The sequence below is a fragment of the Pongo abelii genome, chromosome 5 (genome assembly GCF_028885655.2).
Source record: "Pongo abelii isolate AG06213 chromosome 5, NHGRI_mPonAbe1-v2.0_pri, whole genome shotgun sequence".
Lineage (NCBI taxonomy): Eukaryota > Metazoa > Chordata > Mammalia > Primates > Hominidae > Pongo > Pongo abelii.
The window spans coordinates 105,002,569-105,290,926 of NC_071990.2; the positions used below are offsets into that span (position 1 = coordinate 105,002,569).

The 288,358-nt window shown below is 36.1% G+C and overlaps 1 long non-coding RNA gene and 1 pseudogene across 1 annotated transcript; one reads left to right on the forward strand and one right to left on the reverse strand.

Moving 5' to 3' along the window:
* Positions 1–29,048: 29,048 nt before the first annotated feature.
* On the forward strand, positions 29,049–161,938 carry LOC129060010 (uncharacterized). The gene is made up of 7 exons (XR_008526317.2): positions 29,049–29,096; positions 48,558–48,669; positions 49,245–49,304; positions 98,465–98,617; positions 127,484–127,612; positions 159,684–159,739; positions 160,295–161,938. It is a non-coding gene; the product is annotated as an uncharacterized LOC129060010 (long non-coding RNA).
* LOC100440567 (R3H domain-containing protein 2-like) lies at positions 84,151–87,101 on the reverse strand (annotated as a pseudogene).
* Positions 161,939–288,358: the final 126,420 nt, after the last annotated feature.

Genomic DNA, 288,358 nt, shown 5'->3' on the forward strand with positions numbered 1-288,358 from the left:
TGATAACAGTAGCAATGCATTGAGTGATTATAGTATGTGTGTAAGTGAAAGGAATAAGAGCAATGTCATAAGGAATGGGAGGGAGGAATTACAATGTACCTGCGGTACACAATGAGTAGAACAGTATGATTTGAAGGTGGACTTAATAAAAATTTGTATTCAAAAATCTAAGAAAACAACTGAAGCATTTATTTAAAACTGATATAATAAGAAATGAGATAAAATGGAGTTGTATAAAATGGTCAACTAAACCCCAGAAAATAGAAAAGAAGTATTAGCAACAAATAGAAAACAGATATAAACATGGTATATATTAATCCTAATATCTCAATATTCTATTTAAATGTGAACGGCCTAAATACACACTTAAAAGATAGCATTTGTCAGAGTGGATAAAACATAAAAAGACTCAATGTTGGCTGCAAGAAACCCACCTTAAACATAAAGGCTCCAATGAATTCAAAGTAAAAGGATGGAGAAAGATATACCATGCTAACATTAATCAAAAGAAATCAGGAATAGCTATATTAACTTTAAACAGACTTCAATACAAGAAAAATTATCAGGCATAAAACAGCATAATGATAAATTGTTCAATTTTCTAAGATGACATATGATCCTAAACATATATGTACCTGAAAACAGAGTATCAACATAGGTGCAGTAAAAACTGATAGAACAGAAAAAAGAAATGTGCAAATATGCTATTACAGCTGGAGAATTCAACACCCCTCTGTCAGTAATTGATAGATCAAGCAGACAAAAAATCAATAAAGATATAGGTCATCAAAAAAGGACTATCAATCAACTTGGTCTAATTGATATTTGTAGTATGTTTCATCCATCAACAGCAGAATATACATTCTTTTCAAACTTGCATTGAACTTTTGCCATGATATTCCACATTCTGACCACAAATCATATGTTAAGAACTAAAAAGAATATATAATGCCACTCATGGTGGCTTATGACTGTAATCCCAGCTACTTGAGAAGCTGAGGTGGGAGGATCACTTAGGCCCAGGCGTTCAAAGCCAGTATGTGCAAAATGGCAAAACCCCATCACTAAAACAAATAAAATTAAAAGAATATAAATCATATAAAGTATGTACTGAGGCCACATGAAATTTAACTAGAAACAAATTAAAAATGAACAGGACAATAACTAGAAAAATACTCAAATATTTAGAAATAAAACAATTGCACTTCTGAATGGACCAAAAAAGTCTCAACAAGTAAAAATGTATTTTGAAATAAATGAAAATGAAAACATAACTCTTTATAATTTGTGAGATGGTTCCCTTTTAAGTAATGCTTAAAGGAACATTTATATCAATAAATGTGTACATTAGAAAAGAAGAAATATACAAAATCAGTTACCTAACCATTTACTTTAGGTTATTAGATCAAGAAAAGCAAGTTCCTTATAATTATAAGTAACTACTCAATGAGCAGAGCAGTGTGATTTGAAGGTGGACTTAATACAAATTTGTATTCAAAATTCTAAGAAAACAAAATTCTACTTCCTTTAAGCCTAAAGGAACTAGATTTAAAAAAATCAAAATTAGAGCAAAAGTCATCAAAACTGGATACAAGAAAACATTAAAGAAAATCAACAAGACCAAAAGCTGGTATTTTGGAATGATCAATAAAATTGAGAACTGTCTAGCCAGGCTAACCAGGAAGAAACAGAATGAACACAAATTATCAATATAGAATGAAAGAGAGTGCAAAGATGATTAACCATACCCTGGTTACCAATCCCAGGGGAAGACTCTAAACTTCCATCCACTGCATGTTGGACTATGCCAACTTCTATCACTTTCAGTAGTCTAGTGAGACAGAACACTCACACATATCCAGCTACATGAAAACCAGTTTATTACTTACTGATAGGCAGCGAGGGACAGCAGAAGCATAGGATTCACAGAGTGCCGGCTCCCCAAGTTCAGGAAAAATGCCCAGGGTGAATAAAGTATTTTCTGCATATATCCATTTGCACTGCAGCCGAGAGACCTCAAAAATCAGCCTCTCCTGGGTTTTATGTCCTGGGCTTATGTGAGTTCCTAAGCAAAAGCATTGTAAGACCTGCCATTCTAGAAAGGATGGGAATGGAGCCCAGGTTGTTCCAGCTAGTTCCTCTTTGTCTCAGAATGTTTCATTCCCAGCACACTCTTCAGTTAATTTTGAGAACTACAAGTGAGAAAATGGGGATATCTAGGTCAATCTAAGGCCACCCAGAGAACTGTCTTGCAAAGAGGTGATCACTACTGATCCCATGGACATTAAAAGAATAATGAAGGTATATTATAAGCAACACTGTATCTATAATTTTAATAAATTAACGAAATGGACCAATTTTTTGAAAGACACAAAATACTGAAATTTACACAAGAAGAAATAGATAATCTGAATAACTCTGTATCCATTAAAGAAATCAAATCAATAATTAACTTCCAAAAAAGAAACCATCAGACTCAGTTACATCAGTGATTCTACCAAATTTTGAAAATGAAATTTAAAAAAGACAAAAACAAATGAACTATTCAGTTACAAAAAGATATGAATGAACCTTAAAAGCATATTTCTAAGTGAAAAAAATCTAGTATGAAAATGGCTGCATATTATATGATTCCAATTACAAGGTGTTCTGGAAAAAGCAAAACTGTAGGGCTAGTAAAAAGACCAGTGGTTGATGGGATACTTAGGAAAGCCTAGGAAGGGTTAAGTAGTGAGTGGAACAGAGGTGATTTTTTTTACTGTGGTGAAACTATTTGGTATAATACTATAATTGTGGATATATGACACTATGAATTCTCAAAATCCATTGGATTTACCGCATAAAGAATGAATCTTAAAGTATGCAATTAAAAAAATATATTACAGAGGTCAGAGGAATCCCAGGGTGGAATACAGATGTGATAAAACAATCTGAATGTATTACAAACATATTATAGACCATAATTGAAAGGGAGGGGGAAAAGACACTGACTTATGTAGCTTTGAAAATAAGTGGAGTTCGTAAAATTAAAGACAAAAGCATATGTGTGTATTATACTCTAGTTGATAACGTTGCTTCTTTTTTTTTTTTTTTTTTTTTTTTTTTTTTTTTTTTTTTTTGAGACGGATTCTCGCTCTGTTACCCAGGCTGGAGTGCAGTGGCGTGATCTCGGCTCACTGCAACCTCTGCCTCCCGGGTTCATGCCATTCTCCTGCCTCAGCCTCCCGAGTAGCTAGGACTACAGGCACCCACCACCACACTCGGCTAATTTTTTTGTATTTGTAGTAGAGACGGGGTTTCACCATGTTAGCCAGGATGGTCTCGATCTCCTGACCTCGTGATCTGCCCACCTCGGCCTTCCAAAGTGCTGGGATTACATGCATGAGCCACCGCGTCCGGCCAACGTTGCTTCTTTTTATGCTACAGGTTAACAAGTCTGATGACGTTATACACATATAATGGAACTGAAGATTTAAGTAAATGTTTGTCGGATGGGAGGAGTCAGGTTTTTCACTATTGGAGTGGGAGTTATAAATATTTCGATATGTAACCATCCATATCTATATTAAGATAAGCAAGGAGAAGAGACTAGAATGACCCGTGTAATGCAATAGGGTTGGAGACATCAGTGTTAACCCATGTTCAGCCTAATATAGATACAGATGGTTACATATGTAAATATTTATAGATATATGTAGTTATATGGGTTAGTATATACACATATATTTCCTTCCTTTCAGCTTAGAGAGCCTAGAAGCAATGAGATCCAGGAGCAATGAGCACATCTTGCAATCAGATCATGGTTTCTAATACTATTCTCCACTTATAAAACAAAAGGATATCCTTGTAGAAATGGATAATTCCAGGACTGAGTATATCACACTCTCCCAGAGCAATAAGCATACAAGATGAGCCTGAACCATTTTGTGGCACTAAAAAATAAGAACTTGCTCAAAAAAAAAAATGAAGGAGGAGAAGGAGGAGGAGGAGGAGGAGGAGTAGGAGAAGGAGAAGGAGAAGGAAGAGGAGGAGGAAGAGGAGGAAGAGGAGGAAGAGGAGGAGGAGGAGGAGAAGAAGAAGAAGAAGAAGAGGAAGAAGAAGAAGAAGAGGAAGAGGAAGAGGGAGAGGAAGAAGAAGAAAAAGAAAAAGAAGAAAAAGAAGAAGAGGAGGAGGAAGGAGGTGAAGAAAGCACACACAGAAAATTGGTGGGGTGGATAGATTAATGTACACAGAAGCCAACTGAAAGGGCCTCTGATGGCCAAAGCTGTGGTAATTTGAGTAACAAAATAAATAAATTAGTACTGATGAAAATTCAAAGTATAAAATAAATATCAGTGAGCACATATCGACATAAATAAATCATCAAATTATTAAAGAAATTGGGGAAAAGAGAAAAATCTGTGCTGAATTCCAAGCAGATTATCTAAGGACACCCCCTTAAATGAATTATAACTCTCAGCTTCTTAAATGTGAGCTGTGCACAGTGACTTCCTTCCAAAAAATACAGTTTGGAAAGGGATTAAAATGTGGAAATTTGCAGTGGAGAAACATGAAAAACACTACTTCAGCAGGTGATAAAGTTCAGCATCAAGAGCCATAAATTGTGCTGATAGCATATAGCTTTGATATAATGGATGAAAATGGCAGTTTACATCTGCAATCTTCCTCCCCAATTTTCATAACTCCAATCTAATCATGAAAAAACTATCAGATAAATTCCAGTAGAGTGTATTAAGCCATTCTTGTGTTGCTATAAAAGAAATACCTGAGGCTAAGTAATTTATAAGGAAAAGAGGTTTAATTGACTCATGGTTCTGCAGGCTGTACAGTAAGCATGACACCAGCATCTGCTCAGCTTCTGGGGAGACCTCCAGGAGCTTTCACTCATGGCAAAGTGTGAAGCTAAAGCAGACATGTCACATGGTGAAAGGAAGCAAAAGAGGAGCAGGGAGATGCCGCATACCTTTAAACAACCAAATCTCTCTCAAGAACTCACTCATTACCATGAGGAAAGAAGCACCAAGACATGAGGGATCCACCTCCATGACCCAAACAGCTCCCACCAGGCCCCACCTCCAACACTGAGGATTACATTTAAATATGAGATTTGGGTGGGGACAAATATCCAAACTATATCAGAGAGGCATCTTACAATAGACCTCATCAGCAATCCCCTAAACTGTCAAGGTCATCGAAAGCAAGGTTAAGTCTGAGAAATTGTTAAAAAGAGGCTAAGAAGATATGACAGTGAAATGTAATGTGATACCCTGGAGGGAAACCTACAGAAGAAAATGGAGAATAAGTAAAAATTAAGAAAATCTGAACAAATTATTTTATTTAATTAATAATAAGTACTCTCATTTTACTTTAAAAACAATAGAATTACTCCAGATGCTATATTAAGAATACACTGAAAGAGCCAAGGACAGATGTAAGAAGGCCTTTTACAAAAATGAAGACATTTTAGTGACTCGACCATTGAAAGTAGCCAAAGGTGGGCAGGGCATGATGGCTCACGCCTGTAATCCCAGCTCTTTGGGAGGCCGAGGAGGGTGGATCATGAGGTCAGGGGTTCAAGACCAGCGTGACCAACATGATTAAACCCCATCTCTACTAAAAATACAAAAATTAGCTGGGCGTGGTAGCAGGTGCCTGTAATCCCAGCTACTCAGGAGGCTGAGGCAGGAGAACTGCTTGAACCCGGGAGGAGGAGGTTGCAGTGAGCCGAGATCACACCACTGCACTCCAGCCTGGGCGACAGAGGGAGACTCTGTCTCAAAAAAATAAATAAATAACTAAAAAAGTAGCCAAAGGTGGTCACATTTGGAGTATATTTTCAAGATAGTGTTAACAAGGTGTATTAGTCCATTCTCACATTGCTATAAAGAAGTACCTGAGACTGGGTAATTTATAAAAAAAGAGTTTTAATTGGCTCAGGTTTCAGTAGGCTGTACAGGAAACATAGCAGCTGCTGCGTCTGGAGAGGCCTCAGGGATTTCCAATCATGGCAGAAGACAAGGGGCAAGGAAGACGTCACGAGGCAGGAGCAGGAGCAAGAGACATAGTTGGGAGTTGCTACACACTTTTAACCCCTTTCCCATCAGCACTGAGTATACTCACCAGTGGCCGTTGTGGTTGCAACGTTTGCCCCAAGATAACTTTGCCACAAGATATCTCACTTTCATTGTTATTTTCACATCACTCTAGCATATTGACTTTGGAAACAAAAGGCATCATTCTATTTATAGCATTCTGTTTTTAGTAGTGGTATTTCCATTTACAAAATATAGTAATTCTCGATCACTGAAAATGTCAAATCCTAGAAAACAGCACTCCTATGTGTGATGTTGACATCATTCTCAAACAGCTGTTGGCCAAAGATTAATTTAATGAACCCGATTTTTCCAAAATAGATGATTCTGACGTTACTTCTGTTTAGAAATAGCTCCAAGAACTTTTTTCTTTTTTTTTTTTTTTTTTTTTAAGATGGAGTCTTGCTCTGTAGCCCAGGCTGGAGTGCATTGGCACGATCTCGGCTTACTGCAAGCTCTGCCTCCCAGGTTCACGACATTCTCCTGCCTCAGCCTCCCGAGTAGCTGGGACTACAGGTGCCCGCCACCATGCCTAGCTAATTTTTTTATATTTTTAGTAGAGATGGGGTTTCACCTTGTTAGCCAGGTTGGTCTCGATCTCATGATCTGCCCACCTGGGTCTCCCGAAGCACTGGGATTACAGGCTTGAGCCATCACGCCCAGCCAAGAGCAGTTTTTATATTTTATTTTCACATTAAAAATCAGTCAGGTTTGCTTCAGCTTCAAAGAGCATGTTTAGTGAAATTAAATGAGCACTGCCAGTGATTTGCACTTTTATTTTTGTTAAACGGGAAAAGGGTTAAATGACCAGATCTCATGAGAACTGATTGTCATGAGGACAGCATCAAGGGGATGGCGCTAAACCATTCATGAGAAATCCACCTTCGTGATCTAATTTCCCCCCACCAGGCCCTACCTCCAACACTGGGGATTACAATTCAACACGAAATTTGGGTGGAGACACATATCCAAACTATATCACAATATTAGCAAATGAAAAGATTGAGTTGCCATTTACTAAGCTGGAGAACACTGTGAGTTCACAATGAAATATTAATTCAGCCATAAACAGGAATGGATTACTGATACAACATGGCAGAAGCTTGGAGACATTTTGCTAAACAAAAGAAGCTGGACACAAAGGGCCACATACTATAGGATCATATTCATATAAAATTTCTAGAATAGGCAAGTCCATAGAAATAAGCAGATTGGTAGTTACCAGTGGCAGAGGAAGGACAAAAGTGGGGAATGACTGCTAATGAGTATAGGGTTTCTTTTGAAGTTGATTTAAAAATTCCAAAATTAGATAGTAGTAATAGAAAACTGGTGGCATTAAAAGTTTAGTTTTGGATATACGTTTGATATGCGGATTATAAATAAGGGAGTTGAGAATGTAAGTGAAGATACAAGAAGGCAGGTAAATATCTGATTCTTGAATTTAGGGACTGGCCTGAGCTGAAGATGTAAATGTAAGAGTGGTCAGTATTTTCAAAATCTTGACACAGAAAGAAGTCATCAAGAATCAAGAGAGTAAATGGAAATAGAAAAGGAAAGTGGTCCAATGACTAAGGCCTTGTATACTCCCATGTTAAAAGGTCAGGGAGAGGAAGTGTAGATGGTAAAGAAGAATAAGAAAAAAAGTATAACTACTATAACAGCTAGAAATCAAATGCAGACAGAATTATCAACCATGTCAAATACTACAGAAAGTTTAATAAGATGAAGTCAGAATTCACACTTGGTTGTAGGAATTTTGTTAGAGGGTACTGGTGAAATTGATTGAAATCGTTTCAGTGAAGATGTGTGATATAGTTTGAATATATGCCCTTGGCAAATTTCATGTTGAATTGTAATTCCCAGTGTTGGAGGTGGGGGCTGGCAGGAGGTGTTTGGGTCATGGAGGAGGATCTTTCCTGGCTTGTGCTATCCACATAATAGTGAGTGAGTTCTTGTGAGATCTGGATTTTTTAAAGTGTGTGGCACCTCCCCCATCTCTCTTGCTCCTACTTTCATCATGTGAGATGCCTGGTCCCCTTTTCTCTTTCTGCCATAATTGGAAGCTTCATGAGGCCTCCCAAGAAGCCAGGATGATGCTGGCACTGTGCTTTCTGTACAGCCTGCAGAACTGTGAGCCAATAAAACCTCTTTTTTAAATAAATTACCTGGCCTCGGGTATTTTTTTATGGCAGCGCAAGAATGGCCTAATACAATGTGAGAGAAGAATCCTGATTAGAGTGATTGAAGAAACAATGCTAGAGGAGGAATTAGTGAAGAGGATACTAGGAAACTCTTTCAAGGAATTGGCATTTTAAAGGAAAGAGAAAAATGGGGGAAAGAGAAAAAATCCAAAGGAAATTTATGTTTTCATTTGTTGATGTTACCACTGTACACAGGGAAACAAAAGAACTCTTGTAGAGAGATGAGAAACATCGAATTGAAAAGAGTGCAGTTGCAAGAGGGAAAAAACAAATTGCTAGAATATGCTCTTGAGTCGACTTGAGGGGATGGGATCTCATGCACACATAAAGAGCAACTTAGAGAAGTACACTAAGAGTTCATCCGCTGTAACAAGAGGGAAGGGAGAGTCTGTGGGCATAGATGGGTAAATGTGGTGAGGGGGTAAAAGTTATCTTTTAAGTTTCTCTAGTTTTCTCATGATATAAAGAACATGCTCATCAGCTGAGGGATGGTAGAATGATTTTAGAAGTCTATGAAAGAGAAGAAAGTAACAAATTATCTTGAAGAGTGGGAGATTAATTGACATGGGAAATATGAGTGCCAGACCTCATACTGATCATGAATCTAAGATTAGACAATCAGTATGTATCTGTGTTTGTTTTGTTTTTCAGCCATGTTCAGTTACAAGAATATATGGCTGGCATAGGAGAAAATTTGATTTTAACCGAGATTATGTTTTAGTCAAGAGAAGAGCTTGAAGCAAGGGAAGTGGGAATATAATCAAAGAAGTAAATGTAGTACTAAATTATGAAATTTATGATTAATAATAGGAAAGAGAGAGAGACATGTCTAAAGTTATAAGATCAGTGAATTTTGCATTTACTTGGTCAGAGGTTGATTGGATTTGGGCTAGGAGAGGGAAGGAACTGGAAAGACAGAACAGGGTGGTCAGAAGAATGGGATGCTTCACTGTGAGATTATAGAGGGGATATAGTTATTTTTAATGACAAGGTCTAGAACATGGCATGAAAGTGAGCAGCTGATGACAGGATTGCAGAAGCAGAGAAGATTAAGGAACAAGAGGCTAGGGGACTGGAATAAGAATCTACATTGATTTTGAAATCTCCAAAAATAAAGATCTAGCTTGTGTTAGAGTTGCACTAAGTCCTGAACCAAAATCATTAAGAAATGAAGACAAGTGACTAAAATGGGAAAGGAGGCAGGTCAGGGTAAGTAGATGCCTTATGACAAGGCAGGATAGTAATAATGTTTCATGACAAGAGCATCATGCAGCTGGCTTTTAGAGATAAGAGAGGGAGAATTATTGGAAGTTGGAAAGAGGAACAAGAAAAAGACCTTCCCATCTCCAAGCCCAAAAGTCCAAGAGATGCAGCAAAGAACATACACCATTTAGAAGTGATGCAAAGAGGCCAGGCGTGGTGGCTCACGCCTGTAATCCCAGCACTTTGGGAGGCTGAGGCGGGTGGATTACGAAGTCAGGAGTTCAAGACCAGCCTGGCCAAGATGATGAAACCCCGTCTCTACTAAAAATACAAAAAAAAAATTAGCCAGATGTGGTGGCAGACACCTGTAATCCCAGCTATTCAGGAGGCTGAGGCAGAGAATTGCTTGAACCTGGGAGGCAGAGTTTGTGGTGAGCTGAGATGGCACCACTGCACTCCAGCCTGGGCAACAGAGCAAGACTCTGTCTCAAAAAAAAAAAAAAAAAAAAGAAGTGATGCAAAGAAAGCAGTGTCTTTAGAAGAGAGATGGGTTTCAACAGAGAAAAGCAAGAAGGTGAAGAAAATTTCACAGAGTAAAAAGATACAGGGAATGACCCTAAAACACAGTGAAAGTGTTTCAAGAGATGAAAACAGGAATTGCGCAAAACTCAGTCAAGATTGGAGTCTATTGGAAGAGAAAAAGCATAGTGACCTTCACAAATAAAAACAATGGGCATGATAAAATGGGTCTTGAAAATTGCAAGGCTGAGGATAGGCCTGAGTAGTGAGGGTGCATGGATAGGGCAGTTGGCTTCTCACATATGTGCTCCTTCTTGATCCCTTCTAATGATGTTGTTTATCAGTGTGTTTAATTGACCATTTTAATCATCCATATTAAATGGATGATTATTAGAATGAATATTAGAAGACTCTGAGCTATACAGAAATTAGTCAGAATTGTTCTAGCATTGCAAATCTGAAAAATTAATCCTATTAATAAGAATCTAGGCTTTCATGATCTCATACAGTAGAGGCCTATTTGCCAATAATATTCTAGAATTTGCTTTAAAAAATAAATTGTATTTTAGTGCTATCATCTCTAAGTTTAAAAGGTTGAGATCAAAAACAGAAAAAAATATTTATTTTCAGATCAGACACCTGCTGCTTCCAATTTAGATACTGGGTAAAACTATTGGAAGTGAAAACAGCAGAGTGAAATGTACTGTGTTCTAACCTCCTTAATTAACAACAGTCAGTTCTGAGCAAGCTTATTCAGGTCTCCTTTTCTTCATCGAGCTGACCAAAGGAGGCCTTGAAGGCAAAATGTGTGAGCCATTAAAAAAAACTTCAAACAACAGATAAGCACTGAAGTCTTTGAAGAAATTGTGAACACCCTCTGGGGAGAAAATTAGACTTGTGAACTTAAAAAATGGCACACAAACATTTTTACACAAAACCGAAGACAGAGGTCAACAGGGATATTTCCAACTGAAGATTGCCTGTTGAGGAAGAAATTAGTTTTGAACATCAAAAATAAATGAACAAAGGGAGCAGAAAACAACATTAAATTAGGGTCTTTTCCTCAAGAAAAAACATCTCCTAACCCTCCCTCCACACAAAGGCACTAATCAAGCTTTCTTATTAAAAAAAGAAAATCTCTCTTCAAGTAAGAACATCAAACTATGGAAAACCATAATAAAAAAGAGCTGTTTTTATAAGGATCTCTATATTGTTGCTGGAGTCAAAGTAGCTAATTTTGACTGATCTCTTGTTCCTAAGTAGATAAGCTTTATTATTGTATTTGCAACTTATGTCTCATACCATTAATTTATCACTTTATCATTCAATTTTGAGCTTTAAGTATAAATGTAAAGTCTTCAGACTAAGCACAATTGATGCCATTTTGTAGGTCATGATGAAAGGTTTAGGTTTAAGTCTGCTGCAATCACAGACCTCCAGGGAATGTATGTAGGGGGACCATTCAAAGCAAGTGGTCTTTTTTCATTACTATGAGGCTTCCTCTAAGGCCTGGGCAAGTTTCTTCTCTGTTGGTTGCTCCATAAATTAGGAAAATCCTTTCAGCCTAGATTATAAAGATGGTCTCAAATATTCTTGCTTTGAAGACCCTTGTATTTGTTTGCTAGGGCAGCCCTAATAAATTACCACCAACTGGGTGGCCTAAACAATAGAAATTTATTGTCTCACTTCTGAAGGCTGTAAGTCTGAGATCAAGGTGTTGGCAGGGTTGGTACCTTCTAAGGGCTGTGAGGAAAGGCTCTGTTCCAGGCCTCTCTTCTTGGTTTGTGGTGATTAGACCATTTCCTTTTCTATTTCCATTTACTCTCAAGCCTCTCTCTTGTTGGCTTAGCCACAGGATGGCCATCTTCTTCCTGTGTCCTTACATAATCTTCCTTCTGTATGTATATGCATCCAGATTGCCTCTCTCTCTTTCTTTTCTTTTTTGTGTGTGTGTTTGTTTGTTTTGTTTTTGTTTTTTGAGATGGAGTCTTTCTCTGTCACCCAGGCTGGAGTGCAATGGCACAGTTTAGGCTCACTGCAACCTCCGCCTCCCAGGTTCAAGCAATTCTCCTGCCTTAGCCTACCGAGTAGCTGGGACTGCAGGTGCGTGCCACCACACCCGGATAATTTTTGTATTTTTAGTAGATGGGATTTCACGATGTTGGCCAGGCTGGTCTCAAATCCCTGACCTTGTGATCTGCCCACCTCAGCCTCCCAAAGTGCTGGGGTTACAGGTGTGAGCCACCACGCCAGGCCCAGATTGCCTTTTTTTAAGGACCTCAATCTTATTGGATTAGGACCCATCCTAATGACCTCAATTTAATTACATATTTAATAGTCCTATCTCCAAATACAGTTACATTCTGAGGTATTGATGTTTAAGGCTTCAATATATGAATTTTGGAGGAATATAATTCAGCCCATAACAACCCTGTTAAAGAAGTTTGAAAAATGTACCACCTCTCCTTCTCACATTAGCATTCAATTTTTTTCTCATTATGTTTAAAGAAGGTTGTTTCTACTATATTTTACTGAAAATTTATATATAAAACTGTTAATATAACTTTTAGGCATAAGCAATAAAATATATAACTGTCCACGTGTTCTCATTATTTAGCTTCCACTTATAAATAAGAACATGCAGTACTTGGTTTTCTGTTCCTGCATTAGCTTGCTAAAGGTAATGACCTCCATTTCCATCCATGTTACTGCAAAGGACATGATCTCATTCTTTATATGGCTGCATAGTATTCCATGGTGTATTTGTACCAAATTTTCTTTATCCAGTCTACTGTTGAAGGACATTTAGGTTGAATCCATGTCTTTGCTATTGTAAATAGTGCTGCAATAAACATACATGTGCAATTGTCTTTATGATATAACTAATTACATTCCTTTGGGTATATACCCAGTAGTGGGATTGGAGGGTCAAGTGGTAATTCTGCTTTTAGTTCTTTGATGAATCACCACACTGCTTTCCACAATGGTTGAACTAGTTTACCTCTAACCAATAGTGAATAAATGTTCCCTTTTCTCCACAACCTCGCCGATATCTCTATTTTTTTGATTTTCTAATAATAGCCATTCTGACTGGTGTGAGATGGTATCTCATTGTGGTTTTGATTTGCATTTCTCTGATGGTTAGTGATATTGAGCAATTTTTCATATGCTAGTTGGCCACATGTAGGTCTTCTTTTCAAAAGTGTTTGTTCATGTTCTTTGTCCACTTTTTAATAAGGTTGTTTGTGTTTTTGCTTGTACATTTGTTTAAGTTTCTTGTGGATTCTGGATATTAGACTTTTGTCAGATGTATACTTTGCAAATATTTTCTCCCATTCTGTAAATTTCCTGTTTACTCTGATTCTGATGACAATTTCTTTGGCTTTGTAGAATCTCTTTAATTTAATTAGGTCCCATTTGTCAATTTTTGCTTTTGTTGCAATTGCTTTTGGTGTTTTTGTCATGAAATCTTTGCCATTTCCTATGGTCCAAAATAATATTTCCTAGGTTATATTCCAGAGTGTTTATAGTTTTAGGTTTTACATTTTGATCTTTAATCCATCTTGAGTTGATTTTTGAATGTGGTATAAGGAAGGAGTCCATTTTCAATCTTCTGCACATAGCTAGTCTGTTATCCCAACATCATTTATTGAATAGTGAATCCATTCTCCATTGCTGGTTTTGGTAAGCTTTGTCAAAAATCAGATGATTGTAGGTGTGTGGCTGTTCCATTGTTCTATGTATTTGTGTTTACAGCACCACAGTGTTTTGGTTACTGTAGCCTTGTGGTACAATTTGAAGTTGGGCAATGTTATTCTTCCAGCTTTGTTCTTTTTGCTTAGGATTGCCTTTGCTATTAGGTCTCTTTTTTGGTTCCATATGAATTTTAGAACAGTTTTTCTAGTTCTGTAAAGAATGTCATTGGTACATTGATAAGAACAGCATTGAATCTGTAAGTTGCACTAGGCATTATGGCTATTTTAACAACATTGATTTTTCTTATCCATGAGAATGAATTGTTCTTCCACTTGTTTCTGTCATCTCTGATTTCGTTCAGCAGTGTTTTGTAATTCTCATTGTAGAGGTTTTTTACCTTTCTGGTTAAGCTGTATTCCTAGGTATATTCTTATTTTCGTGGCAATTGTGAATGAGAATTGTGTTCCTGATTTCACTCTCTGCTTGGGTACTGCTAGTGCATTGGAATGCTACTGAGTTTTGTACATTGATTTTCTATCCTGAAATTTTGCTGAAGTTGTTTATAAGATTAAGGGGCTTTTAGGTAGAAATTATGGAATTTTCAAGACATAGAATCATGTCATCTGTAAACAGGGATAGTTTCACTTCCTTTCTTCCTATTTGGATGACTTTTATTTCTTTCTCTTTCCTGATTTCTCTGACCAGGATTGAATACTATATTGAATAGGAATGGCAAGAGTGGGCATCCTTGTCTTGTTCTGGGTTTCAAGGGGAATGTTTTTGGCTTTTGCCCATTCAGTATGAGGTTGGCTGTGGGTTTCTCATAGATGGCTCTTATTATTTTGAAATATGTTTCTTTAATGCATAGTTTATTGAATGTTTTTAACATGAAGGGAAGTCGAATTTTGTCAAAAGCCTTTCATGCATCTATTGAGATAATCATGTGGTTTTTGTCTTTAGTTCTGTTTATGTAATGACTCACATTTATTGATTTGCATATGTTGAACCAAACTTGCAAACCCAGTGATAAAGCCTACTTGATTGTGGTTGGTTAGCTTCTCCATGTGCTGCTGGATTTGGTTTGCTGGTATTTTGTTGGGGATTTTTGCATCTATGTACATCAAAGATATTGGCCTGAAGTTTTACTTTTGTGTGTGTGTCTCTGCCAGGTTTTTGATTCAGGATAATGCTGGCCTTATAAAATGAGTTAGGGATGAGTCTCTTCTCTCCATTGTTCTGGAACAGTTTCAATAGGAATGATACCAACTCTTCTTTGTGCATCTGGTAGAATGTAGCTGTGAATGTACCTGGTATTGGGCTTTTTTCGATTCATAAGCTATTTATTATTGATTCAATTTTGGAGCTCACTATTGGTCTGTTGATGGATTTAATTTCTTCCTGGTTCGGTCTTGGGAGGATGTATGTTTCCAAGATAAGGGCAATGATTTGGTGCTTTTATTAAAGGAGGTTTCTTTGGCACCACTACTTAAATATTTTCTTTGTTTATCATCCAGAAGATCTCAGGTTGTGAGAAAGGTAAAAATTATTTGGGAAAATAGGAGAAAGCAGAGTTAGAAAGAAGAACCAGCATGATGCCTCTACCCCAGGCTCTTCAAGAAAACATGTAGAAGTTGAGAATCTGAAAATAGGCATTCTTAAATCTGTGCCTGATCACCCACTTGAAAATTTTCATGTGCCACCAAAAGCGTGCTTACCTCATGTGAAGAACATTTGTACTAGTCTATTCTCACATTGTTATAAGGAACTTCCCGAGACTAGATAATTTATAAAGGAAAGAGATAATAATTAACTCACAGTTCTGCATGGCTAGGGAGGCCTAAGGAAACTTACAATCATGGCAGAAGGGGAAGCAAACACATCCTTCTTCACATGGCAGCAGGAGAGAGAAGTGCCGAGCAAAGGCGGAAAAGCCCCTTCCCCTTATAAAACCATCAGCTCTTGTGAGAATTCACTATCACAAGAACAGCATGGGGTTAATCGACCCCATGATTCAATTACCTCCTACTGGTTCCCTCCCATGACACATGGGGATTAGGGAACTACATTTCAAGGTGAGGTTTGGGTGGGACACGGCCAAACCATATCACTATTGTATTAGTAGAAGGCATAAATGACTTATTTTCTATATGCCTTTTTGTGTGGAACCCACTCTGGTCTTGCCTGCTTTTCCAGAGCAAGCTTGGGACAGTAAGGAAGGATTGCTCACAAAGTAGGGAAGATTATTCCCATGAACAAAGCCATGGGACACACTTTGCTTTATCAGTTATGTGCTGCTTCAAATGAAAGAGAGGAAAAGTCAGCACAGTGCAATATAATAACTCATAGGAGACAAGATTGAGGATAAGGCCAATCAAGAGAGCAGAAAATAAGAGGTTTAAATTTGTTCCTGCTACTTCCAGTACCCAGGATTGGCTTGTTTGTCCTTGTACCTTCCTCTGGGAGAATGAGGACAGAATACGTGAAGGGAAACTTAACTTGTCCCTAAAGTCTGGAGTTGCTACAAGCAAACTAGCATGCTGCTAAAGCAAACCAACCTGGGATTAAATGTTGCTATCAGTAACAAGCTGACCTAAATCAGGTTACTATTCATCCTCTTTTATTCATCAGAATAATATGGATAATAATAGTACCTGTCTTCATATTTTGGTGAGGTTTAAATAATTAGGCTGGGCGCGGTGGCTCACGCCTGTAATCTCAGCACTTTGGGAGGCCGAGGTGGGCGGATCATGAGGTCAGGAGATCGAGACCATCCTGGCTAACACGGTGAAACCCCGTCTCTACTAAAAATACAAAAAAATTAGCAGGGTGTGGTGGCGGGCACCTGTAGTCCCAGCTACTCGGGAGGCTGAGGCAGGAGAATGGCATGAACCTGGGAGGTGGAGCTTGCAGTGAGCCGAGATCACGCCACTGCACTCCAGCCTGGGCAACAGAGTGAGACTCCGTCTCAAAAATAAAAAATAAAAATAAGAAAATAATTAAAATTGGCATATGTTCTGCACGATGCTTGGCATACTCTAGATGTTCAGTCAATCCCAGCAACTATTACAGTGCTCATATCTACTTATTGAAATTCAACTTGTATTTCCAGTCTCATTCAAAGGATAGCTCTTCTTTAGAGCTACTACCATCTTCACTCCTTCCCTTAGCTAGTCAATCCAGTCTGTGTAAGTCAGCAGCACTTTATTTATACCTTCGTTTTAGCAGTGTTTCCCAAACCTTACTAATCCTCATAATGTCCAAAGAAGTGTATTGTAAAACACAAATCTTATGCATCTATATTTTGATTCAGTGTATCTCAGCTGAGATCTAAGAATACACATTTTTAAACCCTCAACTGCCATTTCAATAACCACTCAAGTTTAGGAAACCCTGAACAAAATAATGTTCAATACCTTATTCAAACCTGAGGTCATATAAAATTAAATTTCTGATATTTTAAATGCCCATTTCAGTTCAGTTTACTTTTGTCTAAAAGACAGAGGAGTGAATACATGAAGCTGATAGAAAAGGAGTTTCAGTTTGAGGTTAGTTTTTGTGTACGAGAAGGGTGAGTTTTACTTCATACACATTGATTTCAACTTTTATTTTATATGCTGAGGGTACATTTGCAGACTTGTTATGTGGGAATATTGCGTGATGCTACTGTTTGGAGTATGAATCTCATCACCTAGGTAGTGAGGATGGTACCCAATAGGCAGTTTTTTAACTGCCTCCTTCAACCTCTAGTGGTCCTCGGTGTCTATTATTCCCATATTTATGTCCATGTGTGCTCAAGTTTTAGCTCCCACTTATAAATGAGAACATGTAGTATTTGGTATTCTATTCCTGCATTAATTTGCTTGGGGTCGAGAACTACAACTGCTTCCATATTGCTGCAAAGGACACGATTTCATTCTTTTTTGCCGCTGCATAGTATTCCATGGTATATATGTATTACGTTTTCTTGATCTAATCTATTAGTGACAGCACCTGGGTTGATTCTTTGTCTTTGCTAATGTGAATGTAACAGCAATGAACATGCAAGTGCCTGAGTCTCTTTGGTAGGATGACGTATTTTCTTTTGAGAATATACTCAATAATGAGATTGTGGGGACAAATGGTAAACCTATTTTGAGTTCAGAAATTTCCAAGATGCTTTCCACAGTGCCTGAACTAATTTATATTTCTACCAACAGTGTATAAGTATTCCCTTTTCTCTGCAGTCTCACCGGCATCTACAGTTTTTTTTTTTTTTTTTTACTTTTTTGTAATAGCCATTCTGACTGGTGTGAGATTATATCTCATTATGGTTTTGATTTGCATTTATCTGATGATCAGTGAAACTGAGCATTTTTTCATGTATTTATTGGCCATATGTATGTCTTTTTTTAAAAGTATCTGTTCACATCCTTTGCCTATTTTTAATGGGGTTATTTGTTTTATGCTTGTTGATTTAAGTTCCCTATATTCTGTATATTAGGTCCTTGTCAGATGCATGATTTGTGAATATCTTCTCTCATTCTATAGATTGTTTGCTCTGTTGATAGTTTCTTTTGCTGTGCAGAAGCTCTTTAGTTTAATCAGGTCATACTTGTCTATTTTTCGTTTTGTTGCAATTACTTTTTGGAACTTAGCCAAAAATTTGTTGCCAAAGCCAATGTTGAGAAGAGTATTTCCTAGGTTATCTTCCAGGATTCTTATAGTTTGAGGTCTTACATTTAAACCTTTAATCCATCTTGAGTTAATATTTGCGTATGGTGAAATATTCCACATATAGCTATCCAGTTATCCCAGCACCATTTATTGAATAAGGAGTCCTTTCCTCACTGCTTGTTTTCATTGGCCTTGTTGAAGATCATATGGCTGTAGATGTGCAGATTTATTTATGAGTTTTGTATCCTCATTTATTTATGAGATTTTTGGTTACCGTAGCCTTGTAATACAGTTTGAAGTCAGATAGTGTGATGCCTCGGCTTTGTTATTTTTGCTTAAGATTGCTTTGGCTCTTCAGGCTCTTTTTGGGTTCTGTGTGAATTTTAGGATAGTTTTTTCTAATTCTGTGAAAAGTAATGTTAGTCTTTTTATAGGAATAGCATTGAATCTGTAAATTTCTTTGGGCAGTATGGCCGTTTTTATTATAACAATTTTCCTATCCATGAGCATGGAATGTTTCTCCATTTATGTAGTGACACTCACAGGCTCAAAGTAAAACGGTGGAATAAAATCTATCATGAAAATTAAAAACATAAAAGAGCAGGAGCCAGTATTCTTAGAGCAGTTATAACAGACTTTAAACCAGTAAAAGTTAAGAAGGACAATTAAGGGTATTACATAATGATAAAGAGTAAAAATCCAATTAAGGGTGTTACATAATGATAAACGGTATGTATACATAGTATATATATATACACTATATATATATAATATATATAGTATATATATAATATATGGTATATATATATACATAGTATATATATAGTGTATACATACATAGTATATATATAGTATATATATAGTATATATATAGTATATATAGTATATATATATACATAGTATATATATAGTGTATATATATAATACATAGTATATATACACATAGTATATATATAGTGTATATATATAATATATATATAGTGTATATATATACACATAGCAGTTAAAGCTTCTTGTTGGATTTTATATATATATATATGTATATATCTTGTTGGATATATATATACAAACTCAACCTTGGAGCACCCAGATTCATGAAACACCTTCTTCTTGGCCTACAATAAAAACTTAGACAATCACATAATAATAGTGGATACCTTCAATATCCCACTTCCAGTGTTAGACAGATCATTGAAGCAAAAAACTAACAGAGAAACTCTGGACTGAAACTTGATGCTTTACCAACTGGACCTAATAGACATCTACAGATCACTCCACCCAACAGCCATAGCATATACATTCTTCTCATCTGCCCACAGAACAGATTATAAGATCAACCATATTCTCAGTCATAAAGCAAGATCCAATAAATTAAAAAAAAATAAATCATATCAAGCATACTCTTGGACCATGGCACAAAAAAAATAGAAATAAATACCAAGAAGCTCTCCCAAAACTATGCAAACACATAAAAATCAAACAACTTACTACTGAATAACTCATGGGTGAACATCAAAATTAAGGAAAAAATTTTAAAAATATTTGAAATTAATAAAAATAGAGACAGAATTTACCAAAATCGCTGGGATGCAGCCAAAGCAGTGTGAAGAGGAAAGTTTATAGCCCTAAACATCTTTATCAAGAAGTTATAAATGTCTCAAATTAACAGTCTATCTTTATACCTACAAAAAAAAACTAGAAAAATAAACCAAACCAACTCTGAAGCTAGCGGAAGAAAAGAAATAACTAAAACTAGAGAAGAACTGAATAAAATTGAGATGCAAAAATTCCTACAAAGGATGGTTCAATTCAGAGCTTATTCTTAAAAAAAAAATAAGATTGATAGAACCTCAACTAGAGTAATAAAGAAAAACAAAGAGAAGATCCAAATAAGCACAATCAGAATAAATAAAGGTGACATTACAACTGATCCCACAAGAATACAAAAGATCCTCAGATACTACTATGAATAACACTATGCATACAAATTAAAAAATCTAGAGGAAATGGTTAAATCCCTGGAAGCACATAGTCTCCCAAGATTGAATCAGGAAGAGATTGAAACCCTGAATAGACTAACATCAACTTCTGAAATTGAATCAGTTATAAAGAACCTACCAACCAAAAAAAGTCCTGGACCAGAGGGATTCACAGCCATATTCTACCAGATTTGCAAAGAACTGATACCAATCCTATTTAAAGTATTCCAAAAAGTCAAGGAGAAGGAGTTCCTCCCTAACTCATTCTATGAAGCCAGGATTAGCCTGATACCAAAATCTGGCAGAGATACAATGAAAGTAAAGAAAACTTCATACCAATATCCCCCATGAATATAGATGAAAAAATCCTCAAAGAATATTAGTTATTTTAATCCCACAGCACATCAAAAAGTTATTACATCACAATCAAGTAGGCTTTTTTCTGGGATGCAAGATTGGTTCAACATACACAAATCAATAAATGCAATTCACCACAAAAACAGAACTAAAATGAAAAACCATATAATTATCTCAAAAGAAGCAGGAAAAACTTTTGATAAAATCCAACATCTCTTCATGATAAAAACTCTCAACAGACTAGGCATTGGAAGAATATACTTCAAAATAATAACAGCCATCTATGACAAACCCACAGCCAACATCAAACTGAATGGGCAAAACTTGAACTATTACCTTTGAAAACTGTAACAAGGATGTCCACTCTCACCTACTGAACATAGAACTGGAAGTCCTAGCAAGAGAAATCAGGCAAGAGAAAGAAATATAAGGGATCCAAATAGGAAAAGAAGAAGTCAAACTATTTCTCTTCGCTGATGATATAATTCTATTCCTAGAAAACCTCCTTGATCTAATAAACAACTTCAGCAAAGTTTCAGGGTACAAAATCATTGTACAAAAATCAGTAGCATCTCTATACACCAACAAAGTCCAGGCTGAGAGTAAAATCAAGTAAACAATCCTGTACAATAGCCACAATGAAAATGAAATACCTAGAAATACAGCTAACCAAGGAGGTGAAAGATCTCTACAAGGACAACTACAAAACATGTTTACTTTAAATTTCCTGAATTATTTGGCTTATCAGCTGAAAGTTACAGTGATATCAGATTAATCTTTGACAAGGCAAGTTCATTTTTCATGGTTTGGCACATCGACAACACTTAATGTCAACAGGTACAATCTTCCTAAGAGATGTTTATCTGGAGGTGTACCTAAAGTGAAAAAGTTTACGTTAGTATTTTTGAAAATATACTCTTCTTCACCTTACATAATGAATAAAGACAGGAAGAAGAGGAAAAAGTAAGTGGAATAAAAGAGGGAGAGGCAGAAGGAGATTCATATTTTTTGAATGATTGACAAATGTATTTGTCAAATTTGTATTTTTAGATCATTGTGTCAATAAGGCAAATATTTTCAGTTTCATTATATCTTTCAATCTACATGGAGCATGAGATTCACATCAATCCCTTCCAATATTTTGATAGCAAGATCATGTACACATTCAAAATAAATATTGCAATAAAACAATTTAGAGAGTGTCATTTCACAAATGGCATAAATTTAACAAAATAAGGCAATAATGATAAGGAGTTAACAACATTTATGGCCATTTTTATATATTAATTATTTTGCCAAATGTTCTTTTTAATCATGGAGATACTCTGAGTAAGTAAAGTTAGATGCAATTGTAAGAAGCAGCAATGAAATTTCAAAGTGGAATATAAAGCCAAATATTTTCTACATGCTTTTATTTAACTGGTCTTGCTAATATCTAGTTGAGTCCTCAGGCTAATATAAAACATAATGTGAATTTTGAAAAATGTAGAAATTTCCCCTAAAGTAAAAGTACTCCACATGGGCCTAAGAAGTATATGGTATATTGTCATGTTTCAGTCCATTCAAAAAAGAAGAGAAAAGAAAACATATCTGGCCTTTTTGACCCAGGATCTTTTAAAAACTTTTGTACAAAGGTCAAGTGAACAGAAGTGAGCTAAAGTTACTAAGTGATCAATTTTAGCTGGAGTGCTTACTAGAAATTAAAATACAGACATTTTCCTCTCCCTCTTGAAAATTACCTTCAAATTAAACATACATTTAAATATATCACATAACCAATTTCCTCCTGGGGAAAACTAAAGGATAATTTTCAATTTTGATGCTCTTCCTTACTCGTCTTTATTTTGATGACCAATGCCTAGAGCTTATTTTTGATTATATGTTTCCTTCTATATCATATTTCAAAAAGTTTCTTTTTACAATCTCCTGAAATACTGCAGGGCAGATTCAAACATGTCCCAAGCAGGCACTGAAGTTTTAATGCATTTTTATGGGAACAAGTCTCAGCCTTTCCAATACAATATTTATTTGTCCAGAAGGATGTTAGTGGAATGTCCTTCTATTTATAGCTTTGTAAACACATTGTTCCTATACTACAAGTATGTAGAATGATGTACAATTTTCTATTTAATCAATTACTTTATCATGTTATACAAATATCATAGAATGCATGTTGTACAGCTGAATCTTCATTGGGAATAAATCCATTACATTTGCTAATCCAACAACGTAACAAATGAAGTTCAAATGGACTATTTTAATTAATGCAAGCCTTTCTGAAGTCCAAAACAATGTTATTATTGCCACTTCGATTAATGCTGTCTTGACACAGGTTAAATAAAAATGCTTGCTGCCAGTGTTTATAATTCTAATCCCACTACTTGGAACAGCACAAACACAAGGTAAATGATAAATATATGTTGGATTAATATATTGCAATTATTATTTTTTGTCTTTTACAAAGGATAGTTACAATGAAGTTCTAGCACTACCTTGTTTTTTAGGTGTATAAGCAAATGAGGTCATTTTTAATATGTGCAAAGTGAAATGGAGAAGTAAGGGCAAGAACTCCATGGCCTAAATTTTCTAGATCAATGCAATAAGGTAAGATTTACATGAATAAACTAGATAATTTATTTATTTAACAACATGACTTTATACAGGTAGACAATTTTGGATTTAGTGACACATGTACCAATTCCTGCTTCACTTGATAAAAGATATCATTGCTCTTTCATTTCTTAATTACAAAAAAATCACTTACATGATTGGGTGTTCCCCCATTTGCTTCTTTTCAATGCTATTTCCATCTATTTCAGATACTTGATATTTAAAATTCTAAATTTAAATACTTGAAATTGTTCCCTATAGTTAAATAGTGGACTGAAACTGCTGCGAATGTCCTAATTTGGAGAAATTCCTTCCACCTAGGTGAAACCCTCATTTAATTTTATTGTGTTGAACAGGGATTAGAAAACTACTGCCCATGGGCCAAATCTGGCTGCAGCTATTTTTATATGTCCCACCAGCTAAGAACATTTTTCTAAGTGGTTAAAAAAATAAAAACATGACAAATGAAAATCACAGAAAATTCAAATTACCGTGTTCATAAATAAAGATTTATGAGAATACAGCCTCGCTCATTTGTTTATGTATTGTCTATGGCAGCTTTCACATGACAAGGACAGAGCTGAGTAACAACAAATAACACACATGGCCTAAAATGTTTGCTATTTAGCCCTTTATGGAAAAGGTTTGTCACCTCCTGGTGTAGAGCATTTATCTCTACTTTCTATCAACATTACAGTCTTGTGTCCCCTTTAGTAGTTGCCTTTGTTCAAACTGATGTAATTTGTGTCATGTTCAGCAAGATTAGAAGATAGGTCCCACTGCTGCAATTACAATGACTCCCCTATATTTGCATTTCACCATTAAAAATTCTAAACAATATTTCTCAGATTTTTAACACTATTTATTCTTTGTGACCAATTTCTGTAATGCCAAATATACGGACCTATCTCTAGCCTAGCAATTTCTCCAATACCAGCCTGTTAAAGGCTTAAAGGCACTATGTCATAATTGATTTGAATATTTTTTGACAAATATTGGCTGGGTACCGCATCTCATGCCTGTAATCCCAGCACTTTGGGAGGCCAAGGCATGTGGATCACCTTAGGTCAGGAGTTCAAGACCAGCCTGGCCAACATGATGAAACCCCGTCTCCACTAAAAATACAAAAATTAGCTGGGCATGGTAGCTGGCACCTGTACTCCCAGCTACTTGGGAGGCTGAGGCAGAAGAATTACTTGAACCCGGGAGGTGGAGGTTGCAGTGAGCCAAGATCGCACCACTGCACTCCAACCTGAGTGACAGGGCAAGACTCCATCTCAAAAAATGAATTAAAAAATAAATAAATATTTTTTGACAAGTAGAATGATATGTAATTAAAAACCCACCACTGAAATACCATCAACAAATTGAATTACTATGCTCATAAGGCAAATATATAACCAAAGAATTTTCTCAGTGGACTTCCCTGGTGAGCTGCATTGTTCTAAATTGTAAAAATGATCATAAGTCCAGTTCTGTAAATGTCACTATCGAAAAGAGGAAAACTCTGGACCGGTATCAGATATTTATATTTCTTACTGAATATAGTTAATAACAGTGTATTTTATGTTTCAAAAGTGCATGAAGGGTAAATTTTAAATGTTCTCACTGTCTACCCATCAACAGTGGATTGGATAAAGAAAATGTGGTACATATACACCATGGAATACTACACAGTTATAAAAAATAATAAAATCATGTTTTTGAGGCAACATAGATTCAGCTAGAGGCCATTATCCTAAGTGAATTAACATAGCAACAGAATACCAAATACCACATATTCTCACTTATAAGTGGGAGCTAAACTTTGAGTACTCATGGACATAAAGATGGCAACAATAGACACTGGGGACTACTAGAGTGGAGAGGAAGGGAGAGGGGCCAGGGCTGATAAACTAACTCTTGGGTACTATGCTCACTACCTGGGTGATGCAATCAACTGTACTATTTATCATTTACCATTTCCCATCATGCAATATACCCATGTAACAAACCTGCACGTGCAACCCCCAAATCTGAAATAAAAGTTGAAATTGTTTTTTAAAAAACGCACACAAAATAGAGCAAACAAGGCATTATGTACCTTTATGATACCATTATGTACATCATATCCCGATGATGAGAAAATACACCACTACCTATGAAGCAGTCTTACCAAAATAGCCAAAAAAAAACTTCTTACCACAAAGAAAAAGCATGTGCAATGGTATGTTAATTAGCCTGATTTAATTAATGTATACAATATATACATGTATCATAACATTACATTGTACCCCATAAATATATATCATTATTACTGTCAATTAAAACTAAAAATATCTTTGAATGTAAAAAAATTAAACTAATGGGGATAGAAATAAGTATTAAATAAGCCTTACTAGAGTAATTATTTATTTTTTAAATGATGAGGTATCAAAATGCATTAAGGAAAATCTAAATTATTACATGTATAAATATGAATCATAAATTAATTGGTAAAATAGGCAAATATTTATCTGATTATATGTGAAAATGGACTTTCTAAACAGCTTTTGCTAATAAGTAAGAAAAATATAAACCACCCAGACAAAAATAGACAAAGTGAAGTATAATACTCAGTATTATTTTCTGTACAATGATGCACATTAGACTGAACAATATAAAACTGAAGTTTCTAAGAGTCAAATATATTTGTTCATCAATAATTTCATATGGCTGATTCTATTACCTAATGGGGGCAGCCTGCTAAAATTTCTGAAAGGATGTGTGAAAATAATAACCTCAGATATAGCATGCCCTCATTTATTTTGTTTTAGAAAAAATAAGAAAATTAGGGAAAGGCTTACAATTTCATTACAATGACTCCATCCACACTGTGTTTAAAAATAACTGATTGGACAAGCCTAAATATTCAACAATAGTGTAAGGATTAGATAAATTATCAAATATCTTTATAGTAGAAGTCTATGTAGCCAATAAAATCAGTGGGAGAAAATTTGATCATACTAGACCACCGGGAAGTGCTGGGAGGGTGGTAGGAAATGTCTCCTGTTTTTCTGTTCAGTAGCCTGTCCTTCAAATTCTCCTTCTCTAGTCACCCCCACTCTAACATGGTCTTGCTCCACCATGGGGATACTACCTGACTAATATCGCTCATAAGATAGCAAAAATAAAAGAAAAAGAAAAAGGAAAGAAGAAGCTGGTAAAAGCAGAGTAGGCCAGCTCAATCTCACAAACTCATTCACACAGCTCAGGCAGCAGAGCAATTTCATCACAGCAGAGAGAAAGAGGAAGGAAGAGTCTGTGATGTGAAACTGTGATGATAAGATTCTGGACCAAGGGAAAAGTGAAAAGAACCACAGGATAGCTCAGGGACGGCGGAGGTTGCGAGGGAGATAGAGTGTAGGACTTCATGGCCTGAAGATGAGCTCTGGATGGGATAAATAATAAATATAAATCTTTGGAAGTAAAGACCAATGTAGAAACCACTTTCAGTCACTGGAATTTTTTACTTAAATGTTTACAAAACATGAATGTTTCATAATGAAACATGAATGAAAATGTTTGTTTACTTAAATGTTTATGAAACATAAAAATAGTTTGCTATACTGAGATATTGTCTTGCTTTAGGACATTACCTAGAAATATTTCACAGTATTTAATATTTTCTTTCCATGCCTAAGGTGCTAATAAATAGAATGGCATTTGTAGTTTTTAGTTTTATTTGCCCTTTGAGTCAAGGGATTTCTAAACATTTGAATCTCTAGGTTTCAAAAAATAGACATGGAACATTGCCCAGTAGTAAAGTATAATAGTAGTAATGGTAGTTATAAAAAATAGTGATAAAACGAAATTTGTAATCAGTTAAAGAGAGAGGGTTATTTGTCATAATGATAGTCTTTGCAATGAATTATAATGGTTTTTTATTTCAAATAGGAGATTGTGATGATAAAAAAATTCTAAAATTAGTTTATATTGTTCCATACCTGAATAACAATAAAGGATATAGTAAAACTTCACTCAGGTAAGAAAACAATTTTTTCTTTCTGATAATACCATGGATTGCTTTTGGAAACAAATGTATGCCACAGAATAATATGAATGTAATATAATGTTAGAAGGGAAGAAAAGAAACTGGAGTTAAGGAAAAAACACATCCTTTTAAGACACAAATGTGAAAAATTCTCAAAATTCTTATAAAATATCCTTAAAGCCCAACTTCACTTGTAACATTTACTGTGGAAACAAGGACCAGTTTTCTTCAAGTCTTAGGTTTTCATGAAGCACTGCCTGAAATATACTGCAGTGGCCCAGCCTCCACAGCATGGACTTAGAGGAAGACCCTTCTCTGTCTGAGTTACAACTTCTATGATGTCTTTCCTCCTGAAAGATGAAGAAAAGCAACTCAATACGTCTGAAGTGGAACTAAGCTGTTAAATAATAATTTCACTATATGCAGTTAAATAGGCATGGAGGATTGTATTCAAGACTATTGCAATAGGAAAATAAGATTGAACTAAACTCCCTGAAACAAAAGGAAAGAGAGTTTTTAAGTACTGGTGTGAGCTACTAAAAAAATGTTGCAGAACTGTAGGGGCAAAGCTGGACAATGTGATTAGGCCATTTGTGATTGCTAATTGCTGCTTTGAGAAGTTAGGATCCTATACTCCCAGACACTGGGAAATAGTGGTGTGCTAGCTCTCCTAATGACTACATATTATAGGAATGACTCCCAGGTCCTTAAGAAAGACATTCCTGGGATGTAGAAGATTTAAATCTCAAAGAAGCAGAGAAAGAATTTACAAGTTTTCTAATGTGAATGCTCTGTAAAGGGAGGTCGGGGTCTATAATTAGAAAGAATTCTGTCTAAAGTATAGTCAAGCTGAGGGAAAAGTTAAGCTGTCTTGGTTAGCTGTCTCATGTGACTTACCAGTACAACACTTGGCCTCCCGATTTATTGCGGTGGAGAAATTACCCAATAGAAGACAGACAAGCCTAGAGTTACATACAGGTGATATATGCTGGCATAGTGCAATGATACCTAACTCCTTCTTAAGTTCTCTCTGTATGTGTTAAAAAGCAATGTCACAAGTTAAATTTAACCACAGTCTATATGAAATACCAATAATGCAATAATGTATAATGATAACTTTTAATATTCAGAGGCAGGAAACCAAAACTATATTCTGTCTCTAGTCTTATACCTGCCACCTACATACATTTTTTTTTTTTTTTCTAGCTCAATGGCTTGAAGAAGGGGCATTTGAAGCCAAGAATTTTTCCTTTTATTCCTCCTGATTAACTCTAGAGAACCCTTTAAAGAATTTTCCTTACTAATTTGAATTTTGACTTCAAATGCTTTTCATGACTTTAATTAACAATCATGGAAATATTGCCTACTCCAAGTAAACTGTAACTGAGAACTTGGCCTACTTGTTTATCCAAGGTCCCGCTTAATATCTGTATGAGTAAATCGTGTAAGGAAAAAATTGTTTCCTGAGGAATTTTGTTTGTTTTGTTTTGTTTTTTACTTTCTGGAAGAATAATTTTCCAATGCAGAGATAGTACAACTAAATAAATAGTTAATCCTTCAATTCCTGGAGCTAGATTCATGGGTAGGAATCCCAGCGATAAAACTCATGGCTGTGTACCCTAGGCCAAGTTACTTCATTCTGTGCCTGTTTCCTCCTATCTGAAATGAGGTCATCAATAGAACTTACCCAACAGAGCTATTGTGACAATAACATAAGTTAATGCATGTAAACCTTCAAATATGGTAAATTGGTACATTGAAAGCCTAATACATGGTAAGCTCATATACTTAGCATCATTTATTCTCTTTCTCTTTTTCTCTTTCTCTTTCTCTTCTTCCCTTCTTTTATACTTTCCCTTCCTTTCCTTTCTATTTATATCTCGCTTTGTTTTACTTGTGTTGTAAGAAAAGTCACTGCTTAACCATAGTAACAATGCAGTCTCTCACATAAAGTACTTGGAAAAGTAACTCATTCATAGTAAATGCTAAGTAAGTGTTGCTGTTGATATTATTTTCTTTATTCCTAAAACTTGTATTTCCTATGTGGACTTGGGGTTTATTACTCACATTTCATGTGTTTTTTATTGTGGGTTCTTCAAGTGTTTCATAAGAGTTCAAAGTAAAATATAGATAAAGTAAACTATAGCAGAAAATAATTCTCCATGAGTCAGAGGTCAGAAATAACCGTAAAAGTTTCTGTAAAACTTACAAGGCACTAAAAATCTTAGAGGCTCTACTCTTTTGAAGTGTATACATTAAGAAGAAAACTCGATAAAATGAAACATAGTACTATGCCCCTAGCACATAAATACAGAGGTTCTGGAATTTTTTAAAGAAATAAATTTTAGTAGCATAATGCAAAAAGTGTATTATGTATCTTTGATAGTAGACTATGTGCCACTGCTCAATTTCCTGTAAGTTATTTTGAATTAAATAAATGTTTGAAATGAATAATAAAGCATGAAAAAATATGACAAAGCAATGGTATGCTAAGGATACTGAATAAAATAGAGAAGATATAGATTCTAAGTACAGTCCTGCCAATGGATAATTTGTTATGAATTCCCAGGCAAAACACTTTCTTTTTTTGTATCTTACTTTTGTGTCAAACAATGATAACAACACGTGTTCTGCTTACCCAAAGGGATCTTGTGAACATCAAGTGAGACTACGAATTTGAAAACCATGGTAATACACTATACAAACATATGCAGTGTGCTAACATAACTAGTAGTATAACTAGAAGATTGCATTTTCAAAATGCACTAAATGAGTTGCAGCACCTTAAAAGTCTACAACTTTAAAGAAAACAGATGGATAAGAATAGCTCTTAGATGCCAAATTTACCATGCTGTGTTTTCTTATAGGTATGCCTGAAAATGAGATCTAAAAAGAAATTACAGAAATAAAATATCAGGTGTCCAATAGTAAATTGAACAAAAAGACTTACTGCCAAACAAGCAAAAGAATAAAAAATAAACCTAATAAACTATAAACGTGTTTATCAAATTCATTTATGAGTATTCACAGTAGTAGAGAATTCAGAGGTAGTATTTACCATAGAGTTAAAATTTGGGCACTCACTGCTTGATATTGTCAATGTAATTAACCTTAACTATTTTTGTTTTGTACATACTTGTCCTTAATCATTTCCATAAATGTATTTCTTCCTTATGGCTATAATGCCCTTTCCACTTTTAGTTGATGAGAATGTTCATAAATGTTTTGGCTTCTACTGTCAGATGGAAAGATCTTTTATCTAATTGGCTATTTTTACAGTATCTTAATTACAACTGGTTCTTGCTTGTAATTTCCATTCCATCGGTTTCCTTTTTCTCAATTGCTTCCTATTTATGTCCTATAGACTTTATGAACTTACAGTCATGTTTATGATACTGAATGGTTATAATGTCTCTTAGAATTAGTGGCAATAGATTTTTCTAAGTGATGAACTGCTAGAATTATAAATGCCATTTGAATTTAAAATATTCTGGAATTATTATTGAAAAATTATTATTACAACAAAGAATATACCAGCCAATTGTAAGCACATTATATGTGGCTTAATTTTAAAGTTGCAGGGGAGAGGAAGGGGATGTTTGTTTGCTCTGCATATTTAAACATCATAAAAGAGTATGATTGTCAAACACAGATGCTGTCTTCTTGCAAAAATTATAAATCATAGCTTTTATAAATAGTTTAAGTATTAGGAAAATTGTGATGGAAAAAGAAATAAAACTGGGACAAGATAATAGGCACATTTCTGAAATAGAGAAGACTGAGAGTGCCAGGTTAGTGAAGCCTACTAGATTTGTGTATGTTCCAACATAGAATAAACAAATATTACACCTTATGTACAGGAGAAGAGGTCCTGGAAAAGCCTGTGGCATAGGTGGAATCTTTTATTCTATGACTAAACAGAAATAAAGATGTTAAGCTTATGAATTATTTTTTCATTAGCAACATTTATGTTGCCTCATGCTTCTGACTCAAGTTCACTATGAGATGGAAGATAATGTATATGAATAACAATTTTGCAATCATTTTGCTGCAGATCTGGGTAATCGATTTGTTTTTCACAACATGAGAGGAAGAAATAAACCAAAATCAGATTTTTGTTTTCTGACAAAGTTCTTAGTGCATGCATGTGTGGCTGTGAGGATGCTAGAATATGAGCAGTAAGATTTGAGAGAATGTTGTTTCCTCTACTTCTTTTCAAACTACCCCTGCCCTGACACCACTTCCTTACCCAGAAAATATAAGTGAAAGTGACAATTACTTCATAAAATCTGAGTAAGGTTTTACTCACAGATTTTGCTCCAACAGAAAAGCTTCAAAAGACAGTGGAGGAGGTTGTGTGGTTAGTAAAACAGTCAAAAATCCAAGTTGAATTTGTAAACCGTAGGTATGGTGTAGATAATGATGATGAAAGAGCTAGCACTTAGTGACTAGAAAGTGAGAGCTTACTCTGTGCCATGCATGGGCTGTGCAAAATGTGCTATTCTGCAACCCCATGTAAATATTGAATATGTTGTACAGGCTATATTTTAAATTAAGTCACTCTAAAACTAACCTCCAAATTTGGTGAAAATCTACATAAACTTTTTTTGGTGCAATGATAGACAAATGGACAGAACTGGCATTTTATTCATATGGATATTTTTTCAGTTTTAATAAAAACACCTAAAGTTTGGGTCAAAAAATTAAATTGTAAATAAATACTTACTGTTTCTTTATTATTTTCCTTCAGTGAGCCAGGAACTTAGTTCTAACTCCACAAGTGAGGTATTTTCTCTCTCTTCAGTCACATGGGACCCGTTTTTTAGCTTTCCAATCTAATGGATTTCTAGTGGCCTTCCTATGCACCTAGCTATAGAAGAAGTGAATTAGGCAATAGGGAAAACTCAGCTCATTAGGATCCAATGTGCTGTACCCAGAATTAAATTAAATAGTCTCACCTCATCAAACTTAAGAATCCACTATAACACAGACACGGATGAACAAAAGCCATTGTTTCACAATAGAAGATGGCTCTATCTTCCGAATTTTGAATGTACACAATATAACCTCTTTCTTTGATGCTTCCGGTTAATTCACAAGGTCATCAGCATTCTACAAAAGTTGCATTCTAGAGTGTCCTGGGACTGGATTGTTCAACATATTTCAACTTACTTCTTACCAGGTTTCAACCAACTGCTTCTCCAAATGTACCTCTGTGCTTAGACTGTAAAACAAAAAACACAATGCAAGATGGGGCTAAGAAAACAGTAGAAGTGAATCAGGGCATAGAGAAAAATGTTAAATTAGAGCTTCTTCAGAGTTCTATTTATTTCTTGAAATAAATTCATATCATTAAAATTCTGGAAAATAGAAAAGTGCTTTTTTTGTTATTTTGTAGCCATTTGCCAAAAAATGATAATTAAAGTCACTGAAAATAATTAGAATACTTAAGAGGAAAAATGACTAACTGGAGTTTTCAGATGAGTGTCAAAATGAGAAGCTTTCAACCACATAATGAGAGAATTCAAGAAAGTAGGACTGTTTTTATAAGACAAAAGAAGACTTGAAAGACAGCAAAGACTTTCTTCATGGGGTAACATTTTGAATGAGAAATTAGATCTATTTTCTTAGACTCTACATGTAAAACTGGAACAATTTGCAGACAATTTCAGTATAATTTTCCAAGTATTTGGTGATTTGATGTTTTTAAGCAGAGAAAACTATTCTAATGTGATAATGTTGTACAAAACATCCTTTTAAAAACATTGTTTTTGAAAAACACCTGGGGTTTGCCCATTTAATCATGAAAATACTTATTTATTTTAATTCCTTGGTAGAAGCATTACAAATTTCTGTTTTGAAATTTCTGTTTTTGTTGTGTTTGATGAACCACATTAACCATTTGATGGTTTCAGGAGGATGCATATTAATAATAACCACATGCTGTATGCAGTGACACATTCAGAACACATGTCAACATGCCTGTTGCTACACCCAAAGTCTCTAAACTATATGTTTTGGTTGGTTTGATGCTTTTATTAATTTTGTGGTATTTTTCTACTGTATTAGCCCATTTTCACACTGCTATGAAAGGTTGAATAATTTACAAAGGACAGAGGTTTAATTGACTCACACTTCTGCATGGCTGTAGAGGCCTCAGGAAACTTACAATCATGGCAGATGGGGAATCAGGCACCTTTATTGTGAAGAATGAGGTGACAGGAGAGAGAAGTGCAAGCAGGGGAAATGCCAGATACTTATAAAACCACCACATCTCATGAGAACTCGCTCACTGTCACAAGAACAGCATGGGGAGACCACCCCCATGATTCAATCACCTCTATTCCTCCACACATGTGGATTAAAATCTGAGATGAGATTTGGGTGGGGATAGGGTTTCAGAGCCACACCATATCATTTCACCCCTGGCCCGTCCCAAATCTCCTGTCTTTTCACATTTCAAAATCAATAATGCCTTCCTACAGTTCCCTAGTCTTAACTCATTCCAGCATTAACTTAAAAGTCCACATCCAAAATCTCATCTGAAATAAGTGAATTCCCTTCCATCTAGGAGCCTGTAAAATTAAAAGTAAGTTAGTTACTTTCAAGATACAATGGAGGTACAGGCATTGGATAAATGCTGTCATTCCAAATGGGAGAGATTGGCCAAAATAAAGCAGCTACAGGCCCCATGCAAGTCTAAAATCCAGCGGGACACTCATTAAATATTAAACCTCCAAAATATTCTCCTTTGATTCCATGTCTCACATCCAGGACATGCTGATACAAGGGGTGGGCTCTCACAGCCTTGGGCAGCTCCTTCACAGGCTGGCATTGAGTGTCTGCGGCTTTTACAGGGGCATGGTGCAAGCTGTCAGTGGATCTACCACTATGGGGTCTGGAGGATGGTGGCCCTCTTCTCACAGCTCCACTAGGAATTGCCCCAGTGGGGACTCTGTGTTGGGGCTCCAACCCCACTTTCCCCTTTGCACCACCTTAGTAGAGGTTCTCTATGAGGGCTTCACCCCTGCAGCAGACTTCTGCCTGAACATCCTTGCATTTCCATACATCCTCTGAAATCTAGACAGAGGTTCCCAAACCTCAATTCTTGACTTCTGTACACTGCAGGCCCAACACCACATGAAAGCTGCCAAGGATTGGGGTTTGGACCCTCTGAAGCAATGGTCCAAGCTGTACCTTGGCCCCTTTTGGCCATGACTGGAGCTGAAGCAGCTGGACTCAGGGCACCATGTCCAAGGTGCCCAGAACAGTGGGGCCCTGGTCCTGGCTCACAAAACCTATTTTCTTCCTAGGCCTCTGGGACTGTGATGGGAGGGGCTGCCACCAAGTTCTCTGACATTCCCTGGAGACATTTTCCCTATTGTTTTGGTGATTAACATTTGGCTCCTTGTTACTTATGCAAATTTCTGCAACCAGCTTGAATTTCTCCCCAGAAAATGTGTTATTTTTCTTCTATTACATCGTCAGGCTGCAAATTTCCCCAACTTTTATTCTTTGCTTCCCTTTTCAATATAAAGTTCCAATTTCAAACCATTTATTTGGGTATGCATAAAACTGAATGCTTTCAAAATAGTCCAGGTCACATATTGAATGATTTGCTGCTTAGAAATTTCTTTTACCAGGTACCCTAAATCATCTCTCCCAAATTCAACAGTTTTCATTTTACCAGATACCTTAAATCATCTCTCTCAAAGTTCCACAGATCTCTACAGCAGGGGCAAAATGCCACCAGTCTCTTTGCTAAAGCATAGCATGAGTGACCTTTACTCCAGTTCCCAATAAGTTCCTCATCTCCATCTGAGACCACCTCAGCCTGGACTTCATTGTTCACATCACTATCAGCATTTTGGTCAAAACCATTCAACAAGTCTCTAGGAAGTTCAAAACTGCCCCACTTATTCCTGTCTTCTTCTGAGCTCTGCAAACTGTTTCAACTTCTGCCCATTACCCAGTTCCAAAGTTGCTTCCACACTTTCAAGTATCTTTCCAGCAGTGCCCCACCATCTGCAGTACTAATTTCTTTTACTAGTCCATTTTCACACTGCTATAAAGAAATACCCAAGACTAGGCAATCTATAAAAGAAAGGGGTTTAATTGACTCACAGTTACACATGACTGGGGAGGCCTCCAGAAACTTACAATCATGGCGGAAGGGGAAGCAGAAACTTTCTTCTTAAGGCAGCAGGAGAGAGAAGTGCAAGCAGGGGATATGACAGATGCCTATAAAACCATCAGATCTCATGAGAACCCACTCACTATCATGAGAACAGCATGGGGGAAATCATCCCTATGATCCAATCACCTCCCTCCTTTGACACATGGGTATTACAGATCCCTCCCTTGAAATGTGGGGATTACAATTCAAGATGAGATTTGGGTAGAGACAAAGAGCAAAACAATATCATCTATATTTTCACATTATGGCTCGTTCTGTATCTTCTATAGTGAGTATGTAAACCAAGAACAAAACTTGTTGAAGATAAGCAAACACAAGCTAACAGAGGAATTCTTCTCGCAGTAATACAAACACATTAACTTGAGAGTGCCTTGAACTCAAACTATGTAGTTCCTATGGGCATAAATATATTTAGCAGACTATGCAGTCTACCCAGGGTAATCTGTTATAAATTTCTAATTCGAAATTTAGGATTGGAAAAAGCCTTGAATAATCCTGATTTATATTCCTTTTTTTTATTCTGAGTATATTTTTCTATTTGTCATACTCTACTTTTTCCTTTGATAGAGTATTAATTACTTAAACCTAGCTTTTATTGTTATTTGGGAAAATACTTAGTCTTGGCTCATAAGTTTGTATGAAGTCTACTTTAAATACATTTTTTAATCAATTGCATTTAAAAGAAGTAGCTTTTTATAATCTGCCAAATCCTAAAACCTGCTGTTTACCAACTACCAAGAAATTGCTTCTCTTCATATTTTGGTGGCCTGTGGCTTTCCTTTGCTCTCCATTCTGTTCCCTCTATGTTCTCCTGCCTACCTAGTTAGTTGCCTTAGTGCTCTGACCATATTGGGAAAATAGGAGGTATTTTTTTGTATTACTTTTTGGAGAGAAGAATAAACACTTTTAAATTCAATTAATGCTGAAAATAATATGTAAGGAAATGGATACTGCAATACTTCCTTTGTAAGATTACCCCTGTTCAAAATAGCTCAGATCTTTACTCCTTAACGATTTGATAGACAATATTTACATGGGTTACAAATGGACTTTGGAGCAACAGTTATAGTAGCTAGGGGTCATTTAAAATTCCTTCCTGGTATTGAGGTTTTCTTCAATAGGGCGTATTGTAAGATATCTGATTTTCTGATTAGGGAGATATGCTGTGACAGTGATGTAGTTCATATAATTCAGGAAAAAAAGAATGAAAATGATAGACCATTAGAAGACTGGAAATGAAAGAATATTAAATTGTATAAATAGATTCTTATTATAGCTTGCTAGCCGGGAGAAACACAGCCACCAAGGAGATGTAGTAAAATGCTCTGTACTTTTTAATTCAGTCACAATTATTAAATATCTAGTATGTTCAGGGACTATCCTTAGGTGTTATACATAGGATGCAAAAAAATGGATAAGACTCAAGGATTATACAAGTTGAGAAAGATAGTTCGGCAAATATATATACACACACATATATATGACATTAGTTCTAAAACCCTGAACAGACCAACAATGAGTTCCAAAATTGAATCAGTAATAAAAAACTACCAACCAAAAAAGCCCTAGACCAGATAAATTCACAGCCTTATTCTACCATATGTACAAATAAAAGCTGGTACCAATTCTACTGAAACTATTCCAAAAAATCAAGGAGGAGAGAATTCTCCCTAACACATTTTACAAAGCCAGCATCACCCTGATACCAAAAACTGGCAGACAATAAAAAATAAAGTTATAGGCCAATATCCCTGATGGACATAGATGCAAAAATCTGCAACAAAATACTAACAAACTGAGTCCAGCAGCACATCACAAAGTTAATTCACCATGATCAAGTAGGCTTCATTCCTGAGATAGAAGTTTGGTTCAACATAATGCAAATCAACACATGTGATCCACCACATAAAGAGAATTAGAAACAAAAACTATATGACTATCTCAGTAGAGGTAAAAAAGGCCTTCAATAAAGTCCAGCATTCCTTCATGATAAAAACCCTCGACAAACTAGGCATTGAAGGAACATACTTCAAAATAATAAGAGCCATCCATGACAAACTCATAGCCAACATCATACTGAATGGACAAAAGTTAGAAGCATTCCCCTTTGGAACTGGAACAAGACAAGGGTGCCCACTCACCACTACTCTTCAACATTGTACTAGTAGTCCTTGCCAGAGCAATCAGCCAAGAAAAAGAAATAAAGTGCATCCAAAGGAAAAGAAGAAGCTATACTCTCTCCATTGATTATATGATTCTATACCTAGAAAGCCCTAAAGTCTCTGCCAAAGGGCTCTGGGAACTGATAAACAATTTCAATGAAGTTTCAGAATACAAAATCAACATACAAAAATTAATAGCATTTCTACACATAAATAATGTTCAAGCTAAGGGCCAAATCAAGAACACAACCCCATTTATGATAGCCACAAAAATAAAATGCCTACAGATATGTCTAACCAAGGATATGAAAGATCTCTGCAAGAACTATAGAACACTACTGAAAGAAATAAGAGAATCTGAGCAAATGGAAAAATATGCCATGCTCATGGGTAAGAAGAGTTAATATTATTAAAATATCCATACTGCCAAACTAATCTACAGATTCAATACCATTCCTATCAAACTATCAATGTCATTTTTCACAGAATTAGAAAAAAAATTCTAAAATTCATATAGAACCAAAAAAAGCCCAAATAGACAGAGCATTCCTAAGCAAAAAGAGCAAAACCAGAGGCACTACATTACCTGATTTCAAACTATACTATAAGGCAATAGTAACCAAAACAGCATGGTACTGGTATAAAAACAGACACATTGACCAATGGAACAGAGTAAAGAACCCAGAAATAAAGCCGCCACACACCTACAGTCATCTGATCTTGACAAAGATGACAAAAATAAGCAATGGGGAAAGGATTCCCTATTCAACAAATGTTGCTGGAATAGCTGACTAGCTATATGCAGAAGAATGAAACTCAAACCCTAACTTTCAAAATTATACAAAAATTAACCGAAGATGGATTAAGGATTTAAATATAAGACCTCAAACTATAATAATCCTAGAAAGAAACCAGGAAACCCCATTCTGGACATCGATTGCTAAGTCCTCAAAAGCAATTGCAACCAAAACAAATATTAACAACTGAGATCTAATTAAACTAATGAGCTTCTGCAAAGCCAAAGAAAATCGATAAACAGACAACCAACACTAACATAATGGGAGAGAATATTTGCAAGTACGCATCTGACAAAGGTCTAATATCCAGAATCTGTAAGATATGTAAATAATTCAACAAGCAAAAAACAAATAATCCCATTAAAAAGTGAGCAAAAGACATGAACAGACACTTCTCAAAAGAAGATATACAAATGGCCAAAAAACATATGAAAAAATGTTCAACAGTACTAACCATCAGAAAGATGCAAATCAAAACTAAAATGAGAAGCCTTCTTACAACAGTCGAAATGGCTATTATTAAAAAGTTAAAAAGCAATAGATGTTGGTGAGGCTGTAGATAAAAGGGAATGCTTATACACTGCTGATGGGAATGTAAATAAGTTAAGCCACTGTGGAAAGCAGTTTGGAGATTTCTTGGAGAACTTAAAACAGAACAACCATTTGACCCAGCAATACTCTTTCTGGATGTATGTCCATAAGAAAATTAATTATTCTATCAAAAAGACACATGCACCTATATGTTCATTGCAGCACTATTTACAATAACAAAGACATGGAATAAACCCAAATTTCCATCAATGATTGATTGGATAAAGAAAACCTAGTACAAATACACTGTGGAATACTATGCAGCCATGAAAAACAATGAAATCATGTCCTTTACAGAAACATAGGTGCAGCTGGAGGCCATTATCCAAAGCAAATTAATGCAGAAACAGAAAACCAAATACCACATGTTCACACTTATAAATGAGAGCCAAACATTAGGTACTCATGGACATAAAGATGGCAACAATAGACACTGGGGACTAGTTGAGGAGGAAGGGAGAGGGACAAATGTTGAAAAAATAACTATAACTATTGGATACTATGCTCACTACCTTAGTGATGGTATCATTCATATCCCAAACTTCAGCGTCAGGCAATATACCTGCAACAAACCTGCACATGTATCCCATGAATCTAAAATAAAATTGAAATTATATATTTAAAGAAAAGATTCTAGTTCTGGACAGAGAAGGATGGTGATGTTGGGGATGACATCAGAACTGTGTGTTGAAGGATGAATAGGAATTTTTCAAGTGTGTAAAGCTAAAGACAATAAAGGGAGAAAGACTAGCATGCATGAAGAGTTAGAGGTATCAAAATGTAAGGCTGCAATTCTGAGCAGCTTCCTACAGCTTAACTAGGTATCCTGGGATAAGAGGTGAGGGTAAAAAGGTAGATAGAAACTAAATCATAAAGAACCACAAGACACAACAGGCCATATAACGTAAGATAGTCGTTTAGCTTTTATTTGGTGAGAGGTAGGCATCTATTGAAGGTCTCACAGAGTGGCAGTTTGGGAAAATAGGAGGTAAGGAGACGAAGTAGAATTGAAAAGCTGAAATAGCCGGGTGCAGTGGCTCACGCCTGTAATCCCAGCACTTTGGGAGACCGAGGCTGGCAGATCACGAGGTCCGGAGATCGAGACCATCCCGGCTAACACGGTGAAACCCCGTCTCTACTAAAAAAATACAAAAAAATTAGCCAGGCGTGGTGGTGGGCGCCTGTAGTCCCAGCTACTCGGGAGGCTGAGGCAGATAATTGCTTGAACCCAAGAGGCGGAGTTTGTGGTGAGCCAAGATCGCATCACTGCACTCCAGGCTGGGTGACAAAGCGAGACTCAGTATCATCAAAAAAAAAAAAAGAAAAGAAAAGAAAGAAAAGCTGAAATAGCTGTAACAAAGGGTATGATGAAATATATTCATGATGAAAATGTACTCTTACATTCTCTACCACAAGAAAGTTAGAGGAGTTGTGCATCAAAGTTCCCCACATAACAATGGAACGAAACTTTGATTAGTCAGCATCTCCTCTCTGTGTTACAATGTTTATCAGATCATCCTGATATTTTGCATTGACAGTTGTTTTCTATAACTGACACAAGGGCTCTAGCTGTAAATTCTGATGCACACTGACCCCACTGTGATCTTGTTAAAAACTTTCAACAGAACTGTATCATGCATTGCCAGAGCAAAGCTCCTTAAAGTTTAACAAAGGACAAGTAATGCACACATGCTACTGGTTTTGTTCTGAAAGCTGGTGAAGCAAGAACTCTTTAGGCCATCCATCTTTCTATGATTGGACCAAGTGTCTCATTCCAATCAAAGATTGTTCCCAACAAACATGCTTTATACTGGTCATGGGAATGAAAGCTTAGATAGAACTCCAAGAAAATGACAATTTTATTTCTTCACTTCTCCCAACACCAAAAAGATATTGTAAATAGTCACTATGATCTAGGCTGTCACAGCACCTATACTACAAAAACAAAGTATTTTTCAATACTGTCCTTTTCAGAGTAAATAGAAATAGCACCTTATTTTGTTTGCTGAAATTTTACCCATAGATTGTCAGTTTTGTATCAAAAGAAAAATACCCTTTATATTGCATGAAATAATCAAGAGAGCTAAACAGATACTACACTACATTTTCCACTGTGTAAAATAGTCCAAAGAGAATTATGCAGTAAATCAAATGTTTTAATATTGTGGTACACACCATGACCCAAGAATTTTTGTTTTCTTTCCCTTTTCTTTCCACCAATGTATCCCAACTGAAATGCATTCTTTACTAACATAGTTTCAAAATCACATGCTTGGGTTTTATTTACACACTAGCTATATCTGACTAAATGGCAAATTTTCAGTTGTAGGCAAAAACTGAGTTTAAAATGCGGTGAAACTTTAATTTTTCTACTTGAAAATAAGAAAACAAATTATGGAATAACATGAAATTAATGAAGTCAATGTGATGTTTACTTTAAGCTACTCCAGGAGATATTTGGATAAAAGAAAAAAATCAATCTATAAAAGCAGAAATATTTCCCATGTACATATAAAAGTGAAAATGAATTATGTTTATGTTTCACAGGTTAAATGACAAAAACTTTTTTTCTATGTTGCTATTTGCAATTCTAAAAATCTATAGCTAAAGTAAAAGGGAAAATTCTTTTTTTAGTTCAAGATTCCTAGCTTTACTCTGGAGAACTAATTAATAGATACTTCCTCACCAATCTCACTCAATAGTGAGCAGTTTTAGAACTTTGAAGATGATTGTGTGTGTGTGTGTGTGTTCATTTCTCTACATTATGCACTTCTCTGAGCCGCTATTAATTGTCATATGTTCAACATGTTTTTACCAAATGTTTACTACAAGTTACACACTCCTAGGTTCTGTGTGCTCAGATAAACTTAGTGCTATGAGCAGAATATCTAGTGAAGAATGTTTATATTAGAAATCATTACTACCAATATTAGCATGTGGCACAGCTTCATTCTCACATTGCCTAGGCGCTAAGTATTCTGATATATTTATATATATTTTTTCTTTAGAGCTTAACAATAATAGTGGTTTCACAGGAAACAAGTTACTACTATTATTCAACAAATTCTAACACAATTTTACACAACAACAACAATAAATTTGTTGTTTATAGAACATTTAAGTAATTCAATGGGGTTATATCCTTTCCACCTAAACACTGTTAGGTATTATACTGTAGGCAGAGGTGAAATCCGTTGACTGCTCTTAACAGCATGCGTTATTATTGGAAATCAGGCCACAAAAAGAAGGAAAATGAAGAACTTTGTGCTTTTTTTTCATTTTCAAGCAACAGATTTCGGAAACACAGAGGAACAATTCTCCTTCTATTGAGAGAGTATAGTTAACAAGAAGGTTCTATAGAATTGGGCCTTGAGAAATAGATAAGTGATCATGTGATAGAGCTAAAAGGGAAAACCATGATAGGCTGAATAAGTGAAGTTAATACAGGCATGGAGATAAGACAGGAAATGACTGCACTAAAGAAATACAACCACAATAATATTAGAAGTTGTGTCTAAATGGAGAAATCCATGAGAGATATTCAGAATGTCACTGAATATAATTTAAAATAAGCAATAGTGTGTTAGGCAGAAAATATATGAAAATAATGCAAGATTCCTTTAAATCCAAAGATGTTCAGACCTTGTTGGGAATGAATGTATATAACTTTACATCCAAAGAAATACAAAATTCAATCAAGTAAATAGAAGTAGACAGGATAAAATTTGCAGTCTTTTGTTATTAGAAGTAAGAATTAAGTAACCTAGGTTTGAATCTAAGGGGGATTACGTGACTGCCTTCATTTCTGGTGGTCTACCTCAAATTATGGAGTCACTGATATGGCAACTTTATATAGGGCTCAGTACATTCTATCAGCATTGAATGCAAAAATTCAGTCACATATAAGCTGCCACTTTCAGTCATTTAGTAAGCCATAGGAACTGAGAAGGCAAACTCAGAAAATTTGCATGAAAAGTACATTAATTATCTATTGTTACGTAAACAAATTACCTCAAAGTTTAGCAGCTTAAAATAACCTTTATTATTACACCCAATTTCTTAGGGCAGGAATCAGAGCAGCTTAATTAGATGATTCTGGTTTAGAGTCTCACGAGGATGCAATCAAGCCATTGGCTGGAATTCAGTCATCTGGAGACTCAACCAGCACTAGATCAAATGTTCCTCACTGGAGGAACTCAGTTCCTCACTGGCTATTCACTAAAGCTCTTAGTTCCTCACTATAATGGCTTCTTCGCAGGGCTGTTTCCTCATCACAAAGCAGCCAGCTTCTTCCATCATGAGTAATCCAAGAGCAAAAGAAAAATGTGTAGATTTTAAGTGTGTTAAATGTTTAGGCAAATTTGGGCTTATTAATGTAAGTTATTCTGGCAATTCCAACTAAAATATATAACCGACTAATATAAATTGGTGATTTTAAGAAGAAATTTTAACAAGTGTTATATTATATTGGATCATTTGAGAATAAATATATTAGTATATTATAGTTATTAATACTTATGAAGTGTTTTGTTCTTACAGTAGTCAATTTATATATTTTAAAATAAATTACATACAAAATGCATAAATGCAGTTTAAAATATTTCAGATTGTGATTTGTATTAATAAATAGGCTTACTACAAGTGGTTGTTAAAATGTATTAAGTCTATAAGTAGACTATTTAGATTTTTAACCTAAATTTGGAAGCTTAAGGGAGAACTTAGATTTTAATGTGGAAGTTTAATAAATCAAGTAAACACATAATATATTAACTTTCTGATTTAATATTTTAAAATAATTTCAACACAAAATAACTAGCAAGAATACCACAAAGGGCTCACATGGACTCTATCCAGATTCCACAATTTTGTAACATATTCTATATTTGCCTTATAAACACTCTCCCTTCTAGTGTCAGATCAAATCCAGGATCAGGTCATGTATTAGTTGTGTCTTTACATATAGTATATATGTGCATACGTGTGTGTGTATGTGTGTATAATGTGAGTTCACATCTACACCTGTGATTTTAATTCAATACTATAGGCTTTTAAAAATTCTTTACCCTTTCCATATCTGTTTGCCCCTTCTCTAATAGTGAGAAATCTAGTTCCCATTACACTCAATATATCAATGTATTGCATAGTACTAAAAAATGTAACCAAAACCCTTACTAGGCCCGCCAGCACCTCCTACACTTTCTGCAGAATTTGTCTGTGCAGATGAATCTTCTCTGACTAACCATTGCTTGATCTTGTCATCTCATTGAGGTTGCACAGGCCATGTAAGACCTGTCACCATTCCAAGTGATATATTAATAGTTAAAATGATATAATACTTTACGCAATTTGTGAAATACAAATTTTGAATACATTCCTTTATTTTGATAAGAAGTGTTCAATGTATAAATTTTATACAAGCATCATCCAAGAAGCTTTGGCCAACATAGCTCTTTCCGTTATAAAACAGGTCTTAGACACAGTATGGAATTAAAATTCCTTGAGCACATCTAACTGTCTGGAAAATGATGGTTAATAAGGATATGGGGCAACCACTTACTTAACATCTCTTGGGCTCAGATTACTCTCAATCTGTAAATTGGGGATAATTGTTTTGCAACCAGTCTCTGAATTAACAGAGTTTAGTTCTGAGGGAAATTAAGTGCTGCTGCATAATGAAGTAAAAAAGGAAAAGGAGACATCAAGTGGTTTTGATGTCACTACCCCTACATCCACCAGAGCAGCACTTACTGGTCTATTTTATATGGTGGACTTTTACTTTGCTAGAGTCCCATGGCTAGAGTTAAGTGGTAGGAAACCACTGGCCTAGCACTACCTTTCATTCTATGCATTATTAGACAGTTTTGTTTAAAGTCCTTCCTTTATTCATTAAATCTGCTCCATCGTGCCTAGCAATGAGCTTTAGTAGAAAAAAAAGTAGAAAAGCATGCATTGACTTGGAATCATTACATAAATTAGAATGCCTTCTCCACAGCATAATTTTGAGAACTTAAATAAGATGATGTATGTTGCATCAAGCACAAGGAAGTTTAGAATAGGCAATCAATAAATGTAATTATTTTCTTGTTTTTCTAGCACATTGCTGAGCTTCTAGTTGGTTCTTAATAGGTATTTGTTAAGATGAATTACATCTCAGCATTTTACCACTTAATACTTACCTGTCTTGATTTCAGATAGCTTTTGTTGAAGGTTTACAACCAATTCATTTTGACCAGTATTTCCAAACAAGTTAGCTGAATTATAATTTGCTTCTTATAGCTGGTTCTTTGTAGCAGTAGGAGTGGGGAAGGAGAGAAAGATATTCAGAACTTTTGAAGTTAAAGTTAACCACTGAGATTAAGTTAAGTTAGGGAAAATCAACATGTAATAAATGAAATGCAGCACCTATTAAGTAATTCACCTTAAAAGATATTAGTAGCTAAGATATATTGAACATTTTCTCTGTGCCAGGTATTTAGCAAAGCCTTTTATAAACAATTCATGAAATAGGCACTGTTATCAGTCTTATTTTACAAAAATAATTTGCCCAAGGTTACACAATTAGGAGTAACTGGATTCCAATCCTGACAGTTGGATTTCAATTTGCACACTTAACTAACCAACCTAGCATATAATATGTGAATAGAAGTTTGATTTCCAAAAGAAATTGTTAAAAGTATTAAGTATTTATTAAGCTAATATGGTGTGCCAGAGAGTGTAGTAAGTGCTAGAGATATGGCAGTGAAATATACATTGCCTCTTCTCTAGTAAGATGAGCTGAGAAACATAAACACAAAAATAACAAAATTTTCATCATGATAAAAATGAATATATTGACATATGTAATCGACAGTTTTGTCAGTTGCATTACACTTAGTCCCAACTAGAAGTTTCTTAATAAAAGCAGGATGATATGTAAGAAAAAGGGAAAGTTTAAGAGAAACACTTTTTCAGTTGGTCATGAGTCTTGTCTAGGAAAGGAGATGACATAACCAAGGAGGTTTCCTGGGCAGGTATCTCTGAAATGGAATGGATCTACTAGACTATCAGATCTCAGTGACATTAACCATCAAAAATGCATAATACCCTCGATTTTATAATTATAAATGATTAAAGGAGCACTGTAATTCATGCATTATTTAGGCTATTTAGAGTTTAGTTTGAACAAACCCACTATAGCTTTGTCAGTTTTTGGTGAACTAAACAACAAATAAATAAGTTTTTATTATGCAAAGACAGAGAACAGACAGAAATACAGTAAATCCACAGAGTGTCTAGCACCGTGTAGAGGGAGGTGTTTTCTGGGTAACCAGTTGGCTTCTGGAAATACTGGCTCTCTCTCCTCTATCTTGCTGCTTTCTTAGTGTAGCATTTTCTCTTCTTCTTCATTGATTTCCCTTCTCCAAAATGTTAGGCATATTTTCTTCTTGGATAGCACCAGTCAAATCAGTAATTCTGGCTGTTCTCACTAATTCCTGCTAGTTTAACTTTTCACCAATTCCTGCTAGTTTAACTTTTCACCAGCACCTTTATTAAGTATGTTACAAACACCTTTACTTAAGCATGTGCACATGTTCATGTGCACTCACACACACACACACCCGTCTCCTTGATTCTCGCATCCTATTAATAACACTTAATATTAAGCTATCTTAAATTATAGTGCAGACTCCCAACCAAATTCACATTGATTTTAAATTATGAGGTGACAGGTTAGAATTTTATCACAAAGACTAAGCTTCTCCTTTCACTGCCTTTAGAAAGCAAAGAGGAAAAAATTAAACTCTTCAAAATCCAATCTATCACCTTATCTCTTTGGCTAATACTTCCAAGGCATTCATCAAGACCAGCACTGCTCAGAGAGAACTATTCATGCCCTGCTAATGGACTAGGCTTTTATTTAAATCGTGGCTAGAACATACTAATGGTATTGCACAGACCCGCTGATTTGCCTTGGGATAAAATAATCCAGCTTAACATCAACAAAATAAACACCCTTTTACAGCACTGCTTGAACTTAGTATTCACTCTAAAGTATATAATTCAGTGTTCTCTCTTATAAAATATAGTTGCTCTATGCAAATTTTTGAAATGTTAAGTTTTGTCTTCAATTCTATTTATGCTGATCTCCATATTGTTGGACATTTAATCCTTCAGAGCACTTGTATTCAACCGTGTAAAGAAATGCTCTTATAACTTGTCAAATTTTCGATAATTGCTTCTTCAGGTAATAAAACTATTCATGTAAACACCAGGATGTGTTTTGTGTTACTTCCTGGGAAACAACTTGATACTAGAGGAAACAGGAAGAAAATTAAATAATCTCATTCTAATAATTTACCTATCATCAAGGTCACAGAAATAATTAAGCACATTGACAAATATAATGCTTTTTTGTTTCCTTATACACTATATATGTATATTCCTAATTCAAAGAAGTATGAGGGATGAGGTTATTGTTGAAATGAATTTACATTCTTACAAACAAGGTAACACACAGGTCTTTAAAGAGAAAATATTAGATTAGAGTAAAATTAGATTTCCATTAGATTAAAATTAGTTCTATTAGTACTAATAAATATTAATATAAAAGTGTACAAAATATAATTAAGCCTCCTTACCCTAGTATTGACATGCATGTCCATTTGGATGAGAAATGGTGTTAATGCTGACGTTTGAGAATAACACTGTTCTTCTGAAGTTAATTTAATTTAGTCATGGACAGAAACATGGATTCCTATGATACTTGACCTATAATATCAAAAACTTAAAAATGAAAAGAAACCCAGGCATGAAATAGCAAACCTGCTCAAATTTTTCAAGTAGAGCATAACTACAAGGGTCCTGATTTATTCATTTTTCTACATGAAGGAAAACTGCCTTGAGAAAAAATATATGTTCTCATTTTAACACTTCTGAAAATAACACCGTTGTTCTCGATTGGAAGCTAATTTTGAATTGTAATGGCAATTACTAAAGTGAACTAGAAAAAGAAATATGGATAACATCGTTTCCATGGTTACAACCAATTGTGTTGTCTGATTGAGGTTCCCAAATGTAGGTTTTGTAACCAGCTGCACCGGAACCACCTGAAGCACTTGTTAAAAGCACCAATTCCTGAGTTCTATTTATTAAAAAAGAACCCAAAGTACTGTTCAAAAAGCTCCACAGATAATTATTATCTTCACCTAGTTTTCAGCACTATTGAGCACATTCCAATATTTCTTCCCTCCATTTGCTCATCTGTAAAGTACTCAAGGGAATAATTACTAATAAATATTTTAGAGTCAATAGAAAGAAATCAAGTGAGATTACATATAAAATTGATGATCATAACTGCAGTACTGAACAAGAGCCTAGATCCATACATCCATATCAGGGTCATTGCAGGCGGACAGGATGTAAAAGCTATGCTAATCATGGGATTACTTTGACTGTGAGGATGGGAAAGGGGTTTCCTTTTGGAAAGCATATGTGTACCTTGGTTACAGCTAGTGAAAATGTGGGCTGGAAAAAGGAGCCAGCAAGAAACATGCAGAAAGTTTTGAGAGAAAAGAGACATGGGGAAAATGAGCTGATCCCTTCCAACATGGAAATACTAAGGTAATGTTCCTTTTTCTCTGGTAGAAGCCACTGAAATACAGAGTTGGAAATACTGGAGAGCAAGAGTGCAAATTTGTATAGTACATCCAAAAGATAGTTGTAAAAACCCTGGAGGACTCAAGATTATCATAAGAGAAATGACGAGAGGGAAGAAAAGGGAGTATTTTCAACAGAAGCTATATGGCAGTCCAAAACATTTAATTGAAACATTCAAAAGTAGATGTGTCTGTATTTTACAATCTGAGCTGGGGAGTAGAACACAATGTTTAAATTAGTTCCTTTTCCAATTACATAATTTCATTATTCTATATTGTCATAGTAACTCTCGCCTACATCAACAATACACACCATGTGATATGGTTTGGATGTGTCCCTGCCCAAATCTCATCTTGAATTCCCACATGTTGTGGGAGGGACCCGGTGGCAGGTGATCAAATTATGGGGGTGGGTCTTTCCTGCACTGTTCTCGTGATAGTGAATAACTCTCATGAGATCTGATGGCTTTATAAGACAGAGTTTCCCTGAACAAGCTCTTTTTTTTTTTTTCTTTTTTTGCCTTCTGCCATCCACGTAAGATGTGACTTACTCCTCTGCCTTCCACCATGATTGTGAGGCCTCCTCAGCCATGTGGAACTGTAAGTCCAATTAAACCTTTCTTTTGTAAATTGCCTGGTCTCGGGTATGTCTTTATCAGCAGCATAAAAACGAACTAATACACCATGTCAGCAAAAGTGCCAGCTAGCCCTTCTGTTGGTCTGGTCGATTATTTGTCATGTCACTCTGAGCCTTTCTGTACATGAAGGTCCCTTTGATGTCAGCAACAAATTGAGGCTTATAATTAATAGGATCCCAGATCAGGAGGCTCAGGAAAACTTTAGGGGACGGGACACAACATTATTGCTCATCTAGAAATTTCCTTAAGGCTAAATATCAAAGGAAATGGTGTGTCTTCTTCTTATGTCACACCAGAAAGTATAGAGAATGTAACTTTAGGGAAAGTCATAGGTGAGAGTGGAACAAAAGAATGGCTTCTCTCTGCTCTTTTTGCACAACATGATTTCTTGCAAACAGAAGAAAAATACTGGCCCATGAATTTGTAGCTTGTAAAACTTTCCATAAAGTGATGAACTCTGAAAAGTATAAGATTTTTGCTTGCTTTATAAATCTGCAATACTATCTTAGTATCTGTATTTTTTTCTCCCATCACTGGCTAATACACTGCCATTTGATACTTAAGCTGGAGATGCACTCTTTGTAACCATCTACTTTTCATAAGAAATCATTAGAGATGTAATGTAAAAATCTACCTTGATTACAAACATGCACATTTTCCATGCTGCTAATATAAAATAAATGTCATACATTTGACCAGCTTTTCTTGCCAAAAGAGTTGATATTAAGGAGTCATTAAGAAAACCTAAATCATGGACCATTATTCATTCAACAGTCAAAAAAAAAAAAAGCATCTGTGTCTTAGATGCTATTAACGCATGCTAAATGCCAGTTATAATGATCCCATTAAATCAGATGTGATGAATAGTTCATGATGTCTGACTTTATGTTATTTCTGGAACTTCTGTTTATATTCTTTCTGGAAATAATGGTCCAAGGCCTTATCTGCCTAGGGGCTTTACTGCTTTTTTTTTTTTTTTTTTTTTTTTTTGCTTTTTTTCCCACAAGGTTTCTTTGATTCTAGCTCCAGGGAGCTATATTTTTCTATCCAGACACTGAAGACAGAAAGGTCATCTCAAAAACACTGTAAAGAGGCCATTGTTTCTTTGCCTTCTTAAACCAGAGGTGGAAAATGAACAAGAAATCTTTCTGAGTGCAAAAAGATATAACCTAAAAGCCTTTCAGCACCCATCCCATATTTCATTCATTATGTTCATTGTTCTGGCGGCAAACATTTCCTATTCTACTCTCATTGTAATCCTTCCATCTCCAGTAGTTTGTCTTGGGGATGTAGTTACTGTGCAGTATCAAAAGCAGTCAATTAAGATGATTTTTAAGAGCTATCTCGTGAAGTAGGAACTCTTTGTTTAGTGCTGTCAACCCAATAACAAATGAAGATTAAATAGTGGTTCATCTGGGCAGGATGGCGTGAGGCTTGGAATTCTTTATTTAACAAGTAGGCTTTCCACAGTACCTACCTTGTCAGGGATTGCTGCTGAGTCTACCAGAACTCAGGAGGCCCAGATAAACAGAAACTATGTTTGAGGACAAGAGGAGAAGAACTAAGGCATTTTATGCATGCTAACAGAGATTGAGAAAGTATTTCTCGTTAGTTTGGCATGCATATAGAGAGACTTCTAAGAAAATGAATGATGCCAAAGAGGTTATAGTGATTAGAATGAAACTGGAGCCCTAACCAGAAGGAAGCAAAGACACCAGCGTGAATTTCCAAGGAACTATATATATAAGAAATATGCCAGCATTCTTTTGATAGGTAACAAATTATTGGGAAATGAAAAGACTCCAAGAGAAAAAAAAAGGGGGTGGGGTGTAGGGGAAGAAGAGAAACACTACAAGGAGAGACAAAATAGGCAATGAAAATATTTAGGAGGGGATTTAATCAGCAACCAAAAGTCAAAATTTAAAACTTGCCCCATCTCTTTTTTGATACCTGGTGCACACACAGAAAAATGTTACTTGTGTTATCCTAAATGTAAACTAGGCCTAAAGTATTAGTGCAATAATCCCCTCTTGTCTACAGGGATCCAAGATCCCCAGTGGATCCCTGAGACCTCAGATAGCACCAAACGCTATATATACTGTGTTTTTTCTATCTGATGGTGGAGATGACAACTAAGTGACTAACGCGGGCAGGTCATGCATACAGTGTGAGCAGGCTGGACAAAGGAATGATTCACTTCCCGGGCAAGATTGCATGAGATTTCATCTCGCTACCCAGAACGGCATGCAATTTAAAACTTTTGACATTCACAGTGACACCTGGAAAAAAAACCATGGGTCACTTTGCAAATATATGATAGTGGTAAGAGGTCCTAAATAGGTGAAAAGGATCAGACAGGCCTAGAATAAGTCAAGATTCAGGGTTTGGATCTCCATTGCCATAAGACAGATAGGCATCTTCCTAGCTGTTGTCCGGTTTCAGTTATTCATGAAACGCCTTCTCTCCTCCTTCTTTCCTAAAATGTACCATTTAAAATGCTGCTCTGTGTAGTAAGAAGATAAGAGTTTGATGAGATAAAGTTTGCAACAGCTAAAAAAGAAGTTTAGTGAATGGGAGCAGTTCACAGACTGTGCAAATTGTCTGTTAAGTGGCACTTTATGGTTCAGCAGAATCCATGAGAGTTCTATCTGGAATTTCTATCAGGCCCCATTCAGCAGGAGCTGGTTCCCTGGAATCCAGCATTTAAAAAACAACAACAAAAAAAAATTGGTGTTGTATCTATCTTCCTGGATAAACAATGACAGCTTCAACCCATTTGAGCTACCTTCCTGAACAATGCCATCAATTATCCCCAAGTGTGGATTAAAGGATATAGTTCTAGGGAGATAGGAAATAAACCCTCTAAAATGTTGTCTAAAACAAACAAACAAGCTTGTAAATTGTTTATTTCTGGAATTTTCTTTTTAACATTTTAGACCAGGAATGAGCATGGGTAACTGAAACTGCGGAAAAAGAAGCCTCAGATAAGGGTGAACTACTATAAGCAACAGTAATATTTATTGATGCAAAAGTAATCATTAATAAATAGATTTTGTACATAACGTGTTAATGAATGCATAGGAGAAGTTGATTGAATCAGGCTTTCTTATTCCGTGAGGAAATCATAGACTCTTTGTGCTCAAAGAAACTTTGAAGTGACCTTGTCCAGCCACCACCTATGCATATGCTTGAATCAAGTTCCATGGGTCACAATTATCAATTGCTGACAAGACACCTAGATAAGAAAGTTACAGAGAATTCCTGTAACAATATTGCCCAAAATAATAATTAGAGATTTGATGTATGTTAGTTACATTAAGGTCCTTTTGATGAACAATCCCTATCCAATCGTTACTGGAAAAATATAATTACAAACAAAATCTCCCAATCCAGAAATCCTCTCCACAAAGGCAGTAGAGAGAAAAAACACTTTTGTTATTGAATGAGCATTAAGCCAGAATGCGACATATGCATCACAGGCAATCCACTACATGATTACAAAGAAGAAAGAAATTCACCTTTTTATATAGTCAAGTACATACAACCCATTACATACAAGTGTTCAAGATAAATAATAACTGGTGCTCAAGTAAGAAGGCCTGACAGCACCGTTTGTGACCCATAGTTTATGCTAACTTTACCTGGTAGTTGGGGTGACCATCTATGTTAGCTAATTGACTTTTTACATTTCAAAGAGCTGGTTCCCAGGTCTTGATAAAGACATTACTGGGTCATAAGGTTGACAAAAGCCATCTTCAAAATGTTTTATACACATTTTCAAAGAGAGAGGAAAGTACTTACAAGGTTTCTGAAGTAAATGCTCTGAGAAAAAGGAGGGGGTGGAAATCTTATTAAGCCTATTATTTGTAAATTCGTATTTGTCCCTCCACCCTCCAGGTGTCTTTCCACCCTCCTGCTTAACTTTCCTCAGATTACCTCCAAATCAGCCCAACTCTTCACCTGCTGATCTTCCAACAATTCTTTCTAGAGTGTCTGGTGTTATCTGAAGTATGAGGCGGAGGATCTGTTAGGCTCTGAAATTGGAACCAAAATGTGTTTTGGAATATGCCTTTTAAAAATGTGTAAAGGATTCATTGCCTTCAGGATTTTCTCATTTTGCATTGCCAAGAAATCCCTCTACAGGTGTAACCATCTGCTAAAATTCTCTGTCCACCTCTTGACATATTTCTGACAATATCGCCTTCCTCACATCCTTCTAAAAGGATTCTCATTTTCTCCATACCCCATTTATCAGATCCAGCATTCTCCTGGATCCCTATTGCCAATTTCCAGCCCATTCTTCTGAAAGCTTCCTTTAATAACTCATCCTCCTCTGGTCTGTGAAATCTAGTCATCTATCCCACATTTTTCAACCATTTTGTTCACCATCCACTGACACCCAGTCATTTTTGCCATAATGGGAGGTAACAAAAATGGCTATACTTATGAACTATTCACCAGCTGTATATCATAAATTCTTAACTTCTTTAGCAATTCTTCTCACTTATCTAACTTCTCAGGTGGCCACATTCTGCATCTTAATTTCTACCGCTAGAAAATTTACCAGTTATATTTCACTCTTCTTAACACAGTCCTCTACCCTACAACCTCTTTATTCTTTTGCGCTCTTGATTTCATCCTCCAGAATGATCTCCCAGATACAGATCAAACTTTATGCTTTAGTTTATGTACTCTGCTGGTGCTGCTGCAAAACTTTCCTTTAATCTTACTTCTGTCTATTCTTCTACTTAAGACAACTTTACTGAATCTCCATTTTCTGCAAAATAAATTTCAAGTTGGTTAACATAACCTTTTTGCATGTTAGCTTTGACTACCTCTTCCAACTTCATTTCCAGGCACTTCACCTACACTCTATTTATATCAGAATGCTTGTTCAAATATACCAATCACTTTAATTCCCCCATCCCATTATTTATGATTTTCTTTGTAAATAGAAAATTCTTTTTCTCTTTTAAATCTCTTTTACATGATTTTTTCCAATTTTCTTTCAATTCCCTGGTCAGGCCATTGGCCTGATCGGATCAGTTGATATTTAACGTGCATCTGAATCATGATATCTTCCATCTGTTCTCTTCTTCTCTATTCTCTTCCCATTCCAAAGCAATCATCCAAACACCCCAATTGGAATACATAAAACATCGCTTAACATTTATTGTCTTCATTTTATGAATAATATTAGTCTCTACAATCTAATGCCAACCAATTTTTCCAGCAATATTCATTTTACTTATATAAACATTTTTCAAATTAGTTTATGCATTGTTCTAGAGATATATCTCTCCCACCTCTAATTTACTAGTAATTTCTTATTCTATGTGTTTCTAAAGCCAAAAGATATTCTCCTTTAAACTTTTCTTGACCACTGTCATATAATGTGATTTATCCCTTCTGTAACTTATAATTTGATGTCTTACACCTCATACTTTGTTCTAGTGCTGTTTTGTACATCTAAGTACCATTTCATGATGAATAAGTAAAGTCTGAATTTCATTAAAATGTAGTTTATTAAAAGTGTTTATATTTGTCATTATGTTTCTGTTCATTCTATTGTTTCATCTTGCTAACTAAGAGAAGTAAAGGTGTGCATGGCTTATTGAGGGAGGTCATTTTGGAACAACCTTCCAGTGAGTAAGTATCAGAGTTGCAGTCAGACTGTAAGAAGATAAACTTCTAAGGTAAAGTATAGAGAAAAATGACAGTCTTAATTGGCCATCTGCAAATAACACATGACATTTCACAATGTAAAACTAATTTTGACCAGAATATACCAGTTTTAATTTATAGGTAACTTAATACTACTTTACTTATGAGATATTCATTAAGTAAATATGGCCTCTTGGATTTTAATTGTTGCTTTAGAAAGTCATGAAACTCAATGGTTGATATCACTATATAGTTATGCTATTTATCCTCACCTGGTCTTCTGCTTTTTCTCAAAAATTTATACGTTCAACCCGTTACTCCATAAAATTTCTACATCTTCCACTCATAACCAAAGCGCCCCAGTTTCTTGTGTTATACCCCAATGACTTCATCGCTATGACTTCCTTTCAGTCTCAAAGGAAGAATAGTTCTTTTCTTTTCCTAAACTAAGCAAATTTGTACTTTGGTTCCATTTCTTGTTAGTCTCCTCACAAACCCTGGGTCTCTTCACAAACCCTGGGTCATCAGCAGATAAAACTTACTTTCACTTGGCGTCATGTTCTCCCTTTTTAATGTTAAGACAAACATGCAAACCAACAAAATCCTTAGAGTATTATTCTCTCAATTTCTGTTTCTCTAACAAAAGCTTCAGAAAGCCTATATTATACCTTATGCTTGAAAAAAGATGTGTGTCTTGGTGTTGTCACTGACTGGCTGTGTAACTTTTAACAGGTCATGTGACCCACCTGAGTTTCAGTTTGCTTATTTAACATAAAATTAGTCTTATCACCCAAAATGTTGTAAACTAAAATAACAACAACAACAAACAAGGAATGTCCTATTCAATATTTATCTCTTTGCAAATGAATCTAGAATATTTCTGAGCAAAATCTCTTTAAGTCAAGTCTTGCATGTTTAACACTGTGCTTGTCTTTGCTACAGGACCGCTTTTCCCCCGCTATTTTATTCAAAGGTGCACTATTCTTACAGCCATTTTAGAATCATGTTTCTTCCCTACTTTCTATTATGCAATGAGTCACTAGGTCTAAGTGATTCTCCCTTTCTCTTTTCTGATACTATTTGACTTTTGACTAAATAATAGTTTCTAAACATTTTTTCACTCCTGTATTCAGCTCCTTTTCCAATCTATTGTTGTTAGCCATGTTTTATAAACAACATAAATTTTCTCCATTAAAATCCTTCAACTGCTTCCCAGTGCCAACCAAATTAAACTAATATTTATCATTCTTTCAATATGCTCTGATACTCAGGTTCATATTTTGCTATTAATATTTTACTTGAGTCAAACAGAACTATTTACCCTCCTTTGCATATATCCCTTGCCTTTTAGCCTCCGGCCCTTTGCTCTTACCCTTATTTTTCTCTGTAATCTCATCTCATTCATCTTACCTGTGGAAATTCAGCTGCATTCTGATTGTAACATTCTCTTCTCTTTAGTCAGAAATTATCTTATTCTTTTCTGAACACAATTATATTGTGTTCTATTCCTTTCATAGCTGACGTCCTCAGACAGTACCACCAAATTAAACATTAAATATTCCATATTCCCAATAACCACTCCACATACACATAAATGTATTAGAAGAAAGATTATTAATGGTTCTATGTACTTAGTATCTTTCAGAGTAGACAGTCAGTGTTTTGAAATAGGTAAATTTCAAAAATAAGCATAACACCTACTGCTTAATGGAAGTAGAGATATAGATTAGAGATAGGCATAGATATAAATTTGCCAGTTAACTAATATCAATCTCTATAAACACATTCTTGTTTTTTTTTTTTTTTTTTTTTTTGAGATGGAGTCTCACTCTGTTGCCCAGGCTGGAGTGCAATGGTATGGTCTCGGCTCACTGCAACCTCCGCCTCCCAGGTTCAAGCGATTCTCCTGCCTCAGCCTCCCGAGTAGCTGGGATTACAGGCACCCACCACCACGCCTGGCAAATTTTTGTATTTTTAGTAGAGATGGAGTTTCACCATGTTGGCCAGGCTGGTCTTGAACTGCTGACCTCATGATCCGCCTGCCTCAGCCTCTCAAACTGCTGGGATTACAGGCATGAGCCACTGTGCCTGGCCTATAAACACATTCTTTTAAATAAATATAAGGCCTTACAGTGATCTGCCTCTGAGAGCCCAGATTTCAGATGGTCTCCTGGACAGGGTATTCATTATAAGTTATTTAAATGGAAAGTTATTTTACAGATATTTTATTCAATCCACTTATTTTATAGATTAAAAACAGATGCCCAGAAGTATTGAGGGACATTTTGTCTGCTTCTCTATGCTTCTGCTCAGTTAAGCATTTCCATTTGTATTGTGCCTAGGATAGGCACAATTTTTAGGATATGACCTGTTAATTAGGTATTTAGGACTTCTTTCTCAAATTAGAATGTTCTCTAATCTGGCAGAGGGACAGCAAACTGTTTCCTCTTTACTTTTCAGCTATCACTAAACAAACTATTTTTCTGATTTTCTCTCTGCTTTTTTCATGGCCAATCAGGAAACTTTTGGTATAATTAGGTAAAGAGAATAAGTCACAAAGTTCTCCCTTCCCTTCAGCTATCAGTAAGTTAGTTTGGGAATGTTTAAGCTATTTTTTTTTGAAATAATTCCAATCTACACATTAATTTTTAACTGATAACAAATGATACGATTCCTTATAAGTGGCTATTATAACAAATGATACAATTCCTTATAAGAGGCTATTCCTCTAATTGAAAGGAATAATATGGAACCAAGCTAGGATTTTTGTAGGGTAGATCTAGAAGGAAATATATCCATGTGGCACAGAGTCCTGTCTTCTAGGTGGTGGCAGTCCCAACATAAGCATTGCCTAAATTTTTAGGAGGGAAAGATTTTCAAGATGAGCTAAAGTCTTTGAGGAGAAGTCCCTCTACGGTTTGAATACGTATCCACTACCAAAGCTCATGTTGAAATTTAATTGCCATTGTAACAATATTAAAAGAGTGGACTTTTAAAAGGTGATTAAGTCACGAGGGCTCCACCCTCATGGGTGGAATTAAAGCTGTTATGAAAAGGCAAGTTCTGTCCCCTCTTGCCCTCTCCCTTTTTGCTCTTCAGCGTTCCACATGTGATGACAAGGCAAGAAGGCCCTTGCCGGAGGCCAGCACCTTGATAATGGACTTCCTAGCCTCTAAAACTATGAGCCAATAACTTTCTGCTTATTATAAATTACTCAGTCTGTGGCATTCTGTTATAGAAGTACAAAATAGACTAAGAGAAGCCCCCTAATTGAAAGGAACTGGAAGGAACTAGGAGAAAGTCAGGACTCAAGTGCAGTGGAGCACAGCGGGGAGGGTGGTGCTCCACAGAAATCCGGCTTCAGCTAGTCAAGAAAAAACAAAATCTGTGTTATAAGAACCTGAAAGAAAGAAAATAAATAACAGCTAGTAAAGTCAGTTGACCAGAATCTGCAGAATAGAAGATAATATAAACTAGAACATTGGGAATGGAATCAGCCACATTTTTCTAGGTCTATTTGTCAGTGGGGTTGGGACACAAAATGTTTCTCTTTATCTAGCTGTCCAGAAACTAATCCAAAAAAGTGGACATCTGAGTTTGGGCTGGAATAGGAAAAGTCCAACAGAAATCACACGCAGTCTCTAAACTCCATTAGTAAGTAACTGTAAACTCCATTTTTAAGTAACAAATCACAGATAATAACTTGAAAATAATTAATAAATATTGCCAGACAAGCTCTTAAAATATATCATTAAAACAACCAATTCAATATGTGAGAATATATGTTAAGACATTTGAAATTCTAAAAGTCAAAATCAAAATGTAAAAATAAGTTATTATAAGACATTACTTGTAATATTACTGTGTACTCTGTTGTATTCTGTATTTAGACTTGATTATATGTTTTAATAACATAACTTTATTGGATAATATAATTGCTATTTGTAGACTGGTTAGTATAATTTATTAGTTCATAATTATGTGATATATAATTTATATATTTATAATGTATTGGTTAATATATTTTCAATTTGTAAGATATTACTTGTAATATTACTGTATACTCTGTTATGTTCTATATTTAGTCTTGATTATATGTTTTAATAATATAACTTTATTGGTTAATGTAATTTCAGTTTGCATTTGTAAAGAAAATATTTCTCTAATGTGGTCCAGAAAAAATCCTATATGAAAAGCTGGCCTGGGGATAGCTAAGAAAATATCTGGGACAACTAGTTTATGGTAACAAAAACTAAAGAATTGTAGTAAGAATAGTAGTTTATTATTTAGGAGTTTATTATTTATATCTACTTCTCTTCCAGGAATGCTACCTCCCAAATACTACTCACTTAATAAATATTTTTGATTAATTGAATTTTAAATTCTGTCTTATTGCATTAGAATGTTTGTTTTATTATAGGACTTGTGGATCAGACAGACATGAGTTTGAAGCCCAAATGTACCTCTTAACATCTATATGTCACTGGAGATATTAGCTAACTTTCCTAATGCTTAAGTTTCTCATCTAAACATGAAAATTACTAAGACCTACTTTATTTAGTTGTCTTGAGGACTTAATAGCATAAAATATGTCATTGTTAACTTACTCTCTGACGTGGAATTCCATAACATTATTCTGTTTGAATTGGCAAAGTTAAATGATGAAAACAAAAATGTCTATTTTATCATTACAATCAAGTTTCCCAACACATTTACCTAACACGTATTTGATTGTGACACTATATGGAATTGCAAAATCCTGAGTTGCTTTTCACTGTTTGGATGGTAATTTTCTCTAAAACCTTTCCTGGGTTTAAAAACAAAAGGGCTTTTCTGACTGGACACACTCATCAAGGGAAAAGATTGAATGTCTCATCAGGCAGTACGCCCCTGACTGTTTTAAGCACAAGTCCTCCTGCAGAACTCTTAGTTTTGCTCACTGAACCACAAAATTAAAGTACCAAGGAAGAAATCCAGAATAGCAACAATGCCAAAATATGTATCACGTAATACCAAATAGCTTCAAAATTTCTGTATTTACAAAAAGTTTAACAGATGAAATAAACGAAAGTTTTATGGTCTAAGAAAGGAAACACAATTTCAGTTAACTAGCACTTTTCTACTATTCTAAGCCTTTTAGTAAGTGCAGAGGGAATTTGCACTTACTGAAGTATATCAGTGAAAAGATAATTTGTCTTTGAATAGAGTACTTTTATCCTATTAATTTCTACCATTATGGTGGGAGATAAGATGTAAGCCAATGACTAACTGAAAATTAAGGTCCAAAAGAGAGAAAGAAAAAAAAGAATACCTTATGTCACATTATATAACATGTATGCTAAAATAATTTTATATAACCATTTATTACAATCAGTGTCAATTATATGCACTTAATTGTGCTTGATTTGTCTTTATGGTTATTACAAATCAGTCCCTTTAACAGTAACATTTTATTATTTTTTCATAAAGAACAGAAAACGTGATCTAGAGCAGATATAATAATGATGAAAAAAGGTTAAAAGGTTAAAAGGATAAGTAAAGCTAACTTCAAGAACTTGAATTACTTAATGGTACAATGTACATTATTTGGGTGATGGTTAGATTAAAAGCCCAAACTTCACCTTTACATGATATACACATATACAAAAACTGCCCTTGCACCCCTTAAATTTATACAACTAATAATAAAAAAGCTTTAACTGGATATACTGGATATTTATTTCTTAAAACTATAGCAATTCCTCTGAGATATTCTAGATATGATGCTAAATAATGAAATTGATGTCTTTTGAAAAACAATAATGACTAAGGAGAAAATATCTAGAATGCTAATTTGAACAAATGATATTTTGAAATCCAAAGAAATTTTCACTAAAGATAAATAAGTACTGAGTAAATTACTCATCAGGAAAATTGGGAGGTAAACTTTCTAAATTTTATTATAAAATATTCAGATATATAAAAAGCAAAAAATAATGCAAGGTTACACATATGCACTACCCATGTTAAGAATAAAACATGACCAATTCAGTTTAAACCCCCCGTATATGTTGCCAAATGTATTTTATCCTCTTCTACAAACAGGTAACCACTATCATTAATGTAATATTTGTCATTTTCTTGAATTTGTTTATTTTACATAAATATACATACACACAGTTATATTTTCTCTTTTCACTTTATTTGGCTTACTGTGTCTTTTTTCTAACTTTGGGGAAAACTTAGCTCATTAATTTTCAGTTTTTCTTCTTTCCTTACAGAAACATTTAAAGCAATATATTTTTATCTAGTTATTACATTAGATACTTTTCTTAAGTTTTGTTATCAGTGACAGTTATTCGCTGTCATGGAGTCCCAAATATGTTCCCTTTTCTGTTACATTTTATTTGATATTGTTTAGAAGGTATTTATTTTACACTTTCTTCTAAAATAGATTCCTAGCTTTATTGCATTGTAGTATAACCCTAAATTACATTAAACCAAATCTTTGAAATTTTTGTGACCCTATTTACGGCCTCGTACATGGTCAGCTTTTGTAAATGTTCCATGAATGCATGTGAAAAATGTGGCCAATTATTTCTAACAAAAAGTATCAATATCTGTAAACAGCTACTTCTGTTTAAGACAGTTGGCAGTACATTGGAATTGTACTTTTGATTATTCTATTGAAGTACACTGGAAAGCACTTATGAGATAAATGTGCAAAGCTATTCATAGCAGTCTGCTTGAAAGAAAATTAATATCAACCAAGAGAAAAGGAGGGAAAAGAAAGGCAAAGGCAAAGGCAAAGAAAGGAAAGGAAAGGAAAAGGTCTGAGTGTTCACTATACAGTGCCTACATCAGCAGTGTAGACTTGGTAGTGGTTTAAGAGGAATTTTCTACCTACTAGTTTATATAGTATTACATTGTTCACTTCCATGTTACTTCAACAAAACATATGGAGTAAAGGAAAGGAATTGGGTGGTAGAATTATGAAAGAAAAATTATGCACCATAATTTCCATTCAAATTTCTTTTCCTGCAACAATGATGTGTTAGTTTGTTCAATAAAGAATATGAAAAGCCATTTCTAATCCAGAATAGAAAACTGAGCTTCTGCATAACACCAATAACACGGGAATGGTCATTTGCAGAGGGATTCTAGAAATAAGTAGGAGATGGAATCAATGTGTCATAGTGGCTGATTCTATCTATGGAAACAATAAGTTTAGGAAAAAAATTAAGAAAGGTGGTCAAGTTATAGAGATGGACAACAAAGTGAATTGTGCTACCATTTACTCAGCTAAGTAAAACAAGAGGAAGGAAAAATTTTTAGGGGAAGGAAAGTGGCTGTGAATGCTGAGTTTACCCATAGCATTTAGGTGAAAAAGTTTGGTAGATAACTGACTGTGAGTGTCACATTATATGTATATATTTGTGCATAAATCGGTGCTTATTTCATAGTTGAAATAATAGAATTAAATGACATTTTTGGTATAAAAATTTATACTTGAAATATATGAACACTTTGCTCTTCTACTGTCACCAGTTTCAGCTCTGATGTTAGTTATTGTTGAAATCATTGACATTATCAGCAGTTATGCCAGCTTCAGGGTCTGTGCATCCCAAGATACTTAATTTTCATTAAATCATTAACACTTCCAAATTAGATTAGAAATAAGCCAAGGGATTGCTAGTGGGGAAGAAGGCCACAAAAAGGGCTTAGTTACTAATATACTAGATATGTAAGCTGACATGATTTTTTAAACAGCTTTATTGAGGTGCACCTGACATAGAATAAACATCACATATTCCCAAATGGACAACTTGAAGAGTTTTGACAAACGTATACACTATGAAATTATTACCATAATTAAGATAAGGAACATATGTATTGCCCTCAAAATTTCTTCATGCTCTTTGAAATTCCTATTTCTGATCTTCCCTACACACATGCCCTCTACCCTCTGTCCCTAAGCAATATGTGATATACCTCCTGCCATTATAAAGTTGTTTTTACTTTCCAGAAATTTATAAAAGTGGAATCATGCAATATATGCTCATTTCTGTTTGCCTTTAAGCAAAAATTATATTGAGTTTCATCCATATTGTTAGATGCTTCAATGATTTTTTACTGCTAAGTAGTATTTCATTGTATTGATATACCGCAATTTGTCTATCCCTTCACCTGGATTTATTTGGGTTATTTCCAGTTGTTGTTAATAACAAACAAAGCTGTTATGAACATTCTTTGAGAAGTCTTTGTATAAACATATGCTTTCATTTCTCCTGGGTAAATACTTAGAGGAGTGAAATGGCTGATTCATTTTGTAGAGGTATGTTTATCCCTTAAAAAAATACTGTCTAACTCTTTCATAAAGGTATAACATTTGTATTATGAACATAAGTATATGAGAATTCTAGTTGGTTTACATCCTTGCCAATAGTTAGTATGGTCAGTCTTTAAAAATTTTTAACACTCTAACTGATATTTCACTGTGGGTTTAATTTGTAGTTTCCCAATAATGATGTTGAGTAGTTTTATCATGTGTTTATTTGCCGTCTGCATATCTTCTTTCTGAAGTGTCTGTAAAATATTTTTGCCTATATTTAATTGGGCTGTCTGTTCTTCATATATTCTATATGCAAGTCTTTTTATCAAATATGTGACTTGCAAATGTGGTCTGACTTTTCATCCTCTTAGTAGTGTCTTGAAGTACAGAGGCTCTTACTTTTCCTGAAACCAATTTCAATATTTTATTTTATGCATCATGCTTTCAATGTTGTTTCTAAGAAATCTTTGCTTAACCAAAGGACACAGATTCTCTCCTATGTTTTACTCTAGAAATGTTTGTTTTAGGTGACACATTTAGGTCTACGATCCAGTTTTGGGTAAATTACTGGATGCAGCACAAGATACTGATACAAGTTCATTGTTTTACATGGGAATATTTAGTTGTTTCAGCACATGAGTAGAAAATACCTTTCTCCATGAATTGCATTATGTGGTCTTTATTTTTACTTTAAAAGGGCAACCATGCATGATGATATATGATACTATCTCTTATAAAACTTTTCAAGTGGTAAAAATGACTTATAAGAGTATGAATTACCTTAAAACAGGGAACAAATGAAAAAGAATGACCTGAAGTCCTCAAATGGATTAATATTGAGTCAAAGTTGAGAATCTCCTACCTGTTAATCCTTACAGTAAGACAAATATTGTTTGTCTGAAATGTAATAAGTTAACTTTCTGGAGGCAGGAAACTAATTAGATAGTCCCATCTTATTCCAGAGGTTCTGTGATTGTAGAAAGATCTGGGAGTGAATGCCCCTTTCCAACTGCAGTTAGCATTTATCAGTAGAATTTAGGATACTATGTTTTGTCACACTCAACTTGAGGAATCATTATATCTTCAAAATTAAATTTATTAAGATTGATAGTTGAGAAAAAGATTATTATTTGCATTTTGGCATCTATATATTGCAAATCAAATGTGATATGTTGGTAAGAAACAGAGCTCAAATACCAAGAGAGGTAAAGATTGTTTTGATACTAATTAGTGTTGCCAGAGTGAAAACTTACTCACATGTGATTCCTGTTAGGATCGAGGTTTATTAATCACTTTTGTTTAGTGAGACACTTCTGAGAGATGCTGCCATGAGTTAAATAAACATTATGTAAAATTTTTAAAATAATAATTTCATCCAAAATTGAGCTCAATTCACCTTTCAGGGATATATGAACAATCTAAAGGTGTGATCAGAATTCTCAGGATTAAGTAGAAGCAATTCTACTGTTTTCTGTGTTAGTTATCAAAAATATCCGCTCTGTGATTCTCCAGGGATTTGCTACCATCTTGACTGTCTGAAAAAGAATTTGATATGTCATATTCTCTATTCTGTTCATATTTTAATATCTGAAGCCTATGCTCATGATCCAGACATTTACAGTAATTACACTCTAGCCATCTACTTCTAAAATGCAAATGTCCCTAAGTAGATAAATTAAGCTCCAAACACATCTTAAAGAATGAGTTCTTAAACTCAAATTTACAGCCCCTCTCTCCCAGAAGCCCCTAAAAACATACCCTTGAAAAATACCAAATGTTGTATTCAGAACAGAGTGTCTAGGCCATAATCAGATATTTAGAAAGTCCCAAAGTGAAGAGGCATTGGCATTAAGAAACAATGTGAGGTATAGTTCTATGAGACGACTTTCTGGTGGCTTTATTCATTTAGTACTATACTAAGGATTTCTTATGTTTTTACATTGTGCTCATAATATGAATTACAACATACTGTTGTATAATGTTGTTTTCTCATTATGTGCCTATCATCTTTATTTTCATTTAGTAGCACTTGTTATTTTCTTATTGCAAATAATCTTTATCATGTGTATTTCATGTCTATATTTTGGTGCAATTTCCAAAAGCTGGCTAACTCTAAATAAACATTTTCTATAGCTCAGGTATAATTAAACTGTTTTAAATAAAATCTTTATTCTAATAAAAAGAGAACAGTCTTACAGAATGCACAAGTCTTTCCAGAATTCATTTTGATGAAACAGTTTTGCTGATGACCTATCTCAACTTTACTGGGGGCTGTCAGCCTGAACTTCAGGCACACTGTCAAGTGAGGACCTTACCCGACTTTAGAAGGCCAGCTTGGCCAGTTTAGCTCTATTTCAGGAGAAGTGGACATTAAGGCCTACAGTCAATGGAAGAAAGTGCTGCTATAGCACTGTCAAGTCCAGAGTGCTCTTAGGAAAGGATGGAGGCAGTTGCCTAGCAAAGGATACTGCTTTCACTGTTCAGGTTCTGACAGAGGAAAAAAAGTTTTTGGTATAGGACTTAGGTCTCTGTTAAAAGTCAGTATCAAGCTCTGACTTGAATGCATTTTAAAAAGGCTTTGAATAATCCTATAGATATGAAAACTTACACCAGGTCGTGCATCAAGATCCTGTGACCAAATCAGATCCAGTGCATGTGAAAATAACAAGGTAACACATAACATGTGCTAAGTACCATGCAATATGTCTGAGCTACACATATGAACAAAGCATGGCTTCTGTGTGTTAGAAGGACATCATTTAGTGGGAGAGAAAAGACACAAAAATAACACTGTAGGAAGACTACTTTAATTTTCAGTACTCTATGTGAAGAACTTAAAAAACAACTACAAAAAGTACAAATGAAAATGATTTTTTAATAGTATAAAATTGTTCTATTGTATTGCAATAGAATTTGAATTAATTGGTTGCTGAATAGCAGCAATAATCTGACTTTCTCCGTAAAAGAGACTTTAGTTCAAAGCCATCATCGAACATCTCCAGGGCATGGGCTTTCCTTTTTTTTTAATTTTTATTTTAAGTTCAGGGTTAAGTGTGAGGTTTGTTACATAGGTAAACTTGTGCCATGGGGGTCTGTTGCACAGATTATTTCATCACCCAGGTATTAAGCCTAGTACCCATTAGTTATTTTTCAGATCCTCTCCCTCCTTCTGCCCTCCCTCTGATAGGCCCTAGTGTGTGTTGTTCCCCTCTATGTGTCCATGTGTTCTCATTATTTAGCTCCCACTTATAAGTGAGAACATGTGGTACATAAACCAATAGAACAGAGTAGAGAATCCAGAAATAAGACCGCACACCTACAACTACGTAATCTTTGACAAACCTGACAAAAACAAGCAATGGGGAAAGGATTCCCTATTCAACAAATGGTGCAGGGATAACTGGGTAGCCATATGTAGAAAATTAAAACCGGACCCCTTCCTTACACCATGACATGGAATTTCCTAGCAACAGCCTTCAGCCATTCAAATAAATATCATATCAACAGTGAGGCATACTTGTGAGTGGATCCTTCTCATGAGAAATCTGGGGATCCCTGTTAGACTAAATATGCTAAAATGCCTATTCCTACTAGACCTTGTACCTCATAAAAGCACAATCTATAATTTATTTATCTTTATATACTATGTCATCTAGCAAAAGCACTGACAGTGTTAGTGTTCACTAAACAGTCTCTGAATAGATGAATGAATGAATGAATGAACGAATGCATGGATTTCTTTCACATAGTATGAGGTTGCAGTGAACTGCCAAATGTTTAACTAAATTGGATATTAAGGAATTTCTCTCTGTGTGTGTATGTGTTCCTGCATGTGTGTGTGTGTAGCTAACTAGAAAGACATGAGGACATTTTATTATGTTAAACTGTTAATGAGAATTGTATTTAATTAAAGAGTCCATGCAGGATCTTACAAGTCTGCTTTACTATAAATTATCTTGTTATATTAAAAACCCGTGTATAAGTGAAATAGTTTATTAAATGATAGTTACTTTTACTTACTTGGAATGTTATCAGTGGAGATAGTCTTATGACTCAACTCATGTCGTGTACACCCATATACATCTACACACAGTAGCAAATCTATGAAAATAGGTTGACTTGGCTGTTACTTTTTTAATATAAAAAAAGTTCCAATCTTAGGATGAAAGCTGAATGGAGATTTAGGCAGCTGTCTCACACTTAGGCTATACCAAAATTGGCTACAATAAAGATTCAAATAGGAAAATATTGACAGTGTACTAACTGAAATAAGTATTCTATTAGGTAACTTTCTCTTTGGATAAGGTCATAATTTTTAAATCAATATAGCACACTGAATTTTAGTGAAAATAAACAAATATTTAGAAATTACATTTTGTTAGGGAATTTGAATATATAGTCATATGTCACTTAACATGAATACTGTCTGAGGAATATCCTTAGGTGATTTTGTCATTGTGCAGACATTATAGCATCAGGGTGCACTGACACAAAGCTAGAAAGTGTAGCCTACTACACACCCAGGCTAGATGGTATAGCCCATTGCTCCTAGGCTACAAACCTGTAAAGCATGTCACAGTAATAAATACAACAGGCAATTGTAGCACAATGATAAGTATCTGTGTATCTAAACATAAAAAAGGTATAGTAAAAATAATGTTATAATTATCTCATGTAACCATTTAACATTGTTATTCTTCCTATCCATGAGCATAGAATGTTCTTCCATTTGTTTGTGTCCTCTTTTATTTCGTTGAGCAGTGGTTTGTAGTTCTCCTTGAAGAGGTCCTTCACATCCCTTGTAAGTTGGATTCCTAGGTATTTTATTCTCTTTGAAGCAATTGTGAATGGGAGTTCACTCATGATTTGGCTCTCTGTTTGTCTGTTATTGATGTATAAGAATGCTTGTGATTTTTGTACATTGATTTTGTATCCTGAGACTTTACTGAAGTTGCTTATCAGCTTAAGGAGATTTTGGGCTGAGGAGATGGGGTTTTCTAGATATACAATCATGTCATCTGCAAAGAGGAACAATTTGACTTCCTCTTTTCCTAATTGAATACCCTTTATTTCTTTCTCCTGCCTGATTGCCCTGGCCAGAACTTCCAACACTATGTTGAATAGGAATGGTAAGAGAGGGCATCTCTGTCTTGTGCCAGTTTTCAAAGGGAATGCTTCCAGTTTTTGCCCATTCAGTATGATATTGGCTGTGGCTTTGTCATAAATAGCTCTTATTATTTTGAGATATGTCCTATCAATACCTAATTTATTGAGAGTTTTTAGCATGAAGAGTTGTTGAATTTTGTCAAAGACTTTTTCTGCATCTATTGAGATAATCATGTGATTTTTGTCTTTGGTTCTGTTTATATGCTGGATTACGTTTATTGATCTGCGTATGTTGAACCAGCCTTGCATCCCAGGGATGAAGCCCACTTGATCATGGTGGATAAGCTTTTTGATGTGCTGCTGGATTTGGTTTGCCGGTATTTTATTGAGGATTTTTGCATCAATGTTCATCGGGGATATTGGTCTAAAATTCTTTTTTTGTTGTGTCTCTGCCAGGCTTTCATGTCAGGATGATGCTGGCCTCATAAAATGAGTTAGGGAGGATTCCCTCTTTTTTTATTGATTGGAATAGTTTCAGAAGTAATGGTATCAGCTCCTCTTTGTACCCTGGTAGAATTCGGCTGTGAATCTGTCTGGTCTTGGAATTTTTTTGGTTGGTAAGCTATTAATTATTGCCTCAATTTCAGAGCCTGTTATTGGTCTATTCAGAGATTCAACATCTTCCTGGTTTAGTCTTGGGAGGGTGTACGTGTCAAGGAATTTATCCATTTATTCTAGATTTTCCAGTTTATTTGCATAGAAGTGTTTACAGTATTCTCTGATGGTAGTTTGTATTTCTGTGGGATCAGTGGTGATATCCCCTTTATCATTTTTTATTGCGTCTATTTCATTCTTCTCTCTTTTCTTCTTTATTAGTCTTGCTAGCGGAAGAACATTCCATGCTCATGGATAGGAAGAATCAATATCGTGAAAATGGCCATACTGCCCAAGGTCATTTATAGATTCAATGCCATCCCCATCAAGCTACCGATGACTTTCTTCACAGAATTGGAAAAAACTACTTTAAAGTTCATATGGAACCAAAAAAGAGCCCGCATTGCCAAGTCAATCCTAAGCCAAAAGAACAAAGCTGGAAGCATCACGCTACCTGACTTCAAACTATACTACCAGTCTACAGTAACCAAAACATCATGGTACTGGTACCAAAACACAGATATAGACCAACGGAACAGAACAGAGCCCTCAGAAATAATACCACACATCTACAACCATCTGATCTTTGACAAACCTGACAAAAACAAGAAATGGGGAAAGGATTCCCTATTTAACAAATGGTGCTGGGAAAACTGGCTAGCCATATGTAGAAAGCTGAAACTGGATCCCTTCCTGACACCTCATACAAAAATTAATTCAAGATGGATTAAAGACTTACATGCCAGACCTAAAACCATAAAAACCCTAGAAGAAAACCTAGACAACACCATTCAGGACATAGGCATGGGCAGAGACTTCATGTCTAAAACACCAAAAGCAATGGCAACAAAAGCCAAAATTGACGAATGGAATCTAATTAAACTAAAGAGTTTCTGCACAGCGAAAGAAACTACCATCAGAGTGAACAGGCAACATACAGAAATGGGAGAAAATTTTTGCAATCTACTCATCTGACAAAGGGCTAATATCCAGAATCTACAAAGAACTCAAACAAATTCACAAGAAAAAAACAAACAACCCCATCAAAAAGTGGGTGAAGGATATGAACAGACACTTCTCAAAAGAAGACATTTATGCAGCCAACAGACACATGAAAAAATGCTCATCATCACTGGCCATCAGAGAAATGCAAATCAAAACCACAATGAGATATCATCTCACACCAGTTAGAATGGTGATCATTAAAAAGTCAGGAAACAACGGGTGCTGGAGAGGATGTGGAGAAATAGGAACACTTTGACACTGTTGGTGGGACTGTAAACTAGTTCAACCATTGTGGAAGACAGTGTGGCGATTCCTCAGGGATCTAGAACTAGAAATACCATTTGACCCAGCCATCCCATTACTGGGTATATACCCAAGGATTATAAATCATACTGCTATAAAGACATGCACACGTATGTTTACTGCAGCACTACTCACAATAGCAAAGACTTGGAACCAACCCAAATGTCCAACAATGATATACTGGATTAAGAAAATGTGGCACATATACACCATGGAATACTATGCAGCCATAAAAAATGATGAGTTCATGTCCTTTGTAGGGACATAGATGAAGCTGGAAACCATCATTCTCAGCAAACTATCGCAAGGACAAAAAACCAAACACCGCATGTTCTCACTCATAGGTGGGAATTGAACAATGAGAACACTTGAACACAGGAAGGGGACCATCACACTCCGGGGCCTGTTGTGGGGTGGGGGGAGGGGGGAGGGATAGCATTAGGAGATATACCTAATGTAAATGATGTGTTAATGGGTGCAGCACACCAACATGGCACGTGTATACATATGTAACAAACCTGCACATTGTGCACATGTACCCTAGAACTTAAAGTATAATATATACAGTTATGTGGTGCATGGCTGTATTTTTAAGCAGTGTGTTTAAATTTATATACACTATTTTAAGCAAAAGTAGTGTTCTTAAGTTGGAACATCATATGTTAAATATTAGCTTTTAGTACAATTTATTGTAATGGAAATTTTGACAGATACTTCAGGTACTTAACCAAATAAGTGATAGTTCCTCTAGACTACTGCTTACCAAAGGGGCATATACATTACAGTAAACAAAATCACGTGGAGTTCAGATGATCATTCCTAGAAACTTGATTGAATATAGTCTTGTCTTATCATACTTCAACTATTCAGTTCCCTAGGAGAATATCAGGAAGTTTAGACCTTCTATGTATTTAAAATAATACTGATATGCTAAATTATATTGCATTAATCCTTTAATAACTATTCCTTCAAAAAGGTGGAGGGAAAGTAGTCTGCTGCCTATTTGTATGGCTTAGTTTATATTTTAACAAACTATAGGTTGGTATGGTCCCCTTCATGAATATGCATATGTGGTACAAAGACATGATATTAACATAAATAATGTAATGATTCATTACTTCTTTTGAAAAATCATCATTTGATTTCTGAAATTAAGCCATTACCTGGTTCCTTCTGGCAGCTACTATTCTAGAGTCTTTCTCTCTCTCTTTCTTTATCACGCCACCACCAGGTGGCCTATATTTCTATGTTTTTTTTCTTCTTTGGGAAGAGGGGAGAAGGATTCTGAGGTTGGGTGCTATGTTACTCTCAGAAACCCTGAATGGTTACCCGCCAATTGGGACTCTACCTGCTTACCTTGTAGAAATTGGTCAATTCTTAAAGGTGAGTGATTTGTTGACCTGTTTGCTTAATTTCCCACATTTCCTTTGTAGTTTTCAGGCATCTGGTGTTTCTCAACTAAAATTAAATATTGTAAAATGTGGCATACAATTGTTAAAATACAAAATAATTTTCTTTCTTTTCTTCAAATATGATGTGAAAGTGGAGTCCTAGACGCTAGGATACCAAATCATTTTCAGTAAATGCTTCACTGTAGTGTATATTAACAGTTGGATATCACATCCCATTCTGCCAACTTCTAGATGCTGAGGTAGGAAAAGAAGAGGTGCTGAGATTGTAGTGGAGCACTCATCAGTGTGGTCAGGGGTCCTGCTGAGATGGCCACTGGGTCTCATGCTCTTGGGTACAGCTGGTGGCAAGTTCCTGCAATCAGAAGCCATCACTAGCAGAAAGACTCTACAGTCATTTTAATCAGTCTTTGGCAAAGTTGGCAGTAAATGTACTAAGTAGATACATTTTCCTGAAAATTGCCACTGTAGCTTTAGTGTCCTGCTTGAATTGAGGCAGCATGATATAATGTAGAATCAGAGAGGATAGAATCAAACATTCCACTGGTTCTCAGCCTATACTTATTCTATAAAATTATTCTGTTTCTTGATCCAGGGAACAGCATTGTAAATTATTCACAAGGTAGATATGCAGAAGGCATATGCAGTATATCTAAAGTATTATTTAAATGGACTCTAGAATATTTATACAATAGTAAAGAGTTGAGAAATGAGATATTTTCTGTTTCATTTAAGCAAAATATGCAAGGTTAATTCTATTAAAATTTTAGGGCTTTTTCAGCTATATGTATATGTAATTTAAACTATCTAATGATTCTATAAGGCTTTAATAAAAACCAGCAGCCTCCTCTTCCTCGCTCCTCACCCTACTTCATAACAGCAAAGGTTTTCATCACTTAGCTAGTGAGCTAGGTACAGGATTCAAGTATTTACCCCATAACTCTAAAGCAACATGTTTATTCTGCTACATCAAGATTTGTTTCCATTTTCTATATTTTCTATTGACTTCCTATTATGGAAGATGGAGATGTACTTCTCCTATGTTTCTGTTCTCACTCACTTCTCCTCCACCCATCTTTCAAAGTATAATTTTGATTAAATCAGCATTCAGTGTTTAAATTATTATTACTATTTTAACATCACTCAGAGATGAGCCATGATAAGCATTAGAATTACATTTCCTGTCTTGTATGATGTTTTGTTCTTCCTGGGGTTCTTAATTACTTCAGTTTCCCCATTGCCTAGTTTTTTCACCTATCATTCATTTTCCTCCTTAAATGCAAATCTTTTTTCAACTCATTAAAAAATGAGTAATCTCTCAGCTTTTTTCAATGTGGAAACTTGTTCCTTGCTCTACTAAAAACTTATAAAATATACAAAAGATAATAGGAATAACTTTGTGAGTACCCATGTACTCACCCACTCTTCAGTTTAAGAAATAAAGTATTGAATGAGCATAAATTAGAGAAAATTGTACATATCTTTATAGTTACAAGGAGAAGATCTTTTTTTCAATAAATTAATTTTATGATAAATTATACTAAAAAAAAAAGAAATAAAGTATTACATGAAACTTGAAAGTCCTCATGTTCCTTTCTCTAATATACCCCCATCCACCCATATAACCTTTATCCAAAATTTAGTGGTCATTATTCCTATCTATTGTTTCTCACTTGTTCCATGTATATAAAATACTAAAGCAAAATATATTACACTTTGGAATATTTTAAAATATTTTAGAAATATTACTACTGTATACTATACAAATTCTTTATTCTTATTTTTTCACCTGACATTTCCATGTTTACAGGATTCATTTATGTTGACACATGTAATTGTAAGTTACTGACTTCCACTGCTCTGTAGCATAACCATTATGTTAAAATTCATGACTAGTGATAGTAAACATGAAGCCATTTCACTTTGTCTTTTAATGTCACTTGAAATCCTCTGTGTGATTTATTACTTCCAAAACCAGAAAGAGAAAAATTCTTAAAGATCCTATGATTAAATGGGTACTCTGAGAACTTTAAGACACAGAAACAGTCTCACTTCAGTTTAAAAGATACAGTCATGTGTGATTACAAATGTCCAAATTTGATTTAAAATCTAAGTTTCTTCTCTCTTCCAGCTTGCCTTCATATAAAAAGGAAGCTTGCAGCCACCTAGAAAAGAGGATTTGGTACTTTTTAAGCTTTTGACTGTCCCTCTCTCTACTCTGTATCTTTCAAATGCAAGGGAAAGTCCAAGAGTTTGCAAAGCTGCTCACCCCAACATATTTGAACAATCCAACCACAGCCAGTAACTTCAACTTTTAGACTTTATATGACCACAGTAATTCCTATTTGTTTGAGCTGCCGTTAAATGACATTGTTGGTTGTTACTTGCAACCAAGTATACTTCAAACGATGTAATATACTCTTTTAATATTATTAGAGCAATTTATCTGCATCTGTTGTGATAATCTTATGGGTTTTTTATTTTTTCTATTTTAATCTGTTACTATGGTGAATTACCTTAAAGGTTTCCTATTGAGAAAATATCTTTGCATTTCTGTGATAAATCTAACTTGTGTATGTACATATGTATCTACATACATAGGTGTGTGTATGTTCATATCTATCTATCTATCTATCTATCTATCTATCTATCTATCTATATATTCTGGCCTCTTACATGATTCCTTCTAAAACTCTTCCTTCTAAACTTAGATATGTACTCAATATTCTCATTTCATCTCATCTTTCATAATTTCCACTTTTTTAAAACTCTATGATTTAAATTCTAATAATTGTGCCTGCCAGTTTACAAATTCTCTTTATACACATATTTCATTACTGTTAATCCAGTATATTGAATTTCTAATAAATTTTCAAAATTCACATTGAACTTCTTTAAGCCTACCTTTTTAAATAGTCTTTTAGCCCTTACTTATTAATATACTGTTTCATTTCTTTAAATATTTTGAACATATTTATTTTCTATTTAATGACTAAAATTTCAGAATCTGCAGTTGTTGCTGAGATGTTTATATATTTCCTGAATCTTACTCCTGTCATCTTTTTCTTCATGCAACAAGTAATGTTTGATGAATTAAAGTTCCTTAGAATTTTACCATTAGGAAAGATTGAACCTTGGCTTAAAGTTAGTTTTCCCAGAGATTTCATCCTAAGGCCCTGAATCTTGAGCTAATCTCAGTTTATTAACGTCCGGCAACATACTAGGGTGTTAGTAGTCTATCATAACACACTTTCAGATTTAAAACTTCAAGGACAAAATTTCCCATTTCCATATTAGGTTCTTTAAGTTGAAATTTTCCAGAACTTTCGCATTCTTATTTCTCATCTCGTTGTTATTCCTGAAAAACCAAAGTTTCAAAACCCCAAAGTAGCAGGAAATTATTTTTCTAACAGGAGAAAGATGTTTAATCATCTGCGTTTACATTTCAAGCTGTTTATGAAGATAACTGATATGCTTTCTGATAGGATGCATGCATTGCTATCTAACAACTTTATAATTTTCAAATTATCATACCCCATTTACATCTTATAGAATATCTGTCTTAATTTCCCATATTTATCAGTTTTTGAAAGTTTTAACTCAATGTGGAAGAATTAAGATGTAGTTAAAGGTGGTAAAGAAGGAGCTGAACAATCAATGTGTCATATTAAAACTCTAATTAAAAATCAAATGCTGAAAGTGATGACATTAACAGGTAATATTGATGAAAAACAGGTTGGCTAGAGATTAAAATAGTTTAAAAAGCAATATTTCTATCATTTTTTTCTATTTCAATGTAGCTGCAATTGTAGCATTTTGTTCTGCTCCATGAGTCAAGGATAAAACTTTGCTTTGTTCATCTGAAACCCCTAATGGTGTTTATACAAATATTATTATTCTACTGTATAGACCTCAAATAAAGATGAAACCCATTGAGTATAACGTTCGAAGAAATGGCTTACAAAATCTAAAAACCAGAACAAATCTTGAAACACAGCCGTCCCAGTTGGCAATAAGTTAATTGTGATTTCAGTGGTATTTGTTTCCCTTAATATATTTCAGGGGCAAGTGTCACCAGGATAGGTATTCAGTGACTAAGAATGTAGAAGACTGCAAAGTCAGGCTGTCTTGGTTCAACCCCTACTGACTGTGTGACCCTCAGTATGTTCCTAAATCCTTCTAAGCTTCATTGTCTATATCTGGTAAATGTGGACAATAATAGTACCTAGGTCAAAGAGTTGTTGTAAAGTCTTTAGGAGGTAATGTTTTGAAATCCACAGCACAGGGTCTAGCAGAGAGGAGTGCTCAAACGGACCTTCATCTTCTCAGGATCTAAAAAAGTTAGGTCTTTCAGAGGCCAGTCTGGGAAAACAGACCTGAATTTTGGAATAGAAGCCAGTGCTTTAGACAACTCCATATTTATGTAGCCAGTAGTAGTTGGTTTATCTTCCTATCAGCTTTAGCAGAGAGCAAGCAAAGAAAATCAGCTGCAGGCTGTGAAGGTAGAAAAAGTATACCATGCATCCAATCACTTTCTCTGCCATTTTCATCTTTGCACAATATTTTGAGTGATTTAGGGGAGTTAGGGATTGAACACATTGGTTTTTCATCACACAGACCCGTTTTCTCAGAGGCTAGAATGCATCACTTAGTACTTGGTGACCAAGAGCAATCATAGCTTTATAGCACAGGGCCTGGAGCAAAGCACAAACTCAATAAACAATAGTTACAGTTTATTATTGTTATCATTACATTTACTTGAAGAATAAATAACTTAAGAATTTATGCATTTTATCTTAAGGCAAAAAATTTTATGTGGAAAACAACTTAACCCAGTTGTAAATTAAGCTAATTCAGTCATCTAAAATAACCTAGCAATGATTGTCCAACCCTCCTCATGTTATAAGTGCTTGAATTATGAATTCATTATATTTGCTATAAAGGATATAATCTTTTTCTCAAATGACTTTCCTATTTAATATCTCATCTTATTCTTATAATTTCCCTATGTGGTAAAACAAATTATTTCCATTATTTTAAAAATAAGAACACAAATTCAAGAAGAGGATGAGAAACTTGACTAAAATCATAAAACCCAGCGTAGCCCAAGTATAGGGTGGCAGAGAATCAGGAGCCCCAGGCTCTGGTCCTGGTTTCATCTCTAATGAGCTTATCTTTGTACAACAGGGATAAAGTTACCTTCTCTATCTAAAGGCTTCACAGTATCATTCTGAGAAACAAGGATAATAATACGTAAAATATGAAAGTACCTTCAAACCCACACAATACTAGACAAATAAAAAATGATATTATGTAACATGAAAATCATGTTATGCAGTTGAGGCTAAATCTAGCTCTAGCTTCTATGTAAAAGAAAAAAGATGACTATTCCATACCACTCCCGGAGAGAAAAGTGACAGAAAATTTTTTTATGAAAGGAAAAAAATTTTATATTTCCTGAAGAAAGAAAATATTATTTCCTACTGGGAGAGAAAGAATTCTTAGAGGAGAATGTGGCAAGAGTAATGAACTTTAAATCAGGACATTTGGGTTGAAGTCTTGCCTTTGGCACCAAGTAACTGCAACTTTTCTTAAATTCTTAAAAAATGTGGACCTCAATTTACTTCGTGTAAAGTGAGGTTAGACTAGAAAATATTGAAGGTCTTTTTCGGCTCTGACATTCTCTGTTGCTATATTTCTGCTTTCTAAGTGGAAAGCTTTTGTGAAACTGCTAAATACAGTACCACCTCAGTTGAATTGTGGGTCCTAAAAATGGAATGTTCTGAATAATGGAATTTTCCATTTAACTGACAGTGAAGTTTATCTCAGTTTATTATCTTTTTTTATTCCTCCTCTTGCTACTTTTTTTGTTTTTGCTAATCCTCTGTCACAGGTTTGCCTCACACAACTGCCTGTGATACACCCTTTCCCTTGGTCTTCCCTGTTCCTTTAAGGGAAGTTCCACACTGACCTTTTGCATTTTTGGCCGTAGAGTTTCAACACTATCCTTGTTTTACATATGAAATATCACAACACTTCCAGTGCTCCACATTTTTGCAGCAACAACAAAAAAAAAACAATATCAGAACATTTTTGCCAGGTCTGTAATTAGTAGAAATGGCCCTCAAAAATGGCCATATTCTATTCTCCAGAACCTGTACATATGTGACCCTACATGGCAAAACGGGCTATACTGCATGCAATTAAACTAAGAATATTGAAGTAGGGTGATTAGCCACATTATCCGGGGGGACCCAATGTCACCATAAGGGTCTTTATGAGGAAAAAAGGAAGGCAAGAAAGTCAAAGTCAGAAAAGATGTGAAGCCCTAATCAGAGACCAGAGAGAGAGCTTTAAAGATGCTACACAGCTGGCTTTGTTGTGCAAGGAACCACAAGCCAAGAAATGAAGGCAGTGCAAGCGGCCATAAGCCAAGAAATAAAGGCAGCCTGTAGAAGCTGAAAACAGCAGGGTAATTGATTCATCACGGCATCTCTAGAGGGAACTCTGGGTTTTATCCCAGTAACACTCATTTCAAACTTCTGACCTCCAGACTGTAAGGTAATAAATTTGTGTTGCTTTTTAAGTTGCCAAATTTGTGTTATTATAGCAACAATAGAAAACTAATACAAAGCTACTTGCTCTTCTCAGTAGTTGGACTCATTTGTAAATTGAATTTTGACCTAACTACTAGTTCATGAAAGACCTTATCAAGCTGTGTATATTTTGAAATTTCCCACAATGATCTAATCCCCAAGCTAATTATTGAGGTAAAACAAATTTAAATACAACTGCTTTGTATCACAATGCAAACTGCATTGCATTTACATTCTGGTTAATCTATTGCTTCATAATTGATGTCCTCAGGTAATCACAATGAGCAAGCTTGTAAGAGATTTCTAGATAATGTTTAAGGTTGTTTGCAATCCTGAGATTACATGATTATATTGCAAAAACAAATTAGAAATCACCCAAACATATCAATTTATATCTCTTTACCTGGAGTGTACTCTGTATGACTCTGATTAACAGAATACAACATCTCAAATCTGACTGTCTAATGTACTTCTAAGTTTCTCTGAATTACCAGTTATTGTTATCTGGGTGTTTCTACAGTTGGAGCTATCTATTTTTTAGAATTCTTTCTGCCCTATTTACTTACACAGAACTTGAGAGCAGCAATCCCCCCAACCCACCCGCTACCCATTATTAAATTATGCTCTATGAAACATACTCCTATTCCCCCATGGAAACACTCTATTTCTAGGTTTCTTAAAAATGGTGAATGGAAAGTAGACAATGTGTAAATAACAGAGTTCTTCACTGATAATTATGGCGACATCCATGAAGGGAAACAATTCAGTAGCTTTCTTTGAAGATGTAATGAGTCAAAGAGGAAAAGAGTTGTCCAGATCAGGAAATAGGAAGAGAGAAAAATAAAAATTTTAAAAACAGGAAGTATACATGAAAAAATAATCCAAACTGTCTTTTCAGTTTCATGGTACTTTCAAGGTATTTATGCAGCCAAGTATTCCAGAAGCATAGGATGTAGATCAGATGGACCTAGGAGATGAAGTTGGAGAAGTAAAGAGGACCAAATCAGAAATACTCTTGTATGTCAATGCTGAGGAATTTGGACTTTATCTTACAGGACACAGGAAGCCAATTGAGAACTTTAAATGGAGAAATAACATAGCTACTTTTAAACACTTAGGAATCTATATGGGTGGTAGATTTGAATGAGATGGTTATTTGGTTAGGAATTCAGCTTAGAGGCTGTTAACATATTCTTATTGAAATAATGAGGGTCAATTGTGAAAGACATGGAGGACAGTGACATTTATTAATCGAATATGAAATAATGAGGGTCAATTGTGAAGGACATGGAGGACAGCGACATTTATTAATCGAATATGAAATAATGAGGGTCAATTGTGAAGGACATGGAGGACAGCGACATTTATTAATAGAATATGAAAGTGAAGTTGATGAAGACTCCCTCTCTCCACCACTACGATCACCAACACTAAGTTTTAATATTTAGTAGTCACGAGAGTCACCAAACAGGAGCCATAAAAGATGATAAATTTCATTTTAAATATATAAAGCCCTCTGAATGCTGAGACTAGAGGAGATGTCAAATGAGCCATTGACAAAGCTTGGTTGAAAATACATTTGGAAAATTGTCAGTACATAGATGGTAAGAGCATTTGGTTGTTGGAGACTTGATTCTCCAGTTTCACTAAAGACCTGTAGGAACCGGAAACATTACTTAATCTCCCTGAACCCAAGTTTTTTCTTTATTTGTAAAATGAACATTATAATCTAATATCTCATAAAATATTGTATAAGTTTTTATCTATATAAAGCGCTTAGTACAATACCCATCCACAGAGAAAACTTGATAAAAAGTAGCCAATTTAGATGAAGTCATGATGCTGAATGATACTACATACGATGATATCAAAAGATGAAAAGAACAAAGCCATGAGGTCACATTTATATTTAAATAGTGGACAAACAAGAAACTAATAAGTGTATACAAGGACAGAGAGAAAGATAAGAAAATCATGGGAATGTAATGTTATGGAAATTGTAGGGCCATCAATGTTTCTTGGCATCCATCATTGACCAGGGAAGGACACAACCTGTGACAAAGGATTGATCAGTTGGATTTTCTCTCTCAAGTCTTTGAATTTTAGCACTATGATTCAAAAATAGAAAATTTTAATTCAATACTTATTCATTCTATAAGCAGTAGCCTGAAAAAATGTTGGACTGCTCCAAATTTCTAAGTTTACTTCCCATGTCTTCCAATTCTTGTTGTGATATCTTTCCCTTGAGAATTGGTACATGTTTCTTGCAAACAAAAAAAAAATCCTTATTGATATTTTAGAAATAAGAGAATAGCTAGCTTCATTTGGAGATAAAATAAAATAAGAACTGATAGATCTCCATTAGATTTGGCAATCGGAAGGAGCTGAAACCTGATTGCAGTTGATCATGAAGAGTATGAGAAGTCTGGTAGCGGAGACTGTGAATTTGGGTTTATCTTTCTAAAGAAGGTATGAGAAGAATATGACAAAAATAAGTTGTGTTAGAGGGAGACTTTTGAGTTTGAATTGTTTCATTAGATGTGAGAGGCATAAGCATGCTTATAATCTAGGAGAAACCAATAGAAAAATATATATTGAGGCTGCAAGAGAAAGAGGATTGATGATGAGAACAAGACAGGAAAGAGGCAGGTTAAGAGGGCATAAAATGTGTGTATGGAAGAGATTAGTACTGAACAGGCAGAGGGCACTGTGTCTCATAGACTGGATACATTTTAAGGTGTTATGAGTGGGGAAGCTAAGGAAAATAACCTGCCGACCTTAGTTTTCTCCTTAAAGCAGGCAGGAAGATCTACAATTGAAAATAAAGGTGCATGGGTAAAATGTAGGTTTGAAAACTATAATAGAGAAAGTTAGACTGACTTTTAAGGAGGAAAGAGACAAATGAATAAAGACAAACAAAGGAATTAATCAAATGTGCTAACAGTGGTGTTGACATTGGGACCATGAATATGTGTAACTTTTTGGCTGCCCAGATAAAGGAGCAGAAAAATGCAGATTTTTGAACTAGAAGTTGGAATTTGCGACTAGATTGTTGTGTTCAAAACAAGGTGCAAGATAAAACCAATGAATTGAAGCAGAAGGGGTTTCAGGGTGAAAGAGAAGAAAAATGAGGAAAAGAGGGTGTGATGGGGAAGGACTGAGAACGGTAGCTGCTGTTGGTTATCTGGAAGAAAATTGAGGGAGCTTGAGATGATTTAACATGATCATCATCTTTCAGCTTGAATGATATGTATAGTGGAATGAGAATCTGTGAAATCTGAAAACATAGGTGGTTACAAAAAAGTGAACTATGATCTGGAATTAACATTACAGAAGCTGCTAATGAAGATTCAATCCAAAACGGGACACAGAGAACAGGAAAGACAGAGGTCCTTGGATTAAGTGGAGCCAAAAATGTAAAGACTAAATTATTAAATGGATTCAAATCCTTTAAGATTATGGCAGGACTTTGAATGAAGGAAAAGGAGCAAACGTCTATACATGAGAAAGTCTGAATAGCTGACAGGATGGTTGATTCTAAAAGTCATACATTAGAGCAGCTACATGAGAAGAACCACAGGGATGAAAAAGTATTCTTACATAAGACTGGCTGAATAAAGGGGTAGAAAGCAGCAGAAGGAAGCTAAGCGAATGCAAACTCATCCCTCTGAATCTATTGACAATAGGGATAAAATCAAAGAAGTGAAGAAAAAATAGACACATTTCTACATTTGATTAGATGAAAATTACATGCAAATTAAGTAGGTTACATCATCATTCAACCCAATATAGCTGTTAGTCATCTGGGATATTTTAGTTTGGGTTTTTTTTTTTGATGTGCGTGATTATTCACAATCTGAAAATCATAATTCTTAACTAACTTCCTCATTCTCCCCAAGATTTTTCTCATGGGCAAAAGTTTGGCAAGAATCTTATCACAATATTGATGCCTCTGGCCTAATAGAAGGTCAGAGCTCAGCTACACGAGAAGAATCACAGAAGAAAAAGTATTCTTACATAAGACTGGAAGAATAAAGGGGTAGAAAGCAGCAGAAGGAAGCTAAGGAAATACAAACGCATGCCTCTGAATCTACTGACAATAAGGGATAAAATCAAAGAAGTGAGAAACAGAATTTTCTTGCACGTTGCCAATCTATGACATAAGAACGATCTGAGGTGTCTTGCCCCTTAGTATTTTTTTTGGAAATCACATTTTGATTGGTTTACTGCAGATGGTTTTAGGATTTGCTTATGCCTAAAACTTTTACTCTCAAAATACAACTATTGTACAAAGCATAAAAAATACACACAGGATAGACAATATTTGGAGCTATAGCTTTAAGATGAATAATCACTTAATGGCTATGACTTATGTATGGTGACTAAAATACATAATCTAATGACAGTAACAGTAGAAAATTTAGGTTTAAAAATAAGAAATACATACAACTTTTTGATAAAAGTATAAGGTATTATTTTCAAATATTTTCATCCTTATATAAAGTATTGGCTCCTAATTGGGACAGAATTAGTTGAAACAGAAGCAATTTTACAACATAAGCCCACCCAATTCTTCCAGGAAGATGTGTTCTAATTTAAGAAGAAAAAATAAACCAAATGTGTTATTTGAAATTCAAAAGAATTATATGCATCACCAAACTATCTTAAGCTTCCTCAGAGTACAAATATAATACATTCCATAATAAAATACTGTTTAAAAATTCTGAGTAAACGGCCATTCCAAAAAAAGTGCCACAGATCATATATTAATTTCTGAACAGCATTACTAACTAGTAGATTCAGCCAGATCCAAAGGTTTCCGTTTATTCAGTGTGGTGCAGTTTTGTAAAGTTCCCTTTTGGCAAAATGTCAGAGCTGTTACTATTCATGAATTAAATTACAACTTTGTATCAAACAAAACTGAGCAAAACTAACCACTTGGTTCTTAAAGATGCCTTCAAAACACCTTGACTCCCTCGTTGAGCCATATTTTTATGATCGCTTATATGTAACCCTGATGTTGGTCATACTGATGTCCTTAACAACTATATAATGGTCTCAACTGGTCTCTCAGCATCATTTCTGGGCCATGTCTCCATAAGATAGGCAGGGTGATCTTCTCAAAATGCAACTCTAACCATGTTATTCCCCTCCTCAAATGTCTATTATGGCCATAACCACAGCGCTATAGGCTTTAGCCCTGTCTTTTTCTCTGATTCCACCTCAAGGCACTCTGCCTAGCTCTCCAATACAACCATATTCCCTTCATCCACAGAGCCTTTGCATGAGATAGCCCTTATTCATGAACTGCTTTCTCTCTTCTCCCTCTCTCACTACACTCTTCATCTATTTCACTGTTCCTTTAGGGCCAAGCTCACAGTATATTGCCTCAGAGAAGTTTTCCCTGCCACCTCATGTTCCATCAACCTTACCCTGTTGCATACTGTGCTTTGCTAGCACCTATGACAGTTTCATTAAAGACAGTCTCTTCCACAAGACTATAGAGTTCGGTGAGGCCAGGGCACATGCACCATGCCTGTCACTGTATTGTCTATATCTAGCTCAGCACCTGGCATTTAACAGTCCTTCAATTTGTTTGGTTGAATAAATGAAGAAAACCCTAAATAAAATGACATTTGTGCAGAAGCTTTCATTTCATCAATGTTTACTCTAAAATTTATACAATTTTAATTTGGGAACTTAGAACATTTCTACATTTTTTAAAATCTGAAATTAATTGCAAATAAAAGTGTCGCTTAAGGAAAAATTGTGAAAAGAATTTGTAATGGGCAAAAGGTTACTGAGTATTCTTCCAATGGAATGTTGAGTTGTATTTTTTTCCAGTGACAATTTTTTTATATTTAAAAACAAAATCAACTTTGCCCCCAAAAGTCCTCAAATTAAAAAAACAGATTAAAAAAAATTTACAGTGAATATACCCAGCAAACATCTATTTGTGCAATTAAACACTGTCTGTTACTGTGGCACAAATATTAAATAAACAATATACATGTGTTCTTGGAGGTGAGGGGAGTTCCAAGTGTTAACTCTGTGGGGTTTGGGAAGGCAAGATGAGGAAGTGAGAGACTGTGGAAATCAATTTTGTTTATCATAATTCTTTCCATATTTCTGTCCATATAAACACGTTCATAAAGACAAAAAAGGGCCAGGAGTGGTGGCTCATGCCTGTAATCCCAGCACTTTGGGAGGTCGGGGCGGGTGGATCACCTGAGGTCAGGAGTTTGAGTCCAGCCTGAGCAATATGGTGAAACTCCATCTCTACCAAAAAATACAAAAAATTAGTCAGGGATGGTGGCATGTAGCTGTGGTCCCAGCTACTCAGGAGGCTGAGGCAGGAGGATCACCTGAGCCCAGGAGGCAAAGGTCACAGTGAGCCAATATCAGGCAACTGCACTCCAGGATGTGTGACAATGAGACTCCATCTCAAAAAAAAAAAAGAAGGAAAGGGAGCTTGAGATGTTTAAAATAAAAATTGGAGAATACTTATTCCTGAACAAAAAATAGAAGAGAAAATAGATTAAAATGATACAAGTGGATGGGAAGAAGAAGGAAGCAGAGGGGCCAACCAGGGGAAAAAAGGGGACCCAAAGAAGGAGAGGCTGAAGGAATCCAATGCCAGTGTGGATGTCCATCTGTTTCGGTCTTCATCACTACTGTCTGAGGCTCCAGTTTAGCGTCAGTCTCCTTACTTTCTGTCTCCATCCACAGTCTATCAGGATCCTTCAACACCCTCTATCCTGTCCCCGCCCTTCTGGGCTGCTCCCTTCCTCTTCTTCATTTAATGGGAGCTGGTTCGCTCCAGGATCCTCAGGTCATAGTTCTTTTTGGGCATTCAAAGTGTGATGCTATTCAGGGAGTTGTTGAGATGAAGGGAGGCATTTTGAGCAGCCAGCGGGTTAGGGAACACAGCCATGATGGTGTACAAGGCAGCAAGGTCCAAGCAGTTGCCATTCTCAGCAGTCCCACCATTGTCCCCTCCACCCCCGCCAGGCAGCCCCTGAGCTGGGTCTTGGCACTGGACATGGCAAGCTGCTTAAAGAGTTTGTCTGCCTTGGTACAGGTGATGCCCTCAGGGAGATCTGTCACCTCCGGCCCCTGCCCCAAAACAACATCTGCTGTCCCCATGTCAGAGAAGGCAGATCTGAATGCTTGTCTCTTGGCCCTGGTTTTCACGCTTCAGTCCACTCTGTCCCTGGGGTACTGTGTAAGTTGACTGGTCATGGAGCAAGGGAGGGCAGATGGATAGATTGTACTCTAAAGGCTGGCCTAAGACGGAGTAGCACCCATCACCCTGTGCTGGACCCCCTGGCCAGGGGAACCATCTGAGGACAAGCAAGGGACTGAGTCCTGTGCAGACAGCCACCATTGAGGCTGGTGACAACAGAAGGTGGCGAAGCCTGGGTAGGAGATGTGTCAGGGCTGCTGCTCATTTGTATGTTGGCCTGGGGGCTGATGTCAGGACTATACAGGTCTCCAGGCTTCTGCCCCTCATGGTCCATGCTGTAGTATTTACAGTGACTCCAGTGGACCCTGGATGGGTTCTGAGTGGGGTCAGGCTCCATTAGCGAAATTCAGCTGCATGACCACCACAGCTGGTCCAAAAGGTGACACTCCTGACTGCTGCTGCGGCATCTGTGGTACACGGCAGGGAGAGGGAAACTGAAGCATCTGGTACTACTGAGACCCAGGAGGTTGCAAAACCCCAACAGTAGGGCTTGTATGGTTCTGCTGAGCCAGTGGGATCATGCTGTAGTACACTGGTATGCCCCCTGTTGGGGGGCCTCCTTACCCAAACTGGCTCACAGGGGCCAGCATGAGTTGCTAGAAAGTGTGCTGGATCACATTTTGTGAGTAATTACCCACTGAGACTTGGTAAGAAGGCAGTGGAGTGTGCTGAACCACCAGGCCTTGCATCTGGGCCTCCATGCTGCTTCTCTGACTGCTGAGCAGGTCCTGGTTCTGTGGCTGCTGGACCCCAATCATTCCTCGGTAAGCCATCTGCTGCTGGTTAGGCATCACAGGCTATAAACGGGGCTGCTGGGATGGCTGAGCCAGCTATTGACCACATCAGGATCTGCAGGCCACCAGGTGAGAGAAAGGTCAATATTGCTGGTTGGAATTAGGATATTGTCCAGGGGGATTAGTAAGAAACATGGAACTGTTGAGAAGGCTGCATGTAGCCCCGGGGTAGCAGCACTTGCTGAGTAGGTGGTGCATGGCTAGAGGTGGAACAGTTAGAGGTGGGGAGGGACTGACCCATGGATGCCATGACGAAGTTAGTCCACTGACAGTGCTGGGAGATGAGTGGGGGCTGGAACAGAGCTGCCAATGAGTCAGTTGCTTTAGTAGAACCTTGGTAGCTAGGGCTCATTTGTCTAAAGGACTTGCTGAGGTCATCTGTCTGTGAGATCACATGATTATTCAAGGGTAGCTGTTGCTGAGGCATGGGTGGGAGAGCACAAAGTTGCTGCTGCTGCTGCTGCTGCTGGACAAGGGAGAAGGTTCGGGATAGACTGGGATGAGGTGACCTGGTTGCACACTTCTGGGGCATATAGTGCCATACCTGGCCTGGAGATCGTTCCTGCATTGCCACCTTTACTGCTGCCATTGCAGTCACCTTGGGTGAAGACACAGATTCTGCTGAAGCTGCTGGCTTTGATTACAGAGGGTCGCATGTTCTGGACAGAGCCATCAGCGTTCGTGCTGCTCCAGGGCCACGGCTCCAAGGGATTTGAGTTCACTGTTCTGTTCTGGCAGCTGCTTGAGGTGCAGCTGAACTTTCTGCAATTCCCCCTGATGTCATTTATATATCCTTTCTGGCCAGTCTCTTGGGGGGCAAATATTCTCTCTCAGACCCTTGGATATTTGTCCCCTTTCTCTTCTATTGACTTGCTTCTCCTTCCTAAATCACCACTTTTATTTGTAATTAATTTCAGATTTTAAAAAATGTAGAAATGTTCTAAGTTCCCATATTAAAACTGTATAAATTTTAGAGTAAGGATTAATGAAACGAAAACTTCTGTACAATGTCATTTCATTTAGGTTTTTCTTCATTCATTCAAAGAAACATATTAAAGGACTGTTATATGCCAGGTGCTGAGCTAGATATAGACAATACAGTGACGGGCACAGTACACATGGACTTGGTCTTACAGAGCTCTGTAGTCTTGTAGGGGAGACAGTCATTAATGTTTGACAGTTTCATCTATGAAATGGGCAAGTATTGTTGAAATTTAAGGAACATATTCACATGGACAGCTGAGTAGTTAAAAATTAATGCAATCTTTTAAAGCCACAGTATGGGATATATCTTGATTTTTTTATATGTCATTTCTTTGATCAGGATCTTCCACCCTAAAGACATAAAAATGTGCTAATTTCTCCAGTGATTACAACAGGATTAATACTGGTAATCATTTGTTGATCCTACAGGGAAATGATAATAGTACATCTATACTAAAGAATGCTATGCATCAATAAAAAATAATACAGCAAATCAATAGATGAGGACATTGAAAGACTACCAAGATATTTTACTAAGTACAAAAATGTTTTGGGATAACATATATAGTATATGATATGACATCACTCATTTTAAAACTCCACAAAAGAGAAGTATACATTGATACATACATACATGCATATATGTATATAATTAAATACATCTGCAAATACATAGAAAAATAGTCTGGAAGGTATCCACCAATTGATGATAGTTGCTATGTTTGAGAAAGAAACTCAGATTAGAGAATCAGACACTTAGTACTCAAGATAATCAAATCATTGGTTCTATTTGAGTTAAAAATATGACATTGAATTTAAGTACAACTTATACGATTATAATTTTTAAAAGAGAAAAAGAAAACAGACAAATTATACTGAAGAAGTAAACTAGTCTTGTAGTGACCACTTTTAGCACCAGCAAGTGAAGGCAACCATAGAAGAAGAAAAATGATTTTATCTCTGACATTTGAACCAATGAAAGGATTCTTGTGCTAGAAAAGAGAATGTGGTCGTGGTCTTCTTTAAAGGAGAACTAAGAAGCTATTGCCTAGATACTCTCCCTTCATTCCACAAATGTGGGTAAGAATGCCATTGAAGGACTGAAATGCAGTGCTGCTCTCCCCAAGTCTCCATGGAGCTCTGAGCTCTAAGAGGTAATTTTAGGACCACCTCTGAGGAGTGGCATCTAATATCACCTAGCATCTAACTTAGATAATCACGAAATCTAGACCAGAGTCCATGAATGAAAACTGCACATTTCCTTTAAAGTTCCTTAAGGAACTTTCTTAAGGTTGTCATTTTTATTTTCTCTTACCTGTTCACTTGTGCTTATTCTTACGAAGAGAAATAAACCAGGAAATTGGGGAAACCAGTCAATATTAAAGGAGAAAAATTTGCCAAGACATTAAATTAGTGATGGTGGTTTTATAAAGCAAAGGCAAGCAAGATATTCAGGGTTCATTGGCGTGGAGGCAGAATGATAGTTCCCCAAAGAGGTCTCCATCCTAATCCCTTGAAACTGCAAATATATTACTTTATATAGGAATGGGAATTTTGCAGATGTAAAAAATCATCCTGGATTACACGGGTGAGAGTAATGTAATCACAAGGGTCTTTTTAATGTGTCAGAGAGAACGAGAGAGAGAAAGAAGATTTAAAGATGTTATAATCCTGGCTTTGCAAATGGAACAAGGAGCCACGGGCCCAGACATCACACAACCCCACCAACACCTTGATTTTAGCCCTGTGAGACATTTTATATTTCTGACATGAAAAACTATAAGACAAAGAACTGTGCTGTTTTAAGCCTCTAAGTTTGTAGGGATCCTGATTTTGTTCCTATACTTTAGGTACTAATGGGCCTTAGAAAAATTTCTTGTCATACCACTTTATATATTACAGATGAGAAAATTGACAGCTAAAGAAGTGAGGTGATTTGGCACTCAGCTATTAATGAAAGAATTAGGACTAAGATGTTCTGACATCTCCAGATGATATGAAAGATGGAAAAAGGAAGAGAAAGTGTTGCTCACCTTCATTTTCTCTAAATTTTTGTGATTGGCAAATATAAAAATTGAGTAATATCAGGTACATGCTAAGGTTAACCCACACTGTATGCACAGCAAATGCAACATATTAGTAAAATCTGAGGACTGCTCAATGCAGAGTTAAATTTTCAAGAGAAGATGTATGTACAGCTAGATTTTAAAGTAAATTAGAGATATTCATTTTCTGGTTTTCTCTAAATTTCTCTGTAGTAACTTTAAAAAGGCGCAGTAGTGAAAGATAAAGGCACAAAGATGGGTTCTTTCACATAGTAATGGATAACTAACCAAAGACTAATAAAAATTCAATGATCGTGCTGATTAGATTATTCTGGATTGTTTATCACTCTGCAGGCAGTGCCCATACCCAGATTCTATTACAAATTATGCAATTAAATGTAGCTTTGGAAGTTATATTTGCATCTCTCACAGAATGTCTAATTTGTTCCAATAGTGCAGAAGGATAATGTCTTGAAAGTTCCAAGGATCAAAATAATCATCTGAGGCCTTTTAAATAAACTTTTTTTTTTGTATTGATAACTAACACACACAAACAAAGCATAAGATAATAAAAAAATCTTTCTATGAGTTTAGTAAAATTCAAGAATTATGAATTACAAGGCTTTTGAAATGATAAGTTTATAACATGAACTTGCTTGGGGATGCTCTAAGCCAATACATTGTGATACTTTTATTTCTGCCACTAAATCTTTACAATTAGACAATATGGAAAAATATGTATTATGCCAAATAGGTATATAAAAATAAAAGTACTGAGAGGCTATGATGATTTGGATCCTTTTTATATATGCTGGGATATCTTGAAATTAATGTTTCTTAATCTATAAGTGGAGAGCTCCCAGCTGGTGTGCTTCCCATCTAATTGAAATGCATAAGGATGAGTCAACACAACCTTATTTGTAATTAAATTTTGGATTTAGGTTAAATCCACTTGCATCATAAAAGCTTGTGGACAAATCTCTTCTTAGCAATAATTCAAATACAAATATTCACATTTTATGAAATGCTAATTTTTGGACACTGGCAACAAATAAGAATATACGCAAAAAATAGTTAGACTATTATAATGAAAAAACATTCATCCAAACTGACATGTACTTTGAGATGAGTTAGTTTTGCAATTTCTCATCCTAAAACATTATTTGTGTCATCTAATATAATTCAAAATCCTTCACTAGCCTGTAAGACTGGGAATAAATTCACAAGCTTATTACTTCTTAGTCATTTTTTTGATTAATAGTATCTCTTCTAATGTAGATCTACAGACTAACTTAAACATAATGTGGATATTTACAATAAGTAGAGAAAAAAGAAAAGAAATATATGATTTAGCGAAATCCAATACTTTCGGAGATTTTTTAAAAAGCTGAAATTAAAGTATAAAGCTTTTTCGTGGTTGTACATAGGCCTTGATCCCAAGCCCCACACTGAGGAGGGTCATTGTGAAGGTTTAGCTTTGAGTTTTAATATCTACCATAAAAGGATCACCCAGGGAAAATAAACTATCCTGAGAGGACTTTTAATAAGACTGTTCAGCTATAATATTCTGTAAAAGCTCCCAGCATCTTTTATACAGCCTCTCCAAGGAGATAGCAGATTTTAAATAGAAACAGGAAGAAATGCACAATTTTCCATTCACCTTGTTTTTTAAAGCCCTTAAAGAGTTAAAATAAGTTTTTATATCTGGCTTCCTTTTTAAAAAATATCTTAACTGGTAAATTATGATCAATAATAACAGAATATTGTAAACTATATGCAGGTTTGTATCTTCCTAATGAGGGGCAGACCAGTTAACGGTCCAGGCGTAGCAGTGTAGCTTTGGTCTGGTGGCTTCACAGTGTCGAGATCCTTTTAACTTACTACTCCATCATCCCCAGACTTCTGCCTTCCACGCTGCACCCCCAACATGGCCTCAAAAATTGCTCTCTACCCTATCTGTGCTGCTAATCATTAAAGAAATGACCTAGGCATCATTAAGCATCAATTCTTTTAATATGCCAGGGGTTGGGCTTAGTGACAAGGCCATACATAAACATCTCGTAAGCTGGGAAATGAAGTCTTTACTCTGGTTGTCTTTTAATCCACCTAAGTTATCAGGGTGCCGTTAGTTTAGAGGAGAGAAAATAGATATTAGGAAAAAATAGCAGATCTTTGCCACGTCATCCTAGTAAAATTTTGAATAAATCAATATAGTTCAAAATTATAGCTGGGGTTAATTTCCTTAGGAGATGATAACTTTTACAAATGGTTTCAAATAAAACAATAAAACTTTTTTAAAGTGTTGATATGTACATATATATGTAGATGTATATGCAATAGCCATGCATATGTGTATATATAAATTATATATATATTTGTACCAGAATTATGATCTATACTTGTTTTATTCAAAGAAATTTTTATATATAAAGCCTTATGTTGCCATAATTCCTGGAAGATTAAACAAAAAACTCTTAATGACTTTTGCCTCTGAAGAATAGTTTAGAAAAACTTAGCATTGTATGCCCATTTTATTCCATTTGAATTTCTTATATGTACATATTGTTTTTAATTTGAAATAATTGTTCTAAAATTAAAATATCAAATAAAATGGCACTTTTACTTTCTGAGTCCTTAAAGGGGTCCTTAAAGGACTTTCAAAAACATTGAAAATGGTGACTGTAGGTAAAGAGTAAGGAAAAGGAAAATCCAGCAATTTTGATAAAAAAGATATTTTATGCTAACTATCTCTAGTAATGGCCACTAACCTTTGGTTTCCATGTGTGTGTCTGTTTTGTTTTGTTTTTTGTTCATCCTGAATTCGTTTTAAAATTTCATTCTTATCCTTTTTGTTTCCCAAATTGAAATACAGATTTTCATAAACATCTCAAGTTTGGATATTAAAACATATCTATATATATTTTATGCCTATAAATAATTTTCCTTGCCATTCATATATTTTATTTTTAAAAATAATACACTGAGTTTCAAATGTATATTTTTGTTTTCCCATCATTTCCATGTGTGACCACTGCTTCAACTATGTCCTCCCTAATTTCATTCATACTTAAAACCAAGAAAAGGGTAGAGTTCCATCCTTAACAACTAAACAGGCACTTTGGACAATATATTTTTGGCAATGGAACATGGGCAATATTTATCAAACATGGCAGGGAAAGTTCCCACTCTGTATTATAAAAAGGAAAGCCAAACATCAACTGTTACAAAAATAAAATAAGATGGAAAATTTTAACAAACTTTAAACTATTTTCTTTCTTTTCTTTTCTTTTCTTTTTTTTGAGACGGAGTCTCGCTCTGTCGCCCAGGCTGGAGTGCAGTGGCGCAATCTTGGCTCACTGCAAGCTCCGCCTCCCGGGTTCATGTCATTCTCCTGCCTCAGCCTCCCGAGTAGCTGGGACTACAGGCATCCATCACCACGCCCAGCTAATTTTTTTGTATTTTTAGTAGAGATGGGTTTCACCGTGTTAGCCAGGATGGTCTCGATCTCCTGACCTCATGAACCGCCTGCCTCAGCCTCCCAAAGTGCTGGGATTACAGGCGTGAGCCACCGCGCCCAGCCTAAACTATTTTCTTAAAGAGATTTCCTTATTCAGAGATCTTGAATAGCCTCCTAATCAGTCATACAGAAGCAATTCTTTATATAATTTATGAATGTGGTTTTCATTCTGGGAAGAGAACTACCTTTTTCTATTATTGCTAACATTTTTGCTTTAAGGTCTTCTATAGGACTAGGTCTTTTTGGTATTGTAAGAATATTTTCCTCCTTTTTTTTTTTTTGAAAGATTCTTTACCTTTTGATCTTGGTTTTAATGATTTTATGTCTTTTTCATTCTGGTTTGAGTTTTGTGCATTTTTGGCTGGAGTACCTTATATAGATTTCTTCACTGGAGTTTTCTTCAGTTTCCTCATCATCAAAATTATTGTCATCATCTTCTTCTTCATCAGCAGTATGTTGTACTTTTCTCTGTGGAAACTTGCTACCACTCCCAGGGGCAGATCACTTTTCAGATATACTTTATGGTTTTACATCCTCCTCCTCTTCATCTTCTGACTCCACAGCCTTCCTCCACAGCCTAAAAGTGCTGTCGACTAATATGCACAAGGTCTGAACTACACTGCAATTCTAAGACCATGGGTAGTACTATTTAAAATCTCCCAGGGAAACAGTTGGCTGTACAGACATTTTTTTTAACATTGCCAGTGTTGCTTTAATTGAGCTGCCTTCATAATTCATTATCCCTGTTTCAATAACATTAAATTCATTCCTGGTACCGGTCTCTAAACTGACCATTCTATTTTTTTTTTTTTTTTTTGAGACGGAGTCTTCCTCGCTCTGTCGCCCAGGCTGCAGCGCAGTGGCCTGATCTGGGCTCACTGCAAGCTCCGCCTCCCGGGTTCACGCCATTCTCTTGCCTCAGCCTCCCGAGTAGCTGGGACCACAGGCGCCCACCACCACGCCGGGCTAATTTTTTGTATTTTTAGTGGAGACGGGGTTCACCATGTTAGCCAGGATGGTCTCGATCTCCTGACCTCATGATCCGCCCGCCTCGGCCTGCCAAAGTGCTGGGACTACAGGCGCCTGCCACCGCGCCCGGTTAATTTTTTGTATTTTAAGTAGAGATGGGGTTTCACTGTGTGAGCCAAGATGTAAACTGATCATTCTTAGAGATAACTGGTGTTCATTTTCATCATTATTCATGTGAAAGTGATAATCTGTCAGCCTTTAGTTCACAACCAAAAAGATAGTTCTGGGTGCTCAGGGGGATCATGTACATGTCCATTGAATCTTCCATGAACTGGTAGCACGCATTTAGGTGGGAGATAAGGCAGAGGAAGGTAAATGACCACTGCCCCAGAGAATAGCCACACAGGATGGAATCACATCACGGTTAGATACTTTAAATTGTTTCTTTTAACTTTCAGAAAAAACAATCCTCAGGTTAAGGAAAAACAAACTATATTCATTCAAAGACTAATTTCTTAGGAAGTTGTAAGTATATGAAAACAAGGGTGTGTGCCCAGGAACTTTATCAACTATAAAAAGGATTATCACCTCCTACGATGCCTTCATATTACTTGTTCTAACAACAAGATTTGCCATTAGTGCAACTTGCTACAAAGTAGGCTTTAGTGAAACTTTTAAAGCAGACAGTTAGGTATGATTAGGGTGTGCTATTAGACACCACAAAATATAGGAAAAAAATACTTTTAACAGGGATTGTCTGTCAATGCCTGAAATTTACTTTCCTAACTTCACATTACTTTCTCATATATTACAAATTGTCCAATCCACAGTAAAAGCTTCAAGCAGGGAACCTTTTTAAAAATAAAGAGTGAGCCATTATCTGAATATCCCTGAAACAGAAGAAGTAATCTTGATGATGGTATGCATGTGATATAGAAAAGACATATATATAGTAATTAATTCTAAAAATATCATGCAGCGGAAAGTCTACTGGACAGGAATATAACCTTGATGGCATTTCTGATTTACTGTATGACTCAGAAGCAGCCTCAGTTTCCTCCCTTGCGAAATGAAGGACCTAAGTGGAAACCCAGTGGAGAATATTTCTGACCATTGTGTCAGGGAATTTGACCCTGAGTCACTGGACTGCCATTTCTCTACTTTGTGTGGTAACTAGTTGTAAATCCACAGAGCAAGGAGATAGTGAATATAACTTTCCTCAGTCTTGCCTATTCTAAACTGGGAAACACCACGCTATCTCTTTCAAAGAAGATTTGGGTCTGCTAATTAAAACATGAATCATTGTTCACTAAAATTTCACATTTGTATCCTTTGAAAGTAGAGCCATTTCATTCCTTCTTGTGGGTTTAGATCCCTTTGCAATCCATACATATGATGTACTTAATAGTTAAATGGTCCTTGCATTTCCTACTCTTAGCTGGCTGCTAAAACAGATGTTCAAAGTGTAAGCTATTTTAATCCAATCTAGCATATTTGAGGCCCCAAATCATCAGCAGCCAGAATCTGGAATTCCTTTGCTACCTCCAGTCCTGAGTGGGTCTAGTCAAGCTGAACACATCTGTAAAATGAGTGATATCTCATCTACTCCCCTTGTTTTACCTGTACTAACTTGATAAAATTATACTCTTGTCCCATTTCCCTAACCCCACCTACTTCCATTGGGACCAGGAAAATCACCCCAAACCTTTTCAATCCCATATCCTAAGGAGTTAACCTTATAGTTGCATCTCTAACCACTGCTTGGTGTTTCACTTCAATCCGGATATCAGCTTCTGCATAAACCAAACTTAGTATCAGAATAAAACAATTTCCCAGGGCATTCTGCTGCCCACACACTATCCCCCTTGCTTAAGCCAACAGCCTAAATGGGCCTAAGTGCACTAGGTCTCCTTAGACATTTTAATTGGGCTTTCTAGTCACTGTCCTTGGGGACCACCACTATACTTAGTGGTCTAAACTGAGCTTAAAACATTTCTACTGTCCCCTGGGTTTATGGGTGAAGATCCAAGATGTTTTACACCTAAATCCTTGTGAATTGACAATTATATCTGCATTGATACCCTCTTTCCTACTTACTGAATTCCTGCCACCTTCCCCTAAAACTAGATGTTAACCTTATACTTGGAAAAGCTTTTTCTCCATGTACATTTTTTAATGTCTTTATGGTATGCCCAGGTAAAATAGTGAACAAAAACTAATTTATTCCAAAACCATTCAATGTTCTAAATAATTTTAGATATTCCTTCTCTTACTTAAACTCCTATTTAAATGATTTGACGTTGATATGGTATAGATAACGAGGCTTGTGTGTACTTGTCAGGATCACTTACATTTAGAATTCCAAAAGCTATTTCTGAATTTTCAAATTTTCTTGGTAATTCAACATCTCTAAAGAATAATGAAAACTGAACTATGTTTGAATGATTCATAACACACATTCCATAAAAATGATATAAAAAACATATTTCATAGAATTGCATTATCTATATATTGTTACTTTAAAAACAACAAATTTTCCACATTGGCCAATGTATTTATCTTTAGTAAATATTTATGTGTACATATGACATGTATAATATATATTAATGTATTTTTCAATACCAGTATTGTTCATATCATATTTTCTTTTGTAGTACTTATTAATAGTTTAATAATCAGATTGAAATCATTGGAAATGTAGTTTTGACTAAATAGTTTAATGCAGTTTGACTAAATGTAGTTTAATGACTAAATAGTTGCCTCACTAATCTAACATTGCCATTTCCCAAAATTAATGCCCTCACTTCTATGCCAACCACTTTCTCTATACATAATGTAGGAAATGCTTAATCAAAATAGTGAATAACTTCGTAAAGCTAAAATATAATTAAGAATATACAAAATTAAAATCTAGTTTTCAATCTATATGAAGCATATCATTAAATATTCAATGTCTTCCATTTTCATACAAATTAGGAATACAGTCGTTTATATTAGAAGACTAAAACTCAGGTTTCTGAAGTTAGAATGAAGAAATGCTGCCTTGAACACAGAAAATTATAACTGGATAGAACCTACATTTTACTTAGCTATGGCTTATTGGCTTATATTTTTAAATTCCTTTGTGACAACTTCTTTCTGTGATCTATCACAATTTTAGAACCTTTTGAGCTTGATGTCTTAGCAAAGGTTTAAACTCTGTCAATCATTCAACAGTCAGATTGGCCCTGCTTGGAAAAGGTTTAATAGAAAAGAAGTCATAAATCAAGAGAAAAAAAAAAACTCAAGGAAGATACCCTTAAGGAATTACCTTATAGAAAGATAAATTATCCTAGCCACAAAAGGGGAGCTTGGGCTTTGTTTTCTGTTACTGTGTGTGTGTAATTTTTTTGTTATTTGGTTTTGTTTTTAATAACTAAAGCTATATTTCTGTTGTTTTTCCTTTTCCAATATAACTAAAATACATTAAAATCCTACCAGATTATTTAAAATGAAATATTTCTACAAATAGATCTTAGTGACAGGAATTTCAATTTTTTTGAAATAACATTTCTAGAGCATAGAGGAATACCTGCCTTGTCCTTGCAGCTGCCCTGAAATTAGGCAACAAATAGGTCAGTCCTCACCACTCATCTAACTGATTGGAGAACTGAAAAGTTCCCTTCTGCCTCAATTCCAGCCCTGCTTTTTTTAATGCATATCTTCAAAGCTCTTTCTAAATCTCAGAGTAAAGGGACTAGTCAAAACCTAATAAAAATTCAGCAGATCATTATAGCGATTGCATTATTTTGGACTGGTATTCATGCCGCAATCAAATTTCCCAAGCCTATGTGCTTTTCCACACAGTAGTTTCAGACAGAGTCTTTTGTAGATATCTATATGATTTTGTTTCTTTTTACTGGGCAGACAACAAAGAGTTCCTACAATAATAAAACAAGGTTCATCATATTTTCTAAGGGAGTATATGATGAGATGTTATAGCAATCAAGCAACAAAACATTGAATGCCTCCTGAGTTCCAGGATGTGTACTGGGCACTGGATATACAGCCTATATTGCATCTTAATCAAACTTCAGCAACATTTAATGTAGTTGATCGACTCAGAAATCCTTCCTCCTGGGTTTTTTGACACTATGCATTCTTAATTTTTCTCCTACCGCTTTGTATACTTCTAATCAGTCATTGTTGCTAAGCCCTCTCCCTGTGCCAGATTTCTGAACGCTGGAATTTCCTATGACTTCCTCAGTTGAAGGATTCTCTTCTCTCTCTCCCAGGTGATCCCATTCATTCTCCTGGCCTTAAATACCATCAATATAGTAATAATCCATGTACATGCTTTTTAGCTATTTTTTTTGAAAGTCGAAGAGTAGGACTCAAATTATTGCTGATCAGAATTACTTTGAGAATCTTTTGAAAAGTCACCTTCTTAGAGAACAACCTACCACCTTTTGTTACTCCAGCTCTGACAGAGGTTGCTGTTTCTTTGATAACCAAGTAAAATATCTGGCTTGTATTTCAGATCTATGTTATAACAAAGACAAGCTGACTTGTTATGGTAAAGTCTAGCAAGATGAGAAACTTGCCACTATGAGAGGACAGTAGAGACTGAGGCTGTTGAAGAACCATTGGAACCAGCTCAATGGGCCTGCAACTTATCTGGCATATATTCTCAGTAAGATAAAGGGGGAGAATTCTTCAAACTATTTAAACCAGTGTTGTGTGTGTGTGTGTGTGTGTGTGTGTGTTGTAATCTAACTGTGATTTATCTTTAACCTAGGCCTTCTTTCAAATTCCCAGACATTTCAATATCTCCACCTGAGCATTTCACAGCCATTTGAAATATAACATTCAATTTGACTTCCTCTTTTCCTAATTGAATACCCTTTATTTCCTTCTCCTGCCTGATTGCCCTGGCCAGAACTTCCAACACTATGTTGAATAGGAGTGGTGAGAGAGGGCATCCCTGTCTTGTGCCCATTTTCAAAGGGATTGCTTCCAGTTTTTGCCCATTCAGTATGATATTGGCTGTGGGTTTGTCATACATAGCTCTTATTATTTTGAGATACATCCCATCAATACCTAATTTATTGAGAGTTTTTAGCATGAAGTGTTGTTGAATTTTGTCAAAGGCCTTTTCTGCATCTATTGAGATAATCATGTGGTTTTTGTCTTTGATTCTGTTTATATGCTGGATTACATTTATTGATTTGCGTATGTTGAACCAGCCTTGCATCCCAGGGATTAAAGACTTACATGTTAGACCTAAAACCATAAAAACCCAAGAAGATAAACCTAGGCAATACCATTCAGGACACAGGCATGGGCAAGGACTTCATGTCTAAAACACCAAAAGCAATGGCAACAAAAGCCAACATTGACAAATGGGACCTAATTAAACTAAAGAGCTTCTGCACAGCAAAAGAAACTACCATCAGAGTGAACAGGCAACCTACAGAATAGGAGAAAATTTTTGCAACCTACTCATCTGACAAAGGGCTAATATCCAGAATCTACAATGAGCTCAAACAAATTTACAAGAAAAAAACAAACAACCCCATCAAAAAGTGGGCAAAGGATATGAACAGACACTTCTCAAAAGAAGACATTTACGCAGCCAAAAAACACATGAAAAAATGCTCATCATCACTGGCCATCAGAGAAATGCAAATCAAAACCACAATGAGATATCATCTCACACCAGTTAGAATGGTGATCATTAAAAAGTCAGGAAACAACAGGTGCTGGAGAGGATGTGGAGAAATAGGAACACTTTTACACCGTTGGTGGGACTATAAACTAGTTCAACCATTGTGGAAGACAGTGTGGCGATTCCTCAGGGATCTAGAACTAGAAATACCATTTGACCCAGCCATCCCATTACTGGGTATATACGCAAAGGATTATAAATCATGCTGCTATAAAGACACATGCACACGTATGTTTATAGCGGCACTATTCACAATAGCAAAGACTTGGAACCAACCTAAATGTCCAACAACGATAGACTGGATTAAGAAAATGTGGCACATATACACCATGGAATACTACACAGCCATAAAAAATGATGAGTTCATGTCCTTTGTAGGGACATGGATGAAACTGGAAACCATCATTCTCAGCAAACTATCACAAGGACAAAAAACCAAACACTGCATGTTCTCACTCATAGGTGGTAATTGAACAATGAGAACACATGGACACAGGAAGGGGAACATCACACACAGGGGCCTGTTGTGGGGTGGGGGGAGGGGGGAGGGATAGCGTTAGGAGATATACCTAATGCTAAATGACGAGTTAATGGGTGCAGCACACAAACATGGCACATGTATACATATGTAACAAACCTGCATGTTGTGCACATGTACCCTAAAACTTAAAGTATAATAATAATAAAATAAAAAAATAAAAAAAACTGAAAAAAAGTAAAAAATAAAAAAAAAGAAATATAACATTTGAATCAGAATTCTGATTTTCCCACTTGAAACCAGTTCTTCCTGTAGTCTTTTCCATCTCAGCAACCTTTCACTAGTTCCTTAGAGCCATAAACTTAATCATAACGCTTAATTCTTTTTTGTTTGACATCAAACTTACTAAAACCATTTACAAGTGTCATGACTGGTATCTTTAAAATGTATTCAGAATCTGTTCACACTTTTCCATCTGCACTTCTATCACACCCAATCCACTTTCATCACTCTTATTTTGCCAGGATACTTAATCTTCCAGCTTCTACTTTAATCCCCATCTCTAGTCTCACACCCTTATCCTCACCCAACACACAGACGCATGGATTCATTATTCAAATAACAGAGAGTAATCTTTTGAATACATGAATCTGACTAGGTAAACACACAGTGCTGCTTTAGAGCCTTTAATAATTTCCTTTTTTATTTCAAATAAAATCCAAACTCGTGATCTTGAGGTGCCCCTGACACCATTCTAATCCCATCTCTTGTCTCACTTCTGACTTTCTTTGTTCCTCTTAGTTTCAGGACTACTCCAAGTTCTTTACTATTTTGTAGCTGTTCCCTCTGTCTGGATAAATCTATTTCTGGCATTCCACGAACTTAGTTCCTTCTCATTCGTTAGGAGTAAACTTCATTGCTATTTCCAAAAAGAGTCTCCACCCCCTGCACTGATATTCTTTCGCAAAGCACTCTATTGTCTTTAACGCACCAACACCGGTTTGTAAACAGTTTTATTGAAGTATAACTGGCAAACAATAACACATATTTAAATACTAAGTTTTGACCTATGTATACTTCCATGAGGCCATCACCAAAAGTAAGAGAGTGAACATATTCATCTTTCTAAAATTTCCCTCATATCCTTTGTAACAATCTCTCTGCCCACACCTCCTCTCTTTCCACCATCCCCATCCCCAGGCAACTACTCATCTATTTTTCATCACTGTAGATTAATTTATGCTTTCTGGAATTTAATGTAAATGGAATCTAATCCAAACACTTTAAACTGGAATTCCAAATGTGTGTAAAACAAATATTTTCTCTATCCTTAAGATGCTGAAAAGGAAAACACACACACACACAAACAGAATTATAATTAAGGTGAAAATGTAGCTGTGTAAGACAGCTATAAACACTTGTGTAGGGGAGGCAAAGACCATATTTTGTTGCCAGAATCAAGAAAAGGCTTGTGAAGGCGGTAATATTCTGAGCTCCACCTTGAACAAGATTGCATTCTTGATAGGTGGAGTTGGAAAGAGGTAGACAGGCTAGCAAAGGAGCTAGCATGCTGGTTAGAAATAATACCAGGCAAAGGAACAATATGACCAATGGAATGAAAGAGAAAAAATGTAAAGTTTTTGTGGGGGGAACTTAGTGATCTGTTTTGAATGGAAGTTTCTGAGAGTATAAGGGAAATTATGCAGGTGTATAAGGGCTGGTGCTCAGAGGGCCTTTTAGGGAGGTGAAAGAATTGGCCTTAATGCAGTAGGCACAAAAGCTTTGGAATCCAGTTCCATTGAGATTTTGTGTCAATTATCCAAGAAGTCAACACTCTCACAAATATTCTTTTTAACACTCATTCTGTGGAATTTTGGGAAACATGTTGACATATTAACTGAAACCCTGGAATAATCAATGATGAAGCTCAGCACTATGTCTTTTCAATTGCTCTCTTACCAAGGAATTGCAATCCGGAAGCCCAGGAATTTGTTATATTCCCCCAATCCCCAGATTTACACTATTCTTCTTAGTGATACTAGCTCACTTTTGTAAAATTAATAAGTGAAGATTACAATCTTTGGGAAACAAAAGAATTGTATGTATGGTATAGTTAAATACTTTAAAGTCTTCACTATATGTATAATACCATTTAACTTATGCAAATATGTATTTGTTTAATCCTTGAATAAGGAAGGGCTTTTAAGAAAAAAAATTAATGATTTAATCATAAAATAATTTAAAACATCTATACTTGTATAAACAACATGGAAAGGAAAAAACAAGCTAGGAAAGATATTTGTAAAAGACAAATTGGCTTCTAGGCAGTTTTGCTTATCGATGATAAATCCTAAGTGCTTGCTAAAAGTTTTGAATGGAAATATAATTAAATCTCTGGGTGAGAATCTACCTGTGAACTCCCTCAATGAGCAAAGAGCTTCTGCCTGTAAGCTCTGGAATATGTCTGATATGACATTTATAGGAAAGTTGAGGTGACTTTAAAACTGTGCTCATTCTGCTACCTTAAACTGAAATATGGAAAACACACTAAAGTACTGGAATCTACAAAATAAGTAGGTACATCTTCCTGTTCAACAATTGTAGTAAAAATTGGGAAAAATATATTGTATTTTGATATTGAAACCTTTCTCTATTATGGTATATAGTGCAAAATTATCCTAAACTTAAAAAACTAAAAGCTGTGACCTTGAAATTTGAAAAACCAAAAGTATGATCATGCTTGGCTGATTCCTATTGTGGCTGTGGGATCTACAGCATTTGTATTATTGCATTTATTATTATTGCATTTATTACCAATTCTCTTTCATTGCAATTTAAAAGACTGGAGAAAATTCCAGTATATTTGAAAAATTGAATCCACAACTTCAATATTTTCATAAAATCTACAGCTACAAAAATATTTTTCTGTGTAATTATGTGGCATGTAACTTTGATCGTAATGTACTTATATGCCTAAGGGTTATTTTACTTGTCCCAAAAGAGTCAATGGATTTCTTAGCAAAATAATAGCGTAATTATACTTTTCTGGTCAAATTTATCTTTGGGTAATTATAGTTTTTGACTGTCCTAAATCTGAGCCACTGTGCTTTCAGTCAGACTTGATGTTGCTCCTGGGTAATAGAATCATTCTGATGTTGTGTTGTGCATTGTGTAGCAGATGCCACATTTTGCCCTGGAGTATAATATAGCGGAAGGTGCAGCAGTTCCGACATATCTACTTAACAAACTTTGTGCAACCATTTGAAATAAAAGACACCATGCAAAGAATGTTTATTCAAATGAAATATATGCTGTATTAAAAAACACAATGATAGCATTCCCTTGTATATTTCTATATAATTATTTCTATATAATCAGTTCTTTTTCAGTATCATCACCATTTTTCATTCATTCTTTGAAAAAATAATTATTAAACTCCTACCGTCTACAGCACATTGGTATTAAATTGAAAACAAAATTTTACATAATTAACTTACAAAATTTATAGTATAATAAAGAAAACAGACCTACTCAGGATCATTGTAAAACAAAATAGGATATGTAGTAAAGTAGGTAAGTTTGCTTTATTCTACCTTGAGGGACCATAAGCTTTTCAGTCAAATGCAAAAAGGATACCACTTTCATACAAGGCAGTATTTCTTAACATTAATTGAGTTGTGTAAATTTCCTGATTTCTACCTGGAAATTTTATAGTTTTTTTTTAATTTTTGTATGTCTTATGATAAAGTAGGGATTTGAGTAAATATTTAAAACTTGCATGTTTCAAGTATTTACAGTACTGAAGTAATTGTTTTTATGTGTTTAATGGTGTCCTCTTCAAAATTCACATGTTGAATCATTAACCCCCAGTGTCTCGGGATGTGACCTTAGTCATTTAAGATGTAACTAGCAGCGTTATTCACAATAGCCAAGATATGAAATGAACCTAAGTATCTATCAACAGATAAATAAAGAAAATGTGATATGAATATACAATGGAATATTACTCAGCATAAACAAGAAAGAAATCCTACCATTTGTGAAGACATGGATGATCCTGGAGGATATGATGCTAAGTGAAATAAGCCAGACAGAGAAAAGTGAATACTTCGTGATCTCACTTATATATCTAAAATCTAAAAAAGTTGAACTCATAGAAACATAGTAGAAGGGTGGTTACCAGGAGAGGAGAAGGAAGGGGAAGTGGGGAGATAAAATGGGGTTTGGTCAAATGTCTACACTTGCAGTTATAAGTTGAATAAGCTCTGGAGACTTAATATATAGCATGGTAACTATACTTAATAGTAATGTATTATATTCTTGAAATTTTCTAAGAGCGTAAATCTTAAATATTCTTACCATCAAAAGAAGGAGGTAACTGTGTGAGGTGATGTTTATGTTAATTATCTTAACTATAGTAATCATTTCACAATGTAGACATATATCAAAATATCACATTGCAAACCTCAAATATATACAATTTTTAGTTGTCAATTATACCTCAATAAAACTGTAAAAAAGAAAAACAAAACAAATTAGATTATACTGGAGTAAATATGAATGGTGTTCTTATAAAAAAGGAGAACTTGGAAATAGACACACAGAGAGCATGACACATGAACATGAAGGCAGAGACTGGAGTGATGTGTCTATAAGCCAAGTAATGACAGAGATTACCAGGAAACCTTCAGAGGCTAGGAGACAAGCATGGAACAGATTGTCCTTTACAGCCCTCAGAATAAACCAACCCTGTTGATACCTTGGTTTCATACTTGCAGGCTCCAGGATTGAGAGACAATAAATTTCCATTACACTACCAAATTTTTTAAACTATTATACTTCTTAAAATATTTATAATATGAGTATATAAGAAGATAAAATTTGGCAATTTTTTGGTACAAATGATTCAATGAAACATTAGTTATATAACAAAGTATGTATTTGCTGATAAATACATTTTTACATTGGATATTTTATCATGTTTTTTATTAGATATCAAAATATATATTAACTGTATATTAAAATTTAGGTTGAAATAGTTTTGTGTTTTGGCATCAAAAATGGCAAAAAAAAGCTACATTCTTGATGCTAATGTTTAGAATTCTTGGATTTTTTACTCAAGGGAGAAATAGATTATGAGTGCACTACAATAGAGAGATGAAAGGGATAAAGTAAAAAAACAATTTTTTAAATGAGTGCACTACCATATTTATTAATATGTACTCAGAGTCTATCAACCAAGTAATTTTAAAAAGAAATGTATTTAAATTCTTTTATATATTTATTTTTAAATCATACAAACTAAAATAAATACTAGTAATTGAAAACTATAAAGCACTATTAAGAGAAATTATAAGGACATACTATATTCATGGAAGATACAATTATTGTAAATGTATTTGTTCTCACCAAATTAATATATAGATTCAAAGAGATTCTAATGAAATGAGAACAATTTACTAGGGAAAATGAAAGGCTGATTTAAAAACTTCTATGGAAATACAAATGGAATAAAGACAATGAAAAACTACACAGTTGAAGCACTCATAATACCAGATTTCCATGTATATTATATCAAAATAGTAAATATGACTTTGTGGTATGTATACAGGGATGGATAAATATACTGATGGAACTAATAGAGTTTATAGTCCAAGATCAATTTCTAATTTTTCCAGATAGCCATAAGACCCTTTCAATATAAAGATACAAGTGTTTTTTCCTGGAAAGTATTCTTATAGTGTTAAATGTTAATTAGGATACATTGCTTTGTTTATCCTTTTCAAGGACTCTATTTTTTGCTAGTCTTCTATTTCAGTTACTTTCTCTCTGGTTCCTTTTACATTTTGTGGCTAACTCCCATTTCCATTCTTTTGGTTATTTTCTGGCTTTTCTTCAATGCCTCTTACTAAATATTTATTTCAATCTGTATTCACTTTGAGCATTTTGTAAGTTTGTCATTTCTCAAAAGCTTCTTGCCGTGTTATCTATGTCTTTCTTGAATTCAAACAACTCTCATTTTCTTTCTTTTCTTTTTTTTTTTTTTTTTTCCGTCCACTTCTATTCTTAGGCTTTTTATTTCAGACTAATGATTTTTCCACGTTTGTTTTTGTTTTGTTTTTGTTTTTTAACATATCCCCAAATGTGGGTTTGATATATTTGATTTAGTTCAGAGTGTTAGAGATTTCTCCTTTTTTTCATATTTGATTTTAGAGAAGATCTTTTCATCAGGTAAAAAGTTTTAATTTTCTGTTTCCTTTTGCCAGTGGCTTTGAATAGATAAATGTTGCTTGTGTCTATGCATTACATGAATGGGGTTAAAATTTGGGGGTTGATGGAAGGAATTCTAGTTTTGGGCCCCCTCTTACATGAGTGCAGTTAAATGCAGTTTCCTTAATAAATAGCTTTTGGGGGAGATTGCTAGGGGAAAACTTTGGATTCTTTTATTTTTCAGAATCCTAAATTTTCTCCCCTCTTTCTTTTCCTTTTTCTCGTTCAGTCTCTTAATGCCACCTCTGCCTTCATCCAGTCTCTAAACGCCTCCTCAAGTTCCATGTTTTAAGTCCCTTACTAATATTATCTTAAGCTATGGGATTTAATTTTTCAAGTTTTCACTTTGGGGGTGGACTTTTCTTAATGGAGATGATTTTAGCTTTGTCTTTCTTTACTTTTTCTTTTTTTTTTTTCCTATGCAAAGGCTTCCAGCAAGATTTCAAGAGAAAGCTTGTTTGGAAATTGATGTTTACATTTATGGTTAAAAAAATTCTGTTTCCTAGTAATGATGGAGGCATGGAATTGTATGAACTTTTTTTCCTGTTGATTTGTAGGGTTTTCAGTAAGATGAGTGGAGACTTTCAAATTTGTGCAGTCACCATTACTTTAGCTACCAATGTTAATTTTTTTTTAATAATTCAGCCACATTCTTAACTGGAGAAGGTATTACTTAGAAGTTGATTTGGCTTCCAGCCAGACTAATAGCTTAAATTAGATAGGAGTTTATTTTTTGCCCTTGGAAAAACCTGAGGGTAGGCAGTAAAATGGTGACAACAAGGCTACTGAAGACTACTACTTGTTGTCACGATTGCACCCAAGATTTGTCACTTTTATCTGCATATCTATCACTACTGTGTAGTTCCATCCTCAACACTGCCTCCATGTTACAAGATGCTGATGGTTCAGTCATTACTTTAATGTTTTGAATAGGAAGAGAAAAATGAAAGTAAAATGGGGGCATTCTCTCAGATGGCTTAGCCACCTTTTAGAGTACTCTCAAAAGTCTGCCCAATAACTCCTACTTATGTCTAATTAGCCACCACTGCCTACAGGAAAAAGGAAAAATGTATTATTTTAGTTAAGCGCTCTCCTAACCCCATTAATGTTATTGTTCTCTTAATAAGGAAACGGGCAAATGATACCTGGTAGGTACTACAGGAAATAAAAGTCTTTGTTTAGATAATATGAGTAGCTTGGTTTTACTCCAGGCCTAATATATTTCTGTTTCTAGGCATACATTACCCTAAGTGATTATGTATTTCAAATGGATATTAGACAAGATATATTTGATTCAGCTAACTCATTTTAAATCTGTACATGCATTAACCATATTTTATACTAATATGTGTTAGTTCAACTTCATATAACCTAAAAGTATTAAGTCAGCAAAATATGGCAAATTAAAAAAATCTTATAAATTTGAACAACTATTTTAGCCAGAGAAGTCAAATTATTGTAAATTTTTCAGCTATGCATGCATTTGAATAATCTTTCATGTTAAATAACTATATTTTAAGCCTAATAGCTCTAATAATAGTTTTGTTATATATCTTTCCACTTGAATCATTCAATATTTTACCACGGCCTAGAAATTTCTGGTTAGCAGTATAACTGTCATTCAGCTTTTAGTTTCAGAGTTCAAATTTTAATTAGTTGATTAATACTGAACTTTTACTACCCTGAAGACCGCAAGACAGTGAATGGCTAAGTTAAACCTGAAGGGAAGTAAAGGGAAAAAGAGGTGAGGGAATAAATATAGAATAGAAAACTGGAGCAGAAGGCAGAAGGTGACAATTTCCATTCCAGACAACATTCCTAGGCATTGTTCTCTGAGCATGACACATTAGGGAAAAAGGGGGTTCCCCACTCTTTCCCCTTGGTGGTTGCAATCGTCATTTACCAGTAGTCAAATTACCTCTTCCCAGTTTATTTTTTGGATTCCCAAATCACTGAACCCATCTTCCAAGCTTCCTGTACCCCTTTCTTACAAAAACACATATTCATGCATTCATACGAAAGGAGTATAAAATTTTAGAGGGTTCACACATACTCTCTGAAACTCATCCAGAAGTCTCAAAGTTGGGAGCCTCTTAAAAGTTGAGTTTGTCTACTAGATAAAAGGGAGGAGGGAGGAGATTATTTCAGGTGGATAAAGTAAATAAGCAATATGTTCAAGTTGCTTTAAGTTGCTGTATTTGGGCACTGCCAATAATTTTCTATTTATTTCCAAATAACAGGTTTTGTAGGAGAATTATGGGGATAAATTTATGGATAAAAGGTGTTGAAATATGATGAAATTATGCTGAATTTTGAACTGTATTTATGTATTTATTTTAACAATGGATAGAAATGCTTTTGAATTTCCAGGCTGTCCTCCTGCAATGGACTTATTTTATTGCCCTACTGTCTGCTATTTTACAATCCTTTCTGTGCCTTATTTCTGCTTATGATTTGGAAGTTCTGTTTTTCTAACTAATCATTTCCCAGGAGTTAATCATTGGAATGCCCTTTCTTCCTGAATATTCACTCAAAAACTATACTTTCTTATTGAAGACCCATGACACAGCCACTGGAGGCCACGTGCTGAACAAGATGAACCCAATTCTAGCCCTCATGCAGGCTATCTTCCATCAAGAAGATGCAGCCATTAAAGGACTGATTAAATAATTAGTTAGTGTCATGACAAAATTGAGACCCAAAATTCATACAAACAATCAATGAAACCAAAAGCTGGTTTCTTGAAAAGACAAATAAGCTCAATAGACTACTAGCTAGCTTAACATAGAAAGAAAGAGAGAAGGCCGGGCATGGTGGCTCCTGCCTGTTATCCCAGCACCTAGGAGGCTGAGGTGAGTGGATCACAAGGTCAGGAGTTTGAGACCAGCCTGGCAAACATAGTGAAACCTCATCTCTGCTAAAAATACAAAAAAATTAGCCAGGCGTGGTGGCAGGCACCTATAATCCCAGCTACTCAGGAGGCTGAGGCAGGAGAATCGCTTGAACCCAGGAGGTGGAGGTTGCAGTGGGCCAAAATCTCACAGTTTCACTCCAGCCTGAGCGACAGTGCAAGACTCCGTTGAAACAATGAGAGAAAGAAACGAAGAGAGAGAAGATCCAAATAAGCACAATCAAAAACAATAAAGGTGACATTACAACCAATCCCAATTCCTAGAAACACACAGTCCCCCAAGATTGAATCAGGAAGATATTGAAATCCTGAACAGACTAATATTGAGTTCCAAAATTGAATCAGCAATTAAAAAAAAAAAATCTACCAACCAAAAAAAAAAAAAAAAAAAAAGCCCCAGACCAGACGGATTCACAGCCAAATTCTACCAGTTATACAAAATAGAGCTAGTACCAATTATATTTAAAGTATTCTAAAAAATCAAGGAGGAGAGACTCCTGCCTAACTAATCTGTGAAGCCAGCATCACCCTGATACTCAAACCTGGCAAAAGAACAAAAAAAAAAAAAAAAAAAAGAAAACCACAGGTCATTGTGCCTGATGAACATAGACACAAAAATCTTCAAAAAAAACCAAACCAAATCCAGCAGCACATCAAAAAGTTAGTACAACACTGTCAATTAGGCCTCATTCCTGAGATAAAAGGTTGGTGCAACAAATGCAAATCAATAAATAAGATTCACCACATAAACAGAATCAAAAATGAAAACTATATGATTATATCAATAGATGCAGAAAAAGTGTTTAATAAAACCCAATATCCCTTCATAATAAAAACTCTCAACAAACTAGGCATTGAAGGAACTGTATTAGTTTATTCTCACACTACCACAAAGAACTACCTGAGACTGGGTAATTTATAAACAAAAGAGGTCTAAGTGACTCATAGTTCTACATGGCTGAGGAGGCCTCAGAAACCTTACAATCATGGCAAAAGGCAAAGGGGAACCAAGGCATGTCTTACATGGTAGCAGGAGAGAGAGAGAGAGCAAGGCAAAAAGTGCTACACCTTTAAACCATTGGATCTCATGAGAACTCTGTCATGAGATAGCAGTAGGAGGATGGTGCTAAACCATTAAAAACTACCCCCATATTCCAATCACCTCCCACCAGGTCTCTCCCTCAACACACGGGGATTACAATTCAAGATGAGATTTGAGTGGGAACACAGAGCCAAACCATATCAAGAACATATCTCAAAATAAGAGCTATCTATGACAAACCCCCAGCCAACATCATACTGAGTGGTCAAAAGCTGGAAGCATTCTCCCTGAGAACTGGAATAAGACAAGAATCCTCACTCTCCCCACAACTGTTCAACATGGTACTAGGAGTTCTAGCCAGAACAATCAGGCAGATGAAATAAATAAAAGGCATCCAAATAGATAAAGAAGAAGTCAAATTGTCTCTTTTGGTGGACAACAGAATTCTATATCTAGAGAAACCTAAAGATTCTCCCAAAGGGCTCCTGGAACTGATAAACAACTTCAGTAAAATTCTGGGATACAAAAATCAATGTGCAAAAATCAGTAGCATTTCTATAAACCAATAACATTCAAGCTGAGAGCCAAATCAAGAACTTGATCCCACCTACAATAGCCACAGAAACAATAAAATACCTAGGAATATATCTAACCCAGAAGGCAAAAGATCCGTATACAGAGTACTACAAAACACTGCTGAAAGAAATCATAGATGATACAAACAAATGGAAAAACATTCCATGCTTATGTATTGGAAGAATCAATATAGTTCAAATGGCCATACTGCCCAAAGCAATCTACAGTTTCAATGCTATTTCTGTCAAACTGCCAATGTCTTTTTCCACAGAATTAGAAAAAAAAACTATTCTCAAATTCATATGGAACCAAAAAAGGCCCAAATGGCCAAAACAATCCCACCCAAAAGGAACAAAATGAAGGCATCATTTTACCCACCTTCAAACTATACTATAAGGCTACAGTAACCAAAACACCATGGTACTAGTACAAAAATAAATACATAAACCAATGGAACAGAATAGAGGACCCAGAAATAACGCTGCACAGCTACAGCCATCTGGTCTTTGAGAAACTCATTAAAAATGAGCAATGAGAAAAGGACTTCATATTCAATAAATAGTGCTGGGACAGCTAGCTAGCCCTATGCAGAATAATAAAACTAGACCTCTTTCTTTCAACATATACAAAGATTAATTCAAGATAGATTAAAAATTTAAATGTAAGACCTCAAACTGCAAAACTCCTAGAAGAAAACATAAGAAACACCATTCTGGACATTGGCCTTGAGACAGAATTTATCATTAAGTGCTCAAAAGCAATTGCAACAAAAACAAAATTTGACAAGTCAGACCTAATTCAACAAAAGAGCTTGTGCACAACAATAGAAACAGAGTAGACAGATAACTTGTAGGATGGGAGAAAATGTTAACAAATTATGCATTCAACAAAGGCCTCATATCCAGAGTATATAAGGAACTTAATCCAACAAACAAAAAACAACCTCTTTAAAAAGGGGCAAAGGACATATACAGACATTTCTCAAATAAAGACATCATGTGACCAACAAACATATGAAAAAATGCCAAACATCACTAAACATCAGAAAAATACAAATCATAACCACACTGAGATACCATCTCACACAAGTCAGTATGGCTATTAAAAAGCAAAACAATAATAGATGCTGGTGAGGCTGCAGAGGAAAGGGAAGGGTTGGTGGGAATGTAAATTTATTCAGCCACTGTGTGAAGCAATTTGGAATGTCTCAAAGAACTTAAAACAGAACTACCATTTGACCTAGCAATCCCATTACTTGGCACACTTCCAAAATAAAATAAATTATTCTACCAAAAAAGATGCATACCGTTGTATATTCACTGCAGCACTATTCACCAAAGAAAGACATGGAATCAGCCTAGGCACCCATCAATGGTGCATTGGATAAAGAAACTGTGGTACATATACACCATGGAATACTATGCAGCCATAAAAAAGAATGAACTCATGTCCATTGCAGCAACATGGATGCAGTTGGAGGCCATTATCTTAAGTGAATTAATGCAAAAAGAGAAAAACAAATACCACATGTTCTCATTTATAAGCGGGAGCTAAACATTGGATACTCAGTGACAAGTTGGCAACATTAGATACCGGGGACTATTAGAGGAGGGAAGGAGAGAGGGGAGCAATGGTTAAAAAACAAACTACTGGATATTATGCTCACTACCTAGGTGATGGGATCAATCATACACCAAATCTCAGCATCATGCAATATACCCGGGTAATGAACCTGCACATGTGCCACCTGTATCTAAAATAAAAGTTGAAATTATAAAAATAAGAGAAAAAATAGTTATTTAGAGTCATGATGAGTGCTACATAGAGAAAGTACAAGACCTGTATTAGTCATCTTGGGCTGCCATGACAAAACACCATAGACTAGGTACTTTTTTCTTACAGTTCTAGAGGCTAGATGTCTAACATCAAGGTCTGGAGGCTAGATGTCTAACATCAAGGTCTGGCAGGGTAGACCTCTGGTGGGAGCTCTCTTCCTAGCTTACAGATATCTGCCTTCTCACCATTACTTCATATGACCTTTCCTTGGTGAATGTACAAGGAAAAAGAAGGAGAACAAGTTCTCTGGTATCTCTTCTTAATAGGATATTAATCTTTTTTAATTAGGGCTCCAACCTTATGATCTCATTTAACCTTAAGTACTTCCTTAGAGGTTCCATCTCCAAATATAGCTACTCTAGGGGTTTAAGCTTCAACATATAAATTTAGCAGAATACAGACATTCACTGCATAACAAGATCTAATCAGTATTTAACAAGTCACCTGATTTAATCTGTATTATTAGGGAAGCATCTATGAGCAGGAAATAATTAAGCTCTGAAAGAATAATTAATTTAAAAAACAAGAATGGGAAAATCATATAGACAGAGAAAACAGCATATAAGAAGGCCCTGGAGTGAGAAGCATACCATATTGGAGGAATTAAAGCATGGGCAGTATTGTTGGAGGAATGATGTGATAAAGAGTAGTAGCAGGCAAAGCTGGAAACATAGGTAAGAGTCAGAATTTACAGGTCCTTGTAGGCCAAGTTCACAACCGCGTAGACACTGAGCAACTTTTAAGGCCTAGGAGCAACATGATTACATAGATGTGTCTTTTATAAAGGAAATTCTCTAACAGCAGTATGAAGAACCAATTAAAGAGGATCAAGAATAAAATTAGAGATCATTTATAAAGCTATGGCACTATTTCAAGTGAGAAATAATGGTGGCTCAGGAAAAAGTAATGACTCTGGAAATAAGGAGAGGTAGATTGAATTTGATTTATTTTGGAGGTAGAATGGAGATAGTGATGGATGATTAGCTAAGAAAGGAGATAAAGAGAAAAGAGTTAAGAATGACTTGGGTTTCTGGTTGAATTGGGGTTCATTCACTATGATGGAGAAGAATAATCTTTTTGGTAGGGGCTGGATAGGCAGAGAGAATCATGTGCTCAGTTCCGGACATGTTGAACCTTCAGTGCATGTAATACATTCAGTTGGATGTATGTGCTGCAGATGATTTTAAGAAGCTCTTGGATAGGGGTTTCAATTTAAGAATTATCAACCATAAATGATAAATAAAGCTATTAGCCCTAGCTCAGATTTCCAAAGGATAAAGTATAGAAAAGGAGAGCAAAAGCTTAGGACAGGACCTTGAAAAAAAGCCAAGATTTAAAATTCAGTAAGAAGTTGCTAAGGACCCTTAGAAGGACTCATCAGAGAGGGATGAGGAGAACCCAAGGAACATGTGTATTTCAAAGGAGTCATAGGCAATGGAGACAGCTGCTAAGAATCAAGCAAGATGAGATCTGAAATTTGACAATGTGTTTAGCCAAATGGAGTGAATGGAGAGCTGTTTAGTGAAAGAGTAGTGGTTGGAGCCAAACTGAAGTGTGCAGGAAAATGTGTGGGACCCAATAGAAGTTGGAGAGAACAGCAGCTCCAGGGATATCCTGTCGCTTACCTGGATATATACCTGGCAACTCAACAAAAAGATGAATTTGAAACATAGAACAGCTGAATTTATCCAATTAGAAATCAAACAACAATGCTCACTTCCATTTTTTCCTGGTGCCTTAAAGATGATGGGAATATTTTGGGGGTTTTTTTGTTGTTGTTTTTTGTTTTTTTTTTTTCAGGTTTAATTTAGCCAATGCGCTTTTATTTGTTTAATCCACATTTTCCAGAACAATTAATATTAGCTTATAAACAAAATTAAGGGCTCATTTAACAGGCTTATTTTTGGAAACACAACGAAAGCAGACTTGAATGATAGGTACATATGAAATGTGGGGGTCTCACCTATGCCAAAGTTCACTGCAACTATATTTTTACCATTATCCCTCATTACTAACCAAACAAAAGGACTGAAATTGAAATGCTATGTACCTTATCAGAGCACAAGGATACAATTCCCAAAGACTTTTATTTTAACAAGAATGAAACTCAGTTTTGGAAGGGAAAAAGAGAAAGTGATATTGAAAATAAATAGGTAAAAGTCTAAAAGTGAAATAAGATACTTTAAAAAATACTGTGTCGTAGTATTTAAAGGAGTCACTAGAAGATTGAGTCACCATGATAAATATAAATTATCTTATGGGTCCTCACAGAATATTTTTTAATAAGATTTTAGTAATAATAGAAAATATAATATTTGTAATCTTCTTAGTACATGTGATGAGGTCTATAATAGACAGGTAAGAGGCATTTTCGGGGCAATGAATTACCCAGAGACGTTGATGAAAGCATTCAGGAAATAGTACGTCTGCCACTAGGAGAGGAGGTAATTAATACAGAGTGAATTTATTGCAAGGGCTTTAGTAAGAAGGCATGTTCTGAAAGAATGCTAGGAGCCTCGTTTACCAGGACAGACAATCACAATGTATGAGAGCAGTTCTAAACACCAAGAGCAAAATATGACACTTCATTACTCAATTCTCCCCAAACATATTAGTTTTTAAAATCATATTTTAGGGCTGGCTACGAGCAATTGTTCAATTTCCACTAAGAACCAGACAAAAGGGGATAGTTTTATAAGAAAATATATAGTTAGATTTCTCTGTTAAATTAAGCACTGCATTTGTCACTCAATGTCTACGAACAAATCAAGTGCTAGTCTTAAGAATGGGATAATAAGACTTGTTGTGCAATCAATTTCTTTGAAGACTTTAAGGAAAAAGAAAACATATTATATGGGAAGAGTGAAATACAGTCCCACAAATAGACGAGGATACCTCTATGATTTGGGCTCACTCTAAATTTCGCTACATTTAGGTGTGGAAGAAAATAGGAAGAAGAAAAATAGCTTTGTTGATGAATGAGATAAATAGTTATGCTCTGGTGAAAAATTTTCTGAATAATGTCTCCTGTAACCAGACCTTGGACAATTCTAAATGTTTACACAGTCAGTGCCAATGGAAAACTTTCATGTTTATAAACAATTTTTATTCCAAGCCCAAACATCTCCCTGCTGCGGGATGGTTAGTAAGCAAATACAAGCTGTCAAATAGCACCTTGGAGCCAGATTCCACATACAGAACAGCATGTATCTGTGTGCAGGCTGATTCATGTGCACAGCACAACATTTTCCAATAGCTAAAATTCAATTTAGAGAAAGGGATTTGGGAAGCCAAATCTGTTTCACCTAAATAAAATACATTTTTTTTCAAGCAACCTTTCTCTTCCTCTTTCTTCTCTTTCATAAATGTCATAAAGAAAACTCAAGTATCAATTAATTATTTATGGAAGAGGGAACCTGAAGCAGAGAAACAGTGAATGTTAACTATTTGTTCCTTTGGTGGTCAGGAGAAAGAGAGGGAGCAGAAGTTCAGTAAGGAAGACAATGGCAAGTGAATACTGTGGACTCCATTTCAGGAGCATTTACTTAAAGATAAAATTTTTAGAAAAGTAGGCAGAAAACAAAAGCACAGAGATGTAAGTGAAATGCAGAATACTGTTGCCCATGACGCTTACATAGAATGACAGCGGGGAGCAAAAATAATTGAAACACTCTGTTGTAAAAGGTTTTGAACTTTGTTACTGTTTATCATTTGTCTGCATTGGTTCCTTAAGTCAAAAACAAATAAAAAACCCTGGCATATCTCAACAGTGGGACCTGATGTGTTTTCTAGCTCTGGATGTACAATTCTAAATTCTACATTTTTTAACTATTAGCAGAAAACATGTCTCACATCTTAAAACACTTTAGAAACCAATCCACAAATGATATAGTATTTGTAAGTTCATCACTGCATTAGCATCACTAAAACAGTATCTGCCAAACTTATGGCTGTCTCCTTGCTTTGGTCATGACTGTTCTCAGATTCTTTTAACTGTATCAAAATCAGAATATCAGGATACCACTGCCAGACAAGGGTCAAGAGGCTTCACAAATCCTTTGTTCACTATTCAGTGTATTGTCCAGATAATATCCAGCCTGCTTTATTCATCTCCCTTAAGATGAGAATTGCCCTTAATAAGAAATGTCCTGAGTCCCAGGTTGGCCTTGCTTGCATTGGAGGGGTCCCACAACTGTTCAATTGGGTATTCGTGGGCTAGACTGGAAAGCATCAATGAAGAAGAGGAGCATAGGGACCTTTTTTTCCCTCATGCTAGTCAGAAATTATGAAATTCTGATGAAATAAATTTTGCTTTTATTTATTTAGGAAAAATGGACCAACCTCTTTCTAATCTATATATCTACATATTTCTTTGTATCTATGTATCTATCAATTCTATGTATCTATGTATCCTCATTGAATATATTCTACTTCCCAGCTTGAGTGATCACTACCAGGCTGATAACTCCATGATTTGGATCATCAGTTTATGTTTTTCTCTGGAGCTTTATAGACACATAGGTGTATAGAGATACTGATATACATATAGGTAAAGATGTAGATATAAAGACAAAGGAGCAGGATTATTTCAATCACAGATTAGAGAACGTTTCTGATTTTTCCTCACAGTAGCCATGAAACCTGTATTTAAAAAAATAAAAGACAGGGACTTTGGTTCACATTGCATTTTCATGATCCGTTAGAACTCTCTGTTTCTATAAGAAAGAAAAACAAACATCTTGTCTTCTGCTTTGTAGGACTCATTTGGGGATGATGCTGAGCAACATCTCTAGCCTCACTGCAGGAAATGGTGCAAACTGTGATCTCCTGCTTTCAAGGCACTTAGAAGCAATTAATAGACAAGACTAACAAGTATAATAAAGTAATACAAGAGAATGCCTTAGAAAAGCTAAATTATGTTATGCTAAATATGACACAGGAGAGGGAATTTAAGGAAGGAGATATTACTAGCATCTGCCCTATTCTTTCCTATATCCCTCCTGCTGAGATGAAAGCCATCTTTCCTCCTTACTACTGAGAGAATAATCCCACTTTCTTATCAATATTAAAAATGATTCTAGTCTCTCCCATTAAAAAAAATACTTCTTTAACTTCATAACCCCTCCAACTCCTTTATAATCAAATTTCTTGAAAAAAAGAAAAAAACCTGTTTACATTCAGAGTTTTGACCCTCTTATAAATGATTTACTTCTCAGGCCACAGGTGTGATACCATGGGTTAAGGAACAACTAATACAAGGGATGTTAAAGTGTAAAACATAGAAGTCCCTTCTCCCTGATACTTAAACATCTCTTATGGGTCTATACTAGGCTATTGCTCTTCTTTCTCTGTGCATATATTCTACTCTCCAGCTTTAGTGATCATTGCCAGGCTGATAACTCCATGTTTTGGGTTACCAGCACATTTTTTTCTCTAGAGATTCATATACACATTTTCAACTGTGTACTGAATATCCCTTTCATACATGCAATTGAATATATTCAAAACTGAAATTATCTTACTGTTCTCTCTTACCATCCAACACTGTAAATTAATACATCTCATTCCTTCCCTTTCTACTTCTTGCCAACATACTGATACTACTCTAGATCATTATTTAGATATACAAATACTGCCTCTATGATTTCAACAAGTCTCCATTTTCATGTTTTGAATCTAGTTTTATTCCCTCCAGTCATTTCCCACATACCAAATATAACAATCTTAAAAAAAATAAATCTGAACATGCTTACCCTTTCTAAAATGCTTGAAGGACACCCGATTACCCACAGGATGAATATGATATTCTTAAAAAGGCTGACATGATTCACTTTCCCCTCCCATGCAACAATCTAGACAAACACATCTACCTTCAATTGTCCAAAGGCCCTGGACTTCTACATAGACTATTACCTCCTGCCTAGTAGACTCTTCATTTGTCACAGATTATTTAAATTACACTTATTTTTTTCTGTGGACATCCCTTACTCTTAGTAGTCTTTCTTTGAATCTACACACCTATAACTTCTATGACACTTTTGATTAACTTTATCTCATTTCTCTTAGCTATATCCTCTATTAAGCTCAATAGGGTCAGAAAGTATGTCTGTCTTAAATCCCTTACTTCCTTATAACTAAGCACAATGTCTGACATAGAGTAGGTCCTCAATACATGTGATCAGAGAAAGATATATAAATAAAAGTCTCTTGAGTAGAATTTAAGTGGAGTTGATTTTTCAAGAAATAATGTATATGAAAGGGTTCCCTCTGTAACACTTTGAAGACTGGTCAAATTTAACAATCTACTTGACAACCATTTTATGGCAACACAAAAATATGATAAAACCTTGCCATGATATATTGGACTCTGGGGACTCAGGGGAAAGGGTAGGGGATGGGGAGGAATAAGAGACTACACATTGGGTACAGTGAACACTGCTCAGGTGATGGGTGCACCAAAATCTCAGAAATCACCACTAAAGAATATATTCATGTAGCCAAACACAACCTGTTCCCCAAAAACCTATTGAAATACAAAAACTAAAAATAAAAAAACTTTACAAATGTTGACCAAACAGGGAAAAAAATCAATCAGAGCTGAGTGAAAGTAAAATAATGGCATAATTTTAAAAATGAATATAAATATATTAGTTTTTACTAAGATATTCCAAACTAGCCTAAGAAACTCTTAGTAGAGGTGCTAAGGAACTCAGTCTAAAAAAATAGAAATGCTTTCAAGTTAGCATGTATATTGTAAGTATGTGGGTGTTTCTAAAAGTGCTTCAAAATCACCCATTCACTTAAGTATTTTAAGCATTCCTCCTGCAATTTAGCTCAAGCTGCAATTTAGAACAATTTGAGGGAAAGATTTGCTAAGTACAAATAATTTCCAATCAGCCCCTTTTCCAAATTATTACAAACTTTAAATTTATATTAGCTGTTCTAATTAATGAGATCCCAGTGTCCTTAAAATTGGAAAATAAAGTGGTTGATCCTGGGTGGTGTAAGGTACCAAAAAGGAAGTATGCAAATTTTAAAAAGTATTATCCACATCTATGGAATAAAAGAAAAAATTCTCAGCACCACCAAATGATAGCTTTTAAAAGCTGTCAGAGACACCTAATTTGTGAGTCATGTTTTTAGTCCAGCAGCCTGAAAGCAGAGAACTCTAGTCACAGACTACACCTAGACTAGCTCAGGGAACACTCAGAGCCTTTTGCTAAGGATGCCCCTGAGCAGTGATTCCCAAATCAGAGTACATGTGCAGAGAGAGGAGAGGGGGTAAGCAGGCAGTATCCCTGAGCGTAACATTTCAGAACAGCATAAATCAATGTTTACTTAGTTTATTTTGACAAGGAAGTGCCTTCGTTATATTTGTGGGTGAGTTCCTCTGTTTGCAAGGTCAAGTTATAGTGCACAACATTTTACAAGGTTTCCCTAAGGTAGTATTTATTTATATGATTTTATCATTTTAGTTTTATATGTGCATATATAAAATATACATTTTTGTGTACACAAATGTCTGCAAAAAATATTTGCATCAAAAGATGAAGTATTAAAAATATGATATATTTTACTATATTTATTCTCATATTATAATAGTTCATAGAAAAAAATGATCCTGACTATTTCTAAGGCAATAAGAATTCAGGAAATGCCATCATTTTTATCACTACATGTTTTGTAGAATTACATATAAACAACAACAAACTGATGAGGAAACATTCTGTGTTTAAAGACCTTCAGACAAAGAGATCTGCAAACCACTTTCAAGAATGTAACCCTGAAAAAATACCTAAAAACTTTTGCCAGAGGAAACTATTTTCTATAATAACATGAATTCCTCAGATAGCAGCAAAAGCCCATTTCCTGCTGTTAGGTTCTCAATGGAAAGGAGATGAATAATTTTTCTTCATATCTTTGAACAATGTTTAAATTATGCCCCAATCTTCCTGCTTCACACTAAATAATTTCTCACTCCCTGAGCACTTCTTCAAGGGTGTTACTTGAAATTATAATTGTTGATCTCCATTGCACCCACTTCAGAGTCTCTTTATGAGTTATAGAAAACTAGACTCAAAATTTAATAAGAGCAAAACTCATATTTCACATTTTTCATAGTTTTATTTGTAGATCCCAATCTTCTAGTTAAAAAAAAAAAGAAAGAATAAGAAAAAATAGCAATACCGTATTCTGGAACTTATTTTCTGACTAAATGTTTACTATTGCCCTCATCTATACCTGTCATCCTCCCCTACCTGTCCCCACTCTCCTCTATTTCCAGAAAAGTGCAATATTTTACAAACTGAAACCTCTAAGCACTATAAATATCACTATAGTATAGGGCCCCATGAGGCTATTTAAATAAAATAAGAGAGCACCAGAGCCCTTTGTTAAGACAGGATTCTGTTGTGAAGAACAATGCTGATTTCTCCAGTGGACAGAGGGAAATGGTTTTAATCGGATTCCTAATGTGACCCTTGGGTCCCATAGAGATCTATAATGCTTAGTTAGATAACATTTTACCTAACTAAAAGGATTTGCTAAAGAAATGTGATTTTTTTTTTAAGTTCCCTGGAACAAAATGTATTGCTGGAGCAGTATATCTTATTCACATTGCAGGCTGTGGGATTTATGTTATGTTTTACTGTTTGATCAGAAGCTCCTTTAGACTTGTGGAGGACAAGCTAGACATTCTCAGTATGAGCTTACTAATAGTTGTACTTAAATAATTGCCCAAGCGCCTCATTACTTGCTGGACTTAAAACAGTGTTATGTAGTTGATGTAATATATTCATTCTAATATTGAAAACACTTTCTTCTCCTTGGTGAAAGGCAGTGTATTGCATGGTTAAGGGTTCTGGAAGCCTCTGGAGTTAGACTGCTTGAGTTCGAATCTTGCACTATGCATTTATTAACTCTGTATCCTTGGACTAGTTAAGCATTACTTTTCTCATATGTAAAATAGAGATAACACTTTTTCAAAGGGTTGCTAGAAAGATTAGATGAATTAATAAATAATCACTTAATTATGGACATGGTAAATATTCAATAAATTATAATTATGATTATTATTATCATCATCATTGTTTACATTTGTGACTTTTTTTCCTTTACATATATACAAGAGTCTTATTCCAAACCGTGACCCTTCCTCTTAGTTTCCCCTAATCTGGTAATCACTTCAAGTATGATTAAAAGCTGAGTTACATGCAAAAAAGTACTGAAAGTACTGAGGAACTTGAAATCACGTAATGAAAGAGAATATGACTATCAAATCCAAAAAGATTCATTAACATAATTTCCTCTAAAGTATGTTTAAACAAATAAACAGATGAAAAGTTCAATTTAAAAAGCAATCATATGAAATCTTTCATCCCTAATTTTAGAGTAGGCACCAAAATCTCTTATCAGGAGGACAGTAATGAATAGGGGGAGGAATGAAGGAACAAGGACAAATTCTTTCTATTTGATACCTGTGCTTCCTTCCCAAATCCTAGAGAAAATACCAGGTGGCTTCTGTCTTCAGAAGCTTGAAATCTAGAGTGAGAAGCTCATGCAGGCCCATTATGAACATTGTATCTCTCAAAGAGAATATTGGTAACCATGGTAGAAGTGACATAGACTCACATTAATTCAATGTTGACCATATATACAGGTTTAGGAGTTAAGAAGATGGTTCTTCATATGCAAATTCTCCTAAGGGTAAAGCTTATCATTCCTTCCTGCATCATTTTGACTGACTTTCTTCTCATGCTTTCTTTAGTTGGCATTTAGCTGAATCTGTATAAATGTTAATTTTAATATGAGGGAGGAAGAGGCGTTACGCCATACATTTTTATTGGGCCAATTGTCTAGTGGATGCATTAGCTAGCCAATGCAAGGGATAATAGAATGAGTATACAACTGCCATAAAGGAATACATGCTTTAATAAAGATAGGGAAATTTAGCATGTATAAAATATATAGAATGCAAAGAAAATATAATGTGTATATTAGTTTATTTTCATACTGTTATGAAGAAATACCCAAGACTGGGTAATTCATAAAGCAAAAGAGGTTTAATGAACTCACAGTTCTACATGGCTAAGGAGGCCTCACAATCTTGGCAGAAGGCAAAGAAGGAACAAAGGCATGTCTTACATGGTGACAACAAGAAGTGCCCAGCAAGAAGGGGGAAAAGCCCGTTATAAAACCATCAGATCTCATGAGAACTCACTCACTATCATGAGAAAAGCAAAACCGTAACCGCCCCCATGATTCAGTTACCTCCCATGGGTCCCTCTCATGACATGTGGGGGTTCTGGGAATTACAATTCAAGATGAGATTTGGGTGGGGACACAGCCAAACCATATCATGTGTTACGGAACACAGACCCAGTGCTTTTGGTGGCCAATGGAGGGGAGTGATCACATACAAGGTAGGATCAATAAATGTTTGACCTCCCAGTAGGAGGTGAGACATAAGAGAAAAAAGATTCGTGGTTCGGGCTTTACGTAAGAATTCACAACTGGCCACCTTCAGAAAGACTTATTTGGCTAACACGGTGTTCTTAAATTTTAAAAATTATATTGCAATATTTTTAAAATAATATTTATATAAACATTTCTATTTATATATTTTCTTTATAAATGGGAAGATCTGTATAGAGTGGTCCTCATGGCCAAGAGCAGGAGTTCATGGGAGGCTGGGGAGAGCCAGTGTATTGTGCTCTGTGGATTACCTGGGCCCGGATCCCCATGCTGACTTCATGCATCGACGCAACCTGTCTGAATCTTGTACACATTTAAAATTAAGATTATCAGTATACATGGTATTATTATTTTAGAATATTTAACACTTTTTTTGGCTCTATGCCAAATTGTATAAACTGGGGACATTTTGTGTTAAATATTGTATATGAAACTTATATGTAAATAATACTAAAAAAACAAAAAAGTTGAAATGTTCCAAAGAGTAGATATTATTTAAAGTGAACTTAGAAGAATAGGTAATATTTATAAACCAGGGGAGTGATAAAGAGTAAAGCATTTCAGGTGTAAGCAAAGAAACAAAGAATATTTGTTCAATTTTAAGAAACGTAAGTTTTCCTTTTTATACATGGGGTACATTGGGCAACAGCAGAAATCTGGGGAATGACTTTCACATACCTACCTGGCTCTCTACTCACAGCTGCAATACAATGTTATCATCAACCCTCATTCCTTGCCAGATACATTGCTGAAGCCAGAAGACATGATCCAGATGATGGAACAACGCTGTGAAGTCTATTGGAATCCTGGTGAAAAGTGGTCAGGCTCAAGATTTTCTTTCTCTGATCTTGAAGAGTACCTAGAACTTAGCCACCAAGAGTCTGGGGGCAAAAATTGGAAACAAGAGTAGTCCCTAGAAACTGTCAAGGAGAAGGGCCAAATAGGCTTTGGAAATCTAACTGGGAGCACCTAGAGATCTCAGGGGTTTCATAGGGAGCCATGGAGGAAGGACAGTAGGCTCATTATTCTTCACCTCTAAAGCTGCTGGCCATTGCAGGTAAGAAGCCCAGAATGCAGAGTTCCTTCCTTCAGGGGGTTACACACAGCTAGCTCTCAGAAGTGGACACCACTGACCCTTTACCCTTTTACCCTTTCCAGTCTTAGGATTGTCACTGCTGGGGAAAAAAAAAAACAACAAAAAACAAAACAAAACAAAAAAAAAACTGATCTTGAGCTGCAAGGTAGCCAAGAATGGGCAAAGAAAAATAACACCTCAGGAAATGCATCAGCCAGAGAAGAAAGAGAAGCAGACCAGATCATGCTGCAACTAGTGGAAAACAATTGCTAAGGAGGAAATTGGTAACTTGGAAAAAACACTAATGTTAATTTACAAAACTTAGATTATTATAAACAACCACAAAAACATTTATGAACACATTTTTTGGGGGACTGAGAAATAATTATCAAATTTAAAAATCTACCAATTGATAACAGGAGATGATCATATTCTTGAGAAACTAACAAGTTGCCTCTAAGACCCAAAGAATAAAAATCTTGCAACACAAAGAAAAAAAAAGGTAGAAATTATAAGACAGAAGGTAAGAGAGTTGGAGGAACAAACTGGGAGAGACACGGGCAGACATTAAAAATTCAAAATGGAGGAAAAGAAAAAAACAGAAATGAAGGGCAGGAATTGAAAAACAAATTGTGAAAAATCTAATTAGTTGAAAAAATATTTGAGTCTATAGCTTGAAACAAAATGCTCAGAAAAATCGTGTTAAAATTTCTGAAGAAACTTTTTATCATCTATTTCTATAATTTAAATAATTCAGGAATCTCCCAATGTATAACCGACTTAAATTATATTATTATGTATAACTGACTTTAATTATATTATTATTCTTTGTACACATTTTCTTTTCTACTATGGCTACATATTTATGAAAGTGGGTTTTAAACTCTTTAATTATATTTTATTTTAAGATCATTTTGCCTATGATAATCTTTGCTTCTCATATTTAGCTACTATGTTGTTGGTGCACAGAGATTCAAGTTCTGACCAGGGCAATCAGGCAAGAGAAAGGAATAAAGGGAGTTCAAACAGGAAGAGAAGAAGTCAAATTATCTCTGTTTGCAGATGACATGATTGTATATTTAGAAAACCTCATCATCTCAGCTCAAAATCTCTGTAAGCTGATAAGCAACTTCAGCAAAGTCTCAGGATACAAAATCAATGTGCAAAAATCACAAGCATTCCTATACATCAATAATACACAAATAGAGAGCCAAACTGTGAGTGAACTCCCACTCACAATTGCTACAGAGAGAATTAAATGCCTAGGAATACAACTTACAAGGGATGTGAAGGACCTCTTCAAGGAGAACTACAAACCACTGCTCAAGGAAATAAGAGAGGACACAAACAAATGGAAAAACATTCCCTACTCATGGATAGGAAGACTCAATATCGTGAAAATGGCCATACTGCCTAAAGTAATCTATAGATTCAATGCTATCCCCATCAAGCTACCATTAACCTTTTCACAGAATTAGAAAAAACTACTTTAAATTTCATATTGAACCAAAAAGAGCCCACATAGCCAAGACAATCCTAAGCAAAAAGAATGAAGCTGAAGGCATCACGCTAGCTGACTTCAAACTATATTACAAGGCTACAGTAACCAAAACAGCATGGTACTGGTACCAAAACAGATATATAGACCAATGGAACAGAACAGAGTCCTCAGAAATAATACCACAGATCTGCAACCATCTGATGTCTACAAACCTAACAAAAACAATCAATGGGGAAAGGATTCCCTATTTAATAAATGGTGTTGGGAAAACTGACTAGCCATATGCAGAAAACTGAAACTGGACCCCTTCCTTACACCTTATACAAAAATTAACCCAAGATGGATTAAAGACTTAAACCTAAGACCTAAAACCATAAAAACCCTAGAAGAAAATCTAGGCAATACCATTCAGGACACAGGCAAAGACTTTATGACTAAAACATCAAAAGCAATGGCAACAAAAGCCAAAATTGACAAATGGGATCTAATTAAACTAAAGAGTTTCTGCACAGCAAAAGAAACTATCATCAGAGTGAACAGGCAACCTACAGAATGGGAGAAAATTTTTGCAATCTATCCATCTGACAAAGGGCTAATATCCAGAATCTACAAAGAACTTAAACAAATTTATAAGAAAAAACAACCCCATCAAAAAGTAGGCAAAGAATATGAACAGATACTTCACAAAAGAAGACATTTATGTAGCCAACAAACATATGAAAAACAGCTCATCATCATTGGTCATTAGAGAAATGCAAATGAAAACCACAATGAGATACCATCTTATGCCAGTTAGAATGGCAATCATTAAAAAGTCAGGAAACAACAGATGCTGGAGAGGTTGTGGAGAAATAGGAATGCTTTTACACTGTTGGTGGGACTGTAAATTAGTTCAACCATTGTTGAAGACAGTGTGTAGATTCCTCAAGGATCTAGAACCAGAAATACCATTTGACTCAGCAATCCCATTACTGGGTATATACCTAGAGGATTATAAATCATTCTACTATAAAGACACATGCATATGTATGTTTATTGCTGCACTGTTCACAATAGCAAAGACTTGGAACCAACCCAAATGCCCATCAATGGTAGACTGGATAAAGAAAATGTGGCACATATACACCATGGAATACAATGCAGCCATAGCAAAGGATGAGTTCATGTCCTTTGCAGGCACATGAATGAAGCTGGAAACCATCATTCTCAGCAAACTAACAAGAACAGAAAACCAAATACGCATGTTCTCACTCATAAGTGGGAGCTGAAAAATGAGAACACATGGACACAGAGAGGGGAACATCACACACTGGGGCCTGCAGAGGAGTTGGGGGCTAGGGGAGGGATAGCATTAGGAGAAATACCTAATGTAGATGACAGGTTGATGGGTGCAGTAAAACTACCATCATACATGTATACCTATGTAACAAACCTGCACGTTCTGCACATGTACCCCAGAACTTAAAGTATAATAATAAAAAAAATTGTTTTCTTTCTAACATTACACAGTGCTCATCTTTGTCTTCTTTGGTAATTTTCTCCTTAAATTAATATTAACTGATAATAATACTTATTCTTTCAAGATTAGCTTTAAAACTATTTGTTGCTTTTGTAAATTAGAAATTATAGACAATATTCTAAATTTTTTTTTTTTTTTTTTTTTTTTAAGGAAAGAGGTTTAATTGACTTACAGTTCAGCATGGCTGGGAAGGCCTCAGGAAACTTACAGTCAAGGCAGAAGAGAAAGCAAACATGTCCTTCTTCACATGACAGCAGCAAGGAGAAGTACAGAGTGAAGGTGGGGGAAACCCCTTATAAAAACAATATTCTAAAAATTTTGATGTTGGCTGGGCACAGTAGCTAACACCTGTAATCGCAGCACTTCAGGAAGCTGAGGTGGGAGTATCACTTGAGTCCAGGGGTTCAATACTAGCCTCGACAATGTGGCAAAACCCCATCTACACACACACACACACACACACACACCACCTAGCTGGGCATGGTGGCATGTGCCCTAAGGTCCAAGCTACTCAGGAGGCTAAGGTGGAAGGATGGCTTGAGTCCAGGAGGTCAAGGCTGCAGTGAGCCATGATCATACCACTGCACTCCAGCCTGGTGACAGAATGAGACCCTGTCTCAAAAAAATAAATAAATAAATATGTTAATGTTTACTTAAGTTTTTATTTTCTAATTAATTCAAATTGGTAATTAATATTTTCTAGGAAATTATTTTCTGTAGGTTTTATATTGCCTTAGTATTTATAGGAATGTGAATTACGATAACAATATCACTTCATACCTACTAGAAGGACAAAACGATAGTTGTTAATACTTAACAAGTATTAATTCAAATTGTTGCTGGGATTTCAGGTGATAATAATATAGTATACTGTCATTTTAGACAGTAGACTGGCAATATTTATTCACTGTCAAAACAAGTAATGCCACATGGAAGCATCTATTCCATAGAAACAAGCTTGCAAATCTAAGGAAACACACTCAACACACACATAGAGAACATTTATTAAAGCTTTGTTTCAAGTGGCAAAAAAAAATGTTATATTTGGAGAAAAATTGAAAAAATTCAGCAACATAATATCTATGGAATACTATACATCAATGACCAGCCTGGCCAACATGGTGAAACCCTGTCTCTACTAAAAATACAAAAATTAGCTGGGCGTGGTTGTGGACACCTATAATCCCAGCTATTCAAGAGGCTGAGGCAGGAGAATCGCTTGAACCCAGGAGGCGGAGGTTGCAGTGAGCCAAGATCTCACCACTGCACTGCAGCCTGGGCAACAGACTGAGACTCCGTCTCAAAAACAAAAACAAAAACAAAAACAAAAAACAGGTTAGACCTGTACCAGTTGATTTGAAGGAATTGCCATGATATATTGTTAAGAGAGAAAAAAGGAAGAAATGCTGAGAAATGTTTTATGAGCACAAGTTCTCCAAAAAGCAGAAACAAACTAGATGTGAAAGTAAATTTATAACAAAAAAAAATTCTGGAAAGGCAAATGAGGTGGGTGCTGGGGGAGTCTGGGAATGTCTTCTATGAAGGAGAGAGGGAACAAGGAAGGTTTGATGAAAGAGACATTTACTACATTGCAGTTCTAATAAAGTTTGGCAAGGCTGAGAGGGCGTCCTCCAGCCAAAATTGCCTGCCAGAGTTCCAATTTTGCAGAAATGACCCTGCCATTGTTGTCTTTCCACTTTCAATCACTGGCTAGGTTCATGGGAAGTGTGGCCTTCATGCCAACAGGTGGATGGATTTCGGAGTTCAGCAGCAAGGGCCACAGGTCAATTAGGCTCCCTGTTATTGGAGGTCCAAGAGGCATATTTTCATTTTAAGATGATTTCTTTCAGCATGGAAATAATAATGACTGAATACATAAGGATTGTATCATTGGTTGCATTATTTTTTTTGAAAGTGGGTAGGGAAAGAGAGAAGAGAGAAAAAACGCAAAAAAAAAAACATACAAAACTATGATTTTATTAAAGCACAAAAGATAAAAATATCAATTTGCATAAAATATTCTATTATTTTAAATAATCTGATATTTTAAAATGTGAGTATATTTAACAACAGGTTTAACGCTATGTTAAGATGTCAATTGCTCCCAATTGATCTCTAAATTCAAAACAATCCATATCAAACTATAGCATAGTTTTTTCATGGAAATTAATATGCTAATTCTAAAATTCACATGAAAATGCAAAAGACTTAGAATATACAGTGCAATTTTGACTGAGAACAGAGTCAGAGAGCTACCTAACTGCAAAGTCTATTGCAAAGATAATAGTTCAGACAATGTGGTTTGGCATCAAAATAAAGTGATCAATGGAACAGAATGGAAAGTTCAGTAGTAGACCTACATCACAGCCAACTAACATTCAACAAAAATGCAAAGGTAATTCAGTGGAAAAAATATGTATACATGTTGTCTTTTCAAGTGGTGCTGGAAAAATTGCATATCCATATACAAAGAAAATATGCACTTAAGTCATAGATTCTACCACATTGGAAAATAAAACTTAAAATAGATCATAGACCTAAATATGACCTAAAACTACAAAACTTGTAGAAGAAAACATGGGAGAAAATCATTGTGGCCTTGAGTGAGGCAAATAATTATTAACTATACCACCAAAACAATTACCTATAAAATAAAAAATTAATTAATTTGACCTCATCAAAATTAAAACCTCTTTATTTGCGGGAAGAAAACTCTTAAGACAATGAAAATACAAGTAAAAATTGGAAGAAAATAGTTGCAACTCATATAACTGGTAAACAGCTTATATCCAGAATATATAAATCTCAAAGCTGAAAAATAAGAAAAAACAACTCAATAAAAAATGGACAAAAAATTTAAGTAGACATATCACTGAAGATATATGGATGGGAAGTAAGCTCTTAAAAAGATGTTCAACATCACTAGTGTAGGAGCAGAGAGAAAGCTTCCCTTCTGTCCCTTCTGAAGGTTAGCTGAAATGATTGACAATCGACAAATTAGAAGAAAAAATGTTTACAAATTTATTAACATACATGTGGACAAAGGAGTTCTGTAAAAATGAGACTCAAAGAAGAACCAGATAGTTAAGGCTGAAATACCCTCTTCATAAGCGGGAGGGAACTCAGAGGGCCGTAGGTAATTTTAGAGAGGTAGTACATGATTTTTAGGAAAAATAAATGGGCCTAAATAACAAAGACCTGGGACAAAGTTTCTTGGAGCTCCAGAAGAGATGGTGGAGCGGAGATGGCAGGAAGGCAAGGAACAGACCTTCACTGTGAACAAAGGTTGTCTTAGGTAGCTAAGTCTCCCAGGCAATCTCTTGGAGCTGACCTCAGAAGAATAGATGAAAAGCTCTTCTGGCCATGGTAACTTTTAGTCTCTTCTCCAGTGGTTTATCTTTTTGAGTTATTTGATGATATTTCACAGGAGGGGATTTTAGGATAATTGCATGTCTTCTGGAGAGAAATTTCCTTAGTCAGATAAGAAAATTTCAGAATAAGTTTCTCCAGGTGCTTCAGAAAAGAAAGAGAATCAGAGAGAGAAGGGGTTGGGGGAAGGTCAGAGAAAGATGTTGGTCCTGAGGCTTATTTATGAGGTCTTTTAATTTTCTTTAATTCAAAGCACTCAGCATGCTAAGACACCATATTCTGCAGTGTTTTCTGGGCTCCAACACTAGTTACTAAAATACAAATTAAAACCATAATGAAATAGCATGTATCCATTAGAATGTCTTTAATAAAAAGACTGACCATCAAAGAGTGTTTATGAGGCTATGGAGGAACTGGATTGGAACTCTCATACACTGCCGATAAAAATGTAAAATAGCACAACCATTTTGGAAAAAACATTTGGAAATCTTCTTTAAAAATTAAACATACACCAACCATATGACCAAGCCATTCCACTCCTGTGTATTTAAGGGGAAGGATAATGTATATCCATAGAAAAACTTGTATTCAAATGTTCACTGCAACTTATCTGTAATAGTCAAAAATGGAATAGAGCCCAAATGTCCATCAACAAGTTACTAGATAAACATATTGTAATACAGCTTTACTACTGCAGACTATTTGACAATAAATGGAATACATTATTGATGAGTGACACATGAATGAATCTTAAAATAATTATGTGGGGTAAAACAAGTCAGACAAGAAAAGAGTATACACCGTATGATTCCATTTATATAAAATTATAAAATATGCAAACTAATCCAGAGTGACAGAAAACAAGGTGGGCAAGAGAGAGAGATTATAAAAGGATATAAGGAAACTTTTCAGAGCAATGGAGGTAGTCATTATCTTGATTGTGGTGATGGTTTCATGGGTGTATATACATGTCAAAAATTTTCAAACCATTCACTTTAAATATGTGCAGTTTATTATATGCCAATTATATATGAATAAAATGAGTAAAAGTATATATGATAAAAGAAGTATAGTACAGTTTCTGTAAAATATTATATATACATATGTGCATGTGAGTATAGAAACATCTAAAAATCATGAAAGCTAGGTCTATGAAGTTAGTGATTGTCTTAGACAGGTGGAATTCTGGATAATTTTTACGATTTTCCTCATATATTTTATGTATAAATCATTTTCACAGTAAGCACATACTATTTGTATAGTCACAGTATATCAACTTGCATTGGGAATAAAAGAGAGTTTTGAGTGATGAAATGTTAAACTATCAAATAATAACTACACTTTACTCACATCTATTAATGGGGCAGACATTAATTATATATTTAATGTAATTGAATCTGACCTTTAAAATCACTTGATGAAGTGAAATTGTTAACTTCACTTTTCTAGTGAAAAAGCTAAGCAAATTGCCTAACATAACAAATTTGGTACCTATTGGATCTAGAATATAAACACACACTTGAATGATTTTTAAGGCTTGTGCTGTTTTTATTATTTATTATTTTTTTCCTTTAGGAAAGTCACTACCATATAATAACAATTAACAATAACATTGCTATTCTCAAAAACAAGCATTGTGTGACATTTTTCCAATGCTTAAATGTGTTAACTCATCTAATCCTCATAACAACCCTCTGATAAATGCCAAAGTTATTCACATTGTATAGACAAGGAAACCGACACAAAGAGGTCTTTTCCACAAATCCTCAACTACTAAAACATGAAGCAATATTGTGAAGAGCAGAGGCATCCATCTTGTTAGGTTTGAGAGAGGTGGTGAAGATTTTAGGGCAGGGACTATCATAATTCAAACTATGTATTGGGAGTATAAATCTTAGGTTGACAGCAGACAGGACAGAGTGAAGAAAGAAGTTGAGACTTTATTATCAAGGACACCTTAGGCACTTGCCTTTTACCATGCTCACAACTTGTGAGGAACCCCATCTTACCTCCTATTGCTTGAGGTAGGTTCAGTGGTGGCACTACTGACATCACTCTAATAGAAGCCATTTATTGGTTGGTGCTCTCCACACTCTCAAAGATTTAGAGATACTTTGATGCAGAAAACAGACAGCAAAGCCAACAGTCCCCTCAGAGGAAGACTTGAGGCCTTACGATTGCTGGTCGCAAGGAAGAGCTGGCCTCTGGGATAAGCAGAAAAAGGCACACTGCACTCCTCCTCTCTGGCTTGGCTGGGGGCATTTATTCCTTAATCGCTGCATACAGTGATGTGTTGATGGAGAAGAGCAAGTGGGTGAGCTTCTTGCCTGAGTCAACTGCAGTGAGACAGGGGCTTGGCATTCACAGAACCACAAACTTCACTTCATCTCTAAAATCTTAAGGTGAGTGTTCTTTTTCTCATATCGGCAATGAAGAAACAAACTCCAAAATGGCAGTGTCCGTGGTGACATTCGATATGTCCCAAAATCAGGATTTGAAGCTAGTTATTCTGATTTAGAGTTCACAAATCATACCTCTATCACATACACATAAAATAAAGAATAACAAATCCATCTTACGAAGTAAAGGGTCTAACTATAGTCTTTGTTCCATCTGTTTTAAAGATATGTATCAGGTTTTTCTTCTTTTAAGTTCCTACCTACTTTCCATTTTTTCTGATTGGAATTAAAATTAAATATATTTCAAGAATAATTTCCATTTGCCTGCATGTGGGAAAATGGTGAATTAATTTTTTACAGCTTTAAGAGTGTATGGAGAGCAACAGGCATTCTGGGCAGAGACAACACACACAAAGGTTTTGGCTCCCTCTGTTTATGAGGATGCAGGGACTCCATTAGACCATGCTGTGATCTGGATGCAGATATTGGACAATTCTTGTATGACAGGGATTTTTCTGAACACAGAGTTTGCAGCAGCAAGTAAGATAGATGTAGTCTGTACCACGGAACATAAGCTCTAATGAGGGCTTCAGAAAATAAATAATTTCAGAACATGACAAGTTTAATTTAAAAAAAAAAGCATAGAAAGGACAGAGGGTAACCAGGGTGAATGTTTTCAAGTGTTCAGTCAATGAGTACTGTAAGAATCAATGCCAGGGGGTAGCTGAACAGCGATGAAGCCAAGAACTTGAGACACACAAGGCATTGTCCCTGTTTCCAGGACAGCTGCATGTGTTTGGGCTAAATAATTTTGTTCTGATTCATTTGAAGATTCAATGGTCTATAAAAACAAGCCCACAGTGTGCCAATAGGATGTTCCTAACTGCATCAGTACCGGGAAGTGTGAATTAGTACAGTGATCCAATAACTTCTTGTACCTTCTCAGTCATTCAAATCTTGATCTCTTAAACAGTTACCATTTGGGCAGATCCAGTTTTCTGGCTTTAAACACCGTCGACACAATGATGATTACACATTTTATCTTCAACTACAACACTCCACTCAGCGTACTCATAGACATCTCAAATTTATTACAACCAAAATTGAGATGCTGATATTATTCTGTTTCCCTAAATCTGTTCTTGTTGGTCTTCCTTCTAAGTAAATGTAAACTCCGCGATTTTGGTAACTCAGGCAAAAACCAACTGGACCTCATCTTGACTTCTTTCTTTCTCTAACATCCTATATCCAACCCATTAATCAGTATTTCCATTTAACTATAAAAATATAAACCAGGATCTGACATCTTCACCTTCTCACCAGCTCTACTGCTACCCTTTGGCCATAATCTGTGCAGATCACTGCTATAGCCCTACCTGATCTTAATGCATCCCTCTCTGCCCCTACTGTAGTTTTTTCTTAACACAACAACCAGAATGCCCCTGTTGACATGTGGGTTAGCGCTTATTATAATTCCTCTACTCAGAACCTCTTATGAGTTCCCAGCTCACTCTGAGTAAAGCCCAAACTCCTTGCTACACCTACAAAACCTAAGGAAAGTCTTCTTTCCCCTCTGTCCTCATTTCTTTTATAACTTCATCTTCTACTACTTTACGGTATTCACTAGGCTGATCCTGAGGGCTACTTAAACCCACCAGGCAGCCTTTTCATTCAGGGTTTCCTGAAATGTGCTCTCCCTAGATATGCCCATGGCCTGTTCCTCATTAACCTTTGGGTCTTTGCTTGGTAATCAACTTCTTCAAAGGCCTTCCTTGATCATGTATCTAAAATTTGTCTCCCTCAATATTTCATATTCCTCTTATCTGCTTTATTGTTCCCCATTTCATTTCTAACAATCTAATGTAGTTTATGTTTTACTTACTCATTTAGCTTTCAACACATCTACCCCAATAGAATGAAAGCTCCATGAGAACTAACATATTTTTAACATATTTTTCCCTTTAGGTCACTGTTTTATGCAAAGTTCTTTAAATGGCGCCAGGTATATAATAGCTGCTTAATAAATATTTGTTATATAAATGAATAATTGAATGAATATATGGTTATAGCTAAGGAAAATTTTAATTAAAAGGAAAATGTAATAAATCTGAAAATGTGTTAGTTTATATTTGATATTTGCTATCACAAGGGACACAATCTTTAATAAATAAATATATATATATATATGCTTCACCTTGCATTTCCAGTATTTCATTCCCTTGGACTCAGGAGCTGGCCTCTACGCAGGTCTCATACGTTACCAAGCATCTTATTATGTGTTTCCATTAATGGAAAGAATATAGCTAGGATTTTATTTTACACAAAGGTCAGAAAATTCAAAGCAATAGTTGCCGTACCAACTACAACTCAGCCCCTCAGCTCAAATGAATTTTTGCTATTACTTATATCTGCTCTTAACTTTTATGCCTTAAAATATATAAAGGCAATTTGTCTGCCTTACTATTGCTGTGGGATTTGTCTACAATTTACGCTTCAGGGCTCACCACAGGACTATGACATAACAGAACACACAGAATTCTTCTCTTTCTTTGGCATTGAACTAATGCACTTCCTTTACTACTGAAGTCCATCCATAAAAGAAATCATTCACTTTTTAAAGTTGCTGCTCCACATTTGACAGGGGAGAAAAATTAAAATACTTTTATACTCCACATCTGCCTCAGTTCTCCCCAAAGCCTGAGTTTTATTAAGGTGCCTTCTCCTGACATATGTGATGCTCTTTTTTATCCACTTTATGAGACTCCAGGCACAAAGCCTCAACCTTAATCTTGCAATTCATATGGAAATTAGACCCATATAGATTTGCCTAATCTCCATGAGATTACTTCTTGTCTAGAGCTGTTTTTTAGAAGAAATAATAGAATCAAAGTAGTTAGGATGTCACTTTTTAGGACCTCCATGGAATGAATTATCCACAGCAGCAATATTTCATAACAGATTTATTTCTGCCATCACTATAGAAAACTAAGTTCCTAAGTACTGCTTTTGAGCCTTTGGGTATTACTATTGTATCAAATTTGGGTGTATTATGTTTGTAAGATTATACACTAATTAGACTGCAAGAGATGACAGGTAATATTCACCAAGATCTCTGGCAGTCAGACAAATAATAGGACCCCAAGAAAAATATTCTGCCATTAAGCAAAACACAAATATTGAGCTCAGCAAACTGGGTCAGCAGATCTACTTGGACAAGATAAAACATGGAAATAATCATTTTTTTTTTAAAAAAAAATTTAAATTTCATTGTTTGATAAAGTATGCATACATAGTTCTGAAACAAGAAACTATAAAAAAAAAAGTGTGCATGAGAAGTTTCCTTCCAATCTGGTTACCCATCTGCCCAGTTCTGCCATTCCCCAACCAAAGCCTTAGAATAGGGAATCACTGTTCTTACTTTTGTGTATATATAAACTTTCTGTGTTACTTTATGCTTGTACAAGTAACTATGGAAAATGAATCTGATTGTTACCCTTTGAAATCAAAAGTAAACAAGATAATAAAACTCTAAACAGATTTTAAGCAGAGCTAACATTTGTTTATATTTTCCTTAGGATAATTGATTATGCTCACCAATTGCTTTCTTCTCCTATTCTCCTTTCAAATGGATTATGATATACCAACTTTTTCTTAAATTTATTCTTAGGGATTATTAAGAGCAATTTATTCTATAGCATGAAAGCCGTTTAAGATATTCTTTAATGAAAAACACGTTTACTGATATTTCATTTTTCTAACAATAGAAAAATTAAGAATTATATAGAAAAGTCTATTATGTACTGTGATACAGATTAGTTAAAACATTACATGCAAAAATAACTTAAAAATTCAATTGCTTAATTTTATTTTAGTTTAGGTCTTTAATAAGAAATTAACATGATTATCTTAGATTTATAATTGGTAATGAGCAGATTTTACATACAAATATAAAATACAGTTAATTATGAAAGGATTAGTTTTATCTTACTTATGTAATTATATAAATAGAAAGTTCATGGTAAATTTTAATGTGTCATATATTTTAGCTTTTGTTTTCTTTACAAAGCATTCAAATTCTAGGGCAATAGTAATATGTTCTTTTTAGCCTGATCATTTTAGGGGGAATAAGTACTTTGATATATTCCTCTCTCAGTGATAATAATTTAAAATATATACCAACTTTGTAATGCAGACTATTTTAGTAGAAGTATGATTGAATGTGAAGGGAGAAAAAAATTATTTTATGTCTAGTTCTGCCATTCCTAATAGAGTGTGACTTTGAGCAAGTTGCTTGATCTTCTGTAATTTCTAAAGAGTTTGGCCTGCTCCAAAACTTCAGTTCTTCTCTAGGAATTAAATATGAAAGGTAACTGATAGAGAAAAGAAGAAAATCATAACAAAGTTACTAAAACTAAAAAGAGAGAAAATGAAATGAGACAGGTAAGAAAAAATATAATTTACAAGAATAAATATTTACAGTGGTCCTTTCAGACTTAAAGTCCTGGATTATTTTGTTGTTGTTGTTGTTGTTGTGTTGTGTTGTGTTGTTTTAGGCTTTTAGCAGCCTAAAGCCATGGTTTCTAGTTTCTGTCTCTAGTGATAAGTGGAAAAGAGGAATGAAGGCAGGGCTTTACTGGCCCAATCAGAAACAGAAACTAAGAACCCATGACTGTATTTTCTCCCTTGGACACCTGTGTGTTCCCTCTGTTCACCTACAAAAACAAACAAGAAAATCTCCAGGTTTCCTTTTCAAGATGCTGATGGAGCAATTGGTTGCTACTGGAAGGGTAAAGCAAAGGGAAGAATACGAACATGTATTGCATATATATTACTCCTGAGCACTGTGCTGGGTTCTTCACACCTGTTAGCTCATTTCAGCATGGAGACATAGTGCTACCTATGAAATTATTACAGTCAGGAAAAGTCTGGGTGCCAGTTCTTTTTCCACAAGTTCAGTTATTAGTGCATTAGTGCATCAATTAAATTTGTGTTAACTTGACTGTGCCACTGGATGCTGACATATTTGGTCAAACATTATTCTGGGTGTGTTTTTTGAATGAGATTAACATTTAAATTGATAGACCCAGTAAAGCAGACTGCCCTCCCCAGTATGAATGGGCCTCATCCATTCAGTAAAAGCCTGAATAAAACAAGAAGACTGACCTTCTTCCTAGTAAGGGGGAGCTCTTCCTGCCTAATTGCCTTCAATTTTTTTTTTCCTTCACATTCAAATGGAATCATAGGCTCTTCCTGGGTCTCAAGCTTACCAGGCTTCATAGTTGAACCACATTGTTGGCTCTCCTGTTTCTTAGGTCTTCTGACTTGGACTAGAACTAAACCATCCACTCTCTCCGGTATCCAGTTTACAGATTGACTCTGCAGATCTTTAGCTTTGCCAACCTCCATAATATCACATGAGCTGTTTTTTAAATTAAATATATAATATATATATAATTTATTATGTATAATATATATTATATATAGAATTATTTCTATATATAATAATATATATTATAGAATTATTTCTATATATAATATATATTATATATATAAAATATATATTATATATATATAGAGAGAGAGAGAGAGAGACAAATCATATTGATTTTGTTTCTCTGGATAACCCTAATATAATTACCATGATTATGTTGCCAATAATAACAACTTGGTGTTATGGATAAAATGTTAGTGTTCTCTCCAAAATGTATATGTTGAAGCCCTAACCTCCAATATGAAGGTATTTGGTTATATGGTTTGGGGGAAGTAATTAGGATTAGATGATGTCATAAAGCTGGGACCCTCATGATGAGATTAGTACCCTTATAAGACGACACATCAGAACATGTGCACACACACGCTCCCTCTCTTTTTCTCTCTCTCCCCCGCCACATTGCCCAAGCACACAAAAAAGTCATGTGAGCACACAGCAAGAAGACAGCCATTTACAACAAAGGGGAGAGCCCTGGCTAGGAACTGACGATGCTGACATTCTGATTTCAGAATTCCAGCTTCTAGACTGTGAGAAAGGCACTTCTGTTGTCTAAACAAACCTGTCTATGGTATTTTGTTTTGACAGCCCAAGCCGACTAATATACTTGGATTTGTGTAGTGCTCTTTATTTTTAAATATATTCATAATTACACATAAGTCTCTTGAAAATTCTGTGAAATAGATATTTTACTTCACTCTAGCAATTAAAAAACTGAGACATAGAATATCTGGCCATATAGAAACTGAGCTAATGTTCAGGCAATGTAATACCATATCAATGTTTCAAATGGAGTTCACACAAATAATATTTTGAAGAAAATACCTTAGTATTCTGGATTGTACTTTCCTTATATCCACTTAGTCTAAGTGTCAATCAAAATAAGCCAAAATTCCATTTATCTTTAGCAGAAGCATAATCTTTCCCACCTTTCTGATTGTGTATATCTGATGTTATTAATGATAAGCAACACTCCATATTCTCTTATCTGTTAGGCTAACAGTTACACAGGGCAAGTTCCAGTCTTTGTAAACTATCTGAGATGCTGATCACATAATGAATTTCCAGATTATTTGTTATGTACAGAAAAAACTCACTAACTATAAGACAGTATAGTAAATCCCAGGAGTCTCCCCAGGTATCTAGTAAAACAAAAGAGCAAGATAGCGAAATATGTTCTCTATTCAAAATCTGAGTGATTAATAAAGAGAGAAATGTGTGTTTGTGACATTAAAGATGCAATTTCCTAATCCTGTAAGTTACTTTATTGTTCAATTTAAGAGTCTATAGATAATATAATGCCATGGCTTTTAATGGATACAACTGACTTTAAATTGTCACACTTTTAAAAAGTTATAATTTTAATTTTGTCTTAAGAAAAAAATGACCAACTTCAACATAAAATTTGGCAAAGATCAGAAAAACACAAAACAGAAATTAACAACCTCTATAATTTCAACTACAGATAACTACTATTAACATTTTCGGTACAATATTTCCATTTCATTTATATATTTATTATATATGTTACACACACACAGACACACGCACAAGCAGGTTGCATATAAACCATCATCCCAGTTATCTCCATCCCTCCTCCAGCTTGTATAAAAAGACAGGAGGAGTGGAAAGAAAGGGAGTAGACTCATCAAGAGTACAGCATTCCTGTACTACACATGTACAGACATTTTTTTTCTTGTCATTACTTCCTAAACAATACTGCATAACAATGTAAGCACTAGTATTTTTATTTTTATTTTTATTTCAATAGTTTTGGGGAACAGATGGTGTTTGGTTGCATGGATAAGTTCTTTAGTGGTGTACCTATCTCCCAAGGAGTGTACACTGTACCCAATATGTAGTCTTTTATCCCTCACCACTCTCTCATCCTTCTCCCCGAGTCCCCCATTGTATCACAAGCTTTTGTGTCCTCATAGCTTATCTCCCGCTTTTAAGTGAGAACATACGATGTTTGGTTTTCCATTTCTGAGTTACTTCACCTAAAATAATGGTCTACGACTCCATCCAGGCTGCTGTGAATGCCATTATTTCATTCCTTTTTATGGCTGAGTAATATTTCATGGTATATATATACCACATTTTTTTATCCACTTGTTGGTTGATGGGCATTTAAGCTGGTTCCATATTTTTGCAATTGCGAATTGTGCTGCTTATACACATGCATGTGCATATGTCTTTTTCATATAATGATTTCTTTTCCTCTGGGTAGATACGCAGTAGTGGGATTGCTGGATCAAATGGTAGTTCTACTTTTGGTTCTTTAAGAAAACTCCCATAGACACCTAAATCCACTGATGCTCAAGTCCCTTATATAAAATGGTGTAGCATTTGCATATAACCTATGCACATCCTCCCATATGCTTTAAATCATCTCTAGATTATTTATAATACCTAGTACAATGTAAATGCTGTTTACCCTATACTGTGCATCCTCCTATAGACTTTAAGTCATCTCTAGATTACTTATAATACCTAGTGTTTACATTGCCATAGGTATTATAAGTAATCTAGAGATGATTTAAAGTATATGGGAGGATATAGATAGGTTATATGCAAACACTACACCATTTATGTAAGGGACTTGAGCATTAGTGGATTTTGGTATTTGTGGGAGCTTCCTGGAACCAATTCCCCAAGGATACCAAGAGACAAATGTATTTCCCTGGAGCCTGTTTTTCCATGTAGCATGAAAAAATATCCCATTTTTCTGGCCACCATAGAAGTACTATTTCTCCACTTCTCAATTTTAGTATGAAATATCCTATAAAGGCCTTTGTGTGGCTTTGTATAGGTCAAGTGTCTGCCTCAGAACCAATCAAATATGTCCAGAAGTGGTTTGACTGGATGCAGGAGTAGTCCAGAGACAGACAGAGACAGAGATACAGAAAGAGAGAGAGAGATGGAAGGAAGGAGGAGGCTCTAGGAATAGAGTGACATAAATGTGCAATGCATTCTTGCTTGCAGGTTCTTGGTCATGAGTAATTTCTCCACAGCATTTGTCTTTATCTGACCTTTTATGCAGCTAACCATAGCATCCTCTGAAATTGCTAATTCATTTACTCATAGTTTGAACCCAATGTCCTTTCTAGAGGCTATTTGGAAGTGATAATACGGCATTAGAAACTATAAGTGACAAATCAAAGTCCCGTAGTCTAGCAGAAAGAGAAATGGATCAAGTCTAAATATTGATAATCGTTTATTACTTTTTATATTTTATCAATAGTCTTATTAACATACAATAAAATTAAAGAAAACTATATAGGCTGGAGTTTATTGAGATAGTCAACTGTCTTCATTGATGTTAAAAAATGTAATCACAATGCAATTGTTATAACACATTCTTCATATTGTCTCCTTATGTTCAAGTTTCAATCAAAGATACTACTTGTTAATTTTGCCTTACCTACACTTCTAAAAAGTTCTTTAATTTCTGAAATCCTGGGGATGAAAAGCTATAGGATACAAAGTAAACATTTGTTGAAATGTCTTCATTAAAGTTAAATTAAACAGAAGAAAGTGTTGATTGCATGCAAGGAAAATCTAAATGAGCTAAGTCTATGAGACTGAGAAATAGACTCCCTAGGGGCAGCCTCTCGATGGTGTCCTTCACAATTACCCAAGCATGATTCTTTCAGTCAGAGACTGTAGTTTTGGATTTTTCCCCAACATATTTATTAAAATAGAGTATGTAAATAAAAAATACATTTTCCAAACCTATAAGGCATTGTGATTCTGAGTTTCCATTCTAACCTATGAATATATTTCCTAAGCCATGATGTAAAAATATCTTTGTAACTTGGCTATGTGTCACCTCTAGTGTAGCTCCTGCCATGCTAAGCATGTATGCCTAGAAGCAGGACCTGGCTAGAAAATTCTCCCAAAGCAAATGTCCACTGCCTTAAAATTAGACAATGTTCAGAATTCCAGACAAATTACATCACCTTTCTACAGCTCCTTAGAAGGTAAATTTGTTTTCTGTCTTTCCCCAGGAGTAGATTCCTATGAACTTTCTTATTCTTTTAGCAACTGCTCATAGAATCCTTGATCACTGGATTTTCCTCTGACCACAGTTTCTCACAATTTTCTGAACAGTTAGAACGTTTTCCAGACTATAAATATAGATATCTACTGACTCTTAATTTTTTGTCTTAGACTATTCAGACTTTTGGCTCCTATGTTTCCCTATCATTAGGTAATTGAATACAGCTTATTCACTATCTGCCCTTTACCACAAAACCTCTGACTCTTTTGTTAATTTCTTGTCTAATTTACTTGCATTTGCTGTAACATTTCACTTACCTTGATTCCTGGGTTCACATTTGTAGGTTTTTTCATGTTCACCCCCATGATCTCTATCTTGATATACTCTTTGTTCTAGAATTACATTAATCACATCTTCATGTAGATTATATAATGGGTTGACTGAAAATAAATATATAAGGTAGATAGATAAAGTAATAACTTTCCTTTGATTGATAATTTATGTGTCTCTGCTTTTGACCTGGTACTGGTACATACTTCAGATTACATGACATGAAGAAACTGTAAGAGGCCCTGAGACTAGGAATACTGCTTTGACAGATTTGCTTTGTAGGAGTGAAGAAAATTGTTAACAGAAAGCTGGTGACCACGGAAAAAAACCAACAATAATTTCCCTTGGTAGTCTCTGATGAATTTTCTGAAAAAATATAAAAATAGATGACCAAATATTAGCATCTGTAAATACTTTAGGCTGTGGGCCAGAAAGTTTCTTTAACAGAGATATATTTAAGCTGAGCCAAAGGGGAAACTCTAGCAGGGAGTAGAAAATGAGAGTTTCCAAATTTGCACCTAGAAGGTTGTTTTAATATTGCCCTTCTAGACGTAAAAAGAATTAAGAAGAGTTTCTATTTAAGAGAAACTCTTTATAGAATTTTGATTTCTGGGAAGCACACTGTCACATTATCTCACACCTGAGTTAAACCCTAAAACATATAAACAACTAAATTCAAATAATGTGAATAAAGTTCTAGTTATGCAACAACATAAAGCTACCTTTGTCACTAAGATAGCACAATGCCAAAATTTCTGGTTCTACATTTAAAACGAATATATATACGAATATATATATACGAATATCTATATATATTCGAATATATATAGATACGAATATATATATTCGAATATATATATATATATATCCTGTCCAGCAAACTTTTTTGCCACTGTAATGAGAGTTGAGGCATTACATTTAGGTTTTGATCCATTTTGAGTTAATTTTTGTATATGATGCCAGGCATACATTGAAGTTTATTTTTAAGGACCATTTGTTTAAAACATTATCCCTTTCCTGTGAATAGCTTGTGTGCTTTTTAAAAATATCAGTCAAATGCACGCAAGTGAGTCAATTTCTGGAATCTCTATTCTATTCCATTGATCTCCATGCCTATCCTTTCACAAGCTCACCTGGTCTCCATTAATGTGGCTGTATATTTAGTTTTGAAATTGGGTACTATAAGTCATCTGACTTGGTTTTTTTTTTTTTTTTTTCTTAAACTGAACTGGCTAATCTAAATTATTTGCCTTTCCACACGAATATTAGCATTCAGCCATAAAAAAGAATGAAATCCTCTCATTTGCAACAACATGAATGGAACTGGAGGTCATTATGTTAAGTAAAATGAGCCAGGGACAGAAAGACAAACTTCACATGTTCTCACTTATTTCTGGCAGCTAAAAATTAAAACAATTAAATTGAACTCATGGAGAAAGAAAGTAGAACAAGGCTGGAAATAGGCTGTAAGGGTAGCCGGGGAGGAGGGGGTGATATGGTTTGGCTCTGTCCCCACCCAAATCTTATCTTGAATTGTAGTTCCCATATTCCCCATGTGTCATGGGAGGGACCCGGTAATTGAATCATGGGGGTAGTTTTCCCCATGCTATTTTTGTGATAGTGAGTACGTTCTCACAAGGTCTGATGGTTTTATAAGGGGCTTCCACCTTCACTAGGCTCTCATTCTTCTCCTTCCCAGCGCCACGTGAAGAAGGACATGTTTGCTTCCCCTTCCACCATGGTTGTAAGTTTTCTGAGGCCTCCCCAGACCTGCAGAATTGTGAGTCAGTTAAACTTTTTCTCTTTATAACTACTTAACAATAATATCTACCCTCAGCTACTTGGGAGGCCGAGGCAGGAGAATTGCGTGAATCTGGGAGGCGGAGCTTGCAGTGAGCCAAGATCGCGCCACTGCACTCCAGCCTGGGCAACAGAGCAAGACTCCGTCTCAAAAAAAAAAATTCTTAAAATATACAACACACTACTGTTATCTACAGGCACTATGCCTTATAGTAGATCTCTAGGACTTATCCATTTTGTATAACTGAAACTTTATACCCTTTGACTAATACCTCCCCATTTCTGCCTCCTTTTAGATCCTGGCAATCATGATTCCATTTTTTTTTCAATGAGTTTGACTATTTTAGACTCATCATCTGAGTGGTATCATGTAGTATTTGTCTTTCTGTGTATAGCTTAATTTATTTAGCATAGTGTCCTCCAGGTTCATTCATGTTTTTACAAAGGCAAGATTCCTTTTTTTTAAGGCTGAATAATATCTCATTGGACATATATACATTTTCTTATCTATTTATCTGTCAATGATCATTTAAGTTGCACCCATGTTTTGTCTACTGTGAATAAGCCTACAATGAACATGGGAATGCAGATATTTCATTGAGCTTATGCTTTCAATTTCTTTGGATATATAAACCCAGAGGTAGGATTGCTGTATCAAACAATAGTTTTATTTTTAGTTTTTTGAGGAACCTCCATACTATTTTCCAAAGAGACTGCATCAATTTATGTAAACACTAACCATGTACAAAGATTCCCTTTTCTTTACATTCTAACCAGTTTTTATCTTTTGTTATTATAGCCAACAGATGTGAAGTGATACGTCATAAAGATTTTTATTTGCATTTCCATAATGATTAGTGATTTTGAGCACCTTTTTCATATACCCGTTGGCCATGCCTTCTTTTAAGCAATGTCTATTTAGATTATTTGCCCATTGTTAAAGTTATGCTATTTTTCCTTGCTATTTAGTGATAGAAGTTTCTTATATATTTTAGATATTAACTCATAATTAGATACATAGTTTGCAAACATTTTCTCCCATTCTGCAGGTTGCCTTTTCATTTTGTTGACTGTATCCTTCACTATGCAGAAGTTTTTTAGTTTGTCAAAATGCCAATTGTTTATTTTTGCTTCTGTTGCCTGTGCTCTTAGTATCATAACCAAGAATCATTGCCATTCCAGTGTTTAGAAACTATTTCACTATGATTTGAATTGGATTTCATTGAACCTGTAGACTGCTTTGGATGACATGGATATTTTTACAATATTAATTCTTCCAACCCATAAATATATCTTTCCATTTATTTATTTATTTGTGTCTGCTTTAATTTTGTTTACCACTGGTTTATAGTTTTTAGTGTATCCCTAACTATTTCATTCTTCTTTTTTTTTTTTTTTTTTTTTGACACAGGGTCTCACTCTGTCACCCAGGCTGTAGTGCAGTGATTCAATCAATCACAGCTTACTGCAGTCTTGACACCTCCAGGCTCAGGTGATCCTCCCCCTTGTCCTCTCAAGTAGCTGAGACTACAGGTGTGTACCACCACACCCAGCCAGTTTTTGTAGTTTTTCTAGAGGCAGGGTTTCATCATATTCCCAGACTGGTCTCAAACTCTTGGGCTCAAGCAATTCACCCACCCTCACCCACCCTATGTGCTGGGAGTACAGGCATAAGCCACCATACCCAGAAAGCATTTCGTTTTTGGGGGGTGCTATTATATATGGGATTACTTTATTAATTTTCTTTTCTGATAATTTGTTATTGCCATCAGCCTTTGCAACTGATTTTTGTATGTTAATTTTGTATCTTGTAATTTTAGTGAATTTCTTTTATAGTTCTTTTTTTTGGCAGAGTCGTTAGAGTTTTCTACATATAAAATCACGTTATCTGCAAACAGAGAACATTTTTCTTCCTTCTTTCTGTTTTAGATACCTTTTATTTCTTTATCTTGCCTAATTGTTGTGGTAGTACTTCCAGTACTATGTTGAATTGAAATGGCTAGAGTGGGCATCTTTGGCCTTGTTCTAGATCTTAGGGGGAAAGCTTTCAGTTTTTAACCTTTGCATATAATGTTACATGTGGAATTTTCACATATGACCTTTATTGTGTTTAGATAACTTCTTTTCATATCTAATTCATCAAGGGTGTTTATCATGAAAGAATGTTGAATTTTTTCAAATGCTACTTTTGCCTTTATTCAAATAGTTACATGATTTATAGTCTTCTGTTAATCTGGTGTATCACGTGGATTGATTTGAATATATTGAACCATCCGTCTCAGGAATAAATAACACTTTTCTTGTTGTATGATTCTTTTAATGTGCTTTTGAATTTGGTTTGTTAGTATTTTTATTAAGAAATTTTGCATCCATGTTCATCAGTGGTATTGGTCTATAGGTTTTTCTTTTACATTTTTTTTATTTTTTATTATTTTTTTTTATTTCTGTGACGGTTAATACTGAGTGTCAACTTGATTGGATTGAAGGATACAAAGTATTGATCCTGGGTGTGTCTGTGAGGGTGTTGCCAAAAGAGATTAACATTTGAGTCAGTGGACTGGGGAAGACAGATCCCCAGATCCATCTGATTAGATTATGGGCACAATCTAATTAGCTTCCAGCATATATAAAGCAGGCAGAAACATGTGAAAAAGAGAGACAGGCCTAGCCTCCCAGTCTACATCTTTCTCCCATGCTGGATGCTTCCTGCCCTCAAACATCAGACTCCAAATTATTCAGTTTTGGGACTCAGACTGGCTCTCCTTGATCCTCAGCTTGCAGATGGCCTATTGTAGGACCTTGTGATTGTGTAAGTTAATACTTAATAAACTCCCATATATATATGTATATCTCCTATTAGTTCTGTCCCTCTAAGAGAACCCTGACTAATACAGATTTTCTTACCAGGAGTGGTTCTAGAGGAACAGAATATTAAGGATGGAGTTCTTTTGTTGGTTTGGGGATTTCTGGAGGTGGCTGCTTAATATGATTAGACCCAAAAATGCTAAGGAGACTACTTCTAATAGTATGGAGAACACTGATAGTCCTTGGCATAAACTGTTTAGAGAGTCATGCAAAATAAATGCATTTGACACTCCCGATTCACTGCTTATGAGAGGTAAGGAGTTCAGTGACTCTATACATAATGTCTTTGACCATATGTGGAGAACCAAGGAACATAATGAAGCTGGTTGGTTGCTCCTAAGTTCAGTGGACAAAGTGATGAAAGAAAATGATGAACTCAGGGATTCTGTCTCCCAGCTTCAGAAGCAGATACTGAGCCTCAAATATGCTAAGATTGCCCTGAGTGGGAGTCTTATCTCCTGTAGAGAAAGAGCTGAAATTGTGGAAAAACAGACACAGGCTCTTATCATGTGAGTGGCTGACCTGCAATGAAAGGTGCATGCACAGCCTTGCCAGGTGTTTACTGTTAAAATGAAAGCATTGATTGGAAAAGAATGGGACCCTGCAACTTGGAATGGGGACATGTGGGAAGGACCCTGATGAAGCTAGGGACACTGAGTTTGTAAACTCTGATGAACCTTTTTTGCCAGAAGGTACAGCTTCCATCCCTCCCAAACCCATGCTGCCATCAGCCTTTCCACCTTTGTCTGAGGAGATAAACCCTACGCTGCCTAAGGCAACAGTGATGGCCTCCCCTGAGGCAGTTGCCAGGCAAGATAATGTTGATTCTCCTCAGAAGCCACCCCCAATACCTCTGTTTTCTTCTAGACCTGTAACTAAAGTCCTGGCGGGCCCCTAGAGGTAAGGTTGAGAGTGTGGCCCATGAGGAGTATTGCTCACTCAAATAATAGTTTGAGTTCTCTAATTTATATAAACAGCAACCTGGAGAACAGGCATGGGAATAAATGTTAAGGGTATGGGATAATGGTGGAAGAAACACAGAGTTGGTTGGGGCTGAATTTATTGATTTGGGCACACTAAGTAGGGACTCTGCGTTTAATGTTGCAGCTTAGGGAGTTAAAATGGTTCTAGTAGTTTATTTGCTTGGTTAGATGAAATATGGATTAAAAGATGGCCCACTGTGAGTGAGCTGGAAATGCCTGATCTCCTTCGGTTTAATGTAGAGGAGGGGATCAAAAGGCTTAGGGAGACTGGGATGGTGGAGTGGATTAGTCACTTTAGACCTACTCATCCTAGCTGGGAGAGTCCAGAAGATATACCGTTGACTGATGTCTTGTGAAATAGATTTTTGAAGGCAGCACCTGAATCTTTGAAGAGCCCTGTAATTGCTCTTCTCTGTATGTCAGATCTAATTATGGGAACCACAGTCACTCAACTACAAAACTTAAACACAACAGAAATAATTGGATCCCAAGAGAACAGGACCAAGTGTTGGCACTCAACCATCAAAGGCAAGGTGGGCATAGCTACCATAATGGACAGCAGAGGCAAAGCAGCAATCAGAATAGCCAGACTTGTGTAGAGCTTTGGCATTGGCTAACTAATCACAGTGTTCCTAGAAGTCAAATTGATAGGAATCCTACTGCATTCCTACTTCATTTATACAAACAGAAATCTTCTAGGTCAAATGGACAAAAGACTAATTAGAATTATAAAAACTGAGAATCATGGCCCCTCAATCAATTTTCAGACTTGGACCAGTTTACAGACTCAGAACCCCTTGAATGAAGGGGAGGCTGGGTCCTGTTGAGGAAGGACCTCACTACATTACCAACAATTTATGCAGTGAATCCTTCCCCAGGGAGACCCCTGGAATCTTATCAGGGTAACTGTGCCATGAGGAAAGGGAAATGATCAGACATTTGGGGACTACTGGACACTGGCTCTGAGCTGACACTGATTCCAGGGGACCCAAAACATCATTGTGGTCCTCCAGTTAAAGTAAGGGCTTATGGAGGTCAGGTAATTAATGCAGTTTTGGATCAGGTCCAACTTATAGTTGGTCCAATGGGTCCTCAAACTCATTCTGTGGTCATTTCTGAGTGCCAGAATGCATAATTGGCATAGACATACTTGGCAGCTGGCAGAACCCCCATATTGGCTCCCTGACTGGTAGGGGGAAGGCTATTATGGTGGAAAAGGCCAAATGGAAGCCACTAGCACTGCCTCTACCTAGAAAAATAGTAAATCAAAATCTATATTGCATCCCTGGAGGGATTGCAGAGATTACTGCCACCATCAAGGACTTGAAAGACTCAGGGGTGGTGATTCCCACCACATCTCTGTTCAATTCTGCCATTTGACCTGTGCAAAAAAACAGGTGGATCTTGGGGAATGATGATGGATTGTCATAAGCTTATCCAAGTGGAGACTCCAATTGTAGCTGCTGTACAGATGTGATTTCATTGCTTGAGAAAATTAACACACCTTCTGGTACCTGGTATGCAGCCATTTACATGGAAATGCCTTTTTCTCCTTTGTCTATAAGGCCCACCAGTAGCAATTTGCCTTCAGCTGGCAAGGCCAGCAATATACCTTTACTGTCCTGCCTCAGGGATGTATCAACTCTCTGCCTTTGTGTCATAATCTTATTCAGAGATAACTTGATTGTTTTTCACTTCCACAAGATATCATGCTGGTCCATTACATTGATGACATTATGCTGACTGGATCCAGTGAGCAAGAAGTAGCAAACACGCTGGACTTACTGGTGAGACATTTGCATGCCAGAGGATGGGAAATAAATCGGACTAAAATTCAGGGAACTTCTACCTCAGTAAAATTTCTAGGGGTCCAGTGGTGTGGGACCTGTTGAAACATTCCTTCTAAGGTAAAGGATAAGTTGCTGCATCTGGCCCCTCCTACAACCAATAAAGAGGCACAACAACTAGTGGGCCTATTTGGATTTTGGAGGCAACACATTCCTCATTTGGGTGTGTTACTCCAGCTCAGTTATCAACTGACCCTGGCCCCTGCCAGTTTTGAGTGGGGTGCAGAACAGGAGAAGGCTCCGTAACAGGTCCAGGCTGCTGTGCAAGCTGCTCTGTCACTTGGGCCATATGACCCAGCAGATCCAATGGTGCTTGAGGTGTCAGTGGCAGATAGGGATGCTATTTGGAGCCTTTGGCAGGCTCCCAAAGGTGAATCACAGCAGAGGTCTCTAGGATTTTGGAGCAAGGCCCGGCCATCTTCTGCAGATAACTACTCTCCCTTTGAGAAACAGCTCTTGGCCTGTTACTGGGCTTTGGTAGAAACTGAACCTTCAGCTGTGGGTCATCATGTGACCTGAACTGCCTGTCATGAACTGGATGCTTTTTGACCCATCTAGCCATAAAATGGGTCATGCATAGCAGTATTTCATCATCAAATGGAAGTGACATATATGTGATCGGGCTTGAGCAGTTCCTGAAGGCACAAGTAAGTTACATGAAAAAGTGGCTCAAATGCCCATGGTCTCCACTCCTGCAACCCTGTCTTCTCTCTCCCAGCCTGCACAATGGCCTCATTGGGAGTTCCCTATGATCAGTTGACAGAGGAAGAGAAAACTAGGTCCTGATTTATAGATGGTTCTTCACGATATGCAGGCACCACTGAAAGTGGACAGCTGCAGCACTACAGCCCCTTTCAAGGACATCCCTAAAGAACAGTGGTAAAGGGGAATCTTCCCATCAGGAAGAACTTTGAGCAGAGCATCTTGTTGTGCACTTTGTGTGGAAAAAGAAATGGCCAGATGTGCAATTATATACTGATTCATGGGCTGTAGCCAATGGTTTAGCTTGATTTTAATAATCGAGTGGATAAAATGACCTGTTCTCTGGACACCACTTAGCCTCTTTCTCCAGCCTCCCCTGTCATCACCCAATGAGTCCATGAAAATGTGGCCATGGTGGCAGGGATGGAGGTTACACATGGGCTCAGCAACATGGACTTCCACTCAAGAAGGCTGACCTGCCTATAGCCACTGCTGAGTGCCCAATTTGCCAGCAGCAGAGACCAACACTGAGCCTCAATATGGCACCATTCCTTGGGGTGATCAGCCAGCTACCTGGTGGCAGGTAGATTATATTGGACTTCTTCCACCAGGGAAAGGATAGAGATTTGTCCTTACTGGAAGAGACACTTACTCATGGGTTTACCTATCCTGCACACAATGCTTCTGCCAAGACTACCATCCATGGATGCACAGAATGCCTTATCCACCCTCATGTTATTCCACACAGCATTGCCTCTGAACAAGACACTCACTTTACAGCTAAAGAAGTGTGGCAATGGGCTCATGGTAATGGAATTCACTGGTCTTACCATGTTCCCCATCATCCTGAAATAGCTAGATTGATAGAATGGTGGAATGGCCTTTTGAAATCACAAGTACAATGCCATCTAGGTGACAATACTTTGCAGGGCTGGGGCAAAGTTCTCCAGAAGGCCGTGTATGCTCTGAACCAGAATCCAATATATGGTACTGTTTCTCCCATAGCCAGGATTCATGGGTCCAGGAATCAAGCAGTAGAAGTTGAGGTAGCACCACTCACCATCACCCCTAGTGATCCACTAGCAAAATGTTTGTTTCCTGTTCCCAAGACATTATGTGCTGCTGGCCTAGAAGCCTTAGTTCCAGAGGGAGGAATGCTGCCACCAAGAGACACAACAACTATTCCATTAAACTGGGTGTTAAGATTGCCACCTGAACACTTTGGGCTTCCCCTTCCTTAAGTCAACAGGCTAAGAAGGGAGTTACAGTGTTGACTGGGGTGATTGACCCAGACAATCAAGATAAAATCAGTTTACTATTACACAATGGAGGTAAGGAAGAGTATGCATGGACTACAGGAGATCCATTAGGGCATCCTTTAGTATTACCATGCCCTGTGATTAAGGTCAATGGGAAACTACAACAGCCCAGTCCAGGCAGGACTACAAATGACCCAGACCCTTCAGGAATGAAGATTTTGGTCAGTCCACCAGGGAAAAAAAAAACACGACCTGCTGAGGTGCTTGCTGAAGCCAAAGGAAATACAGAATGGGTAGTAGAAGGTAGTCATCAATACCAGCTATGACCACATGGCCAGTTGCAGAAACAAGGACTGTAATTGTCATGAGTATTTCTTCCTTATTCTGTTAAAAACATGTCTGGGAATGTATACATTTGCACTAAGAAAACGCCTTCATTTTATTTCCTTTCTTCTTTATCATGTGATACAAGATTTATTGAGTTCATATCAGCATTTAAGTATTGTTAACTTTATGTAAGAGTATTTGGGTTGCGGATTGGTACATTTCTGGTTGTATAAAGGATAGTTGTATTATGTTAGGCATAATTATGACATTGTCTTTATTTGAAGATTATGTATGATCTCAGGAGATGTGTATGGATTCAAGTTGACAAGGGGTGGACTTGTGATGGTTAATACTCATCGTCAACTTGATTGGATTGAAGGACACAAAGTATTGATCCTGGATGTGTCTGTGAGGGTGTTGCCAAAAGAGATTAACATTTAAGGAAGTGGTTTGGTGAAGGCAGATCTATCCTTAATCTGGTAGACATAATCTAATCAGCTACCAGCAAATAGAAAGCAGGCAGAAAAACGGGAAAAGGAGAGACAGGCCTAGCCTCCAGTCTACATCTTTCTCCCGTGCTGGTTGCTTCTTGCCCTTGAACATTGGACTCCAAGTTCTTTGTGTGTGTGTGTGTGTGTGTGTGTGTGTGTGTATCTCCTATTAGTTCTGTCCCTCTAAGAGAACCCTGACTAATACAGTGTCTTTTTCTGGTGTTAGCATCAGGGTGATGTTGCCCTAACAAGGAGTTAAGAAACAGTCATTCTTCTGTTTTTTGGAAAAATTTGAGAAGGATTTTTATTCATTCCTCTTTAAATGATTGGTAGAATTCACCTGTAGAGCCATCTGGTCCTGGGCTTTTCTTTGTTGAGAGATTTCTGATTATTGATTCCATCTCTGTATTTGTTACTGGTCTGTTTAGGCTTCTTAGGTCTTCCTGATTCAATCTTGATAGGTCGTATGTTTCTAGAAATGTATCTCTTTCTTATAGATTGTCCAGTTTGTGGGCTTCAATTCTTTAGAATAGTCCCTTATGATCCATTTTATTTCTATAGCATCTGTTTTAATGTTTTGTCTATCATTTCAGATTATATATGTTTTCGTCTTCTCTCTTTTTTTCCTAGTCCAACTAAGGGTTTGTCAACTTACCTTTTCAAAGAACCAACTCTTAGTTTTGTCCATTTTTTCTACTATTTTTCTATTCTCTATTTCTTTTATTTCTTGCTAAACTTGTTGTATCTCTTTTTCTAGTTCATTGAGGTGTGAAATTAGCTTGTTTGTTTGAAGTCCTTTTTTAAATATAGGCATTTATTGCTATGAACTCTCTTAGTACTATTTTGCTGTATTCTATAACTTTAGGTATGTTGTGCTTTTATAATTTATCTTGAGATTTTTTTACAATTTCCCTTTTGATTTCTTCTTTGACTCAACAGATGTTCAAGAATGTGTAATTTAATTTCCATGTATTTGAGAATTTTTCTATTTTCCTCTTGTTATTGATTTCTAGTTTTATTCCTTTGTTGTCAGAAAAGATATTTGGGATGATTTTATTCAATTTTTGTCACACCTAGCAGACCTACCATGTGTTCTATCTTAAAGAATGTTCTATGTGCACTTGTAAAGAATATGTATTTGTCTTCTATTAAATTGAATGTTTTGTATGTGTTTGTTAGGTCCATCATTTGGTCTACAATGTCAAGTTTACTGTTTTCTTATTGATTTTCTGACTGGATGACTGTCAATTATTGCAAATAGGATATTGAAGTCTTTTACTATTATTGAATTGCTGTCCATTTCTCCCTTCCGATCTGTCAGTGTTTGCTTAGTATATTTGGTTCTCTGATGTTAGGTGAATATATATTTTTATTGTTATATCTTTGTGTGAAATTTATTCTTTATCATTAGGTATTCACCTTATGTATCTTATGATAGTGTCTGACTTCAAGTCTATTTTTTCTGATATGGATACAGACACCTCTACTCTTTAGCATTTGCATGGAATATCTTTTTCATCCCTTTACTTTTAGCCATGTGTGTGCTTAAAGCTAATGTGGGTCTCTTGTAGACAGCATGTAGTTAGATCTCTATTTTTCATCCATTCAGTCACTCCATGTTTTGATTTGGCCATTTAATCCATTTACTTTTAAAGTAATTATTGTCAGGTAAGAACTTACTGCTTCCTTTTGTTGCTTTCTGTCTGTTTTGTAGTTCCTTTTTCATTTCTGCCTTTCTTACTGTCTTCCTTATGATTTGATGATTTTTGTAGTAATATATTTTGATTATTTTTATATTTTCATAGCCATTTTCAGTTTTTTTGTGACTGCCTATAGACATGCACAAAACTTCTTCTTGTTATAAAAGTATAGTTTGAGCTGGTAACAACTTCGATGGCATACAAAAACTGTATACTTCTATCATTTTGAGTTTTTTGTCAGGAAGTTCATAGATTTCTAATCTTTAGGGTTCATTACTAGAAGTTTCTTTTATTCCTTGAGTGGTGTCATGTTTCTGATTCTTCATTATTTTTGTAGCTTTGATGTGTGTATATTTCAAAAAGTAGTCACCTCTTCCATTCTTTACTGACTGGCTTTGTCAGCCAAAGCCCCTCATCAGTCAGCACAGCCACAGATTCTGGGTAGGGTGAGTGGCAGGGTCCAAGGGCACGCCTGCTGCTGGGGTCCATGAATGTGAATGCCTGGCATTGGTTCCTTTTGGGTTCCATGAAACCTGAGTCCATGCAGGTGGTCCTGGAGCTTGGATCTGCAGGGGTGGGCCTGGTGCCAGGATCCCCTGGGGTAAGTCTGGCACATGGGAATGGGCCTGGCATTTCAATTCACTAGGTTGGGCCTGGGACCAGTGTCCATGACAAGATAAAATGCTCACTTCACTCTCTTTCCCCCATGGGAGAATTCCTAGGATGAAGGGATCTTTGTTGATACTGCACAGTTATCTGAGTTCATTTTCTGTTGCTCGTAACAGAATATCTGAAACTGGGTGATTTATAAATGAATAACATTTATTTCTTAAAATTATGAAGGCTGGAAAATCCAAGGTCAAGGGACCATATCTATTGATGGCCTTCCTGCTGGTAGGTACTCTTTGCAGAGTTCCAAGGTGTTGCAGGGAATCACATGGCTAGGGAGCTGAGTGTGCTATCTCAGGTTTCACTTCCTCTCCTTCTAATGTCAGCAGTTCTACCCCCATAGCAACCCATTAATTCATTAATCTAGAATGAATCCATTCATGGAGGCAGAGTCCTTTGACCGAATAACATCTTTAAGGCTCCACCTCTTAATACTGCCACATTGGGGATTAAATTTCAACATGAGCTTTAGAAGGGGCACCACACCACACTTATTCCAAAATTGATCACATAGTTGGAAGTAAAGCACTCCTCAGCAAATATAAAACAACAGAAATTATAACTCAGACCACAGTGCAATCAAACTAGAACTCAGGATTAAGAAACTCACTCAAAACCACTCAACTACATGGAAACTGAACAACCTGCTCCTGAATGACTACTGGGTACATAATGAAATGAAGGCAGAAATAAAGATGTTCGTTGAAACCAATGAGAACAAAAACACAACATACCAGAATCTCTGGGACACATTCAAAGCAGTGTGTAAACGGAAATTTATAGCACTAAATGCCCACAAGAGAAAGCAGGAAAGATCTAAAATTGACAACCTAACATCACAATTAAAAGATCTAGAGAAGCAAGAGCAAACACATTCAAAAGCTAGCAGAAGGCAAGAAACAACTAAGATAAGAGCAGAACTGAAGGAAATGGAGACACAAAAAACCCTTCAAAAAATCAATGAATCCAAGAGCTGGTTTTTTGAAAAGATCAACAACATTGATAGACTGCTAGCAAGACTAATAAAGAAGAAAAGAGAGAAGAATCAAATAGACGCAATAAAAAATGATAAAGGGGATATCACCACTGATCCCACAGAAATACAAACTACCATCAGAGAATACTGTAAACACCTCTACACAAATAAACTAGAAAAGCTAGAGAAAATGGATAGATTCCTTGACACATACATCCTCCCAAGACTAAACCAGGAAGAAGTTGAATCTCTGAATAGACCAATAACAGGCTCTGAAACTGAGGCAATAATAAATAGCTTACAAACCAAAAATAGTCCAGGACCAGATGGATTCACAGCCAGATGAATTCTACCAGAGGAACAAGAAGGAGCTGGTACCATTCCTTCTGAAACTATTCCAATCAATAGAAAAAGAGGGACTCCTCCCTAACTCATTTTATGAGGCCAGGATCATCCTGATACCAAAGCCCTGGCAGAGACACAACAAAAAAAGAGAATTTTAGACCAATATCCTTGATGAACATTGATGCAAAAATCCTCAATAAACTAATGGCAAACCAAATCCAGCAGCACGTCAAAAAGCTTATCCAACATGATCAAGTGGGCTTCATCCCTGGGATGCAAGGCTGGTTCAACATACGCAAATCAATAAATGTAATCCAGCATATAAACAGAACCAAAGACAAAAACCACATGATTATCTTAATAGATGCAGAAAAGGCCTTTGACAAAATTCAACAACTCTTCACGCTAAAAACTCTCAATAAATTAGGTATTGATGGGACCTATCTCAAAATAATAAGAGCTATCTATGACAAAACCACAGTCAATATCATACTGAATGGGAAAAAACTGGAAGCATTCCCTTTGAAAACTGGCACAAGACAGGGATGCCCTCTCTCACCACTCCTATTCAACATAGTGTTGGAAGTTCTGGCCAGGGCAATCAGGCAGGAGAAGGAAATAAAGGGTATTCAATTAGGAAAAGAGGACGTCAAATTGTCCCTGTTTGCAGATGACATGATTGTATATCTAGAAAACCCCATTGTCTCACCCCAAAATCTCCTTAAGCTAATAAGCAACTTCAGCAAAGTCTCAGGATACAAAATCAATGTACAAAAATCACAAGCATTCTTATACACCAATAACAGACAAACACAGAGCCAAATCATGAGTGAACTCCCATTCACAATTGCTTCAGAGAGAATAAAATACCTAGGAATCCAATTTACAAGGGATGTGAAGGAGCTCTTCAAGAACTACAAACCACTGCTCAATGAAATAAAAGAGGATACAAACAAATGGAAGAACATTCCATGCTCATGGGTAGAAAGAATCAATATCGTGAAAATGGCCATACTGCCCAAGGTAATTTATAGATTCAATGGCATCCCCATCAAGCTACCAATGACGTTCTTCGCAGAATTGGAAAAAACTACTTTAAAGTTCATATGGAACCAAAAAAGAGCCCGCATCACCAAGTCAATCCTAAGCCAAAAGAACAAAGCTGGAGGCATCATGCTACCTGACTTCAGACTATACTACAAGGCTACAATAACCAAAACAGCATGGTAATGGTACCAAATCAGAGATATAGACCAATGGAACAGAACAGAGCCCTCAGAAATAATGCCGCATATCTACAACTATCTGATCTTTGACAAACCTGACAAAAACAAGAAATGGGGAAAGGATTCCCTATTTAATAAATGGTGCTGGGAAAACTGGCTAGCCGTATGTAGAAAGCTGAAACTGGATCCCTTCCTTACACCTTATACAAAAATTAATTCAAGATGGATTAAAGACTTACATTTTAGACCTAAAACCATAAAAACCCTAGAAGAAAACCTAGGCAATACCATTCAGGACATACGCATGGGCAAGGACTTCATGTCTAAAACACCAAAAGCAATGGCAACAAAAGCCAAAATTAACAAATGGGATCTAATTAAACTAAAGAGCTTCTGCACAGCAAAAGAAACTACCCTCAGAGTGAACAGGCAACCTACAGAATGGGAGAAAATTTTTGCAATCTACTCATCTGACAAAGAATCTACAAAGAACTCAAACAAATTTACAAGAAAAAAACAAACAACCCCATCAAAAAGTGGGCGAAGCATATGAACAGACACTTCTCAAAAGAAGATATTTATGCAGCCAAAAAACACATGAAAAAATGCTCATCATCACTGGCCATCAGAGAAATGCAAACCAAAACCACAGTGACATACCATCTCACACCAGTCAGAATGGTGATCATTAAAAAGTCAGGAAACAACAGGTGCTGGAGAGGATGTGGAGAAATAGGAACAATTTTACACTGTTAGTGGGACTGTAAACTAGTTCAACCATTGTGGAAGTCAGTGTGGCGATTCTTCAGGGATCTAGAACTAGAAATACCATTTGACCCAGCCATCCCATTACTGGGTATATACCCAAAGGATTATAAATCATGCTGCTATAAAGACATGAACACGTATGTTTATTGCGGCACTACTCACAATAGCAAAGACTTGGAACCAATCCAAATGTCCAACAATGATAGACTGGATTAAGAAAATGTGGCACATATACACCATGGAATACTACACAGACATAAAAAGTGATGAGTTCATGTCCTTTGTAGGGACATGAATGAAGCTAGAAACCATCATTCTCAGCAAACTATCGCAAGGACAAAAAACCAAACACTGCATGTTCTCACTCACAGGTGGGAACTGAACAATGAGAACACTTGGACACAGGAAGGGGAACGTCACACACCGGGGACTGTTGTGGGGTGGGGGGAGGAGGGAGGGATAGCATTAGGAGATATACCTAATGCTAAATGATGAGTTAATGGGTGCAGCACACCAACATGGCACATGTATACATATGTAACAAACATGCATGTTGTTCATATGTACCCTAAAACTTAAAGTATAATAATAATAAAATTAAAAAAAAGAAGGGACAAATATTCAAACCATAGCAAGGGTTTTGGGAAGGAGTGATTGGGTAAAGTGAAACTGTCTTTCCTAGCCTCTTTAATATGTCTTTTATCTCTATGCTCCGCCTGGATTTTATAATCTCTCACCTGGACTCTGGAGCGCTCATGAAGATACTGTGATTCATGGATGGTTGTCAAATTTGTTTTCTCTAGGGGAACAAGGCTGTAACTTCCTATTCTACCATCTGCTGATGTCACACTCCTAAATGGTACTGTTTTAAAATTGATTTTTATATATTAATTTTGTGTTCTAAGATGTTGTAAACGTATTATTCTAAGGAACTTTTTTGTAAATTCTTAAGGACTTGCTTTGTAATCAATTATGATATCTACAAATAGAATTTATTTATTTCTTTTCAATCTCTATATACTTAGATTTTTTGCCTTGTCTTATTACATAACATATTCAATACAATAAATAGGCTTGGTAATAGTAGATATCCCTGCCTTGTCTCTAATCTTAAGACAACATTGTTCAGTCTTCCACTGTTAAGTATGATGTTAATTATAGGCTTTTTGTAAATATACAATGTCAAATCGGGGAATTTCTCTTCTCTTCCTAATTTGCTGAAGGTTTTTATGATAAATTAATGTTTATTTTTTTCACATGCTTTTTCTGCTTCTATTTAGATTATAAGGGATAATATATTAAGGATTAAAATAGAGTCACTGTGACTGAAACATAATGTACAGATTTAGAAAATAAACTTTGATCATTGGTAGTTCTCTTTGATTGCTGCCCTTTTTTCTTCTCTGTTTCTCAGGACTTCCGAATATGTGTTCTTCAAGACAACGGCAATGAAACGAGACATTCAAAATCCCTATTAGCAAAACTAATTCAAAAATTATTTAGTGAATTGCAATGATCATTTACTCAGCATGTGGTTTTAAGTAGATGCTATGCTCTACGCACTGAGATTTTTTTGAAAAACCAACAGCATACATTACATGATCCCTGCCCTTTAGAAGCTAGTGGTTTAGTTGGAGACGCTAACTAGAAATGGTTCAATTTCAGTAGACTGTGTCAAACACCAAGGTAGGAGTACACAAAAAGAGTGTTAGAAGACATAGAAGAGACAATTAATTAAGGGTTAAGGGGTTGAAGATGGCTTCAGGAAGAGAGTGGGAGGTATTAATAGAACATTACTATTTCCTTATGCTATTTGTGTAAACTTATTTGAATGTTCATAAAGGTCATTCAGCTTCATCATGAAATTTTGATAAGTTAATGTAGGTTTAAGTTTTAGAAAAAGAATTACTACTATCATTACTATTGATTACTTTCATGTCTTTAAATTTTTAAATAAGATTTTTCTTATTGTAAAAGCAATATAAATTCACTGTAGAATTTTGAACACTCAAAAATAATAAACACAATAAAATGACATTCTTAACTTTAATCCTTAAATGTAACTAATCTGAATATTTACTATACACTTTTTATCCATTAATACATATATAGATTAATGTGGTGATACAGTGATTTTTACTTGCTTATACATCTATTGCATATACAATAATAACTATTTTCCAATATCATATTAATGTGCTATAAAATGCGAGTTTGATGATTGTAGAATATCCAGTAGATTAACATACCATAATTTGTTTCACCAATCCCCAGTTATTGAGCACTTAAGTTCTTTCCATTTGTAAATGTATAAATAGCATGGTGATTTGCATTTTTGAAATTAAACCTTCACATGCATTTTAAATTTTTTTCAGGGTAATTCTTAAAGTTTATTGATTTAGTAAAAAGTAATAATATTATAGAAATTTTGCTTATTTGCCAAATTTCCCTCCAGAGAAAACCATATTGAGGTATCTTTCTCCCAGTAGCTATGTCAAAAATTAACATTTTTTATTTCAGCAGCACACCTTCATTGACACTGTTTATTACAAATTGTAATTTAATTGCCAGAATTTTTGTTTAAAAGGACATTCTATTGTTTAAACTTGCATTGTTCTGATTATTAGAGTTTTCTGGAGTTTGGCCAGCAAAATTAAAATGTATAGTAATAAAGTAATGCTACCGAGTTTAACCTGTTACTTCTGGAAATTTTTCCCATAACATTATAGCCATACTATTTTCATAAACATCGCGTAACTATTAAAACCTGGTCTTAATTATAATGTTTTTATGTTCACACATTGGATACAGAATTATAATAATAAAATATTTTTTATTTAAAACAATCTTAACTAAATTTTTCAACCACTAGAAATATGAAAGGCATTGTATTTCTGAAAATACAGTTTTCCTAAGTAACAAAAAATTATTTTCAATGGACATATCTTAAATTGTACTTAAAACTCTACAAGCGGGGGTGGAGCCAAGATGGCCGAATAGGAACAGCTCCAGTCTACAACTCCCAGCGTGAGTGACGCAGAAGACAGCTGATTTCTGCATTTCCAAAAAAAAAAAAAAAAAAAAAAACTCTACAAATGCATAATACATTTCTAAATATTGGTATATACTGGGAGGAATATAATACCTTTTAAAACATACCACATACAGCGATACAGAGTTAGTTCTGCTATAATTACTCCATAAAACACACATTGTGCCTGCCTTCCTACATTGAGTATTACAAAAACCTTCACTGGCTAGGGCAGTGGCTTGATATATTGTTAACAACATATTCTGACACAGCTCAAAATGTGGATCATTAGGCATAATTTTATAGAAAGCATCGAAATAGGCTTGCAATGATATCAGAAAGGAAAACAAAACCGTGATTCTGCCCAACCGCGGTACTGCACTTTTACAGAGCAATTTCTCCTTGGATTGCACACCTGCTTTCTGGCCCATTAAGTCCTGCTGTCTTTACAAGGAATTGAGGTTGTAATGTCTTTCCCCAATGCATATTTCTATGGGACCATGCATAACAAGTACACATAAAGTACATATGAATGAATATGCTGCCAACCTCATTTTTAATATGTCTGATCTGACTAGAAAAGAAAAATACTTACCTTAGAAAATAAATCTCTTAATTGCTTAAAGCTCTGTAGCAGTTATTTCCTGACATATATTGCAGGAATTCCCTGTAGCTGTGTGGAATCATTATTCTGTTCACTTATGCATTCCTAGAAACGTGATCTGATATCATTTTTCATAAAGAAGCAGTATTTAGGAATAATAATGTGCACATCAGATCTATTTTTGTGCACATCAAAATTCCACTGTGCCAAGCCCCTGCAGTCACCTGTCATTAAAGTAATTCCAGTAAGTTGTATCTCCCCTTTCTCTGCTGTGCACAGACCACTTCTCAACATATTTTCATGGTTTGCAGAATATATCAAGAGTTAGCTAAGAAATCGTTTCAACAGTAGACTTCCACTGGGAATGTCAATAAGCTAAGGGCATTTTGGCCAAACTATCTGCATTTCTGAGTTTTATTTTAGGATTAAATAAGTTTGAGATAGAAGAAGCACTGATCTGTACCTGATGGAACAATGGTCTTTCATCAGAGACATATGTACATTGAAAAGGTGAGGTGGTAGCTGCAATGAAATTAATGTAGTTGGGTTCTAGAGCTCTTTGAAATTTAATGTAATCAAGAACCCAAATCCACAATTTTCAAGACCTTTAAATTTTTTGATACAAAGTTTTGAAAGTTAGTGTTATCATACTACTTTTATTATAAATACATATATCGATTTTTTTTTTACTATCTTAAGTCAGCTAAAATTAAAAGTCAAGTAAAATTGTACTGGCTGGCTAATTAAGGTCAAAATGGTCAACCCATTTTTCCCATGAAAATATAATAATTATTGGAAGGGGAACATCACACTCTGGGGACTGTTGTGGGGTGGGGGGAGGGGGGAGGGATAGCATTAGGAGATATACCTAATGCTAAATGACGAGTTAATGGGTGCGGCACACCAGCATGGCACATGTATACATATGTAACTAACCTGCACATTGTGCATATGTACCCTAAAACTTAAAGTATAATAATAATAATAATAATAAATAAATAAATAAAATTTCTTTCACATGGAAAAAATAAAAATAAAAATAAAGAAATAAAATCTTACAATATATGTATGGTATGTGATTATGTAAATGTATTTTTATACTTGTATTTGAAATAAATAAAGCAATTTTTAAATCAAAAAAAGAAAATATAATAATTATTTATACGGACATTTGAAAATATTAAGTGACATATAGAAAATTATTTTTCTGTCAGTATTTAGAAAACATTGCAAAGGGATAAGTGTATATCAGAAGCCTATTTTTCAATTATTAGGAGAAAATGGTATCCAATAAAAGGAAATAAATGGCAAATCCATTTCTGATTTAACTTTGAACAGAACAACTTTTATATACGATTTTGAATTTTTGTTTAATAATATGAATTTCAAAGAAATAATCAGAGATATCTTGGGAAATATAGGTGTCATGTTGACCAGAAAATAATCTGAATGTCATTTTCAAAGTCTTACATATTTTACTCAGTTTATTACTTTTCTCGTGTTTTCTATCAATATATTCTCTCCAGATTTTGTGGACTTACATTTGTTATTATGAGGTGGCAAGAGGGAAGAATGCAAGCTGTTTTCAAGGACAGAGTCAAGGTACCAAAGGGAAAATCAACCAGAGAAAGAATAACCATCTGTTCTGTTTCTACCAAAATGTAAAAACATGTTACTTCACACCAAAAGAAGTATTAAAAATTATTCTTAGAAAAACTAATAGGTCCAACTTCAATAAATACCTATAATATTATTTAATTTACATTGTTATTTCAGTATAGCAGTTGACTTAATTAAATATAGTAAGTTCTTCACATCTCTTCATTGCAATGAACATGTATAAAGACATTTAGGTCAAATTTTGAGTGAGTAGAAAATAAATTATCTGTGTTGCTCAACCAAAGTGAAATAAGTAACAAAAACAGTCAATGTCTAAGGCTTTTATCACATAATCCTAGTGAGTTTTTAAGTTATATAATACCTTGATGAGCATGCTGACTCAGAAAGAATTTTCAAATTGTATCAAGAATGTTTTGTGATATAACTGGGAGGAGTATCTGCCTGTGCATACTATCAAGATTTTGTCCTGTGTGACAGAATCAAATTTTCTAAAATGTGTTTGATTAAGTGTTGTTTCTAAATGATAAAAATGGAAAGTAAAATTCTAACCATCTAGTTAATTTCCTGATTCAACTGACATCAAAATACCTTTTTTTTTTTTTTTTTTTTTTGAGATGGAGTCCCACTCTGGCACCCAGTATAGAGTGCAGTGGCACAATCTCGGCTCACTGCAACCTCCCCCTCCCAGGTTCAAGCGACTTTTCTGCCTCAGCCTCCCGAGTAGCTGGGACTACAGGCCCACGCCACCACGTCCAGCTAATTTTCACATTTTTAGTAGAGATGGGGTTTCACCATATTGGCCAGGCTGGTCTTGAACTCCTCACCTTGTGATCCGCCCACCTCTGCTTCCCAAAGTGCTGGGATTACAGGCGTGAGCCACCGTGCCTGGCCCAAAATACTTTTTTAACTGAATCTATCAAATATATTGTTTTTGCAGGCCAATGATTCCCAATCGTAATGTAATGTTTACAGATGCCCATCTAAATTTCTCAAATAATTGATTTTATTGTATTTAAAATATAATACATACTACTTTTGCAGGGAATAGGAAACTGAAATTATTCAAATGTTTTTTGGGTGCCAAAAACTGTATATTTATCTTATTTATATTTTCACAATCCTATTAAATATTATTATTCCATACATTTTCTTAGATAAGGTACTTCAGAGATGTTAGATAATTTATCCGATATTCCACAGCTCTGATTTGAACCCATGTTGACTCCCACACCTATGTTGCTAGTGGAGAATAAAGGCTATGGGTGATATCATATCATATTGCAAAGATATAAAAATGGTTCTTAATCTGGGTTACAGAAAAACTTTGATCAGGAATAATTTTGCTATCTGGGTTGTTGTTTTTTGTTTGTTTGTTTTTTCCTAATGTTAAATATATTAATTGAATAAACAAAGCAAGTAGCCTTTCATCACTGGCTGATACTCACTCATATTCCCATTTCACTAAAAGAATTCAAGTTTCTGGTCCAGGAAGCAGTGCAGAATTAAAGGCTTAGGCTTTGGAGTTAGCAGGCTTGGACTCCAAACCTAGCTCTAAGGTTTACCAGTTGTGTTAAGACAGCTTGCTTTTAACTTCTCTCAGTTTCAATTTATTCATCTATAAGACAGAATAGTAATCAGATGTATAAAATATATGTAGAAACAAGAAGAAATAGATGTTACTTCTGGTCAAGAATAAATTCAATTTTGTATCTCTAAACAGAGTCACAAAAGTTTAAACTCATATGGAAGAGATGTCTATATAGTTTCATCTCTTTTTATTGTATACAATAATTTCTAATATGATTTAAAAAGAATAAAACAAAGCAACACTGGGCAAAACAATGAAAGTGTTTTCTAATGTGATATTCATGATTTATCATTGTATGCTGTAAGCTTGCAAGAAACATTTTTTAAAAATCACTATTAATTAGGAAGATACTATTTAAAACACAATAGAAACCCCCAGAAAATCTGAATTTTTTTTTTGATCCAGAGTACCCCAATGGCTTGACCATTCCTCATAGTATGGAAAACAACAATGGACCTAAAATTGTCTTGTGGCAAATGTAGTGATTATGATTTGTCACAATTCCATGTGGCTCTGAAATATTAAGGTTATGAGAAAACCAAGTCCTGAGTATCATAAACTCTGTTATACATAGTCAAATACAACTTTAACCAATTCTGTCACAGCTGATGTAATAAAAATATATATTTGCACATTCATTATGTTTATACTTAATAATTCTCAGAGGAATGCTTATTTCACTTCATCTTTATAACATTAATTATTGAAGTAGTTTTAATCAAATGTCTTGTGAAAAATAAATGAAAGTAATAAAAGAACTAAATAAATAAATGTTCATGAATAAGAATACTGAATATTGTCAAGATGTTAGTTCTTCCTAACTTTATCTATCAATTCAATGTGATCTCAGTCAAAATCCTAGCAAGTTATTTTGTGGATATTAATAATCTGATTTTAAAATTCACAGAAGAAGCAAAAGACCCAGAATAGCCAACACAATATTGAAGAAGAACAAAGTCAGAGGACTGACACGAACAGACTTCAAGACTATAAAGCTACAGTAATCAGCACAGTGTGGTATTAGTGAAAGAAGAAATTGGTCAGTGGAAAAGAATAGAAAGCCCAGAAATAGATCCACATAAATATAGTTAACTGATCTTTGAAAAAGAAGCAAAAGCAATCTAATGGAGAAAAGATAGTCTTTTCAATAATAGAGTTGGAACTGGAAATCCACATGCAAAACAATAAATCTAGACATAGACCTTATACCTTTCATAAAAATTAACTCACAATGGATCCAGACCTAAATTTAAAATGTAAAACTAGGCTGGGTGTGGTGGCTCATGCCTGTAATCCCAGCACTTTGGGAGGCCAAGGCAGGTGGATCACCTGAGGTCAGGAGATTGAGACCAGCTTGACCAACATGCTGAAAATACAAAAATACTAAAATACAAAAGAAAAATAGTTTGGCCTGGTAGCACACACCTGTAATCCCAGTTACTCGATGCTGAGGCAGAAGAATCACTTGAACCCAGGAGGCAGAACTTGCAGTGAGCTGAGATCGCACCACTGCACTCCAGCCTGGGCAACAGAGTGAGATGCCGTCTCAGAAAAAAAAAAAATGCAAAACTATAATTCCTAGAAAGTAACATAGGAGAAAATAGAGATAATTTGGGACATGGCAACGACTTTTGGGACCAAAGGCATGATCCCTGAAATAAATAATTGATACTCTGGACTTCATTAAAATTAAAAACTTGTATTCTGTAAAAGACACTGGCAAAGGAATAAGAAGAAAAGCCACAGACAGAAAGAAAATATTTATAAAAGACACATCAGGTTAAGGACTTTTATTCAAAATATACAAAGAACACTTAAAGCTCAACAATAAGTAAATAAATAGTCCAATTAAAAATTAGCCCAAAAGGCTTGAATAGATACCTCACCAAAGAAGATATATGAATAATCAATAAGCATATGAAAAGTCGCTAAACATCTATGACAGTAGTGAAATGCAAATTAAGACAATGATATCTACTACATGCCTGTTAGAATTACCAAAATCTAGAACACTGACAATACCAAATGCTGGAAAGGGTGTACAGCAACAGAAATTCTTATTCATTGCTCGTGGGAATGCAAAATAGTACAGAAATAGTACAAAATAGTACAGAAACTTTGGAACAGTTTGACAATTTCTTAGAAAACTAAACATATTCTTTATATACATTCCTTACTATTTACCAAATGAGTTGAAAACTTATGTTCACACAAAAACCTGTGCATGGATGTTTGTAGCATCCTTATTCATAGGCACCAAAACTTGGAAGCAAACAAGACATCCTTCTGTCAGTAGGGGAATGGTTAAATAAAGTATGACATATCCAGAGAATAGTATATTATTCAGTGCTAAAAAGAAATTAGCTATCAAGTCATAAAAAAAATGGGGAAACCTTCAATGCATATTACTAAGTGAAAAAAGCCAATCTGAAGACTACATAGTATAGGATTTCACCTGTATTACATTCTGGAAAAGGAAAATCCTAGAAGAATATCAAGGCAATACCCTTCAGGACAAAGGCATGGGCAAAGATTTTATGTTGAAATCTCAAAAAGCAATTGCAACAAAAGCAAAAATTGACAAATGGGATCTAATTAAACTAAAAAGCTTCCACACAGCAAAAGGAACTATCATCAGAGCAAACAGACAACCTACAGAATGGGAGAATATTTTTGCAATCAATCCACCTGACAAAGATCTAACATCCAGAATCTACAAGGAACTTAAGCAAATTTACAAGAAAAATAAACCCATTAAAAAGTGGGCAAAGGACATAAACAGACACTTCTCAAAAGAAGAGATACATGCAGCCAACCAACATATGAAAAAAGCTCAACATCACTGATCATTAGAGAAATGCAAGTCAAAACCTCGGCAAGATACCATCTGATGCCAGACAAAATGGTGATTATTAAAGTCAAGAAATAACAGATGCTGGCGAGGTTGCGGAGAAACAGGAACACTTTTACACTACTGATGAGAATATCAATTAGCTCAATCATTGTGGAAGACAGTTTTGCAATTCCTCAAAGATTTAGAACCAGAAATATCATTTGACTCAGCAATCATATTACTGTGTATATACCTAAAGGAATATAAATCATTCCATTATAAAGGTATATGCACGTGTATGTTTGTTGCAGCACTATTCAAAATAGCAAAGACATGGAATCAACCCAAATGCCCAACAATGATAGACTGGATAAACAAAATGTGGTACATATGCACCATGGGATACTATGCAGCTGTGAAAAGGAAGGAGACCATGTACTTTGCAGGAACATGGATGAAGCCAGAAGCCATTATCCTTGGCAAACTAACACAGGAACGGAAAACCAAACACCACGTTCTCATTTATAAGTGAGAGCTGAACAATGAGGACACATGGACACAGGGAGGGGAACAACACACATTGGGACCTCTCAGGGGAGGGCAGGGGGTGGGGTAGAGCATCAGGAAAAATAATTAATACATGCCAGGCTTAATATCTAGGTGATGGATTGATCAGTGCAGCAAACCACCATGGCACATATTTACCTATGTAACAAACCTGCACATCCTGCACATGTACTCTGAAATTTAAAAAAACATGAATATAGTGTGGACAACAACAATGGAGCTAAAATTTAAAATTCTCTCTCTCTCTCTCTCTCTATATATATATATATATGGGTAAATATATAAATTTGGTAAATACATAAATATGGGTAAATATATAAATAAAAAATCTATATCTATCTATCTATCTATCTATATATATATATATAGAGAGAGAGAGAGAGAGAGATATCAGTGGTTGCCAGGAGAGGGAGGGATGAATAGGTAAAATATAGAGGCATTTAGGGCAGTGAAACTATTCTGTATGATACTGTAATTGTATGTATAAGTCATTACACAATTGTCAAAACTAATGGAATGTGCATCACAGGAAGTAAACCCTAATGTAATCACAGGAAGTAAATCCTAATGTAAACTATGGAGTTTGGGTGAAGACTTGGCATTGCAGGTTCATCAGTTGTAACAAATGCACCACTCTGGGGCAGGATGTTGATAGTGAAGGAGGCTGCGAGAGTGTGGGGGTAGGCGATATATGGAAACTCTGTACTTTCTGCTGAGTCTTTCTGTGAACCTAAAACTGCTCTAAAACAACTAAAGTGCATTTATAAGAAAAAAAAATAAGATAGTCAGAAAAATATTATTGTCTTAAAGTAGGAATCTTAACTCTGTGTATTATGTGTATTTATACCAAATTATTGTTTCATATGTATGAAATTTTAATTTAAATAAGCAATAAATATGTAAAAAATACTCAAATTCATGAGTCATCTTGAAAATAAAGTTAATTTATAATGAAATATATCTAAAGACTAAGAAGAAAAATAGTAACAAACTTTTGCAAGAATGTTACTTGCGAAAGAAGGTTGTATCATTCAACCACTTTGGAAAACCATTTGGCAGGTCTCCTAAAGCCAAATTATACCTGCCCTTTGACCCCAAAAAACATGAACTATCATGGCCTTATAATAGTATCATTTTAATAGTCAAAATATGGAAACAACCCAAGTGTCCAATAGTAGCATAAATCACTAGTGATATGTTCACATAATAGAATACTCCATAGCAATGAGGACAGACTTCAGTTGTGTGCAAGAGTGTGAAGTAGTCTCATATATATAACTTTTAGCAAAACAGTCCAGACACAAAAAGAGCTCAGACTTTATTATTCCATATTTATTATGCACAGAAACAAACCAATCTCAGTAGAGTAGTGAGTGAGAGGAGGCTGAAGAGAGCTTGGGCTGCTGGCAGTGTTCTGTTTCTGGATCTAAGTGCAGTTATTTGATTGTGTATGGTATATAAAAATCTATTGAACCGAGTATTAATGAAACACTTCATTTCCCTCATGTATATTGTATTTCAATAGAGAAAAATATTACATTAAATGTAAAGGCTTTTGCTAATGTATATGTAAAGATAGAATTGTTTAAATATTTTACTGAAATACATATTTAAATAAGTAACCAAAGGATTTTAATCCAGCATCACCTCCTTGTGCTTCTTCGCTTCATGATAATTCAACAACTTCATAACCATGGAAAGCTTAGGCTGCTGTGCACTCGTTGAACAGGAGAGAGAGAGACAGGGGCACAGAAGCTGGCCTGAAGTTCCTTTCAAACTGAAAATGATGGTACTTTTGCAAAAATCCTTCTTGTTTTTCTGTAGGTTGCAGTATTAAATACTATGAACTAATGTTTGCTACATAACATATAACATTTAGAGTACAACTTAATTCTGAAGTTGTGTATTTATCTAAAATTATAAGATGCTAGTAATTGTCATAATGTGGAGACGTTCTATTTGCTGGGATACCAAAGGTTGTGGGCACAAGATCTTTCTCTGAATATGTTTTTCTCTACCAAGTATTTTGACACATATAAGAATAGAATCCTTTGTAAGTTGTATTCCTAGGTATTTTATTCTCTTTGTAGCAATTGTGAATAGGAGTTCAATGATGATTTTGCTCTCTGTCTGTTATTGATTACAGGAATGCTTGTGATTTTTGCACACTGATTTTGTATCTTGAGAGTTTGCTGAAGTTGCTTATCAGCTTAAAGAGATTTTGGGCAATGAGATCTAATTAAACCAAAGAGCTTCTGCACAGCAAAAGAAACTATCATCAGAGTGAACAGGCAACCTACACAACAGGAGAAAAATTTTGCAATCTATCCATCTGACAAAAGGATAATATCCAGAATCTACAAGGAACTTAAGCAAATTTACAAGAAAAAAATAACTCCATCAAAAAGTGGGCGAAGGATATGAACAGACACTTCTCAAAAGAAGACACTTATGCAGTCAAAAAACATATGAAAAAAAGTTCATCATCACTGGTCATTAGAGAAATGCAAATCAAAACCACAATGAGATACCATCTCACGCCAGTTAGAATGGCAATCATTAAAGTCAGGAAACAACAGATGCTGGAGAGGATGTGGAGAAATAGGAACGCTTTTACACTGTTGGTGGGAGTGTAAATTAGTTAAACCATTGTGGAAGACAGTGTGGCGATTCCTCAAGGATCTAGAACCAGAAATATCATTTGACCCAGTGATCCCATTACTGGGTATATACCCAAATGATTATAAATCGTTCTACTATAAAGACACATGCACAGGTATGTTTACTGCAGCACTGTTAACAATAGCAAAGACTTGGAACCAACCCAAATGCCCATCAGTGATAGACTGGATGAAGAAAATGTGGCAAATATACACCATGGAATATGATACAGCTATAAATGGATGAGTTCATGTCCTTTGCAGGGACATGGATGAAGCTGGAAACCATCATTCTCAGCAAACTAACAGAGGAACAGAAAACAAAACACTGCATGTTCTCATAAGTGGGAGTTGAACAATGAGAACATATGGACACAGGGAGGGAAACATCCCACACCAAGGCCTACTGGGGGTGGGGGCTAGGGGATGGAAAGCATTAGGAGAAATACCTAATGTAGATGACAGGTTGATGGGTGCAGCAAACCACCATAGAACGTGTATACCTATGTAACAAAACTACACGTTCTGCATACATATCCCGTAACTTAAGGTATAATAATTAAAAAATAGAGATAGAGTACTTAAAGGATTATTGTGAAGAATAAGGAGACCATTATGCCAAATGTCTCCTTTACAATATAAACCTAACAAATATTGATTCCTTCAAAAAAAAAACAAAAAATCCGAGGGCATTTGGACACAGCACTGATGGTGTCTGCTAGAATGGGTGTGCTTTTTTTTTTTTTAAATCAAAGACAAATTAAGTGGCTGTTTGCTTAATTAAGCCTTTTACAAAATTATTTTTTTTTCTAAGGATTCCCTCTAAATAATGAGGATGTTGGGCATTTGTATGTCTCCTTTTAATAAACGTCTATTAAGGTCTTTTGCCCATTTTTAAAATTGAGTTATTTGTTTTGTTGCTATTGAGTTGTTTGAGTTCCTTATATATTTTGGATATTAACTCGTTATCAAATGTATAGTTTTCAGGGGTATTTTTTTCATTTTGTAGGTAGGTTGTCTCTTCACTGTTGATTGCCTCCTTTGCTGTGCAGATTCTTTTTAAGAGTAAGTTCAAGAGGTCTATTATACAACATGGTGACTATAGTTAATAATCCTATTGTATTCTTGAAAATACCAAAAGAGTAGATATAAAGTGTTCACACCACAAAAATGATAGCTATCTGAGGTAATGCATATGTTAATTAGCTAGAGTTAGTCATTCCACAATGTATGCATATGTCAAAAGGTAAATACATCCATTTTATCTGTCATTTTTTAAAATGAGGATGAATTTATACATTGATAAGGGCAAGTCTACTATCAAACATCTCTATGACAAATTTTAAAAGATTACCATGAGAACAAAGTGATGAAAGAATAATAGGAAGAATAGTAAAAATATCAAAGCATTGAATATAGGAGTGTAACAATTAAAAAGTAGCAAAATTGAAAGCAATCATGAAAATATCTGATTATAGCTTGCAAATTGAGGTTGTATGTAAAAGTAATAAAAATAAAATTTAAAAACTAGAGGGTTAAAATTTTGAATGATTTGAGTCATAATTAAAATTTGAACTGGTTGTCATAGTCCTCAGCAAAATGAAGAATTTGCCTAGAGTTTGGCAAAGAAAGACAAAAAAGATGAAAAAGTATCCATATGGCATAAACCTCACAGAAATAAGGGAATTTGTGCTAGGGAAGAAGAGTAATAACTTGAAAGTAGCCTTGGAGATCCAAGGGAATGTCAGTGTCGTCTCCCAGATCTTTGATCAGCCTCCACCTGAGCAATCTACAGTGAAAGGAATGCAACTAGGATGTACTGTTCTTCCGTAGGGTATGGAAGTGTAGGTAATGATGCATGGGAGCTTGTTGCAATAGAAAGATTCCTGGAGCACAATGAGAACATTATGGAGGGAGTAGATCTAAGAAAGAATGAGCCTTGAGAGCATTAACGCATAAATAGGATGGTCAAGGAATAAGAATCTGAGAAAGGCTGGGTAACAAAAGACCACCATTTGGGATGAAGACCAGCGTTGAATGGTAAATTTGAAATTAACTGTCCTTGAGGCTTTAAATGAAACCTTTGGGGAAGATGAGTGAAAAGGAAGCATAAACAAGGAGTCATACCATAATATTACCCTCACCCAAAAATCACAGCAAAGAAATCAAGATTGAAAGAGCATTATTTGAAATGATCGTGATTAATTCATGGAAAATACATACCTTAGTTTTCAGTTTCTATAAATTGAAAAACAAAAATGTCTTCAATCTATGTTTTAGAATTTGTGTAGCTGATATCAGATACAATGATATATTATGTTTTGTCAATTGTGGAGAGGTTACACATTTTTTATGCCAGATGAAAATAGGATTGGGAGTTTAAGTGATAGAATGGAAAGGAATTTTATGATACAGTGTGAGGAAGTATATACTACGTTTGACTATATACTACCTCTTAAGCAAAAAGATGCTTTGATACAAGTTCATGGCTTCAGATAGAATTTTGGTGAAAGCTGGTTAATATTTCTCTTCAGGCGGGTGTTTGACCATTGTTTGGAAAAGCCTCTTCTTTCTTTTAGATCAGTCTAAAGGTTCCCCTGACATTAAGACTGAACATTTAAGATGTGGTTCCCCTGACATTAAGACTGAACATTTAAGATGTGTTTGAAGATTTTTTAAATAAATAAACTTAAACTAAAAAAAAACTGAATTGGTTCATGAAATTAGTCAAAGGGCCAAACAGAGAGAGCCTGAAGTTTAAGCTAATAATTTAGTCTACTTACTAAGAGTAACTGCAAATGGCATATTCAGCTTATTTATGACAACTGACATTTTAAAAATCTTTTCTCAAAATTGAGTATTTTCTCTCATTCATTTACTAATACAAAATAATTGAATTTTTCTGAAAATTTAAAATGAAATCCTTGCCATGTGCCAGGATAAAATTAGACAATAAATAGGTCTATAAAGACAAATAGGAAACACACAGTCCATATATTCCCACCTCATAAAGTTCAACTAAAATACCTCCAGGGACATAAATAACAACTATGGAAAAACACATAATTAGATAAACAGGAGATAACTTTTCAAATATGATTAAAATTTTTTAAAATCCTGAAATCATTAATTTTTACTAATGTATTTTCAACTGAACATGCATAATATTATATACATACAGACTTTTAAATTTGTAATATATTTAAATTTTTAATTTTTACCATATTCCATCCTTAGTCAAATCCTTAATAACTTTAATGTGAAGTACAAAGATATTTCCTCTGCATTTCAATGCTAATATAAATTTTGTCTTTATCTCTGCATGGTGCTCACACTTTTCTATGTAACCATGTTTCATTCTCTTATTTATTTCTATGGCTTTCTTACAGTCATGAATTCAATAAATGATTGCATAAAAAGTCCATATTTCCTGACAGAAGTGATTTTTATACTAGATGGAGGAGAGATAAACAGTATATACCAGGGGTGTAATTGCCAAAGTCAATTTAAAGGAGATAGGAGCTTTAGCCTCCACTCTATCTGTTATGATAACATTCCAAATACAGTTACTAACAAAATGTATACTGATGTCAAACAAGCAACTCACTCCCGGGGCATTCCATTCTTTTTTATTTGCAACTGCTATCATGGTATCCTATATGAAATGAGCTCTGCTTACATAAATGGATGTTAGTAATTTTTAAATATGAATTCTGGCTTTGTGACAATTGTCATAAAATAGGTAATGTAAAACATACTAAAAATATTTTAGGAGTGACAAGGTGTATGTCTTATTCAATATTTGAAGATTTTTTAAACCAAGGTTGAAAGACTCAAAGGATACACTAACAAGTCAAATTTATAGTCTATGTGCTCATATATTGTACTAGTCTGTTATGAGCTGAGGAGAACTCAGACAACAAAATAAACCTTGCTTGACCCCACAAGCCTGTAGAAAATGTGTTTTGTAGCTTGACTTTATTGTTATTGGACCTCATTTTACATTTTTAGATCTTCAAAGGATAGTTGATTAAATAAATTACTTAATCAGTTTACCTATATGTTTCAGTATTTTATCCAAAAATACTACACCTGTAAATTTTTCGACTACTTCCCAAAGTTTATTCTGATAATATTCTCCATTCGTAGTGCCAACAGTACTTGTAAGATAAACTCCTCATTTACCAGAAGACCAAATTTTTGATTGAGAAATTTATTTGATAAGTAACTGTTACATTCATTTTACTTAAGTCTGTTGTCAACTAAAATCTATAAAAGCAAATTATGCTTAAATGATAATGTTCAATAAAGGGAATTAAAAAAAAGGTAACTACCAGTGAACTAAGCCAATGTATTTTCTATTTTCTTGCTGATCTGTTCAAGAATTTTCTTTATTTAATTGATTCATCACTAAACCTTTCCCTAAATGATGTTAAAAGTAAGTGTCATCTAGTGATTTTTAAAGAGTCAAAGCAGCTAGAATAATTGAGGAAAATAGGCTCCCTTTCCTTTATTTCATTTAAAATTGCCTTTCTGAGGTAGATAGAACTCATGATACAATATTTCCATCTTTATTATGTGATAGCAAAGGAACATTAACTGATTTTTTTTTTATTTTTGGTATGTTTCTATCAGTGTAGCATGTCTTACACAGAGACATACTCACTTGGTCACTTGATATACATATTCTCACATTTATGAAATTATCACTATATAGCATACTGGATGGATTCAGAGTTCTTATTTCAAACCCAACATGTTATAGAGTCTCTAGAGAAAGTAAAGAATAGCTAAGTAATAGATTTCATCACTACATGACTCAGCCATGATGAACTCAGATATCATTGGCAAATGCCAATCGTTTATATACTCACTTTCTAGTCCCATGTATATAATTAAATCATAAGCATGGAATTTTGTTCAATATCCTATATTTTTATACTGGCTTTGAGTACAGTATATTCAAAACTGTTAGTTGTTTCAGAGATGTTTATAACACGTAAACAATTTCCGAATGTTTTAACTGAATGCCCTAAAGAACTAATAGAATTGGAAATCACTTCACCAGAATAAGACTTTTTTTAAATGCAGAAATAGCATTTTAATTAAGATTACTCTTCCTTTTTTAACAAATGGAACTCTGTCAAGGCATGCCATTCTTTTCGTTCAAAATGCACTATATTCTGTAAAAACTGCTAAGCAATTATTAGGTCAAAAATTGTGTGTGTAGTCAGCTACGACCATGAGGGTTTTCTGTAAGGAACAATGGGGACCCACCTGCACAGCATGCTCTATAAAAGTGGGCAGAGCTGCTATTTCAGGATCCAATGCCTGTGATGTGTGACGGAATGCAATATGCATATCAGTTTTCATTATGGGGAAGTGTCACTTGCTCCCCAATTTGAAGACTACGTCAAAATATAGTTTATAAACATAAACACATGAAGGAGCATTCAACTGTGGGCAATATAAAGGCACATACAGCCTTTGGCATATGAGAGTCTGGCAAATATACTATATCTTATTTTATACTCAGAATAATTCTATGAGATACCTTGGTATCATTAAACTAATAAATAAGGTAACCAACTTCCCAAGAGTTAAAGCATTTTTGAGATACAGTGTACATTAAAATATAAATCCCTTCTACATGACTGATTTTCCCATTGAGGAGACTGCCTAGTTTTACATATTTGCTGCAAAAACATATAGTGGAAGCTAGCTATTTTGTGGTTTCAAAAGATTTTCTTGGTGGATTTGGATACCAAGCTATGAAATAGAGAAAAAGAAAGGTGAGCTAGGCTAAAACAAATTATGTCTTTCTTTCTGATCACTCATCTTGACCAAAATGCACAGTCATTGAGGATACTTCTAGTGTTTAGGACAAGAACATGATTTTTATGCCTTGAGAACAAAATAGTTTTAAAAGATATAGCTGGGTTAATCATCATTCTTGGAAGTCATTTCTGGGTTCTAACAAGTCTGCATCAAATTGTTCATGATGCAATATTTGTCATCTGTTCACACATCTTTCAACACAGTAAATTATTTAAGAGGAATATAATATCAGAGCTTTATTCAATTGGCTACTGGTAAATGAGAAGCTGAGGCTTTTGGAAACATAGCTGGAAAACTAGTAGAACATATCGAGCTGTAAAAAGCAGGCTCAGAGTTAGCAATAGAGAAAAGAATCTGGCACAATCCTGTTCTAAGGATCACCAAGGTAGTGATCTTTAAGTTAAGTGGTCAGGATCAAGGAGATTTTAAAAGTTGAAGACAAGGACATAGCATCAATGTAAATGTTAAGGAGATTTGGTACTGAGCAAATCCCTGGTCTCAACCAGGAAATTGTAAATACTGTCTAGTTAGGGCAAGATGAGATGTCCCAAGTTTAAGACTCAACAGATGAAGTGTATATAACAAGAGATGTAAGAGATAATGACCGAACCTTCAGCATAGAGAATCATGTCTCTTTTCTCATATAACCAATTTAGGTATATTTACATAAAATAAGAAATAATATGCTGGCACATTTACATATATTTTCACGTACTCCTTATTAAAAATGCTCAAATCATTAGCCAAGATAAGATATCTCTTATTTGGCCAAGCTGTTCTTTTTGTTCCTTTTGTTTCATTTTGCTTTTCTGTACTGGGATATTGATGATCTTGGTGCATAGCTGTTCTCTTCCCAGACAGTTTTAACCAAATTATGGTTTAATTATTGTCAGTATTCACCTCTGACTTTACTCAGCCTTTATGTATGGTTGGGATCAAATGATTTTCATGGAGGTTAGTTTTCCCCTGCACATTTACAGATATGCTGGATGTCTAACCAATGGAATGGGATAGAGATAAGACAGCCTAGAAATAAACTGACACATTTACAGTCAATTGGTTTTAACAAAGGTGACAAGAACACACAATGTGAAAGGACAGGTTCTCCAATAAATGGTGTTGAGGAAAACTGAATATCCACATGCCAAAGAAAGAAAATGGACCCTTATCTTATCCCTTAAATGACAATCAACTCAAAATAGATTAAAGGCTTAAGTGTAAGACCTGAAGCTGTAAAACTATGAGAAGAAAACATAAGGGAAAAGCCCCATGACTTTGGTTTGGGCAGTAACTTCTTGGATAAGACCCCAAAAACCACAGGGAATTAAAGCAAAAAATAGACGAATGGGATTGCATCAAACTAAAAAGTGTCTGCACAGCAAAGGGAACATGTAACAGTGTGAAGAGACAATTCACAGATTGGGAGAGAATATTTGCAAAGGTAAAAGGGTGAATATTCAAAATGTACAAGGAACTCAAACTTCTCAATAACAAAAAAATAAAATAACGCTATTAAAACTTTGCAAAGCAAAGCCATCTTAAGCAAAAAGAACAAAGCCAAAGGCATCACATTACCCAATTTCAAACCATACTATGAAGCTACAGTAATCAGAACAGTATGGTACTGGTGAAAAAATAGACACATAGACCAATGGAACAGGTGAGGGAACCCAGAAATAAAGCCACACATCTACAGCCATCTGGTTATTGACAAGTTGACAAAAATAAGCTATGGGAAAAGGACTCCCTATTTAATAAGTGGTACTGGGATAGCTGGCTAGCCATATGCAGAGGAATGAAAGTGGATCCCATCCTTTCACCATATAGAAAAATTAACTTGAGATGAATTAAAGATGTTTGCATTCTCATGTTCATTGCAGCATTATTCACAATGTCCAACAATGTCCAAGATATGGAAACATTTGAAGTGCCCATCAACAAATAGATATTTAAAATGTGGTACATATGCACAACAGAATACTCCTCAGCTTTAAAAAAAATAAATTTTGTCATTTGCGACAACATATATGAACCTACAGGACTTTACGTTGTGTGAAATATTCAAGGTACAAAGAGATAGATACTGTATGAGCTTATATGTGGAATCTAAAAAAGTTGAAATTACTGAAGCAACGAGTAGAATGGTGGTCACCAGAGGCTGGGGGAGGGAGTAGTAGATGGGGAAAGGGGTGGCTTTTGTCAAAGGGTACAAAGTTTCAGTTAGACAGAAAGAATAAGTTCTGTTGCAGAGCCTGATGACTACAGTCAACATTAATGTATATTTCCAAAAGCTAAAAGAGGATTTTAAATGTTCTCACCACAAAGAAATGATAAATATTTGAGATAATGAACATAGTAACTAGCCTGATTTGATTATTGCACAATGTGTATGTAAGAAAATATCACAATGTACCCAATAAATATATGTAATTATTATGTACATCAATTAAATAACTTTAAAGTAAAAATTTAAAAATAATTTCAAAATGTTAGATGTCTGTTTATCTTACTTTCGGTCTCCACTTTTTATGATTAACTATTGTTGTTCCCCATTTTATTTCTTCAGCAAACGTTGGGTGGATTACACTCATTTTCTTTTCTTGAGGTGAATAACTTTCTGATGCCTTTGAACTGAAAACTGATGTCCCATCTGGAAGAAGTAAGAGTGCAATAATGCTTCCTGTCCCCTCTTGTGACATCTCTTTAATCATCACATATGTAACAGCACATAGGCTACACACACTTGAGTAAAGTGGCTGTTATTTGCTAGTGTTCCTCAAGATCCGTAACATGAACAACTTACGTAAGTGTCACCTGTGGAGCTTGCTAAAAATGCTTATTCCAGGAAACTATCCAAGTCTTTAAAAAAATAAATAAATGTATGGGGTACAGGTGTAATTTTGTTAGATGGCACATATTCAAAACAGACTTAGCACATATATAGAAACTACTATCAAGTGAACAAAAAGTGGATACTGAGAAATAAGTGTATACATTAAAAAATGGGAACTTAGCAGATCATTAATTTAGGTAATTAAATCTGGAAAATGTTGGAAACCTGTGATTCACTAAATTACTGTTACTAATTATGTACCTAATTATGTAATGTAAATTAGAAAATCATCATATGATCACATTGCAGAGTGGTGAAGTCAGGGCTTTTAGAGTATTCATCATTTCAATAACATACATTGTTCCCATTAAGTAATTTATCATCATCCACACCCCTCTCAACCCCTCATCATTCTGAGTTTCCATTCCCATTCAGGTTTTCTGAATCAGAAAATCTCAGATTGGCCCAGAGACCCTGCATATTTAGAACAAGTCATCGGGTGATTTCAACACAAAAGAAACTTGATAAAAAAATTATGAGATGACATTCTTCACAAATTCCAGGAAAATAAAATCCCCTTCTCAAGAGAGATACTTCCCTCTACTCTTTTGAATATTCCAGATCTCACTGGCAGAAGTTGGAACACCTGGAATATTTTAGTTCAAGCTAAGTCTTAGTTCAATGCTGAACAAGAACAAATTCTTAACTTTTCTAGGCTTTGATTCTTAATTTGAACTAAATCATCATTACAGTGGAGTGGCACATATTCAGAACAGACTTAGCACATATATAGAAACTACTATCAAGTGAACAAAAAGTGGTTACTGAGAAATAAGTGTATGCATTAAAAAATGGGAACTTAGCAGATCATTAATTTAGGTAATTAAATCTGGAAAATGTTGGAAACCTGTGATTCACTAAATTACTGTTACTAATTATGTAAATAAGAAAATCATCATATGATCATAATTTTTCTTTCAAGTCACATTAGTCATTGCAAATTTGGTAAATGAATAAATGAGATGTTACATTTTAAAATTTTACAAACAGGGAAAATTAAATATAGATATTATTCTATATGCAAATAATTCATCATAAATTATTTTGAATATGTGATTATTTATAAAATGTCATATTTTATAATATAACTACACACACACACATATATATAGGTGATTATATTAAAAAGTATAAGACGTCACCAACCCTAAACAAAGCTTATACTTTAGTTGTGGAGAAAAGAGTAAATAAACTTTTAAGAGCTAAACTGCAAGAAAGTAAGAGAGCATCCTCAGGAGTGAAGCTCTTCTAACTTCTGCAATCCTTGATGAAATGAGTCAGGGCTAGTAAGCCTTGCCTGGCTATAAAGAGAGATATGGATTTGAAAGGGCAGAAAGCAAGGGATGGAGGGGCCCAGGAGATAGAAAAAGCATAAGCAAAGACAGAGAGAAAGAAATGTGTGTGCACAACACAAGAATAAGACAAGTTTAATAACTTTAAAGTTTAATGTGGGAGATGGATAGAGACAAAGGCTGTTTAGTGAGTCATATTAGGGAAAGCAAGACAGAGATGAAATTTATGTGGAAGAAAATAGAGCCATTATTGGATTTTGAACCTAGAAGTGAAAAGATCAAACTGGTATTTTGGTAATTTTAAAATCGCCTGACTCTCAGATAATCAAGAAACTGAGACAACAGATAGGGCATCTTTATAATAACCTGGATACATGAAGCACGGCAGAACAGATAAATCACACATCTTAAAGGATGAAGTAACAGATATTTTTACTTTTTTTTAACATAGTACACAAAGTAAAAGGAGAATGAAGAACTTCCCATAGGAAGTTGCATTCCACTTGATGAATGGCATTTCCAAGTGCATGCATATTAGTTTCCAACTGCTGCTGTAACAAATATCTAGGATTAGTAGCTAAAACAACACAAATTTATCTTCTCCTTTATAAGGACCCTTGTGATTATACTAGACTCACTCAATTAATTCAGGATAATATCTCCATATCAAGATCCTTAAGTTAGTCACATCTAAAAAGTTCCCTTTGCCATGCAAGAACATATTCACAGATTCCAGGGATTGGGATATGGGCATCTTTGGGTGTCCATTATTCTGCCTACTCTATCAAGAGATGAACAAGAGAATACAATTAATATTATTGAGCTCTTACCCCGTAATATGGCTTGGTTGTGTCCCCACTCAAATTTCATCTTGAACTGTAGCTCCCATAATTCCCATGTATCGTGGGAGGAACCCAGTGGGAGGTGATGGAATCATGGTGGCAGATCTTCCTCATGCTGTTCTTGTGCCAGTGAATACGTCTCACAAGTTCTGATGGTTTTATAAAGGGGAGTTCTCCTACACAAGTTCTGTTGCCTGTCACCATGTAAGACATACCTTTGCTCCTCCCTTGCCTTCTTGCATGATTGTGAAACCTCCCCAGCCTGTGGAACTGTGAGTCCACTAAACCTCTTTTCTCTCAAGTATGTCTTTATTAGCAGTGTGAAAACAAAATAATGCACGCTGTGAGAGATACATAGTCTCACATATCCAATCTCATTTATCCCCAAAAATAGACCAAAAGGGAAAGAGAAACATTCCCTATAACCCCACAGTTAAAAGATGCCAAACTGGGTTTGAATCCAGTTTTATTTCACTTCAGACACCATCCTCAAAAGGGAAAAGTTGAGGATGTTTTGGGGGTTGTTTAGGGAGTGTGGGCTGTGAATTTTGTTCTAAACATATTGCATGTGAAGGAACAATTACAGAGAGTTGGAAATAAAGAACTTAAGCACAAGTAAAGTATCAGGGACACAGGTAAAAATTTAGAAATAAATATCAGAGAAACAATAACTAAAATTATTATAGCATATGGATTATGAAAGATAATTTGAACAGGAAATCAGGGCTATTAAGTTGGTTAGAGGGAAAGGAAGAATGACCAAAGAGGTAGGAGAATCAGGGGAGTATATTATTGTAAGAGGCAAAAAGGAGAACATGTGAATGAGACAGAGATGGAGAGCTTAAAATGCTATCAAATGGGAGAGGAAAAGGAGAAATGAAAAAAGGCCCTGACTTTCCATAAGGAGAAAGTAATCTTTTGGCTCATTAGTATCCTTTGATTCAAATTATTGGATAATACATTTTTTGAAGAAAAAACATGCCTACATTTTAAGTAAACTTGATGTTGCTGTCCTATGAATCTTTTATCATTGAGGTATTGAGCCTTTTATCATTGAGGTACTGTAAGAAAATATGTTTTGGTATTTTCTTGAAATAGAGAATATTTTACTGCATTTTAAGAACTTTTTAAACAATTACCAACATGTGTTTTAAGGTGCCTTTCTAAGATCCTTTGGGATAGTTTGACTGGGCTCTCCTCTCTTCCCATCCCCACTCCACTCCCTGCCCTGCCATGTTCTTCTCATTTGTTCACATCATTGATATGATTGCTTTAATCTGCACAAAATCTCTCACTGGGAATTCAGCTCTCCAGAGCTAAATCATCTTTATATTTATTTATTCAGAAATAATTGTATTTTCCTCAACATTTTTATTCTGCTGTCACCTCAATGTATTTGTCTTTTCTGCTAGTGAGAGAAATGCTCATGGGTCAAAATGTTTCTTTTGAGATTTTGACAGAATTACTAGTACTTGGGCCTCCAATTTCACCTGTGAAAAGCTAAGAACCCTTCCAAGATTTAGAGTCACATAGAATTACGTTTTATAATAAAAACTGAGATACCATCATCAAATTATAAAATTAAAATTGAAGAATTTTAAAATACTAAATAATATAAAGTTGGGATATGTGAATATGAATGCTAGAGTAGCTTCTTTGAGCATGGGTGAAGAGATAACATTATTCAAAACAAGTTTTCCATGTTGTTGTCATACAGATACTCACATATAGCTTATGACAACATGTGTGTGTCTATATATACACACATTACCTTATGTATGCATATATACAGTTTATAACTATATCTTAATATATATAAAACACAGTAATACTAATATATATAGTATTCTCAGTCAAAGACTGTTGGCACAAGACTTGGGAGACAGCTCTCACAATGTCTTTTAAATTTCAGATAATTTAAAAGGTTAAGGAGACATTAATTTGTCCAATGTTATGTTGATATATTCTGCTATCATAGAAAAAAATAGAAATTCACAAGTGTTTGTCACAATGGAAAATGCAATTTGGCTTCAGAAAAACAAACAAAAAAAGACAAAAAAGAAGACAAAACCACCTAAACTTTTAAATAGATGCCCTAGTTGAATTTTTAAAATACATAAAAGTATAAAGGAAACAAAAATGACATATCATCCATGATTAACAATTTCATTTAGAAATCACCAATATCTTAATATCCATATATGTGTATGCAGGTGCATATACAGTGAATACTGTTTTCACTAAAACAGTGAAACAGATGGTCTAATACTTTGTCTTTTTTTATTTCGAGATTTCTCCGTATCAGGCCTTAAAAGATTGTTTCTTGAGGTGTTCTTCAAAGTATCTAAAACTTGTACCTGCATGAGCACTGGCCAATCAGCATGGATGCTGACTTTAGGCTGAGCAGGACCCTGAGAGGACCGTGTTATACCTACACCCAATCCTTTAGTTGATGGATCACACAGTTGTCCTAGGGTCACACAGGAAGCATTTTAGTGGTGTGAGAGGAGGCCTGGGACTGCAGGAATTTGAGTCAGCAGATATTACGAATCATAGCAAAAGTGAATATTTTGACAACTTGTCTATAAGAAGAATAGAGTGTCTGAAATTAACCTCTGTTTTTCTATAATTTGGTACACTTGCTAGGTAAATTAGTAAGTACCGAAAATTCTCATTTAAAAAAGACCAAATTAGGAGCTTACCATTATATATTAGAGAAGACAGAATCAAAAGAACTGCCAGAAGAGTATAGCAATTTCTAAGGCAGAAGACCTAACTTTCTCTTTCTGGGATGATCTTTTTCATTGATATATTTGTTGGAAAACCTTTAAGAAATCACTAGCATACTTAAGAAAGAACACAGGAAAGTTAATTGCTTCAGCAAAATCACCCATAATCTGGCAGTGGAAAAGAGGTTAAAAACTAAAGCATGCTAATTTGTGCCCATTAGTTACATGAGTAAAGTGATCATATGTACTGCTTTGCTTAATATATCATAGACTATGTGTGTATGTGTATGTGTGCATGTATGTGTGTAGAAAGAGATAGTGATAGAGATAGGCAGATGTCATGAAGCCTTACCACTAAATACTTCTGTGCTTGAGTTCTAAAAACAAGCAAATTATCCCACATAACCATAATACAGTTATTAGGAAATTTAACATTTAAATACAAATCATTTATCTAGTATACAGTCCACATTAGAATTTCCACAATTAAACTGGTAATGGGCTTTATAGGTTTCAAAATTTTACAGTTTTTTTCATTCAGAAAACAATAAAGGATCATGAATGACACTTAGTTGCCACTGTCTTTTTAGTCTTCTTTAATCTAGAAGAGTTCCCAGAAAATTTTGTCTTTCATGACATTGATATTTTGAAGAGCCATTGCTATATGTTTACAAAATAATCCTTAATTTTGATTTATATAATTGTTCCTAATGATTAGACTAATTTTATATTTTTTGATCGGTTTTAATATATGTATTTTAGGCTGTATTACTAAATACAAATGAGTTAAAAAAATTTATATTTCCTGGTATGATAAACCATATATAATTATAGCACCACCTTAATTCTCAAAAGTCTTATTTCTTTTTGTTTTGTATTACTATAGTTACTTCTAGTTACTTCAACATTTTTTTAGTCACACTCTTTCTTGTACTATCAACATTTCTGTGTACATATATTGCAGATATGTTTCTTTGTGGCAATAACTGTAGGTTATTTCCAATATCTGTACCTTTTCTTTCTTTAACAAAAAAAACAGAATCTTTGGATTTTAGTTCAGTATATTCTTAATCAAGCATAAAAATGTGTATCCCTGCCTCTTGTAGTTAGGTGTGACCATGTGACTAAATTTTTGACCAATGGCTTATAACTATAAATGGTATGTACAATTTCCAGAAGCAGTTATTTTAATTTTTAACTTTTGTGGGTACTTAGTAAGTGTACATATTGATGAGGTACATGAGATATTTTGATACAGGCATACAATGCATAATAATCACATCAGAATAAATGGAGTATCTATCATCTCAAGTTTTTATCCTTTGTGTTACAAACAATTCAAATACACTCTGTTATTTTGAAATGTACAATAAATCATTGTTGACTGTAGTCATCCTGTTCTACTATGAAATAGAATAACTTGTTCATTCTATCTAATTATAATTTTACATTCATTAACCATACACACATCCCCCCTCCACACACACATCCCCAATACCCTTCCAGCCTCTGGTAACCATCATTCTATTACCTCACTAAGTTCAATTTTTTAAAATTTAGCTCCCACAAATAAGTGAGAACATGCAAATTTTGCCTTTCTGTGACTGGCTTATTTCACTTAACATAGTGACCTCCACTCCCATCCATGTTGCCACAAGTGACAAGATCTAATTTTTTTTATGGCTCTATAGTATTCCATTGTGTATATGTGCCACATTTTCTTAATTGTCTGTTGGTGGACATTTAAGTTGCTTTCAAATCTTGGCTATTGTGAACAGTGCTGTGACAAACATGGGTGTGCAGATATTTCTCTGATACACGAATTTGCTTTCTTTTGGGTATTTACCTAGCAGTGGGATTGCAAAACATACGGTAGCTCTGTTTTTAGTTTTTTGAGAAAACGTTAAACTATTCTCCATAGTGGTTAAACACATTCCCACCAGTAGCAAACAAGGGGGTTTCCCTTTTCTCCACATCCTTGCCAGCATTTGTTATTGCCTGACTTTGGATAAACACCATTTTAACAGGAGTGAGATGATATCTCATTGTAGTTTAAATTTCCATTTCTCTGATGATCAGTGATGTTGAGCACCTTTTGATATACTCATTTTCCATTTGTATTCCTCTTTTAAGAAATACCTATTCTGATTTTTTTGCCCACTTTAAATTGAATTACTAGATTTTTTTCCTATATAGATGTTTGAGCTCTTTATATATTCTGGTTATTAATTCCTTGTCAGATGGATAATTTGGAAATAGCTTCTCCCATTGCATGGGCTGTCTATTCACATTGTTGATTGCTGTGCAAAAGCTTTTTAACTTGATGTGATATAATTTATCCACTTTTGTTTGGTTGCCAGTGCTTGTGGGGTATTACTCAAGAAATCTTTGCCCAGTCCAAAGTTATGGAGAGTTTCCCCAAAGTATTCGTTTAATAGTTCCATAGTTTGAGGTCCTAGATTTAATTCTTTAATTCATTTTGATTTTATTTTTGCATATGGTAAGAGATAGGGGTTTACTTCATTCTTTTGCATATGGATATCCAGTTTTCCCTGAACCATTTATTGAGAGACTATCCTTTCTCCTAGGGATGTTCTTGGCACCTTTCTCAAAAAATAGTTCACTATAGACGTATGGATTTGTTTTTGGGTTCTCCGTTCTATTCCATTGATCTATGTGTCTATGTTTATGCCAATACAGTACTGCTCTGGTCACAATTGCTCTGTAGTATAATTTGAAGTCAGGTAATGTGATACCTCTAGTTTGGTTCTTTTTATTCAGGATAGCTTTCACTATTCTAGGTCTTTTGTAGTTTCATATACATTTTAGGATTATTTTTTCTATTTCTGTGGAGAATGTCACTGGTACTTTTACAGGGATTGCATTCAATCTGCAGATTGCTTTGGGTAGTATGGACACTTTAACAATATTGATTCTTCCAACCCATGAACAATAAAGTATCTTTTCATTTTTTGTGCCCTCTTCAATTTATTGCATCAATGTTTTATAGTTTTCATTGCAGAGATCTTCCACATCTTTGGTTTAGTTCTTATTTTATTTGTGGCTATCATAAATGGAATTACTTTCTCAACTTTTTAGATTGTTCACTATTGGCATATAGAAATGCTACTGATTTTTGTATGTTGATTTTGTATCCTGCAGCTATACTGAATTTGTCTACCACTTCTAATAGCTTTTTGGTGGAGTCTTTAGCTTTTTCCAAATATAAGATTATATCATCTGCAAATAAGGATAATTTAACTTCTTCCTTTCCAATTTGGATGCCCTTGATTTCTTCATCTTGTTTCTCTAGCTAGAATTTCCAGTACTATGTTAAATAACAGTGTTGAACGTGGGTATCCTTGTCTCATTCCAGTTCTTAGGGGGAAGGATTTTAGATTTTCCCTATTCAGAATGATACTAACTGTGGGTCTGTCATATATGGCTTATATTGTGCTGATGTATGTTCTTTCTATACCTAGTTCTTTGAGGATTTTTATCATGAAGGGATCTTAATTTTATCAAATGCTTTTTCAGCACCAATTGAAATGATTTTATGGTTTTTGTCTTTCATTCGGTTGATATATCAAATTGATTGATTTGCATATGTTGAACCATACTTGCATGCCTGGATAAATCCCACTTGGTGATTATGATTTTTTTAATGTGTCATTGAATTTGATTTGCTAGTGACATGGTTTGGCTCTGTGTCCCCACCCAAATCTCATCTTAAACTGTAATCCCCACATGTTGAAAGGGGAGCCTAATGGGAGGTGACTGAATCATGGGGGCAAAGTTCCCTCTTGCTGTTCTTGTGATAGTGAGACAGTTCTCATGAGATCTGATGGCTTAAAAGTGTGTGGCACTTCCCTCTTCTCTCTCTCTCTCCGTCTCCCCACTCCTCTGCCATAGTAAGATATGCTTGCTTCTCCCTTGCCTTCCACCATAGTTGTAAGTTTCCTGAGGCCTCCCAGTCATGTTTCCTGTTAAGCCTGCAAAACTGAGTCAACTGAACCTTTTTTCTTCATAAATTACTCAGTCTCAGTTAGTTCTTTATAGCAGTGTGAGAATGGACTAATACAAAAAGTTGATACCACGAGTGGAGCACTACTAGAAAGATACCTGAAAATGTGGAAGCAACTTTGGAACTGAGTAATAGACAGAGCTTGGAAGAGTTTGGAGGGCTCAAAAGAAGACAGGAAGATGTGGGAAAGTTTGAAACTTTCTAGAGGCTTGTTGAATTGTTTTAACCAAAATGCGGATAGTGATATGGACAGTGAAGTCCAGGCTGAAGTAGTCTCAGATGGAGATGAGGAACTGATTGGGAACTGGAGTAAAGGTCACCCTTGTTATGCTTTAACAAAGAAATTGGTGGCATTTTGCCCCTGACCTAGACATCTCTGGAACTTTGAACTTAAGAGAGATGATTTAGGGTATCTGGTGGAGGAAATTTCTAAGCAGCAAAGCACTCTAGATGTGACATGGCTGTTTGTAAAATGTATGCTCATATGCATGAAGAAAGATTCAGCCTGAAATTGGAATTTATCTTTAAAAAGGAAGGAAAGCATAAAAATTTGGAAAATTTGTGGCTTCACCATGTGGTAGAAAAGAAAACCCATTTCCTAATTCAAGCTGTCTGCAGAAATGTGCATAAGTAAAGAGAAGCCAAATGTTAATAGCCAAGACAATTGGGAAAGTCTCCAGGACATTTCAGAGGTCTTCACAGCAGCCCCTCCCACCACAGACCTGGAGGTCTACAAGGGAAAAATGGTTTGCTGGGCTGGACCCAGAGCCCTGTTACTCTGTGCAGCCTTGGGACATGGTGCCCCCAGTCTCAGCCACTCCAGCTCCAGCAGTGGTTAACAGGAGACAAGGTACAGCTCAGGCCATTGCCTCAGAGGGTGCAAGCCCCAAGTCTTGGCAGCTTCCACACGGTGTTGGGCCTGCAGATGCAAAGAAGGCAAGAGCTGAGGTTTGGGAGCCTCCATCTAGATTTCAGAGGACGTATGAAAATGCCTGGATGTCTAGGCAGAAGGCTGCTGCAGGGATGGAGATTTCATGGAGAACCTCTACTAGGGCAGTACAGAGGGGAAATGTGAGGTTAGAGCCCCCACACAGAGTCCCCACTGGGGAACTGCCTAGTGGAGCTGTGAGAACAGGGCCACTGCTTTTCAGATCCCAGAACGGTAGATCCACCATTCTGGTGCATTCCAGATCCACAATTCCAGGTTCATCATGCACCTGGAAAAGCCACAGGTCTTCAATGTCAGCCCTTGAAAGCAGCTGTGGGGGCTGTACCCTGCAAAGCCACAGGGACAGAGTGGCCCAAGGCAATAAGTGCCCACCTCTTGCATCAGTATGCCCTTGCTTTGAGACATGGAGTTAAAGAAGATTGTTTGGGAGCTTTAAGATTTAATGACTACTGGCCAGGTGTAGTGGCTCACGCCTGTAATCCCAGCACTTTGGGAGGCCGAGGCAGACGGATCACGAGGTCAGGAGATCAAGACCATCCTGGCTAACACGGTGAAACCTCGTCTCTACTAAAAATACAAAAAAATTAGCCAGGCATGGTGGTGGGTGCCTGTAGTCCCAGCTACTCGGGAGGCTGAGGCAGGAGAATGGCGTGAACGCAGGAGGCAGAGCTTGCAGTGAGCCAAGATCATGCCACTGCACTCCAGCCTGGGTGACAGAGGGAGACTCCATCTAAAAAAAAAAAAAAATTAATGACTACCCTGCTGGGTTTCAGACTTGCAAAGGGCCTGTAGCCCCTTTGTTTTGGCTAATTGGAATAGGAGAATTTACCCAATGCCTGAATCTCCATTGGATCTTGGAAATATCTATCTTGTTTAACTTCATACACCCACTTCTTGTTTCTATTTATATCTTAGTGTACTGTCTATGTCTTGAGATGTTGTAGTTATTATTTTTGATCATTTTATCTTTCAGTCTTTCTACTTAATATATGAGTTTACCACCATAATAAGTTTTATAAGGTTCTGTATTTTTCTATATACTTACTGTTGCCAGTAAGTTTTATACCTTCAGATTTTTTTTATTGTTCATTAATGTCCTTTTCTTTCACTTTGAAAATCTCCCTTTAGCATTTCTTATAGGACAAGTCTGGTCTTGACGAATTTCCTCAATTTTTGCTTGTGTGAGATAATATTTCTCCTTCATGTTTGAAGGATATTTTCACTGAATATACTATGCTGGGATAAACATTTTTTTTTCCTTCAGCACGTTAATTATGTCATGCCACTCTCTCCTGGTCTGTAGGGTTTCCACTGAGAAGTTTGCTGCCAGGGGTATCAGAGTTCCACTGTATGTTGTTTCTTTTATTTTGCTGACTTTAGGACCCTTTTTTATCCTTGATAGTTGGAAATTTGATTATTAAATGTCTTGAAGTAGTCTTTTTTGTGTTAAATCTGCTTGGTGTTCTATATCCTTCTTGTACATGGATATTAATATCTTTTCTAGGTTTGGGAGGATGTCTGTTTTTGTCCATTTGAATAAACTTTCTACCCCTATCTCTTTCTCTACGTCCTCTTTAAGACCAATCAGTCTCAGATTTACCCTTTTGAGGCTATTTTCAGACTTTTTAGGTATGCTTCATCCTTTATTATTATTTGTCTGTCTCCTCAGTGTATTTTCAAATAATCTCCAATCTCACTAATTATTTCTGTTTGATTAATTATATTGTTAAGAGACTCTGGTGCATTTTCAGTGTTTCAATCTCATTTTTCAGCTACTAAATTTCTGCTTGATTCTTTTAAATTAACCTCCTTGCTAAATTTATCTGACAGAATTTTGAATTCCTTCTCTGTGTTATCTTTAGCTGAGCTTCCTCAAAACAGCTATATTGAATTCTCTGTCTGAAAGGTCACATATCTCTGTCCTTCCAAGTTTGATCATTGGTGCCTAGTTAGCTCATTTGGTGAGATCAAGTTTTCTGGATGGTCTTGATGATTGTGGATGTTCATTCGTGTCTATTGCAAAGTTAAGTATTTACTGTAGACTTCATGGTCTGGGCTTGTTTGTACCCATCCTTCTTGGAAAGAGTTTCCAGGTATTCAAAAAGACTTGCATGTTATGATCTAAGTTTTAGTCATTGCAACCATATGTGCATTATACTCCATAATCAGCAGGTGGTAAAGCCACACAGGCTTGTGTCTGTCCTTTCAGGGCTGTGAGTCTCCCACCAACCCCAGTCCCAAGTGGGTTCAGAGATATCATCCAGAAGCCAGGACTTGGAGTTAGATAATAATCTACCTAATGCTCTACTCTACTATAGTTAAGCTGGCACCCAAGACAAAAGACAAAGTCTTTCCCACTCTTGCCTCCTCATTCTGCAAGCAGATGAGTATCCTTCGATGGCCACTACCATCCCAGTACCACGTTGAGTGCTATGTGGCTACCACAGATGTTCATTCAAGGCCTGAGGGCTCTTCAGTCAGCTTATGTTGAATGCTACAAGGTCTGCGACTCTCCCTTCAGAGCAGTGGGCTTCCCTTTGTCCCAGGGCAGGTCCAGAAATGCTAAGAGCCAAGGCCTGTAATCAGGGACTGCAAGAGCCCGCTTGGTGTTCTACCCCACTGTGGCTGAGCTGGTACCTAAGCTGCAAGACAAAATCCCCTCTATTCTTCCCTCTCCTTTTCACAAGCAGAAGGATTCCCTCCCGATTGCCACCACAGCTAGGAATGTTCTGGGTCACACCTGCAGCCAGCATGCCTGTGAGTCTTACCCAAGGCCCATGGTCAGTACTGCCTGGGTACTGTTGCTGATTATTCAAAGCCAAACAGTTCTTTAGTCAGCATGTAATGAATCCCGCCAGGACTGGGCCCTTCCCTTGGAGGCATCAAGTTCTCTTCTGGCCCAGGGTGTGTCCAGAAATGTTGTCGAGGAGCTAGGGCTTGGAAAGGGGGCTACAGGACTCTCTGCCTGGTGTCCTATCCTACTGTGACTGAGCTAGTCTCCACATTGTAAGGCAAAGTCCTCTTTACTCTTCCCTCTCCTTTCCTCATGTGGAGGGAAGGAGTCTCTCCCAGAGCTGTGAGCTATGCTGTCTGGAGTGGTGGGAGAGATGGCACAAGCACTCCCTTAGGCACCCTGGCTGGTGTCTCAGTAGGCCACATTCCTCCCAAGTCCACTAGCTCCAATCCCGGCACAGGATCAGGACTTTCCCAGGAATTGCAGTCCTTGTGGCCTAAACTGATTTTCATGTTTATTTAGGATCCCAGAACACCTTAGCACATGGTGGCAAGACTTGCCAGAACTCAGGTTCCAACCACTGGAATGGGCAATTTTCCTCTGACTAGGGCTGGTCTAAATGTTTTCTTCATGGGCAGCAGCTTAGTTCTGCCCTGTGTTGCTTAGCACTGTGACAGGCAGCAGTGGATTCCAGTGCAAGAGTCCACAATCACTGCACTCTCCCTCTCCCAAGCACAGAAATTCTATGCACCACATAGCTGCTACCAGGGGATGGGGGGAGGGTGGTAGCGGCAACAATTGAAGAGTGTCTTCCCTATTCTCTTCAGTGACTCAGTGTTATGAAGTTAAAACCAAGTACGTGATTATTCACCTGATCTGGGGTTTTTATGAAGGTGTTTTTTGTTTGTTTTTGTTTTGTTTTTTGAGACAGAGTTTCGCTCTGTTACCCAGGCTGGAGTGCAGTGGTGCTATCTCGGCTCACTGCAACCTCCGCCTCCTGGGTTCAAGTGATCCTCCTGCCTCCCGAGTAGCTGAGATTACAGGTGCCTGCCACCACGCCTGGCTAATTGGTATTTTGTTTTGTTTGATTTTTTTTTTTTTTTTGTATTTTTAGTAGAGACAGGGTTTTGCCATGTTGGCCAGGCTGATCTGGAACTATTGACCTCAGGTGATCCTCCCGCCTCAGCCTCCCAAAGTGCAGGGATTACAGGTGTGAGCCATCACACCCAGATCAAAGGTGTTTTTTTAATGTGGATATTTGTTCCATTTAGTATTCCTGTGGGAAGGATCATCAGTGGAGGCTTATATTTGGCCATCTTGCTCCCTCGATCAGTTCTTAAAGAGATGGTGTATTGCCTTCTTCAAATCTTCTTTCTTGTTGGCTGGAATGTAGACCTAATGTCTGTAGCTGGCGCAGCCATCTTTGCAAATGCTGTGGGACAATTAATATAATAGATGAGCAAAATGGAAGTACCTTGCTCTGTGATGATGGTGAAGTGAATATCCTTTCTTGGACTGACTGGACATATCATCGCTGAACTCCTTTAGGATGAGAAAGTAGTCTTCTACATTATTATTTTGTTGTTGCTATTGTTACTGACAGCTAAACCTAATCCTAATGAGCAACATGTTATAAGCAATGTAACACTGGGCAATTTTTCATTCAACATGAAAATATTTATATATACATAGCAAGTTTAGTACATTTGTATCTACTGTGATTTTTGACACATTAATTTATATGATTTTTCCTATCTGAGTAGTACGTATGACCATATCCAAATTTTGAATCCATTGCTTTGATGGACATTTAGGTTGCAAATACGTTTTGGCTAGTGTCAATGGAACTACTATAAACGGTTTTGTATGATTCCTTTTGGGTAATATGCTTTCATTACTTTTAGGTAAATACCTAGGAGTAAAATTGTTAGTATATGCTTTCTTTTATAAGAAACTGCCAAACTGATCTTCAAAATGCTTTAAAATTTTATATTCCTACCAACAGTGTATGGCTATCTCAGTTGCCACATATGCTAACACTGGTGTTGTCAGTCATTTTAATGATTTTAGAGAATATAGTGATATTCCTTTATGGTTTTTGTCTTAGTTCATTTGTCCTGCTATAACCAAATACCTGAGACTGGATAACTTATGAAGAAGAGATATTTATTTCTTACAGTTCTGGAAGCAGAAAAGTCTAAGGTCAAGGCCCTGGAAAATTCAGTGTCTGGTGGAGTCTCACTCCTGTCAAGATGGTGCCTGTTGCTGTGTCCTCTGACAGGAACAAATGCTGTGTCCTCACATGACAGAAGGAAAGGAAGGGAAGGGGTGGCTAGGACACTCTCTTCGACTTCTTTTACATGGTCACTAATCCCATTCAGGAAGGCTCTACCCTCATGACTTAATTATCTCCTAAAGGCCCCACCTTCATAATACTATCACTTTGCCCATTAAGTTTCAACATATGAATTTTGAAGGACACATTCAGATCATAGCAATGTTATTTGCAATTCTCTTATGATTATTGATTTTGAGCACCTTATCTTGTACTTGGTGATAAGGTGGGCACTGAGGGGTGAGGCAGGTGAAGGGGGTATGTGTACGCATTTGTAAAGTGTTCACATATTTTGCCCATTTTCAGTCGAGTCATTTGTCTTATTATTATTCATCTGTAAGCATTCTTTATACATTCTGGATGCAAGTTTTTCATCAGATGTGGGTATTGCAAATACTCTATCTCAGTCTGTCCATTTGAAATATATTAAAGATATCTTTTAATGACCAGAGGTTAATTTTGATTAAATCCCATATATTATTTTATAGTTGGTCATTTTTATGTTATATCTAAAGAATTTTTGCCTGGAAGACTGAGAAAATACTGTTCAACATTTTCTTCTATAAACTTTGTTGTGTTAGCATTTACATTTGGGCCTATAAGCCTCAAATTAAGATTTTCTCTGATGGAGTTTTCTCAAGACAATTATTCAGTTGTTCTAGCACTGCTTGTTGAAAACTTTCATTAACATTTTATTTACATAATTATTCTTTTCATTTGTAAAAGCATTATTTGGTTCTTAAACATGCCTGGTCATTTTTCATGGTATCTTATTTTTCCATTCCAATTTTGCTTATATCTTGTATTACTTTAAAATATTTAAAACATACTCATGTTACATACCACAGAATCTTATGTTCTGACATTCTTGGGTGTCTAGTTTTGGTCTTTTGAAATTTATCTAACTCTTACTCCTGTGGGCAAATGTGAACAAAAAACATTCTCCTATAGTCCTTTTGCCTTCTTGCTTTCCTATCCAGCTTCTTTGAGTATAAGAGCAGCTGCCGACGTAGGTTTGCTGAGCTTGAGGACACATCTGAGGGTCCAGGCTTTTCTGTGATCTCTACAGGAGAGAACAGCATGAGAGTTTGTTCGTTAGTCTGCTAAACAACTTTCAGGAGACTGGGTGAGGAGGCTCAGGAAAGGACCTAGATTCTTCCAAAGGAAGCAGAACATGTTAGGAAAGAAAGAGATTGACTAGAAGATTAAATGGAAAGCATATCTCAAAATATAGACAAAAGAGACAGGCATGATATACAATGAAAGACTTAAAGTACAGAGCCAGGAAACAGCTTCAGAATAGGAGTTGAAGAAAGAAAAAAGGACCAAATGGAAAAGAGGTGTTTATTTTAAAAAAATAAAAAGGCAACTTACTTTAACCTGAAGAAATATTTGGTTCTACATAATAATATTTTAATGAGGCCTCAGATAGATTAATGTTATAAGCTTACAGGATGGAATATTCCTTCGTTCTAAGAAAAACAGAAAAATCTGATGTGTCCAGTTGAAATTGCCAGGATCCCTGTCACTGCTACCCTTGCCCTCAAAAGGAAGAAATCCAATTAGCATCAGACTCTCACCAGCAGTGCCTCAAGGTATAAACTAGAGCAAGGTGAGAAAATCAGCTCTTCTTAGGTTTCTAAAGGCAGGACCTCTATCTTCTCACATTAATTTACATCCCTGAAAATAGCTGTTATTGGAAATTAAAATCATAATATGGCCTTCACCTGCCACACCTTTGTTTTATATTTTTCTTATCATTAGTGGGAAATAAGAGTGTCATTTAACAGTCACCCTTAAGAACAGGATTATCTTTAATATTTTTAAGAATACATTTAGTTTTATAGAAAAATTACAAAGATAGTACAGAGAGTTCCCTTATACCCAAAACCCATGTCTCTCCATTATTAATATCTTACATTAGCATGATCCATGTGTCACAATTAATGAATCAATATTGATGCTTTATTAATTAAGTCAGTACTTTACTCAGATTTTTTAATGAATGTCCTTTTTCTCTTCCATGATTTCATCCAACACAGCACATCATGTTTAGTCATCATGCCTCTTTAGGCACCTCTTAGCTGTGACAGTTTGTCAGAATTTCTCTTAAGACTTGACAGTTTTAAGGAGTACTGGTCAGGTATTTTATAGAATATCCATTAATTGGGTGTTTCTGTTAATTTTTATTAGACTAGGGTTTTAGATTTTTGGAAGGAGCACCTCAAAGATTAAGTGCCATTCTTACCACATCATATCAAGGATACAAACTACCAAAATGACTTATCTTTATGGATGTTAATTTTCATCACCTGGCTGAGGTAATGTTTGTAGACACCTCCACAATGAAGTTACTTTTTCACCTTCCCATGCTATATTCTTCAGAACGAAGTCACTAAGCACAGCCTGTCCTTAAAAAATAGAAAGTTATGCTCAGTCTCCTGAGAGCAGAATAGCTGTATAACCTATTTGGAATTCTGCCTGGGCTATGTGTTTGTTCTCACAATTAATTTATTTATACAATCATTTATATCACTATCGATTTGTGAATATTTTATAATGTGAGCTATAATACAGTGATGTTTATGTGTTTTGTTGCTCAGAATTATTTGTATTTGGCCATTGGAAGCCCTATTATTTGGCTTCAATTTCACTTTGACATACCTGCATCTTTGCCTATTTTTTTATTTTAGTACTCCATACTTTTGAGACATTCAGGATGATCTGCACACATCTTGTATATTTCCTGTGCCAGTCCTAGAATCAGCCATTGTCCTAAAGAGCCCTGATTCCTTTCACTGGAGAAGGCTATTAGAAACCAAGATCTGAGTTATGAGTGTGCTAATTGCTACTGGGACATAATTGTTTCTTTGACCTCAGCTGTGAGAAATTTATGTGTGCATACCAACCCATACAGATCTGTAAATATTTTCATATGTAACTATTTGTGTCTATATAAAAATGAACATGATGTCATTCCAATGTCTCCAACTCCAGCCTCTTCTCCTTGCTTGTCTATAATCCTCCATTCCAACAATGAGAAACATGGCTACCACTATCTACCAGTGACTATTGTTGAATTCTGGAAAATAAGTACTTACAATGGTTTCTGAAATGCTATCCCATACCCTCATGGGAAGCAATTTTGTCAACTGGGGAATGTGCTTATATATAATACCTTTGCCTTTATCCTTACAGACAGCACTCATTTCTTATGTCAACACTTTGTTCACACATCCTCTTTGGTGAGTTTATTTCATACATTTGTAAGATAGTTAGATTCCTTTGACACAATGTGCATTCCATTCTGAGTGCGACATCATCCTAGATAATTTTTTAAATTTCATACATTAAGTTTTAATCTTTGTTTTGTAAAATTATGTGGGTTAGACAAATGAAGTGTCATGTATCCACCATTAATATGGCTTACAGAATAGTTCACTGCTCTAAATTTTCTCTCTTCATCACTGAATCCCTGAACAAACAATGATGTATTATCTTTAGAATTTTGCCTTTTCCATAAGTTATATAAAGGCATACCTTATCTTATTGTACTTCACTTTATTGTTCTTTGAATATATCACATTTTTTACAAATTAAAGGTTTGTGGCAACCCTGCATTGAATAAGTCTATAGGCACAATTTTACAAAATCATTTTCTCACTTAATGTCTCTATGTGCATTTTGAGAATTCTCACAATTATTTGGACTTTTTCATATTATTATTATTACATTACTGAGACGGAGTCTTACTCTGTCACCTAGGCTGGAGTGCAGTGGTGCGATCTCAGCTCACTGCAACCTCTGCCTCCCTGGTTCAAGCAATTCTCCTATCTCAGCCTCTTAAGCAGCTGGGATTACAGGCGCCACCACCACGCCCAGCTAATTTTTGTATTTTTAGTAGAGATGGAGTTTCACCTTATTGGTCAGGCTGGTCTCAAACTCCTGACCTCAGGTAATCAATCCATCCACCTCAGCCTCCCAAAGTGCTGGGATTACAGGCATGAGCCACCATGCCTGGACTCATTAATATTATATCTATTATTGTGATCTGTGATCAGTGCTTTTAAATGTCACTATTATGATCGGTTTTGGGCACCAAGAACTGCACCCATATCATATGGCCAAACTTAATTGATAAATGTTGTATGTGTTCCAACTGCTTCATCAATTTCCAATATCTCATCTTCTCCTCAGTCTCCCTATTTGCTGAGACACAACAATATTTAAATTAGACCAATTAAGAAACGAAAATGGCCTCTAACTGTTCAAGTGAAAGAAGGGTCTCACATCTCTCACTTTAAACCAAAACTAGAAATTATTAGGCATAGTGAGGAAGATGTGTTGAAAGCTGAGATAGGCTGAAAGCTAGGCCTCTTCTGCCAAAGAATTATCCAGATTGTAAATGCAAAGGAAAACTTGAAGAGAATTAAAAATATTATTGCAGTGAACACATGCATGGTAAAAAATTGACACAGTCTTCTTGCTGATATTGAGAAAGTTTGAGTGGTCTGGATAAAAGATCAAACCAACCACAAAATTCCCTTAAGCTGAAGCCTAATCTAGCACAAGCCCTAACTCTCTTTGATTCCACCAAGGCTGAGAGAGGTGAAGGGGCTGCAGAAGGAAAGTTTAAAATTAGCAGGGGTTGGTTCATGAGGTTTAAGGAAAGAAGGCATCTCCATAAAAGTGCAAGATAAAACAGCAAATGATGATCTAAAAGTTGCAGCAAATTATCTAGAAGATCTATCTAAGATAATTGATGAGGGTAGCTGCACTAAACAATGGATTTTCAATGTAGACAAAACATCCTTATATTGGAAGACGGTGTTATCTAGGACTTTACATAGCTAGAGAGAAGTCAATGCCTGGTATCAAAATTATTCAAAAGGCTCTTTTGTTAAGGGTTAATGCAGCTGGTGATTTTAAGGTGAAGCCAATGCACATCTACCATTCTAAAAATTCTAAGTCCCCTTAAAACTTATGCTAAATCTATGCTCTGTAAACGGAACAATAATGCCTGCATGACAGCACATCTGTTTACAGAATAGCTTACTGTATATTTTAAGCCCACTGTTGAGACCTACTGCTCAGAAAAAAAAATCTTCTCAAAATATTACTGCTTATTAACAAAGCACCTAGTCACCCAAGAGCTCTGATGAAAATATACAAGGAAATGAGTGTTGTTCACATGCCTGCTAATACAACACCCATTGATACAACATCATACAACATCTGTACTCTATGAATGAATAATTTCTACCTTCAAGTCTTATTATTTAAGGAATGTATTTTGCAAGGCCATAGCTACCACAGTGATTCCTCTAGATGGAGCTGAATAAAGTTAATTGAAAACCTTCTGGAAAGAATTCAGCATTTCAGATGTTATTAAGAATAACTGTGATTCATTGGAGGAGGTCAAAATATCAACATAAACAGGAGTTTGAAAGAAGTTGATGCCAGCCCTCATGGATGACTTTGAAATATTTAAGAATTCAGTGGAGGAAGTACCTGCAGGTGTAATAGAAACAGCAAGATAACTAAATTTGAAATGGAGCCTGAAGACGTGACTAAATTGTTGCAATCTCATGATCACCCTTGAATGAATGATGAGTTGTTTCTAATGAATCAGCAAAGAAAGTGGTTTCTTGAGGTAGCATCTACTGCCGGTGAAGATGCTGTGGAAATTCCTGAAATGACAACAAAGGAATTCGAATAGTACATAAACTGAGTTGAAAAAGTAGCAGCAGGGTTTGAGAAAATTGACTCCAAAATTGAAAGAAGTTCTCCTGTGGGTAAAATGCTATCAAACAGCTGTCCATGCTACAGAGGAATCTTTCATGAAAGAAAGTCAATTGATGAAGTAAATTTCATTGTTGCTTTAAGAAATGGCCATAGCCACTAGAACCTTCAGCAACCACCATCCATGTCAGTAAGCAGCCATCAATATGAAGGTAAGACCCTCCACCAGAAAAACTATTACAACTTGCTGAAAGGTCAGGTGATTGTTAGCATTTTTGTCAATGATGTAGACCACAGCATAGCGTACACATAAATTTTATATGCATGGGGAAACCATGCATTTGTGTGACTTGTTTTATTGTAATATTTATTTTATTGTGGCAATCTGAAACTGAACCCACAATATCTTTGAGGTATGCCTGTAAATGCATGAAGTATTCTATAAATGTCAATTAGATCAAAGTGTATGATATTGCTATTCAGGTCACATATAGCCTTACTGTTTTCCTGCCTGCTTGATGTAATCCATCACTGACAGGGATGTTGAAGACTTCAACCGTAAGAGGGGATTTATCTATTTCTCCTTTCACAGTTCCATCAGATTTTGCTTCAAGTATTTTGATGCTCTGTTTGTTAGGTTCCTACATATTTAAGATTGTTGGGTGTTCTTACAGAAATTGACCCTTTGTCATTATGTTAACACTCTCTTTGACCCTGATACTTTCTATGGGGTAAGGCCAGAAATTAAGGGCCAACATTATGTGCTGTCTTAACATGGTAAAATCAGAAGGGCCACAAAAAGGCCTAACCACAAGTTCACCTCCCTATTATGCTTCCACAGATAAGGTCCTTACAGCCAAACAACCCTTATATTGGGGAATAAGCACAGTTCCTGCTCATCCCTGAGCAGCGAGTATTAGTTTCCTGCCAGCTAACAGAATTACTCAAACAAGCTCAACACAACCTCCCATGGGAACTAGGGGACATCTATTCTTTTCATACTACAGAGCCTGCATCCAACAGCCTCTGGTTTTTCACTCTGCTTCTGTCTGTAAACCCCACATTGTCTTGTATGGTGTGCGTGTACTCCTCCCGCAGGCTGTGAATACATTTGACTAATAAACTGCTGTAATGTTTATCTGTCCAGTGTTGGGTGCCATTTGCATAACTCCAGGTTGGTAATCCCCCTCTCACCAACGGGGTGATAGAAGGTAACTAAAACACGTTCTTGTTCTGAAGTCAGCTCTGTCTAAAATTAATAACCTGCTCCTGCTTTCTTTGACTAGTGTTAGCATATTATACCTCTCTCCATCCCTTTTTTTTAATGTATCTGGGGTTTATATGTAAAGTGAAATTTTTATAGACAATATATAGTTGGGTCTTAAATTTTTAATCCACTACCACAAACTCTATCTTTTAACTAATGTTTAGACCATTCATATTTAATGTTTATATTGATATAATTGAACGAATATCTACCATGTTTATAACTGCTTTATTTTATTTCATTTGTTCTTTATTTTTCTTCCTTGTTTTTCTGTCTTCTGAGATTTTAATTGAGCATTTTATTTTATTTTATTTCTTTTTTTTTGAGACAGGGTCTCACTCTGTCACCCAGGTTGGAGTGCAGTGGCATAATCTTGGTTCACTGCAACCTCCACCTCCCAGGTTCAAGCAATTCTCCTGCCTCAGCCTCCTAAGTAGCTGGAATTACAGGCATGTGTCACCATACCTGGCTAATTTTTGTATTTTTTGTAGAGACAGGGTATCGCCATGTTGGCCAGGCTGGTCTCAAACTCCTGGTCTCAAGTGATCCACCACCTCAGCCTCCCAAAGTGCTAGGATTACAGGTGTGAGCCACTGTGCCTGGCCTAATTGAGCATTTTCTATGATTTTATTTCATCTCATCTCACAGAGTATCAATAATAATTCATCAAAATTATTTTATTGGTTTCCCTAGTTTATGATATACATTTTTTACTAATATGTCATTTTCAAATAATACTAAATCATTATAATGAGAAAACCCAATTTCTTAGAGCAATTTACTATAAGCATATATGAAATATTTATAAAAATTAATCATATATTAGGCCACATATTTAATACTATTAATTCTCAAACCCAAATGTTCTGTAATTTTAAATTACTAATGAAAGTTGAAACAAAAATGATTCAGGAATTTGAAACACTCTTAAAAACTATTGGGTAAAATGTATAATCAAAAGCATAACATATTTAGAAGATGAAATCTACCACACAACTAATCAGCATATTACATGTATAGCCAAGCAGTGTTGAGACCCAAAGTAATTTTAAGCACTTGGCATGATTTCATTATTCAATGAAATATTTAATTAAAATGTATTTTTTCAAAATCTAAGAAATGCAATTTATTTATATAATCAATATACATTGACATCTACTAGGTGAAGACTTATTGTAGACACTGGGGATATGGTGCTGCAAAAATAGCCCACACATACTAAAATTAAAAGTGGAAATTATTCATGAATAGATAAAAAGCACTGATAAAAGTCTTGACATAAATGCATATCAAAGAATTGATAAATAAATGCAAAAGCTAATTGCAAAATATATAAATATTAAATTTTTGCAAAATGTGATAGTTAAAAACTTATATGCAAATATAATCGGAAAAATAAGATACAGCTTTAAATTCTTCAATTAAATAAGATAAACTAATACTCTATATACTTGAAATTTTTAATGAAATTTGTTCTCACAAAACAACAGCCAAATTAATAATACCCAAAATTTGTTCATGAAAAAGCCAACAAGTAGGCAATAAATCAAACATTAACCAGATATTTCTTTAACTTTTAAGTACAGGAATATATGTGCAGTTTTGTTACATAAGTAAACTTGTGTCTTGAGGGTTTGTTGTACAGATTAGTTTATCTCTCAGGTATTAAGCCTAGTACCCATTAATTATTTTTCCTCATCCTCTCCCTGTTTCACCCTCCACCTTCCAATAGGCTCCAGTGTGTGTTGTTCCCCAATTATGTATTCATGTGTTCTTACCATTTAGCTCCCACTTACAAGTGAAAACATGTGGTATTTAGTTTTCTGTTCCTATGTTAGTTTGCTAAACATAATAGCTTACAGTTCCATCTATGTCCCTGCAAAGGACATGATCCCATTCTTTTTTACAGATGCCTTGTATTCCATGGTATATATGTATCACATTTTATTTATCCAGCCTAAATGATGGGCATGTAGGTTTATTCTGTGTCTTTGCTATTGTGAATAGTGTTGCGATGAACATACATGTGCGTGTGTCTTTGTAATAGAATGATTTATATTCCTTTGGGTATATATCCAGTAGTAGGATTGCTGGGTTGAATGGTATTTCAGTCTTTAGTCCTTGAGGAATTGCCACACTGTCTTTCACAATGGTTGAACTAATTTACACTCCCACAACAGTGGGCAAGCATTTCTTTTTCTCCACAATCTTGCCAGAATCTGTTATGTTTTAACTTTTTAGTAATAGCCATTCTGAATGGTGTGAGATGGTATCTCATTGTGGTTTTGATTTGTATTTCTCTAATGATCAGTGATGAGCTTTTTTTCATATGATTGTTGGTCACATTATTTCTTAGTTTGAAAAGTGTCTTTTCATGTCCTTTGCCCACTTTTTATGGGTTTTTTTCTTGTAAATTTGTTTAAGTTCCCTATAGATGCTGACTATTTGACTTTTGTCAAATGCGTAGTTTGCAAAAATTTTCTCACATTCTGTAGGTTGTATGTTTACTCTGTTGATAGTTCTTTTGCTGTGCAAAAGCTCTTCATTTTAATTAGATCCCATTTGTCAATGTTTGCTTTTGTTGCAATTGCTTTTGGCTTCTTCATCATGGAATCTTTGCCCATGCCATGTCCTGAATGGCATTGCCTAGGTTGTCTTCCAAGGTTTTCTTAGTTTGGGTTTTACATTTAAGTCTTTAATCCATTGTATTACTGTGTTCTCACACTGTGTATTAGTCTGTTTTCATGCTGCTTATAAGGACATACCTGATACTGAGTAATTTATAAATACAAAGAGGTTTAATGGACTCACAGCTCCATATGGCTGGGGAAGCCTCACAATCATGGTAGAAGGCAAAAGGCACATCTTACATGGTGGCCCACAAAAGAGTTTGTGCAGAGAAACTCCCTTTCATAAAACCATCAGATCTTATGAGACTTATTCACTATCACAAGAACAGCACAGGAAAGTTCTGCCCCCATGATTCAATTACCTCCCACTGGGTCCCTCCCATGACACATGGGAATTGTGGGAGCTATAATTTAAGATGAGATTGGAGTGGAGACACAGTCAAACCATATCACACTGCTCTAAATAACTACCTGACACTGGGTAATTTATGAAGAAAAAAGGTTTAATTTACTCAAAGTTCTGCAGGCTTTACAGGAAGCATGACTGGGAGGCCTCAGAAAACTTATAATCATGGTGGAAGGCAAAGGAGGAGCAAGCATATCTTACTATGGTGGAGCAGCAAAGAGAGAAAAGGGGGAGATTCTATACATTTTTAAATGATTAGATCTTGTGAGAACTCACTCAATATCACAAGAACAGCAAGGGGAAAATCCATCTCCATGATTCAATCACCTTCTACCAGGCCCCTCCTCCAATTTGCCATAAGATTTGGGTGGGGACACAAATTCAAACCATATCATTTTGCCCCTGGCCTCTCCAAAATCTGATGTCCTTTTCCATTTCAAAACCAGTCATGCCTTCCCAGCAGTCACTAAAGTCTTAACTCATTCCAGCATTAACTCAAAAAATCCAAAGTCTCATCTGAGACAAAACAAGCCCTTCCACCTATGAGCGGGTAAAATAAAAAACAAGGTAGTTATCTCCAAGATACAATGGGGGTGTGAAAGGAAAATATCTTGGGCACCCCCAAATCATTAAGCTAAAAGTAAAATTCAAACTAGAAATTCCTCAGGGCAAACCTGCCTCCTATTCTATTCAAAGTCATCCTCTGCTCACTATGATAGATGCATATTCTAATTGCCTCCATTGGAAGGGCTTATCAGAAACTCAAAATAATGCAACCATTTGTCTCTCACCTATCTGTGACCTATGACCTGGAAACCCCCTCCCTGCTTTGAGTTGTCCCTGTCTTTCTGGACAGAACCAATGTACTTCTTACATATAGAGGAGACTGATGTCTCATGTCTCCCTAAAATGTCTACAAGCTGTGCCCCAACCACCTTGCACATGTTGTCAGGACTTCCTGAGGCTGTGTCATGGATGCGTGTCCTCAATCTTGGCAAAATATACTTTCTAAATTAACTGAGACCTGTCTCAGATTTTGAGTTTACAAGGGTTCAGGCATTGCATGCTCACATTCCAAATAGGAGAAATTGGCCAAAACAAAGCGGCTACAGGCCCCTTGCAGATCTGAAGCCCATCAGGGCAGCCATTAAGTCTTAAAGCTCCAAAATCTACTTTGACTTCATGTCTCACATCCAGCCAACAGTGATGCAAGGTGCGTGCTCCCAAGGCCTTGGGCAGCTCTAACCCTGTGGCTTTGCAGGGTACACCACCATTGGCTGCTTTCAGGAGCTAGTATTGAATGTCTGCAGCTTTTCCAGACACACGGTGTAAGTAGTCAATGGATACAGCATTCTGGAGTCTGGGGGATGGTGGCCCTCTTCTCACAGCTCCACTAGGCCATGCCCCAGTGGGGACTGTCTGTGGGGGTTCCAACCAACCCTACATTTCCCCTCTGCACTGCCCTAGTAGAGGTTCTCCATGAAAGTTCCATCCCTGCAGCAGTCTTCTGTCTAGACATCCAGCCATTTCCATATATCCTCTAAAATCTAGGCAGAGGCTCCCAAATCTCAGCTGTTGACTTCTGTGCACCTGCAGGCCCAACACCACATGGAAATTTCCATTTCCATATATCCTTTGATATCTAGGCAGAGGCTCCCAAACCTCAGCTCTTGCCTTCTGTGGACCCGCAGGCCCAACACCACTTGGAAGCTGCCAAGTTAGGGCTTGCACCCTCTGAAACAATGGCCTGATCTGTACCTTGGCCCCTTTTAGACCTGTCTGGAGCTGGAGCAGCTGGGGTGCAAGATCCATGTACCAAGGCTGCACAGAGCAGTGGGGCTCTGAGTCCAGCCCAGGAAACCATTTTTCCCTCCTAGGCCTCCAGGCCTGTGATGGGAGGGGCTGCTATGAAGATCTCTGAAGTGTCTTGCAGATTTTTTTCCCCATTGTCTTTGCTATTAATATTTGAGTCCTCTTTACTTATGTAAATTTCAGCAGCTGGCTTGAATTTCTCCTCAAGAAATGGGTTTTCTTTTCTACCTCATGGTCAGGCTACAAATTCTCCTAACATGTATGCTCTGCTTCCCTTTTAAATATAAGTTCTAATTTCAGACCATCTCTTTCTTCACGCATGAGTGTACACTTTTACAAACATCCAGGTCAAATCTTGAGTGCTTTTCTGCTTAGAAATTTCTTCTGCCAGATACCTTAAACCATCTCTCTCAAGTTCAAAGTTCCACAGATCTCTAGGGCCGTCAGAGATCTGATGGGAACTGGAGTAAAGGTCACTTGTGCTATGCTTTAGCAAATGCCACCAGTCTCTTTGCAAAAGCATAGCACAAGTGACCTTTACCGCAGTTCCCAATAAGTTTCTCTTCTCCATCTGAGACCACCTCAACTTGGACTTCACTGTCCAAATCACTTTGAACGTTTTGGTCAAAACCATTCAACAAGTTTCTAGGAAGTTCCAAACTTTCCCACATCTTCCTCTTTTTCAGAGCCTTTCAAAATGCTCCAACCTCTGCCCATAACTCAGTTCCAAAGTCACTTCCACATTTTCAGGTATCTTTATAGCAGTGCCCCATTCTCGGGACCAATTTTCTATATTAGTTTGTTCTTACACTGCTATAAACAACTACCTTGAGACTGGGTAATTTATAAAGAAAAGAAGTTTTATTGACTCGCAGTTTTGCAGGCTTAACAGGAAGTATGACCGGGAGACTTCAGGAATCTTACAATCATGGCAGAAGGTGAGGGGCCAGCAAGCATGTCTTACCATGGCAGAGGAGAGGAAGAGCAGAGTGGGAGATGTCACACACTTTTAAACCATCAGATCTCATGAGAATTCACTATCATGAGAACAGCAAGGGGGAAATCTGTCCCCATGATCTAATCACCTCCCACCAGGCCCTTCTTCCAGTTTGACATGAGATTTGGGTGGGAGTACAAATCCAAACCATATTATCCATCTTAATTTTTGTATATGGTGTAAGGAAAGAGTCCAGTTTTAATTTTCTGCATATAGCTAGTCAGTTATCCCAGCACCATTTATTGAATAGGGACCCTTTCCCCACTGCTTCTTTTTGTCTGGTTTGTCAAAGATCAGATAGTTGTAGGTGTGTGGTCTTATTTCTGGGTTCTGTAGAGTGTTCCACTGGTCTATCTGTCTGTTTTTGTACCAGTACCACACTGTTTTGGTTTCTGTAACCTGACTTCAAACTATACTACAGGGCAACATTATGCCTCTGGCTTTGTTCTTTTTGTTTAGGATTAACTTGGCTATTTGGGCTCTTTTTGTTAACTAGATATTTCTATTTAAAAAAATAAAAGTTTTGAAAACTCTGAAGTAGGTTTTTTTTTTTTTTTTTTTTTTGAGACAGTCTTACTCTGTCACCCTGTGTGGAGTACAGTGATGTGATCATGGCTCACTGAAGCCTCTGACCTCCCGAGCTCATGTGATTCTCCTGCCTCAGCCTCCTGAATAACTGGGACTACAGATGTGTGCCACCATGCCCAGCTAATTTTTAAATTATTTTTTTGTAGAGAAAGGATCTTGCTATGTTGTTCAGGCTGATCTTGAACTTCTGGCCTCAAGCCATCCTTCTGCATTGGCCTCCCAAAGTGCTGGATTATAGGCATGAGCCACTGCACTCTCCTAAAGTAGTAGTATTTTCATTATTTGTCATAGAAAGAAAAAAAGGAGATAGATGAGAAGCAGAGATGTCATTAGAATAAACCTGATATCCCGAGCATAATTCTACTTATTCCACTGCATAGGATTTAAGAAGAAAACTTTGATAACATAAATAAGAACTGTGTACTTTAAACCAAAACTAACATTATACTCAGTAATAAAACGATAGAAACATTCTCATTAACATTAGGAACTTGCTATTATCATATTTTAAATGGCTCTGAAATCCTTTGGCAGTTCAGTAAAACAAGAAGAAGAAATAAAATGTATGGATCTCAAAAAGCATAAACTATTTTCATTATTTATATAAAACATGTATATATATTTATAACATTAATTATATATATCTAGAAATCCCAAGGAAATCTAGTGAAAAAATATTTTAGCATTAATAAGGCACTCCTGTATATATGATGCAAATGAGCTATTAATAATTTCTCTTTATAATCATAACAAAGTACAAAATATTGTGGAAAAACATTCCAGTCAACATATCAATATAAACTATAAAATACCCACAAATAATCTTTAAAAAAATGTGTGGGGCCTATCAACTCTTAAATAACATGAGATAGCATATCACAATCCTACACATGCAGATTATTTTGATCATTCAATTTTTCCTATATTAATTCATAGAATTAATAATCTTCAGTCCAAAATGTATTTGAAATTTAACAAGGTGATCCTAAATTTCATTTGGAGGAAATCAAGACTGATGTTAAAAAGAAAATGTGAAAAGATGATTAAAAATGAGATGGTCATTGACATTCTAGATATAAAAATACACTATGAATAAATGATAAAATATTGTCTTTGTCCTGGGATTGAACTATAACTTCTTCCTCCCTCCCCACAAAATACAACATTTTCACATATTTAGCAGCATGAATATTAAACAAAAGAGAAAACAAATATCTAAGCAAGAAAGAAAAATTGTTTATTATATGGTGATGGCAAAATAAAGTTATTATTTAAGGAAAATAATTTCTTGCTTCATGTCAAGCTCTAAATTATATCCTAGATTGTCATTAAATTCAAACTTCACAAAAAATTAAAATACATTATAGTTGAATATCTAATATAAGAGTGTAAATAGACTTTCTAAGCATAAAGGTATGAAAGAAATCACAAGGAAAAATTCAATAGATGTGATCATATAATGTTTTTAATCTTTTTTTACCTCTTCAAGTAAGAAACTTTGAAACATCATTTGCCCAAATATGGTAGACAAAGTTTACTGTTCTTATTATGTGAAGAGCTCATACAAATGATACTCAACCACAAAATCCCCGAAAGAATAAATGGCGATAGACATGAAAAGAAAATTTATAGAAGTAACTTAAATGTTTGATAAATATTAAATATTTTGGTCTCAATAATAAAAGAGAAGAAAATTGATATGATAAAATATGATATTTTATTTATCAAAATTAACAAAGCTTTACTTAAGTACTATTATTTAATATTGGAAAGCCTAATGTAGCATTTGTCCTCTTATACACTGATAGAAGGTTTTTATTGCCAGATATTTTGGGGGCAAATGACTGGATAGCATTCATTTATATATTTATGTGCTGAGAACTAGTACTTGCATTTCTAATCCACTAAGTAAATTATACATTCAGACACAATTGTATGCTATTTACAGTAGCTCTTTTACCATATTTTGCTGCACAACAAATTACCACAAATTTAGCAGCTTTGTAACACCTGTTTAATAGCTCACAGTTCTGTAGGTCAGAGTCCTGGCATGATGTGCCTGGATCCTCTGCCCAAGGTTGAAATCAAGGTGTTGTCAAGGCTGCACGATTTTCTGGAAGCCCTGTGGATGAATCCGCTGCCAAGCTCAGTCATGTTGCTGGTACAATGCAATTCCTTGCAGTTAGAGAGCAGTCCCTTTACCTTGCTGGCTGCCCCCAGAACCAGGCAGCTTCTAGAGGCCCTGTCCATCTTCGAAGCTTGCGTGAGCGCACAGAAACCTTCATGGGCTTTTAATCTCTGTGATTTCCCCTTCTGCCACCAGCCAAAGTAAACTCTACACCTAAAGGGGCTCATGTGATTAGAATAGGCCCACCTGGATAATCTGCTTATCTTAAGGTCAGCTGTGCCATATACGTAACAAATTTCTGCAAATGATATCATATCATCTTCACGGGTTCTAACAATTTTGGGCAAGGAGACTTGGGGGGCCACTTAGAGTTCTGCTTGACATAGTGCATTATTTTTATTAGTAACATTTAGAAAACAAATTGGTTCATAACACTGGAATACTTAAACCATGATGTATCTATATTTTAGGATATTAGAAAGCCATAAAAGCTGATGCCTTCAAACAATAATTATTACCTGGAGAATGTACTCAAAATATAATGTTAAATTGAAAAGAAGAAACAAACTTCCTAAAATACATAAAATTAAGATGCTACAATCAAATATATATATGTATATATATATGTGTGTGTATATATAGAGAGAGAGACTTATTGGCTATTTTTAGAATCTAATAAAAGTTATACATCTTTTCCCCAAGAAAACATAAGCATACACAGAAGATTGAATATAAAGTAGATTGTCCACAGGGTCCCTAGAGATTCCAGGTTAAGAACCCATAACTAATTATATGTGTCTCTAAAGGTAATATTAACGGCAATACAGTCTCCTGTGTTCACTTTAATAATCAGCTATTGCAGACAGCACCCCATTCTGTGTTCCTGCAGGCAGTCTTTCATCTTATTCTTATCACTCAGTACTTCTGGAAATCACCAGGGAAGGCTTCCAAGTCTACTTTCATTGTCCTTTGCTACCTCTTGCTCTAGACTTCTGATCTTAGCTTCTTGGTACCTGGTAACCATTTTTTGGATGTGCAATTAAAGCTGCCTTCAAATTTAATGAGCCACAGATACAAACACAGCCTCCTTCTTGCATTCCTTGAAAGCTCAGTTAACCTAGGCCATAGAGTCTGACTAAACTGTATAAAAGACTAGATAATGTAAATATGCTACAAAGCAAAAAACAGAAGCCTGAGGTTGTCAGATGCCTCTCTTCCTCAAGCTATTGGCCATGTACCTATTCAGGGCATCCCAGACATAACATCTCACAGGTCATCTTGCTCCTGAACTTGGCCTGCAAACATGTCCAAGGGGTCCTCTTATTTCTCAGAAAGGAGTCTCTTTAGTCCTGTCTTCTTTCTTCTAGTGCTATAGTAGTTAAGAAGAAATCACTTAGGCAGACAGTAGGGGTATGGGAGTCCTTGGTAAGGCTTTCCTTTTTAATGAAAAGCAGCCCCAAATCATTTTCTAACAAAGAGTAGCCTATAAAGTTGAGCAGCAGACATAAGCAAGCTGGAAGCTTGCACAGTGAATGCCGGCATGAACTAGGGACTAGGCATGTTCAAGATGGGGGTTCCATCTTCCCTTCTCTGCCCTCCACATGTATAGTAAGGAGAAGACAAGATGGCCCTAGCCAAGGGTAGAATTTGTTTGCATAAGATTAGGGTGGGGGGACTAGCCTTCCCCGAATGCTACGTAAACAACACACCTGATGGAACCAATTTGTGAGCCCTATGTAAATCAGACACCACCTCCTCAAGCCGGACTACAAAATCCAGCGCATCCACTGCTGGCTGGTCCTTCCACTTGGAAATCCCCTTTCTCAACAGAGAGCTGTTTTTCTTTCTCTGTTCTTCTGCCTATTAAACCTCCACTCCTAAGCTCCTCATGTGTGTCCGTGTCCTAAATTTTCCTGGCACCAGATGACTAACCCTAGGTACATACCCCAGACAACGTAGCCACTTCACTAGGACCTAGCATACTACTTGGCCCTCCCTAGAAGCATTCCTCTTCTCTTCCAATTCAAGATTCATTTCCTTTTCTCTTGTCCCATGTCCTGAACAACATGGCACACTATTTAACTTTTTAAAAGAATATAGCCAGGATGAGACAGGGAGTAAACAGTGAACTTTCCAAACTCTTGGCTATTCAGTTGGTTAGATGTGCCATTCAGGGGACACTGTCCAGTGGTTGTAGCTCTATACCCAAGCTGGTTGTTTTCCTGTTGGTAGTCTCTAATCTTGTCAAGGTAAGAGGAATATAGGTTGTTCTGTCTTTCCTGATAGGCCAGGCTTACAACATGCTTTGAGCACACCCTTCCTAAAAGCAAACAGTATTTCTTAGACAGTCACTAGTAATCACATTTAGAAAAAAATTCTACAAATAATCTGCTAAAATATATTAATCCAACATGTAAGACTAAGCAAATAACAGCACAGTCTCAAGCCTTTCATTTGGACTATTTAACTTGCTTACAACATTCGCTGGAAAAAGGGAGGCCTAATTAAGGAAAACCTGAATTACATAGTCCTGACTAAAAGTACCCCACAGAAATGTTTCTTCCAGAGCAAAAACAGGGCCTAATCCAAACTTTAGTTTCCACTATACAGAACACAACATGTGTGAGAAATCAATATACTTCATCATTAGCAACAGTAAAAACATACTGACAACTTCAAAGTAGTAGTTTATCTTTGTTCCACAAACATACTCATTTAAAGGAATATACTAAAAGAAAATACACAGGAAAATACAGATATCATTTTCTGGCTTTTCAGTTTATTCACACATATTTTTAATATTACTTATATAATATATTCATGTAAGAATATACTGGTTAAAATCAATACAGACATTGAGTCTGGCTTAATTATTATGTAAATACAATATTTCCAGTCATAACCATACTTTCTAGGATAAATTATACTTTCACTGTATTTAAACTGAAAAAAACACTAATTCTTCCAATATAAACAAGCGCTTTCAGAATAAAAGAGCAGTCAGAAATCTGAGATTGTTTACTTCAAAATGAAAATACCTAAAGATTAGTCAACTACTTGTGGTAAGAAACAAGAGTGGCCAAAACTATTTATGCAAACCTAGTACTAATAATTTATCAGCTACATTTTGACATTGTGAATATAATTGCTCTGTGCATCAACTAATGTGACAAGAGGAAGATGTGAATGTTTTCTTAATTCAGAAACATATTTTGATGAAGAAAGTATTTAAATACAAGTTTTAAATAAACTATTAAAATAACAGGAATATGAATAGGTTCACCTAGCTGAGCAACAGAAAATGCAATCTGGAATGAGCAACTTACTGTTTATATGCTTAGTCTTGATGATGAGCATTCCATATTCTAAGTTATATTTAACATATAAGGCAGTTTCTCAGGATGCTAAGGAGAAGAAGGACTTCATTTTAAACCAGCTAACTACCTCACAAGGGAAATCACTGTAGAGCCAATGTAAAATAGTGTCATTCTTTAAATCATGAAGGCATGATTTTTGAGTTAAGGATACAAGAGAGAGCACTCAACAAGGCTATATCTCTCAGGAAGTCCTATATTTTAGAAAAAATATGAGAATAGAGTTTTAGATTCTTTTGTAGTTTATCATCTTAATTTTTATTTATATCCCCAAGGGGCCAATTACTAAATAAAATCTGTTGTTCAGGAGTTTGCCCTGAAGTAGTTAAGGAGCTGAGCAGGGAGAATATTAACAGCTCCATCCTCAGGGTACAAATAGTAGCATGTAAAACTGAGGATAGATTGGTTTTATGAGGCGAAACAAGGGAACAATCCATTGGAAGAGCACTTTAAACCAACTTTCAAGAATACAGTTGAAGAATAAGCCCTTGAATTTATGTGACTCCAGCTCTCTAGTTTCAATGAACCTGTTTCCATTTCTATAAGTTTAATCACACTGTGATATTTTACTGTTAACAGATTTGTTCAAGCAAAAATAACATGGCTTGGTTAACTACAGACATAGCACTCACTGGTAACCATTCTTCTGGTTTGAACTTATTATTTCAATGAACACCTAGTAACTCTAGTAATAGATCATTTTTTAAAAAAAACACTTGGCTTTAGTGCATAAACAATATTTTTAAAATAGTGCTTAATTTTTGAATAGATAATGTGCTCATATGATTCAAGAATCAAAACACAGAATGAGTATTTGGTATACAGTCTTTCTCCACTTTGTCCCCAACCACCTATTTCCCCTTTCTGGAAACAAACAATGTTATCAGTGGTATCCTTTCACAAACATTTTAGCAAGTGCCTATCTGTATATATTTTTATATACTCCCTCTTTCTACCTTTTTCAGACAAATAGTAGAAGACTGTAAATGTTTCACATTTTGTACATGTGTGTTTAATTAACAATACATCTTGAAACACATTTCATATCAACACACAAAAGGCTTCCTCATTCTTAAGAGATGCTTAATAATCTATTGGATGCATAGACAATAGTTTAACCAGTACTCTATTGTCAGACCAGTGGTTTGCAATATTTTGCTATGTCAAATACTACTATAATATATAACCTTGCATTTTCATCATCTTGCATGTTTATAAACAAATTTGTAGAACAAATTATGGTCTTCTGGAGCATTTTTAAGCTTTCATCAAAGATTGTATATGATTCTTGGTTCTTGGGTATTAAAGATTGTACTCCTAGGCATTTTAGCTTTCTACTGCTACACTTTTGTTATATCTTCTAATGCTTGTATTTTTGAGTTCTATTCATTTGTGTATTTCAATTGTGTGTCCATTTGTCTTTCTGAATTTTCTTATTGTTTGTCATATAGTTTTTAGGTTGATTCTTTTGGGTTTTTATAGATATGTATCATATTATCTGTAAAACAACAGTAATTTCATCTCCCTCTTTCCAATATTTATACTTCTTTATTTCAATAGTTTGGGGGGGTAAAAGTGGTTTTTGATTACATGGATAAGTTCTTTCATGATGATTTCTGTGATTTTGGTGCATCCCAAGAAGTGTACACTGTATCCAATATGTACTTTTTTATTCCTCACCCACCTCCTTGGAGGGTGGAGCCCTTCCCTGCAAGTCTCCAAAGTCTATTTTTTATCATTCTTACGCCTTTTCATCCTCATAGATTAGCTCCCACTTTTGAGAACATATGATATTTGGTTTTCCATTCCTGAGTTAACTCACTTAGAATAATGGCTTCTAGCTCCATCCAAGTGGCTGCAAAAGACATAATTTTATTACTTTTTATGGCTAAGTAGTATTCCATGGTGTATATATACCCCATTTTCTTTATCCACTTGTTGGTTGATGGGCATTTAGGTTGGTTCCATGTGTTTGCAATTATGAATTGTGCTGTTATAAACATGTGTGTGCATGTATCTTTTTCATATAATGACTTTTGTTTTCCTTCAGGTAGATACCCAGTAGTGGGATTCCTGAATCAAATGGTAGTTCTACTTTTCGTTCTTTAAGGAATCTCCATAGTAAAAACCACTATTTTCATGGTAGTTTTACTAATTTACAGTCCCACCAGCAGTGTCAAAGTGTTCCCTTTTCACCACATCCACACCAACATCTATTATTTCTTGACTTTTTAATTATGGTCATTCTTGCAGGAGTAAGATGGCATCGCATTGTGTTTTTCATTTGCATTTCTCTGATAATTAGTGACGTTGAGCATTTTTTCATGTTTGTTGGCTGTTTGTATACCCTTTTTTGAGAATTGCCTATCCATGTCCTTTACCCACTTTTTGATGGGATTTTTTTTCCTTGCTGATTTGAGTTCCTTGTATCTTCTGGATATTAGTCCTTTGTAAGATACGTAATTTGTGAATATTTTCTCTCACTCTGTTGGCTACTTGTTTTGCTGTGCAGAAGTCTTTTAGTTTAATTAAGTCCCACCTATTTTATCTTTGTCTTGTCACATTTACTTTTGGGGTCTTAGTCATGAATTCTTTGCCTAGAGCAAATATCTAGAAGAGTTTTCCAATGTTGTCTTCTAGAATTTTTATTATTTCAAGACTTAAGTCTTTGCTCCATCTTGAGTTTATTTTTGTATAAGGTGAGAGATGAGAATCCAGTTTCATTTTTCCACATGTGGCTATCTAGTTTTTCCAGCACCATTTGTTGAATAGGGTGTCCTTTCCCTAATTTATGCTTTTTGTATGCTTCATCAAAGATCAGTTGGCTGTAAGTATTTGGTTTTATTTCTGGGTTCTCTATTCTGTTTTATTGGTATACTTGCCTATTTTTATACAAATACTATGCTGTTTTGGTAACTGTAGCCTTGCAATATAATTTGAAGTCAAATAATGTGATTCCTCCAGATTTGTTCTTTTTGCCTGGTATTGCTTTGGATATGCGAGCTGTTTTTTTGGTTCCATATTAATTTTGGGATCTTTTTCCTCTAGTTCTGTGAAGAAAAATGATCACATTTTGATGGAAACTGCATTTAAATCTGTAGATTGCTTTAGACCATATGATAATTTTCACAATATTGATTCTACCCATCCATGAGTATGGGATGTGTTTCCATTTGTGTTATCTATGATTGTATTAGTTTGTTTTCATGCTGCTCATGAAGACATACCCAAAACTGACAACAAAAAGAGGTATAATTGGATTTACAGTTTCACATGGCCGGGGACTCATCAGAATCATGGCGGGAAGTGAAAAGCACTTCTTACATGGTGGTAGCAAGAGAAAATGAGGAGACGCAAAAGCAGAAACCCCTGATAAACATATCAGATCTCGTAAGACTTATTCACTATCAGGAGAATAGCATGGGAAAGACTGGTCCCCATGATTCAATTACCTCCCCCTGGGTCCCTCCCACAACATGTAGGAATTCTGGGAGATACAATTCAAGTTGAGATTTTGGTGGGGACACAGCCAAATCCACCCTGGCCCCAACCCAAATCTCATGTCCTCACATTTCAAAACAAGTCATGCCTTCCCAACAGTCCCACAAAGTCTTAACTCATTTCAGCATTAACCCAAAAGTCTAAATCCAAAGTCCCATCTGAAGCAAGGCAAGTCTCTTCTGCCTACGAGCCTGTGAAATCAAAAGCAAGTTAGTTACTTCCTAGATACAATGGGAGAATAGGCATTTGGTAAATACAGCCATTCCAAATGGGAGAAATTGGCCAAAACTAAGGGGTTACAGGCCCCATGCAAGTCCAAAATCCAGCACGGCAGTCAAATCTTAACGTTCCAAAATGATCTCCTTTGACTCCGTGTCTCACATCCAGGTCAGGCTGATGCAAAAGGTGAGTTCTCATGGTCTTGGGCAGCTCCAACCCTGTGGCTTTGCAAGGTACAGCCTCCCTCCCGGCTGCTTTCTCAGGCTGGCATTGAGTGTTCTGGCTTTTCCAAGTGCAGGGGGGCAAGCTGTTGGTGGAGCTATGGTTCTGAGGTCTAGAGGATGGTGGCCTTCTTCTCACAGCTCCACTAGGCAGTGGCCCAGTAGGGACTCTGTGTGGGGGTTCCAAACCCACATTTCCCTTCCACACTGCCCTATCAGAGGTTCTCCATGAGGGCTCTTCCCCTGCAGCATACTTTTTTCTGGGCATCCAGGAATTTCCATACGTCTTCTGAAATCTAGGTGGAGTTTTCCAAACCTCAGTTCTTGACTTCTGTGCACCTGCAGGCTTAACACCACATGGAAGCTGCCAAGGCTTGGGGCTTCCACCCTCTGAAGCCGAAGTCCAAGCTGTTTGTTGGACCCTTTCAGCCATGGCTGGAGCTGCTAGGACACAGGGCATCAAGTCCCTAGGCTGCACACAGCATGGGGACCCTGGGCCCAGCCCACAAAACCACTTTTTCCTCCTAGGCCTCCAGGCCTGTGATGAGAGGGGCTGCCATGAAGATCTCTGATATGCCCTGGAAATATTTTCCCCATGGTCACAGAGATTAACATTTGGCTCCTTGCGACTTATGTAAATTTCTATAGCTGGCTTGAATTTCTCCCCAGAAAATGGGTTTTTCTTTTCTATCATACAGCCTGCAAATTTTCCAAATTTTTATGCTCTGCTTCCCTTATAAAATTGAGTGCCTTTAACAGCACCTAAGACACCTCTTGAATGCTTTGCTGCTTAGAAGTTTCTTCCACCAGATACCCTAAATCTTCTCTCTCAAGTTCAAAGTTCCACAAATCTCTAGGGCAGGGGCAAAATGCTGCCAGTCTCTTTGCTAAAACACAACAAGAGTCACCTTTCCTCCAGTTTCCAGCAAGTTCTTCATCTCCATCTGAGACCACCTCAGCCTGGATTTCATTGTCCATATCACTATCAGCATTTTGGGCAAAGCCATTCAACAAGTCTCTAGGAAGTTCCAAACTTTTCCACATTTTTCTGTCTTCTTCTAAGCTCTCTGAACTGTTCCAACCTCTGCCTGTTACCCAGTTCCAAAGTCACTTCCACACTTCCGGGTATCTTTTCAGCAATGCTCCACTCTACTGGTACCAATTTACTGTATTAGTTTGTTTCACACTGCTGATAAAGACATACCTGAAACTGGTAACAAAAAGAGGTTTAACTAGACTTACTGTTCCACATGGCTATGGAGGCTTCAGAATCATGGCAGGAGGTGAAAGGCACTTCTTACATGGTGGCAGCAAGAGAAAATGAGGAGAAGCAAAGGCAGAAACCACCAATAAACCCATCAGATTTCATGAGACTTATTATTCACTATCACAAGAATAGCACAGGAAAGACCAGCCCCCATGATTCAATTACTTCCCCCTGCATCCCTCCCACAACATGTGGGAATTCTGGGAGATACAATTCAAGTTGCGATTTGGGTGGGGACAAAAACAAACCATATCAATGATCTTTCAGCAGGGTTTTAGAGTTCTTCTTGTAGAGATCTTTTACATCCTTGGTTAAGTATATCCCTAAGTTTTATATTTTTTCTGCAGCTGTTGTAAAAGGGGTTGAGTCTTGATTTGATCCTCTGCTTGTTTGTTGTTAGTGTATAGTGGTGCTACTGATTTATGTACACTGATTTTGTATCCTGAACTAATGAATCATGAACTAATATCCCGGAATATTTACGAAAAGTAAATTAATCATAATTTTTACTATGTTCACATTTTTATAACCAAAATGTATAAAAGATTCTACATATTTTCTTTCAATTTAATTTAAATGCTATTCTTATCTACAAGAGCTCTCTTCTTTATGATTTCCCTGCCAGTCAACCTGTGAACTTGGAAACTATCAGGAACATTAAAAAATGATCTAAGGACCCTGATGCCACAAGCAAGAGTCTCACACTTTATTTCAACAGTCAGCTGGTAAACTGCACTAGCAGAGCCAATAGTGGATAGATGACTGCTGTGCTGTTGTTGTTGTTTTTAAGATAAAAGATTCTTAACAGTGTTTAAATGTTAATATTTAGAATTTCTTTTAATAGGTCATAGGTTAAGGAAAGTAAACAGGACCAAAGACCACAGAACAGGTAGAAGGACCAGCTCTGTTTTAATGGGAGGAAGAGTATGCACAATGTAATAATACAGCAAAGGAAGTTGGCTAATCATATCTGGATGTTCTGTGTTCTGTGCAAAAGGATATGAGGTTCCTGAGGAGTTTGACTCCTGGTTAAAAACCTATGTGTGATTTTTTCAGACCTGACCATAGGCAATTACAAAGGCTTTACCTGTATGGTACCTGGTGTATCCTCCCTACACCAGACTTGGTGCACAGCCAGTGCATTGTAGTCTCTGAAGGATGTTGCAGTCAAGGACTCAGGCCTCCCTGGCTAGTCATGTTCTTGGTGTATTTATATTCCTAGTTCTAGAGCTTTCATTCCTAAATCTCTATTTGAGGCCTTGGACAGAGGTCTTGGAAATATTTTTCTCTACTCTCAGAACCCAGATTTTTCCCTCTCTTAGCCCTCTCCCTTTCCCATCCCTCTGGCCCTCATAAAGCTGCCATAAAACTGGAGCCCTCAACAGTGAGATGACTCCCACATCTGTGCTAATCCACTTGATCCTGAACAGGAACACCATTCCATGGAGGAAATGGAACAAGGGGAATTTGTGCCTTCTCATGTTTTAGCCTCTGGCCTGTACCATCATAGAAATCAAAGGCTTAACTTTCATTTTTGGCTTGTTTGAATCAGGTATTCTGACACCTGACACTCAGCTCTCTCTCCCAGCTTAGCTGAGCTCCATACAATCCCTTCTAAAACAGTATTCAGAGCCTTGTTTCTTCATTCCTAGCTTTGTGATCTTGAGCACATTGTTTATCTAAATGTCAATTTTATTGCCTATAAAATAGGGATAAATATAGAGATAACAGCTAATGTTTACAGAGTTATAAGAATTACCTAAAATGAGGCATATAAATACTTAGTACTGAACAATTTTGAAAACCAAGATGAGTTGTTTATACATTGCTAAACAAAGTTTTAGTTAATTTTGTTTCTTTTTTGAACAGGTAATATATACATGTGGTTAAAAAATGCAAAGGAAAAAATATATATATTATAAAACTAATTTTCCTTGTTTCCTGGTATTTATTTCCTACTAATAATGCATATTTGGCATAATATTATAATTTTAGGTGTTATGCCTAGGTAAGTAGAACCACTGATTTCCCCAAAATCTAGATAAAATTTTTAATCATATAAATTTAATATACTATGATTAATGTGTGTCCTATTTTAGCTCTTAGTTCTTTTCTGCATCAATCCTATGTTGTTAGATGAAAATATTTATTATGACTTTATAGTCTAAATATACTTTTTATGCATTATACCATGCAGCAAGTTATATTAAGCTCCTTCTGAAAAAAATACCAGCCTTTTCTTTGAAATATGTTGAACTCTTTCCTTTACCTAGAGTAGCTCCTATATTCTTAGTTAGGAAAAGCTTTTCTATTTAAGCAGAAAGAATAGTGAAGTTCATCAACCAACATGTTTAAAGAGATTAATTTTAGTTCTCAAGGTGACATAGATCCTTCCTAGCCATATTATCAGCAATGTCTATTTGATATATGTGAATGCTTCTTGATTTCTAAATACTATTCTTTGAAATCAGAGAAACAGATTTCTAATAAAAAAAATTCGAAGTTCACTTTTTTGTTTTTTTTTTGAGACAGAGTCTCACTCTGTTGCCCAGGCTGGAGTGCAATGGCATGATCTGGGTGCACTGCAGCCTCCACCTCTCGGGTTAAAACGATTCTCCTGCCTCAGGCTTCCGAGTAGTTAGGATTACAGGCATACACCTCCACGCCTGATTAATTTTGTATATTTTTTTGGAGAGGTTGGGTTTCACCATGTTGGCCAGGCTGGTCTCGAACTCCTGACCCCAAGTGATCCACCTGCCTTGGCCTCCAAAAGTGCTAGGATTATTCATTTTTGAATCATTAAGTAAAATTGCTAGGACAAATGGTGCATACATCTAACATTTCTGCCTCTATCTTGAAAGATCAACAAGGAGATCACGTACTTGGAGTAAGTCTGTCTCGACTCTGGCCTTCTTGCTGGAGCTTTGTGGAAGTTCTAGAGTCTGCATGCTCTTGGCAAGATACAATTTCTGTTTCTCAATACTCATCATACTTACTTTTTTCCCTGTTAGTGTCAACCTCCACAAGAAACTCAAGCTACCTTCTTCAGACCTCATCTCTCAACCCTGTTCTTCACATACCCTTCTCAATCTACAATTTCTTCCCAATTCCTAAAGTCTTTCTATTGGATCATCTGGAATTCACAGGTAATCATTAGCAAAACTCCCTAAAATTTTATTTTAATGCTTCAACTTAATTGAAACTTTAACTGCATCACCAATGTTTCTTTCCTCTTCTTGGTCTAATGGAAATATGACATTTCCCTGAGGAAACTGCTTCCTCTACAGACCATTCAAGTAGTTCTTCCATAGCCTTCCAAACACTAGGAATGACAATAGATTAGAGACTAAAGAGGGATGTAAACCAAATGCAATATGTGATCCCAAATTGTATCCTGCACCAGCAAAAAAAAATAGTGGATATAGTATTTTATCAATATTAGTTTTTTGTTTTGATAATTACAACAAATAATTATATCAAATATAATTATATCAAACGTAATTATCTATGGTGATGTAAAATAATGTCCCTGTTTTTAGAAAATATATAGTGAAGTATTCTGGAGAAAAGGGATGCCGTGGTCCAATTTACTCTCAGATGTTTCAAAAATTATATATATGTGTATATATATGTGTATATATACACATATATACACATATATACATATATGTATATATACATATATACACATATACACATATATACACATATATACACATATACACATATATACACATATGGAGAGAGAAAAAGAATGACATAAAGAAACAAGACAAATGTAAGCAACTTAAGGATCTGGGTAACCAGTGTATAGGTAGTATATAGGTGGTTCTTTCACAAAACTTTTTGTAAAAATTTGAAATTTTTTTTGTTGTTGTTGATGCTGTTTCTTTTTTTTTTATTATACTTTAAGTTTTAGGGTACATGTGCACAATGTGCAGGTTTGTTACATATGTATACATGTGCCATGTTGGTGTGCTGCACCCATTAACTCCTTATTTAACATTAGGTATACCTCCTAATGCTATCCCTCTCCCATCCCCTCTCCCCACAACAGGCCCCAGTGTGTGATGTTCCCCTTCCTGTATCCACGTGTTCTCATTGTTCAATTCCCAAATTTGAGTGAGAACATGTGGTGTTTGGTTTTTTGTCCTTGTGATAGCTTGCTGAGAATGATGGTTTCCAGCTTCATCCACGTCCCTACAAAGGACATGAACTCATCATGTTTTATGGCTGCATAGTTTTCCATGATGTATATGTGCCACATTTTCTTAATCCAGTCTATCATTGTTGGACATTTGGGTTTGAAATTTTACCCAAAGAAAATGTTTCAGTCAATTAATCAATCAAAGCTGACCCCAAAGTTTTGAGCCTGAATGAGCTAAAGGCCAAAAGAAAATAAGAAAAGGTCAGAGGGGAACATAGGATTGAATCGGCAATGTGAATTCTGAGTTGTGACACATACAGTGGAATATTTTTCCCAAGCAGCAGATGGAAATGTATATCCAGAAAAAGCGCAGTGGCAGAGCCAGAGCCCCATCATTATTGCAAGGTAGCTAATAAATACTTCCAAAACTCTCCAAAAATATTAAAAGTGATTATGTACAGGTTATTTCAAAAGGCCAGCAAACTAAACAGAAATCTCACTGAATGAGAAAACTCAGTGAAATATATCATTCACTGTTCAGAAAACTGCAGAAAAGGATGTTAAACTCTGATTAAATTTAACCTGATCACTGTCCTCTGTTTATCTACATTGTGCTGACTTCCAGAGCTTGATGGCTGGACTGATGTTAATTGTTACTTTGTGTGCATAGAGTAAAAGGGACATTTGATGGCCAGGAACTGTGGCTCACGCCTGTAATCCCAGCAATTTGGGGGGCCAAGGCAGGAGGAATACTTGAGGCTAGGAGTTGGAGATCAGCCTGGCCAACATGGTGAAAACCCGTCTGTATTGAAAACACAAAAATTAGCCAGGCTTGGTGGTGTGTGCCTGTAATCCCAGCTATTCCCAGGATGCTGAGGCATGAGAGTCACTTGAACCCAGGAGGCGGAGGTTGCAGTGAGCCAAGATTGCATCACTGCACACCAGCCTGAGCGACAGAGTGAGACTGTCAAAAAAAAAAGAAAAGAAAAATGGAAAAAAGAGGACATTTCAGAGAGAATATGTGGCCTTTAAAGTATATTTTAGAAGGAACTCGAGACTGCAGACAGTTCCATGTTTTAATAGACAAGCTTAACTAACTCCTGCTCTTGAATGACTGAGGTCTGGTCTCTTTGGTAGTGCTGAATGCCACCTGTTCTATAATCATTTTAATCATCAAATTATCACATGGCACTAGTTATGGATGCTACCAGTATGTAATATGACAGACATTTTAAGGGCCATTTGTTTTTCTATTTGTATTGTACTGAGGAATTAAATTGGAGGAGACATTGATGGTCCAAAGGGGACTAATTTAAGGTAGGGATGGGCTGTCTTGTCTGTAAAACAGTGTTTCCCTAACACCCAAGAACCACTGAGCCCCACTAACAAATCAAGACAAATATGTTTGTTTTGTAGAATTGCAGGGATAAATGTAAATGTAAAATTTGATTGAAACTATTTTTTTCTTCTTCTAATAATATGTCTTATTATAAAACCGCAATGTTACACAAACAACTATTTTAAGAAGTGGTTGTTATAAGGATACTTCACACCGAAGGGAAGGTTTTCAAAAAGTTCAGTCTACAATGCAAATTCACTTCTTAAATCACACCACACAGCTGTGATCTAAGTGTATGTGCTCTTGGCTATAGTTATAATAAATTCTTTGAATAAAATTTCCTTCATAAGAATATCAGTCAAGAAGTAAGAAAACAGACCATGAATTCCACTACATTAGTTTTGTGCTTCCTGCTTTCACACACTGTAGTTTCATGCTTGTCTGAGAACTTTCATAATCATATTTATTTGAAAAGAATTGGTTTTATTATGCATCTAAAATAAAACCAGAGGAGATAAAACAAGAACTTGTAAGAATGATACGCTATCCTTATCATTTAAGCACAAGATGAAATGTACCCCCATTTTAAAGCAAAAGATAGCTATTTTGCTTTTAAATGTACCCCCATTTTAAAGCAAAAAAAATAGTTGGTTTTTTTTTTTAACAGAAATCCATTTTGCAATTACCTTTCCTTTGAAGTGGTAGTTTTACCAATAGTCTTGATCTCAAATCACAATTCATTTATTTTACCAACGATACTATTGTTAAGTATAAAAATTTAAGTAATGCAGGAAAAAAATTAATCAACATTGCATTCCCACTGCTTCAGAGTCTATTTTACAGTGGTGTTTCTAGTTTTTATGGAGCTACCCAGGCTGCAACAAAATTAATTCTTTTAATCATCTCATACAATATTTACTAAAGGAAAACTATTACATAAAACATATTTTCTGCCTTGTGAATATAAAACTATAGTAATTACATGGTGCATTTACAACACAAAAAGTGTGTATGGTTTAATTAAAAGGATCAGATCTATAATTTGTTTCAATGGCACCCTACATTTTTAATGCTACTGAATGATAAAATTTTATTTCCAGCTTGTTATGCTATATTCTGTATGGTATTTTTGAATAAGATACAACTGACAACAATTCAGAGTATAGTGACATTACATGACTGAAATTAAGCTCTGTCTAAACAAGCAAACAAGTATGGATTTTAAAAATATAAGAAAAGGAACCCCACTAGTGGTGAGAAAAGTTGAATGAACTGAAATAAAAAACTACGTAGATGAGCAGCCCTCAGTGACCATCAGTGCACAGCAGGTCCACCCTGTAGTGCGCCTCACGGAGGAAACACAGCAGGAATGAGTATCCATCCTTGGGTAGGGAGGATAGAGGGGAACTCAAAGCCTGTCCAGCTTCCAGACTAAATGCTAGAGCCATTAATGGGCTTTTTCTTTGTTTTATTTTTGTTTTGTTTTGTTTTGTTTCGTTTTTCACTTTTACAAATTTACTCTTGGACTTAATCAACAGAGAGTCACATGATATAACTTTTTTAACTTTTAAAACAGAAGGTTTCAATTTCTCAATCAGCCCCAGGGAGAGACAAAAAAAGCTGTCCTTATTAGGAAATGTGAATAATACACTGGCTTTTCTTTTCTATTTGTGTATTTTTTTTTTACACATATAAGCAATAGAAAAATTTGAGAAGGTACTTCACCACAAAAGACAAAAGTAGCTTGAAATTTAATTTATACCTATTTTTATTTTTAATAAATTGCTAATCAATTGTTTGAATATTATGTAAAAAGGGACCAATATTAAGATTAGCGATGGTTTTTTACCCAAATTGAAAAGAACTTAATATGCGATAATTAAAACATAATACAGAGTCAGCATCTATCACTGAGTTATAGAAAAAGCAGGTTTTCTACACAACAGTCTTCATTTATTATCATTAAGGCTTATTGAAGGTGTATTATGTATACGACATTTGGCTAAAAAGAGACGTCTTGAAGACATAGTGCTTAAGGAGGATAAAAATCTACTAGAAACCAACTATTGGACTATTTATAGAGGCAAGCACAGTGTCTATGAAGTACCCTGGCACACTGTGTGGGATTAGGGATAACAGGAACAGAGATAAACAGAAGAAATTACAATATTGCAGATCTAGAAACACAGGTGGCAGAGGGAAGGAAACAGAAAGGATGGAATTTGATAACTAATTGTGGAGAAAGAAAAAGATTCATGGAAGTAGTACAATAATGGTGTCAATAAAAATAGCTACAGCTCTTTAATTGTGTATGAGAACATAAGCTCAAGTAGACAGAGATTTTGTCTGTATTTCTGATTGCTGGGCCCTCAGTTTTTAGAACGATGACTGACATATAGTAGGTGTCCAATGAATTTGTTGGATGACTTAAAATGTGCCAAATAGCTTACGTACATCATGTTTAACCCCTATAACTCTTCTGTAAAGTTGTTAATTGTATTCCCAATTTTTAATTAAACTAAGACATTGTTAAAGACCATGCTAAAGTCATGCATATAGCTATCATTAAAATACAAGTTATTCTATCTGTCATAGTGGTCTTTCTTCTGCTACATAAGGCAATTTACTGGGAATGATACATTGAATTAGAAGGCAGATCTCTAGGCCTTACTCTGTTGGGTGACCTTGAGTAAATTAGTTAGTTTTTCTGTGGAACCACTCCAGTTGTAGAGAGAGGACTGTATCTACCTGTACAAACAAATGTAGATGGCATAGTCTACTAGAGTTAGGCTATATGATATAGCCTGTTGCTACTAGGCTACAAACCTATACAGTACATGTGTAACCATACTGAATACTGTAAGGCAATTATAACACAATGGCAAGTATTTTTATATCTAAACATATCTAAACATAGAAAAGGTCCAATAAAGATACAGGATAAAATATAAAAAATGATACACCTGTATAGAGCGCTTACCATGAATGGAGCTTGCAGGACTAGAAGTTGGTCTTAGTGAGTGAGTGGTGAGTGAATGTGAAGGAGTAGGACATTATTGTCTACTACTGTAGACTTTAAAAACAATGTATATTTAACTAAAATTATATTTTTCATTTCTTCAATAATAAATTAATCTTAGCTTCCTGTTATTTTTTACTTTATAAACTTTTAACTTTTTGATATTTTTGTAAAAACACTTAGCTTGTAACACACATTGTACAGCTATAGAAAACTATTTTCTTTCTTTATATCCTTACTCTACAAGCTTTCTATTTTTTAATATTTTATCTTTTAAACTTTTTTATAAACTAAGACACAAACACATACATCAGTGTAGGCCTATTGAGGGTCAGGATCATCAATATTACTCTTTCACCTCCACATCATGTCCCACTGGTAAGTCTTCAGAGGCAGATACACACATGGAGCTGTCATTTCCTATGATAACAATGCCTTCTTCTGGACTACCTTGAGAAGGGTCTGCCTGAGGCTGTTTTACAGTAAACCTTTTTTTTTTTTTATAACTAGAAGAAGTATGCTGTAAAATAACAAACATATAGTGTGGTAAATACATAAACCAGTAACATAGTCATTTATTATCAAGCATTATGTACTGTACATAATTATATTGCTATATTTTTTTGAAGACTAGCGGTACAATAGGTTTGTTTACATCAGTATAACCACAAGAATGGGATGAATGAGTCACACTAGGACAACACAACATAATGTAACAATGACTGGGACATCACTAGGCAATATGAAATTTTCAGCTTCATTATCTTATGGGACCACTACTGTATATGCAGTCTGTCACTGAAATGTCTTTATGTAGTGCATGACTATGTAGAAATTTAATTAGTTGGCTGTGGTGGTGGGCGCCTATAGTCCCAGCTACTCGGGAGGCTGAGGCAGGAGAATGGCGTGAGCCCAGGAGGTGGAGCTTGCAGGGAGCGGAGATCGTGCCACTGCATTCCAGCCTGGGCGACAGAGCAAGACTCCGTCTCAAAAAAAAAAAAAAAAAAAAAAGAAATATCTAGTAATAATAATATCTGGATTCTGGTGGAGCAAGATGGCCAAACAGAATTCTCCAGTGGTCACCCCCTCAAAAGGAACACCAAATTGAACACCTATCCATACAAGAAAACACCATCATAAGAATAAAAAATCAGGTGAGTGATCACAGTACCTGGATTTAACATTATATCAAGGAAAGAGGAACTGAAGAGGGTAGGAAAGACATTCTTGAATTGGTGACATCACTCCTTCCCAATTGCCTGGCAACAGCCTTGTGGCACAGAGAAAGAATCTGTGTGCTTGCGGGAGGAAGAATGCAGTGACCATGGGAATTTGCATTGGAACACAGTGCTGCCCTGTCACAGCCGAAAGGAACAAAAGGCACTATACAGCTGGTGCCCACAGACAGAGAATTTAGACCGGCCCTAGCTAGAGGAAAATCATAAATCTCAGTGGGTAGGACTGAGTTCTGTCTAGTCTGACCACTGCAGGCTAAAGTACCCTGGGATTCTAAGTAAACTTGAAAGGAAGTCTAAGCCAAAAGAAATGCAATTCTTGGGCAAGTCCTGGTGCTGTGCTGGGCTCAGAGCCAGTGGGCTGGATGTGCATGAGACCTAGTTAGACACCAGCTGAGGTGGCCAAAGGAGTGCTTGCATCACCCCTACCCTAACCCCAGGCAGCGCAGCTTGCAGCTTTGGGAGAGACTCCTTCCTTCTGCTTGAGGAGCAGAGAAAGGAGAGTAAATGGGGATTTGCCTTGCAATTTGGATATCAGCTTAACCACAGTAGAGGCAGAGTCCTGAGGCCACATTCCATTCCATTCCATTCCATCCCCGGACAAAATTTCTAAACACACATAGGGACAGAGGGGAACCTGCTCCCTTGAAAGGAAGGACCCAGTTCTGGCAGGATCCATCATCTACTGTCTAAAAAACCCTCGGGCCTTGAATAAACTTCAATGATAGACAGACAGTACTTGCCATGGGCCTTATGTGAGCCCAATGCCATGCTGGCTTCAGATGTGACTCAGCACATTCCTAACTGTGGTGGCCATAGGGAGAGATTTCTTCTGCTTGAGAAAAGGAGAGGGAAGAGTAAAGGGGTCTTTGTCTGGCAGCTTCAATACCAGCTCAGCCATAGTGGAGCAGAGCATCAGGTGGACCCCTAGGGGCTCCAGTTTCAGGCCTTCACTCCTGGTTGGAATTTCTGGACCTGCCCTGGGCCAAAGGGGAGCCCACTGCCCTGAAGGGAGCCCAGTGTTACTCAAGCATGGCAGCATTTACCACAACCTGACTGAAGAACCCTTGGGCCTTGAGTAAACATCAGCAGTAGCCAGGCAGTAATTTCCATGGGCCTGGGGCATTGGTGGCCACAGGGAGAGACTCCTACTTGAGTAAAGTAGAGAGAAGAGAAGAGTGAGAAGGACTTTCTCATGGCTTGAGTGCCAGCTCAGCCACAGTAGAATAGAGCATCAGGAAGGTTCTTGAGGTTTCCGACTTCAGGCCTTGGTTCCTGGACAGTGTTTCTGGATCTGCCCTGGGTCAGAGAGGAACTCACCATACTGAAGGGAAGAATATAAACCTGGCTAGATTAGCCACCTGCTGTCCAAAGAGCCCTTGGTCCTTAAGAGAACATTGGTGGTAGCCAGCCTGGTTGCCACAAGACTTGGGTGAGATCCAGTATTATGCTGACTTTCAGGTCTGATTCAGCACAGTCCCAGTGGTGGGGACACAAGGGAGTTTGTGTCACCCCTCCCACAGATCCAACCAGCTCAGCACAGAGAGATGGTCTGTTTGGGGGAAAGTAAGGGAAGAGAACAACAATCTCTGCCTGGTAACACAGTAAAATCTCTTGGATCTTACCCAAGATCACCAAGGTGGTACCCATATGTATCTGCAAAAGTCAGTGTTACTGGGCTTGGAGTGCCTCCTAATGCACATATGACTGTAGTGACCAAAGACTTAGACCACCACACTCAATTCCCTTTGAATACTTGGAAAGCCTTCCCAAGAAGGACAGGTACAACAAATCCAGAATGTGAAGACTACAATAACTAACTAACTCTTCATTGCCTAGACAATGATGAACTATCCTGGATAAGACTACCCAGGAAAACATGACCTCACAAAACAAGCAAAATACAGTGCTGGTAATCAATGAATGAGAGAGATGCGTGACCTTTCAGACAGAGAATTCAAAACAGCTGTTTTGAGGAAGCTCAACAAAGTCAGTTTAACAGTGAGAAGAAATTCAGAATCCTATCAGATAAACTTAACAAGGAGATTGGAATAATTTTGAAAAAAAAAGCACAAATTTTGAAGCTGAAAAGCTCAATTGACATTGTAAAGAATGCATTGGAGTCTCCCAATAGTGAAACTGATAAAGAAGAAAGAATGCATGAACTTGAAGACAGGTTATTTGAAAATACACACAAAAGAAAAAAGACTAAAATAGAATGAGGCATGCCAATAAAATCTAGAAAATATAGTCAAAAGGGCAAATCTAAGACTTATTGCCCTTAAAGAGGAGTTAGAGAAAGACATAGGGATAGATTATTTAAGGGGATAATAAAAGAACTTCCTAAATCTAGAGAAATATATAAATTTCCAAGTACAAGAAGGTTACAGAACATCAAGCAGATTTAAGCTAAACAAGACTACCTCAAGACATTTAATCAAACTCCCAAATAGAGAAACCTCATATTTGAGAGCAAGATGACAAAATAGAAAGCTCCACTAATTGTTTCATAAGAAGGAAAAATCAGGTGAGCACTCATAGTACCTGGTTTTAACTCTATATTATTGAAAGAATCACTGAAGAAATAGAAAAAACAGTCCAGAATCACTGATACCACACCTTCTCCACCCTCACATGCTGCAGTGTGGTGCCAAGAGCATCTCTGGGCTCTGGGGGAGAAAAAACACAGCAATTATGAGGCATTTAACTCAGTGCTTTCCTGTTAGAACAGAAAGAAAAACCAGACCAAACTCAGCTGATATTCACCCACCTCAGCATATAAACCAGCCCTATCCAGTGGGGGAATCAGCAAGCTCAGTGGTCCAAAATTGAGTGCCTGCAAACCTCGCCACCAAGGGTTACAACACTCTATGTCTTCAAGTAAACATGAAAGGCAGTCTAGGCCATAAGAAATACAACTCTTAGGTGAATCCTAGTGCTGAGTTAGGCCCAGAGACACTGGACTAGGGGAGCACAAGACATACTGCAACAACAGCTGGGGCAACCAACGGAGTGCTAGCATCACCTCTCTGCCAACCTCAGGCTGCACAGCTTGAGGCTCCAAAAGAGACCCCTTCCTTCTGCTTGAGGAGAGGAGAGGGAAGAGAGGGGAAGACTTTGTCTTGCATCTAGGATACCAACTCAGCCACAACAGGATAGGGCACTGGTCAGAGTTCTAAGGCTGCCATTCTAGGCCCTAGCTCTCAGATGACATTTCTAGACATAGCCAGGGCCAGAAGAGAACCTGCTACCTTGAAGGAAAGGACCCAGTGCTGGCAGTATTCATCACCTACTAACTTAAGAGCCCTTGAGCCCTGAATAACCAGCAGCATTGCCCAGGTACTACATCAAGAGCCTTGGGTGAGCCTCTGAGACTTGCTGACTTCAGGTGAGACTCAGCACATTACCTGCTGTGGTGGCTATGGGGCAAAACTGCAACAACTTTTCAAGACATAGTACAATAAGATATAAGTAGAAACAAAAACAGTTAAAAAGTAGGGTACAAGGGCCAGGTGCGGTGACTCACACCTATAATCCCAGCACTTTGGGAAGCCAAGAAGGGTGGATCATGAGGTCAGAAGATTGAGACCACCCTGGCTAGCACAGTGAAACCCCGTCTCTACTAAAACTACAAAAAATCAGCTGGGCGTGGTGGCAGGCGCCTGTAGTCCCAGCTACTAGGGAGGCTGAGGCAGGAGAATGGCATGAACCCGGGAGGCAAAGGTTGCAGTGCGCCGAGATCATGCCACTGCACTCCAGCCTGGGTGACAGAGTGAGACTCCATCTCAGAAAAGAAAAAAAAAAAGTAGGGTACAAAGTTAAGGTGTAGACTTTGCATTAGTTTTCTTCTTACTGGTTTGTTTGTTTATGAAAATAGTGTTAAGTTGGTATCAGGTTAAAATAATGGGTTATAAGATAGTATTTGCAAGCCTTGTGGTAACCTTGAACCAAAAGACATACAATGGAGAAACAAAAAATAAAAAGCAAGAAACTAAAGCATATTATCAGAGAAAATCACCTTTGCTAGAGAAAGACAGGAAGGAAAGAAATAAGGAAGAGAACACCATAAAACCACACACACACAAAAAAAATACAAATAACAAAACGGCAGAAGGCCTTACTTATGGAAAATAACAATGAATGTAAATGGACTAAATCCTCCAATCAAAAGACACAGGCTGGATGAATGGATGGAAAAAAAGGACCCACTGATCTGTTGCCTACAAGAAACACACTTCCCCTACAAAGACACATATAGACTGAAAATAAAGAAATGGAAAAGGAAATTTCATGTCAATGCAAACCAAAAAAAAAGAAGGAGTCACTATACTTATATCAGAGAAAATAGATTTCAAGACATGAACTATAAGAAGAGACAAAGATGGTCACTATATAATGATAAAGGGGTCAATTCAACAACAGAATATAACAATTTTAAATATATATCCACCTAACACTGGAGCACCCAGATACACAACACAACCTTATTAGAGCTAAAGAGAGAGATAGGCCCCAATACAATAATAGCTGGAGACTTCAACACCCCACTTTCAGCATTGGACAGACCTTCCAGATAGAAATCAACAATGAAACATCAGACTTACTCTGCACTACAAACCAAATGAAACTGATAGATATTTACAGAACCTTTCAACCAAGAGCTGCAGAATACACATTATTTTCCCCAGTTCATAGATTATTCTCAAGGATAAATTATATGTTAGGTCACAAACATTCAAAGTCTTAAAACACACAAAAATGTAAAACAATATTAAGCATCTTATCTGACCATAATGGAATAAAAATAGAAAATAATAAGATGAATTTTGGAAACTATACAAATACATGGAAATTAAACAATATGCTCTTGAATGACCAGTGGGTCAGTGAAGAAATTAAAAAGGAAATTGGAACAATTTTTGAAACAAATGATAATGGAAACACAACATACCAACACCTATGGGATACAGCAAAAGAAGTACTAAGAGGGAAGTTTGTAACAATAAACGTCTACATCAAAAAGGAGGAAAAAACTTCCAATGAACAATCTAATAATGCACCTTAAAGAACCAGAAAAGCAAAGCAAACCAAACCCAACATTAGAAGAAAAGAAATAATAAAGATCAGAGCAGAAATAAATGAAATTGAAATGAATAAACAAAAAGTTGGTTTTTTGAAACGTTAAACAAATTTGACAAACCTTTAGCCAGACTAAAATAAGAGAGAAGATCCAAATAAATAAAATCATAAATGAAAAAGGAGACATTACAAGTGATACTGCAGAAATTCAAAGGGTCATTTGTGGCTACTATGAGCAGCTATATGCCAATAAATTGGAAAACCTAAAAGAAATAGACAAATTCCTAGATACATACAACCTATCAAGATTGAACCAGGAAGAAATCCAAAACCTGAACAGATCAATGACAAGTAATGAGATAAAAGCCTTAATAAAGTCTCCAAGTAAAGAAAAGCCTGGGACCTGATGGATGCAATGCTGAATTCTACCAAACATTTAAGAAGAATTAATACCAGTACTAATCAAACTATTCCAGAAAATAAAAAAGGAGGAGGGAATACTTCCAAACTCATTCTGCAAGACCACTATTACCCCAATACCAAAACCAGACAAAGACATATAAAAAAAAAAAGAAAATTATCTCTGATGAATATTGATGCAAAAATCCTCAACAAAATACTAGCAAACCAAATTCAACAATACACTAGAAAGATCATTCATTATGACAAAGTCAGATTTATCCCTGGGATGCAAGGATGTTTCAGCATACACAAATCAATGTGATACATCATATCAACAGAATGAAGGATAAACACCATATGAACATTTCAAATGATGCTAAAAAAGCTTTTGATAAAATTTCATATCCCTTCATGATAAAAAACCTTCAAAAAACTGCTGATAGCGGAACATACCTCAAAACAATAAAAGCTATATATGACAGATCCACAATTAGTATCCTAGTGAATAAGGAAAAACTGAAAGCCTTTCTGCTAAGATCTGGAGCAAGATAAGGATGCCCATTGTCACCACTGCTATTCAACATAGCACTGGAAGTCCTAGCTAGAGCAATCACAAGAGAAAGAAATAAAGGGCATCCAAACTAGAAAGGAGGAAGTCAAATTATTCTTGTTTGCAAACGATATGATCTTATATTTGGAAAAACTTGAAGACTCCACCAAAAAGCTCTTAAAACTTATAAACAAATTCAGTTAAGCTGCAGGATACAAAATCAACATATGAAAATCAGTAGTATTTCTATACGTCAACAGTGAACATTCTGAAAAAGATACAACAGTGATATTAATAAATCTCAAAGTACAAAAATGAACTATGGGAAACATAACTACCATATCTAACTTTACTGTTAGTAGTGTTGGGTGAAATATGGATTCCATGGACCAGTTAATATTTTTCTAGTCAGGAAGCATGAAGTAAAAGATCTGGCATGCTGGTGATGATAGGTTGGAATAGCACTGAATTTTTAATAAGAAAGCTGAAGTCTGAGAGAAGCATGTAGCTGAAGAAGGGAATCTAAGAAAAGAGGTGTGATCACTTCATTACAAAAACAGTGATTAGTAGGAGCTAAAGCTTATTAAGTTTGCAAACTTTTTCATAATTATGGTTGTGATAGTTAGCTTTATGTGTCAATTTGACTGGATCATGGGATGCCAAGATATTTGGTTAAACGTTGTTTCTGGGTGTCTCTGTGGAGATGTTTCCGGATGGGATAAGCATTTGAAACTGCAGACTAAGTAAAGTACATTGCCCTGCCTAAAGTGAGTGGATATTGTCAAATCCACTGAGGGCTTGAACAGAACAAAAGGTGGAGGAAGCAGGAATTCATCCCTTTTGTTTCCTCCTTGCCTGCTTGTGCTGGGATATCTCATCTCATTTTCTCCATCCCTAGGATTTGGATCTACACCATCAGCTCCTCTGGTTCTCAGGCCTATGGACTTGAATTGAATTACACCACCAGCTCTCCTGGCTCCCTCAACTTGTGGTTGGCATATGGTAAGACTTCAGCCTCCATAAAGTTCTCATTATACATACATACATACATACATATGTGTGTGTGTGTGTGTGTGTGTGAGAGAGAGAGTGTGTGTGTGTGTGTATATCTCCTACTGGTTCTCTGGAGAACCCTAATACACTGAGTGAAATGTACTGCCTGCTTTAGACTGAGTAAAGGATGCTCACCAATGTGGATGGACATCGTCCAATTCATTGAGGGGCTGACAAAAACAAAAAGGTAGAGGAAAGGAAGATTCATTGTCTCTGCCTGACTGCTTCAGCATGGACATTCATCCTTTTCTGCCCGCAGAGCTCCTGGTTCTCAGACCTTCAGACTTGGATTGGAATCTACACCATTGGCTCTCTGGCTCTCAGGCCTTCAAACTGTATCACAAGCCTTCCTGGGTCTCCAGCTTGCAGAAGGCAGATCATGTATATCTCCTTTTGGTTCTGTTTTCCTGGAGAACCCTAACACACTGGGCTATTTTTTATGTCTTCTTTAAAGCTCGTCTATATTAGTAAAGGTTAAAAATTTCATACGTCTTAGGATTTTTAGAGGACCAATGTATAAGACGTCTCCTTTTCTACCCAAGACCTGAAATAACTGAGACAAAGGAGTCAGGTCATCAAAAATGCCAGCCTTGTCGTCTGACAGCCTGATAGATCTTTGTAAAGAAAGCTTAGTTAGAGAAACTACAGGCTTCCTAATAACCACCAAATTAGGCATATTTACAAAACTAATCACAGCAAACCTGTAAATAGTAGGATTCTCTTAAAAGTTCAGGGCTATGGCTACCACATTTGCTACATGGCCAAGAACAGATCAGACCCTGTGCTCCCTGAAGGGAGCTAGACGCCAGAGGGTAGAAAGAGAGAGGGGCAAGCTAGCTATATATGCAGACACACCTCCCTCTTCGTAATACCCAGGGAAGTTGGGCAAACAGAAGCCAAAAGTGAATAATAATGAAGACTCTTTGAAAGGAGAAAGGGGTAAAAAGGTTCTCCCATAACAATACCGAATTGTATTTCACAGAAAAAAATATCGCTTTCTAAGATGGGTATTCCCTTGGGGAAAGTGGCAAATTCAGCCTCCGAAGGTCTGACCTTACAAAGCCAATATAAAAGTGACAGAAATATCCTATTAAATGACCTGAATAATTGCCACTTCTCACTGCTTCATTTTGCCACTGGAAGACAATAAAATGGGCCCTACCTGGTTAGTTTCTCTTACATTATGAAAAAAAGGCTGGGTTCCAGAAAGATGGTTTTATCACATTCATATCATTGAAATGAGCTCTGGAGAAATGTGTTTTATAATTCTATGTTTAATTCTTTATGTGCTATTATCCCTCTCTCTGTAAACACAGCCAAGCCTAATCCCCAGAAACAGTTTTTTAAAAAGCTAACCAAGAATCTCATATGAAATGAATGCCAATATTCACAGTATGTGAATCCAAGTTCAAAATTCTTATCTTTCAACGAGTCTAGGAAAATCCTGATGGGTTGCTAGACTATTTTTTAAACCTCCTCTGGAATCTTTTCCAACTTAAGTTCCAAGTATGAAAAGACACCCAATCAGTTCCAAAACACTCCAAGACTTTGAAAAATCATCACTACAATGGACATATGTTCACTCTATTTCTGTCAGTGATGAACAGTATGATTATGGCAGGCTCTTTGATCTTTGTTACTGTGTTTTCTATAAGCAGAGAGCCTGACAGGAGATATCTCATTAAATCTTCTCTTCTTTCTTTTTTCCTCACTACGTTTTCTCAAAATAGTGCTGTGTAGCTGACATTTCTTTGAGAAGGTATTTTATCATTCTTTGTTTTTATTAAGAACATTCATGTTTGTGAATACATCACTTATTCCTCCCCTACTATGTGCAAAGAACTGTGAGCTGTGGGTGGGAAAAAAATTCTGTAATCTGACCACTGCCCTCAAGGTGTTTATATCACAAGTGGAAAAATAACAAGTAAAATGTGACATATGAGAACCTAATCCATGATATTGAAATCCACTCACATACATGCAGAACCAGGCTCTAATAATACACTGATAGTTCAAATATTTGACACTTCTGATGGCCAGGTGTTTTAACTAGCCTCAAATTATCATCTCTCAGATCTTCAAACCAGGAATTTCTCTTTTGTTAAATGACATTGTGGCATAACATCCCAAAATTAAGTTTGATTTTTAATTGTCATATCCCCTTAAGATATTTATAACTAAGTCATTGTGTGTTTAAATACGATTTCACTAATTCGGCTTTTCTGTTAGAATTAGAGTTTCCCCCTTTATAACTGAAATGAACAGAAGATGAACTCATTTTAAAAATTAAAGGTTTCTAATATTTTCATTATGAATGTATTTCTTCATTCATTTAAAAAATGCAACTATTTGAAAATAAGCACCTTTCACATACGTTGAATAGATAATTTCTGATAATTATAGTAAGTATAGAATAAAAGATAATCTTCAGAACTCAAACTGGAGACTTTTCACAAAACTGTTAAGTAGAGAAACCCACTATGCTCTCTTCTTATAAAGAAATGCCTTTCTTATCTAAGAACTAAGATGCCTGATATAAGAAATCTTATTATTCAAGCAGGAAGAGTTAATAGATTAGCAAAGAAAGGTTGTCGCTTTGTGGAGTGCAACATGATAATTCATAACTATGATAAAAGCAACTGCACTTACAGACCTACATTACATATAGAATTAGAATGAATGCTTTTTTATCTTAGTTACGAGTTATCACGTTACACACTGTAAAATGTCAACCTTTTTTGGTAATCTATTAATCCTTTTTGCTTGAATACTACTACTCATATTACAGGATGAGAGAAGAAAAACACTGACATGTAAAAAGAGACATTAACCTTGATATGTATTTTTCACAATAAACAGAAAATTAAGGGATTAACTTAGAAATATCTCAAAATAATCATATCATGTAAGCACTACTTAAAATTTGTCAGGCTATGAAAGATGGAAAACATTAGTACATTTAATCATTCATTTGAGTAAGAGAAATGATGACTAGCTGGGGCATTAGAAAATATATAAATCCAAATAGACAATAAAGGAGAATAATTTATCAAACTTTGCCCTTTTGAAGCGAATTAACTGATATTTTCTAAGAGCTTTTAACACTTTATTTACTTTATAGTAACACTAAGGACTGAGAGAAAAATTTATGTTACTAATATGTTTATTCTGTATACCTAATATTATATAGAAAAATAATGAGTATTAAATGTATAAATATTAAGGTTGATTGATCTAGTTAATACTTTGATTATTTGAACTGGTTTTATAAGTATTCTCTTTGGAAGGGTACTTATTAATATGGTTTTAGCATACCTGGATTAAAAAGAAGAAATGACACTGCCAGTTTGAATGACTTTTTTTCTAATTACAGTTTCCATCTATGCCTCCAGTAATAAAATTAGAAGTTCTGGAGAGAAATTAATGATGTAAATAACAACCTTCCTTAATGGTTTTTGCTAAAATAAAGTCAGCTTATTTAAATGATGATTAGCTAATTATAAAGAAAGGCATTCCAAGAAAAAGTATAAAAATTGAATCAATCCATTACTAGCACCAATTACTGATGATCAAGATACTTTAACACAAGATAAAGTAAAAAGTTACAGGTATGTTAAGACATTTTTGGAGAAGAGTTTCACATTGTTATTCTAAATCAACTTTTACTAACATATTTCAGTAAAGAAAAGTCTACAGTGCCCCCAGGCAAGTGCACAATTTTACCAGTAAACTGCTTTATTATATTTCTTAATGATGTCCAGTACTATATTTCTAACTGTTAGGTAACTCCTGCTTCTATTTTCATATGACTCTTAAAGACATTTAAACCTTTTTATTATTGCTGTTGCCACTGCTGCTATTGTTTATAGACTATCTTCATATAAGGAGGGCCATAATTTCTCATTGATCTGACTTATGCAGTTTAAACTGTATTATTATCTGAACATTTCCTCCAAAGTGGGTTTTTCTAGAGACATAATTATTCCTGTTACCTCCTTCGAGTTCATCAACATTCCCTTTCACTGACTGAAACTTTCTCAGTACAAGTGGCCAAAATTGAAACTATATCCCTGTAATCATAAGAGAATGATCTGTATCTGTGGGCTTTAACAGATTTGTACTGTTATAGGCATCCCAAAAGTTGTACTTTACCAACCCCCAAAGTCAAATGCTTATTTTTAATTTTTTATCCAGTACCAACGATTATTCATCTAGAAGACTCTCCGTCATTACTGCTTTCTAGATTCCTTTCTCTTACTGAATTACTAGCATTTTATCATATTTTCCAGATGGGTTCACTTGCATTTTTAAGAAATAAATTTCACTCTGTAATTTATTGCCTATATATTGTCATCTGAAGTTGTTTATACAGCTCAAACTCATATTTGCATTTGTAGATTAATAATTTGTTTTAAACATAACTGACAATAAATTTTATTATGCTGTTGATTCTCTCATATAAATGTTAAGACTATACAACTTTGAAGTCCAAAATGAAAGTATTTGCATACTTGATGCTTTGCAATCTTGCCTTAAATTTGACACAACCTGAAGGTCTCAGAAAGCTATATCAAGTACATTTTAACTGGAAATACAAATATGCTACCCAGGTACAAGGGAGGAACACAGAGGAGGTGCTGGTGATTGCAAAGATTTGCATCAGATATTTCGAGATAACCTTTCATACTGGACCTGTCCCCAGGGAAGCAGGACAAAGTTCCTCTAAACTAATTTTTCCTCTTTGACCTCTTTGAAGAGTTCTGTGCTTTCTGGACCAAATGATCAATGCCATTGGTGTTTAGAGTGCTATCACAGATTATTATGGCCTGGCCTACAAACACAACTTATTTTGTAGTTAATTTATTCATTGTTTATTGAGCACCAAGTGATTGCTATGTACAGCCTTTTTAATGAATGAACAAGAACATGAGTAGCGCCCTTAACTCGCTCATTTTCCAGGGAAAAAAGCTGATATTTAAACTAGGAAATTCCAATACTAAAGAGACATATGCAGGATATATAGAACTTAACTCTACCTGAAATCAGTTCCAAACTCCAAACAGTTCACTTATAAACAAGTTTTTTGAAACAGTAACTCATGAGTCAGATACTATTTCTCTAAATACACCACAATATCATACATGAAAGTGAATTTTGCAATCTAACTTAAAAACTATACAAACTCCAAAATCATTTTATTAACTCTGCTTAGGACTTTTCACAAGGAGTCTGAGTATAAAATATAACAAATAAAACATTAATTATTTAGTTCCTTTTGTTTGCAAAATAGAAAAAAGTACGCAAGGAAAAACAGTTTTACTCAGATGGTAAACAGTTAAAGATCAATGTTTATTCCTGTGGTTGTCTAATCTTGTTTTCTGTTTCAGTCCTTCAGTCTGCACCATTCTCAGGGCTTTTTTTCATCATTCTCACCTGATATGCATTCCCAGGCCTGACTAAGGATATGAACTGTCATTATTTTAAGCATTTCACTGAAAATGTTTTAGCTTCCCTGAGGCATCATGCTGCATCAACAGTTCAATAAACCTGCCAAATGTTTTACTTACTTTGAAGGAAAAACAAGTTAAGAAAATATTAAGCACTTAATATTTTGTGGACTTATATGAAGTGACTCTCCAGTAGGAATAAATGTCAAAAACAGAATCTTTTCTCACAATGTCAAGTTCAGCCAGATACAGTATTTTTTGTAGGCCATTTTAATACAGGGATACATGCCATTAATCCTTAGATTATATTTGACTCCTATTTTACCATGAATGATTTTATTCTATTTTGTTAGTAAGGCACAATGGAACTGAAATTATTCTCAAATGTTAATACTGAAACAGAAGCACCAAATGGCAGATACAGCCCTATATAACCACACTTCATTGGAGGGAGAGGTACAGAAGTCTTCTGATGATATATTTAGAAATATAACTTTATTCATTTTAAAACAAAATATAAAAATGGAGGTTATTCATGGCTAGTGAATATAAACTGCACGTGAGAAGCAGACTTCCAAAGATTCAAAAAAGAATACAATTTACAAAAGATGTTTTTAAAATAATTATTTAAATTACTTTCTTTTAATATACCAAGCTTGATTTAACTAAAAATCTGAGTTAAATATCAAAGTAAGAGTGGACATTATTTCTGTAAGCTACTAGGAAAAATACTTACACTGAAAGGTTGTCCTGGGACTCGTTAGCAGGTCTGTGATATACTTAAGCTTACATAGAAAGAATGCAGACAGAAATTCAGAATGAGATAATTATTCGTGTTCAAGGATAATTTTTCTCAGTTATAACCCATTCACACATTTAAAGCTATAATTTGAAACAAAGATATTATATCTTATACCATGCATCCAGTTGAAAGGAAAATAGCTTATGATGTATTTACATTCTCCTTTCTAAAAGAGCAAATACAATTCATTTCAAAACACCATACTGTATTTTTAATAAACTATATTGATTAGATTTCTTATTCCTTTCAGAAAGATAACAAGGCAGTCAAGAACTACAGGGAAACACATGGAGGTAGAAGGAAATTCAGTGAGATGAACTTTGGTGCTACTTTTCGCCTGGAGGTACCTGACCATTTCAGAAGAGGGAGGTGAGAGGCTAAGCAGCTGAACAGAACTTTCAATTGACTCTAAGCTAAAATCTCTACAAACTCATAGGGTTAGAATCACAATATATTGGAGTTCAATCTATAAATTTCAAGATGTGTCATCCTCACCAAGAAGTATAAATACAAGCAAAGACTCCTAGGCACACTGTGGTAGTGACTGAAAAGCAAAAACCAAAAATTTTAAAAGCAGCTACAGAAAAGATAAATTACCTTTAAAGGAAAGTCAGTCAGACTTACACCTAGCTTCTCAACAAAAAACAGTGGATGCCAGAACATAATAAAATAACTTCAAGTTGCTAGAAGGAGATAAATACCGATATTAATTCTATACCAAGAAAAATACCTTTCAAAAATGAAAATTAAAACAGAGACATTTTCCGATAAAGAAACGCTGACAGCATTCATTATCAGTAGGCCACAATAAATGAAATATTAAAGGCGATTCTTCAGGCAGAAGAAAAATAATGTTAGTTGAAATAAGATGCAGGTGGAAATGAAGGACAAGGAAAAGGGGGAATAAAATAAATACCAATAATATTTATGGAATTAAATAATAGTAATTATGTTTTCTGGGTTTTTTTAATTTACAGAGAATTTTGATACTTGATGTTTCTATCCCATAACTTGAACAGAGGGGCAATGATGCTAAAGCATTTCAGAACTTCTGCACTCTCAAGGAAAGGGTAAGAGTACAATTTAGAATAGTCATCGGTAAGTCAAGGAGGTATTTTGTCCTGGAGCAACCACAATAATGGTTGTAAAACAGCATAAAAAACATGTAACTAACTGGGCACGGGGGAAAATGTAGAATAACAAAATACCATTTATAAGAGACATACCTAAAAGAATTTTCTAAACAGTTGAAAATAAAAGCTTGGACAAGTGGTACAGGATGATTTGTTAAACAGCACGTGATGAATACTAACAATAATGGAAAGAATTAATAAAAGGCATTATATTAAAATTAAGAACTTCTGTTCATCAAAAGAAATCTTTAAGAGAGGAAAGGCAAACCAGAGCAGTGAAAGTTATTTGCAAAACTTATCACTGATAAAATGCTCATATCTTGAATATTTAAATACTTAAGATAAATAAGGTTTACACACCAATAGAAAAATGGGCAAGATAATTTAATAGATACAACACAAAATGCAATATCCACATGACCATTAGACACATACAAAAAGTTTATTTTATAGTCTGTTGTCAATTAAACATTATCTGTACTCACTTTTAAGTTCTCTTCTGCATCACAAAAACAGAAGTCAAGGACTACATTTTTGAGAATCCCCTTTCCCCTATGGTTCTAGTATAGAGTTTGCCAGTATAAAGCACTCACATTAAAGTTCAAAAGTGGAAGAGGAGGCAAAGCCAGAGGACCAGAAGCGTGGGATGATATTTACAGGGGCTGCATGGGGAACTCTTGACAAAAACTCCTAGGTATATATTCGACCAAACTTAATGTATACATGCACCAAACTACATGTAAAACAATGTGTACAGCAACATTGTTCATAATGAAATAACCCAAATGTCTATCCATCCTGATTGATAAATATATTGTGATTTACCCATAAAATGCAATACAACAGTAAAAATAACTGAACTCTAGATGTATGTAACAAGTACTGTGTCTAAAGATAAACATGTTTGAAACAAACTCCATTTTTAATTTTTTAAGATGTATTACTGATAGAATCAGATGTGATGAAACATCTACCAAGAGAACCAAATAAGACACTGAAGGCTTTTTTTTTTATTCCTTCCATATCTTTACACTTTGCATCTAGTCTCTAAATTCTACTCAGTTCAATAATATAGGTAAACTATATTAAATACTTATGTGTCACTCTCTGCATTAAGAACCGTATGTAGAAAAATCTAATTCAATCCTGGTAAAGATCCTATGAGATAAGAACTCTTATCCCTGATGAGGAAACTGAGACATGGCAACCTTAACTAATTTACCAAGTCCCATAGCTAGAAACAGTTAAAGCCAGGATTCAAACCCAACACCTTGACCAGAGAGACTATGACCTACACTCCAGTCAAGCTCTGAAGTATTCCTCAAAATCTGTTTCCCTCCAAGCTCTCAATCCAGTCTGTTTGAATTTTTAAAAGCCTCCTATAGTCTCTCTGTGTTCATCACTCTTCTCCAACCCACTATCCATCATGTTACAGGATACCTTTTGAACACCTTCACTAATTGCTGTCTAAGTCTACTATTGTCTTTTAAATCTCTAACAGGCAACATTATCAGGAATAGTAAGAAATTGGCATTATTCATGAAAATTATTTTGCGTTGAACTATATAATTCCATCTATTTAGTTTAATTGTATTAGCTAATATACTTGGGAATTTAGCTTTAGTAAATAGATTTACCGGTACACTTGCCTTTTTAAAATTGTTTTCTGTTCTAATGTCATGGCTCACACCTGTAATCTCAGCACTTTGGGAGGCTGAGGTGGGCAGATCACCTGAGGCCGGGAGTTTGAGACCAGCCTAACCAACATGGAGAAACCCCATCTCTAATGAAAATACAAAAAAATTAGCTGGGCATGGTAGTGCATGCCTGTAATCCTAGCTACTTGGGAGGCTGAGGCAGACGAATTGCTTGAACCCGGGAGGTGGAGGTTGCTGTGTGCCAAGATTGTGCCATTGCACTCCAGCCTGGGCAACAAGAGCAAAACTCCATCTCAAAAAAAAAAAATTGTTTTATTTTATTTTCTGAAGCTAAAAGCACATAATCTGTATCCTACAAAAAAAATGCCTTTATAACTCTGCTCTCTTTTTTATGTTTTTAACCCATCTACTTCTAAGAAGATTTGAGAGGGTTATCACGTTAACGTAGCTATACAGTGTGGCAACCTAGGAGAAAAGATGTCATTATGCATTGCTTACAATTGAACAGTGAGCATACCTCTGACCACATCTCCAGGTAGGACTCCTCAAGTTATAGGGATGAAGGCTGAGTGAAAATTCTGATAGTAAAGAACTAGCAGCACTTTAACTTAATTGCAGATTGCAGAATAAACTCTACTTGTCAATATTACTAAAAAGGCTCTTTACCTTCTGGTCCCAAACCTACCTATGGACCTTTTCTCTACTCTACTTTCTACACTGCTACCTCCTCTTTGGCCCGGACTGCTACAATGGCATCCTAATCCCTCTCCTTGCTTCCACTCTTGACCCTCCTACAATCAGTTCTCTTCACAGTAAATGGGGTTATCCTTTAAAGGCATGAAGCTCATAAGGCTGCAGCCTTGCTCAAAGCCCTGTGATATTTCCCAGCACATTTAAAATAGAATTCAAAATGTTTTCAATGGTCTTACAAGCTTGGATCTCTCTGACATCATCCCCTACCACCTGCTCTTTGCCATTGCTGGGGAATACCAACCACACTCCTACTTCAGTACCTTTGCATTTGCTGCTCCCTCTGTCTCAACTCTTCTTACATCAAGTATTTGCATCCCTTATTTCTCTCCAGAGAGATTTCCCTTAGCTCTCCTATCCACTAAAACAGCAGTCCCTAATTTTTTGGCACCAGAAACCGGTTTGGTGGAAGACAATTTTTCCTGGGGTACAGGGTGGAGGGCATGGTTTTGAGATGGAACTGATCCACTCCAATTATCAGGCATTAATTAAATTCTCATAAGGAGCATGCAACCTAGATTGTGAACTCACAGTGCAGTTCACAATAGAGTTCATGCTACTATGAGAATCTAATGCCACTGCTGATCTGGCAGGAGGCAGAGTTCAGGTGGTAATGCTCACTCACCCACTGCTCACCTTCTGCTGTGCCACCCGGTTCCTAACAGGCCAGAGATGGGTTAGGGATCCCTGTAATAAAACATTCCTCATAATTTCCCGTGCCCTTGCCCCACTTCACTTTGGCTTCTAGCACGTTATCACTCTCTAACATTATATTATCCATTTGATAATGTTTTCATAGCTTTCTGTCTCTTCTTTGGAATGTTAGCAGGAGCTTTGTTTCTCTACTATCAAATTCCAGGCACCCAGAAGAGTGCATAGTACTCAATAAATTTTAAATGAATAAATAAGTAATGAATATTTGAATGGGGCTTATGACTTACCTACTGGAAAACCCTATTGTCTTTAGACAAAGACATTCTAGGTCTCTCACAAGGAAGCTCAACCTACCTTCTAGTATTTTTACACAGGCTTCTTACTTTGCAACCTGCAGGGTTACTCTAGATTGCTTGCTCTTTCCTAATATGCTTTGAGATGCTGTGTCTCTACACCTTTCCTTAAAATAATTCCTCTTCCTAGAAACCTCCGTATCTGCTTCTCTACTTAATGAAATTCTACTCATCCATCAAGATTTACCTGGCAGGGCGCGGCGGCTCATGCCTGTAATCCCAGCACTTTGGGAGGCCGAGGCAGGCAGATCACAAGGTCAGGAGATCGAGACCATCCTGGCTACAATGAAACCCCATCTCTACTAAAAATACACAAATAATTAGCCAAGTGTGGTGGTGAGTGCCTGTAGTCCCAGCTACTGGGGAGGCTGAGGCAGGAGAATGGCATGAACCCAGGAGGCAGAGCTTGTAGTGAGCCCAGATCGTGCCACTGCACTCCAGCCTGGGCGACAGAGCAAGACTCTGTCTCAAAAAAAAAAAAAAAATAGATTTGCCTAAACTATTATTCCTTTGTAAAACTTCCCTGGCAAAAGTTTATCTTCAATGAGGAACAAATATGGTCTTAATTGCATAGTACTTATTAATAGATGCCAAAAAATCAATTATGTTTTAAATGATGTTCAATTTGCTTCAAGTCCACCTTTAGCCAGGTGTCTTAGTTTTGTGTTGCTACAACAGATTACAACAGACTGGGTAGTTTTTAAAAAGAAAAATTAATTTCTCACAGTTCTACAGGCTGGGAAGTCCAATACCAAGGTGCTAACATCTTATGAGGGCTTTGTTGCTGCATCATCCCATGGCAGAAGATGGGAGAGCAAGAGTATGCAAGAGAGGGCAATAGAGGGCCAATCTCTTTCTCTTATTAAGAGCCCACTCCCACAGAAACTAACCCACTTCTGTAATAGTGGCATTAATCTATTCATAATGGACTCTGCCTAATCACCTCTTAAAAGCTACACCTCTCTATACTGTTGCACTGGCGATTAAGTTTCCAACAGATGAATATTGAGGGACCCATAAATACCACAGCACAAGGGTGGTAGCACATTCCTTCTCAATCATTGTTGAGGTTTTCTCAGGATTATAAATGAGGGTCTTGGCATTTTAGCAAGAGATCATTTGTGGAAGAGTTCTGTAGTCATTAGACCATACTTATCTCCGCCAACATGCTTATTACCTAAGCTGGATTTCTCCAGAAAGGGAGTCCAGCTCCAGAACTCCCCAGTTTTGCTGAGACTCACACTTCCAATGTCAGGATGGTTAGTATTCCATGTCTCCAACATGGGGAGAAATTCTTCATCTCATAACCTACATGTAAACGGAGCCAAATTGTCTGCCCTGAGTGGATCCCCAACAAAAAGCCCATAGTTTCTGCCATCCTCATCCTTATACTTAGTCTCAGAGATTTTTCAGGTATTTCACTTTTACTCAGGTCTAGCCCTAAAATCTAATACTCATGTCTACCTTTTCCTCTGTCTAGGACGTTCAAATACATTCTAATTAGCCAAATCAAAACCAATAGGGAGGAAATACTACAAAAGAGCCATGACACCTTCTTGAGATGTGTGAGAAACTATAAAGCAGTAAGAACAAAGTAAAAATTAGCATCTCGAGAAACTATCCTTGCTACCCAGTGCTAAATAAAAGTGACTTTTTTTAAGTCAGCTAATTCTAGCTACATGATAGAGACCAAAAAGAAAAAAATCACTTAGAAGTACATTTCATTTGGCTAAACTGCCTCCCCACTTCTGCTTAGCTACTTTGGAAGCATAAAAATTACCACTTTCCTTCCTTTGCCCTTCCCTGGTTGGTACATCTAGTTATGAGATAGATGGGCACCACTTAACAAATCACTCCCTTTTGACTACAGGTTGTTTCTCTTCCGTATTTGACGAGGCTGGCAACAGCTCCCGAATCTTGGCCTAGCACATCACAAATTGGGAAGCTAAAGCTTTAGCTTAGAATGCCAAATGACAAGGACATGGCTGAAGCAGGAGGGGCAATTCTGGAACAAGTGCCTCTGGGCAAACCTCACGACTGAGTTTTTTAAATTAGTGGTCATTTTCTAGAACTAGAGAACACAATCAGGACAAACAGTTCTGATGGGAGAGGGAATGGCTATGAGTACATAGAGATCAGGCTGTGGCCATGACCATAACTTGTACTCATCCAGGACCTGACAGATCTTTGATTAGGCAAACATTGAGTTTTAAAGAGGCTGTCAAATTGAGGCCACTTGGTCCAATAGCTGGTGCAGCAAGATCACTACTCAATGTTTTCACACTGTCACAAGATTGCTCCTCTAGTGGAATAATGCCCTAGTTTCTCTGAGATGATGTAAATGGCGTGATGTTACCTAAGGCTTAGGCTTAGCTTGATTTCTGGGCTCACTGTGTGTTCTTAAGATGTCAACCTGTTGCTTTTTTTAAAATTTTTTTTTCCATTTAAAAGGATAGTACCTACTCCCTCTAACCACCTCATCCCATTCTTGAATGACGTTTTATCCTTCGGAAAGAACCAGGCCGTGATGTAGTGACTATTGTCTGTGTCTCCTGTGTGTGTCTGTTCTTGTCACAAGTGTATTTGGGGACGTTGGATGCATTCATTTTCTGTAATAAAGTTTCTTAATCACTCTTCCCCCCCAAAAAAAAAGAAGTACATTTCATTATTATATTACCATTCTACTTCAGCACAAATATAAGGCAGGTAGGAAACACCCATAAATATTGAATGCTGCCCTTCACTGTGACATAGGCATAATTTATTGGAAAGTGGGTAAGAAAGTTTATGCAAGGAAATAAAGGTGCCTATTGAGAAGGAAGTACCAGAGAACTCAATTACTTTTCCAGAAGAGTCACAATTATGGAAATTTAGTTGGACAAAGTGACTCCAACTAATTTCTGATTCAAAATTCTCATTGGGCAATGACCATGAGGGAACGAGGAGTCTATGCTACTGACCAAGGCTCAGCACAACAGCCAAGCATTTCATGGAAGAAGGCCAGTTCCCTGAGCACATGAAGTTGAGCCAGTCAGCTAGAAAATAGTGGCTAACCTTGAAGATGAACAAAGTTCTCTCATCTTGAATTCCAAGGATGGGTGCATTGCCACAGCCTGTTCAGAAGTCTGTTTCAGTGAGGCATCACAAAGGTATGGACAAGTATTCATCCGACTCCAAAGAAACAGTGTTTAATGGTGACGTCACATTTTAGCAACCAAAAAACACAATTAGATTTCATAATTCAGACATACGTCTTTTGCCTATATAAACTTCAAGATGCTTGAAAAATCAGAAAGAATACAAGTTCATGAGGGCTTGCATAATAAACTGGAAAAAAATATAACGTGATTATATTTTCCCAAAATGATGCAGATGACACTGTTTAGACATGTCTGTATCATCAAATAGACTGAATTCCCTGTGTATCTAGATCGCATTTTTATTCCTTATAATCCTAGTATTTTAAACAGTTCAATAACCTTATTGAAATAATAACTGAATATCTTCCATTCAATATCCTATAATTGATTGTTAAGAGTTTTTAAAACCTATTCGTTCCAGTAACCAGACCCTAGATGCACTACTGGGTCTTTTCTTCCATCCCTTATACCTTTCCTCTTCTAATTTTAAAATCCTGGTCTGACTCATCAAAAATACAACAGTATATACAGTTGTTTTTTTTAATCTTATTAGTATATCACCTTTAAATATGAGATTATTTGGGTTTCATTAAAATATTCACAGATACAACAAATTGGATTTTCTGCTGAACATTTAGAAAAGGAATCTGTGTTTTACCTAAATTGTGTCAGTAACTAAAGAGGGAAAACTATGTTTGGTCAAAGAAGACTACTCTGTGTTAGTCTCCAGTTCAGTTCTCCTCTGGCGTGAGTTAAAGTAGATTTGAAGGAACTGTGTCCCTGCAGACATTGCTCATCCCTAGCTCTTGGAAGCACTCATTTGTGTTCTACTTGACTCTAAGCAATCATTTATAAGCAGCCTACTCACAGCAAAGCATCAGTCCTCTCTCATTGCCTCAGATACATTGATCTTTGGGGAGAGGGTGACACAATTGTGAACACAAAGTAAGCAAGCTGCAAAGTGGAAATACATCACCCCCACGAAACACACATAGAAACACACAGGCATCATGTGGGATCTCTATAAATCAGGAGGAAAATCCTTTACAAGCCTCTTTCTACCTGTCAATATCTTTCACCCAAAGAACCAGGAAAGCCTTAGGCAAGCAGCAATTACTTCAGACTCAGCAGGCTGGCAGGTTCACTGACACCCACCACTGGAACTGATCCCATCTGAATATTATGAATGTCTTCCTTCCAAGCTACCTGATATAAATGTCTGTCTCTCACCATCTCTGCTCAGATATAGAATGAAAAATGGTCAAAGTTTTAAGCTATTTTTTGGTAAGACTAAGTCTGTTTAAGTTATTCTTAAAAGAAGGACTGGCCAGAGGTCCAGTGATTTAGCCTCACTTATAATTTCACAAATAAGAAAGTGATCCTGGATTCACAAAACTAAGAAATCCACTTGCTATATCCTGAGATAAAACTTGTCAGCAGTTTTCCGTCAGGACTCACAATTTTTCAGGTCCCAGAGAATCTGTTGGATATCACAAAACTCAGTCAACCCAATAACTGGGAGATAACTGGGATTATTATAATAGTATCTATTATGTTATAACATTTATGGGAGTAGAGTATTACATTCTGATTAATGTCAACTGATCAACAGCTGGGCAGAGGGCTCACGCCTGTAATACCAGCACTTTGGGAGCCCGAGGTGGGTGTATCACCTGAGGTCAGGAGTTCGAGACCAGCCTGACCAATACGGTGAAACCCAATCTCTACTAAAAATACAAAAATTAGCCAGTGAGGTGAGGTGGTGCACTCCTGTAATCCCAGATACTCAGGAGACTGAGGCACGAGAATCACTTGAACCCGGGAGGCAGAGGTTGCAGTGAGCCAAGATTACATCACTGTACTCTAGCCTGGGTGGCAGAGTAAGACTGTGTCAAAAAAAGAAATAAATAATGTCAACTGATTGACAAACACATTTGCTATTGTCACCTTTTTTACGGGTATCTCCTATATTTTCTTACTTTGACTTATACATGGCTCTCCCTTGATGACACCATTTCACTTGCAGTTAACTTTAGAGCAGGCCTGCCCATTTTGCTATAGCACAAATAACACATTTAGGCTTTGGTAGGATGGAAAAATCAACCATCTATTTTCTCAGGATTATCACTTTCACATCATTGCTTTTTCACTTCCATAAAGTGGAATATTGTAAAATGGAATACATATTTTTGATGATTCCATCTACACGTGCCAGCTTCTACTTGACTGATAACTATCTCACCTTTATCAAAAACTTGGACACTGAATCAGAGGTGTTTTCTCCTGCCATAATTCTAGGTGATAGGATTTTTTTTTTCAAGATGGTAGATTGAAGGCATCATTAGCATGCCTCTCCCACTTGGAAAGACAAAATAATGTACACCGACTCATGTTGTGAACATTTTTTCCAAGACACAACACAGGAAATTAACAGGAAAACTGAAAGAAACCACAGACCCTTTGAAAGAAGTAGAAGGCTCCAGCTTACACTGTGAGCCAGGCAGAAAACTCTAAGTCCCAAGAGTGTGAGATGGGAGAGACCGCCTCTGGGATATACACTCCCACTGGGAAAACTGACCATCCAGGCCTTGAGGAGAATGCTTTAACCCTACCCTGTGCAGGAGCTGATTTAGTGAGTGGTGGGAACTATATGAGAAGCAGTTGATAGGGACAGGAGACAGGGAAATTCTGGACAGAAAATGTCCCTGGTGAGGGCCCCACCCTCAAGCCAAAAAGCCTGAAACCACCTCCCAAAGTGAGACCTTACATTTCTGTTTTCCTGCTCAAATGTTGCCTTTTCCAAAACTACCCATTGTTGGCCCTGCACCTTCATCCTGTGCCCATAAAAAACCCAGGCTTAGCCAGCAGAGAGGAGAAGCAGCTGGACATCATAGACTATGGCTGGACATTGGAGAGAAGTGGCTTAACTTCAGAGAGACAGGTTAGAGGCATAACTTCAGAGAAGAATCAGACCAGAGACAGCCAGACCTCAGGGGAAGATTATCTTCCCAACATATCTCCGTTTAAGCTCCTCTTCCCAATGAGAGCCACCTCTATCGGCAAAAAAGTCTCCCACATTTACCATCCTTCGATTTGTTTGTGCAACCTCATTTCTCCTGGATGCCAGACAAGAATTCAGGAACCATGAGTGCGGATGCAAAAGGCTGTCACACTGACCCTTTGCCCTTGCTGGTGGAAGGCAGCTGCCTCACATGAAAATGTAGAGGGTCCACTGAGCTGTTAACATTTAAGCTGTCTGCAGGCAGCCAAGCTAAAAGAGCACTATAACACACCCTCTGGGGCTTCAGGGGGCATCTCCTCCCAGATGCTGCCACAGGGCCAGCATGGAGGTGTATCCGGCCGACACACGAACTCTTGCACCCGCTCACCTGCATACTCCCTCCCACAAGTGGTGGAGCACAGCGGGTCCCAGTAAGTGGAGTTCACCCCTGCTGGTGCTGGAGTGGCCAGCTCACTTCAGCAGTTATGTACTCCAGTTCCCACCTCATTCACTCACATGCTTCCTCATGTGAAGAGTTGAGAGTACTTGTAAAGGGGGCACCCCCTTCACAAGTCCTGTGAAGGGGTCAGGGAAATATCCTGCTTCAGAGTGGCATCAGCACATTCTTTGCATGTACTCTCAGACTCCAGTGGAACAGAGGGAAGCCCACCCTGATCCTACCTTACAGGGAACTACAGAAGCCAGCCAGCTAACTCAGGCAGCAGTCACAGGTTGACAGAAGTTCCTAATTAGGGTTCCCAATATAATCTTGAGTGAAGATGAACCCCCTTGGCCAGATCCAATGGGCAAGAGGGAAGTATGCTACAGCCACAGGCACAGGAGGTGGATGCCCCTGCTTCATGGGCAGACCAGGAGGGGTGCGGCCTGAAAGCCATGGTTTCCACCTTGGGCAGTTTTGAATTCTGAGCACAGACTGCTTGGAATCCATCCATCTGCTGCTAGTGGAATGTTATGGCTGTCAGACCTGCCTTGCCAGCTACAAGGGATCTGGATAGAGCATACTGCCACCTGCTACTCCTCACTACCCCAAAAATTCTTTTGTACAATGGAGGTAGCTGCACTCCTCCCTGGAACATTACCCCAGGGGTCAGAGAACTGCACTCTGATCCTCATTGAGACAGCTGTTTGTGCCTGCATGAAGGGAACCAGGGCATGGACTTACCTGGCCCAGCCCTGACCTGGCTTTGCCCCTCCACCTACCTTGGTAACTTAACACAACAGACAGAAATTCTGGGGAGCTCCATGGCCTTTACCATTGACTAAGACACCAGAGTACCTCCTCAGGGAAACATAAGGCAAGCACAAATCCCACTGCTACCACTGGAGCAGGTGCTCCTTTGCAAGTGCAACCCTCTGGCTGGAGCCCAATTTAGACAGTCCATTACAACATCTGCAGGCAGAATAACACAGTGCCCACAAAGGACAAAACTTTTGCATGATCTCAGCTATCACCATTGTCTGCATCACTCTGGCTAACCAGGAGGTCTTGAGTCTGTCCATATGGCCAGTTTGTTACTACTACAACTGGCATTTGAGAAAGCCTACACACTAAGGCTATTTATAAGCAAGGAATCTCACAGAGTCTATGTCACTCCCCTGCTCCCCCATCAGAGCTAGTGCTGGTACCTGCTGCTAGGAGATTTGAGGATAGGTCACATCACTGAATCCCTTGCAGACATTCCTCATCACCAGCCTGGAATGTGGCAGCCCCGCTGGGTGGCTAGACCCAGAGCAGCAGCAGCATTCACAGAAATCTGGCCCTCAGGGATTTCTCATCCTAGGGGAAAGGGAAGTGCACCACAAGGGAGCACCCCGTGTGATAAGAGAATCCAGATGCAGGCCCTGAGTCCCAGAACTTCTCTCTTGTGAGAAGTTTCTCTCAGCAGAGAGACAGGGGCATTGCTGGGCTCACTGGGGAAAGTCTACAGCTCTACCCCAATAGACAAGCAGCCTTGATCCTCATGAAGGGTCTTGGAGAAGGAGATTTCTTCTCCCCCTTATCCACCACTGCAAACACAGCTGGAGTTTCTCCCATGGAAGCTCAGTGTGGGGGCACCTGTAGACAACCTTTCTGGAACACTTCATGGTGACTGAAACCCCACAGAAGGAATGCCCTCCAGGTTCAGGCTTGTATGAAAGGGAAAGTCACAATCCCTCTCCACATGGAACATCATCATTTCTGCAGATGAAAGCAGACACCTGTCTGATCTCAATAGCCGGAACACTGGGTCAGGAGTAGAAGTAGGAAGAGGATCTCTTTCCTGCTGACCTGGTAGGAGTCGGGAGACTGGTAGGAGAACTGGGATGGCACCCTCCCTTCCCCTTGAAAAGATCTCAATGCATTGTACTTTGAGCTCCCCTGGCCACCTTTGTTATGGCTGAGACATCTGCCCACCATTAGGTATTGCATGTACCAACCTGCTTTAGCCTGCTTTATTTACCCATGGACAACACTTAACTGGCCTGAAGCCTAAACTGTTCAACCTAGTGAATAAAATATTGGGGAAAAATATAAATAAATAAGTCAGTGAGTGCACATCACTGGGGAACAACATAAGCTTCATGAGACCTCTGCACTTCTGACTCCACAGGAGACAGTAAACCTACTCACATACCAAACACATCACTACTACAACCAGCAACCGAAAAAAACATCATATAAGACTCTCTGTAACCAACAAACTCATAGAGTCTTCACCACTGAATGCACCCAGAGCCAAATTAGGTTGCAATAAACTATAAACATTATTGTCATATCCTCAACAGGGGAAAGAAATTTAAAAACCACAGTCAAATCAAAAATAAATTCAAAAATAATTAGAAATAGTTTACCCAAATGAGAAGGAACCAGAAAAGTATTTCTGGCAATATGAAAAAACAGTTATATAACATCCCCAGAATATCATACTAACTCTCCAGCAATGTATTGAAACCAAGATGAAATTTTTGAAATACCAGACAAAAAATTCTAAAGGTTGATTATTAAGTTACTCAAGGATATACAAAAGAATTGTAAGAATCAATGTGAAGAAATTTTTTAAAAATTTGGAATACAAATAAAAAATTTTCTAAAGAGTTTTTTTTAACCTTTTAAACCTTTATTTTAAAGGCAAAAACCTGTTTAACATCTGCATTCAGGAGGCTGTGTTGCCCAGTAGCTCAGAAATAGGCCCAGGAGAAACAGCATTCAGCCCCTAATCCTCTCCACTACTGCTTTCATCATGACCTTGGGAAATATTTTCATGTTTATGTTTCCATATTTTCTCATTTGTAAAACTTGGCTAATCCTACAGAATGGCCGCAGGATGTGTATATGGACAGATGCAGCTTTAAAATCACTCCTGCTGCCCATCTCCCAAATTGTTCTGATTTGCTTACTAAATTTTGACATTTGTGCAAAATGCATACTTTGTGAGTCTTGGAAACTGGTAATATTTAAACTATAGTCTTCTATCTCTCTCCCTTTTTTTATTATACTTTAAGTTTTAGGGTACATGTGCACAATGTGCAGGTTTGTTACATATGTATACATCTGCCATGTTGGTGTGCTGCACCCATTAACTCATCATTTACATTAGGTATATCTCCTAATACTATCCCTCCCCCCTCCCATATCATTCAGGACATAGGCATGGACAAGGATTTCATGTCTAAAACACCAAAAGCAATGGCAACAAAAGCCAAAATAGATAAATGGGATCTAATTAAACTAAGGAGCTTCTGCACAGCAAAGGAAACTACCATCAGAGTGAACAGGCAACCTACAGAATGGGAGAAAATTTTTGCAATCTACTCATCTGACAAAGGGCTAATATCCAGAATCTACAAAGAACTCAAACAAATTTACAAGAAAAAAACAAACAACCCCATCAACAAGTGGGCAAAGGATATGAACAGACACTTCTCAAAAGAAGACATTTATGCAGCCAAAAGACACATGAAAAAATGCTCATCATCACTGGCCATCAGAGAAATGCAAATCAAAACCACAATGAGATACCATCTCACACCAGTTAGAATGGTGATCATCAAAAAGTCAGGAAACAACAGGTGCTGGAGAGGATGTGGAGAAATAGGAACACTTTTACACTGTTGGTGGGACTGTAAACTAGTTCAACCATTGTGGAAGTCAGTGTGGCGATTCCTCAGGGATCTAGAACTAGAAATACCATTTGACCCAGCCATCCCATTATTGGGTATATACACAAAGGATTATAAATCATGCTGCTATAAAGACACATGCACACGTATGTTTATTGCAGCATCATTCACAATAGCAGAGACTTGGAACCAACCCAAATGTCCAACAATGACAGACTGGATTAAGAAAATGTGGTACATATACACTATGGAATACTATGCAGCCATAAAAAAGTATAAGTTCATGTCCTTCGTAGGGACATGGATGAAGCCGGAAACCATCATTCTCAGCAAACTATCGCAAGGACAAAAAAACCAAACACCACATGTTCACACTCATAGGTGGGAATTGAACAATGAGAACACATGGACACAGGAAGAGGAACATCACACACTGAGGTCTAAAGAGATAATTTAATGAAAAAACAATTAGAACTTCTGGAAATAAAAGACACATTTAGGGAATTACAAAATGCAGTGGAAAGTTTTAAAAATAGACTAGACCAAGCAGAAGTAAGAATTTCGGAGCTCAAAGACAAGGCTTTTGAATTAATCCAGTAAGACAATAATAAAGAAAAAAGAATTAAAAGAGATGAACAAAGTCTCCAAGAAATATGGGATTATGTAATATAGGCCAGCCTAAGAATCATTAGTGTTACTTAGAGAGCAAATGAAGCAAAAAGTTTTGCCTCAATAATATAACTAGTGTTGTCACTGTAGTACTAAAGTCCCCAACTACTATTACCTTGCTATCTTTTTGCTTAGGTCTAGTTGTAATTGTTTTATGAATCTGGGAGCTCTAGAGTTAGGTGCAAATATATTTAAAATTGTTAGGATTGATATGCTCAAGAAAGTTTTGAAAACTTATTTGAGGGAGTAATCAAGGAAAACTTTCTTGGCCTTGCTAGAAATACAAAAAGCTCAAAGAACCCCTGGATGATTAATTGCGAAAAGGACATTTCCAAAACACATAGTCATCAGGCTATCTAAAGGCAACATGAAAGAAAGAATTCTAGGAGCAGCAAGACAAAAGTATCAGGTAACTTATAAGGGGAAAACTAACAGACTAACATCAGACTTCCCAGCAGAAAATTTACAAACCAGAACAGACTGGGGTGCTATCTTTAGCCCCTGAAACAGAATTAGTGTCAGCCAAGAATTTTTTATTCAGCAAAACTACATTTTGGCCAGGCATGGTGGCTCACATCTGTAATCCCAGCACTTTGGGAGGCCAAGGCTGGCGGATCACGAGGTCAGGAGATCAAGACCATCCTGGCTAACATGGTGAAACCCTGCCTCTACTAAAAATACAAAAAATTAGCTGGGCATGGTGGCAAGCACCTGTAGTCCCAGCTACTCAGGAGGCTGAAGCAGGAGAATGGCATGAACCCAGGAGGCAGAGCTTGCAGTAAGCCGAGATCACACCACTGCACTCCAGCCTGGGCAACAGAGCAAGCCTCCGTCTCAAAAAAACAACAACAGCAACAACAACAAAAACTACATTTTATCAATGAAAAAGAAATAAAGCTGTTTTCAGGAAAGAAAATACTGAGGGAATTTGTCACTATCTGATCAGCCATATAAAACGTACTAAAAGGAGTTCTAAATCTTGAAACAAAAGATTGATAGGTTGATATGCAACAGAATAGAACCTCTTGAAAGCATAAAACTCACAGGGCCTAAAAAACAGTAACACAGTGAAGAAAACGAACTAGGTAACAATTAACTATCTGACTGGAAGCATACCTCACATCTTAATATTAACATTGAATTTAAATGGCCTGAATGCTCCACTGAAAAGATACAGATTGGCAGAAAGGATAAAAAGTTATAAACCAAATATCTGCTGTTTTCAAGAGACACATCTAACATGTAAGGATTCCTATAGACAAAAGGTGCAGGGGTAGGAAAAGATATTCCACACAAATTGAAACCAAAAGTGAGCAGGGATGCCTCTTCTTATATCAAACAAAACAGTCTTTAAAGCAACAGTAGTAAAAAAAAAAAAAAATAGACAAAAAATGTCATTATATAATCATAAAAGGGTCAATCCAACAAGAAGATAAAACAATCCTAAATGTATATGCACCTAACTCTAGAGATCCCAGATTCATAAAACAATTACTACTAGATCTAAGAAAAGAGATGGAGAGCAACATAATAATATTTGGGGACTTCGGCACTACACTATCAACACTAGATATATTATTGAGGCAGAAAGTTAAAAAACACTGAACTTAATCACACTGTAAAATAAATGGATACTTACAAAACATTCTACCCAAGAAACGTAAAATATACACTCTTCTCTTCAGCACATGGAACATTCTCCAAGATACATCATATGATAAGTATCAAAACAAGTCTCAATACATTTTAAAAATCGAAATCATATCAAGTATCTTCTCAAACCACAGAAAAATAAAACTAGAAATCAATTCCAAAAAAAGCCCTCAAAACTATGTAATACATGAAAATTGAATCTGCTACTGAATGATTTTGGCATTAACAATGAAATTGAGATAAAAATTTAAAATTCTTTGAAACGAATAACAAGGGGATAAAAACCAAGGGGACACAGCAAAAACAGTGCCAAAAGGAAAGTTTATAGAGCTAAATGCCTGCATCGAACTGTCTGAAAGATCTCAAATTGTCAACGTAACACCACACCTCATGGACCTAGAGCGACAAGAACAAACCAAACCAAGAGCTGGCAGAATAGAAATAACAAAGATCAGAGCAGAACTAAAGAAACTTTAATCAAAAAAGAATACAGAAGATAAACGAAACAACAAATTGATTCTTTGAAAATATAAACAAAATTAACAGACCATTAGCTACATTAACCAAGAAAAGAAGAGGGAAGATTCAAATAACCTCAGTTAGAAATGAAAATGGTGACATTACAACAAACACCACAGAAACACAAAAGATAATTTGAGACTACAATGAACACATCTATAACACAAATTAGAAAATCTAGAGAAAACGGATAAATTCCTGGAAACATACAACCCTCCTAGCTTGAATCAGGAAGAAATAGAAATCCTGAATGAACAGTAACAAGCAGTGAGATTGAATCAGCAATTTAGACGAAAAATGCCAACAAAAAAATGCCCAGGGCCATATGGATTCACAGCCACATCCTACCACACATTCAAAGAATAATTGGTACCAATCCTGCTTAAACGATTTCAAAATATTGAGAAAGAGGGAATCCTCCCTAACTCATTCTATGAAGCCAGTATCACCCTGATACCAAAGCCAGGAAAGAAGAGAACAAAAAGCAAACTACACACCAATATCCCTTGATTAACATAGATGTAAAAATCCTCAATAAAATACTAGCAACCCAAATCCAACAGCACATCAAAAAAAAATTTACCATGATCAAGGGGGTTTCATCCCAGGGATGCTGAGATTGTTCAATATTCAAAAATCAATAAATGTGATTTGTCACATAAACAGAATTAAAAACAAAACCATATCATCTCAATAGATACAAAAAAATTCAATACAATCTAGATTTGCTTTAGGGTGAAAACATTCAACAAACTAGGCATTGAAGGAACACACCTCAAAATAAGGACAGCCATATGTGACTAACCTACAGCCAACATCCCACTGAATGGGGAAAAGTTTAAAGCATTCCCCCTAAGAGCTGGAACAAGACAAGCCTGCTCACTTTTACCACTTATATTCAACATACTGGTAGATGTCCTAGGCAGAGCAATCAGGGAAGAAAAAGAAATAACAGGCATCTAAGTTGGAAAAGAGGAAGTCAAACTACCACTATTTTCCAATAATATAATTGTTTATCTAGAAAACACTGAAGACTCCTCCAAAAGGCTCCTAGATTTGATAAATGAATTCAGTAAAGTCTTAGGTTACAGAATCATTGTACACAAATCAGTAGCACTGCTATTAGCAAACAATGAACAAATCACAAGATTTGTTCATGAGAGTCACATCAAGAACTCAATCACTATTACAACAGCTAAAATATGCCTAGGAATATACTTACCCAAGGAGGTGAAACATCTCTGCAAGGAGAACTACAAAACACTGATGAAAGAAATAATAGATGACACTAACAAATGGAAATACACCCCATGCTCATGGATTAGAAGAATCAATATAATGACAATGATCATACTGTCCAAAGCAATCTACAGATTCAATGTGACTTCTATCAAAATACTAACACCATTTATAACAGAATGAGAAAAAACAATGCTAAAATTTACATGGAATAATAAAACAGCCTGTGTAGCCACAACAATTCTAAGCAGAAAGAAGAAATCTGGAGGCACCACATTACCTGACTTCAAATTATACTACAAAGCTATAGTAAAAAATAAAAGTACAGTATTGTCATTAAAGTATATACCTAGACCAATGGAACAGAATATGGAACACAGAATTGAAGTCAAATACTTACAACCAACTGATCTTAAGGCATACAATAACATAAGTTGAGGAAAGGACACCCTATTCCAAAAACGATGCTGGGAAAACTGGATAGCCACATGAAGAATGAAACTGGGTCCCTCTCTCTCACTATATACAAAAATCAACCCAAGATGCATTAAAGATTTAAATCTAAGATGTTAAAGCATAAAAATTCTAGAAGAAAACCTAAGAAAAACTTCTGGACTTTGCCCTAGGCACAGAATTTATTACTAAGACCTCAAAAGCAATGTAACAAAAACAATAATAAATAAATAAGACCTAAATAAACTAAAAACTTCAGTAATTATCAGAGTAAACAGACAACCCACAGCATGGAAAACTGTTTGCAAACTATGCATTTGACAAAGTAATAATATTTAGAATCTAAAAGAAACTCAAGTCAGTGAGAAAAAAATATAATCCTATCAAAAAGTAGGCAAATGACATGAATAAGCATTTCTCAAAGGAAGATATAAAGAGTTGCCCCTCCCCCCACCCCATGGTATAACTGGTGTACACATATGCACAGAGGCTTACAGCCCTGTGCCCACCAGTGCCCCACCCTAGCTGATGAGTGTGCACCCTTCCACTGGCATCTGCAAATGAGCACAAATCCTGCTGTCACAGACTGAGAAAGTGCTTTGGCTGGCACCACCCCTAAGAGTGCTATGACCAGTGGTATGTTAATGCCTTGGCCCCTTCAACACAGTAGGTTTCTAACCTCAAGGGGCCAGAGGACTAAGCCAGGGACTCGATACCAGCCACACAGAGTTAGAGCATGCAGCCCAGTAGTGCTGAGCTGAGCCTTGGCCCACGAAAACTTTCCAGATATGAAGTCAGTTGGCTGAATTCACATTACACCAAAATCAAGTCACCAGGGGGCATCAAAGTAGATAAAAGCAAAAAAGAAAAACAACAACAACAACAACAACAAAACATCCAAAGGACAGAAACTTCAAAGATTGAAGGAACATCAGCCAACACAGATGAGAAAGAAGCACAAGAACTCTGGCAACTCAAAAATACACGGAGTTTTTATATCTCTAAATGACCACAACATAATGACAGGATAAAATTCACACATGTCAATACTAACCTTGAATTTAAATAGGCTAAATGCCCTCAAGTAAAATGCATGGAGTAGAAAGTTGGATAAAGAAGCAAGATCCAATTGTTTGCTATCATCAAGAGACTCATCTCACATGCAATGACACACAAAGGCTCAAGGTATGACGAGAGAAACATATCTACCAAGCAAACATAAATTGCTATTCTAATTTCAGACAAAACAGACTTTAAACCAGCAAAATTAAAAAACAAAAAAGGATATAACATCATGGTAAAGCATTCACCTCCACAAGAGGACCTAACTATTCTAAATAAATACACACCCAACATATGAGCACTCATATTCATAAAGAAAGCAAGTGCTCACAGACCTTTGAAGAAACTTAGATAACCATACAATAATAGTGGGAGATTTTAACACCTCACTAACAATATCAGACAGATCATTAAGGCAGAAAGCTAACAAAGATATTCAAGACCTAAAGTTGACACTTGACCAAACGGACCTAATAGACATCTACAGAACTCTCCACCCCAAAACAACAGAATATAAATTCTTCTCATCTACACATGGCATACTCTAAAGTCAACCATACAATTAGTCATGAAACAATCCTCAGCAAATTTTTAAAAAACTAAAATTATAACTATATGCTCTGACCATCAAAAAAAGAAAACTTCAGTATTCTTAATGAACATAGACACAAAAATCCTCACCAAAATACTGCAAACTGACTTCAGCAGCACATCTAAAACCTAATCCACAATGATCAAGTAGGCTTTATCCCTGATATGCAAGGTTGGTTCAATATATGCAAATCAATAAATGTGATTCATAACATAAACAGAACTGAAAACAAATACCACATAATTAATAGGTGCAGAAAAGCCTTTTGATATAATTCAACATCTTCATGTTATAAAAAAAAAGACCCTCAAGAAACAAGGCATTGAAGGAACATACCTCAAAATAATAAGAACCATTTATGGTAAAGCCACAGCCAACATCACACTAAAGAGGCAAAAGCTGGAAGCATTTCCCATAAAAACTGAAAAAAGACAAGGATGCTCATTCTCACCACTTCTATGCCACATAGTACTAGACACCCTGGTTACAGCAATCAAGCAAGAAAAGAAATAAAAGGCATCCAAACAGGAAGTGAAACTATCCCTGTTTGCAGACTATATTATTCTATACCTAGAAAACCCCATGATTTCTTCCTATAGCTCTTTGATCTAATAAACACCTTCAGCAAAGTTTCAGGATACAAACTCAATATACAAAAATTAGTAGCATTCCTATACACCAACAACATCCAAGCTGAAAGCCAAATCAAAAATTCAATCCCATTTACAATAGTCACAAAAAGAATAAAATGCCTAGGAATACAGCTAATGAGGGAGGTGAAAGATCTCTATCATGAAAATTACAAAAGACTGTTCAAAGAAATCAGAGATGACACAAATGGAAAGCATTTCATATTCATGGATAGGAGGGATCAACATTGTTAAAATGTTCATACTGCTCAAAGAAATTTACAGATTCAATGTTATTCCTATCAATTTACCAATGATATTTTTCAGAGAATTAGAAAAAAACTATTTTAAAATTCATATGGAACTGAAAATAAAGCCCAAATAGCTAAGGCAATCCTAAGCAAAAAGAACAAACCTGGAGACATCATGCTACCCAATTTCAAACTACACTACAAGGGTACAGTAAACAAAAGAGTATGGTACTGGTAGAAAAACAGACACATAGACCAATGGAGCAGAATAGAGACCCCAGAAATAATGCCACAAACCTACAACCATCTGATCTTTGATGACATCAATGAAAACAAGCAATGGGGCAAAGACTCACTACTCAATAAATGGTGCTGTGATAACAGGCTAGCCATATGCAGAGCATTAAAATTGGACCCCTTCCTCACACCATATATACAAAAATAAACACAAGATGAATTAAAGACTTGAATGTAATACCTAAAACTATAAAAACTCCAGAAGATAACCTAGGAAATACCATTCTGGACATAGGACCTGATGAATATTTCATGATGAAGGTGCCACAGGCAACTGCTACAAAAACAAAAATTGACAAACGGGACTTAATTAAACTAAAAGCTTCTGCACAACAAAATTAACTGCCAGAGTAAATAGACAACCTACAGAATAGGAAAAAATTTTGCAAACTATGCATCCATCAAAGGTCTAATAACCAGAATCTATAAGGAACTAAATTTAACAAGCACAAAACAACTTCATTAAAAAATGGGCAAAGAACATGAATGCTTTTCAGAAGATTTACATGTGGCCAACAAAGATATAAAAAGATGCTGAACATCACTAATCACTAGAGAAATGCAAAGCAAACCCAGTATTAGATAGCATCTCACACTACTCAGAATGATTATTACTAAAAAGTCAAAAAATAACAGATGCTGGCAAAGTTGGTGAGAAAAAGAAATGCTTATACACTGCTGATGGGAATGTAAATTAGTTCATCCATTGGGGAAAGAAGTTTGGTGATTTCTCAAAGAATTCAGAACGAATTACCATTTAACCCAGCAATGCCATCATTTTGTATATACCCAAAGGAATATAAATTATTCTACCATAAAGATACCTGCTCACATATGTTTATTGCAGCACTCTTCACAATAAGCAAGACATGGAATCAACCTAAATGCTCATCAATGGTAGACTGGATTTTTAAAAATGTGGTACATATACACCATGGAATACCATGCAGTCGTAAAATGATTATTTCCTTTTCAGCAATATGCATGTAGCTGGAGGCCATTATCCCAAATGAACTATCACAGGAACAGAAAGCCAAATACTGCACGTTCTCACTTATAAGTGGGAACTAAACACTGAGTACGTACAGACACAAAAAATGAAGCAGACACCAAGGCCCACTTGAGGAAGGAGGGTGGAAGGAGGGTGAGGACTGAAAAACTACCTGTCAGGTTCTATGCTTATTCCCTGGGCAATGGAATAATCTGTACACTAAACCCCTGTGACATGTAATTTACCTATATAAAAAACCTGCACATGTTCTCCTAAATCTAAAATAAAAAAAAATTTTAAATAAGATACAAATGGCCAATAAACATATGAAAAAAAATCTACACATCATCAATAATTAGAGAAATGCAAATTAAAACCACTATGAGATACCACCTTACTTTAGCCAGAATGGCCACTATAAAAAGTTGAAAAACAATAGATGTTGACATAGATGTGGTGCAAAGGGAATAATTATACACTGCTGGTGGGAATGTAAATTAGTATAACCTCTATGGAAAACAGTATGTAGATTTCTCAAAGAACTAAAAGTAGATCTACCATTTGATCCAGAAATCCCACTATTGACTATCCACCCAAAAGAAAAGAAATTTTTATATCAAAAAGACACCTGCACATATATGTTTATCACAGCGCAATTTACAATTGCAAAGACATGGAACTAACTTAAGTGCCCATCAACTGATGAGTAGGTAAAGAAAATATGGTATATATACACCCTGGAATACCACTCAGCCATAAAAAAGAATGAAATAATGTGTTTTTGCAGTAACTTGAATGAAACTGGAGGCTATCATTCTAAGTGAAGTAACTCAGGAATGGAAATTCAAATACCATATGTTCTTGCTTATAAATGGGAACTAAGATATGGGTTCACAAAGGCATACAGAGGGGTATGATGGACACTGGAAATGCAGGAGGGGGTAGGGTGGGGAAGTGAGGGATAAAACACTACCTATTTGGTACAATGTATATTAATCAAATGACAGGTGCACTAAAACTTCAGACTTTAACACTACACAATTCATAAATGCAACCAAAACTACTTGTACCCCTAAAGCTATTGAATTTTTAAAAATTCTAGGTAATTTAATGTCCTATGTGCATAATTTACTCAATAACTTAGCAGTTCCTTGGTCTCTTAAAGTTCAGTGAGATTCTCCACATTCTGGTTAAGTCATTCCGTAAGAAGGCCTCAAAACCTGAACATTGAGTGCAGGGATAGTTAATCTGTAGAAGATGATCTCTAAAATTAGCATTAAAGGAAAAGTAGCTAAGGCCTTGCCTAGCAGATAATGGGAAAGGTGGGATGAGATGAGAGATGACAGTAAGTGAGGAAGAGGGAATTCTACTCAATGCAGACATCATGAATAATGGGAAGGAGATGAAAAAGAGATTGGTAATGGATTAACCATAAGATGTTTGGGGATGCTGGGAGTGATAAGAGATGAAGATCAAAGGAGATAGAGTATGGACCTGATCACATGCCATGCTAAGGAATTTTGATCTTATTTATGGACAGCAAAGGGCTATTGAAAGGCGTCAAACAGAAAAAAAAACTGTTTCTACACTCAGAAGCCATTTCTGGCATCAAATATATGGGTTTTCCATGCCAAACAATTCTTCAATTCTCAGAGGAAACCAACTGGGTGTCCTATAACTAATTAAATTCTGAGACTACGAGGAGTTAACACAGACCTCACAGGTTAAGGGCTCAATCCTACAAAACTGCTGCCCACTTCCATTGCAAGTAGTGAGTTCCTAGGTGATATGGTTTAGCTCTGTGTCCCCACCCAAATCTCATCTTGAATTGTCCTCCCATAATTCCCACGTGTTGTGGGAGGGACCCAGTGGGAGATAACTGAATCATGGGGGGGCAGTTTCTTCCATACTGTTCTCATGGTAGTGTATAAGTCTCACGAGATCTGATGGTTTAATAAGCGGAAACCCATTTCAGTTGATTCTCATTCTCTCTCTTGCCTGCTGAGATGTAAGATGTGACTTTCGCCTTCTTCCATGATTGTGAGGCCTCCCCAGCCAAGTGGAACTGTGAGTCCAATTAAACCTCTTTCTTTTGTATATTACCAAGTCTTGGGTATGCCTTTATCAGCAGCGTGAAAATGAACTAATACAGCAAATTTGTACCAGTAGAGTGGTGCACTGCTGAAAAGATACCCCAAAATGTGGAAGCAACTTTGGAACAGGCTAACAGAGGATGGAACAGTTTGGAGGGCTCAGAAGAAGACAGGAAAATGTGGTAAAGTTCGAAACTTCCTAGAGACTTGTTGAATGCTTTTGCTCAAAATGTGATAGTGATATGAACAATAAAGTCCAGGCTGAGGTGGTTTCAAATGGAAATGAGGAACTTGTTGGGAACTGGAGCAAAGGTGATGTTATGTTTTAGCAAAGAGAACTGGCAGCATTTTGCTCCTGCCCTAGAGATTTGTGGAATTTTGAACTTGAGAGTGATGATTTAGTGTATCTGGCAGAAGAAATTTCTAAGCAACAACCCATTCAAGATGTGACTTGGGTGCTGTTAAAGGCATCAGTTTTATAAGGGAAGCAGAGCAAAAAAGTTCAGAAAATATGCAGCCTGACAGTGTGATAGAAAAAAAATCCCATTTTCTGAGAAGAAATTCAAGCTGGCCACAGAAATTTGCATAAATAATGAGAAGCCCAATGTTAATCCCCAAGACCATGGGAAAATGTCTCCAGGGCATGTCAGAGGTCTTCACAGCAGCCCCTCCCATCACAGGCCTGGAGGCCTAGGAGGAAAAAGTGGATTCGTGGGCCGGGCCCAGGGTCTGAGTGCTGTGTGCAGCCAAGGGACTTGGTGCCCTGTGTCCCAGTCACTCCAGCCATGGCTGAAAGGGGCCAACATAGAGGTCAGGCTATGGCTTCAGAGGGTGGAAGCCTCAAGCCTTGGCAGCCTTCATGTGGTATTGAGCCTTAGAGTACACAGACATCAAGAATTGGGGTTTGGGAACCTCTGCCTAGATTTCAGAATATGTATGGAAACGCCTGGCTGTCCAGGCAGAAGTTTGCTGCATGGAGAACCTCTACTACAGCAGTGTGGAAGGGAAATGTGAGGTCTGAGCCCCCACACAGAGTCTCTACTAGTGCACCGCCTAGTGGAGCTGTGAGAAGAATGCCACCATCCTCCAGACGCCAGAATGGTAGATTCACCGACAGCTTGCACTGTCAGCCTGGTAAAACCCTAGACACTTAATGCCAGCTTGTGAAAGCAGCTGGGAGGGATGCTGTACCCTGCAAAGCCACAAGGGTGGAGCTGCTCAAGACCATGGGAACCCACCTCTTGCATCAGTATGACCCAGATGCGAGACATGGTGTCAAAGAAGATCATTTTGGAGCTTTAAAATTTGACTGCCCTGCTGAACTCTGAACTTGCAGAGGGCCATGAGCTCCTTTGTTTTGGCCAATTTCTCCCTTTTAAAATGGCTGTATTTACCCAATGCCTGTACCCCCATTGTATCTAGGAAGTAACTAAGTTGCTCTTGATTTTATAAGCTTATAGGTGGAAGGGACTTGTCTTGTTTCAGATAAGACTTTGGACTGTAGACTTTTGAGTTAATGCTGAAATGAGTTAAAACTTTGGGGGACTGTAGGGAAGCCATGATTGGTTTTGAGATGTGAGGACATGAGATTTGGCAGAGGCCAGGGGCAGAATAATATGCTTTGGCTCTGTGTCCCCACTCAAATCTCAAATTGTATTCCCATTATTCCCATATATTGTGGGAAGGACCTGGTGGGAGATAATTGAATCATGGGAGTGGTTTCTCCCGTACTGTTCTCAGGGTAGTGAATAAGTCTCATGAGATCTGATGGTTTGATAAGGGGAAACCTGTTTTACTTGATTCTCATTCTCTCTCTTGCCGACTTTGATATAAGTCATGCCTTTTGCCTTCCACCATGATTGTGAGGCCTCCCCAGCCATGGGGAACTATGAGTCAAATAAAAACTTTTTCTTTTGTGAATTACCCAGTCCCGGCTATGTCTTTATCAGCAGCATGAAAATGAATACATCAGGTTACCTACATTTTGTCTGACTTGGACAAAATTCAAAGCTTCCCACAAGCTTATTGAGCTCAGGCTCAATAATTTGTTATAAAGCCTCATGGAACTCAGGGAAACACTTTACTATTACCAGTTTATTATAAAGGATATTATAAAAAATACAAATGAACAGCATTGAATCTATAAATTGCTTTGGGCAGTATAACCATTTTCACAATATTGATTGTTCCTGTCTATGAGCATGAAATGTTTCTCCATCTGTTTGTGTCCTCTCTGATTTCCTTAACTAGCATTGACATTCTTCATAGAACTAGAAAAAACCATTTTAAAATCTATATGGAACCAAAAAAGAGCTCATATGGCCAGGAACAATCCTAAGCAAAAAGAACAAAGCTGGAGGCTTCACACTACCCAACTACAAACTATGCTACAAGGCTACAGTAACCAAAACACCATAGTACTGGTACATGGTACTGATACATGACACATAAACCAATGAAACAGAATAGAGAACTCAGAAATAAAACCACACATCTACAACCATCTGATCTTTGACAAACCTGACAAAAACAAACAATGGGGAAAGGTTTCCCTATTTAACAAATGGTGCTGGGAGAACTGGCTAGCCATATGCAGGAATTGAAACTGGACCCCTTCCTTACACCTTACACAAAATTAACTCAAGATTGATTAAAGATTTAAATTTAAAACCCCAAACTATAAAAACCATAGAAGAAAATCCAGGCAACACCATTCAGGACATAGGCATGGGCAAAGACTTTATGTTGAAATTGCCAAAAGCAATTGCAACAAAAGCAAAAATTGACAAATGGGATCTAACTAAACTAAAGAGCTTCTGCACAGCAAAAGAAACTATCATCAGAGGGAACAGACACCCTACAGAATTGGAGAAAAATTTTACACTCTATTCATCTGACAAGGGTCTAATATCCAGAATCTACAAGGAACTTAAGCAAATTTACGAGAATAAAACAAGCCCATTAAAAAGTGGGCAAAGGACACGAACAAGCACTTCTCAAAAGAAGACTTGCATGTGGCCAACCATACGAAAAGAAGCTCAACATCACTGAGAGAAATGCAAATCAAAACCACAATGAGACACCATCTCATGCCAGTCAGAATGGCAATTATTAAAATGTTAAGAAACAGATGCTGACAAGATTGTAGAGAAATTGAAACGCTTTTATACTGTTGGTGGTAAGCTAAATTAGTTCAACTATTGTGGAAGATGGTGTGGTGATTCCTCAAAGATTTAGAACCAGAAATACCATTTGACCCAGCAATCTTATTACTGGGTATATACCCAAAGGAATATAAATCATTCTATTATAAAGATACATGCACACGTATGTTCATTGCAGCACTATTCACAACAAAGACATGGAATCAACCCAAATGCCCATCAATGATAGACTGCATAAAGAAAATGTGGTGCATACACAACCATGTAATACTATGCAGCCATAAAAAGGAATGAGATCATGTCTTTTGCAAGGAACTGGATAAAGCTGGAAGCCATTATCCTCAGCAAACTAATGCAGGAACAGAAAACCAAACACCACATGTTCTTACTTATAAGTGGAAGCTAAACAATGAGAACACATGGACACAGGGAGGGGAATACCACAAACTGGGGCCTGTGGGGGGAGGGCAGGGAGGGTGAGAACATCAGGAAAAATAGCTAATGCAAGCTGGACTTGGTACCTAGGTGATGGGTTGACAGATGCAGCAAACCACCATGGCACACATTTACCTATGTAACAAATCTGTACATCCTGCACATGTACCCCAGAACGTAAGATATACAAATGAACAATCAGATGAAGAGGTACCTAGGGCAAGGTCTGAAAGAGTCTCTCACAGGAGCTTCTCTTCCCATGGAGTTGGAGTACCCTCCCTGCAGAGAGATGCATATGCTAACCCAGAAGCTCTCTGAATTTCATTGTTTAGGATTTTTTATGGAGGCTCTATGTCAGCATGATTGAATAGGTCATTGGCCATTAGTGATTGAACTCAAGCTCCAGCCCCTCCCTCCTTCCAAAAAGTCAGGGGATGAGGTTGAAAGTTCCAACCTTCTAAACACATGGTTGGCTCCTCTGGAAGCTTTCTAGGACATATCCCCCAGCCACACCCCAACCAAGAGTGATCACATTAGCATGAACTCAGGTATGACTGAAAGGGGCTTATGAAAAACAAATAATGCTCCTTTTACATCTATCATTTAAGAAGATACAAGTGTTTCAGAAACTCTGTGCCAGGAGACCACATATATTTTTCTTATTATATCACAGGTGTTAAGCAGAAAAATTGAATGACCAGATATTCTGGGTGGTCATACACAATCTGAATGAGAATATTCACGTTTTTTGTGGTGTCCTTTCAGATTTCCTTAACTAGCATTGACATTAGTCTTGGAAAATGATGAGCCTTAATAGTTTTGAATATCTTCTTCTCCCTAGTTTCTTTCTTCTCTAGTTCTTAGATTTCTAGTAGACATATTTCTGTGTCTTAATTTCCTTTTTATATTTTCCGTCTCCATATTTCTCTGGTGAATTTTGAGTGATTTACTCAAATATATCTTCAAATTTACTATTTTTTCTTTGACTATATCCAGTCTACCGTTTAACCTATCACTGAGTTTGATATCACTGATTTTTCATTTCTAGAAATACTGTTTGGCTACTTTTACTTCTCCTTGTTTACTTTCATAAGCTTACTATTGTTATATGAACTCTATTATCTAATAACATAAATGTACTCATTGTGATTTCTCTGCATTAGTCAATTCCTAGGGTATAATTTTTTCCTCTTATTTCCTGATTCTTTTTCATGGTATTAAATTTTCTTATGTTCCAGATGAGGCTTTTTGTCTCTGAGCCCCATTTTCAAAATAAAATATCTCTGTGTATGCCAAGCACAAGCATGGTCCTGCCATAAGTAATTTAGACTTCAATATAGGGTGATATGTTTATAACTTTCACTAGAGGTCTTTAGAGATGCCATTTTTATTTTATTATTTTATCTTTTGGTTTCTTAAGTCTAAGGGTTGTAAAAATTTAAGGCCCATACCCACATACTTTTGAGATTTAGAGGCTCCAATATATCACAACTGATGTCTTACAACTCATGTTGGAAACATATGGCCTACTTTGATGTATTAACCTTAATAGAGTGTGATGGTTTGAATGTATGTTTTCCTCTAAAACTCTTATGCTGGAACTTAAATATCCAGGTGATGGTATTAAAGGGTGGCCCCAGCCTTTGAGAGGTCATTATATAATGAAGGCTACATCCTCAAGAATAAGATTAATGCTCTCATAAAAAGAGGCTTCAGAGAGCTGCCTGGCCCTTCTGTCTCTCCATCCATGTGAGAGCATACCATTCATCCCCTTTGGCCACTTCTGCCTTCCACTATGTGAGGACACACATTTGCCCCTTCTGCCCTGTGAGGATGCAGCATTAACACAACATCTCAGAAGCAGAGAACAGCCCTCCTCAGATACCAAATCTACTGGTGCATTGATTTTGGACTTTCCAGCCTCTATAATTTTAAGGAATAAACTTCTGTTCTTAAAATTACCTGGTCTCAGGTATTTTGTTATAGCAGCAGGAACAGGCAAAGATCAAGAGCCATACTTTTTTGGCTCCCAGGGGACTAGCGCCAGCAATGTTATCTCTTTTGTCACCCCATTCTCCTATATCCTCCACTTTTCTACCAACATTTTCATTTATGCATCAGTGCAGTCCTCCAAGTTAAAAAAAAAAAATCTGGGCTCATAGATAAGAAAGCTTAGGTTTAATGTGTCCACATATTTGTTTTATGTATCAAAAATGTGTGTGTGTGTGTGTGTGTGTGTGTGTGTGTGTGCGTGTGTATTTCTAACTGTAATTCTCCTTAAATATCATTATTCTGGCCGTTTTTAAAAAATTCCTCATTGAGGCCAGGCGCGGGGGCTCACACCTGTAATCCCAGCACTTTGGGAGGCCGAGGCAGGCGGATCATGAGGTCAGGAGATCGAAACCATCCTGGCTAACACAGTGAAACCCCGTCTCTACTAAAAATACAAAAAATTAGCCAGGGATGGTGGCGGGCACCTGTAGTCCCAGCTACTCCGGAGGCTGAGGCAGGAGAATGGCATGAGCCTGGGAGGTGGAGGTTGCAGTGAGCTGAGATTGCGCCACTGAACTCCAGCCTGGGCGATGGAGTGAAACTCCGCCTCAAAAAAAAAAAATTCCTCATTGGGTTTAATTTTTCAAAATAACCGTATAGCCCTAAAGTTTTCTGCAAGATTCAACAAATATTTATTGAATCTTGAATATTTTGCCAAGAGATATAATTAAGGACAGTGATTATCATTTATATAATTTACATATATTAATTTAAAAACTATTATTTTTCAAAGTAGCCTGCCTCAAAGAAAAGAAAAATCTCATTCGCTTAAGATTTCATCAAGTTAAAATTTCAAAAGTGATCCTCATTGTGCTGTTTTGTCCAATTTCCTCATCAGGAAAATCCAGTCTGTTGCTTGAAGTTGGACTGATTTCCACCAGAGGTTTCATGATAGTAATATTGATGGATTTCTCCTGATAAAGAGGCCTCACTAGAACTTAAGAATCCCTCAGTATAAATATTCTATGACCACTCTGCATATGCTAGGTACCATCTATCTCAAAAGATGTCTTTAGAAACCTAGAAATCAATCAAGAAAGAGCACAGAAGCCTTACAGTATGTCTCTCCAGAGCCATTATGACAGATAGACTTAAAATATCCAAGGAAAACCATATTTCAGAATCTCATTGAAATTTTATACAATAATATTTTTACCACCCAAAACTGTCCAATAAATATTTCCCTAAAGCTTAGCTTGAATACTCATCTACCTGGGTATCACTAAAAATTTATTCCTGCTTCCTTCACATATTTTACACCTGGTCCATCTAATATCGTATATAAGAAGAAGATTAAAGACATAATTTTTGAACGACCAATCACCATTATTTGCTATTAGGCAAATTTCTAACAACAGAAAAACACTTTTTTTATAGTGATCATAAATCTCTTTATAAGGATAAGCTTTTTTTTTTAACAGAATACAAACTAGTAAATATTGGGAAAATGGTACAGTTAGAAAATCACTATCTTACGACAGTCAGTGAGAAAACTGAACCAGGCAAGTGTTGTAACATCAGTGCATTATAAAACTATTGGGTAAATATATATATATGATATTCACATGGTACAAAAGCATCATTCCACAGATAACTTGCTAATTACAAAGAAGAAAATCTACCCCCAAAGGAGTAATCTGGAGATCACTACCTTCACCAACTGGTTAATCATTGCATCACTAATAATTAGGGGGATCATGTGATAGTAGGTGTCTTCTGATGTAGTACAAAGGAAAAACACAATTTTGCCTTTAGAGTATTCTCACTGAAAATATTTAAACTGCATTGAATTAAGCCTTAGACTTAATTTTCAATATATAGAAAGTACAGAGAATAGAAGAACCCCATGAGGAAATAATACACAAATTCAGAAGGTGGAATTCCAATGCCACTGGGGGAATAAAAATTTAAAGGACTGTTCTGGATTAAAAGAGACTAAGGCAGCATAACCAAATGCATATGTAAACTTCAATCAGAAATTTGACTAATTAGAGAAAGCAGCTAAAAAAAATATATTGTAGATAATTAAGAAAATTGAAATATGGTCTAAGGACTAGATGATTTAGGAGATTTGCAATAATTTTGTGTGATAATGATATTGTAGTTACAAGGATAATATCATAAGTAGAAAATGCATGCTAAAGTACTTAGGCATAAAGTATCATGATTTCTATAGCTTATTTACAAACAGCCCAGCCTTCTTCCCTCCAAAACAAGGTAGGCAAATAGGAAAGACAAACATAATAAAACATTAGTAATTATTGACTACAGATGGTGAAGACATGTTATTAAGTTGGTGCAAGTGTAATTGCAGTTTTTGCCATTAAATGGCAAAATTACTTTTGCACCAACCTAATATTATATTCATCAGGGTTGGATCACAGCTATGTGTGATGTAGAATAAGGGATCCAGAGGTTCAAACTTTGCCCTTGTTGGACCTGAGGGAGCAGTTTATGTGCACTGCTGCTGCTTCCTCTAGTATTAAGACTGAAGTTGTTATGCGTCAGCCAGACTGGCAGTTGAGAAGAAAAGCTGGTTATGAACAAGAATAAGAGCAGGTTGCGAAAATTTTCTCCCATTTTGTAGGTTGCCTGTTCACTCTGATGGTAGTTTCTTTTGCTGTGCAGAAGCTCTTGAGTTTAATTAGATCCCATTTGTCAATTTTGGCTTTTGTTGCCATTGCTTTTGGTGTTTTAGACATGAAGTCCTTGCCCAGTGTGGTCAGGGGGCTGCCAGTTCCCAAACTTGGTCTTTAATGAGGTAGATACAGAAATTGAGAGTAAGCATTAAAACCATTTGTCACCATTTGAAAAAAAAAAAAAAAAAAAAAAGAATAAGAGCAAACTGGGAGCTATGAGGATGAACTAGAAGTCCATCTGTCTCTTAGCATCTTCAGGCTCACTACCATGGCTGACCTGCAGGAAACTGGCTGAATTCACCTCAGAGCTGTATACATACTCACCCAGAGATGGAGAAGACAAAACAGGAAAGAAAGTCAGCAGGACGGGGGAAGAGGCAGGTCCAGGAGCTGCCTTTCCCACAAAGCAAGCTTTCCAATTCAGTAACAATATGCTTAGCATCCTGTGGAAACTTTAGTGCACAAAAATTAGAGTTTGCGCTTCATATCTGCTTTCCAAAAATCATGTACAAATGTCCTTTGTGGTCAGGGATAACCAGAAGTCACATAGAGACACGGATTCTGAGAAGTTGGCACATTATAAGTCACCACAATTTTTGTTCTGTAGCTATAAAAATTTTCAAAACAAAAACTGAAAAATCTCTTAATATTTACCATGCAGTAGAAATCTTTTTCAGCTATTCTAATGTTTGCAACCTAAATATAAAAATTAGGCTTTTCCACATTTTTATCTTCATGGTATTGATAAATTGCAAAGGATAAGAAAAAAAGCCATCTGACAACTGAAATTCCAATCTAATTATTTGAAGCTCTGGTTGCCTTTTTTCTACCATAAATAAAAGCTTAAATACAAACTTTCATAGAAATTAGTTGAAATAAATTCAAGCCTACCTGCCAAAGCAAATAGTTCAACAAGAACCTTTCTTCTCCCTGATAATATAATCTAGAAATTGTCTATAATGTATGTAGTTCTGTCATTTTTAGAAAGCCGGACTTAACATCACTTTTGCAGAATAGTGAGTTTGTCTAAACTTCTCCAAAGTTTAAGTGATCAGACCTAAATGATCTCATAAACTGAATTAAATGATTAAAGTATACAAATAAGTACTGAAAATAACACAGGCAGTTTGCTTGAAAATTAGAAAAACTGTGAGGAGTGCTCAATCTTAGGTCCATGTTAGAATCCCCTAGAGGAAGCCTGGGCCCTACCTCACATGATCACCTGAACCACAGCCTCAGGGAGGCTGAGTCCTTTCATCTGGCATGAGTTGCTAGGAAGTTCACTGGCTATTGTAATGTTCACGGAGGGAAGAACCCCTGGAACCACAATAGGGAAGTGATTTGCTAACGCCCAAGAAGAAAAGTACTATAATTAGGAGTAATAGCGTGTAGTTGGATATCAAAGAAATTAATTCTAAATGGCTTAGAGAAGAATCTATGGAGGAGAGATAATTTAATTTGGACCTTGAAAAACAGGTATAAATTTATCAGATGGATTTTAAAAGAGACAAACTTTTCTGGAAATAAGAGCCTAAACAAAGGACTGTGGGTAGGAAAATGTAGGAGAGATTAGAGAAAAAGCAACGTATTAGGTTTCTCTAGAGAAACGGAATGAACAAGTTTTTTATAGACATATAGAAAGATATTTATTATGAGTGATTACTTCTCAAATTATGTAAGGCAATAAGTCCCAGCATCTGCTGTGTGCAAGCTGAGGAACCAAGAAAGCCAGTAATCTAGTTCCAGCCTAAGCCGAAAGGTCTGAGGACCATCAGAGTCAATGGTATATGTCTTAGTCCGAATCTGAAGGCTCAAGAAGCAGGATAAGTGATGTTCAAGGGCAAGAGAAGATGGATGTCCCAGCTCATGCAAAGAAAACAAATTTCTCCTTCCTTCACCGTTTTATTCAATGTGGGTCCTCAACAGTTTGGACGATGTCCACACATATTGGTGATGGCTATCTTCTTTCCCCAGTCTACTAATTCAGATGCTCATCTCTTCTGGAAACACCTTCACATACACATCCAGAAATGATTTGCCAGCTATCTTGTTTTTCAATAACCCAATCAAGTTGACACGTAATTAAGTCAAGGAATCCTATTTTCAGATGAATAAGGAATAAGACAAAATCATAAGGAACCTTGAAACGGTCTATTTGGATAGACAGTTTATCTTTACCAGAAGGCAATATTTAAAGCCAAGAGGAGTATCTAAGAAAAAAGCAGAAATTTACTACAGAAGTAAGCAGAGCTTCTTCATTCTAAGGACAGGGTGAACAGGTTTTGTAAATGAGTTATGGGGTTGGGCACAGTGGCTCATGCCTGTAACCCCAGCGCTTTTTGAGAGGTGGAGGCAGCAGGATTGCTAGAGCCTAGGAGTTCAGGTTCAACCTGGGAGACATGGCAAGAGCCCATCTCTACAAAAAAAAATTTTTTTTAACTAGCCAGGCACGATGGCAGCTGCTTGTGGTCCCAGCTACTCTGGAGGTTGAGGCGGGAGGATCATTTGAGATGGGAAGGTCAGGATCACTTGAGACTGATAGGTTGAGACTGCAATGAGCCATGTTCATGACACTGTGCTCCAGCCTGGGTGAGAGAGCAAGAACTTGTCTCAAAAAGAAAATGAGTTATAAGTTATGTCTATATTCCCAAGGATAGACTGACACAGCTGGCCCATAGGCTGGTTGTCTTATTCATGAGAAGCCATACATGTATATCCAAGTGCCAGTAGACATAGTATCATTTTGTAGATGTTCCACCACATGAGAAAGGTTAAAAAGCACTGATTTGCCCTACACAGCCATCTTGCCTGATCTACAGGGTCAACTGCCTGCCCTTGAAATTCCTGTTCCCTATTAAGCCTAATATTTAAATAGAAAAATGAAAATAAAAATGCTAACAAAATACACAAAGAGAAAAATATAGTAAAATATAAAAGGAGATAAAAATGTACTTTAACAAAATAAACAGTGATTTTTTTATCATCTGTTTTTATTTTTCAAATAAGTAACACATGACAAAAAAAAGGATAGAAAAGAATAAATGTTGAAGAGAACTTCTCCAATCAAATCTCCTGTTCTTTAGTCGCTCAATTACTTTTTCTGAAGAAACCACAGCCACTGATTTTTTTTTTATTTTATTGTTCCCAAGATATGCTGTATATAAGCCGTGCAGAAAAGAGTTAACATGGCAGGCCTGAGACTGCTATGCTTAGAAAGACCAACTTGCAAGGTAGGTCATCAGCTAGGGTTTGAAAACTTGGATTTTAGGAACATTGCCACCATACCCTCACTAATAAGAGCAGTTTACTGTGCCTAGACTGTGCCAGCAATGTGATTTCTGCTGAATGGACTCCTTCTAGGAGTTTAGCATGACACATGCTAGACAGAGGGTGCCTAAGTTAACAGCCCCCATAAAACCCCTGAGCACTGAGTCTCTAATGAGCTTCTCTAGTTTATAACTCTTCGTAAGTGTTATCACAATTTGAAGCTGGAAGAAGTAGTACATCTTGCATAATCCCATAGAGACAAGACTCTGGAAGCCTGTGCCTGGTTTCCTCCATACCTTGTCCTATGTGCCTTTTCCCTTTCCTTAATTTGCTTTGTATCTTTTGTTGCAATCAATCACAGCCATGGATATGACCACACACTGGGTCGTGTGAGTCTTTGTAGCAAATTACTGAAGTTGGAATGGCTGGTAGAACCCCCCAATACACAAGAATATGCATGCCATATTTTTACACAATGGTAGCATACTCTATATACTTCTCTGAATCTTAATTTTTTATGTAGTATGTTTTGGACATTTTTCTTATTGGTACCTATACGCCCACATCATCCATCTTAGCAGCTAAGTAGTATTTTATTATAATGAATATACCATAACTTATTCAGTTAGTCCTTTATTTATGGACATTGGGGTACATCCATTTCTTCACTATTACAAAAACTCTGCAGTGAGTATCTTTGTAAAGGGTTTACTTCTCCTTTGTGTGAGTAGGTACATCTCTTTGGAAAACACGCACACACACACACACACACACACACACACACACACAAAGAGTAACATTACCAAGTCAACGGTGATGTACTTTTTTTATTTTGATATCTATTGACAATTTTACCTCTACCATTTTACAAAAATGTCTGTTTCCCTTAGAAATTGCCAACAACATGGTTTACTAAAAAATATTGATCTTCGCTAATCTTAGAAGTGAAAAAATGATGTTGCAATTTCAAGAGATACTTATTAATAAGGCTATCTTTTTATATACAAAAGAAACATTTATGTATTTTTTCTGTTAACTTTCTTATGTTTGGCTCATTTTTCTATTATATATTTTATATTTTTCTCACTGATTTGTATGAGTTTTTTATACATTAAGAAACAGCACCTTTTATGTGATGTGAGTTGCAAATATTTTCCCCAGATGGTTGTTCATCCAATGTCTTTGTTTATGGTAAATTTTAAAGCAGAAATATTTTATGGTTATGTAAATTTTTGTGGCTTCTTGGATTTGTGTCAAAATAGGGGATTTCTTTAGGCAATAGTCCTTAAACAATATAAATAAAGCATTTATGTTCTACACTTTCTGCCTGAAATATCAAAGTCTCAAAGCAAAAAACACTGAAATGCACCAACATATATTTAATAGAGAAAAATAAAATATCTTAAATTCTGTTTCAAATACAGATGAATTGGCAGCTTTACCTCACATCTGTTTCACGCATTCCTGATCTACCAATAAGAACATTAAGATCCCAAATGACACTTTCTAAGGACACCATATTTCAATTGCTTTGGCACTAGTACAGAAATAAATCTTAATTTCAGTTTCTAGTTGACATTTCAGCTGGCTATTATAAATTACTTGAATTCTTTTACAAGTGAATTTGATTTAAAAGCCTCTTAAAAGAAGCTGATGGACAGGATATGACAGTGGCCAACTTCTAGATTCACTCCAAATTTTAGACATGCATCTGAAATCTCTCAATATTCACTTGTTGTGCCTTATAGGAATTACATTTAAGGATAAGAAAACTAAGTGCATATGCCATCTATTTATGTAATATGTAATTTGTCTTCAGAGATTCTAAGTTAAAACACAAAGAAAAAGTAACTGTTCTAATAAATTGACCATTCCCCTCTTCCTACTTACTTCCTACTTTCCTTTATTCTTCTACCTCTTTTTCCTCCTCCTCTCCTCACTCTTTTTCATCCTCCACCTATCCATTCATTCCTTCCTTCCTGGTATTTAGTCAGCCATAACTTAGATAAGAGATAACCCAAATACTGGGTTTATGTTGAGATCTGTACTAAGTCATTTACATACATACCACATGAAGTGTGTTGTATTTATAACCTCATTTTACCAACAAGAAAACTGATGCATGAAACTATTAATAACTTGATCAAAATCCCAAAAAAGGGAGGACTGAGATGAAATTCAGCTGTGTCTAACTCTGGCCTATATGCCTAACCACTGCTATGCTTCCTGGTGTATTCAAGTGTAATTGTCAAGCAATAGTTCACCTGTTTATTTGTTTTACTAAGGTATTTCCATCTTGCTTCTTTCCTCATTACATACAAGCAGAAACAAAATAACCTACAAATTCATAAAAATCCAAAGGGGGATATTATCAATATTACTCACAAATACTATGCCCCATGGGAAATGAACCCCCAATTTATTCTACATTCCTCACATAACAGTCACAAGTTTGTGAAATAATTTGGTCATAGTCAAATAATTTCCTGTCTCCTTTACCATTAAAATATAATCTCCTGTCTAGCACAGACAGGATTAGGTCCTCATTAGAGGCATCGTAAAGTTGGGCTAGCTGGCACAAATTCCCAAGTGTGAGCACTTCTGCTTATAACACCAGCCTGACCATTTTTAAATGTTTTCTCACTCTCCTGTGTAGCTTTTTATTTTCCCTTCTTCACTTAGCAAAAATCCATCTTCCTGATCCTAACTTTTCTTCCCTCTAACCCTTATTATACATTGCTCTTCCTTTGGTCTCTAACCTTGATAAATTAACTAATGCACTGGCTTTGACTAATGGGTTTCACAACAGCCCTTTTCCACTTTCCTAACTTTACTTTGTCTAACTTTTTTTGTGAAAATTTCTAACTATATTTAATTTTTTTAACCTAATAAAGTGTAAATCCCAGGTTCCTAAGGAAAGGGTGCTAAGTAGTTCCCCTTATACCCAGGGCTTATAGAGGAAGGAAAATAACATATGTTGATTCCTATCACATGCTGGGCATTTTATATACATTATTGCAAATCCCATTAAGATAAAGACCTAAAACTGAAACTACGACATTTTAAGTAGTGTAGCTATTGCTACACAGCTAAAATGTAGCTGAGCTAGGATTTGAAACTAGATAATGCTTGAAGTCCTTTTTTTTTGCTCTACTCCCCAGGCACATTGCTGCTTTTGTGGAATTCCAAGTACTGAAATCTTGTTTGACTCAGAACTGTGAGCCGTTTGGTCATTTGTTTGTATTAATTCTTATATTCTAAAAAGATTTAAATACTTCATTTTTTCCTTCTTTTCTTTTTTAATCTCTGAACATAGTAGATATTAGGCAATTTGATAAACATGTTGAACATTGTCTTTCTGATTTATACAGGGCTTTCTTATGTCTCAGACTAGTGTCTCAGACTATATTATTGTAGGAAGTTTTTTGGCTCATCATGTTCGTAAAATGTATATAGACATATTAGAATCTCCATTACATTTTTATTTCTCTTAAGTATAAGCATGTACAATACATTTGTTTAAGAGTCACATTAAGAGTTATCAAGAAGTATCTCATTCATTATTTCTAGCTTGGCAGCGTTATAATCTAAGACTTTACATTTTATAATTTACCCAAATAGTTTTAACAAACAAGAAGCAATGTTGGAATTCCACACTAAAGTGAATTCTTGAATTTAAAGCTCCACTAATAAAAAGATGATAATTGAAATTTGCAATTACAATTATCCTAACACCATTTATTCTAAAAACAAATGTATATTTAATACAATTTTTAAAATTGATATTAGAAGCTCATTGTTCTTAAAATTAAAAATTCTTAATACTCAGATAAAATGATTCACGATCGACCCCAAAATTTCAAAAGGTTATCACATAAATTCTGGTTAATAAAATTCATATGCTTAGTGCTAATAACCACACCATCTAATACAATTAAAATTGCCCTTCAGAAATCATTACGATTAGTGATTCAACATGAATAGAATTTTATTTTTTTAGAAGTTGCTGCCAACCTCCTCCATAATATTTGGCAAGTGTTTAAGTCATTACAGTAACCTCTACCATGAACAACACAATTTTCATTTAAATGAACACAGCCTTTGTCATGTTTTCTCTCTTTAACTCAAATTACTATCTTTTTATATCAGTATGTATTTTGGGCTTAGTCTTTCCCTCTAATAGCCGCAGCAATGCAAAACAACAACAGAATCTTCAAACAAGTACCTTAAAGTGCCCTAAATTCATCTTTATACTTTCATAATTTTTATTTTGACTCACTTATCTATATAAAATGAATCCTTGGCTTATATGATTTCCAAAATCCTTCTTTTTTTTTTTTCCTTTTTGAAACGGAGTTTCGTTCTTGTCACCCAGGCTGGAGTGCACTGCCATGATCTCGGCTCACTGCAACCTCCACCACCTGGGGTCAAGCGATGCTCTTGCCTCAGCCTCCGGAGTAGCTGGGATTACAGGCGCCCACAACCACACTTGGCCAATTTTTGTATTTTTAGTAGAGATGGGATTTCACCATGTTGGCCAGGCTGGTCTCAAACTCCTGACCTCAGGTGATCCACCCACCTCGGCCTCCCATAGTGCTGGGATTACAGGTGAAAGCCACAGCACCCAGTCCAAAATCCTTCTAATTTGAACATTCCCTGTGCCTCAAATTGATGAGAAAAAGCATACTGCCCAAGCATAGAAAACAATTTTCAAACTCAAATGCATATTCCAAGACTTTAAGCCTAACAGTTATTGCCGTAAAAACTTTGCCCAGGGTTTTACATCTTACTACTTGAGTAATGGCACTTCAATTCCAAAATTTAACATTACTGGGCAAATGCCTCTTTTATACATATATAATTATGTACAGAAAGGTAGGGTATAAATGCTGTGCTATAGTCCCACCAAGAGTTAACATTTAAGAAAACTTAAAAGCAGTTGTTGAAGTTTGCCTTATACCCATCACACATCTGCCTTTCAATCTTTCTTGACAGCCACTTTTCCTTCCTCTTACCTCAAATCTTACACTGAAGTAACATGTCATTTATCGCAAGAAAAAATTCCTACGGGTGTTTCACTAGAATTTCAGTCAGCATTTACAGCTCACTCCTTTTGTTTACTACATTCTTTAATGTATTCCTTGGCAGATGGTAAAAACAAAGTAATTAAGGAATACAGCTTTATTACTGATTATGGATTTGATATTTATGACCAGAAGGTAATTTATAATCTTTGATTCTAAATGACATTATCCAAAGCAAATGTTTTATTTACACATTCAAAGGCATAGTAACAAGATACGAAGGTGCACTGAATGAAAAATATAGACTTGTAAAATGTTGACATTTGTCCCTAATTTTTCATATTTCTAAGTTCTTAGATAAAAAGTTTAAAGCCATGAGACTTTTCATAACCTCTTTGTTTCAAGAGGCTTTCGAAACAATTGAAAGAGAAGGAAAAGATGATGAATAATGGAGCTGCTACATGACAAGACAGTAGGAGAAAAATACCCCCAAAAAAATTAAAAAGTAAATACAAAATTTGGCTGGAAAAGCCCCTATGAGATCCAGAGTTTTTGTTTTGTTTTGTTTTGTTTTGTTTTTAAGAGGATCAGGAAAACGAATTTTATCTATTTGAATTTTTACAATTTCAGATTTTATTTTAGATTCAGAGGGTACATGTGCAGGCATGTCACACAGATACATTGCATGATGCTGAGGTTTGGGATATGAATGATCCCATCACCCAGGTAGTGCGCATAGTATCCAATATGTAGTTTTTCAGCCCTTGCTCCACTCCCTCTCTCCTCCCTCTAACAGTCCCCAGGGTCTGTTGTTCCCATCTTTATGTTCACGAGTAGCCAATGCTTAGCTCCCACTTATAAGTGAGAACATGCAGTATTCAGTTTTCTGTTCCGGCATTTATTTGCTTAGGATAATGGTCTCCAGTTGCATCCATGTCTCTCTGAAAGACATGATTTCATTCTTTTTTAATGGTTGTATCATATTCCATGGTGTATATGTTCCACATTTTTTTTCCAGTTCACCAGTGATGGTCACCTAGTTTGATTTCATGACTTTGCTATTGTGATACTGCTCCAACAAACATAGAATACACACGTCTTTCTGCTAGGACAATTTATTTTCCTTTGGGTATATACCCAGTAATGGGATTGCTTGGTCGGATGGTAATTCTGTTTTCAGTTCTTTGAGAAATCTCCAAACTGCTTTTCACAGTGGCTGAAATAATTTATATTCCCATCAACAGTATATAAATGTTCCCTTTTCTCTGCAGCTTTGCCAGCATCTGTTATTTTTTGACATTTTAATAATAGTCATTCTGACTGGTATGAGATGTTATCTCATTGTGGTTTTGATTTGCATTTCTCTGATGATAAGTGATGTGGAGCATTTTTTCATGTTTCTTGGCTGCCTTTATGTCTTCTTTTGAGAAGAGTCCGTTCATGTGCTTTGCTCATTTTTTAATGGCATTATTTTCTGTTTGTTGAATTGTGCAAGTTCCTTATGGATTCTAAATGTTAGACCTTTGTCTGATGCATAGTTTGCAAATATTTTCTCCCATTCTGTACGTTGCCTGTTTACTCTGATAGTTTCTTTTCTGTACAGAAGGTCATAAGAATTAGCCAAACTAAACTCCACACAGTGAAGATATGGCTGGCTTTGTTTATAAGGAAGGCTACAGGTAGGCTATAATAAGGTAAATTCATAATATTAGCATGGTTATTAGGAAATTTCTAGTAAAAGTTTATAACAGTCATATCAAAATTGAAAGAAACAGTTAGTGGAGTCTTATAATACTTGGGTGCAAGTCTGTTTCTTCCAATGGGATATGTTATTACGAAAAATGTTTTATGAAGACAAGAATGCCATTCAGAGGCTCCCAATGATAACAATGAGAAGAACTGGGGAACTGAAGCTGCTAGAAGGAATAGTGAATTCATTTCTCACTTCAGGGCATGTACTACTAAACGGAATGGCAGACAGAATCACCCATCTTCTTATTTTCTTTTCCTTAGGGGATTTTATTTTCCTTTTTAAAAAAATTCATTGGTTTGTTGCTTGTCTTGTTTTCCCCAAATGCTTACATATGAATTTTTGTCAGTATAATACAAAATAATGAGCTCACTCTATGATGGTTGCTTATTGTCTTAGATGAATTAAATGACATTATGAAAAACAATATAAAGGATTGGAAACCATCATTCTCAGCAAACTATCACAAGGACAGAAAACCAAACACCACATGTTCTCACCCATAGGTGGGAACTGAACAATGAGATCACTTGGACACAGGGCAGGGAACATCACACAGGCCTGTCAGTGGGTGGAGGGCTGGGGGAAGGATAGCATTAGGAGAAATACCTAATGTAAATGACGAATTGATGGGTGCAGCAAACCAACATGGTACATGTATACCCATATATCAAACCTGCACGTTGTGCGCATGTACCTTAGAACTTAAAGTATAATAATAATAAAAAGAAACCAAAAAATAATAACAAAAATTTAAAAATAGAAAGGATTTATGCAGGAAAATTCTTTTTTTCTGGATACTGTGTAGAAAAGAATAAGCTGAGGGTGAAGTAACCTTGAAAGGTATCATATCCTTTTTCCACTAAGGCAGATATTTATTTGTACAAGCATCACACAGCAAAAGTTAGAGGGGATCTAGGAGATGGGTTTCCATAGGCACTCAGACATGCTGACAGTCTACAACACCAAGATTTTCCTTCATCATGGAAAGAGATATCTTTTATTCCCTCTTAACTCTACTAGAGAAAAAGCATAGTTCGAACATGATGATAAATGGCAAGTGGTAATGGGTCTCAGAGTCAGAAAGACATTAGGGAATGTTTAAGTAGGTGGCAAAGAGAGAGTACCTGCTCCGTCCAAAGAGGGAAGCTGCTACCAAGCAGTAGCAGACAGTTGTGCAAAAGAAGCTGGAAATCCAGGCTTTTGTAAAATCTCTAAGTTTCTAAATATTGGCAGTCAACTTGTGATGACCAACATTGTTCTAGCCAAATAACACATATTTTCAGGCTAAAGACTACCTAAATTCATGGGATAGGTACAAGGTTGTGAGGCTGTTCCCAGCAAAACAACTGCAGAGGAATCTCTAACCCTGAAACTACTGATCCAAGGTGTACTTCCCTGAAAAAGCACTATCAGAGACAGGGTCTCCCTAGAAAAGACAATGCCTGTAATCCCTGGCATACTGACCTATCTTCATACAATCTGAACACTCTCCCTTATTCATACCAAATATATAATGTGACTGTTACATACCAGACAATAGCATCTTCCATGTCCCTCAGATTTGTCTTACTAATATGTATCCCAGGGCAAGAGAACAAGAGAATGAGGAAAAACTAGGTTAGATGGTCATGATATACAAAGAGAAGCGCCTTAATACTTGCCTGGAAAGGAGATTGTTAATGGTGACATGAACTAAGCACAAAGCAATTTAAGAGAGCTCAGTTCTTAAAAACATGATAATATTTCTAAAAGAAAATTAGAATTGTTATTAGACAAACCATGCAAAAAAGCCATCCTCAGTTGTAGCTAATTTCAAGTAGATTATAAATTTTGGATTTATGTACTTGCCCTATGTTTCTTATTTTTATTCTAATACTTAGGTATTGTGCTAAGTTGTTGAATTGATTGTCATTGAAAAGGTAGATATAAAAAATTATTTTCTCTATCACAATGTAAAATTTCTATATGAGAACACAAATCCCATGGAAATTGACGTATTTAACAAATAAAATTAAAGAAAAAGAAATATATAAATGTAAAATAACAGCACGAAAATACAATTATTTTGTCATATTTTAGGTTATATTTCTAACAAAAGCTGCCTTAAGTCCAAAATTAGTT